We start from the raw sequence: 212,725 nt of genomic DNA, 5'->3' as shown, positions 1-212,725 counted from the left end.
CTGTTGCACTGACTGGAGTGGGAAAAGTAAATTTAATCTTTACGCAATCTACTACTTTCTATACTGTTGCTCAGAGTGGAGTTGGAATAATAATTTGTATCTGTCCTTTAGTCCAGCTTTCTTCCTACAATTGCACTAACTGGAATGAGAATAGTAATCTTTCTCCAATCTCGGGCCAACGCTTTCCATATCGTTGCATAGATTGGAAATAGTAAATTTTACACCTCCAGAGTCCAACGCTTTCCTTACTATTGCAGATATTGGAGTGGGAATAGTAATTTTTAACACTCCACAATCAAATGCTTCACCTACTGTTGTACTTCTTGGACTGGGAATAGTAATTTGTACTTCTGAGTCCAACGCTTTCCCTACAGTTGTATAGATTGGAGTGGGAATAGTATATGTATTATTCTTAGAATTGTATCATTTAGTTTATATTGTTTACATTTATTTTATGTTTTTGTGAATTTAAAGTTATATTTTTAATTAGTAATGTTTTAATAAGTAATATTTTTAGTAAATTGTAATTTTCTATATTGTTTACTTTTTTAATTGTAATTAAATTGGTATGTTTTGTGAAAATGTTATGTTATTGGATATATATATGTTAAATTGTATTAAAAAAATATTAAATAATATAAATTAAAATGATAATTGTTTTTTAAATTAGATATATGTAAATAATATATATTAATATATGGGTTTTCTTTTGTAAATGAATATATTAGTATATATTGTATTGTAATCACATTTATATAGCATTACTACTCCTGACAAGGCGTCAATGCGCTTTTTCAGTGAGTAGCATGCTAATCCGGAACCCAAGAAGGATTAGTGTTAAATTAGTATAGTGATATATGAAAGTAATTTGAGTGGTGGATAGGTTAGTCAGTTATTTGGATTCAGAAGGCTAGCGGAGGGATAGAAGAGGGGAAAAGGTTTGCATTTATACGGTGCTCGTTACCCCTAATGGGGTGTGGAAGCACATTCTTGGCGAGTAGCACGCTACTCCAGAACCCTATGTACCATTCAGCCTCCGGATCGCCCTGTAACTCCGCCACAGCTCTGGTGTGGCAGCCGTCACATCCTGAGCAGCCCTCCACCAAGGCAGGCAAATATCTCACTTGCAACCTGCAGTCTCCAAGGCTTCCCCCAGGTTCAACAAGAACAGGTCCATGCCCAGCTGGGACAGGTGGACCCCATCATTATCTAAATATCCTGTGGCATTGGCATGTAAAAGTCCCTGTCTACTGAAGCCAAACCCCCTCTGCTCCGTGAACTTGCGCATAGCGCCGTTTACCCTTCTACATGAAGGGTTCAATATATATATATATTTTAATTAATTAATTAGATTTACATTTTATCATATTACTGCGACTTTTTAATATTTAATGTTTAGTATCTATATATTAAAAAAACAATATTTTTGACAACGATATTTGCGGCCCACAATATTTCTGGTTGCGATATTTTGTCGGTGAACACAACCTTACCCTAACTGATTCTATCACAAAGTTGCTTTGTTCTCATCTGAGGGAGATGAAGCACCCAAGACAAAGGGGGTCATTAGGATGCCGGCCAGACAGGCTAATGCAGTCCTTTTGTAAACGGACGTACTTCCATGGTCTCATCTTGTTAATAAATCCATTTAATTGCCTTTAGTTTTTAACCCAATAAGTAAATCAGGACCTCTTCCCTAATGGAAGAAATCTTTAATTGTCCTGGTATTTAAAAAATGGGAAGGATCTAATGCAGCGAACTACCGTCCTATTTCTTTAATAGATAGTACGGCGAAACTAATGGGACGGTTATTATTAAATAGACTGGATGAATGGGTGTCTGAAAATAATATACTTGCAGAAGTCCAGTATGGATTTAGGAAGGGTAGGGGTACAGTGAATCAATGCTCTAGTTTAGCATTATTAGCTTCAAAATACTCTATAGCCAGACAAGGCCACCCTTATATGGCCTTCATGGATCATCTATCTGCGGCATTTGACTGCGTGGCCCATAACAAACTGTGGTCCATCATGGAGGCGATTGGTGTGGATGCCGCAATAATCTCCTTTATTAGGCAACTATATTCGGGAGCTACGGCTAGGGTCCGATATGGGAAGCAGGGGGAATGTATCACACCTTTCAAAATTGAAAAAGGAGTAAGACAAGGTTGCGTTCTTCTTCCTTTATTATTCTCACTATTTACCAATAGATTAAACTAGGCCCCGATTGAACAGAGCAAAGATATTCCCTACGCAGACTCTACTTCTTTTCCGATCCTGTTTTACGCAGACGATGCAGTCCTGCTGGCCAGAACCCCCCTTAATTTACAAAACTGTTTTACAAACTATGGGACCTTTGTCAAATTTGGATCTATATGTGAATAAATCTAAATCTTATGTAATGACCGTAGGAGGCTTGAACAAAAAAGAAACCAAGATATCATATAGAAGGTAGGCAAATGGAGAATGTGGATAATTTCTCCTATCTGTGTATCCTTTTTGAATCCAAACTAAGCTGGAAGGAGATGGTGACATCAAGAGCCAACCACTTGACTAAGAGCATAGCAGCAATTCTTAGATTTGCCAAAAATTTAGGTAACAAGAAGCCCATACAAGAGATGATGAAAAATTATTTGGCAAAAACAGTACCTGTGGCCACTTATGGTGCAGCAATCCGGGGTACAGCACAAGCTGAGATTTTACAAACGATAAAGGACAGATTTGTTAAAAGACTATTGTCTGTCCCAAGCGCTTGTCCTAATCTTATTTCTCACAAAGAAATAGGATTACCTAATATTGGTGAAACCATTAAAATGGCCCCATCATCATTATTGTTGTCAATATGTAGAAGAAAGACGGTGCAATTAAATCAGCTTATTTTAAAAGACATTATGAAGTTGGATCATGCCCTTAAAATGTCATGGTTGTTTTATTTATGTCAGGCATTCACTTGATGCTTTGGGAGTGGCGGATCTCTATGAAAATCCAACTCACTGTGAAACCTTTTCTAAAGCAAGATTAAAAGAACTTTTTATGCCCAAAAGTTCACTAGACAGATGGGATGGGGGGATGGACATTTAGTTTGTGTAATCATAAGGTAGTTCTTCTAGTTTTACAACTATCAACACCTTACTGCCTCCTTTTTTGCTAGCGGCCTTAAAAACTCGGGGGGGGGGGGCTGCCATTTCCTCAGTGGCTTAAGGTGATGTGAAGACAGCAGACGAAGAGTCTAACTGCAAAATTACAGTTGCGCACTGTAAGTATTGTGGAACTCCTTTTGGCCGACTATTATTAGTGCTGGAGAGTGTCCAGTGAGAGATTAAGTGGATAGGGTGGTTAATTTGGTTTACTGACTAGCAGAAGAGAAATACAATAGATAGTTTGGTTTTTTTATGACGTATTGTCTTTTATGAATTTTTAAAGTAAATTTGCAGTGGGTGGTGGGTAACACTTGCAAGGCCCTAAATAGGTGGGGATACAAGTCGATTGCACACTCTGGCTTCACCACAGGCTCAAGGGGTTCGGGAATATTGCTGAAGAACTCCTTTCAAATGGTAGTAGCTTCAACATGGGCTGAAACATGGGGTAGGTACATAGGAATCACGGGTGTCAGTGTATGTGCCTCCCCGGCCTACAGGGGCTTGCATTCAGAGACCTGGGCTCTATACTACTATCAATCCCAGACGGCCTCCTGATAGAGGGAGGAGATCTTAATTCTGAGGTCTTGGGCATGCTGGATCATCACCCACCCAGAGAGCTAGGTCCCACGAACCGGTGGTTGCTGGACTTCTTAGAAACCTAGGATTGATCGATGTCTGGTGGTCCTTTCACCCCGACAGTATCCAGCACACCTACCACTCAGGGGCGCATCATAGCCTGTCACGAATCGATTACCTACTGATACCAGCGTCCCAAGCTGCACACATTAAGTAAGGAAGACACATGGCGAGGGGCATCTTGGATTACTCCCCGATATGGGCCCAGTTTGTTATTGGTCAACAGAGGGTGGGTAAAGTCGCCCCCATTAACCCCTGGCACCTCCGTAACCGATAAGCGTTGCACGAAGCAATAAAGTTCTAGTTCCAGGAAAACTAGGGGTCGGTACACTCCCACCAGACAATATGGGAAGCGTTTAAAACTGTAATGAGGGGGCAGGCACTCTCCCAGATAACCAGAGGGCAGAAGGAGAAGATAAAAGAGGTTTGTTGCAGCAGAGGATGAAATCCTCCGGCTGGAGGAAGATCTTGACGGGGAGATAACGCCAGATAGATTTCATGTTCTGCAACTCAAGAGAGACATTTACAAGGCAATAGTGACTGATAGGGCCAAAGCAATGGGAAGGGAGACACAGGGTAGTGTATATGATCTTGGGGACAAGGCGGGGAAATTAATTGCATGGCTGGATAAGAAAAAAATTGCGGCGGGTAGACTGGTGCCTGAGTTGATTGACAAGGCAGGCCAGTCAATCACTGATCCACAGACAATAGCGAACACATTCGCTGCACACTAACAGCGAGATATAACGCTTGCAGACAACATACACGGCAAGCGATTCTCAACAACTGCTCAGACATTACCCTCTCGACCGATGACGTAGAATTCCTGGTAAGTGAACTCACTAAGGACGAGACAGCCCAAGCAATTAGAAGGCTCAGATCAGGGAAAGCCCTAGGCCCGAATGGCCTGCCAATCGAGCTCTACAAACTTCGACCAGATAGAATTGCCCCATACATAAGAGCGATGTATGAGGAGAGTATGGACCAAGGAGTACTTCCAAAGGACCAGAGGATCGCAACACTGGTCACAATACATAAGGAGGGAAAGCCGAAGACAGACTGTGCCTCATATAGGCCAATCTCTTTGCTGAATGCGGAACCCAAGATTTTAGCCAAACTCCTCGCCAACCGTCTGGTCAGAGTGAACAACAGACTGGTTCATCTAGACCAATCAGGCTTCATGCCTCAACGTAACACCGCACTGAACCTGAGTAGAGTGCATGGGGTGATGGGAGGGGCGGACACCATCCAGGAAGCGGCAATAATTGTATCCCTTGATGCCACAATAGCATTCAACACTATCGAATAGCCATACCTTTCCGCGGTCCTCGCGAAAATGGGTTTTGGACCGCGCTTCACCCAATGGATCAAGCTCCTCTACTCGGAGCCCCTAGCAAAATTGGTCTTCAAAAACAAAAAGTCAGAAGTATGCGAACTGAGAAGGGGGACTCGTCAGGGCTGCCCACTCTCCCCCCTCCTATTCGCGCTATAGCTGGAGCCATTGGCATCATGGATTCGTCAGGACCCAGTGATACGAGGACTGCGATGGGCGAAAAACTGGGAGGACCGCATTTCAATGTATGCGGATGACATCCTCCTCTTTTTGGCCTCCCCTAAGGCATCGCTCATAAGTGTACTAGATATATTCGCAGCCTTCGGTAGATACTCCAGCTATTCGATCAATTGAAGTAAATCTATAATATACGTCTTCAACGGACCCCCGCCTAGTCTCCCAAGGGGTTACCCGGTTCAGTTCACGACGGTAGGCTTCAAGTACTTGTGCATTTTTATCACAGCAGTTCCCTCGCGCCGCTTTGAACATAACCTCCTTCCACCCCTGCAAAGGTTGAAACGGGACACGGTAAGCTGGAGGGCACTCCCACTTTTGTTGCTAGGCAGGGCATCCATTCTTAAAAATGATGTCCCTGCCCCGCTTTTTAGACGTGTTGCAAAACTCCCTTGATCTATTTCCCGACAGCTATTTTAGGGAAATTGAAAGCTTGCAAAGAAACTTACTGTGAAATGGAAAACCCTGTGGAATTGGCCACACTGACCTTAAAAAATATTATTGGGCAGCACACCTGACCGTCATCAACCATGGTACCTACCACTGGATAGATGACCCAGGCTATGCCATGGATCGGTGGTTGCTACCGGGAGGGAATTATAACAGAGCGTTGTATTCAAAATGCTGACAACCTCATCTGACGGGACCAACCAAGCACTCGTGCAAGTCTGGCACGCTGCCAATAAAAGCGTGGGATGGAAGCACAAGTTAATGCTGGCAACCCCCCATGGGACTCAGAACTGTTTGGGAACCTGTGGAAATCGAAGGGTTTCGATAAATGGGACCTCATAGGTATCTCTAGGATAGGAGACCTTTGGGTGAACGGGGAAATGAAATAATTTGCCTCCCTACAAGAAGAATATGACTTGGCCACCACAGAACATTTCAGGTACATACAGGTTCACCACGCACTACGGACACTACTACAGAAAGGGGTCACTCCTCCGGAATCCTCGCCTCTCGAGGATAGGTTGTTGGACTGCTACCTGCCGTCAAAGGCCATTTCCTTGACATACAAACAACTGATTAATCACTCCAGCGACCCACTCCGAGGCATAAGAGAAAAATGGGAAAGAGATGGTATAGTCATAGACGATGAAGACTGGGTAGTGGCGACAGCGTCCCTACGGGAGGTGGCTACATCAGCTAGGCTGCCGCTTGTCCAATTAAAGATACTACATAGAGTATACATAACAGGGCCATGTCTAATGAAAATGGGGCAGCGGATGATGGGACCTGTAGGAGACAGTGCGGTAGTGTAGGAACCTTCATGCATATATTGTGGGTGTGCGAACACATCCAACGGTACTTGCGTAAAACACACGAGATCATCAGTGAAGTACTCTCACTCACTATCCGCCCAGAAGCCAAGAGGTGTCTCCTGAATGTGTGGGAGCCTACGAGTCTGAATAGCAAGCACACCATATGAGTAACACTGGGTCTTATGGTAGCAAAGAGAAATATTGCACAACTATGGGGGGCCGTACACACACCAACGATAGAGACCTGGAAAAGAGACATGGACTGGTGCATGTTTAGGGAAAAGACGGTATATGTAACACGGGGGTGCCCCCAAAAATGGTCACATATCTGGAACAATTGGAATACATACCGAGGCGATATCTGTACCCCCCCCCCGAATATACCCACACATGATGACCCACCGTCGCCGTAAATGTTGTGGCAACTACTAAGCAAGAACTCATGTACTAATCTGAATGTAATGGTAATGTACTAAGTATTTGTCTGCACTGTGATGTACCTTGTGATGTCAATTCTTATTTGTTTAATAAAAAGCATTATAAAAATGTTTTGCTGTGGGTTAATTGATCTCTAAAGGGTTTGGTAGCATTGTAATATATTTCTACCCCAGTACCAGCATTATTTGGTGTTTTATGTTTTTCATATTAAATTATTGTAAATGTTTTATGCATTTTTATGCAAAAAAAAGTATTTAATTGTTTGAGAACCCACTCGTTTGATGTCACCTACCTTCACTCTTGGAGGACGCTTCCTATTCTTCTCCCACTGATATTGTGTGTGGGTGAAAGTCCAACTTTAAAGAGTCACTTTGGTGTTGTTGCCGCCCCTCTTGATGACAGGTTTCTTCCTTTTGTCCAACCGCAAAAGGGCTGCCTTTGTGGTGTTTGAAATTGCCACTGATGTGATGCAGACTGCGGTTGGGCTTGTGCTTTGAAAGCTTTGGTACGTGTCTCTGTTGGAAACCCACCTTTTCCTGCATGTATTTTAGTTTGGGTGGTTCCCCTTCTTGGTTGGCCCCTGAACAGAAGGGCCCCATTGATTTTGCCGTATTGTTGTCCTTTTTTAGGTCGCGCATGCGCTGCATAGGAGGGCCTTTAGCCGTCGTTCTTCACTTTCTCAAGCACTGCACTCGTGCTTGTGGCGGCATCCACCTTGCGGGAGCACGCAGCGGCGCGCCACAAGCACGAGTGCAGTGCTTGAAAAATTGAAGCCTGCGCGCATGCGCGTGCACGCACGCACGGACCACTCCCGGGCTTGATAAGATAAGAGTTTAACGTGTTTTCTCAGGTGCGTTGTAATCCTTACCCGTGTGCTGTCTCTCTATCTTAATTGAATTACTTTAAAATGAAATCGATTAATATAAATCATCAATGACGAGCACAAGCACGAGTGCCTTAAAACAGCTGCTGCTTGAGCTCTTTTGAAAGATGGAAAATTACAGGTTTTCAGAACATGCGGATTCAAGTCTTCACTATAATTGTTTCTTTTATTTGTTCTGCATGTATTTATTTGCATATAATAATGTATCCGCAGAGCATTAGGAATAGCCACAAATCGTTAAACTCTGCAAACATGTACGGGTTTTATAGTCGAACCATTGTCACAATGAAAGTTGAGCTTTAGAGTACTCACCCTAACTGCAAATGCCTTGCATTAATGGCTGACTCACTCTTGCTGACTATCACACTCTCACTCACACTCTCACTGACTATCACACTCTCACTGACTAACACACTCTCACTGACTATCACACTCTCACTGACTATCACACTCTCACTGACTATCACACTCTCACTGACTATCACACTCTCACTGACTATCACACACTCACTGACTATCACACACTCACTGACTATCACACTCACTGACTACGACACTCTCACTGACTACGACACTCTCACTGACTACGACACTCTCACGGACTACGACACTCTCACGGACTACGACACTCTCACGGACTACGACACTCTCACTGACACGACACTCTCACTGACACGACACTCTCACTGACACGACACTCTCACTGACACGACACTCTCACTGACACAACACTCACCGACACTCATTCTCACTGACACACTGACTCACTCACACTGACAGTCTCACTGACAGACTAACTGACTCACTCTCACTGACTCACTCTCCCACTCTCACTGACTCTCCCACTGACGCACTCCCTCTCACTAACTTACTCACTCTCACTGACTCACTCTCTCACTAACTCACTCTCTCATTGACTCACCCACCCACTGACTCACCCACTCACTGACTCAGTCTCAATGACTGACTTACCGACTCACTCTCACTGACACTCTTACTGACTCTCCCACTGACTGACAGACTCACTCTCACTGACTGAGACTCTCTCTCACTGACTGACAGACTCTCTCTCACTGACTGACAGAATCTCCTACTCTCTCTGACTGACTCACTCTCACTGACAGACTCCCATTGACAGACTCTCCCACTCCCTCTCACTGACTGACAGACTCACTCTCACTGACTGAGACTCTCTCTCTCACTGAGACACTCTCTCACTGACTGACAGAATCTCTCTCACTGACAGACTCTCTAACTGACTCACTCTCACTGACAAACTCCCACTGACAGACTCTCCCACTCACACTGATTCTCAGTCTCACTGACTGACTCACTCTCACTGACACTCTCACTGACTGACTCTCCCACTGACTCACTCTCTCTCACTGACAGACTCACTCTCACTGACCCACCCACTCTCACTGACCCACCCACTCTCACTGACCCACCCACTCTCTCACTAACTGACTTTCACTGACTGACTCACTCTCACTGACCGATTCTCCCACTCACTCTCACTGACTGACTCACACTCACTGACTGACTCACACTCTCACTGACTGACTCTTCCACTCTCTCTCACTGACTCACTCACGCTCACTGACTGACTGTCAGTGAGAGTGAGTGAGGCAGTCAGTGAGAGCGAATTTTTTTCTTAGCCCTCCGAAATTTGACTCTAGTTGCGCCTCTGATCGTTACTATACTGTTTGTGTGAAGGACGCTTGCACTACCGCTGCACACGGATCCTGCTCGGTCTCCATCTTTACCCCTGGCTGCCTCAGTTATTTTGCTTTCCGGTTCTACACCACGTGCTTAAAACAAAAAGACCGCGGCTCCCCGTGTTGTCTGCTGCCCGACTACGAGTATGGCAGGTCACGTCACCTTTACGTGAACCGTCTGATGAGGTGTATTCTAAGAAAGAGGATTGGATAAGTGTTCCTCTCCTGCCGCTCTGATGTAGTTAGTAACAGGATTAGCGGTTATATACGTGGGTGGATAAGCCGGTCTCCTTTATGCACGTGGTGCGCAGTTCTTTCCAGACACTTTGCCATCTGGCGCCACACATAAGCCATCCACGTTTACAAGGCCAACCGCGGCAGAGGCCTCGGAGGCCCAAGAGAACACTTCTGCGTCACCAATACGCTGAATGCCCTGCGTCATGTGCCACTGACACCCTTCCCTCCACCATTCACATTTACTTTGCAGACTGCTACCTGTGGTGTGACTTTTAATAGAGGTCTTGTTTCGAGTACCAGAAGGCAAAGATAAAACCCCAAAAAGCACACGTGTTTTCCATAGATGACACGTAATAACGTGAGATCTATACGTCAGACATTTGCGGAGGCGCAATGACAGGACATTCCTCGGAAAAGTCAGCAGTGCCTTTTTAATCTTATAAAACGCGCCGCCTAGCCTTCTTCTAAGCACTTCTAGCTTATATAAGCAGACGGCCTGAGCGACAGCCTAGAGTTAGACAGTCCCCGCAGACAGTAGGACACCTTGCCACATCTCTGGTACAGGAATCGCACGCCACCAATTAGAGAATACATAAACACGTGATTGATAACCCAACATGGGCCCTGAGGAGACAGGAAGGCGACGCTGAAACGCTCTACGAAATAAAGAAGAAACAGTGGTTCTACTAACAATATTGCACACGCACCAAGCGTCACAACTCAACTGCCTGCTTATTCCTCAAACAACTTAATAAAGAATAGAGCAGATAAGAAAAGTACTGTATTCAATTGACACACAAACATACAATAGTACATAGTTCCAGGGCAAAGGGTGCAATAGGTGAACTTGGGCAACAAGAATTCTGGCCCCAATCACCGACAAGCAAGTGGCCAATGAAATTCAGATGCAAGAACTAAATTATACTAATTGCTCTGTGAAGCAATTAATGTATTGACAAAAGTAAGCCACTTGCGCACAGTCGAAGTTTCTACCTAAAATGAAAAACTAACAGGCCATCAGGATGGGGGCGTATTTATTATTCAGCTGCGCTGACAGCAATATATTTCAAAGAAAGTTCTAGTCTTGCAGGTCACGACAACCTAAGGTTATGAGGAACAGCATCTGTTACTGCAGGCTGAAAGGAAGGACAGAAGTCCACGGAGCGCACCGAGCACTGCGCCATCCACATCACACTGGCACCCTGCACTGCTGTATACTTTTGTATGGTCTGAATAAAACGGTGCACTGCTTTATGGTCTGAATAAAACTATTTTCTTAACAGCTTTGTGTACTTTATTCATTTCCTTTCGAGAATTTGCAAACTGTTGTTGCAAGAAGTTTAGTGAAGAAATGCAATGTATGTGCAAATGTAGCAACACGTGACAGGAACAAAAACTGATATAGATTATATATATATTCACTGAAAAAACCATAGGTTTCACACATGTTATAGTTAGCTGGACATTTTACTGATAAAAAAACCAATGAAATTCCCCCGTTATAGTTACTGTAGGCAACTATAACTCACGCGACCGCAATCCTCTGCTGATGCTAATACTGTATTTAGACACTTATTTGCCCATGTCTTCTTCCATTAAATTTTAGCTTTACATATATTACAAATATTTTTTTTTCATAAAGACACATATGTCATCAGCAGAAGATTGCGGTCGTGGCATGCGCGCCCAGTTATCGCAGTTCGTTCCGTGCGCGCACAGTGAGCACGCGGTGCGCTTCGCGCACCGCGCGCCCACTTTACGCAGTTAGTGCCGTGCACGCACAGTGGTCACGCGGTGCGCTGCGCGCACCGCGTGCCCACGTTAAGCGGGATGGGCCACGTTAAGCGGGATGGGCCATGTACGCACGATGCGCTTCGCGCACCGTGCGCACATGGGGGACATATTTTGCGCATCTTTGTGAAATGTATTCTTTGTTAACTTCCTACCTATGATAAGCCATGCGCAAATGGTGCCCTTCGGGCACCATTTGCACACGGGGTGGGGAGAATGTGGATAATTTTTTTTTTTTTTACTATTTTTTACCGTGCGCGTACGGTAAGCGTAATCGGCGATTTTCCGAAAAAAAAAATTATTTTTTTTTTGGGCTTGGGGGTGGTTTGGGGACCCCTGTATCAATGCTGGGTGGTTAGGATCTCATTAAACTACCTCTTTACACATTTTTGGGGTTGGTTTTTGCTGCCCTACTCAGGAAGCGAGAGAGAAAATGGCGGCCGCCGCTTCCTGGTTTCGACCGATTCGAATGTTTACTAAGAACTAAGAGCTAATCAGAATCGCGCTCGCGCACGCCACCGTACGCGTACGGTAAGCTTACGGTAAGCGCACGGTAAGCGCACCGTAAGCTGCCACAGATATATATATTGATTTAAAGGCTATTTTCTCAGAATCTACTGAACAGATTTACACCAAACCTACAAAAGGCACTTCCTTGACCTGGGGACTACCTCTCTGCCAAATTTCATTAAATTCTGTTCAGCCGTTCGGGCTGTAGCCCTGTCTAAAGGTCCTATGGAAAAATGCATGGGAAAAACGCGTTTTGGGACCCCCCTTTTATCGCTTGACGAATCCCCCCGAGACTTTCAGGGTAGGAGCGGAGCGTAGCGCCCCACCTATTTTGAAAAATTCGCGAGGATTCGTCGACCGGCGCCAAAGTTATTCAAAATAGAATGTTGCGGATTTCCTATGGAAACGTGGTCCTAACTATAACTACCTACTGGCGACCGCCAGTAGGTAATATACATATACACACACATACATACACACATTCCTATATAGCCATGCCCTTCTCTTTGGGTCTGCTACACATACCGCCGTTTTCTGTTTCTGCTTCAAAGAGATGAAGCAAACACTTGCCAATTCGCCCGCCAAAAACGGTGTGCGCCTCAATTCTGAGGCACAATACCCGAAATCAAACATGGCCCTGGGGCCTGCGATGTGCGGCAGAGGCGCAACTAGAGCCAAATTTCGGGGGGGGCTGAGCAAAAATTTCGGGGGGGGCTGAACTTTAAGCAATAGGCAGAGTGGAGCTGCAGGGGCTCTTAGAAGGGGTGAAACAACAGCGAGGCCTCATTAACATGCAAATGGTCTTTTAAAGACCTGTGAAGTGCTCGGGTGCGGCTGCTTTTTTGCCCGGGAAGGTGTCTCATCCCGGGCTGCCACACACGACGGGGGGGGCTGAAGCCCTGTGAGTCCAATGGGTGTTGCGCGCCTGATGTGCGGGGTCCTGTTTTCACGTGGGTGCGTGCATACCGCCATTCTACCTCACTGCACTCCTGGCACTCTGGGGTCTGGTTTTTAGAGCCGACTAATCAGAACAGTCCGAGGAATCCGCCTACAATGATCATGTTTCCGGGTCCTATACTGTCGCCCTGCATACATCAAACTCAGTCCCATTACCCGACGAAACGGCGAGCAATTACACAAGAGCTAAATGCAGATATTGTGCACTGCATACAATTTGCATATTTAAGGACCACGGAATTCTCCTGGATGTTAAAAATCTCCCCTGTGCTGCTCTTGAACCGAATTTTCACTCATGCGCCCAAACTGGGATCACGTCCGGACATGCCTTGGACAACTGAGTGATAACACGTCACGGGCACAGTGTAGGTGTGCCCCAGAGCACCTGCCAGAGCAGGTCTGCAAGGCACACGCTTTACTCGAATACAACAATAACCAACGCTGCCCAAGCCGGAATCATTTATCTCTGTGACATTTTATACAACGCCCCCGTGTGAAACCGCGAAGAGTGGCTCATTGTTGTAAAAAGTGTATACTTGGTTAAAATGCGTTCGCCGTGGAATGCCATTAACACAGCTCAGTGGGTTAGGCGCCTTTGTAACTTGCAGGACACCCATCAGCACAAACAACTCAACCTTTTACCCTTAAAGAAGGGATGAAATTAGTGCCCTTCTAATGGGACAGGCCTGGTGCCGGAGCGTGAGGGTCTCCAGTGTCACACTGTTACACATGTACAACAATGCGCCGCGCTTACCTCAGGGGACGGGGAGCTGCCCGCTGTGTGGAACAGGCCCAGAGAGCCCGACGCAGGTCCCGGACAGCAGCGGACCTCATGGGCAGTCTTAGTTTGCGATTCTGCAGTGAGTTCTCTTGTCTTGTTCCCCAGAGCCGAAGGATCTCGTCAGGATCTGCAGGGAGTCGGATCTCGTATCCAGTTCTGCATTGAAGCGGATTGCGTGCCTTCTTCTGCAGTGAGGGGTAGCGTTTTTTTTATTTTCGCCCAGTCATGGAAGTCCGGCACTACAGTGTAAAACCTCCTGCCCTTCCTTGTTGCGGGTGGATTTTGTACAGGGGTCTGTTTTTCAGGCGGACCTCGAGGGGTTCCGCAGCGTCAGCGGATATCTCTGGCCGGTTCTGCTGTTGGCGGATCTCCTATCCGGTTCTGCAGTGAACGACTCGGCAGTGCAGGCGGATCTCCCAGTCCTATGAGACCGGCTCTGCAGTGCAGGCGGGTCTCTTGTTGGTTGTGGCTGTGACTGGATCTGCAGTGAATCTCTCGCTCGAGGTTTCCTGGTGCAGGCAGACCTCTCTTGCAGGGCTCTGAGCGGGTCTCGCTTGGTTCCGCAGTGCAGGCTCATGTAGTGGGCTGTGATGCGACTGGTTCTGCAGGAGTTTCGATGGATGAACCTCTCACACAGGTAGATCTGTTGCTCTGTTCTGATCGGGAGGTAGATCTCGCTCGGCGGATTCGCCCTGTCCTTTAGAACAGGCTGCTGCTCTCCTGTCCGTTTCTGAAAAGCAAAGTTATCTATTTGGTTCTGCAGTGAACAGGTTTGCAGTGCGGGATCTCCCGCTGCCCTCCCTAACGCAGGGAGATCTGTTGCCGGGATCTGGTCTGCAGGCGGATCGGGCCAGGGGCTGCTGTGTTCCACAAATGACAAGCGCAGCCAGGCACCAGCCACTGTTGATGCAGATTAGCAGGACTCACAGCGTCTGCCACCAAATCCTCTCGACCCGCCCGCACAAGGCGGGGGCCAGGGTCTCTGCAGGTCACTTTCAGTTCGTGAAGGCGAGGAACACGGCGCTCTCTTCCCACAGATGACAGACACACCGCTACCCGGCGCAAGATGAACCCTTCGCAAGGCCCGAGCTGAGGGGGCAGCGAGTGCTCCCGGTCTCACGACCCTGAATGCAGCTCCAAAAGTTCTCACAAGGCCCGCGCCGAGGGCGCGCCAATTCTAAAATGCAAATACCACCGTTTAACTAGATGAAGCTCAATCCCTCATTTCATGGTACTGCGTCACTGCCTCTGGCCCCTCCACAGATGGCAGTGAAACAAGGCTTTCTGGTTTCATCAATGCTAGAGCAAGGATCCGCATCAGTACTTTGAGCATTTAACACAGGGCCACCTACCTCGTGCAGCTTGGACAGCTCTCCAATCGCTGTGAAAGACCACCCCTCAAGCCCTCTCCCTGGGGGCTGGTTGGGGGAAGAAGGGTGGATCTATCCTCCTTGTCCTGGGTGTTCTGCTCTCCTCTTCCGCAGTTTGCTCTCTTCTCTCCGGCTCCCCCCCCCCCCCCTTCAAGCTCCTGGGTCGCACTAGCACCCCCCTGCCTTCTCACCACCTTTCAGGCATTCTACAGTGAATTCTACCAAGGTGGTAATGGTTTATGTATATTCTCCTCCCCCCCCCCCCCATCATGACAGGGTCTCTGAAGTGAAGTGAAGGCTCACCCAGTGTGCCTGCCTGACTCAGACATGGCGACCCCAAGTGGATGGCCAGCCGGCAAGCTCACGGACGGAAGTAAACGAAGTATGTCTGGTGCACAATTGTCACCAGCCATCGGAAGTATAGGGTCACTCGATGAGCTTGATTGTATAAGACTGTGCTTCTACTCAGTACAGCATGAATGAGTTGGTTATGGTGGCAAGCCAATAATCGTGGCTATAGGCCTAATCCATTTATTATTAAATGTCATGATAAAGGCAGTAGGCCTGACATGTATTGTGAAAAGCAAGTTAAAGTCAATAGGCATTTAAGGGAGGTCTGTTAGTACGCTGTATCAAGGCCTGCAAATAGATCTTTTGTTACAAGGAATCAGAGAGACTACTGTAATAGGCAAGGGGTTTGGTGCTGGTCAACCCCTTTGACAAAGCGTGGGGATTTGCACTGTTGGAATCCTTGCTTGGCTCTCTTAGTAGAGGTAGTATTTGGTATTCCAACTGTAATTTTCTTTAGTATATAATGTTATGACTATCCATATGCCTTGTGGGTAAGCTTAAACGAAATACAGGAGGCATGAGTTGGTTATATGACAAAGCTAATGATAACACCTATAGGCCTGCTTGGTTTAGTAGGAAAATAGATTTCCGGTGCTATAGGTCTGATCTGGTTATTATGAAAAGTTGTGATAAAAGCAAGTAGGGATGACACATTGATTGGGAAACAACCAAAAGCATATGTTAAAGTCAATCAGCATTTAAGGGTGGATTGTATTTACTCAGTAGTAAAGCGTACAGATTGGCACATGAACTCACAGGTTACCTTTGTAGGGAAGGATTTCCGTGTTGGGTACCCTCCTCTGACATACCCGTCCCTAGGGGTACAAGATTTGCATGGTAATAGGTCTTCTTAGACTATTTGGAATATCTGACAGGCTTAGCTGTCTGCCAGGATACTGTAATTAAACAATTCATATATCTATAAACATATATCCATGCAGATATACATGGAGGATCTTTGGGTCAGCCCTCTTCTGCCCCAGGTCTGAGTGACATCTACACCCTGCTTCATCCACGACAGTTCAAGCACGATGCAGACAACACCAATCATGGGCTCTCTTGCCCTGTGAACGATGACATTTTCGGATCACATGTGCACATTCACTTGAAAATGAGTGCACCCCAGTGTCAGGGCTGTGCTTCCTGAGGAACCGATGTAATGAGGGTTCCCCTGAAGGCAATGCACGTTTGGTGCAGCGTCACTGTCATTCAGGCAGCTGCATATTATACATTAAAAAAAAAAACGAATGGGAGTCTTGTGCCAGGTTGAGGGTGTTTTTTTCTTCTTTTTTTCTGTCCATTACCGCCAGGATTCCTTCTAGTAGTAACAGACAGAAAAACACCCACCAGACTGTCCACTCTAAATAGGGAGGGTGCTTTGATGTCTTCCCTCTGATGGGCTCTTTGCCATCAGCTCGTCAGAGCAAGCTTTCCCACAGTAGAGCTAATGGGGCACTGATGCCTGAAAGAAGACAGTTCACCCAACTCAGAGCAGGCGGACTAAGTGTTTGGAGGGCAGGGTAGTCCATCAGGTTTGTGTTTTGCTGGGGGCAATCAGCAGTGTTTACTTCAGAGCATTCAGTTTCTTCAATGTACGTATATTTACAGCTTAACTGAATTCTATGTGTATTGTCAGCTTCTATTTCAAAAGGAAGTGGCAGTATAAGTGAGCGGGCACTCCGGCAGCGTGGAATTGGATTGGTGCATCGAGGAGTGAGTCACTGCATTGAGTAGTGGTACCGGAAGGACACGAGCTGGTAAGACACCGCTTTACTTGACTTCATGCCATGCGCAACTGCTGGAATATTGACAGCCCGAAACATCTCCAACGTGAGAACAGGAACTAAAGCTTGGTGCGTGCGAGAGACACGTGCATCAGAGTGGGGAGGTCACACTCTTACTTGGTAGTGATGGCTAACCTTCACGCGTTCTGTCCAGGACGTGATCCCGTAGCCCGTAGTTATGCGCGTGCTTTAGCGTTCACCCACGGACTCCGTGGATTATCACATGGAGCCCTGTTTTACCTAGAATCGGTGTCTCGCCGTTAACACGGAGAGCTGCGGGTCATCACGGAGGGAGATGGTATTTTTCAAGAACTTGTCTTCTTTCACGCTGAACTCCCGTTACGTTATGTTGGACTGGACTCCCATTGTAGTCTGCGGAATCCAGTGAAGGGTATGAGTATCCAGCTTTCGTGAGGAGCCTCGGGCGAGGGACCGATCACCGGGGGAGGGGGACTTGAAATGTTTTTACGTCTTTTAAATACTTATCATCCCAAGTCTGCAGATGATGCTCTATTACGTATATTTTGAATTCTCTTGTTATTCTAGGGCCATCTCATTTGATGCCATATCCAATTTTTTTCCAATGTTGATTTGTGCATGTCTGATTTTCTGTTCTACTTTGTGGATGTTAAATGCTGGTCTGAATTTACTATATATACACTGCATGCTGGTATTGCATGCTGAGTGCTTGTTTATTGATGTTATTGTTAATTTCCTGCCTACTTACATTATGCCACGGTAATATATCTCTGTCTAGATGAGTTATCATTAATATCGTGCATTTTTTGTTTTTTTACCCCTAGTTTCGTAGGGCGTGTGGCTGTTATGCAGAATTTTGTTGAGTTGAGGGTCGTGTACCCTGGTACTTAGTTATAGGGTTATGTACCCTAGTGCTGTTATAGGGTTGTTTACCCTAGTGCTGAGTTGTGGGGTTGTGTATCCTAAGGTGCGTTTCCCGAGACTTTTTGTCCCGTCGGGCGTACTGGATGAGTGTGCGTTGCAGGGCTGTGTACGCTTGTGTGTGTTGCCTGGGACTTTTTGTCCTGTCAGTACAGTTTGTGTGCACCTTGGAGGGTTGCGTACCCTAGTATGCGTTGTCCGAGATTTTTTGTCCCGTTAGGCGTACTGGATGAGTGTGTGTTGCCTGAGACTTTTTGTCCCGTCAGGCGTACAGTTTGGATGTGCGTTTTAGGGTCTTTTACCCTAGCGTGCGGTGCCGGAGACTCTTGCAGGTGCGCGCGTTGTGGGGTTGTGTACACTAGAGTTAAGGGTACAGTCGTGTGCCCTAGTTAGTGCGAATGTGGCACTTTAACTCGTGGTTGTGTGCAGAAAGGGGTGAGTGAGGGTGTTACACATCCGAGGTGTCCTTATTTCTCCAAGATCTGCATAGTAATACACTGGTGTAATTTTAATGTATTTTATGTCGCAGGACTGTTTTGTTTTCATTTCCTTCTTTGGTCCTTTCAATTTGCAATTCGTTTGTTTTTAACCTGTATGCACTTCACTTGTGCTTATGATATTGTATGATGTGTATTTCCACTGTACATTGTTTTATATTGTTAATTTTTTCCCCTAAGGGAAAGAGATGTGTTGTGACTTGAATTGTTACTATGCATCCGTTCTCTTAGTTACCTGTTCCCTTCTGCTCAGCCAGTATGGATGTGATGTTGTGGAATGCTGTAGTGCTTGGTGATGTAATGGAATGCAGATGTGCCTTGTTTGGTTGATTGAGAGAGTATCAGATGGAGTATGTGGGCTGAGCAGCAAGGATGCTGCTCCTGGTGGGGCTGTCTTCTACTTACTTACCATGTTAATAATCATGTAACTAAATCTTAATAAACCTTATTCTACAATCTACCCTATGGCTACCTGGACGTTCTTCCCTTACAAGTACACTGTACATCAAACTCTAAATTGGGCCCTTGATTTATTCTACAACAAGCAAGAGAAGAACAAGACGGCTGAGGATTATGCTTCAGCTTTAAAAAACAATTACAATTTCTGAGGCCAAAGATACCTATAGATAACAGAAAGCAAGAAAAAGGAAGACACATCAAGCCAAGAAGGCGCTGTGTTTTACCAATGTGGCAGCTTGAATCATTCAGCACAAATGCAAAATGCATAGACTGTGGAATTACTGGGCAACATGCAAGAGTATCAAGGAAGAAAGTGAGGAAGCATCGTATTGTTTACACAGCACACAGCAACTCAAGTACATCATCAGAAAGTGATGGAGGACCTCAGTTCTCAGAACTCTGTTCTCATGTTCTCAACATCAAACAAGGCATGTTCAACATCAGTGGAAATGAGGTGGGCACTAATAAGCCTGTATGTTGGACGGCTGTAGCCTGGTCGGGATCTCCACATACATCATCGTGGAAGAAAGCTTGTGGAGAGTCAAATCGGCACCAAAGATTGGGGATGAACTGGAACCAGCAGGCATTAAGCTGGACAACTATACAGGCAGCAGCATCGAAATGTTAGGTTACAGAGTACTGCTATTTAAGTTTGTTATATGTGGCTAAGGATGGATCATCAGCCCACGGGTGGAGGGGTCAAATGACCTTACATATTGACCTAGCTACTAACAGTACCGAACAAGTGTTCATGGTAAGAGAGCTTGCCTGAAGATGGCCGCCAGTTAGGCAAGCTCCTTTGGTCGTAAACACAATCCTTCATTAGCTTGCATCAATTTGAAACATAGAATACCCCATGACGCGGGCATGTGTCTCCGATAAGTTCCTCCCTCGCATGCACCGAAAAAGAGACCCACAGTGCTGCTCCGAGGCCGTGGAATTCCTGAGGCATGGTCAGAGCTGAGGACGAGGACTACGGGCACTGCTGACGCAAGGTGAGCTCGCCGTACGCCCAGTGAGAAGTACACGTCACTAGTGAGAAGAGCACCGAAATGATGGGCTAAGACCTGCGGCTGAAGGCAAAGCAAATCGAGGGCTTATGCCACAGCAGATGCTGCGTTGGAGTGGGCGTAGCGGCGAGCCGGCACTGGAGAGACGTGCAAGGGCGGCCCTCTGGAGCTACACAAAGCTGCCACACTGAACGGGTCGGTGCTCCCAACGATGCTGGCGGGCTTGGCTCGACGGGGGATGTCTCGCCATGGATGGGCAGGTGCTGCTTCTAGGCCCTGTGGGCTGGGGGACAACACCCTGGTTGTACGCCTGCTAATTTGCAGGTCATGGCTGGGCGATTCGGCTGGGCTCGGGACCAAAGTCCCTGCTGAGAACGGGTGTCAGCTGTGATCTGGTGTCTCATGTGGATGTGCCCGCCTGCGGAGAAACCCGAGCACCTGATGAGATAAGGTGAGGAGTCACGTCAAAGCTTCATATACAAAGACAGGCCTTTCTGACCCGGCTGAGGGCGATCCTCGCTCTACAAACCATAGCCTGATAAGTTGGGCAGGAGAAGACATCCAAAGCGACATATATGTTGTAGAGAGCCATAGCGGAGAGCGGTTGGAAAGATAGGCACCTGGCAGCCACCCTCACAAGATATAGCTAGAAGCCCGAAGACATTGAGGCTCGGAGGTGGAGAAGGAACCCCAGATCATGGACTGGCCACATCTACATCCTCCCGCATTGAACACTTCCTGATTTGGCAGAGATTCCTATAGGGTAAGCATTGACTGTTTCTAGACGAAACTGGGCTCAACAAGCTACGTGCTCAGTGAATATAAGTTGGTATACCTCAGTAGCAAGACCATAGAACACATTTCCTGCGTGAGTGAGATCAGGTGTTCCTTTCTATAGCTACTACGTCTGCCATATAGTTCTTGATTGATTGCTGCAACATGGGAAAAACAGATAAGTCACAATCAAAACTGCACTTCGAACAGCAGAAGGCCCCCAGACAGCGTGAGGATGGAACTGTGACTGGGGGGGGATCGCACAGAAGCTCCCGAGTCTGAACTTGAAGGCGATCTGTGACAAATACTGTCAGCCATGCATGTAAGTCTCACAAGAATTGACGAGAAGATCAACACTCTCACCTATCGTATGGATAGAATGTCAGAGGGTCGACAAAAATGCAGACCACCTGGACGCAGTGGAACGCCGGGTATCAGAATCAGAAGATGACAAGAATGCGGCCACAGAAACCCAGAAACAACTAGAAAAGAAGATCTCGCTGTTGCAGGCCAGTACCAAGGACCTTGAAGCGCGCTACAGGTGCAACAATTTGTGGATCCTTGGCGTTGCAGAGTCCCCAAGCGTGACCAACACAGAGACATTTGTAGAGAAGCTCCTCATAGAGCAAATGGGCCGAGACTAATTTTCCAACCTGTTCTCCGTAGAACGAGCCCACCGCTCATTGGCTCCAAAACGGGTAGAGGGGGACCGCCCTCGTTCGATAACAGCTCGTCTACTCAACTAGAAGGATAGTGATGCAGCACTACATCGCTCCCAAGATCTACAAAGACTGTTACGAAGGTGCGGCCAGACTTTATGATGCAAGTTCAGGAGGCGCAGAAACAATTCCTAACGGTCAAGAGGAAGCTGTAAAAATTGAACATTGACTATGCTTTGCTTTATCTTGCACGCTTGAAAGTGACTGTTGGCGGAAAGACAAACATTTTCAATGACCAAGAGTTTGAAGCAATTTATTAGACTGCAAGAACGAGCAGGTGGTAAGCCAAAATCCCCCAGGATTGGGGAGCTAGTAACCTCCTCAATATTAGATGAACCTGGTTTATTACACCTATCTCGTTTCTCTGCTCCCTGACAAGATGGTAATCTTGCAGCACTATTCAGGTTTTATTGCTGTCTAGATTTATTTATTTATTTAGAAAGTTTTATAGAGCGCGAACAAGATCCTTGCGGATATCAGAGCACTTTATATAACAGCTGGATGTAAGTAGAACAATACAAAATATGCAGGTAAACAATAATAACAAAACAAAAAAAAAAGCATAGTTGGTGCACATAAAGTAGGAGGATTACAGATTGGTGCTGTCTATTATAACGGGAAACACTAGAGCTCAGGTCTGAGGAGAGAGAGCTCATGTAAATTTATCCATGAGAAACGCTTTGACTTCTTTTTTGAAAGCGGCGTAGGAGGCGTTCCGTCTGGTTGCGGGGGGCAGAGCGTTCCAAATTCTGGGCGCCATCCCCGAGAAGGATCGATTATAAGTTTTCTTTTTGTTGAACCTTTGGGGTTTCAGTAAAAGATTTTCAGCACTCCTGGAGGACCTTAAACCCCCAGAGATTGTCAGTTTCTGCGCGAGGTAGCTGGGAGAGCTGTGGTGTAAAGCTTTATGGGTCATGCATGCCACTTTTAGGTGGATTCTAGCTTCAAAAGGAAGCCAGTTCAGGGATTTTAAGTCCGGGGTAATGTGTGCAGTTCTTTTCGAGCCAGTGATGAGTCTAGCTGCAGCGTTGATCGACGCTCTTAAGGGTGCTGTTGCAGCTTTTGGGAGGCCACACAGGGAGACACTTCCGTAATCAACACAAGGGATAACTAGTGCTTGTACTGCTAACTTGAGGTCCTCTACTGGCAGGAACGGTTTCAGTTTCCTTAGGATACTTATCTGGAAGTTAGCTCTCTTAGTGGCGTTACTGATGTGTTTTTGCATCATGAGGTTGTTGTCGAGAGTGATCCCCAAGGATTTTGCTGAGTCCACGATAGTTGGTTGTATGTTGAACGCGGTGAGCTGTTTGATCAAGTCATGCATTAAAGGGATCTTGGCCGGTGGTGCTATGAGGAGGAATTCTGTTTTTGATGCGTTCAGTTTGAGATGGTTTTCTGATAACCAAGACTGGGTGATCGCGAGTGTGGAGTTGAGCATATTAATGTCTTCGATGGAATTGATCTTGAGGTATAGTTGTGTGTCGTCCGCATACATATGAAATTGCACATTGGATGATTGCAGGATTTCAGTGAGAGGTTCCATGAACAAGTTGAATAGGGATGGTGAAAGTGCGGACCCTTGCGGCACCCCCAGAGATACAGGAGAGGAATTGGAGAGCGCGTTGTTAACCTTGAATTTTTGTGTACGGTTATGCAGGAAGGATGCAAACCATTCTAGCACTGTGCCAGACAAACCAATCCTATGCTCCAGTAGGTCTAATAGTTTCTGGTGTTTGACCGTATCAAAGGCTGATGAGAGGTCTAGTAGGATGAGTAAGCACGCACCATTCTTGTCAAGGATTTGTAGCGCATCATCAAGAATGTGTGTCATGACCGATTCAGTGCTGTGACCCGCTCTGAAGCCTGATTGGTGTTTATTTAGTAGGTTGAAGTGATCTATGTGAGTGGTCAGTTGTCGGAGAACACCTTTTTCCAACAATTTGGCCAAGGTGGGGATATTGGAAATGGGGCGGTAGTTGTTAAGGTCGGTAGGGTCAGCAGTGGGCTTCTTTAGAATAGGTGAGACTTGGCCTACTTTGAGGGAGTCCGGGATACAGCCTTGTTGGAGTGAGCTGTTAATGATTTTGGTCCAGAGTGGAAGAAGCCAAGGGGAGAGGGCTTTGACTGCATTGGCCGGGAGAGGGTCAGTGAAGTGATTGGCCGGTTTCAGGTTGTTGAGAATCTTGCCTAGGGTGTCTTCAGTGTACGTCTCAAAGGAAGACCAGGCTGCTTCGTTTTTAAGGCAGGCCTTGGGGGGGGAATGACATGTGATGGGTGTAGGTAAGGGGGTGGTTACCGTATGAGGGGCAGTGTGTAGTGCTCTGTCATTAAGGAGATCCTTTATGATGTTGTCAGTCTTCAGATTGAAGAAGGTGGAGAATTCTTGACAATTAGGATGTGGGCGAGCTAGGTCTCGAGCCCGTTGGGGAGCTTCCTTGGCTTGATTTTTGACCAGCTCGAAGAATTTTTTGGGCCGGTTCTTAGCTTGGTCTAATTGGTGGCTGAAGAAGTCAGCTTTAGTGTGCTTAATTTTTTTGTAGTAAGCATTTCTCTTTTTCCTAAGGAGATTGAGGTGGAGAGCCGATGGGACTGCTCTCCAATTGCGTTCAGCGGACCTGAGGGCTCGTCTGTCCTCATTAAGTAGAGCGTTGAACCAGGGCTTGGAATCTTTAATGGGAGCTCTCTTAAGTTGCAGGGGGGCTGCCTCATTAATTATCGAGGTCATGGCGTTGAGATAGTGATTTGTGAGAACATGGACGTCTGAGGTGTTTACAGGGGGCTGGAGCAGGTGATAACTGGAGGCGGGTAGTGAGTTGGGGTTGATTTTTTTCAAGTCTCTTTTCCAGATCTTAGGTTTCGTGGGTTGCGATGAGTTGAGTTTAAAGGTTTCTTTGACGTGAAAGGCAATAATGTGATGGTCCGACCAGTCGCATGGTTGGATCGAATCCACCTGGATGACGTCAGCTTTGGAGATAATGAGATCAAGGGTTGATCCTTTGTTGTGAGTCGGGCTACTACAAGATTGGGTGAGGGCTAGATCATCCAGGAAGTTTTTGAAGCTGTTGACCCCTGAGTCATTAATGTCATTCCAATGGAGGTTGAAGTCACCTAGGAATATTTGGGAGTTTTGACGCCCGTTGTTAGCGGAGATCAACTCCATGAGGTGTTCGATGAAGAGGAGGTTGTCACCTGGGGGATGGTAGATGATGTGGCGTGAACATACCGGTTTGCCCTTGCAGCAGATGTTTAGGCATAAGTATTCGCAGGATGGGAAAGAGGGTGAAATGGCTCTGTTTATGGTGATGCTGCTGCGATGTATACAAGCTATGCCACCCCCTATCTTGTCCGATCTATCGAGTCTAATGATGTCGTAGTTCGGTGGTACAAGGATGTCGAGGAGCGGAGTGGATGAGTCTGTTAACCAGGTTTCAGTAAGAAATAGGATTTTCAAGATCCTGTGAGATGATGAGGTCAGCTATGTCGGCAGCATGTCTAGAGGCTGATCGGCAGTTTAGAAGAGTGCATTTCAGATGGGGAGCAGTGAGGGAAGAAGAGGGGTCTTGAGGGACAAGGATTCTTCTAAGGTTATTAGCACAGACTCCTCTGTTGTTGTGTGTGGCGGGTCTGCCAGGGTTGAGGGGGATAGTCGGGATGGTTGTCTGAGAGGGCGGAAGTGAGATGGGGGGGGGAGGTTCGTAAGAGTGCAGAAGAGAGAGGAGATCGCTCTCCGAAAGCAAATTGGAGGTGCGAAGAGGGCGTGTACGAGCGTTGTGGGAAGGAACTGTTTTCCAACAGGGAGGGGGCATTTTGGAGGCAGGAGGAATGAGGTCCAGGTGCTCGTGTGATTTATAGAACTTAGATTGCGTGTAGCGCAACGAATGTCTCGACAGCATCATCTTGAACGAATGTAGCTCCGCTTTAATTTGGTGCAAGGTGATCCTAATTTCGTCTAATCTGGGATCGGATGCGGCTGAATGAGAGATAGGGGGGTATGTTGTGCCTGAGGGAGGCTGAGTGGGGGGATGCAAAGTAGTGGATGCGGCCTGTTGTGCAGGCATGGTGAGAGGATGGCGGGTGGTTTGTTCAGAGAGAGGAGTAGTATCCGAGAGGGGGTGGGGTGAGACAATATTATCATGCAGTCTCTGTGGAGGAGGGAGACCGTGTTGAAGGGAGTAAGTGTCCGGTGAGTCCGGGTCATGCGATAGGGAGGTGGCGGAAGAGAGCGTGTCAACGGGATAAAGATTGTGAGGGGGGAGAGGAGCGGAGGGCTTCAGAGGAATAGGTTCCTCAGCTAAGGGGGGCATATAGGTTGATGCATTCGTGCTGGGCAGTAGTAGGGTTAGTGGGTCAGGTACCGTGCCGGGGGGGTGTGGATGGGAGGGGTGCACGGGGGGGGGAGAGCTATAAGGCAAAGGTGTCAGTGGTGACTGGGGCGTGAGTGGGGCAGGGGAGTTGAACGAGATAGGCGTTGAAGGTGAGGTTAAGTGCTGAGTGTGGGAGAGGGGTGTAGGTTGAGTGTGGGGGAGGGGGGTAGGTAGAGTGGGGGAGGGACTGGAGCCAAGCGGAGAAGGGGAGATATTGTAAGTAAGGATGGGGGGGTTAATCCGGTCAGAGATGCCACGGGGGGCGGGTTGAGAAGGCAGCTGTGATATAGACACCCGGTTTTTAATGATGGGGAAGATGGTATCTAAGAGATTTAGATTACGATCCGAGGCCTGAATGAGGATGGTGCCGTTATTGTAAATGGTGATGGTCGCTGTCGCATTAAATAGTTGGGAGGGGGAAGTAACGAAGGCTGTTCCATGTGCGGTTTTCCTTGTAGAGGAGATCGTGAGAGAGGCTAGGAATGCTTTTCTCCATTGAGCTCTTCGTTTAGTGTGGAAAATGAAATCTGTGGTAGTGACTCCACTACGAGGTGAGAAATAGGGCAGCTGATGTTATGCTTTGAGAAGTCTGAGGGGCTCAACTATGGGCCAGACAGACTGTTTAATTAGATCTATGGCCTACATGTTACACAGAGTTGTGGAGCTAAATTTTATGTCTCTATATGTTCAATTCTATAATTGACGCATTTTTACTCATGTGTACAGCCCCAACGCAATATTTTTATTGCGGAGGTGTTCGGCGGGCAATCTGTTTCTATGTGTGCACCACACTACGTTTAGGAGGGTCTGTTGATTTGGGGGTTGGGAAGGTTCAGGGTTAATAGGAGGGTGATTTGGTAACAGATTGTCATTGGCATGACTGGGACGCTAATGAGGGTAGGGGAAGGTTTTTGGGAAGATATGCGCTGGTTTTTGTTCTTATGCATCAGTGTAATATCAGGCATACCATGAAAGATGCAACACATCTGACGACATTTCATACCCCGCTGGTCCTTTATCGTGCTAAAACATAACACAAACGACCTCTCTTTCTACTCACATGGAATATTAGGGGGTGAAATAATCCCTGGAAAATGTGAACATTTTTCGCATACCTTGACAGACACAGCATCCAAGTAGCGCTGCTCCAAGAGACACACCTCACTCGGCATATGGCATGTGCTATAGGCCATCGCTGGGCATCTACTCAAATAGCCTCCTCTTACTCATCCTATGCCAGAGGAGTGCTTCTGATGGTAAAACTGGGCACTCCCTTTCTAGGTATACACACATGGTTGCTATATTATTGTACAGGGTAGTTTCAGTGGCACATTACTGGCACTGGTTAATGTATACGGCCCTAACAGTGACTGTCAGGATTTTTATAGGCGATTGAGGGCACGTTTACATGCTATGCAGTCATCTGCAGTCATATGGGGGAAGATTTCAATATATGTCTAGATCCTACATTAGACCGGTCGACCCCTACCCACCAATATGTCAGGCAAGCGGCAGGGGTTCTACAGGATAGGATGGAGGAATATGGCCTGCTGGACTTCTGGAGATTGCGTAACTCCACTTTATAGAGAGGAACATTTTCCTCCTGTGCAACTAACTCCTAGTTGCGATTAGACTACTGGTTAGCTGCCCGGGAGGTCAGCAGCTGGACAGAATCGGTGGAACATTTACCGAAGAATTTATCAGACCATGCTCCTATTCAATTAGTGCTATCACTCCCCTACACACACAACAAATCATGTGGTGCTTCCCAGATACTGTACTGCTGGACCTAGTGTTGAAGACTGAGATCTGTCAGGCCATTATAGAATTTTCGATTATAATATGGGTACAGTGTGGAATGTGCATACACTACAGGAGGCCTTCAAAGTAACCTTACGCGGGAGCTTTACAGGTGAATTCTATAAGGAATTTATTTGGAGACCTGTTAGCTTCACATCTTCTTGAATTGTATGCAGAGGCCTACAAGGACGATGTACTCTCCCCACCTCCTTACGGGAAGCACTGTTGATAATGCTACTTAAACAAGGTAAACAGCCGGAACACTGAGTCCTATAGACCATTGCCACCGATTAATACAGATGTCAAAATTCTAGCAAAAACACTTGCCACTAGATTACAACTCCTATTAGAATCTCTGATCTTACCAGACCAATCGGGTTTTATTCCCACCCACTCTACAACACAAAATATACGTACCATCTTTGCACTCTTTCACCAGCTTGATCCCAATCTTCATGCGGCTGTGGCAATGCTAGACGCTGCTAAAGCCTTCGAATTAATAGAATGGACGTTCATGTTTGCTATTTTGCGGCGAATGGGAATACCCCACTCCTTTGTTAAATGGGTTCAGCTTCTTTATACTGAACCAGTCACAAGACTCCGTATTAAAGGTAACCTGACCTCTCCTTTGCTTATTCAGAGGGGGACACAATAGGGATGCCCTCTATAGCCGTTGTAACTCACTTTAGCCCTTGAGCCTTTGGCGTGTCGAATAAGACGACACCATGCTGACTCAGCACTGCGATTAGGCCTACGACCTATCAGCACATCTCTTTATGCCGATGATATGGTTCTTTATATAAGTGACCCTGCAGTTCATTTAACACCCTTGATCAGGCAATACATATGCTTTGAACGATATGCTGGCCTGAGTATAAACTGGTCTAAACCAGTAGTCATTCCCCTAACACAATGTACCCAACCACCTTCATTGGAATTCCCACTGATGTGGGACACTAGTCCAGTAAAATATTTGGGTCCAAAGTGATCTGGAAGTAGTTATAAGAGAATTACGGGAGAGCGATTTCTAAATTAGAAGACTAAATAGCCAGATGGACCCAACTGCCACCATCTCAGGCTGATCGAATAGCAATCCCAAAAATTGTGATATTGCCACATTTTTTGTATTTATCAATATCCCTATCACACTGTCCCTATTTTTTTTTTATACCTTGCACACCCACCTGATTACACTCACGTGGGCTGGCAAACAGGCAAGGATCAAATGGAAACACTTACATTGCCATATGCCCAAGGGGGCTTTGGAGTTCCTGATTTTCATTGATTAACAATTTTTGGGCTGAGATCACAAATGCTTTAGAGATCATGATATCAGAAGCTATTCCTAACAGCCCCCCCCCCCAACGTTGCTTTTTAGACTTTGTAAAACAGATACAACCGACCAATCGTAGGTTTGTAGCGGTAGCTTTGCTACTTGCCAAAAGGAGAGTAGCTATTAAATGGGGAAACAAGCGAGCTCTCAGATTACAACACTGGGTGAAAGACACAGTATTCTGTAAGGAGCAACTATATGCAGAGGAATTGCCTGTGTCCTTGAGCCCCAAAAGAGATATGAATATATATATATGAATATATATATATATATAATATATATATTATATATATATATGATAGCCTATTGACTTTCTATACATCTCTGCCTTCCAAAATGTAAGACACTGTGTAAAAAAGAAGTCACTTTGAAAAATGTCCTATAGTTCACATGTTAGTATGGGTACCCACAATGTGCAAATAACTACAGCTTCTAAACTCTATATTTTGTTCCTATTTCGGCGGTTTAATTAGGTGGGCGGGGCCGCGTCGGCCAACGGACATGCGCAGCACTACGGACGTAATGCTCGTGACGGCCGTTGACCGACAAAAGCAGCGAAGGGGTTAAAAAAAATCTGCCATAGTTAGAAGTTGTTACAGGTGAAAATGTTAGCACAAACGGCTGTTGTTTTCAACTCAATTTCAATATCTTTTTATTTCAAGTGTTAGTTTCTATAGGAAAACCTTCAAGGATCTACGCAAATGACCCCTTGCTAAATTCAAGAATTGTGTCTACCTTTCTAACATGTATTGCTTTCTGGGATCCATTATTGCTTTCACACCCATTTCTACCACTATCTGAAAGCAAGTTGAAAGCACAATAAATAGTAAAAATAGTCTCTGTCCCAGTAAAATGCCAAAACTGTGTAGAAAATGTTGGTTTCTGAAAAAAGTCTGCCTGCCCCTGAAAGCTGTGGAGATGGTGCTTTCAGCACCACAAACCCTTTGTTGATAATATTTGCAAATACCAGATGCTTTTTTCTGCAGCACTTCCATGGGAATCCAGAAACCCTGGGTACCTTTAAAATCCTAAGGATGTTGGAAGAAAAGGACGCACATTTGGCATGGATACCTTATGTTGACAAAAAGTTACAGGGGCCTAAGCGCGAACTACCCCAAAAAGACTAAAAAATGTTGTAACCCAGTTGTTATGGATTTTAATTGAATCGTGACAGTGTCTTCCTAGTTGACTGTAATTGTACCATATTTTTAACTATGTTTGCAATGACAGACACGGGATAACCCCATATTTTGGTCCCAGTTGCTGTGGAGTTGAACAGATGTCGGCTAAAACCCGAGGAAGGGTTGATCAGGTGATTGCAAAATCCCCATAGCAATCATGGCACCAGAAGCTCCAAAAGTGGTGCAAACTCCTGCCAATGCCGATTAAAAGGACTTACTTACATTTCTTTATAGGAAATCAAAGAAGCACAACAAATAAGTTATGTAATGGAGTCATCATAATCCCTTTGTGACTCCCTCTATAACAAACACTCCATTAGTCCACACTGAGCAGTTCGCCACAGAAGCACAAATGGAGAAAAGGAGGTAAAAAACAATAACAGCAGGAACTGATCTGCAGTTTTTTAGAGTACAAGAAGAACCTATTGTGCTATAACTAGTTCATTCTAGTGTCTTGATCTAATGCATCAAGTAGTCTATTCTAGGGTCTAGCTTCACATCTCGAGTTCTACATCTTCGGTTGCCAAAAATTCCAGATACTCAAGTGAGAGGACACCAGATCATATTTTTCAGGGATCTTCTGAATTTTGAGCACCAACCTCCAATATTTCAGGACTCTGCCTTTGCAGTTCGCAGATGCCAAACAGACTATCCTAAGCAATGTGGTTTAAGCCAATCAAAGCTATTCTTCACACCAGACTCATCTCATCAAAAAAATACATTTGACCACATTGCATTAATCTAGAGAGCTACAATGTACCTCGAGAGACCAGGATAAGATTTTATATCTGCTGTCTCACGCACAGCCATTCAAAATGAAAGGAGTAACCTGAATACCAAGCACTGACAAGCGATGCCAGCACTAAATGAGGGCAAGGCATGTTCCTTTCATAAGCCTCAGCACCAACTCTCATGCTTCTTTACTCATTCCTTTGAAAAGAGGTAATTAGTCCAGCTGTAGATTTAGATTTCTTTAAATCTGGTACCACTGTTCTGGTCACAGGTGAACACAGAAAAGGCAATATTACAAGATGCTAGCTAAAACATAGGCCCAAATAGGGAACGCACAAATATACACTGTGCAAGGTAAACAAACATAACACATGAGGTAAATGAATGACAATGTCTTGAATGGATAGTAATGGAAAAGCAAATACAAGGACTTTTTAGCAGATGTAACCTCAGTATGGGCATGGATGACATTAATAGAGGCTTGGCTTAAGCGCCAGATTCTTAGACCACAATGTAGTTCTCTTTCTCCAGCAACCAGAGTCCATGAGGAATCTGGATTGAACACTTAACAGACAGTCAGAGTCTCTCTCTCTCTCTCTGAGTGTGTGTGTGTGTGTGTGTATTGGCAGGGTGTGGGATAGGTCTGGGTGCCATAGGTTTTGATAGCGATAACTACCCAAGCTTTTAAAAATAAAAGTTATTCCTGAAACTTGTGGACATACACCCCATCATTCTTTTCCTTCTACAGCAGTATAGACAAGATGGATGAGAAACTAAAGGAGAAGATTCCATAGCAGGTCTAAAAGGGATGAGCACCAAGAAGCTGTACAATCAGGGAACAAGATGATAGAAAAAAGGGTTTATGAGAGTTTGGGGGTGATAGGAATTCCCCCACTTCAGTATACACAAGTTTGCCATATGCTCTATTGTCGCCACCAAAATCTCACACATGAAGCACTCACTGAACCAAAAAACTGCACAGTTCCCATCACATCACTTTTTCAGTGTACCGCTTTGAGTGCACCCAAAATCTAGTCCCTCTTTCCAATATTACAGGAGGCAAATGTGTATCTGCCATTCCTCCAATACTGTGCAGCTATTTTGTTCAGGGAGTGCTTTATGGGTGAGATTCTGGTGGCGAGAATGGAGCATACAGCAAACTTCACAGAAGCTTTGATTGTCATCTACAGATCAAGGAGCGGCATGGTTTGTCAATCCTGGCTTGCTTTAACTGTTTTTGTTACAATACGATGAAAAAGCCGCACACAGATATAATGGTCAACAGGGTTCAGAACTCAGTCTGAGAGATTCTTTACCTGTCAGTCATATCACTAAGTGACTACCGGTAGATGTGACAGCTCTTCCACCAATGTCTTAACCACAATAGGGGGTGTCAGTACTTGCAACACTCCTTAACCTATCTATCCTTGGCTTAAGGTTGTCCCGTAGACACTATGAAATTGCCTTTTGGATAGGCCTTCTAAACTAACATCTGTGAAGCTTTTTTTCCCCAGCCAACAACTTTTCTTTTGCATTTTAATTGGTTTATTTGATCTCACTGTACATTTATGTGACCACGTATAAAGACTATGGCCCTTCATCCAGGGTGATAGAAAATACACATCAATAGGATTACATTTAGTTCTTGTCAAAGAAAAACAACACTGACCAAAATCCAATATGAATAAATGCAGTATTTTCTTTCCCGTGGAAATATGATATCTGTGTACTCAATTTAATCTTTTATACTATAAATGATACTTTGGGGAGTGGAGGAGTCAACACTGCAGTGTTCATATCATTCAATATAAAAAACGGTGCAAATGATACACCACCTTTCTTGGGCAAAGAGAGTAAACTCCTCTGTTGCTGGCTGTATAGAGATGGTCTGTCAAGGCACCAGTCTTTAAACAGGTTGATCCCCAGCACAAAGGTGTAGAAAAGAGGTTGCTCTGTCCTGCAACGAGCACCACAACAAATGGCAATAAGACCACTGTTTAGGATCTGCAAAAGGATATCTGCTTCCAACAAGCACATCAGTCTGTCTGTCCAACAGCAGCTGCCCACGCGTCACTGGTCGGAAGGCTGGGTAGGACCCAGCCAGGAGGAATGCAGGTTCCACCAGGATGGTCTGCAGGTACACGGTACTGGTCCCATTCGTTCCTTCAAAGAGAAAACATTACGTCAGTATTACAACACAAGACATGTGATTATTACATCAAGAGGACTCACTGTTGCTAAGATCTAGGCAGTATACCAGCCCCACATTCAGCAACCTCAGAAACAATCACGTCAGTAAATGCCTGGCTTAAAATGCCATGGCTATTATACTAGCTTAACAAGTTCTACTAGAAAAGAAATACACTATATCCTGGCATATATTGTTTCAATTTAAAACACGTTATCACATATAAATATCTTTTACAGAAGTTTACAGAAGCATCCAATGAAGTGGAAGGGGACTAAGGTGACCCAACGACCCAGAAAAGGGAAGGGGAGAAGCAGTTCTATGGGGACCGAGGACTGGGTGGGAGGAAAGGATAAACCTCAATAAGAATAGAGCTGAAACTCCAAGGACAGAGATATGGAGAGCAACAGGAGCTTCTAGGGGAGGAAAAAGCAACGGATTGAAAGGTGTGGGGAAAAAAGGATCCAAGGGGAAAGAGCAGGGAAGATAGGAAGCAATTAATAGATAAGATGAAAAGAAAGCAAATAACTGAAGCTTTGGTTATCCTGAATCATTTGTTATTCCTGCACTTACAAGTGCTCACCATGTAATACATCCACAGAACCTTGTTACACCCTAGGCTACAATGCACTGCTTAGAAATGCCCATCCACCTGTTACCCGAAGAAGTATCTGAAAGGACTAAATCTGAAAGTAGATTTAATGGGAAAAGATACAGATACAGGAGAAGGCAACTTTCAGCAATTGCAATGCAGTCCAGAATTCCCAGAACATTCCACGTGATACAAAGCAGAATGATTGGAAAGTGCACAACACAATTCCTCTGTTTATAGGAAACAATGGCATTGGAAGCAATCATAATATCATCATCAATGATTGTTTATTCAGAAAGTCACTCCATCATAAGTCAATCTTAAGGCACATACCAAGATACCGTTACAGAATATATCTTGTCTATAATAAAATACAGTACTAAAATATCAACACAATTTCCTGCCTCTAGAATAAAGGAAAAATTATGAAAGATGTGCCACATTTGACTGACAATGCCAGAAAAACAGAGACATGATGCAAAACACAGTCCTACAACACCAAATGGAAACCCAAACAATGTGGGTCTGCAGTTCAGTCTAAGAGCCAGGTCTTGAGGTCCTTCCTGAATTGCAACAGTGATGGTGATTGCCTGAGATGCAGAGGATCTTCCTCCAGCCGTGGTCTTGCAGATCCGTGGGATGGCGGCCAGGGCCAGTTGGGCGGTGCGGAGAGGTCTGGTGGGAGTGTAGAAGGCGAGGCAGTGGTTGAGGTATGCAGGTCCGGCGTTGTGGAGGGCTTTGTAGGCTTGCATGAGGAGCTTGAATGTGATTCTTATATTGCCAGGTAGATGTTATTTTTGGGAGTTTCTGGATGGTGCTGGTGTAGAGCAGAGTGCCGTAGTCAAGTCTGCTGCCGACGAGCACATGGGTTCGGTTAGGATCCACTTGAAGATCTTACAAAGAAGGCAGAGCGTGTGGAAGCAGGACGATGAAACTGCGTTGATTTGGTTGTTCATAGAGAGCAAGGAATCCAGGAGGATGCGGTGGTTTCCTGCGTGGTCTGTGGGAAGCGCTGCTGGCCACCAAGAGTCATTCCAGGTGGAGGGGGAGGGGGAGGAGCCCAGGATGAGGAATTTGGTGTCGTCCGAGTTAAACTTGAGGCAGCTATCCTTCATCCAAGTGGTGACTGCCATAATCCCGTTGTGGAAGTTGCTCTTGGTGGCTGTGGGTTCGTCTGTGAGGGAGAGAATCAGTTGGGTGTCGTTGGCGTAGGAGGCGATGTGGAGTCCTTGGCATCTGACGATGGCTTTAAGCAGGCAGGTGGGAATTTGTACCACCTTCTCGAAGTGCCATACATTTGTACCACCTTCTCCAAGTGCCATACATTTTCTTCGGACACCTCCACATCCCTACCAACTGGTTTACATCTGCAAAAGCCTGGAGAAATTATTCTGTCCCTTCTTGATTTCTATAGCAACTTGGCCAATGCCCAGGATACCTGGCTTAATGCATTTCTTCTAACATCGCCACCCAATCATTTCATCACAATACAGCACTGCTTCTGCGTAGGATATACATTTTTTCCCCCTAAATCAACTTATACAAGGTTATTTCAGTAGCCACATGTGCTGTTGGACAATATACCCATATCAGTTTCTTTACAGCTGCTCTCCTGTCTCATACAACATGCAACGCTAATTATAATTCTTTCTGTAACACCCTGTTACACCTCTTCACCAATCCACTGCTCTGTGGGTAATACTTGCCTGGATGTAAGATACACATGTAAGATTAGTACATAACACACCAAGAGCAAGTGAGTCGAACGCCCGCACCACCGAAGCCCTGAAGTGCATCCTTCTCAACGTGCGCTCCCTGCACAGACACGCTGTAGAGGTCTGGGACCTCCTCGTCACACTCTCACCAGAGGTCGCCTTCTTCACAGAAACCTGAACAAACGCCGCCACCGCCATTACAGACGGCTACAAGATACAGTGGAAGGACTGCCCCCACCACCCAGGGGGAGGACTTGCCATCGCACACAAGAGCTCCCTCCACCTCTCCACCTCCAGCACAAGCGACACCCTCTTCAACACCGAACACCTCCACTTCCAGATCCAGACCAGCCCCAGAACCACACTTTGCGGCACCCTCTCCTACAGACCCCCAGGGACCCGTGCTGCTTTCGCCACCGCCATTGCTGACCTCATCGCACCCCACGCCATCGCCTCCACGGACTACATACTCATTAGAGATCTGAACTTCCACCTCGACTACCACAGTGACCCTGACTCCACCACTCTTCTGAACAAGCTCGGACTAAAGCAGCTCGTCACCACCCCCCACCCACAATGCCGGACACACCCTCGACCCCATCTTCGCAGGAGGGACCAACACCCACTTTAGCCACACCTCGCAGCCCCTCTGGACAGACCACCAATGCGTACACTTCTCCTTCAGCACCACCACCGCACACAAGCTCGCCCGGAGCGAAGAAATTGGAACTAGGTCACAGGGGAGGCCAACTCCAACCTCATTCACGAACCCCCATCCACCACGACCAACGCCAACACTGCAGCCACGGAACTACACTGCTGGATCACCAGCTGCGCAGACAAGCTCACACCCCTACGGTATTCCGAAAGACAATGCCCCTGAAAGGCCGCCTGGTTCACCACTGACTTCCAAGAAGCCAGACGATCATGCAGAGTCTCAAGAAACGATGGAGAAACAGCAAAACCACCGAAGACCAGACCACCTACAAGCACCCCATTACAGAATTCCACCATCTCATAAGGGCCACCAAGAGGACCTCCGTCCAAGAAAAAATCTTCGCCAACACCAGCAACTCAAAGGAGCTCTTCAGCATCACCCAGCAGTTCACCAAACCCCCCTGCGCAGCCACAGACATCACACCGTCCCAGGATCTCTGCAACAAACTCGGCTCCTACTTCCACCCGAAAATCAAATCCCTTTATGACAACTTCAGCTAACATAATCCAGAAATCACCCTCCCCTTCAGCAACGGCAGCCAGCCCACCATCACCACCTGGACACCGGTCACCACCGAAGACACCACCACGATCATGAAAAGCACCCACTATTGTGCCCTCACGAACCTCTGCTCACCTCACATCTTCCACAGAGCCGCAGCCACTGCGCCCGAACTATGCCACACCATCACCACCACCTTAGAATCCGGCGTCTTACCCAACAACTGGAAGCAGGCTGAGGTCAAGCCCCTCCTCAAGAAACCCTCAGCTGACCCGACGGACCTGGGAAACTACCGGCCCATCTCTCTCCTTCCCTTCGCAGCCAAAGTCCCAGAGAAATTCGTCAATGCCCAGCTGACCACCTTCATAGAAGAGAACACCATCCTGGACTCCTCAGAGTCCGGATTCCGCAGCAATTACAGCACCGAGACTGCCCTCCTCGCCGCAACCGATGAAATCTGCGTGCTACTCGACCAAGGCCACACCGCGGCCCTCATCCTGCTAGACCTCTCCGCAGCCTTCGACACCATCTCCCACCGCACTCTTGCAGCCAGACTCAACGACGCGGGCATACGGGGAAACGTCATCAACTTGATCCGCTCCTTTCCCGCCGGCAGAACCCAAAGGATCAGACTCCTCTCCGAACCCACAGAGATCAACTGCAGAGTACCCCAAGGATCATTGCTCAGCCCCACGCTCTTCAACATCTACATGGCCCCCCTCGCCTCCATCGTCCGAGAGCATGGGCTCAGCATAGTATCCTACACCGACGACACCGAGCTCATCCTCTCAGTCATGGAGAACCCCAAACACATCAGACTCTGCTTCCAGGAAGGGATGTAAGATGTTGCAGCCTGGATGAGCAACAGCTTCCTAAAGCTCAACTCCGAGAAGACAGAGGTCCTCGTCCTTGGACCCTCCCTCACCGCTTGGGACAACACCTGGAGGCCCTCTGCCCTCGGAAACCCACCCACCACGACGGACCATGTCCGGAACCTCAGCATCATCCTAGACTCCTCCCTCTCCATGACTCGGAAGATCAATGCTGTCACCTCCACCTGTTTTAACTCCCTCCGCAAGACCTTCAAGTGAATCCCCCCTGAAGCCAGAAAGACCATCACCCACGCGCTCATAACTAGCAGGCTGGACTACGGAAATGTCCTCTGCACTGGAATCAAAAAATCCCTGCTACACAAACTCCAGACCATCCAGAACACCGCAGCCAGACTCGTCCTCGGCACCCCACGACATGAGCACATGACCCGACATCTGCGAGACCTCCACTGGCGCCCCGTCAAGAAGAGAGTAACCTTCAAGCTACTCACCCATGCCTACAAATCCCTCCACATCAGACCCAAATGCCTCATCGAAAGAATCTCTTTCCAAGTACCCAAAAGAAACGTTCGCTCCGCCGACCTCGCCCTAGCAGAGACCCCACGCATTCGCAGAACCAGAGCAGGCGTAAGGGCCTTCTCCTACGTCGCATCCAGGGCCTGGGACGAGCTCACAGCCAACATCAGGAGCTCCCCCTACCCTGCAAACCTTCAGGAAAAGCCTCAAAACCTGGCTTTTCGACTGACCCAAAGCTGCACCTCCCCACCCCCACCCCCAGCGCCTTAAGACCCTCACGGGTGAATAGCGCGCTTTAAAAGCCCCTGATTATTCGAATGATTGTCACAGTGTGCGAAAGCCGAACACTAGCAGTTGGATCATTCACAGCCGAACACGGTGCCATATGGATAGATGTCTTTTCCCACGACATTGGTATAAAACCTTGTCCGTTTACTTACCAGTAACTGCCAGAATTTTGAGCCTATTGCGGCTACTAGAGCCCTTGTGGAATACTGGTGTATCACTTGTTACGACGTATCTGCTTTAAAGTCTGGCTAGACACAAGATTTTACCCTGAGGAAGCCTGTAACTGGGTGAAACGTGTTGGCTGTATCTATCTATACTTGGTGAAGAAACAATTAATTAAAGAATCTCAGAATCAACCAAAAAGATTTCTTTGACTCACTTCCTCTTGATGTGTTATGTACTAATATTACATGTGTATCTTGTTTAATTAATGGCCTCTGGCAGGTGGCCATCAGAGGGGTGGGGGGGGGGGGGTGGAGAGCAACTGCTGCTCGAATCAAACAATAAGGACACTTCTGGTAGTGCGGCAAACGGGTCCACTAGCTGCCAATACTTGTTTAACTTGCTTGGATGTGTTGATTAACCAGAAAAACTACATCTCTCTGGAGACCAGCTGCACATCATTGTCAGTTACCAGGTCATCTGGAACTCCTTCCCACACAAACAAAATCTGGATTAAAAAAATGGGATCGACATGACCCACAAAATTCCCTTTCAGTAAATGTGAATGATGATGCTCAACGACCACGTGCTGTGTGGTTCTGAAATATTGAGAGCAATTTATTCCCAATGTTTTTCCGCGTCCTTAATAGGATATAAAATCTTTTTTTTTGCGACTTCTAGCTTTGAGCGCATGCCATACACTGATGAAAATCTTTGATTTCTTAATGGAATTCAAGCCACCAAAAGTTAATCATATGCTTTTTCCTTTCTCTAATTCCACAATGACCATCATGTGTTACACTGCGAATACTTCCAAACAATCCTTCAGGCACAGCTAATGCTTACATGTGCGGCAACACACCAGCATGCCATGATAATGCCACATCACTGCATGGCTTCTCCTCATCATTCCATTTCACTTTGCTTGGCCATCCATATTTTAACTTTCTCTACAGCCATTCATAGCAACACATCCTCATTTCTTATCCCTGTTGCCACCTTCTCTTTTCATCCCTACATGTACCATAACATACATGTCCTCCTTCTTCTTGTGTTCTACTGACACAACAGGCAATCTAGAGAAGCTGTCACAGTTTTACCCCCAGGCACATGCTTTGCACTGAAGACCTAACAAGCCTCTGTGTTGGTAGCCTGCCTCTTTAGCAGTAAACATATCCAGGAACAATTTATGGTCCAAACACAACAAATTCAGTTCCCCACACATCTGCAGCAAGTGAACTACCCACTAGAAGTTAAACACTTACTTCTCCATCAGGAAGTAACTGGCATCTGCACCCCTTAATTCCATTCAAACGCAAGCTACAGTTACTCCCCACCTTCCTTTCTCTTGCATAATTACTTCTTCCAGCCCTAAGTTGCTGGCATCCTCCGCTTTGTTTTAAGCCTTCATGTCAGATTTTTAAAGCATTTTCTTCACATTTCCTATCTCAGAAAAATGTTTATCAAGTTATGAAAAACTGGTGTTTTCTTGGCAACATCTGCAATGAACTTTGGGTAATGTTCTGCCAGTCCAAGGAAAGAGTGCAACTTATCCTTATTTCATGAACTTGGAACATCTTTAATTGTTTTTACAAGGCACTCTTAGCGGTTAGCCCTTCAGAGCTAATATGTTGCCCCAAATTATCAACACAAGCCACCTGCAGACTGCACTTATTTTCCTTTGTGATCGAACCTCTCTACATCAAAATGTATAGGATGTTATCAGCAATGACCTTCCCCATTATTTCCATGCGCAAGAGCTTCAGCTTGAAAATATGTTATGATATTGATGTTTTTTAACAACTGATGCACTGATATTTGGAATACAGCAGATGCGGAGGCTAACCTATAAGGTATTGGCTTAAACCTATATATACCCACTCTGTAATCTTCACTCAGTGGCATCTGGTGGTATGGGGAGGAGAGGGCTTTAGTTCAGAAAGCAGTTTCTTTCCTCAGTTTGGCTAACATCTTGTTAATGTCTGGCAAAGGGTGTCAGTCTACTCAAATGTTAGCGTTTACAATTCCAAGAACCACAGGCATTAAACATTTTCCATTGGCCTTCATTGCCAAAACCACAGGCGTTATCCACTTAGAAGCCTCTTGTTCCTCTATTATCTCGTACCTGCGCAGCCCATCTGGTTCTAGGTTAAGTTCCTCTCCCAGTGGATTATGTCAGGCAATCAAGAGCAAAAATAGAGTCTGGCAGAAATACCATGTTCTAAGTATAATTTACAAAATATCATCCTGTGTGGTGTAGATTTTCTATTAACTACTCCAGAGGGGCAAAAATTTTGTAAACGAAATTTAGAATGCAATATTTCTGTGAGATTACATTTTGATTACGTTATTTTGGCACCATACCTTTCCAGTGTCATTCATAGCCATTGCCCTTTGGGCACTTTAGGAATCACCCATTCTTGAGAAGCATCTTATGTTTAAAATATTTTAGGATTCCCTACATGTCATTAAACACTTCACATAGCTTTTCCATTCAATTCTTGTACACTTTCTACTTCTCTGAACCACCCACACTTAAAACCTGGATAGGGATGATTGGGGTCTATTTTAAATCCATTTGCTCTTTGCCATTGCCTACCTAACAAATATCCTCCATCCTTAGTAACGTATACTTTGGCCCTGGTTCCCACACCTTTAAACTCTGTTGGTTTAAAACAATCCTACAACATTAATGTTCTTCTATACATAGGTGATTTACAATGTGTCCTGTTCTTTCAGTAATGTATGCTTCATGGCATCTCTAATAATGCTGTACTATGATCTTGAACCAGCCATTACCCTTTAAGCACAATCTTCACTTCACATAAGGGAGCATCATATTTCACCCCTATTCCACATCATTGAAGAACAAACTAAGTGTCCTCTTCATTATACACATTTTCTACGCCATTCAGCCCTTTGTTTATGTTTGTTATGATCCTTTTGCCTTGCATATGCTGGCAAAATGGCCCTTATGTTTGTTTGAAAGACAGCTAGAAATTGGTGCCTATCAGTGGCACGATGAAATACAAACCCACATTCCCAGCAAACAGGAGCGCTTGGCAAATGTCTATCCTTGTTTCTTTATAGCCTTCCCCTTACGTGCAGTTGTCCCACTAAACTTACTCTTGTTTGTGGGGCGTGGTCTCGCCGGTGGCAAGATGGCTGCACCTTGAGTGAACTCTGTCGACCGGACGAGAATTATCCGGCATTATCCTGGACTTAGGCCTGCCAAAACGGCCTGAAACACCTGCCTGCGGTGCGAGTCACTCCGCAGCCCAATCCGATCTACTACCAAAAGCAGAGCTGCCCGGGAAAGTGATCGAGTGACGTCCTCTGCAGGACTCACCGGATCCGGCCGGCCACGTGGATGCGGAGGCTGGCTGGGTGGAGTGCTGAGGGGCCGACTGTGGCTTCGTTCCCGCCGGTTGGTGCCGGCCGCGCCTATCCTGCCTGTGCCGACACCCGCGGGGAGTCGAGCATGCCCCGGGGGGTCGATTATGCTGGCAACAAAATCCTAGATGAGGCCTCCTGATACAGGATCCTGCCTGGGCGTGGCGGATCTTACCCGCGCTAGGTGAGCGCTGCTACGAGCTGAACAACAGCCCCCTGCTATTCCTGAGCTGCGGCCGGAACGCCTATGCTGGTACAGGGTCCCTTCCTGACAGAGAGGTGCCTGGCTGCCTACCTAATGTCAAGGCATAGGGTCCCTTCCAGACGGTGAGGAGCCTGGCTGCCTGCCTAATGTCATTTTCGGCCTGCCTATCTAGTGCGACTTTGCTGCCTAACATGTAGCGCTGATGCTGTGTGGCCTGGATAGGAGATCTCTGGCCCGAATTGAAACGGCGACGTGCTGGCCTCTGGGGAGATCCCTGTGTCTGCTGCTAGGGGGACAACAATGACCTGCCTGCAGCCGGCCATTCTGATGTCCCCCCCCCAACCACCCAGCTCGTACTGGCGCTGCATGGCCTTGAGGTGAGCTGCTCAGCCTGCCTGTAATTTGCTGCTGGCGGCGTGCTGTGGAGGTGCTCGGTTGCAGACGAGAGGAAATTTGCGGCCTTTATGCAGTATTTGACGCTGCTGCTCCCCCCCTGAATTGGCGTGACGCTACCTGCAGGGTGAGCGCTCTGGCCTGCCTAAAGTTTGCTCTGTACTGACTGCTGGGGTTTGCTGGTGAGTGCCTTGGGGGCCTTGGGAGCACCAACCTTCGATCCAGCTTGACGTTGGAGGAGTGCCGCAGCTGCCCTGGTACAGAGTGGAGATCTGATACATGCTTTGAACCCCGGAACAGCATCGCAGGCTAGTATTTGTGACTACACGTGGGGCTGCGCGCTGGGGGATGCCAAGATTTGACGAAAAGATGCGCCCGTGACAAAGATCGCCTTTCATTAAAGCAAAAACCGATTGTCCCTGCAACCTTCAGTTCCAGTGGTGTGCTCGGTGGCAGCCGCACCTGATAGCATCCCTGAGCATTACAACTGTTGGTTGCACGAAGCGTGTGAAATTCACCTTCCTTTGGGGCTCTTCCTGGGGCTCCTACGGTGTTGTTTTTTGTGCGGTGCACCACCTGAACCACCCCAGGTCAGTGCCTCCACGCCTTGGTCGAGATGGGGAAAACTGATCAGAAGCAGACTAAATTGAACTTTGAAGGTAGATGCGCAGGCCGTGGCGGCGATGCGCAGCGGTATGCTAACGATCCGCCACACAAACAGAGGCTCCCACTGTACAGGACGAGGACATTAAAACCTTACCCCTGGAAGTCAAAAAAAGTCTGAAGACAATCGACTCTAAAATTGATCATCTGGCACTGCGCCTGGATCAGGTCAAACAACGCTTGGACTCCCACAATAACCGAATCATGCTCTTGGAGGCGTGTGTGTCAGATGCTGATGACTCCATTGCTGAGACACAGCAGAAACTGCTAAAGATGGACAAAGTCTTGGACCTCATACGTGCCAAGAACGAGGACCTTCAAGCGCGTTCCCGTAACCACAACTTGCACATTATGGGTATTCCCGAGATCACAGCAATGGGCAAAGTGGAGGACTATCTAGAATCGCTGCTGTGCGAACTCTTTGTTTCGGCGTTATCTGAAGGCTTCATAGTGGGGCACGCCCACTGCTCTGTGGGTCCTCGGCCTCCCCCGGGGGCTGCGGAGAGGCCAATCCTCACCTGCATCCACAACTATCGCGACTGCGACGCCATCCTGAGGAAAACGAGAGAGCTGAAAATAGTACAACATCAGGGAAACACTCTCGCTTTCTACACAGACTTTACTCTAAATGTCCAAAACGCCAGAAGGGACTTCTTGCCGGCGAAGCAGTGGCTTCAGCAACTTAACATCACATATGCCCTTTTGTATCCAGCCAAGTTGCGAATCGACAAGGAGGGCAAACCCCGCTATTTCACGGACCCTAAGGCAGCTATGGACTTTGCGAAGCAACTGAACAAGGACCGCCTTGCCGCTGGAGGGTGAAAATGGCCACCTACATGACAATGATTAGGATTTTTTTCTTTTACTGTCCTTGCGGACCACCAGGGGGTATATATCCTGCTGTTTTTTTCTGACGTTTCTTGTTTCCCTCTATATCGTATTTCTCTGCATTTCACAGGCGATTAATGTTGAGACTATTGGGCCTTTTGCTATTATCGTACACTCTCGCTCGGTCACCCCGCCTTCTGATGGGGATGGTCCGGCTGAGCCCCCGTTCCCAATCGGGATAAATCCCACTTGTCTCTTGTTCCTTATAGTTGTTGTTGTTTTAGGGTGGTGGGGGGGAATGTATCTCAACCTGATTGGGGGGTTGGAGTGGGAGGGATAGGTTAGCTGCAGTCAGAGGCCGGGGATTCGCCCCTCTGCTATGGGTTTGTGTTCCTTCTCACAGTTTATGTTCAGCACGCTGCATACATTGTCACAATCGACACATAATACGGTGACCCCCACTAGAACGGCGGGCGATACAACACCAGCAATACACCTTCACTTGTCACAGGCCATTGGTATGGTCAAGGTAACGTTTATCACCTGGAATACTAGAGGCATCAATGACCACCGTAAATCCAGGCTCATCCACACCTACTTAGCTAGACATAACACCCACATATGTTTCCTACAGGAAACCCATCTTGCCTCCACTAACACTGCCAGGCTCAAGGCCCGCCACTGGGGCATAATCCAAGTGGGTCACTATTCCGATCAAACGAGGCCTACCATGGCGCAATGATCAAATATAAACTGATACTACGGGCAGATATGTCATACTAACGGGCACACTCTACTCCCAACCTCTTATACTAGCTGCCATTTACAGCCCAACTCTGGACGAGCCAGACTTTTTCTTGAACATCTGGAGACAGATCTCCTCCCTTGGCTCATATCGAGTCATATGGGGCGGTGACTTCAACATAGCACCGCTCAGCACTCTCGACAGATCTGGTGCTCAATCACAGCATCCACTTGCCACCACTACCCTACACACACTGATGCAGGAAAATGCCCTGGTGGACCTCTGGCGGCATATGCACCCTACCAAAACTGAGGGCACTTGTATTTCCACTACGCATGGCTCTTGGTCGTGTATTGATTTATGGTTCACTACCAGATATGTGGTCAGCTGGATAACCTCAATCAAACATATGCCCTGCACCTTATCTGACCACACCCCTGTGCGACTTGCGCTAAAACTGCCACAAACCCATCAGCGCATGTTCTTGTGGCGCTTACCTCCTCATGCCTTGCGAGACACGGTATTTAAAGAAGGATTGCGCAGCGCCATCACTGACTTCTTTGATCTCAATACCGGTTCGGCCAACCGAACAATTACTTACCTTCAGCAACGATATATCTGTAAGAAACATTAGTTAGTTAGATTCCTTACCTTAGAATATACCCAGGCATCAGGCTGGTTCCGGAAAGAATTTTCGTCAGAAGTACCCTTGCGCGTCGGTAGGCGTCCTTTGCGACTCCGCATCCGTCGTCGGCGTCGTGATCGCCGGTATGACGTCGGAGTACTTAGACGCCGCCCTCGCGGGCTGACGTCAGTCCTGTAGATAGCTTTTCCGCGCCAGGAACGCAAAGCCATGCAAGAAACCAACACTGGTGCCATAAAATTAGGGCACTGAAAGGGATGACCTTAACCCTAGATATCAGTTCGCAGAACGGGGAGGATGGGTGGGGCGGTAAGGAATCTAACTAACGAATGTTTCTTACAGATATATCGTTACCGAAGGTAAGTAACTTGTTCATCTGAAAGAAACACGTTAGTTAGATTCCTTACCTTAGAATAGATACCCCAGCAATACCAACCCCGGTGGTGGGTCTGCGAACCAAGATCACACCAGGAAGTCCTGGAGAACGGAACGGCCAAAGAAGCCGTCTCTCCGGACCTGGCTGTCCAGGCAGTAATGCTTGGCAAACGTGTGCAGCGATGCCCACGTTGCTGCCTGACAAATGTCCTGCAGCGGGACTCCCCATCCCAAGGCAGTAGTAGCCGCTGTGGCCCGAGTGGAATGGGCCCTCAGCCCCCCAGGAGGATCCTTCTAAGCCAAGGAATAACAGACCTTAATGCACAAAACGACCCCCCGACAGATGGTCCGCTTGTGCACTGCCCGCCCCTTCTTAGCACCCACGTAGCCAACGAAGAGTTGGTCGTCCACACGGGACTGTTTGGCGCTGTCCAGATCGAAGGAGAGCGCACTCTTCCTCTTTTGAGGGATGCTGAGGCGGAAAGAATGTGGGCAAGGTAACAGCCTGCCCGATATGAAAGGCAGTAACTACCCTAGGAAGAAAAGAAGGGCGAGTCCTCAGAACAACCTTGTCCGGATGGACAGAGAGGAAAGGAGGTTTAGAAGAAAGAGCCTGGAGCTCACTCACTCTTCTGGCAGAGGTGATGGCAACCAGGAAAGCAGTATTGAGAGTCAGAAGACGAAGAGGACAGTTATGAAGTGGCTCAAAAGGAGCGCACATCAGATAGGTTAACACCAGATTCAAGTCCCAATGAGGCATTACAAAAGGGAGAGGTGAAAACATGTGAGTAATGCCTTTTAAGAATCTAGTGACAACAGGGGACTTGAAAAGAGAAGGCTGATCAGGAAGTCGTAAGAAGGCAGAAACAGCTGAAAGATATCGCTTAATGGTGCCCAGAGCAGAGCCCTGCAGGGCCAGGGAAAGAAGAAAGAGGAGAACCTCAGAAAGAGGGGCGGAAAGGGGATCCACAGCCTTTGCTGTGCACCATGCCACAAATTTGTTCCACCTGCAGGCGTATACCGTTTTAGTGGAGGGACGCCTGGCTGCCAGATTGACATCACAGACTTCAGGAGGCAAGTCAAATGGCATCAACTGCCGCCGCTCAATCTCCACGGATGGAGGCGGAGGCTGGACAGGTTCGGGTGGAGGACCGTCCCCTGCTGCTGCGACAGAAGGTCCTCCTGAAGAGGCAGTCAAATCGGGGGATCGATTGACAAACTGAGTAGCTCGGGATACCAGTATCTTCGTGCCCAATCCGGAGCCACAAGGATGACTTGGGCCCAGTCGCGCCTGATGATCTTCAGCACTCTGGCAGAAGTGATATAGGCGGAAAGGCGTATAACAGAGCGCAACTCCACTCGTGACGAAAAGCGTCTCCGAGCGAGTGCCGCCTTGGAAATTCCAACGCGCAGAACTGATGACATTGCGCGTTCTCTTCGGTGGCGAATAGATTTAACCAAGGCTCTCCCCATTTTCGAAAGAGGTCTTGCGCCACGTCAGAGTTCAGACGCCATTCGTGATCCATCATGCACCGGCAGCTGAGTTCGTCCGCCCTGGCGTTCAGAGAGCCCGCCAGGTGTTGAACCACCAGGGTGATGCCCTAATGTTTCAGCCATGTCCAGAGGCGCAGAGCCTCCTGACAAAGGGTCCACGACCCAACCCAGCCCTGTTTGTTGCAATACCACATGGCGGTGGTGTTGTCCGTGAACACCTGCACTACACCCGGACAGAGGGAAGGAATGCCTTCAGTGCAAGCCGGATTGCCAGCAGCTCCAATAGGTTGATATGGAGCCGGGACTCCGCTGGAGACCAGAGGCCTCTGATCTCCGCCTCTCCCATGTGGCACCCCATCCCATGAGAGATGCATCCATCACCACTACGTGCTCCGGTTGGGGTAGGGAGAGGGATCTGCCGCAGACCCAATCGCGGCCAGTGAGCCACCACTGCAACTGTCTTGCAGTGCCCTGCGAGATCAGGACGTGGTCGGACAGGTTGCCCAGATGCTGAGCCCACTGGAACTTCAGGTCCCACTGCAGAGCCCGCATCCGCCACCTGGCGTGTTGTACCAGCAGGAGGCCATCAGACCCAGCAGCCGGAGGGCCATCCTGACCGAAACTCTGGCTAAAGGCTGAAAGATCGGAATCAGTGCCTGAATATCCCGAACCAGCTGTTCAGGAGGATAAACCCAAAACTGCGCCGAGTCCAGAACCGCTCCGATGAAGAGGAGCTTCTGGGAGGGACTCAGATGTGACTTCGGCACGTTGATGGAGAACCCCAGCGAATGCAGGAGGTCGGTCGTAGTCTGGAGGCCGGAGACGACTGTTTGGGGCGAGCCCGCCTTCAACAACCAGTCGTCGAGATAGGGGGAAGAGTGGAACCCCTAATCTGTGCAGATGAGCTGCGACCACTGTCATCACTTTCGTGAACACCCGAGGGGCACTGGTAAGGCCAAAGGGGAGCACGGTAAACTGAAATTGCTCGTGGCCTACCGTGAACCGCAGGTAACGCCGGTGGGCCGGTAGGATGGGGAAGTAAGCGTCCTGCAAGTCCAACGCTACCATCCAGTCTCCAGGGCAGCCAGAACATGAGCTAAAGTCAGGATCTTGAACTTCTCCTTCCGGAGGAAGGCGTTAACGCTCCTGAGGTCCAAGATAGGGTGTAGGCTCCCTTTGCCCTTCTTGGGAACCAGAAAGTAGTGGGAGTAACAACCCCGACCTCCTTCTGGGCCAGGAACGCGCTCGATGGCCCCCTTGGCCAAGAGGGCAGTAACTTCCTCCTGCAGAAGTCGCAAGTGATCCCCCGACATGCGGTGGTACTGCAGTGGCATGGCTGGAGGAGTCGCCTCGAAGGGGCGGGAGTAGCCCCTTCAGACGATTTGCAGCACCCACCTGTCCAAAGTGATGGTACGCCAGTGGAGCAGGTGATGGCGAACTCTGCCTCCCACTGGCGTGGAATGGGCCTGAATGCTCGGACTAGAAAGGCTTTGAGGCAGATGCTGCGGGAGCAGATGCGGACTGACCGTCTCTTTGTCCCCCCTGCTCCGCCACGGCGGAATCCACGTCCGCGATCGCGTTGAGGCTGGTTCTGCGGCCTGTGGCTGGACGAACGTGTGGGGGCGCCCCTTCCTTGACCACGAAAGGGGCGAACAGCGGAAGGTTGCTGGCGCTGGGCCGAAAGGCCCAAGGACTTGGCCGTATCCCTGGAGTCCTTAAAGCGCTCTAGCGCGCTATCCCCTTCGTCGCCAAAAAGGCGACGGCCATCAAAGGGCATGTCCATGAGGGTGCTCCCCTGAAAAGCTTGGGGACCTCAGCCAGGCGTGGCAACGAATCGCCACCGTCGTCACAATCGCTCTACCCAGCGAGTTCGTGGTGTCAAGTCCACATCGAATGGTATACCGTGCTGCGTCCTGCCCCTCAGCAAGAGCCTGGGCGAGCCATGTCCTGGCCTCCTCCAGACACTGGGGCAGCACGCCCACCACCGTATCCCACAGAGTGGGTAACAGTCCAAAAGGCACGCAGTATTAATGGACCGCAACCCCAGACTGAGGGAGGAAGACAGTTTCTTTCCAAACTGCTCCAATCTTTTGGATTCCCGATCCGGAGGTGCGGACGGGAAGACTGTTTGGGACGTAGAGGCCTGGACAACCAGACTCTCAGGGGTGGGGTGTACTGACAGAAAGCTGGGAGCAGGGCGGTGGTGCCGGACCACGTTCCGATCCACAGGAGAGACTGTGGAGGGCTTAGACCAAGTGCCCATCAGAACGTTGGTGAGGGCCTCATTTAACTGCAGTAGAGTCTCCGAAGAGCTTACCGGCAGTTGAAGCACCTCGGTGAGGAGGTTAATCCTCACGGCCGCTGCAGGTAGCTCCCGGTGTAGGGCCTGGGCCGCCCTGCGCAACACCACAGAATAAGTCGTACCCGCCTCCATAGCCTTGGAAGGAGGAGAGATGAAACCAGTGTCAGGCGAAGTGTCTAGACCACCGGCATCCCCCAGCTCGTATGCCCAGTCCTGACTTAACTGGCACTGCTGTGCCAGAGAGTCCTCAGACCCCTCCCAGTCCTCCCCTTCATCCGTCTCCTGGTAAACAGGCAGAAAGGACGGAGCCGGGTCATAGATGAAATTCTCTCCGATCGACGCAGGAGATGGCGCCGCTCCGACGCCGGATCCGGACCGGGGCTGAAACTAGGGACGGGAGTGGCACCATTGGGGTCGGCCCTGGCGGAGGGGTCGTAAGGTCAACCGGCGTCGACCGGGATCCAGGCCTGGATCCCACGGGGACCTGCGGCGTCGACCGAAGTTGACGACAGCGCCGAAGCCGCCGGCTCGCTAAGCCCCCCAGTCGGACCTGCGGGGCCCAAAGGCGCGCCGGCAGGCCTCGACGGTGGAGCAAGACTCCTCATGGCCACGAGGAAGTCCCGAATCTCGCCCGGAGTCGCATGAGGCCCAGGGACCGGAGGGTATGGGGCCGGACGCAACTCCTGCGGAGCTGCGTGGGTGGTGCCACCCGAACCCTCGGCTGAGTCGCGCAACCGGCAAGTTCGAAGAACGATGTCGCTTCTTCGACTTCTTTTTACTGTACCTCGACTTACCTGAATGCGAGGACTTCGATCCCGACGAGCGGTGATGACTTTGGCTCCACGACCGGTCCCTCGACCTCCTCCTCGACCGGGACCTCGAGTGGCGCGGAGCAGACTACCGGATCTCGAGGAGCTTGCGGGACCGCTCCCGCCTAGCCTTCGAGGTCAAGGCCCGGCAGTCGAGGTACGACTGGTCATCGTGGTCGGCCCCAAGGCAGTAGAGACACCGATGGTGGGGGTCGGTAACCAACATCAGTCGGTGACAGACGTCACACGGCTTGAACCCGGGCATCCCTACTGGCACCAGGAGTCCAAGTCGACTCGAAAAGAGACAAAAATGTCCAAAAAGTTAGTCAAAAAATGACTAAGGGTACGCTCTTCTCGGATCTTAGTGGCGTGGAAAAAAAGAAGAACTGACGTCAGCGCGTGAGAGCGGTGTCTAAGTACTCCGACGACGTCAACCCGGCGATCACGACGCCGACGGACGCGGAGTCGCAGACGACGCCTAATGACGCGCAAGGGTACTGCTGATGAAAAATCTTTCCAGATCCAGCCTGACGCCTGGGGATATTCTAAGGTAAGAAATCTAACTAACGTATTTCTTTCAGTTTCCCTCAACTCTCCGGGAATCATTTAAGGTGGTAATAAGAGGGGTATGCATCGCTAAACAGGCCAGAGTCCTCCGGGCCATAAGGGACACTCTGAGGCGCCTGGAGACAGACCTCTAAGCTTTACAGCAAGCTTACTGCTCCAACCCCAACCCAAACACACTGGCAAATATTAGGGTTAAAATCACTGAGTACCACTGAGAAGCCAAACGAGAGATTAGCTGCCTTGGCCACGAGACGACTACTCACAGATACGGTGAAGGCGAGCACCCGGGAAAACCTTGGCTAATCTGCTGTGGCAACCCCAGGCTTCCACATATCTGACAGAGCTATGCACCGACTCGGACAATAGAATTACTACGCCAGATGACATCATAAAAACAATCACTAATTCTCAACTCTTAACCGCAGGATCTGAGCAGGACTCAGACTCCCTACAACAATACTTCGACTTGATGGAGCTCCTATGGCTCAGTCCGGCTCACCACGAATATCTTGACACTCCATTCACAAATGAGAAATCACCCAAGTCTTTACGGGTCTCTCGGCGGACAAGGCACCCGGCACGGATGGCCTTACCCCGGCATTTTACAAAGAATATGCCCCAATTTTAATACCACACTTAGTGGAAATGTATAACGAATCACGCTACACGAGGCACTCATCACCCTAATGCTGAAACCAGATAAGCCACCAACATCTTGCAACTCCTATCGCCCTGTCTCGCTCATTAACACAGACAATAAAATACTGGCCAAAGTATTAGAAAATCGGTTACTTTCTCTCATGCTGCTAATAATACGTCCAGACCAATTTGGCTTTATCCCAGGCCGTGTCACCTCACATAACCTCAGAACTATTTTCTTAGTAATGCATCAAATTAATCCCACCCTTCCCGCAATAGCGGCGCTCCTTGACGCCACTAAGGCGTTTGACTCCCTTGAATGGCTCTTTCTGTTCTCTCTTCTGGCCTGCCTCGACCTCAGTTTAGGAGCTTTATCCACAACATTAGACTGCTATACAAACTCCCTACTGCGCGCAAAAAACTGAACTGTCACATTATCAAACCCATTATGATCACCAGAGGCACAAGACACGGATGCCCACTTTCGCCCCTGCTTTTTGCCACTGCCATGGAGCCCCTTGCTGCTCCGCAACGGCAACATCACACTCCCAGAGGTATTGGTTCCTCCACCCGTGCTTTGGCTACCTCTATGTATGCTGACGACGTAGCATACATTCGTGAGCCACATAAGAATTTAGATCCCATGACCAGGGAAGTCATACGTTTCGGCAGATACTCGGGTGTACACATCAACTGGAGCAATCCATATTATTTCCTCTTACGGATGCAACACAACCTTGCTCGACCAAGTTCCCGCTTAAACGGGCAACCGAGCAAATTGGATACTTGGGCATTTGGCTCAGTAAAAATACGGATGAACTCTGGTCTGGCCATGGAATGGCTAGAAGCAAAAATTCCAACCTGGAATAAGCTTCCACTTACCTTTGGCCGCATCGCCATTGCCAAAATGATTATTTTACCAAATTTTCTTTACTTGTTTTTAAACATACCGCTCCCTCTCACGATGCAATGCTTCAATAGGTTGCGGTCCAACTTAATCTCCCTGGCTTAGGCAGGACGCCAGCCGCAAATTGCTTGTGATATCCTGACACTCCTTTTCGAAAGTGGCGGACTTGGCGCCCCAATCTAAAACTATACTGCACTCAGGCATGCTTCCTACACTTCTGGCTTCACCAGACACCATTCCAGCCGCACACGGCGGTAGAGGCTGATCTGACCTCTCCCTGGCCGCTCAGCATGGCACTGTTTTTGCCCTATAAAAACCCCAGAAAGGAAATCAATACAGTTGAATTCCTGCGATGGGCATGGGAGGGTCTCCGTAAACACACGGGCACAGGCACCCTATACGCCTCATCCATGCAACTCACCGAGAATCCTGCCTTCCCTCCATTACAAAATAAAGGTATGGCGCGTCGCGCGAAGGCACTAGGAATTTGCATAAATGCGGACCTATATCCAGAAGGCTACTTCCTTCCCCCCAGAACACACTGACACACCAACATTCCTAGATAGCCTGCTGTACCACCAGATAAGCACAACGTACAAAAAAGTGATCACATTTCCGGCGCCAGCCCCCAACAACGCGGCTCTAGAATACATACACACAACTGGCTCACATCAAAAACGTGTTACTAGATTATATTCATTATCTATGGCAGCTGCATCTATTGATACTGAACGTGCGTGCACCGCGTGATGGGTGGACTTGCTTGACTGCCCTACACTTTAGGAATAGCAATACTGCTGCAACCAGACAGAAAGACTCTCCCCCAATTATAGGTTGAGGCAGATTCACTTCAAATTTCTTCACAGACGGGGCGCTAGAGGGCACACTACGGAATGGCTGCACGCTAGTCCCGTCCCACCGGTCGGGGACATTAATTGGCCAAGAACACTCACATTTGGTGTCTCATGATAAGAACTGAGCAGAGAATATCAAATCGGAACTACTGCCCGATGTATTTCAGGCGTTGGATGTGAGCAATTCACCGTTGCAACGTAGAAATATCAATCTGAAGGTGAGCCCCCTGGCACAGCAGGCCGAAAACAAAATGGTGGCGATGTATGCGGTGGAGAACGTTTAGTGGAAACCAAGCTGCGACTCCATATGCGGCGCACTGCTGAGGCCGCCACCGACCGACCAACCGACCGGGTCCCATCGCGCGCCAGCGTGGGACAGACGAGTGAGTACAAGTGAATTGGCGGCTTATCCGAAGAGCGCGTTGCAGGTGGAGACGTGGGCATACCGCGGTGCGGTCAGAGGCCAGGGAGGCGCGGGCCGAGAATCACTGCGCCGCGGTGTGCTATCACCCGTTATAGCAACCGAAGACCTGTGGCTCTCAGAGATGTAGACCCAAGAAAACGAAGATACCAGGCTTCACTTGTAGCAAAAGCGGCCTCACAATTTTATAAACCGGTACCCAGGAGACAGTGAGTGCGCCCTATGTAACACGTACTAGGAACCAGCACATATCGCCTCAAGCTGCCCTCGCAGAGAGCTGTTGTCCTGGGTAATGCAGTAGTTTCAACTGCTCCTAGGATAAATGAATAATATTTTCAATGTGATATAATACTGACAAAAATAAGTATATAATATACAAAAAAGTATATTGCAAGTACTGCACACCCCAAGTGTAACTCAAAGGTACCTAATATCAAAGGAACACCAGGGACATGGGCAAACCTGAAAGGCAGCAATCAAAACTCTCCTTCGACACCCACCTAACGTCAAAACCAGCAACAGCACACTCAGACACTGAATTAGACGCGGATAAAACACATCAATCGAATATGGACGCCGCCTTACAAACAATACAAGCAAGCCTACAAGCAATAAATGTCAAACTTGACACACTTCCACAGAGAGTGAATAATATATCGGCCTAACTAGATAAGCAAGGTGAGAGACTCAATGAAGCAGAAGTGCGTATATCAGCAGTCGAAGATTAATCTCACACAACGACACGAAAATGTACGGAGATAGAAAAGATACTAGAAGTGATCAAACAGAAAAATTAAGATTTGGAAGCGAGATCTCACCGCAATAATGTGCGCATCATGGGGATTCCAGAGAGCGCCAACACGGGACGACTAGAAACATATGTGGAGAATATGCTACGTGACATTTTCGGAGCGGAAAACTTCAGTGCTAATTGTTTAAAGAGCCCACAGAACATTGGCGACTGCGCCAGTACCGGGCGCTCCACCACGACCCATCATATCACGCATCATCAATTACAGAGATAGAGATGCGACACTACGCATGGCGAGGGAAAAACAACAAAAATCGTATCAAGGCCACACTGTCTCTTTATCCCGATTTTACAATGTCTGTGCAGGCGGCAAGGAAAGAATTTAATCCTGTCAAAAAGACATTGAGAGAGATGGGGGTTGAATATGCAATGCTATACCCAGCGCGGCTACGCATAGCATATGATGGACAAGCAAAAATTTTAACTACACAGAGAGCAGTACAGGACTTCATCAAAAAGACTTTGTCGAGACGTAAAATACAAAACGACAGAACCACTGATCCCGAATTAGACTAAAACTTACTGGAGGTGTTAATGTATACAATGTGCCTTATTATTTCAGGAACGGAAATGTACATAGGGAAGGGTAAATCCCTAGATCATAAATTTGATGCATCACTGCAGTAAACACACGTTAATTCAGACCTGGGGTGATATGTACCTCACAGGCCCGGCCTGCTTGGCTGCGTAATAACCTCCATTGAAATATATTAGAGTAGTGCACTCGCTATTAGGTATAAGCTTACATAACTTGGGCATGTACTTCTACGCTTGTTTAAAAAAATTGTAATGTTAATCCATTCATGGGACTACAATCTCGTACTACTCTGCTACAATGGGGTAATGTGCAAAAGAGTGTTTCATCAAGCTAATCAGGGCCGATATATGAACTCGGCTCTCAATGAGGAGTTAGATAGGTCGGGCACTACCAAAGAACCTCATAAGCGGGCGGTGCAAAATGCTGTCAAGGGTATGTTGGAATTAAAAATGCTAGATGTATGGCGCCTGAGAAACCCACAACATACGGCAGCAACACACCACTCCACCATACATATTAGTTGGTAACCTATCGACTGCTGGCTTGCGACAGACAAGGTGACCATGTAAACAAAAGAGGCACAACACTTGCCAAAAACATTATCAGACCACAAACCTGTTCTCTTGGTCATTGAGCCTCCCGATTATGTACCACCACCATATGTATGGAGATTCAATGCAAAGGCATTGCTAGATCCCTCATACAACATTTCCATAAGACAAGCAATTGAGGAATACTTCTTATTGAACAAACCCTGAGTGGATGATCCCAGCCTATTATGGGATGCCTTTAAGGCCACCATACGTGGAGTGTGTATAAACACTAACGCAGGCATTCTGAAAGATATTAGACAACAACTCACCTAACGTGAGGCCAAACAGAGCCCTAGAACAGGAATTGAACGGACTCGCAATACAACCATACTGGGGGACATTAGAAATATAATGACTGAGTACCAAAATTTTGCCGACGATGAACTTAAATACATTTCAAAAAGAAATGTTGCTAGAACATATGGAGAAGGGGTAGACCGGGACGTACTTTAGCAAACAAAATATGTAAAGACCATGTAACACATGCAGTAATTAAAATAAGAGATCGACTCGACAATGTACACTATAACAGATGGAATATTGAAGGCCTTCATGGACACATATGGTAACTTATATACTACACAAAGCACAATAGGTGGGGAACAACCTTTACAACGCAACTTTTACAACGCACTACACTTACAACACATTTTTTACAACGCACAATCCATTACAACGCATGACATTACAACGCATGACACTACAACGCATTTTTAGAAACTACCTTTACAACGCATTCCATTACAACGCATACTACCATTACAACGCATACCATTACAACGCATAATATAGTAATTTTTACCCCTATACTATCCAACACTTACCCTACTGTTGCACCCCCTGGAGTTAGAATAGTAATTTTTACCCCTATACTATCCAACACTTACCCTACTGCTGCACCCCCTGGAGTTAGAATAGTAATTTTTACCCCTATACTATCCAACACTTACCCTACTGTTGCACCCCCTGGAGTTAGAATAGTAATTTTTACCCCTATACTATCCAACACTTACCCTACTGTTGCACCCCCTGGAGTTAGAATAGTAATTTTTACCCCTATACTATCCAACACTTTCCCTACTGTTGCACCCCCTGGAGTTAGAATAGTAATTTTTACCCCTATACTATCCAATATTTACCCTACTGTTGCACCCCCTGGAGTTAGAATAGTAATTTTTAACCCTATACTATCCAACACTTACCCTACTGTTGCACCCCCTGGAGTTAGAATAGTAATTTTTACCCCTATACTATCTAATACTTACCTTAAATGCAATTTAATATTATGCGTTGTAATGGTATGCGTTGTAAAGGTAGTATGCGTTGTAATGGAAATGCGTTGTAAAGGTAGTTTTTAAAAATGCGTTGTAGTGTCCTGCGTTGTAATGTCATGCGTTGTAATGGATTGTGCGTTGTAAAAAATGCGTTGTAAGTGCATGCGTTGTAAAAGTGTGCGTTGTAACGACATCCATCCACAATAGATACATAAGAAATTTTTTATTATCTGGATGATATTGCAATAGCGTGGTTATCGGATAACCAGAGGGAATACTTATCGCAGGCGTTAACAGTAGAAGAAATAACGGAAGTAATTAAAACACTGCCCACTGGGAAAGCCTGTGGCCCGGACGGCTTGAAGGGTGAATTTTATAATGAATATGTTGACTTGCTGGCCCCTTATATGGTGGAAATGTATGGAGACGCCCATGAGAAACAGATACTACCACCCACATTCAGGGAAGCGATGATAATATCGCTCTTGAAACCAGAGAAAGACCGGGAACTCTGTGAATCCTACAGACCCCTCTCACTAATAAACACAGACACAAAAATACTTGCCAAACTAATAGCCAAACTATTGCAACCATTAATGTCTAATATTATATTAGCGGACCAATCAGGCTTTATACCTCATCGCTCTAAAGCCCATAATATACGTATCCTATTGGCGCCATCGCATCAATTAAACCCAGAAATGCAGGCGACCTCGGTTCTATTAGACGCAGCCAAAGCATTCGACTTTGTCAAATGGAAATATATGTTCAAAGTGCTACAGAAAATGGGGCGCCTCCCACCTTTCTTACATGGATCAAAATTTTATATACGGCACCAGATGCGAGAATAAAGGTGAACCAGTAGGTCTCGAGCACAATACCAATAACACATGGAACAAGACAGGGATGTTCCCTATCGCCCCTCCTATTCGCCATCGCATTAGAACAACTGGCGTGTAAAATAAGGCAATGTCAAACATACGGCCCTACAATTTCGACAGCGCCCTTCGAGTATCTCATTATACGCTGACAACATGGTACTATATGTTCAAGACCCCGGTACTAACTTTCCCCCTCTATTGCGAGAATATATTAAATTCGGTGGACATTCGAGCCTACAAATAAATTGGAGCAAGTCAACAATCATTCATTAACTGAAATAACTAACCCATGCTCGAAAGAATTTCCACTAGAATGGCAGAATGATCAGATTAAATACTTAGGGATCTTACATCATAGGGACCCCGAAGTAGTCATACGGACAAACTATGACACAGCTACGTGCAAACTGGAAGAAAAAGTGAACAGATGGATAAAAATGCCATTATCACTAGCAGACAGAACAGCAATAGTTAAAATGGTCATATTGCCTAAATTTATATACCTTTTTTAACAACATCCCCATAGTACCACCAACAGCGGTATTTAGTAAGCGGTCATCTGCAGTAACTAGACTTATCTGGGCCGGCAAGCAAGCCCGGATTGAGATGCGTGCACTCACAATGCCTCACTCAAGAGGTGGTTTTAAAGTCCCAGACGTTCTCCTATACTATTTATGTGCACAAGCGCAATATACTCGATATATGCCACATCTGGCAGTTAAGGATGGGGACGCCCATCCAATCCTACTACACAACATACTACCGCACCCGCGCGAGCATGTGACTAAACCGGAAATTAATACCATTCACACTACGAACTTAGCATGGCAGCGAATGGGGAAATTAGCACATGCATTTCCATTATATGTGCCAGCATTGCCACTACCACACCCTCCTGCTCTATCGGTGACCCAGGAAAAAGTTGGTATGGAGTTGCTACAAGGGGATTGTATGGAAGATCTTTATAAAGGCGGATACTGGGGAGCTTCAATACATCGGTAATCAAACCCTCCTATTTAAATTTACACACCACCGTTTATGAAGAGCGATAAAACACATGTACACCACCTTTCCTGCTGAACCACCTGTCGGTGTAGTTTTGCAACTTGAAGATCTTTCTGGATTTACTATGCTGTGCATTATTCCACGATCTGGTGGTTGGGTCCGGATTCGTAGTCTTTCTTTTGTTTTTTTTGTAGCCCAGGTGGGCGTCGACGCCACACCATTTGGTGTACCTCTCGTGACGTCGTCGTGCTTCCTGCGGAAGTCCCACCTTGGGGCGCCATCTTCGCGTTCTTTTTTCCCTCTCTCTGTATTTTTTTTTTTTTTTTTTTAACCCTAAGCGTTCTAGTAATTTCCATTTCAAAATTTTTCTCAGTATCTCCTTGTTCTTTTATTGTTTGTCCTAACCCCTACTTCTCCTGCCTCATCTTTTTGGCGGAGGTGGGTGGGTTCGCTAGTGAATCCAGAAAGATCTTCAAGCTGCAAAACTACACCGACAGGTAAGAAACTATTCGTTTTGCAGCGTGAATCTTTCTGGATTCACTATGCTGTGCATCGATTTTGTAGCGGTTTGTTATCTTTGTGGCGGCTGGGTGGAAGATGAGCGTTGGTCGTTGAATATATGTTGAAGCACCTTTTGTCCTACTTGTGCTTCCTTGTTCATCTGTATGTCCACGCAGTAGTGCTTAGTGAACGTGTGCACTGAAGCCTAAGTTGCCGCCAGGCATATGTCTTGAATGGGCGTGTTTGCCAGAAAGGCAATTGTTGCCCCTTTTTTCCTTGTGGAGTGTGCTTGTGCCCCCTCCGATAGTTCTGCCTGATTGTGGCAGAATTGTATCGTTAGTGCGATCCATCTTGCGATGGTGCCCTTAGTCACTGGTCTACCGAGGAAGCTGGTTGCGAATGACACAAAAAACTGCTTTGTTTTCCTGTGCTCCTTTGTTCTTTCGATGTAGTGCATCACCGCCCTTCTAGCGTCTAGAGTGTGTAGTGCCCCTTCAGCCCTGTTGTTGGGTTTTGAAAGAAACTTGGTATTTGAATTGTCTGGTTCATATGGAATGCGGACACCACCTTTGGCATGAAGTGTGGGTCCGTCCTCATGACGACTCTGTCCTTGTGTATTTGGATGTAGGGCTCCTGTAGTGTTAGCGCTTGCAGTTCGCTTACTCTGCGTAGCGAGGTTATTGCCACCAGAAAGGCTGTTTTCATTGTCAGCATTTGTGGAGAGGCCTTGTGTATGGGCTCAAAGGGCGCCTTCATAAGTTCTGTAAGGACTACGTTGAGGTTCCATGCCGGTGGCGGCATTCTTTTAGGTGGTGCTAATCTTTTTGCCCCTTCGAGGAATCTCTTTACTACCCGAGAGGTAAAGAAACTTCCCCCCGTCTCACCTCGTGTGTAAGCTACGATCGCCGCTAGGTGGACTCTTAGCGACGACGAGCATAGATTAGCCTTTAGTAGGTGTGTGAGGTATCTAAGCACCGTTGATTCCCTGGTCATTTTATTTTGCATCTTATTTCTGCTGCACCATATTGTAAACCTTTTCCATTTATCCCCATAGCATTTCCGTGTTGTTGGCCTCCTTGCCTCCCGTAGCACTCGCATAGTGCTTTGAGGTATCTTAAGGTGTGCAAACTCTAAGTCCTCAGGAGCCAAGCCGCTAGACTGAGGCTCTCTGGCTCTGGGTGTAGAACCTCTCCGTTCTGCATGGCGAGTAAGTCTTTTATTCTTGCGAATTTGTGTGGGGGCCCCTGCGCCATTTCCACTATTTGCGAGTACCATGTCTGTCTTGCCCACTGTGGTGCCACTAGGATCAGCGTCATGTTGCTGGTCCTGCATTTGTTGAGTACCTTGTGCATCAGTGGTATTGGTGGAAAAGCGTAGGCAAATGTTTTTGACCAGCTTATCCATAGGGCATTCCCCTGGGATTGTTTTTCTGGTTGTCTGGATGCGAAGTTTGGGCATTTTGCATTCTGGTGTGTTGCAAATAGATTTATTGTCTGTGTTCCCCACCTTCTGAATAGTTTTTGCGTTTCCTGCCCATTGAGCTCCCACTCGTGGGATGCTGAAGTCTGCCTGCTGAGCCAGTCTGCTTCCACATTGTCCTTCGTGGTAGGTGTATGGCCAGCAGGTCTATTTTGAGAGGGATGGCCCATTTCCAGATCTCCTGGGCCAGGTTGGATAGGGGAAACGATAGTGTTCCTCCCTGCTTGTTGAAGTAGAACATTGCTGTGGTGTTGTCCGTTTGTATCAACACTTTCTGATTGTACAGCTTCCTCTGGAAGGCCTTCAGGGCTAGCAGTACGGTTTTCAATTCCAGGTAGTTGATGTGTTTGACCGCATCCGCTGGAGTCCACAGACCCCTCACTCTGAGCTTGCTCATGTGTGCTCCCCATCCTATCTGGGATGCGTCTGTGGTGATGGTCACAGTTGGGCTTGGAGGTGTCAAGGGCTTCCCTATAGTTATGTTGTCCCTGTTCCACCATGTTATCTCTTCTTGAATGCATGACGCCATCATAACCATGTTCTTGCTCGGTGTTCTCACTGTCAGAGCTCGCCCCTTCTGGTTGAGACGCGTCTCCTTCAGCAGGGCTATTGTTCTTCTGTCGCTGGGCATGACCGTTTTGTCTATGGTGTTGATCTGCGCCCCCAGGAAGATCTTCACCTGTTCTGGTTCCATTGATGACTTCCCCCAGTGTATCGAGAACCCCAGGTTTGTTAGTGTTACTGTCACCCGCTCTGCGTGTTCCTCGCACTTGTCACGAGTACTTGCTTTGATTAGCCAGTCGTCTAGGTAAGGATACACATGAATCCCTTCCCTCCGTAGGCACGCTGCTACTGCTGCAAGGCATTTTGTGAAAACCCTTGGGGCGGACTTTAGACCGAATGCCAGGGTTGTGAATTGGTAGTGATCCTCGTTGATGTTGAACCTTAACAGGTTTTTGTGGCGCCTGTTCATCGGGATGTGCAGGTAGGCATCTTTGAGATCCACGGTGGACATGAAGTCTCCGCCTCGTATTTGAGGTAGCACTTCTTGTAGCGAAGTCATTTTGAATTTTTGCGTTTTTATGAATTCGTTTAGGAATCGTAGATCCAGGATGGGTCTTAGTGTTTCGTCCACCTTTGGGACCAGGAAGTAGTTTTAGTACACTCCCTTGTTCCTTTCTCTGCATGGCACTGGTTCTATGGCCTCCTTTTGGAGTAGTTTTAGCGTCTCTTCTCTGAGTTGAGCAAGCTCTTGACCAGAGCGTTGTCTTCTCTTTGGTTTCTTGTTTGGAGGTCTTTTTTCCAACTCTATGCAGTATCCGTACTGTATGACGTTGAGTATCCATTTGTCTGAGGTTATTTTTTGCCATTGTTGAAGGTAAAGTCCCAGTCTTCCGCCTACTGGTGTTGCATGCTCGTAGGCGTTTGGTTTGTGTACCCCCCTTACTGTGCTTACTTTTTGCTTCACCCCTCGGGGTATACTGAGGGTGAGCATTTTCTTCCGTGCGAAGTCACTTTGATGAGGGTTGGTCTCCCCCCTCTTCTTCTCTGGCCACGTCCGTTTCCCTCCCGCGAAAGGACTGGCCTCGAGGCTGGTACTGCCAGTTTTGCTTCTGCTGTCCCTGCTGGCCGTGACTTTCACCCTGCTGTCCTTGCTGAAATGTCTGGTGTGACGTTCCCGGCTTGTTTCCTCCCCTTCCGTAGGGTCTCCGAGCTGGGGTGCCTCTTCTCATCCCTCTGAATTGCAGGGCCCCCATGGACCTTGCCGTCTCATTTTCTTTCTTCAGTTGGGTGAGTTTTTCGTCCACCGGAGCACCGAACAGCGTCTCACCGTTGAATGGTGTGTTCAGTATGTTGTTCTGGACCTCTTGCTTGAATCCTGAAATTCTGAGCCAGGCCTGTCTCCTTTCAGTGATTCCTATAGCCATCAGCCTGCTCGATGTATCTGCCCCGTCCAATGCTGTCTTAATGCATGAGTTTGCAATATTCTTCCCTTCCTCCACCAGATGGGAAGCTCTCTGCTGGTATTGCTTGGGGAGATGTTTGATTAGGTCTCCCATCTCGTCCCAGTGCTGGTACTGGTGCCTGTTCAGTAAGGCATTGGAGTTCGCCATGCGCCAGTGCATTGCCGCATTTCTCTCAACCTTTCTCCCGGTGAGGTCCATCCTTCTGCTCTCCTTGTCGGGAGGCGGCCCTGAGGTTGTCGGTACATTGGCCCTTTTCCTGGCCGTGGACGCAATGATGGAGTCAGCTGTGACTGATCCTTGGATATATGGCGGGTCCTGTGAGGAGTGCTTGTATTTCTTCTCTGTTCTGGGAGTGATGGATCTGCAAGTTCCTGGGTCCTTTAACGCCTCCTTCCCTTGGTTCATTACGCTTTGGAGCATGGGGAGGAACTGGCTCCTAGTCTGGATGGGGAGCAGTGTTTCGAGTAGAAAATCTGCTTTCGGCTTCTCCTCGTCCAATTTCACGCCAAAAGCTGCTGCAGCGCTCTTGACGACCATGTTGTATGCCCCAATGTCGTCTGGCGGCGAAGGCCTCGAAGGATAGGTCTCCACGAGCTCTTCGGGATTTTCGGCGCCGATGTCCTGCCATTCCAGCTGTAGATCGACTGCTGCTCCTCTTCCTCATCTTCTCCCTCATAGTAGGGGTCTTCTTCCTCTTCTTCAGGATCTCTCGACTGCTCTTCGGCGTCGAACTCTTCCTGTTCTTCGATCTCGACGACATCCGTCGACGGTTTCGTTGGGATTTTAAATTTTTTCATTTTCTCATTGAACTCCTTCTTCCTCTGAAGGATGCTCTCCATCTCCGCCTCAAGCCTTCTCTTTTTCTTCTCCATTTCGGAGACATGTTCGGCGTCGAGCGCTGGTCTTTTCGACGGAGCTTGCGTCGACGCGGCCTTGTCCTTTGTCGCCGAACGCCCCACCTCGTGGGCCTACTTCGACGAACTCCGTTTCTCGGCGGCCTTCGGCACCTGGGAGTCCTTCTCGAAGGATCCGCTGGGCCTTTCGTCCTTGGATCCACTCGCGGTCGTCGAAATATTCGGCGCCGGTGTTCCTTTCGAGGACTTTGACTGTTTTTCGAGAGTCACTCTCAGATTTTCGGGGCCATTTCGGGGGTTTCGTACTAGACGTGTCTCCTACCTTGTCAGGTGTTTTCTTATCAGTCTCTGCGACCGTGAAGACATCAGGTCCCTCGGCGATGTGGTCTTCATCGTCGGTGGAGAGGCCCAGTTCGTACAGCGACGGGGCCTTACCCTTGCCTTCCATGTTGAAGATGGCTCTCCTCTGCCTTTCTCTCACCCGGAGTGTCTTCGGCGTGAAGGCGGAACAGGCATTGCAGTCCTTGCTCTCGTGGTCGATCGGCAGGCAAAGATTGCAGACCGGATGTTGGTCCTTCTGCGCGTATTTGTGGTGGCAGTTATGGCAGAATTTAAAGGGAGTCTTGTCCATTGCGTTCAGAGTCTCTGAGTGCGCATTTTCCGATGGGCGTCGAAGATTTCGAGGATCTTCTCCCTCTTCGTCGGCCCGGCTGTATGCTCTTCCTCTCTGTAGTTTTCTATAAATTCTCCTTCGATGAAACTCATGTATTTTTCTTCTTCCTTCGTTAAAACTCTGGAGCTTCTCGATGACGATCCAGACCCAGCGGCGGAAAAAAGAATCTGAAGATGGCACCTTAAGGTGGGACGACGTCAAGAGAGGTACACCAAATGTAATACAGAAAATGCCGACTTCATACATTTGGCGTGGACGTGCCCTAACATTGTCATATTGGGACGATATAACAAAGATGTTAAGTGATATGCTGGGAACGAGAATAGAATGCATACCTAGAATATGCTTGCTAGGTCTAGTAACAAGGCCGCGATCCACTAAATGTAAATTTTGTGCAATAGCATTGTTAATAGCAAAGAGAAGGGTGTCCATATGTTGGAGTGGTAGGCACTATCCAAGTAGTAGACAATGGCTTCAGGATATGGCATATTGCAGAGATACTCTCAAGACGTATGAGGAGGAACTCCCAACCCAATCAAGGCCTAGAGACTATTGGATAACTCTAACGGATTATTCACAAAAGACTTCCAATGTAGAAACAGCAACTACTGTGGGTAATGGATGTAAATATTGCAGAATCTGTACTGTGTACTATCGTTTATCACTGTCAGTGCTATAGACTGTAACACTCCATGCATCTTGATTTACCATCTGTGAAATTATTTTTGTAAGCCTGTACTGTTATTGCAAGTTGGTTTTGTTGTGTGATTTTAATGAAACTCAAATAAAAAAAATAAAAAATCTTCACAGACTATCGTACCCCTTTGGCACTGCACAAAATGGGCCTTAGTGCGGACACGCGCTGCACCCGCTGCTCGGCGCTCGACGTACTTACACACACTTGGCCTGGTCTTGTCCTAAAGTGACTTCCTACCGGCTGGAGGTTTGCGAGACTATCAGCGCTATTACCTCAACTACAATCACACCTGAGCCCCTTCTCTGCCTACTTGGGTATGTTAAAGAAATCCCTGATGACTGCCAGTGCCTGGTGGCGATGCTACTGGTTTGGGCCACGCGTAGAGTGGCAATACACTGGGGGAGGAAACCGGGGCCAATGCCCAAATCCTAGCTCGCAGATGCGGCATATTAACAGACACAACTGACAGAATTCTAGAATCTTATGCCGACAGCGAGTAGGCCCCATGACATTTGGGTACCGCTAGTTACTTACCTCCATGGCTTGACAGATGCCACCTCAGACCATTACACTCACGCTAATAGTCCTATACATACACCGGTATGCTTGAAGATACACGTGCAGAGGAGCCCGTACTTCTATAGATCATGACAGATGCTGTGAGCTAACATGCCTCTGTATGTTTCTTTCTTTTTTTAGAATTATTGTCTGGTGTGGGGTTTGATGATGCAGACTATTGCTGGTTACCCTGCACACTTGTAGATTAATCAATATCTCATTGTGTCTCAATGATGTTACTGCTGAACTGTTTGTACTAACATGTTCCTATTAAAAATGTTCAATAAAAATTAAAATTAAAAACGACTTGTGATGTCCCAAAACAAGACTGATGATGAGCCTGGAATTTGTTGATGTTGTAACTTCTGCATACAAGAGTGCTGTATGATTTTGTTTATTTTATTTACTAATACAACGTTGGTTAATACGTGAAATAATTTTTTTGTACCTCCTCTTGAAACTCGTAAGACAGACCTTGGTAACACAATGTGCTTTTTTAACTGATGCAATAAAGTTATGGCCATTAAAGAAAAAAAAGAAAACAAACGTCCTCTTGTTTGACCCTGTAAACTCTCTTACATTCTTTACAGCCTACAGAGAACTCTTGATATTGTGAAGGAATATGCTCCTTACCAGTATGCATCTGTTCTTGGCATGTAGAGCTGCAGATCTACACACTTTTGCATAGATCGCCATCTGGTGTTGGGCCCGGATGTTTGCAGTTTGTTTTTCCTCTTGGAAAGTCTTTGGAAGTCACGAGGTCGGTGACTCCTCCCTTGGTTCGTATTGCGCATGGGCTTCGGCTCCATCCTCAGATTGTTTTTCGCCAACAGGGAAAGATGGAGCGTAGTAATAACAGTGAAGAAACCCATGTGTGTTGTATCTAAATAAGATAGACTGGAACAGATACAGGTAGCCGGGGAGGCGGGTGGGCGTGTGTAGATCTGCAGCTCTACATGCCAAGAACAGATGCATACTGGTAAGTAGCATATTCCGTTCGAGGCATATGAGCTGCAGATTACACACTTTTGCAGAGACTATATAGCAGTTCCCAACCTTAGCGGCGACCACCGGTATCTGTTGCAGTGGTTTGAAATAGTGTTTTTAGTACAGCCTGGTCCACACTAGCTTGTTACTTGGTTTGCACATCTACAGAGTAATGTTTTGTGAAAGTGTGCGGTGTTGACTATGTAGCTGCTTTGCAGATATCATCTAATGGGATGTTCCCTAGAAAAGCCATAGAAGCCCCTATCTTTCTTGTGAAGTGGGCTTTAGGGGGAACAGATAGCGTGCGTTTTGCTTTGTGGTAGCAAATCTGTATGCATTTCACAATCCACCTAGCTATCCCTGATTTAGAGATGGGGTTGCCTTTATGAGGTGGAGAGAAAGAGACAAACAATTGCTTTGTCTTCCTGAAAGGTTGTGTTCTCTGGATATAGTAAAGCAAGGCTCTTAACATCCAGTGTGTGTAGAGCCCTTTCTGCAACAGTTTGAGGTTGCGAGAAAAAAAACGGTAATTCTAACGATTGGTTTAGATGAAAGGGTGAGATGACTTTGGGTAGGAATTTTGGGTTGGTACGTAGGAGAACCTTGTTCGGGTGCATTTGGAGAAAAGGTTCTTGTATAGTAAGTGCTTGTATTTCACTGACCCTTCTAAGGGAGGTGATGGCTACAAGGAAAGCTGTTTTCCATGTGAGGAATTGCAGTTCGCATTTATGCAAGGGTTCAAAAGGTGGTCCCATTAGCCTTGTGAGCACTATATTTAAGTTCCACACAGGTGAGGGTGGCACTCTGGGGGGAATTATTCGTTTTAGGCCTTCCATAAAGGCTTTAATGGCAGGCACTCTGAAAAGTGATAGGTGCTGTCTGTTTTGTAAGTAAGCAGCAATTGCTGCAAGGTGTAGCCGAATAGATGTATATGCTAGGTTACATCTTTGTAGGTGTAGTAAGTAGCATATGATGTGCTGTATGGATGCGTCTAGAGGGTTGATTGTGTTGTTGTGGCAGTAAACAACAAATCTTTTCCACTTGGCAGCGTAGCAGGCTCTAGTGGTAGGACGTCTAGCTTCTCTGATAACATTCATACAGTCGGGGGGAAGGTTAAGGTATCCGAACTCTAGGATTTCAGGAGCCAGATCGCAAGGTCGAGCTGAGCTGGGTCCGGGTGTCTGATATCTCCATGGTTCTGGGTTAGGAGGCATGGTGAGAGGTGTAATTTTTGGTGTGGCACTACTGAGAGTTCCAGCAACGTGGTGTACCATGGTTGTCTGGCCCATGTTGGAGCCACTAGAATGAATGTGAGGGAGTGCTGTTGTAGCTTTCGCACCACTAATGGAATTAGTGGGAGAGGTGGAAAGGCGTATGCAAATTTGCCTGACCAGTTCATCCATATCGCATTGCCTTTGGACAATGGGTGTGGGTATCTGGCGGCGAAGCTTTGTTTTCGTGGGTGGCGAATAGGTCTATTTGTGGATACCCCCACATATGAAAGAACGGGTGAAGAACTTGCGGGTGAATTTCCCACTCGTGGATGTGCTGCGTCTGTCTGCTGAGCAGATCTGCCATGGTGTTCTGGACTCCTGGGACATGTTGGGCTAGGAGAAAGATTTTGTGTGGAATTGCCCATCTCCATATGCTCTGTGCTAGTTGAGAGAACTGTGGAGAGTGTGTGCCGCCTTGTTTTTGGATGTAGTACATGGCGGTCATGTTGTCTGTGCGGATAAGGACTGCCTTGCTTAAAATCTGTGTGTGAAAGGATTTTAGGGCTAGAAAGATTGCCAGTAGCACCAGATGATTGATGCGGAGTAACTTTTGTTACGGCGTCCATGTGCCCTGCACTGGGAGGTGTAGTAGATGAGCTCCCCAGCAGGGGAGCGATGCGTCTGTTGTCAGGATTATTTGTGGAACCGGGTCCAGGAACGGTCGACCTCTGGAAAGATTTGTGGTGTTCCACCACTGCAGAGAGCGATGGGTGCGACCGTCTACCAACACCAGATCTGTCAGTTGCCCCTGGGCCTGGTTCCATTGGCGCGGTAAGCACTCTTGGAGTGGACGCATCTGGAGTCTTGCATGAGGTACTATAAAAATGCAAGAGGCCATCATCCCTACAGTTGCATAAACACTCTTGCTGGGAGGGAGTGTTGAAGTATGAATTTTTGACGCAAAGCTTGAATGCTTGCGATCCTTGCCGGATTGGGGTAGGCAATGGCTTTTGAGGTGTCTATGGTGGCACCGAGGTATTGCTTTATGTGGGATGGTGTTAGCTGGAACTTTTGGTGGTTCACCGTGAAGCCTAGTTGGTGAAGTAGCTGGATTGTAGTGGCGGTGTGGTGTACACATTGGTTGTAGGACGCGGCTTTTATCAGCCAGTCGTCCAGATACGGGAAGACGTGAATGAGCTGTCTTCTGAGGTGTGCCGCCACTACCGCTAGGCACTTGGTAAATACCCATGGTGCTGTTGTGACCCCGAATAGGAGCACCTTGAACTGGTAGTGTTGCCCGTCCACTACGAATCTGAGGTACTTTCTGTGGGCATGGTGTACCGGAATGTGAAAGTACGCGTCTTTCAAGTCCAGTGTGGTGAGAAAGTCGTCCTGGGAGAGGAGCGGAAGTACCTGCTGAAGTGTTACCATGTGAAAATGGTCCGAATGTATGTATGTGTTTAGAGGTCGGAGATCTAAGATAGGTCATAGAGTCTCGTCTCTTTTTGGTATCAGAAAATATAGGGAGTAGACCCCTACATTTTGCTAATTGTGGGGGACCTGTTCTATTGCGTGTTTTTGTAGGAGGGAAATTACCGCCTGCTTTAGTAACTTGGAATGTTCTTGTGACATTGGGCGTTGCCTGGGTGGAATGTTGGAGGGGGGTAGATGTGAGTTCTAGGCAGTACCCTGAACGAATAATTTGGGTCACCCACTTGTCTGATGTGATGGACTCCCAGATGTGAAGGAAATTTTGTAGTCTGCCCCCGACCGGAGTGGGATGGTCTGGGGGGAGCAGGGGAAAGTCATTGGGTAGGCGGTGTGGCAGAGCGGGCAGTATTTGTTTTGCCTCTGCCTTTATTGTTATTTCCTCTATATCCGCCTCTTTGATAACCTTTTGTGAAGGTGGACTGAGGAGGGGATTTGTAGGACGTGGACGCGCTATCTGAGGAGTAGCCTCTGCCTGTGCCACGAAAGGAAGAGCGGCGAAAGGAGGGTGTGACTGTAGGGATCCTATAGATTTCGCCGTATCTGTATCTTTTTTCATCTTCTCGAGGGCCTCATCTATCTCTGGGCCAAATAAATGTTCCTGATCGAACGGGTGGTTTAATATGGAGGCTTGTACCTCGGGTTTAAAGCCGGACACTCTCAGCCAAGCGTGTCGACGGAGTAGGACACTGGTGTTAATGGCCCTGGAAGCTGTGTCTGCTGCGTCTAAGGCACAGCGTATAGAGGTATTGGTTATGGTCTTACCCTCTTGGATTAGTTCATTGGCCCTATTTTTATATATTTTTCTGGGAGATGGTGCATGATGGTTTCTAGTTCATCATAATGCGCCCTGTCGTATCTGGCCAATAGCGCTTGAGTGTTGGCGATAAGCCATATATTAGCTGCCTGTGACGCAGTGCGTTTTCCTGATGCGTCCAGGAGCTTTGATTCCTTGTCAGGTGGTTGTGCTTCGTCTGACGCCTGGGAATTTGATCTCTTTCTTGCGGTGGATACCACTAGGGAATCTAGTGGCGCTGGCCCTTTGATGTAGGCAGGATCTGTAGGGGCAGCTTTATACTTTTTTTCTATGCGTGGGTTTAGGACCCTAGCCCTGACTGGGTCTTTAAAAACCTCTGGCGCATGTTTTATTACCCCTTTGAGCATAGGTAGTATAGCAGTAGACCTATGTGCTGTATCAAAGGTGTCTAGGAGGAAATCTTCCTCTACTGGGTCAGTGTGTAGCTCTACCCCGTGATAATGTGCCGCCCTCTGAAGTAGGTGGTGAAAACCTAGTGAGTCTTCTGGTGGCGATGGCCTGGATGGATATAGGTCATCTTGTGGGACATCTGGAATGTCTGGATTATTATAATTATCCCAGGGGTCTGGGGATCCTGTAGGGGTGGGGTCTTGTGGCACATCTGCTGGGTCGTAGTATGGGTCCCCCTGATCATCATGGTCTGGAGACGGGGTCGGAGAGCGATGAGGCAGGGGTGGAGGAGGTGGAGAAGGCGGGGAAGGCACTCTGAAAGGGGAGGTAGCACAGTCCTTCCTCTTTGGAGGTGGAGCTGGTCTGTCCAAATGTCTCTTTTTAGAAGACAGTGCCAAATGTCCAGTTTTTGGATCCTTGGTAAGAGTCTTTTGCAAAGGATCCAGTGTAAAAAGTTCTTGCGACACTGGTTGTTCGGTCGGCGCCGACGTTTTCGGGGCCGACGGCTTCTCAGGCTTGTCTGCCGTGCTTTTTGGGAACCTCCGATTTTTTGTTCGGTGCCGATACAGGCCTCGGCGCGGGAGTGTCGGTGCCGAGGGCCTTATGATGTTTGGTCGGCACCGAGAGGCTGGGTTTCGACACCGAGGGCTTTGGTGTGGAGCTCGGTGTCAAGGTAGAGGCCGATCTTTTCTTCGGTGCAGATGGGTGTTTTTCGGCACCGCTGGCAGGCTGGCTCGAGCCCGAGCCGCCGGAAGGCTTACTTGGCTTTGTCACCGGGCCCGAGGGTGGGGTTTTCGAAGCAGTGTCTTTGGTCTTGCCTAGGCCCGAAGGCGTGACCGAAGCCTTTTTGGGTGTTGGCGCGGGTGTGGGAGGGGGTATTTTACTCACGACCCTCTGCGCCGGGGTGATGTCCTCCACATCCGAGTCGTCAGCTTCGGAAGCACTGACTAGGTCCTCTTCGGTGTGCTGGTGTCCCGGAGCTTCGACGTCGTCCCCGAAGATGTCGACTGGAACGGAGGTCGAGGAGTGCGCCATTTTTCTTCTGGCCCTTCGATCTCAAATAGTCTTTTTAGATCTAAAAGACTTGCAGGCGGGACAGTCTCGAGCCTCATGTTCAGGGGAGAGGCAGAGGTTGCACACCTCATGAAGATCGGTGTGGGGGAATTTGGACCCACATCGAGGGCACTTCTTGAATGGAGTTCTTTCCATCAGCCGGGACCGGAGCCTGGAGAGGCCCGAAGGCCGCCGTCGATGACTGGAATCGAAAGTGCGTTGAAGAAGAAGGTGATTGAGGAGATTAGTATCTAAACAATACCGCGGAGAGCGAGGATTTCGCTTCGATCGTCGAACTGGAATGTTCGGAGCCGGAGCGCGAAGTATTACATCCGAGCCCGATGGTAGAAAAAAACAATATGAGGATGGAGCCAAAGCCCATGCGCAATACGAACCAAGGGAGGAGTCACCGACCTCGTGACTTCCAAAGACTTTCCAAGAGGAAAAATAAACTGCAAACATCCGGGCCCAACACCAGATGGCGATCTATGCAAAAGTGTGTAATCTGCAGCTCATATGCCTCGAACACATATCTTCTAGTTGGCTTGCAATTTCTACAGCCCTTTCCAATGTCAAGTTTCTAATTAATAACTTCTCTTACGGATTTGTATTAGTCTCAGCACCAACTATTCAACCAGTGTATCATCATGGAATGTGCAGCATAAACATATGGCTACCAACACACATAAGGATGCTACATAATGATCCACAAGTTTATCTGGCATCTACCCTCTTCCTAGGTTCTAGATACCTCCTGTGTCGGACTAAATGGCCATGGTACAATGTGCATACCCCAGCTCACTCAATTTGTAAGAAATTGCTTTGGGACATGCAATATTCCTGCTTAAGGACACTGCAGGGAACAGGAAACATATGTGGCTCTCATTAACATAAGCTCAAGGAGCTTAAGCTGCACTCTGTACAGATGTATCATGATTGCAAATGCATAATGCGCTCAACTTTGAATGCAACAGGACACAGAAGTGCAGTTGTATCATAGTTGTGAACACTTTCTCCATTTGTCCAGGCTATCTTACGACTTGTGGTCTCCTAGCATCACCCTACACTGTGGCAAATATTTAGATGAGCTGAGCAGTCCTTTATTGCTAATGATACACTCTCTGTGGCTGTGCACCAATTACTGCTACGCCCCATTTTTCACTGAGCAAAAGCATTGAGATCCTCGCAGCAGCATCACCGCTCCAACTTGTGAGGGCCTGATGCATTCCCTGGAGCTCACGCACCAAACTCTTGCACATTCTTGGAGGATTTCTCATGCATGCTGCACCTTCCAATTCTTCTAATGTGGTACCCACTACTAGGGAGATTCTGCTAGTAACTGTTGTCTTCTTCAGCCTGTGCCCAACTACCTGCAATGCAGTCAAGTGCTGGCAGCCTTCCTATTTATTATTTGGCGATGCATAATGTTGCAGTTTTTGGACCAAGGTGGCAAATGGTTTATGATATAGCACGGGGGACTCCCAGAACTAAAGGTTAAACAACGCCTTTTAGATTAATTGCCCAAGAGAAAAAAAATAAGATGCAAAGGTAATTTGCCTCATTGGGCAAGAGTATTGGCAAATAGGTGAATAGCTAAAGAGACTCTGCCTGCGACCACAAACAAATGCCAGTAGGTGGGTCAAAGACATGTTTGAATGGTCAGCAGAGGAAGACTGACAAATGAACAGCAAGGAAAGATAAGAAACTTACTGAGATTGAGTGGGAGGCAGGGATGTGGAATTCCTACAGCCCGACGCCCAGGACATATTTTTTGGGGTCAAGGTCAACACGTTTCATGTGTATTTTGTCCTTGGGACAAGTAGGCCCAACCCCCTACAGCACAATTCCTTTAGTTGGCAGTTTACAGTACCACATTATGGATCAGGGAAGGGCACTGTCTCCAGTTAAAATAATGCGTGTCCATGTGTTAATGCTGTTCAAACTTGTATTTATGGTTCATTAACTCAAAGCCTTTATTATTAGGGTTAGCACTCTTAGTAAATGTTGTAAGCTCAGACTGCACTTCTGACAGTGGTTCCAGTATAAAAAGGTGTAAACTTTTTCAAAGTTTAGCAATATGCGGCTGTGTATAATGGTCCCAGAATGCTCTCTGATTTGATGCAAATATTTGCAGAAGCTTGAAAGCAAGATTGATGATTCTTTGCATTCAAAATAAAATGTTCATAAAAAAATGCAAGCATTAAAAAACATTTTGCTAAACTACTGTAACAATTCAGGTACCATTTCTTTGCAGCATCATTTAGTAACATAGTAGATGCATGTTAGTATTTCCAAAACTATTCATAATGAAAAATCAGTGTAACTAGTTTCAATAAGATTATGGGAAACAAAAATAAACAAGCACTGGCAAATTGGTGGTTAGCTTTTAGTTTTGTCAATGTGTGACATGTTTTGACATGGTTCTTGTAAAACCTTATTGTGTGGGAGCTGCAGGCCCTCACCATTATTACCAACATTGGCAAAAGCAAAAATTGTTTTTGGTCTCAAAAAGCACACACTGCCACAGTAGTTACTAGCACTGAATAGAACTACTTTGTGTGCCGATATGCTCCTTGTGAAAGAGCAGAATGCTGTCACTCACAGTGATGCCAGCCGATACAGAGACACAATTTTAATAAATGCAAAAGGTCATGGTCAACGCCAGACCAAATTAAGGGCCCAATTATTAAAGAAAGTCTCAAAAAGTGCACCCATGGTATATGTCCTTGCATTAAGTGCAGCTATACAGCTTGCGTGAAATCCTAAGAATTTACAGAAGTAGGACAAAAAATAGTACTCCTGGAAAATATTTGTGAACTGCATTGTAGCATGAACAAAAATGCGTGTGTAGATCTGTTCATGCAAAAATTGGAGTGTTTGCCAGGTCACTTTCCCTCCAACCACTTTCCCCCCCCAACTCTGGAAGTAGGTTGTCATCTGCCATTGTCAGAAGTAAATTTTCAACATTTCTGAGTATGGGAAAAGATTAGAGAAGAGTTGCTGAAAACCCGTAAAGCCTTCAAGTTAGAAGGTTTGCACAGACTCAAAAGGGCATTGTAACCCTGGAATTATTGCATTGCACTACCTTCAGCCCCAGTAGGTAGATCTGTGGAAACTTGGCAACATAAGGGGATGAAGGCAAACACAAGGAGATGGACGGAGTGCTTAAACTTTTCAGACACTCACCCCCAGTGACAGATCTGGGTTGAATCTATCATCGTTCTTTAGCTCACTTTGCCAAGCCATGTCTTCCCTGAACTGGAAACAAGCATCCTGGGACCGGTTTCGGGCTAACAGCCCTCATCAGCCAGGCTAGCTTGAATCAAGTGTCAAAGTGAGCAAGAGACCCACGTCTGGGCATTCCCTGCCAACTTAAGGCGAACAAAGCAAATACAAGGAGATATTTGCATATAGCTGGGTCTGAACTAAGTTGGCAGGGTATGCCCAGACGTGGGTCCCTTGCTCACTTTGCCACTGGATTCAAGCTAGCCTGGCTGATAAAGGGCGTTACCCAGAAACCGGCCCCAGGATGCTTATTTCCGGTTCAGGGAAGACCTGACTTGGCAATTCGGGCTGGACTGTTCCCATGAGGCACAGGGTCAAGACTGATTTGCATATAGCGGGGTCTGAACTGAGGTGGCGAAGTGAGCTAAAGAATTATGATGGATTCAACCCAGATCTGTGACTGGGGGTGAGTGTCTGAAAAGTTTCAGTGCTCCGTCCATCATCTCCTTGTGTTAACATAAGGGGATTGCAAATATTTAAACACTACTATGGTATGAGCTCTGGCAAAATCAGAGAGGCTATATCAGAGCTCTTTTATAACGAGATTGCTGCCATAATCTGTCTCTGCACTACATGTCACCAAAGCGACAAGTGGATTTTGTTACAGGACAAGTAGATTTATGAAGCAACCTGCCCCATGGAAAAGTAGATATTTTATTAAATTCCACACCCCTGGGGAGGCAATGCTCCAAACACTTCATGACGCATCGCATATCATGCTGCCATGAACCGAGGAGACATACATTGATAAAGCAACACAGATAAGAGCGCAGTTATTCTCTACTTTCAAAAGAGGAGTACTGTAATTGTGTCCATGTGAGGATGTTAAAAATGTATTTCGGACTTCCCACCATAAAACACAATGAGGCGTAGCTATCAGAGAGCAAACTTGGTAAAATAGATCTCTGTATGTAATACACAGGAAACAAATGTGAGATGGCAAAAAATCTATGCATGGTTTTGAGCAAAACTGTAAAGCTTACATAAATACTAGTCAAAACATGGCACTAATAACCTGGAGAAAATATAATCAACAAATAGCTAGAGTCGATGATGTGAAGATAACCTTTCTCATTATTTTTTTATATTTCAATGCAAGTTCTTCGGGTCATAATTTATTATTATGTGCTATGTTTACTTCACATGCTTTTTTTTAATTTTTATTTTATTTTATTGCACATAAAAACTCAATACAAACATGGGCCTACAACCACCAGGGCCGGCCGCTAATATATACATGTTCGACATCATCAAGGAAGAAATAGGCCCCCTGGGGCTCAGCCGAATTAACAAATTACCGAGTGCACCTCAGAGGTTGTCAGGATACATAACTTTTAGAAATACAAACAAAGAAAGAAAAATAAAAGAACACCAAAATGCAAGGCGGAAACCATCGAAAAAAGGGCGTCTAACCACGGCCGGGGATCACACAGTACCTACTCCACCCTCGGGTGGTCAATGAGGATGATCAAGGGGGGAGGTGGGGGCGACGGGAGAGCCACAACCATCTACAGGTGAAATGCAATAGTCCGGGAACCTCAGGAGCAGGGGGACAAGGCAGCATCAGATGTGTCCACGAGGGGGGGGTGTGCAGGTTCCCTCGGTACGCGTTCCACTGGCCCCAAATTCTACCCCACGCCCCCGGCTTACCCCGAGCCACATACACAGTCTTCTCTCTGCACATGCACCAATCCATGTTCTCCTTCCATACTGACACGGTGGGAGGCCGCCGGGAACCCCAAAGCTGTGCAATGTCCCTCTTAGCAACCATGTTCCCAAGGGCCGCCCACCGAGTCTGAGCCGCATTATAGTCATTAGGCTCCCACACGTTCAGCAAACATCGGCGAACCTCAGGCAACAGAGCGACCCCAGTGACACATTCCATGACAGCATGCACCCGGCGCCAATACTCCGCCACCTCACAGCACTCCCAGAGAACATGGAGAAAAGTGGCGCTGAGCCCACAGCCGCGCCTACAGAGCCCGTCTTCAGAAAAACCCATCAGAACTAAACGAGGGCCCGTCACGTAAACACGGTGGAGAATTTTAAGCTGGACAAGACGAAGACGCGCGGGTATGGCCACCTCCTTAGGGGAGGACAGCGCAGACTGCCAATCCTCATCGTCCAGTTCCACCCCATCCCGGATCCACGCCTCCCGAAGACGCACGAGGAGATCCGCCCGAACGTTTATTAGTTTTTTATAGATAAGGGAAATAGTACTGTCGGGCAAGTGACCGTCGAGTATGCGGTCCTCGAGTGGCGAAGACACAGGGACTGCAGTCTCAGCCCCGATGGCCGAGAGCAAAGCGTGCCGAACCTGAACGTACCGAAAGAACTCCCTCACACTCAATTCGTACTCACTCTGCAGCGCAGCGAAGGATTTGACCGCACCCTTCACCCAAAGGTCACCTACTCTGCTGATGCCAATCGTGTCCCAACGCTCGAATCCCTTCGTCGTCCAAAGGCTTCCCAATCTTTCAGACGCAAACAAGGGGGTCGCACCCGTCAAACGATCATTCCAGCCCATGGCCACATTCGCAGCCTCCCACAAGCGTACTGCAATCTTAGTGGGACCGGTTAAGTTCCTCCCAGCCGATCGAGAGTAAAGCGCTCTGTTAAAGTTGCCGCCAGGCAACAAAAATCTATCCATTTCGAAAGCCGGATTAGGACCAGGTGCGTACGTTGCATGGTTAATAGCAGATAGCTGGGAAGCCCAATAGTACCTCCTGATGTCCGGGAGCGCGATGCCCCCGTCGTACCAGGGGAGAGTCAGTTTTGCAAGTTTCTCATTATTTTTAATGTTGAACTAAGCAAAGCAGTATGTAAAAAACTAAATGACTGGTATCTTCAAGCCTCATCTACGCAGGGCGTAATCCTCCAACCAAACCATGCAATGCAATATAGAATGATTAGAACATGTACAATACATTTTTCCAAACCAAAAACCACTGCATAGAAAGTAGTAAAATATCGATAACACTAAAGTGGCTTCCCTTGTAAATATATGTGCAAGCTTTTCTAACACTAGAATGCAAACATGATCTGATATACACAGATCACAACCCACTAGTTAAGTCTCCATAGAATCAAAGCAAACTCCAATGACCCACAGCAACTTACCTGATCTGAATGAGAGACGGAAGAGAGTGCTCTGCCTGCTGGTAATACTGCCTAAATGGCTGTAGAGGGTGGTCAGGTGGCAACTCCTCTGTTAGGGTACAAAAAATAAAAAGTCACACAAAGCCAGGAAAAACCTAAAGTGCTAACTACTTTTGAACAAGAACACTCTCAATTAATTCCAGTACACAACACAATGACCAGAAAGCCAACAAAATATACAGTTGTGTGTGTTTTTTGATTATTGACCTATGAACCTTAAGCCGGGGCGCTTGAAATATGGGGTTAGAGGGGTGTAATGTGAATGATTATGTGATAGCTGAGATGCTTGATCAATTAATATCTCGCACTGTTTACATATTATGCAATTGACCTCACTAGTGTTTTAAATCTTCGTTTTGCAGTACAGTTGAAAGTATAATAAATAATGTCTGAAAGCCAGCTATTGTACTTGTTCATGTGCATTGATGGTCAAAAATGTTTTATGCATCAGTCTGATATGCACCCAATACTTCAACTCTGGATAATAATTTGTGAAAGGCTGCACTGGATGAAGCAAAGGAGAGGTAGAGACATTATATGGATAGGTTCTTAGAATCTAACAAGAGAGTTAGTAAGAAGTTATAGATCACAACGCTAAAAGTGTACTTTATATTCATACTTTGAATGATTCTGTGTTCTAATAGTACACATTTTCAAGAAACAAGATTAGTTTTCAATAAAAAGTTTTAACACAACAGAGTAGCAACAGTTTAAAAAATAAAGTCACAAGCAAATTCCTAGACTTAGGCTTACTCCTAGCCAAAAGGGACATTACCATGCACTGGAAAGCAAAACAAGGTCCAAGCATAGTTAGATGGAAGAAAGAACTGATTACTCCCCCACTTAATCATGATGCAAATAGCGAAACGAACAGGGAGCGAGAGGGCGTTAGACGCAAGGGCCTGGGAAACTTTAATGATGTTACTTAAGGAGGACCCAATAGAGTACCCCCCCCGGTAGGAGTAGGCTCGGATGCAGATATTTGAGCAGGAAGTTAGAGCCTCATGGCAGTGCATAACGGACGCACCACGACGACGCCCTTACTGTCCGAGGGATCTGGTAGAGCTAACTCAGTCCCAATGTGCAACCTAAAATGGAGTAGAAGGGAGGAGCACACTAGAGATCCGTAAGCATGTGACACTCCTGGGGGGAGGGGAGTGTGAGGGGATGTTGGGGGAAGGGTGTTTTAAATCAATAATGAGGACACATACAGCAGCTCCAAGATCGAGCACTGATTGCCTTGTAGGTATTGGGGTGCTAAGTGAGGGGCGGAAAATTACGAGAAATGTAGTGACCATTATTCAGGTTCCCTACAATTGCATCATCTGTGTAACGACTTGGTCAATTATGATCCTGATCCATGATGGTTACATTGTACTAATAATGCCTGGAATTTGTCAAACCCAATAAAGTTTGTTTAAAAAATAAATTTAAAAAAAACAGTAGCAACAGTTTATGACTTCCCAGAACAAGATGGGAGAACTTATGAAATATAAACTACCCTACAAAAAGTGTCTGTCAGAATTCAAGTTATCTCTATACTAAGCTACCAGTGTGAACTAAGCTCAAGTTCATAAGAGGGGCAGTGGCAATCGTTTCTGTTTATCCCGCTCTGCAGATATTAGAATAGATATATAAGTCTGAAGGGTCAGAAACAATTCTAATGGGGACACAAGGTGCTTGATTTACTCCAACTTGCTTGTTGTTTGTGTTGGAAGCCTTTGAACTGTACAGTTTGTGTAGCAAAGGAGGTTACTGTCTAGATGTTGTAGTACTGTGTTTAAAGGCCCATCAACTTAGAGTGGCTACTTCACTGCAGGAACACAGGATTATTAAGAGTCACTTCAATGTGAAACTGGTCACTTTTTTCTCTGGGGTACTTCTCTCTTCTGCCTACCTGTTGAGAGTGCAATGCCATGATGTGTGTTGGGAGAGATGCATGAAAACTGGTGAGTATTGACTGAAAGTAAGGTGGATGCTACTCCTGAAGCGGCTGTTCCTTCTGTGTAACTTGTAATTGTGATCTTAATAAACAAGCCTAATGGGCTTGCCCTGCCGCCCTACCTCCTGTGCTTGAGCCCAATTACAGTACACATTGACTGAGGAGTCCACAGCCCAGCAGAACCAGAAGGGCTTGCAAGCCTGGGCAGATGATTCCAAAGATATCCAGATTACAACCAACACATGGATAGTCACTAAAGAAATACAGCGGCTCAGGAAAATGTGAGTTTACAGCTTGTTCAGAGCATGAAGGTGCATTTTAGATGATCTAATATCACAGTACAGGCTGTCAAGCACATAAGTAAAGCACTCCTGGCGTTAGGAAGACATACATAGCTCAGTGCAAACTGTTTATAGGCAAGCAGAGGTTAATGAAGGTAATTAACAGAGTCTGTGTTTCATGAATATAAATTGGCGTGAAAATGAAGCAGTCTGAAAGCTCAAGCTTGTCACCTTTTTGCTGCCACTTTCTTTCAGAAAAAGTGAAATTGGCCGCACTATATGGGTAACATCTGCTGTCTGATCTGAGGACGGTGCCTAAACTACATGGTTTATTCACATATTATATGCAAAGATAAATATATCAATTACAATAAATCAGTGAATAAAAACATGTTAATATTGAATATGTGGATCTAAAGATACTTCCCATGCATCTAATTTACTACTTCTACTGGTCGGCATACGCATTTTCCTTTATCCAACCTACATATGATTGTGATCGCAAGAAACTACTCTATGAGGCAACAAAATCATCAGCACATATTTGATTCACCTACTGTACAGTATAGGTTTCCTCAACCACTACAGTAAAGGCTATACAGAAATATTGTTGCCAAATGTAAGTAACTTCTGATGGAAATCCCTTTCAGCTGGTTCCTTATCATAAACGTTAACTGCAGGGGGCAAGGCTAAGATGGCGTCTCGATAGGATGCAACCACTCTGTTCTCCATTCCTGCATCGCACTTCCAGCGGTCATAGTAGCACCAGAGCCCAACCGAGCTGTGGCGGGAGAGCGGCGAAGTACCCTGGGAGGCTGTGGTAAGCTAGTAGCGCCGAGAATGCCAGAAATGAGCCGGTAGCAGACCCCACTACACAGCAGCAGTCTTGCTAAGGGCCCTAGGGAGAGGCAAGAAGGGGGGCTATCATTGTACAACGCCTGCCATCGGACTACGCACCTTAATAGCAATGGCACAGACGGGCACTGGCGGCAGAGCAGGTGAGCTTCAACGGTGCGCGTTGATCGAAACCCAAGACCTAGTTGACCCAGTCGGATATACACTGCCGCACCGCCCGCGAAGGGGAACGGAGAGCAGTGTACGACAAAAGGGGGGCCCCCTGCAGCAGCACACGTCCTAAATAGACCCTCCACATAAGGCGCAGCAGGCCCCCTCGCGACCCACAGGAGTCACGAAGGGGGGTTCCACTGCCACTTCCAGCTCGTGCCAGAGAGCGCTTTTAGCAGCACCTGTAGTGGCCCACGCAGAAGGATGAGAGGAAAGGCCCGAGGCGTGCGAGCCACGTGGAGCCCAGCCCAGTAGGCCTGGAGGCCCCCCCCACTCCGAAGCAACCAGCAAATACGGGAACAGAAGCCTGCGCTCAGCTCACATGAGACCGGCTATACTGCCTGATCTGTGCAGATTCCCTGTTTGAGTCACAGGCTGGTGGGGCCCGGAGGCAGCATTCAAGGTCAGCCGCAAAGGCCCTGGGAAACTGGTGCAGCTCACAGGCCTTGGCGGCGCGGCTTTGGCGCAGAGGTCCCTGAAGTATCCGGATATGGGCCGACACTTGCTAAAAAGGCCCAACAGTGACCTTGAAATGGCGGCCTCCAAGGGCAAGAAAGGCAGGTCATTCAAAGATTTGCTCCTCAAGCCAGCGGCTAGGCAAGCGGAGGGGCCGCCATTGGCGAAGCACGCTGACGATGGCGATAACAGCGAGGAAACGGAGTGCCTAGTGAGCCATTCCTTCATGGAGTCACTGTTCTCTTTGCTCTGCAAGGATTTATCCAACATGAAGCGTCATCTCTCCGCGGACATGAGGGAGCTATGCCGAGATGTGGACTGTCTGGGAGAAAAAATTAACTCGATGGAAAAGCACGAAGCGGGCCGGGACGAAGAAATGGAGCACCTCCAGTAAGAAGTCCTCAAACTACAGGAACAGAACCTGGACTTTCAGGCTCACACAGAGGACCTAGAGAACCGGTCGCGCCGGAACAATATCCGTATACGTGGTATGGCACAGGGTGAGAAGGATGGCGATATCAAGGCGCTGGTGGCCGGTCTCTTCCACTTCATCCTAGGGGAGCCTCCAGGAGTTCCCCATTAAGCTGGACCGCACGCACTGGGTGGGCCCCAGGAGAGCACCCACGGCCCGGCCAGCGGATATTCTGACATGCGTACATGATTACCAGCTAAAGGAGCGGATTCTTAGAGAGGCCAGGCGTCGCGCAGATCTCGCCTACGACGGATCGAAGCCTACAGTATACCAAGACATGGCGGCCTTCACCCTACTGAAGCACATATCTTTACGCCGGATCACGTCCTACCTCAGAGATGCCGGTATCAAGTACTCGTGGGGTCCCCCTTTTAGACTGATTTTCCACTTCAAAGGTGAACTGAGGTAAATACGGTCCCTCTCAGCAGCGTGTAAATTACTGGGAATCGAGGGCACCACAGCAGACTCGCAGCTCCTGCATAAACCCGCACGCAGCCGCCAGAGAGGGCATGGGTGGACCACTATCAAATACTCTAGCCCGCCAACACGCCCTGACTCAGACACCATGGCCAGAGAACGGCAGGCAGTACTAGAGACCCTCGCTGGAGCGCCGGAGTGATGAGCACACAAAGGCAAAGGCTCTGACTTTTTGCAGTTATATTATTGTTGGCCTCAGGGTCTAGTCTATTTGCTGACATGGACCATGCCCGGGAGAGCGGGGAGACGGAGGCCACAGGTACCCCAAGATGCTTTTCCAGGAGCAACAGGCTCTGGACATTGTTTGCTAACATACCACCTTTTTTAATGTTTATGTTACGTTGGGGTGTTTTTTTTGTATGTTATGGGTCCCCTCCCCATTCGTATCTTCTGGCTCGCCCGCTACACTGGCCAAGTTTCGACCCTATGGAAGCTATCACACATAGGCCCATTCCGGGAATGCGCGCTCTGCATCACTGCACTCACTTCGTGCCGCGCCTCCCCCACCTGTTAGGATGAGTATTAAATTCCTGACCCTCAATGTGAAAGGGCTCAAAAACCCTATTAAACGCAGAGCCATCCTGTCTTATTTGGAGAATACCAATGCCCACATCTGCCTATTACAGGAAACCCACCTATTGCGCATCGACACACAGACTACGATCTAAGGCCTTTCCTCAGCAATATTTCTCATCCCTCCCCACTAAAAAGGCCGGAGTTGCTATTCTCATTTCCCGCTCCTTCCCCGAGATGGTGTGGGCTCAGGTGCTAGAAATTAAGGGAAGACTTCTGGCACTCTCTCTGACTGTGGGGCTACGTATGTTCACGCTGGCTACGATTTAAGTCCCCAACGAGGGTCAAGAGGCGTTCTTGCGTGAAGCGGTGGCTGACTTGACCGCCTCCTCCGTCAGGCAGGTACTCCTGGGGGGAGATTTGAATATTGTGCTCGATGGTCAGTGGGACCGTTCGGCCCAGAGGCAGGGCCAATCTGGTGCCCTCTCTGACAGTTACTGGGGCTGGTCGACGTGTGGTGCCACCTTCACCCCCAGTCAAAGGACTATACCTTTTACTCACACTCCCAGGGGACCTATGCCCGAATCGACTACTTTATGGGGTCCCTCTCTCCTCCCATCTATACAGAACTCAGCTATCGAGCCGCCGGTGCTGTCTGACCACGCTGCCTTGACCATGACCCAGCTGTCCTCTCCTACCCCTCGCTCATCCTTCTCGTGGAGACTCAGGGACACACTCCTCCACCGACCTGTAGTGATCGGCCGCCACACTAAGACGCTACAGGGCTAATTAGCCGAGAATGACACCCCTGAAACATCTATACTCAAATTGGTAGCTAGGGGCGACTTAATAGCCACATCTGCCGCAGACAACAGGATTCGCAAAGAGAAACGGGAGGAACTCTCACAACAGGTCTCTGAATTAGAGGGGATCCACAAGAGGACTGGTGCCCCGAGGGTATGGTGGCAATTAAGAAACGCACGGGCTCAACTTACCAGCTTTGATCTGCCACATGCCGAATACGCGGCCCTCAGTCTTAAACACATGTTCTATACGGGGAGACAGGTGCGTCCGCTTGCTAGCACATAAGCTCTGCGCGCAGCGACAGGCAGAAGCTGTCCCACTGATCATAGAGGAGGGGGGCTCAGAGCTTTCCCAAGAGAAGGATATTTCTCGTGCCTTCAGGGATTTTTACGCCAACCTTTACTCTGCACAGCAGATTCCCGAGCAAAATTCCTCAGCATATTTTAAGGACATAACACACTCACGCCTATCACCGGATCAGGCAACCCTGTTAGATAGCCCGATCCGGGTCGAGGAGGTAATCTCAGCCATTGCCAGGCTCAAGCTCCTCAAATCACCCGGCCCGGACGGGTTCACAGCCATTTTTTATAAAACTTTCTGCTCAGTCCTACCACCAATACTAACGCGGCTATTCAACGCAATCGGGGATACCGCCGAGATGCCCCCTACTATGCCGATGGCATCAGTGGTAGTTTTGCCCAAGCCCGGGAAGCATGAAAAGCTTTGTGCCTCGTATAGGCCTACTTCCTTCTTGAATATCGACCTTAAGATCTTTACCGGCATATTGGCGACCAGGCTCGGCCCACTGGTGCCTGGGCTAATTGAACCTGACCAGGCAGGATTTGTAGCCATGAGGCAATGCAACGATAACACCAGGAAGCTGCTCCACCTTCTAGATAAGGCACACCGCCAAACTGTGGAGCGAGTGGTATTATCGGTCAACGCCGAATAATCATTTGACAGGGTACACTGGCCCTTCCTAGAGACCACCTTGAAGCGATTCGGGGTTGGCAGTCGTTTCCGCAGGTGGGTGCTTTTTGGTAAAGTTACCCCTCGGCGACTGTACGAGTGAATGGCTACATGTCCAAACCCTTTCCGATAGCCAGGGGGACGCGACAGGGCTGCCCGCTCTCCCTGCCTCTGTTTGCCCTCTATATGGAGCCGCTGGCCTTGAAGGTCCGGAAGAACCAGCGGATTAGCAGGAGGGGTTTTCGGAGGGGAAAGGCATACCATCAGCCTTTATGCAGACAACATTATCGCTTCACTCGAGTCCCCTGAGGTATCTGTTCCGGCTTTCCTGGAGAAACTAGAGAAGTTTTCCTCCGCATCTGGCTTTCGCGTAAATGTCTCCAAATCACATGCCCTAGGTTTTTCTCTGCGGCCATCAACTAAAGACACTCTAACTTTGGCATGCCCCATCAGGTAAGCACAAAAACTCTTCCCTATCTAGGGATAACGCTGGTGATCTCAACGGCAGAAACTGTCTCTATAAACTACACGTGCATACAAGCTCAGACACGGCGTGATCTACAACGCTGGTGGCCGTTCGGTCTCTTGTGGCTGGGTTGCAGCCCTTAAAATGAACGCACTCCTAAAAATCCTTTACATCTTCTAAACACTGCCTGTGGAGCCACCCCCGGGACTGCTCAAACAGCTCCAAACCGAGTTCTCCTCCTTTGTGTAGGCAGGCAAGAAACCCAGGATGAACAGGGATAAGAGCTATAGATCCCCAGATGAGGGAGGCTTTGGAATGCCCAACCTAGACTATTATAACAAGGCTACTCGGATTCGTTGCAAGTTGGAGTGGGCACAGCCGGAATCCGAAAAGCACTGGCTTTTCATGGAGTGGGCGCTGGCTGGTCAGCCCCTGTGGAAGATCCCCTTTCTATGTAAGGCTTCGAGGCCCCTGGTCTCTACGGCTCTCCGATATTGCGAGCCACTCTCAACGCGTAATACGCCACAGCCACCCGCAACGACCGCACCACATTCCCATCGCCTCTCACCCCTATCACCAGCAACCCCGACTTTACCCCAGGCCTAGACCAGACGGCTTTCTGCCACTGGGAACAGCAAGGCAGCAGGTCAATAGGGCATTTTTTTAACGAGAAGAGACCCATGTCTTTTGAAGACTTTAGAACGGATTTTGCCATGGCCGAGACCGAGCGCTATCACTACCATCAAATACGGCACTGGGTAATGCAGCCCCAGGTGTGCCAAGGAGCCGAATGAAGGCTTACCTCCTACGAACGATGGTTACTATCTAAGCAATCCACCAAGAAACTCATCACTGAACTCGATCTCATTTTACGCCCCCCGGAACAAGAGATTAAGTCAGCAGCGCAGAAACGATGGGAGGCAGAGCTAGGGCACACGTTGACTCAGAAAGAATGGAACGACATCCATTATATGGCTAGGCACTCTGCGCGCAATATTTATAGCATAGAGTCCGCTACTAAGATAGTGACATATTGGTATCTCACCCCTCACAGATTGCATAAAAGCGACCCCAAACGCTCGCCGGGCTGCTGGAGGGGATGAAGAGCGGCTGGCACCCTTCTGCACATTTTGTGGGAATGCCCCAAGCTTCAGTCGTACTGGACTAAAGTCCTAGATTAAATAGATCTTCACTTCGATACCACTATCTTACGATTCCAGGAATATATTATCTTAGGCGTCTCCAACAGACTTACATTCCCCCTCAAATCGCGCGAAGGAAGGCAGATGGGTATAGCTCTGGGGGCAGCCCTACAGAATATACTGGTAGTGTGGGGCTCAGACAGAATACACTCGATACAGGGATGGTTGCACAGATTATGGTACGTGCTGGGTATGGAGCGCATCTCCTTTTCTCTTCAAGGGGATGGAGCTTCCTTTTCGGATATGTGGCGCCATTTCATCGCCCTTATATGCTCTGAGTTTCATGAGCTCACTTGTCCCATGTACATGCGCCTCCTGCGACTCCCTGCACTATCACAAGATACCGCTTATACATAGGACCTCTAACCTTCCTACTGCAAGCCTCTGATATTTCTAGGGTTGAATGGGGCGAGGGGGGGCAGGAGAGTGAAGGGTGGGTATGGGGGGAGGAGGGAGGTTGGGTTGTGTGTCCCCCCCCCCCCACCTTGCTTGAACTGTTTTACATGTACTATGTGGCGTTTCATAGGGCACGGCCCTTAAGCTATGCATCTTTGCTCATTTTATTCCATTTTGACTAGTCCACTAAACCAATATAAACATTTAAACCTAAAAGTTAACTGCAAAGAAATACCCAACTGGACAACAGGAGATGGGACTGAGTATTGCAGACCATCATTTAACAAAGTAGCCATCCCCTCATGTATGAGCTGCCAGGCATTAACGCTTGGCAAAAGCATGTAGCTAAGAACATGTGGCTGTCGCACAAGTTACTACTTGTGTAACGATATATCTGTAAGAGACATTAGTTAGTGATAGATTCCTTACCTTAGAATATCCCCAGGCGTCAGACTGGATCCAGAAAGCTTTCGTCAGCAGGACCCCTGCACGTCGATAGTCGTCATCATATGGCTCAACGTGCGTCGCTGTCGTCTTATTCGCTGAGTGTATGTCACTGGAGCTACTTAGACGCGCCCACGTCAGTTCTGTACACAGCTTTCCGCGACAGGAACGCAGAGCCATGTAAGATACTGACCACTGGTGCATAGAAACTAGGGCCTGAAAGGATGACCTTAACCCTCGAAATCAGTTCGCAGAACGGGGAGGATGGGTGGGGCGGTAAGGAATCTATCACTAACTAATGTCTCTTACAGATATATCGTTACACAAGTAGTAACTTGTGCATCTGAAAGAGACACGTTAGTGATAGATTCCTTACCTTAGAATAGATACCCCAGCAATACCAACCCCGGTGGTGGATCTGTGAACAAGATCACATCAGAAAGTCACGGAGAACAGAACGGCCAAAGAAGCCGTCTCTCAGGACCTGACTGTCAAGGCAATAATGCTTTGTAAAAGTGTGCAGCGAAGCCCACGTGGCAGCCTGACAGATATCCTGCAGGGGGACACCGCGTCCCAATGCAGTAGTAGCTGCTGTCACCCTGGTAGAATGGGCATGCAGCCCCACCGGAGGTTCCTTTTTAGCCATAGAATAACAGGCCTTTATACACAAGACGACCCAGCGGGAGATAGTCCTCTTGTGAACAGCCCGGCCTTTCTTGGCGCCTGCGTAGCCAACAAAGAGCTGGTCATTCACCCAGAATGCTTGTGTGCGATTCAGGTAAAAGGAGAGCGCAAGTTTTGGGTCCAGACGGTGGAGCCTCTCTTCTTCTCTGGAAGGGTGCGGAGGCGGAAAGATATTAGGCAAGGTGATAGTCTGCCCGATGTGGAAGGCAGTGACAACCTTTGTCAAGAAGGAAGTGTGTGCGCGAAGCACAACCTTGTCCAGATGAACAGACAGAAAAGGAGGCTTACAAGAAAGAGCCTGAAGCTCACTCACTCTCCTGGTAGAGGTGAAAGCCACCAGGAAGGCAGTTTTCAAAGTCAAAAGACGTAAAGGACAATTGTGAAGCGGCTCAAAGGGAGCGCACATGAGAAGTCAAAACAAGATTCATGTCTCACTGAGGCATTATGAAAGGAACAGGAGGGAACATATGCGCAATGTCTTTTAAGAATCTCTGTACAACAGGGGACTTGAAAAGAGAAGGCTGATCTGGAAGCCTCAGAAAGGCTGAAATGGCCGATAGGTAGCCCATGATAGTGCCCAGAGCAGAGCCCTGCCGGGCCAGAGAAAGAAGGAACAAAAGGACCTCAGAAAGAGGGACAGAAAGGGGGTCCACAGTCTTGGCTGTGCACCATGCTACAAATTTGTTCCACCTGCAGGCGTATACCGATTTAGTGGAGGGACGCCTGGCTGCCAGAATGACATCACAGATTGCGGGAGGCAAGTCAAATGGAATCAGCTGTCGCCGCTCAATCTCCACACGAGTAGGTGGAGGCTGGACAGGTTCGGTGGAGAACCGTTTCCTGCTGCTGCGACAGAAGATCCGACTGCCTCTGCGGGAGGATCGGGGGATCCAGGCTCATACTGAGTAGCTCGGGATACCAAACTGTTCGAGCCCAGTCCGGAGCCACAAGGATGACTTGGGCCCGGTCGTGCCTGATTTTCTTCAGCATTCTGGGTAGAAGAGGTATAGGCAGAAAGGCGTACAACAGACCGCAGCTCCACTCGTGACGAAAAGCGGCACCGAGCGAGTGCCGCATTGTAAATTCCAATGCGCAGAACTGCGGACATTGCGTGTTCTCTTCTGTGGCGAATAGATCTAACCAAGGCTCTCCCCACTGTTAAAAGAGACCTTGCACCACCTCCGAGTGAAGAAAACATTTGTGATCCATCAGACACCGGCGGCTGAGTTCGTCCACCCTGGCGTTCAGAGAACCCGCCAGGTGTTGAACCGTCAGGGAAATGCTGTGACGTTCCAGCCATGTCCAGAGGCGTAGCACCCCCTGACATAGGGTCCACGACCCCAACCCGCCCTGTTTGTTGCAATACTACATGGCGGTGGTGTTGTCCGTGAACACCTGCACTACCCTCCCCCTGACAGAGGGAAAGAATGCCTTCAGTGCAAGAAGGATCGCCCGAAGCTCTAGAAAGTGGATATGGAGCCGGGACTCCGCCGGTGTTGTGATTCCCCCGTGGCGAGCGCTAGCGGCGAACTCCGGCTTTGCGCGCTCGAAGACGCCCGAACTACAATACCCAGAGGGCATAGCGCGTCTCGCGAGATGACGCGTCAGACGCTTAAAACAGGAAGTGGCCGGCCTCCCGATGTCGGAAATTCTTGTGCAGAGACTTCGTCCTTGTCCGATCCTGGTTCTTCAGTCCGTGGCTCAGCGTACGGTAAGGGTGCTTGCACCAACGTAACCTTTGATCCTCCGTAGTTGAGCGGGTGCTCCTACGAAGGTTCTCGTCCGGTGTCTTGTGGATGTGTTCGGCCTGCGGTTCTCGGCAGGCGGTGAGAGAGAGAGAGAGAGAGCGCCTCTCCCCTGGGATTTGTTCGGCCTGCTTTGTCGGCCGGCGGGGCTGGGGCTTCTAGACTGATCATCGTGTCACGAGTGCAGGCACAGTGCAAATCGAGAGCAGTTCCAAGGAAGCTCTATAGTACTGGGCCCTCTTTTCAATACTTCTCCGGCTTTCCTACATAACGCTTACAAAGTGGAGTGAACACGAAGGGCGAGTGTGGTGACTGCGTGCAGTGGCTTACAGTGATGGATGCAGTACAGTGTCGTATTGTCTAACTGTTGGTTTCTCTGGCTCTATCTTAACAGGGGTTATTACGAGTGGTAGAGGGCTGCACTCTACCCCTGTGAAGTGCGGTGGAGTCAAGTGGAGGGTAGGTGCTAGTTCATCCTATAGAGCCTCATTGTTCAGCATAGGTTGCTAGTGTAGGGGTTGCTCATTGTTTATTTGTCATTGCTACAGCCACAACCTCCCCCATCAAGCGCTGTCTGCCCACCTCTCAACCAACCTTACGTTACCTTCTTCATGTTATGAATGGATGTTATTTTCCTTTACAGGTATAATGGCTAGGAGCTATACCAGGTCCGATAAACCGTATGACTTACTGTATATGTTGGGGTGAGTCTTACTGTGTGTGCTCTGTTCTTTTCTCGTTACAGATCTCCCTCCCTGGCGTTCCCTTCCTTTCCTTCCCTCACTTGATCCTTCCGCTGACCTGCGCTGTAATAGCATTCAGGCTTGGTTAGATCAAGAGGTGGACCCCTCATTCATCAACCCGCTCCTGAGGACCGGTCGGCGTAACAGCCGGAGACCAGAGGCCTCTGATCTTCGCCTCTCCCGTGTGGCTGCCCCATGCCAGGAGGGACGCATCCGCCACCACTGTGCTCCGGTTGGGGAAGGGAGAGGGATCTGCCACTGACCCAATGCTGATTCATGAGCCACCAATGCAATTGTTGTGCAGTGCCCTTCGAGATCTGGACGTAGTCGGACAGGTTCCCCTGATGCTGCGCCCACTGGAACTTAAGGTCCCACTGCAGAGCCCGCATGTGCCACCTGGCATGGTTGGTCAGCAGGATGCAGGAGGCCATGAGTCCCAGCAGCCTCAAGGTCGTCTTGACCGAAACCCAGGACAAGAGCTGAAAGATCTGAATCATAGCCCGAATGTCCTGGGCTCGCTGTTCAGGAGGATAAACCCGAAACTGCGCAGTGTCAAGAACCGCTCCGATGAAGAGAAGCTTCTGGGAGGGAATCAGGTGCGACTTTAGCACGTTGATGGAAAACGTCAGCAAATGCAGGAGGTCGGCCGTAGGCTGGAGGTGGGAGACGACTGGGTGGGGCGAGCCCGCCTTGAACAACCAGTCGACGAGATAGGGGAAGACTGAAAACCCTGATCTGCGCAGATGAGCTGCGACCATCGCCATCACTTTTGTGAACACCCGAGGGGCACTGGTAAGGCCAAAGGGGAGCACGGTGAAATGAAAATGCCCCTGGCCCACCGTGAATCGCAGGTAACGCCGATGGGCCGGCAGGACGGAAATATGAAAATAAGCGTCCTGCAGGTTCAGTGCCACCATCCAGTCTTGTGGGTCGAGAGCAGACAAGACCTGAGCCAGAGTGAGCATTTTGAACTTCTCCTTCCGGAGGAAGCGATTTACGCACCGAAGGTCTAAGATGGGACATAGACCCTTGTCCTTCTGTGGAACCAAGAAGTAGTAGGAGTAACAACCACAACCTACTTCTGGCATCGGAACACGCTCGATGGCCCCCTTGGCCAGGAGGGCCGTAACTTCCTGCTGGTGCCAAATGATCCCCCGACATGCGGTGGAACTGCAGTGGCATGGCTGGGGGGGTAGACTCGAAGGGGAGGGGGTAGCCCAGTCGAACAATTTCCAAAACCCACCTGTCTGATGTAAAGGTGCGCCAGTGGGGGAGGGGATAACGAACCCTGCCCCCAACTGGCGTCTGGTGGGCCTAAAACATCAGACTAGGAAGGTGTGGAGACACTGGCAGCGGGGGTCTTGGTGTACTGACCCGTACGCTGGCCCCGTGACCCGCCTCTGCGAGCCCCACGTGCGTGGCTGCGCTGGGACTGTTGCTGCGCAGGCATGTTCTGAAATGAACGTGTTTGTACGCCCCTTCCGGAGCTTCGAAACGAACGAAAGTTAGAAGTGGAAGGAGTACATGTAGCCGAAAGGCCTAAGGACTTGGCTGTGGCCCTAGAGTCCTTGAAACGCTCCAATGTGGAATCCGCCTTATCACCAAAGAGGCGAGTGCCATTGAAGGGCATGTCCATCAAAGTATTCTGGACATCTGCAGAAAAAACTGTCGTCCTCAACCAGGCATGATGACGGAGCGCCACCATTGTGGAAATCGTCCTACCCAGCGAATCTGCGGTATCAAGACCACAACGTATAGTGAATTTGGCAGCGTCTCTCCCCTCCATAAGAGCTTGGGAGAGAACTGCCTGGGGCCCCTCCGGACACTGAGGCAGCACTTGTTCAACCGCATCCCATACAGAATGGGAATAGCGGCCCAAGAGACAGGCAGTGTTCACAGACCGCAGTCCAGAACTTGCGGAAGAATAAATCTTCTTGCCAAAGTGCTCCAACTTCTTGGATTCCTTGTCCGGTGGAGCAGAAGGAAACGCACTCGGGGACGTCGAAGCCTGAACCACCAAACTCTCAGGAGCAGGGTGTTGGGTGAGGAAGGCAGGGTCGCCCGGGGCCGGGCGATGGCGTCGGCCTACACCCTTGTCCTCAGGGGCCCCTGTGTTGGGCCGGGACCTGGTGCCCAGAAGCACATCAGTAAGTGCATCATTAAACAGCAACAGCAGTTCTGTAGAAGAAGAGGCTGGCCGAAGCACTTCAGTCAGTAGGTTGGTCCTGACAGCCACAGTAGGGAGCTCAAGGCCAAGAGCCTCGGCCGCACTACGTAGCACCGTGGAAAAGGTACCACTCTCCTCCATAGAAGCTGAAGGGGATGGTGAACCCGGCGCCGGAGTGTAATCTGGGCCACCGGCTTCTGCCTCCTCATCCCAGTCGGGGACAGACTCGCTCTGTGCTGCGAGAGGGTCTCCAAACCCCTCCCAGTCCTCCCCTTCCTCCACTAGGGGACAAGGACGGGGGCAAATAAAAGGGTAAAAGTTCCCCATCGGCGTCGGGAGACATCCCCCCGGCACCGTGTCGACGTTGGAAAATAAGTCGATGTCGGCGTCGGTCGCTGGCGCTGCCGGCAACGTCGGGGGCCGTACGGGGTCCACCGGCAAGAACGGGGAGCCCCGGCCGTAGCCATGGAGGCCTCTGGGCGTCGATGACGCCGGAGCCGGTGACATCGAGGAATGTGGAACAGTGGGGCCCGCGGGGCCCAAAGGCGTGCGGACGGGGCCGCACAGGCCGAAGATACGTACCATTGCAGACACGAACTCTTGCAATTCGGCCAGAGTCGCTGATGGACCCGGGAAAGGTGGGTAAGCCAACTATAACTGCTCAGGCTCTGTTGGAGCCGCAGGGGCGGTGCCACCTGCCCCCTCAGCCGCGTCCCGCGACCGGCGAGGGGAGGATGAAGAGCGGCGACGCTTCTTTGACTTTGCCTTGCCTGACTCCAAGTGCGAAGACTTTGAATGATAGTGCTTGCTTTGCGACCGGGCCCTTAACCTCCCACAGGACCTGGAACGATGTGGGGCCGACTACCGGGCCTCCAGCCTCTTTTGGGACGTGCTCCCGCAAAGTTTTCGGGGCCACGGCCCGGCAGTAGGGGGCACGACTCGGTGTCGTGGTCACGCCCCAGGCAGAAGAGACACTCACAGTGCGGGTCCGTCAGCGACATGCGCGGACAGGCCCTGCAAACGTTGAAACCGGGCATCCCTATGCACCGGGGGTAAGTTTACTTACAGATTATAACAAACAAATACTTAGACAACAAGTGGCAGGGTACCGCTCTCTCCGGATCTGTGCTTGCTGGCGCGGAAAAAGAAAGAACTGACATCAGGGCCCGTGGGCGCGTCTAAGTAGCTCCAGTGACGTAATCTCGGCGAATATGACGGCAGCGACGCACGCGGAGCCGTATGACGACGCCTATCGACACGCAGGGGTACTGCTGACGAAAGCTTTCTGGATCCAGTCTGATGCCTGGGGATATTCTAAGGTAAGGAATCTATCACTAACGTGTCTCTTTCAGATTGCCAAATACAATCAACTGGGAAGCCCCCAACCACTGTGGAAGACGCCTGGTAGAATGCCCTGCTATAATACGCTTAGGCAAAGCTTAGTAGAGCTTAATGCAAAGAGTGACCCCACATGAAGTAGTGTTTGTGTCGCCACTTTACCTTTCAGCACCCCAAGCAAAAAGAAGAAAAACAAAAAAAAGCTGGTCAAACTCCTGATTTGACCTTGTTCGGTCAATGTAACTGGAGACAGGTCGGTTGGGGTCCAGCCTGTGCAACCTCCTCCTCCTTGCAAGAAAGAGGAGAGGGAAAAAAAGACGAAATAGTGATGGACAAGCCCATGTGGAACATGAGCAAAACGTCTGCCAAAAATGAAGGGGCAAGTAAAGATAACCAACATGTCCAGGTAAAATACTGCAAACTGAGACCAGAATGATAGGGGTGAAGTATGCAGCACCACCAAAATGGCAGTTCCAGGAGTCGGAGATGAACAGAACAAACGAGGGCTGTGTGGCAGGGCTGCGAGGGTTCTAACAATGGGATATTATTGAGATTTCTAAACTGGGAGATATCATGGCAGGAACGTCATTAAAGTGGTTTTTAGCCCTACTGGAGGAGTCAAACTTACACCATAGTCAATTTTAAAAATACCTGCAGCTCCCGCATGAACGTGGGCCCTATATTACAGGACTGAGGCGTTCCCAGACTTCAGCCCCCTTAGTGGCCAAGACCCTATCAAAGGAGGTGAAGGAGCACAGAATTTTGCAATCGACGGATCGCTAGCGAATAACTCTTGTGACTCCTTTTTCCATCTGCGTGATGTGCGAGAAAGGGACCTAGAAGCTTTGACAGGAGATCGCTGGAGGGAGGCACAAGATTCTCCTTGAGAATTTGTTATTCTGTCACAGCTAAGCCTGATTCAACTAAAATACTTACATCGCACATACCTTACAAGACAGATTGCGGAGAATGGGGTTGGTGAATTTGAGGCACACAAGGAAGATGTTCTCCACACAGCGAGGGGCTACGAGTTGGTTTCTAAGCTATGGGAGGGAGCTATCTTTATGGTGGGGGATGTAATGGGTTGGCAACTCCTTCAGGACTATAAGATGTCTCTGTTGCTTATCACCATTGACCTTGGAAGCAATCAATATAAATGAGCATTTTGATAGATCTGCCTTTTGGTCATCAAATGAGACATTGCTAAACACTGGAAAGATCCAGATACTCCCTTACTGGAGGACTGGAAAGCAGAACTAGATCACCGTATTGGCTTGGAGAGGCCTATCTTCACGGCATGTGGATGCCCATTGAATCACCAAGAAAATGTGGAGAGACTGGGTGCAATGTACAGGTATTGTAATAGAGCCCAATGGCTGTAACACTTGGTCCTTAGATGCAGATGTTCATAATTACATAGCCTAGAATTGTATGGTGTTGTATAATGTTATAGAAAGGGGATGGAATGGAGACAATGTTGTACTATGGGGAACATGCTACCATATATTTTGAGATTTGTTAATGTGCGACTCACGTTTCTGTGTTTCTAAAAATCGAATATAAATATTATGTATAAAAAAGAAACATAAACAGAACAGCTGTTTATCAGCTCAGTTGGGAAGCCACAAGCAATGCGAGAACCAATTTTAAATCCCACTGCATAACAACAAGAGGCATAGGTGGAAACATACACAGTAATCCTTTCAAGAAATAGACAACAGAGGCTATGTGAATATGAAAAAGGCAAGTCTGAATGACACAAGTAAGCATATATTGCAGTGAAGTACTCCTATACCCAGTATAGAAGACCAAGCACTGCTGACAGAGAAGGTGTAAAGTAAAGAACATCCAACAGGTGAGTCTCAAAAAGGTTAAAGTCTTCAGCATGGCAAAGAGACACACTTGTGTGAATGCCCAGCATTAATAGACTTGGAGGATACATTAGGCCACTGAGCCCAAAAGGCAGTCAATTTCCACAACTGGAATTGTCACTGGTGCCTGAAACATTTTCATCATATCCCAAATGTCCAGAAACAATCTGAGATGGAGGATGCAGGTTGTACCAAGGATACCTCCAATAAAGACCAGCCGTTGAGAAGGAATGAGTTGAGACATCTGCTGATTGATGGACCACCCCGGATCATGCAACAAGGTATACGTGCACATAAAGTGGTCGAAACCTATGTTGGGGAACTTGCCTTCACTAGCCAGTTGTATGTCGACTCCTGACCTTCGGAAGGAAGCCACCACCATCTTGGTGAAGACCCAAGGCATATTCATATGGCTGAAAGATTGCACCAGAAATTGCTAATGCTTGGACCTCACTGTGAAGCAGAGTGAATTTCGGCCACCGAGTTAGTTCACGAAGGTACCAGACCTGGCAAATCCAAGTGCAGCAACGAAGACGATGTTGAAAGCCGCTTCAATATCAGGTGAGACACTGCTTTGGTGGCAGTGGCTTCCACTGGAGTCATTTGAGGCATGGAGTTGGATGGCATAAGGGCAGGACTTCCACTTGATTAGTCTGAATGTGTGGCAAGAATACTCTCAGAGAAATAGAATGGCCCTTAGGTAAAATGGATGTGTAGAGCAGATATTTGTCTTGTGACCAACAAGCACTAAAATCAGGTAGCCTAAATGCAATTACCATATGTGTTGTAAGGCCCCCGTTACTAGGGTGATTTGAGGAGAGAAGGCCTGAAACACCTCCACTTTGAACAGTTTCTTTGAAATTGACCACCAAATCAAGAACTGCTATGCAGATGTGTTCAGAAAATTGAGGTCCTTCAAATTCGTAAAACTGGTTTCACTGGGGCTGTAGAAATCCACTTTCCTGGAATTTGTTAAAAAATGCAACGGTGAATCACCTTTATTGTAAACTAGATGGTTGTAATTAAATGACACATCTAAACGTTGGGTATGTTTATTTTCACCACAAGAACGGATGGAGAAAGAACCCCTATCGATTATGCCTTGTCTTGACAGCACAGTATATTTTGAAGCATACATGCCTAAATGCCCAAGTCAGCAATGGATTTGTACAAATGTTAAGGTGGGTTTGGACCCACAGAGGTTGCTAGTTCCAAGAGAGCATGCCGATATTGGATTTAGAACCATAAGGCATTAGTGGACAGAATTGCACCTCCTCTTACTGCTGCAGAACAGACTTGCACCACCAAGCTTTACGGAGATGGGTGTGCAAAAAGATAAGCAGGCCCATGTTAATGTGTGGTGCTTCCGGCTACCACCGGAGCAGACTGCTACCGGTTCAAAACCTGAGCAACATGGTTCACTAGATCTTCACTAAAAGGCAATAGATCTTCTACTATCTGTTTCCCCGCCAAGATCTTAAAAATAGAAGTCCTAATATTTTCAGTCTGAATGATGATAAAAAGTCTCTACCATTAGCGTAATGAGTATGGAAAAATACACCTGATTCGCAGTTGGTGGGTCTTCATACATGGGGAGATCAATTCTTGGAGATGTACACAATCTACGGAGGTCTTGTAAATCCAACAGTAGTTGTGACTTGGAGTCCAGAGGAGAAAAGGTGTTCTGCTTCACTCTGATCGTCTTTGGTGTGCCAATGTTTTTATGGCACTTGCATAAAGTCAAAATCAAAACCATAAAGGTTCTCCATTCTCTTAAAGGATAACCTTCTGGTAACATGAAGGATCTAAGGTAATTCAGATTCCCATAGGTAGACATGAGTTTTGGATTTAGCAGTCTTTAAAATAATCCTAGGCCAAGACCTTGTTCACTGAAGGGGCTCCAAAGGGCTATCAGAACCGGACCATAGCTACTCACAAGATAATGAGTCACCTTACTAGGCACAGTGATTAGTAAAGGGGGTGCAACAGAGACTGCCTTGGCGAAAACAGTCAACATTGTCTTAAATCATCCTAGAAGAACTTGCTGTGGGAAATTTTATAGAGTCCAACACACTAGTAGTTTCAGATGAAGAGGTGGATCTTCTATGGACATCTTCCTTTCCGTACCATGAAAGAACATTGACAATGTGTGCTTATGTTTCTTATGACACCGTGGAGGAAGGGCTCCGCAAACAAGTTCAGAAATGAGTCCTTCTTCTGGAAGCTAATTGAGACCCACCTCTCTTCAAGGCAACCTCCATTTTGGCTCCCATTTCCTGAATTGTTTTCGGGTTAATCTGATACAGAGGTTGTATAACTTTGAATCACGTAACACCAAGATATTCTCTGTGTGTTGTGGAAATTAGATGTCCAACATTGTGTATCAGCAAGCAGCAAAGAGTTTTTTATACCTAATATTTTATTGTTTCAATTACTCAGAACATACAAATACAGTGTTGGGAAAAGTGAAATATGAATTATGGTGGATTGGTGTCCACTACAAGTAATAAAGTCACAATCCTGTCATGTCCAGTCAAAGGTTTCAATAATTTAAACTGGAGCACAGCCCCTTTAGCTATGTCAAGTAGCATACAGGCTTAAGCGAAAAGGTGTAAAGCATTTAGAAGTACCAAAACAGTTAAAAAGTCAAAAACACAAAAATAAAAATTCCACTACAATTTATAAAAAGAGAGTAATCGTGAATAACCAAAATGGTGCGCAACTTAGAAAAATCTAATAAGAGTACCGGCGATATGATTTTCTTTTAATGATTTAAGACAAAAGAGAACCAAAAAGCACAAAGCGCCAATGGTAGTCAATTGTAAACATAGACTGAGACCTTGGTGTAATTTGTATCCGACTGTGATGGTGCATGGATCGGATACACCAAGTACATTGGCCCTGCTAGGGCCTGGAATTAGGAAAGTTCCAAAAAGTTTCCAAGCCTCAATCTGAAAAACTACTTTTCTGAGAAAAAAACAAAAACTCTTCATTCCGGACAAACCTGAAACTCATTCCGATACCCAGCTGAACTGCTGATCGATCTCATTGAAGCTCTGGAGCAAACGCTTTGAAAAAAGCTCCCAAACTTCTTCTGGTGCTCAAATATCCATAGGAGTACACTTCCATTGCCCCAGGACTAGGACAGGAGTACTTAAAGACTTTCAGGGTGTCAAGCAGAGGGCAACTGCAAAATACAGTCCAGATACAGCTGCCTCTGGTCAGCTGAGATTCTTTACAGAAAGGTCTTCAGCTTTTTTATATTCCTGGAGCCACCCAGGGGAGCAGCTGTATAATCCTTGGAGGTATTTTTGTCCTTGAATTTCAATCGTCCTTCTCAAAGGTGAGAGATACCAAGTGCACCAGGTTCAATCCACCTGTTAGCCTTTCACAAGTCCAGCTGTGTTCTGAGGAAGATTGAGTGAGTGTCTAGTTTTGTAGGGTTTACTGGTGTGTGGGTGGACGACACCCTAAGACACTCCTGGTCCCTCTTTAACCAATGGAGTAATTGTCCCCAGGCCCTGGCAAGAAACATTTTTCAGCAGCTCCTGTTTGCTTTACTACAAACAGGTCTAAAATGCAATTTGCGAAACCGAATCCAAGGCGGCGAAGGTCTTTGGGCGCACTAAACTTACACGTTTGTTTCTTGCTTTGATCTGCACCCTCAGGGCAGCAGTGTGCGTGGCAGACACTCCAAGATCAAATTTACAAGGGCAACCTTCCTGTAAATATTCCAGGAGGCTTATTTACCATTTTAACTCCAGTCCTGGAATAGTTTTCCAAAGTATTTTTGGATGGTCTTTTTTTTTTTTTTTTTTTTTAGTCCTCATCTCACCAAAAACTTCCACAGATTTGACAAGCCAGATTTTGTTCTCGATTCCTGAGGGCCTCTTTGGCTCACTGTTTCTGTCTAGGCCCCATGGCCTTCCTCCCGTGTTGGAGGACTGGTGTAATCATAGGACCATGAGGAAATGAAACATTTTTTAGGGATCTTGCCTTGATCCATCAGATCAAATACCTTTGTTGTGCCCAACGTATCAATGGTTGCCAAGTACTGGGTTGGTTGTCTGCTCCGGTATCTTGGTCTAATCGTGCCGCTTTAAAGGCGGCTCTGAGCCAATCTTCATTACCAGGGGGGGTTTTGTCCTTCCATTTGATACATATTTCTCTCCTTGCCAAGATGATTAAATATAATATTAAGGCCATATGTTTCTGTGAAGGTACACCATCCGTAGACTCATTTTTACCAAAGAACACCAAAGAGAGATCTACAGCTATATCCACCTCCAGAATAGATGTCAACACTTCCCCCACTCCTTTCCAAAATGTGGTTAACACCGGACACTGAAAAAAAAATGTGTATGTCGTTTGCGTTTGTGAGACTACATCTTGGACACCTTGGGGGCGGGATAGGAGCAAATTTGGCTATTTTAGCCGGAGTATAGTATAGCCTGTTTATTACATAAAAATGTTTTTTCTTCAAGGAAGCAGGCTTTATGTATTTATACAGCGTCTTTAATGATGGATATAGTAGTTTCTCGATTTGGGCGGCCAGAGGAGAGTCATTCCAAACTGAAATCGGGGAGGGGATCCTGGCTTCCTCAGCGTCTTGGATTTGGGCATACCATAAGGCTATTTCTTTCTTCTTTGGGGATGGATCTTGAAAAAGCTGTTCTAATTCCCCTTTTCCTCCTATATCGCCTTTTTCAGACTCATACCAGCTGTTCAATTGAAGATATTTAAACCTTGAAAAGGTGGGGCCTATTTTAGCTGATAGAGCTGCCCACGGTAGAATGCCCTCTGAGTCCACTAGGTCTAGCCATCGCTCCATACCTGAATTTTTGATCGGAATCGCCAGACTATCACACATTAGGGGCGGTGTCCCAGGCGAGTCCCATATTGGAGCAAAGTCCGAGAAATATCCAATTCCCCATATCTTCCTTAAATTAAACCAAGTTTGTAATGCTGATTTCAATACCTTTAGCCGAACCTTTTTAAAAAACCTTGGAGTACCAAATTTGTACAAAAACCCTTCTTGACTGTTGGCACCTTCAGCCGTAACCATTTCTCCCAGTACTCTCCCCCAAGATGTTTGTTCGGGGTGAGATAATAGCATTCTTATCCCTTTAAACTGAAAAGCCATCAGATACCAGTTTATGTCAGGTAAGGCTAGTCCTCCCTTAAGGAGCTTCCTCCTAAGCTTTTTCCATGACATTCTGGCATTCTTATGCCCCCATATAAAGCTACCAATTTTACCCTGTATTTTAGTTATAGTTTTTCCAGGGAATGTTAAAGGGGTTGCATTGAATAGGTAGGTCAATTTAGGGAGTACAGACATTTTAACAAGGTTAACCCTGCCATATATTGTCAAGGGGAGGTTCTTCCATTTAGCAAAGAGATAGTCTATTTCTTTTTCGATTTTCCCAAGATTTAAAGAAGGAATCTTATTTAGGTCTTTAACTATTTTAATACCCAAATACCTAAACTCCTTGCTTATGGGGCCTCTCGTGTATATGGTGTTCCAACACATTATTTCAGTTTTATCTGAATTGACGCTGTAGCCTGAAACCTTGCCAAATTCCCTCAACATGGAGACCAGGTATGGAATTGTATGCTCTGGATCGCTGGTGTAGACTATCACGTCATCGGCATAGAGTGCCAGTTTGCATTCATATCCTAATGATCTAAATGGGATGATATCTCTGTCCAGTCTAATTGTTTGAGCTAAGGGCTCTATATAGAGATTAAACAACAGGGGAGACAGGGGGCATCCCTGCCTGGTCCCTCTCTGGATTTGAAAGCTAGGGGAAAGTGAGCCATTCAAGAGAATTCTGGATGAAGCTCCTAGATAACAATGCTTGATAGTCCCCACAAAAACTGGGCCAATTCCCATTGCCTCTAAGACACCCCAGAGATATCTCCAACACACATGGTCAAATGCCTTGGCTGCATCAACTGCCACCACGGCCAATGGATCAGTTCTAGCCTCCGCTAGGTCGATATTGCCAATCAGCAGATGGGTTTGATCCTGAATTACCCTCCCCTGTATAAAGCCCTTCTGATCGGGATTAATTAGGCTGGGTGCCAGTTTCGCCAATCTTCCTGCTAATATCCCCATAAATATTTTATAGTCTGCATTTAGCAGGGAGATTGGACGATAGGAGTCTGCCAGAAAAGGGTCTTTCCCTGGTTTTAAGATTAACATTATCGTGGCCTCACTCCATGATCTAGGCATTACCCCATTAGAACAGTATATTGAATTAAATAGCCTGTGTAGGACTGGAAGAAGATCGTCTTGTAATAGTTTGTATACTTCGTTAGGAAGGGCATCAAGCCCTGCAGCTTTTTTGTTCTTTGCCCGCTTTATTTGGGCCAATATCTCTTCTGTGGTAATAGGGGCATCCAGAGCTTCCCTAGAGGCCTCCGATAAAATTGGTAAAGATTTATCCACTAACCATTGAGATATCTGGTCTTGTGTGGGTTTAAGATCTTCTGTATACAAATCTGAAAATAATGTTATTAAAGCCTGTTGTATTTCCTCCGGATCGCTAGATTTAGTTCCACTGCTATCTATTACAAGTTCGTTGATATCATTCTTTGCCCTGTCTAATCTGGCCTTCCAGGCCAGGATTGCCCCTGCTTTCTCTCCATACTCAAACATCTCCATGTTTCTGGCCTGCCATTGTGCTTTGCATTTTTGATCTAAAAAAGTTCTAAGATTTTTCCTGGCCTCCTCTAAATTACCGTTTATCTTAACTAATTGCCCTGTATCACCGATTATGGCATTCCTCCTTTCAATCTCCAGAGTGCCGATCTTCTCCTCAAGAGCATACAGTTCTTGGGTCTTTAGGCGGTTCTTATAACCTATTTGAACTTGTAATACACCTCTCAAGTTAGCTTTATAGGCGTCCCATACTTGGTCAATAGAGGTTGAACCCAAGTTAAAGGAAAAAAACTCTATAGAGGACTTACTTATAGATTGGATTATCTCAGCATCTGCTAGCATTGCTCTGTTTAATGTCCATCTTGCCCGAGGACGATTGACACATGCTACGTAGACTGCTGATAGGGGTGCGTGGTCTGATAGGTGAGTTGGAAGTATCGTTATACTAGTGGCGTTGTTTAATGCTTCTTTATTCACCAATAGGTAGTCGATCCGTGAGGAGTGACCGTATTTTTTACTGTAATAGGTGTATCCCTGGGTGTTTCCTTCCTTAGATCTCCACAGGTCAGCTAAATTCAAGTTTAACATTAAATTTTTCATGACTCTACGTGATTTGGGAGTTGTTGTAATATGACTTGACCTAGAGCTATCCTTTACTGGATCAAGCTTTATGTTAAAGTCACCTCCTACTATCAACGGAGGGGTTGCTGAAATTAGGCTTCCCTGTAGTTTAACCAGATATGATGGATCATCCAGGTTCGGGCCATAGTAAGATGAACATGTTATTTCAACTCCCCCTAGATCCAGGAGGGCAGTTACCCATCTACCTGAATGGTCCGTTTGGACAGACTTAATCTTACAGGGAACCCCCTTTTTAACAACAATAGCTACCCCCCGAGAGTTTATTGCTTGTTGTGAAGCACAGAAACACTGTACCCATGAGATTTTGGAGAAAAGTACTTGAAATTCCACTGAATTTAAATGTGTCTCCTGTAATAAACATATCTGTGCTGGGGCAAGCTCTAGATACTTTAAAATCAGCCTTCGTCTACGTTCACATCTCAGACCATTTAAATTCCAAGAAATTTAATAAATTTTACGGCAATCATTCACCCTACCTGTTGTGGCCATATATTACCAGATGATGAATTCTCTTTCTTAGAACTTTATCTATTAGTAAAATGATTAATTTGGTGAGGTGAGGCATTTTTTGTGTGATTTTTTCCCCTAACTGCTCCCCACCCTGTGAAACCTCCCCCCCTACCCCTACATCCTCCCCTGAGTGCCCCTTCCCTTCGCTCTCTCTTCCCAACCCTTGAGGAACCCACCCTTCCATTAAGCTAAGCTAAGCTAAGCTAAGCCTCTTTGGGTATAGCTCCCTCTTGATCTCCCCTATCAAAAAAAAAAAAAATTTTGATATCCTAGCTTCTTCGTGTTGCTTATATCGCAAGACCAACCCTAACTTAAGGCCTGAATATCGCACTTGTTAACCACCCTTTTTTTCTTGTCGAATTTTAGCGATGAATATGTCGACCTCTTCCACAGATCTCAGCAAATGCATCTGGTTATTCCACATTACCCGGAGGGTTGCTGGAAACCTAAGCTGTGCTTTTGCCCCCAGGCTATTTATTTCTTCCAGTCTCTTCCCCATCTCCCACTGTCTTGTGGCGGTTATGTGAGAGATGTCAGATCTTATAGTGAAGGAAAAGGCCGGAAAATCTGTAGAAGGCGAGGAGATGGACCCTTCTTTTAATGCTGCAGTAAGAATAAGCTCCTTGATTGAGTATGATAGAAAGTTTACCAAAATCTTGCGCGGTTTTTTTTTCTCTATCTTTCTTTTGAAAGGGTCTCTATGGATCCTTTGAATCTCATAATTCAGGTCGATGTTCTGCTGGCTCTTGAGGACTGTATCCTTTAACAGTTTAATTATAAAGCCCTTTAGATCGTCTCTTTCAATCGCCTCAGGGACATTTAATAATTTTAAATTATTCCGCCTTGAGTGGTTCTCAAGCCGTTCCAGGTCCTCCTTCAACTCTCTGTTCTGGATGGACAGAGAATCTACCTTCGCAGTAACGGCCTGTAAGGAATCTTTCAGCTTTGGCATTTCCTCCTCGAGTGTCTCAGTTCTTGCTGTGATCTCTTCCATTTTCTTGGCTAACACCTCACAAGAGACCCGAATAGCTGCCTGATTTGTCTCAGAGACTGTAAATCTCGTAGCCATCTCAGCTTGATTTAATTCTGAGGTTGAAAACCTCGATGACATTTCGTCTCTCATGGCCAATAACAGGTCAGCTAGATTCCGCGTATTTGATACTGGGATGGCTATGGCGGGAGGGTCTCCCTGGATGGTTCCTTGCTCTGTACCATCTCCCGATTGATCGTGGCCCTCGTTTTGACCCGTATTAGGACCCGCCCCCTCTTGGTCCTCTAACACAGAGAACCTATTAGAGAGATCAATCTCTGGGTGGATATCCTGCTCTACCATGACATCCGATGCTGGCTTCGGGGTGGCTTGTTCGGGAGATTGACATTTTAGAACACTTGTTTTAGGCGATTTAGCTGCCTTACTCTTAGCTGATCTTCCCAGCTTCTCCTTAGGCCTTGATTTTGGAGACAGCCGAGGAGAAACAGGGGATGGATCGGGCCTGTCATTTAAAGGAGGAACCGTCCTACCCCCCTGTGATGGACTAGGCATGATGTCTGGCAGTTGAGGCGATTTAGCCGAGGATATTAATGAGATGACCTGGTAGAAAGTTTTCAGCGAAGGGGTAATTTTAGTTTTAATTGCCGGTTTTTTCCTCCTTCTTTCCTGAACTCTTGGCTTCCCTTGCGACTGCCTAGCAAAAAAAGACTCCCTGGATAATACTTGATCAGTTGTTGCCTGGTTATGCTGCCCCGAAGCTGTCTGGTGATCTCCTTTTGGACCTGATGCGGCTACCTGAGGGGGTGGAGCCCTTTGGGAAAAGTGAATAATATCTTTATTTGCAGCTAAGTGTGCCGCTCTTGCTCGGAGTGTGTATCGACTTATTTTGGGGGGAGAAGAAACACCCTCATGTAAGAGGTCTCTTTCCTCCATACAGTCTCAGGAGCATACACCTCCTTCTACCAAGCAGCAGCAATGCCCTCCGGGCAGCCCCTTCTCTCGGGTGCTCACTTCGCCAGACTCTGTATGAATCTCTGGCTTTTCACTGAGAAGAAGGGGGAGCCCCCGCACTAAAGAAAGAAACCCCTCGGAGACCTCGGTCCGGGCAATAAGCGCTGACCGGGCCCCCCCTACCTTCAACGACGCAAAATAGCAGACTCCCAGGCACTGGACTGATCCTCCCCACAGCGATCTCCGGAGCAGCGAGTGCAGGACGCCGCTTCCACGAACTGCTGCCGCCGCCTTCCACTTCCAGCGCGGGCCCTCGATGATTGCTCCGCCCTCGCTCCGTGAGTCCAGCGCGAATGCCTTAGCCGCGGAGGAGAAGGGAGAGCAGGAGCACCAGAAGTCCCGTCTCATCGCCAACACAAACGAATACGCAAAAACCAAGTCAGTCAGTTGTTAGGATATTGTTAGGATATTGTTACATAGTCATAGTAGGCAGTTACTCGGATCCCTCCCGATTAACTGCACATCACGGGGGAGATCAAGGAGCACTCCCGCGACCGCTCACATTGCGGCCGCCATGTTCCTCCGTGCCCTTCATTTTTTGGATGGTCTTAATGTAGTAATTTTGAATTGCAAAAAGTGCTGCCCTGAGGGCGCAGCTCAGGTACAAATAAAACCCCCCCAAAAATGGCAATAAACTTGGGCTCTGAAGATTGGGGGTGCGAGTGGAGAGTGTACTAGAGTAATTTTAATGTCTTCGTACACCGAACACTAAAATCTAGTTTGAAGTAGACCCTATTAACCACAACCAACCCAAGAGACAGAACTATTGCAAAGCAAAAGCAGGGTCTTTCAGCAACTATACAGGGGATACGCAAGAATTGTTCTGGCATCCTGTTTGCCACCTCTGAAAGGAACAACACTATTACATGTGTTTTAGACATATCGGTCATGCAGGATTTGACATTGTACTGTCAACAGAATGCCCACAGCCATCAATCTACATATTCGAGGTCATCTCTGCGCCTACAGATCAGGCTATTGTGTGTTCCTGGGAGGAATTTCACAACTCTTTTACAGATTTTCTCAGGCTGAGCACAGACAGCAAATTAGCTTCCAGGAACTTCAGGCATGGAAAAGGTGCCTTTCTAAAAGTTACATTTTCTTTGATATTTATTAAAATCAGACTTTAGGGGTGTGGCCAAGATGGCAGCGAGGTAGGACGCTCGGCTGTGCAGCTCCAGCATGCCACCGGACCGATAGCGCTACCTATGCCACATAGCCGCGACAAAGCGAGTCAGAAGGCGTCCAGAACCTCACCCAGGACTCCGGTGTCACTCCAGCTGAGCTGCCTCGTTGCGGATGGCTGATCTGGGGCCGAAAGGAGGAGACGGCGCGACCCTGGGAAGATGGTGGTCGAGCCGCGAGGCGTTAGAGGGTGGTCCTGAGACTGAGGGCGCAGACCAAGTGACTTGCGGAAGGAGCAAAGGCCACCCAACAATAGCGATACATGGCCAGCACAACAGGAACTGCCCAGATTGAGCTGGATTGCGGCGGAAGCAGAGCCGACGGCCGGGTTGCGGCCGAGGTGCGCAGGGGCCCATGATGTCAGGATCCTCAGGCTCTTCTGGCTGCTCGACCAAGCACAGGCTACGGAGGTGCGGCTGGAAACACAGAGTGGCAGGAGCCCGGCCCCCAAGAGGTCAGAGTCGTGGCTGCCGCGACAGACAGGAACGCGGGGAGGCTCTGGAGAGGACGCGTGGAAGACCTGCGACACAGCTTCCGGCCCAGGACTCGCATGACCTCCCTGGTTGGGAATCCGGCAGCCGGAACCAGCCTAACAAGATACCCCCCCCCCCCCCACAGAGATTGTGCACGCAAAAGGCAATACCTCAGAACTCGAGTCTAATAGGTTATAGGCCGGAGGATAGACGGTGAGCACACTGCCCTTGGGCCATTCGGAGCAGCTTCTGCCAAGCCGGGGGCAAGACACCCCCACGACCCATCGGAGAAGGTGGACCTTCACGCTGGGTCCTCCCCTCGATTAGCAGCCGAATGGAGCCCCCCCCCCGATAGATCAGATTTGGGCAGAGGCGGCAGAAAGGCCATACCCGGGGTAGCTACTACCTGTTACTGACAGTGGGCCAAGGCCTGGGGAGGCAACTGCTCAGCTGGATCGGGGTACCAAAGCACAAAAGGGGAACAACCAAAGCCGATGCCAGCCAGTGACAGTACATAGCCCACATCCAGCTGACAGTGAAGACGCAAGCCCCTACATACAACACATCAGAGCACTCAGGAGGGTAGGGTGGTAGACGCTGCCACTGCAGATGCAACACGGCGCGGCCTAGCGGATAGAGCCTCGGGGCCCGATGTTCAGGCCCGGGGCAGGCAAGAATCTGAGACCCTTCAGAAGGCAAGACACAGTAATCAGAAAGACCCCACGCATACGAGCGCAACTGGGCACAACGCAGGTGGGATAGACTGCCCCATTAAATACTCCCGAGGCCCCCAGTTGGAAGACAAAAGCATCCATAACACTTAGGGTCTGACTATGTCCTCCGCTCGCATTAAGAGAGATCGATCACTTAAGGATATGCTCACACGCTCCTCCGGCAGCGTTGCACCGGATGGCACGACGATGGAGGAGCCCACCCGCACGCAAACTGAGGGAAACAGTGGAGGAACCGGTAATACAGGCGTTTCTAGAATCGCTCTTCACTATGCTTCGTGAGGACTTACAGACAGTTAAGAGAGACCTAACCCTGGAAATGAAAGACAGCAGGAAAGATGTGGATGTCTTGGGGGAACGGGTCGCGGTGCTAGAGGACAAAGGGGACATTCAGGACTAAGAGCTGGAGGCTCTGCAACAGGAAGTCATTCGCCTCCAAGACCAACATATTGACTTGCAGTCACTTGAAAATCGCTCCTGTAGACACAACGTCCGGATCTGGGGTGCGAAGACAGAGGCAGAGGGAGGAGACATTTTCGGCTTCGCTGGAGATCTTTTCAATCACGTACTCAGCAACCCCCCGGTACGTAGCTCAAGCTGGACAGAGCACACAGAGTGGGCCCGCCCCGTCCTGAAAAGACCCCCCCCCCCAGCAGACATCCTGGTCTGTGTGCAGGACTTTCAGATCAAGGAAGAGATACTAAGTAAGGCCCGGTCCATACACCCCATCGCGTTTAAGGACTAAACTCCAACATTGTACCACAATCTCGCCTTGCTCACGCTACAGAAACAGAGAGACTTTCGCCCAGTTACTACTCACTTCCGCAAACAAGCCATACCATATTCGTGGGGCCACCCATTTAGACTTATTTTCCACTGGGAAGGCAAGCTCTGGTAGCTGCGATCCCTATCGGAGGCCTGTCAGCTACTGGGACTAGATTTGCCCGAGGAGAACGGAGACGAAAGGACCTCACCACCTGCTCGTGGGGGGCATCAATCGAGATTGCAGCACCAGGGTTGTAGACTAATATCAAAAAGACCGGACCAAGCGTAGATAATGAAGGGACAACAAGAAGCACTAAACTTTATCCCCTCTGCTTTAGCCAAGTCAGAGGTTCCATGAGCACACTGAGCTGAGATATGCCTTTTATTGAAACTGAGGGTGGGTGGGGGTTGAGAGCTTTGGCACACTGTGGACTCCAATCTAATTTCCTGCCAGCCACGAATGGCTGACGGACTATCTTTGAATTTCCTACTAGTTAACTTAGTTCATTTTTTGTTAAAATTTATACGGGTTGTTTTGGGGGCCCTCCATTCACTATTCCACTACATTACCAGGCTCCTTATAGGCGCTTCTAGACCCTACATGGGGGGAGGCGGGGAGAAGCCATGGCTGCATGCACCCAAGGCTACAACACTAGGCATATTACCCACCTTTAGATATGCACCCCACTGAACTTAAGATCCTCACACTTATTGTGAGGGGGCTAAACAACCCGGTAAAACGGAGAGCGATACTATCATATCTGGGAAACACAAAGGCCGACATATGCCTCCTGCAGGAAACTCACTTTCTCGCTAGAGACTGCCATAGGCTCAGGACCCGTATATTCCCCATTCAACTGTTTTCCTCATGCACTACTAAGACCGCGGGGGTGGCGATATTAGTGTCCCGAACTTTTAAGGACAGAGTGGGCCGAAAAGAGGTAGAGATTAAAGGGAAGCTTCTCTCACCCTATTTACGTTGGGTGCCAAACACTGGTTGTAGGCTCGATCTACTCTCCTGATGAGGAACAAGAGAAATGTATTCATACAGCATTGACAGAGGCTACAGCCACGGAAGAACGTAAAACACTATTGGGGGAGATCTTAACCTAGTATTTGATAACACATTAGACAGGTCAACCCAACACTATGGACAGGCAGGCGCCATGTCCTCCGAAGAACAAGCCCGATTGAGAGACCTGGGCCTGATGGACCTTTGGAGGGCTTCTCACCTCCACGCCAGAGAATACTCCTTCTACTCTAATGCTCACAAGACTTACCCTAGACTTGACTATCCTATCGGCTCTAGAGACGTTCACACACTTGTAACAGACACAGAGATACTCACAGCCTCACTGTCAGACAATGCAGCAGTAGCGGTCACACTGTCGCTCCCCCCTTTTCAACACCCCCTTAGACAGTGGCGCCTACGGGACACACTTCTGCAACGCCCAGACGTAGAGACACAAATCCAGCAAGCTATAGGGGAGTATTTCCTATACAACGAGATTTCCAAGACACACATGGCAATACTATGGGAGGCTCTCAAGGCAGTCATCCAGGGGGAGTTTACTGCAATCTCAGAGGGGGATATCACAAACCAGAAGAAAACAAAGGGTGCCCTCTCCCAGCAAATACGGGAGCTAGAGAAAATACATCAGAGGACAGGGACCCCTAGAATCTGGCGTCAACTCTCGGCCTTGCGATCCCAACTGGCGGCGATTGATCAGGATCGAGCAGAATATGCTGCCCTCCGACTGCGTCATTCCTTTAATGTAGGGGGTGATAGATGAAGGCGCCTCCTAGCACGCAAATTGCGCGAGAGCCGAGAAGCAAGGGGTCCAAATGATACACGACTCAGCAGGGAACCCTGTATCGGACAATACTGCAATAGTTAGCGCCTTTCAGGAGTTCTATGCGCAGGCCAGACATTCGATGAATCAAAGACCAGTAGCTATTTGTCCGGCGCGCAATCCACCACACTGAGCTAGACCAGGCCAAACAGCTAGAAGGCGACATTTGCATAGAGGAGGTAGTCGCCGTAATCTCCCGGTTAAAATTAGCAAAATCCCCTGGACCGTACGGCTTTACAGCAGCCTTCTATTAGACATTCTGTCCAGTGGTGGCACCCCTCCTAACTCGGCTGTTCAACACATTCTCGGAGCCCGGGGCGATCCCAACAAAAATGCCAGAAGCCACAATCATAGTCATCCCTAAACCGGGGAAAGACACAACCTGCTGCAGTTCGTTTCGACCCATATCACTTCTAAATATTGACCTGAAATTATTTACGGGAATACTAGCCCACAGGCTGAGCACATACATGCTTATTCTGGTCGAGCCCGATCAAGCAAGTTTCATACACAAAGACCTGCAACAACGCCAAGCGATCATAGAGAAAGCCTCTCGGTACCCAGGTAAATACATGCTGTTGACCATAGATGCTGTGAAGGCCATTGACCCTACCTCTAACATGTATTGACAGACTTTGGCCTTGGTGAAAAGACGAGGACGCAGATTATAAATTGCGATCGCCTTCCCATGGCAACAATTAGGATCAACGGACACACATTGGCCCCTTTCCAAATTGGTAGAGGCACAAGACAAGAGTGCCCTCTATCGCCCTTGCTCTTCGCGCTATACATGGGGCCATTAGCGCAAAAAGTGCAGACTAACTCGCACATCACCGGAGTGCCATTTGCGGGGGACAAACACACCATTAGTCTCTTCGCAGACGATGTATTGGTAACGCTAGACAATCACGACACCTCTCTGGGAGCTTTCCTCCAGGAACTAGACTAGTTTGCCAGAGCTTCGGGATTCAAGGTGAATGTGGAAAAATCAGTTGCACTCAACCTTTCCCTTCCACCACAAGCGGTAGACCTACTCCAGACCCAATACAATGGTCAAACAACACTGTTCCCTATCTGGGAATTCAATTAGCGTCCACGAAACAGGCCACTCCCACCATTAACTACCGCCAATTGCACAAACAAATCCGCTCCAACACCCAACGGTGGAAACATCACCCAATCTCGTGGCTGGGTAGAATAGCCGCAATTAACATGATGATTCTCCCCAACATCCTATATTTGTTCAAGCCACTCCCTTTGCACGCTCCCCCGGGTCTGATCCATAAAATGCAGGCCGAGATTCTACAATTCATATGGCTGGGACGTAAACCGCGGATGAAAAAATCCCTCCGCTACTTGCCACCCAACGAGGGAGGGCTGGGGATTCCTGACCTTCAATTCTACTATTATGCAGCTCAACTGCGATATCTAGTGGAATGGAGCCAAGCCGAATCAGAGAAACACTGGTTATTTCAAGATCGGGCAGGGGCCAGTACATCGCTATAGAAAGTCCCCTTTCTTAAGAAGCTACACAGACCTCAGAACCTCTACCTGTCCCCCATCACAAACACAACGATGGCAGCATGGGAACAAACTATTGTTAAACACAGCCTGGCTACATTTCCCTCCCCTTTGACCCCTCTATTTAATAACCCAGAGTTTGGGCCTAGCATTGGGGAAGCTAGCTTTACGCTGTGGCGCCATTCAGAGTGCCGCGCCCTGGGCCATCTTTTTGACGTGGAGGGGGTGCTCCCCTTTCAACAGGTCAGAACTGATTATGGATTGCCAGAGATGGAGAGCCGAAGATACCTGCAACTCCGGCACTGGGCATTGCAGCCACTAAACAGACCTCAGGCGCAGAGACACCTCACCCAATACGGATGGTGGCTTTTATCTAAATCATCCGACAAGAAATTAGTCTCCGAAATACATTCACTTCTGAACACACGCAATAAGCATGTGCGCAACGCAGGCCGCGCCCGCTAGGAGAAAGACTTGGGGAGGGCACTGAGTGATAAAGAATGGGAAGGAATATGTTACAGATCGAGACATACAGCGAGTAATGCAGAGCTGACAGAAACATTAACAAAAGGTAACTTCCTATTGGTACTATACCCCCGTGCGGATCCACAAGATAAATCCCACACAGAGTGGGAAGTGTTGGCGGGGATAGCGGCACACTGGTACACATTCTATGGGAATGTACACGCTTACAACAGTACTGGGTTCAAATACTGGACGAAATTGATACAAACTTAGATACCCAACTGCCAAGATTTCCAGCATATGTTCTCCTGGTGGTACCGAATCCACTTACACATCCCTTGAAGTCCAGAAGAGGACGTCAGATTGGGTTGGCCCTGGGTGCAGCCATGCAAAATATACTTGCTTATTGGGGGGCTCTTCAGATTCCCACTCACACGGGCTGGCTACAACAGTTGTGGCACATCTTGGGAATGGAGAAGATTTAGCTCACGTTATCGGGGCATGGCACAGCTTTTAAAGAAGTGTGGCAGCCCTTTTTTGTCATTACCCAACACTACTGCCACTCACGCCCAGGAGCAGAACTCATAGACAACACCTTTAAAGTAGGCCCCTAACTGTTACAGCAAGTGAATGGAGGGGGAAATGTGGGGGGGGGGGGGACCGTTTGCCTATTTGACTTCCATATATGTGTTACATGAGCAGGGCTGTGCATAGCCCAATGAATCGCAAACTCTATATATGGCATTGTTGTTTCATAAAATTGGAATAAAAAGATATGAACCATAAAATCAGACTTTACCATCGAATTGGAATTTTTAGAACTATTAAAATATAGTGGTTTAAAGATTCTTCTAGGTGGACCCATTCGAGATACAGTATTAGTATTTTAATCTGTGCTCTGATTTTCTACTTGAGACAGCTAGGCCAGCCACTGTGAAAATAGCTTTTACGGAGTTTTCATTGTAAGGACATTGTAACAATTTTCTACATGGCCCTTTTTTAAATACCATTCACAATACAATGTGGGCTACAAAGCTTCCATCAGTAAGGGACTTACTTATATGTAAAAGAGAAGTTTTTGCCAGTCAAAAAAGGCCTTTTAACAGATTGCACTGCAGGTTTTACACTGTAGCAGGCAGGCTACACTGGTAGACCTGAAGCCGTGTTTTCCTTTGTCACACTATTGGATGGCACAATAAGTGCTGCAGTCCAAAGGTGGCATTTGGCTTTTCAATTCCATTTCTGCACCATATATTATGGCCTTATAAAAAAAGCTAACTATGCCAATCAGGGGTTAGCCAATTTCTGCATGTTTTAGGGTCAGAGCACATACACTGGACTAATGTGCCCCAGAATGAGGAGTCTTAAACCAGCAATAAAACTCAACAAAACATGGGGATGATCACACAAATAGGGGCATTTTCTCACACAGTGCATTTATAATGTTATGAATGTATCCAAAAGAACACACATCACATACATCACCCTGCAATCAAATTACAATAGGTTCACCATTTCCCCCAAATCTTGTGATGCTTATACGGGCATCCTCTGACTTTGTAGTTGGGTTCTTCCAGTTTTACCCACCAGTCCATTGCTGCCTGATGGGCGCTATGGAGAAGCCATCTACCCTGCCAAGGGGGCTTTTCTTCTGTGGGTCTCCAGTCCCATTTGATCAAGTGCAAAGCTAATCGCCAGCATACAAGTGCCACCTTCACAACCTCTTGTAGTGAGTCCGCAAGAGGATCCCTCATACAGTAAACTTAGTATATTACTTCAACTAACCAGAGAGATGACAGCACAAAATTCAGGGTCTTCATGACCACCATACAACCAGCCGTTCAATACCGGAATCTGTGATACCCAATAAAAAAAGATGGAGGTCGGCAATACCCCCATTTTAGGTAAATTGGGTACATTGTTGAAAGAGATAAAGGGAGTTTGATTCTCCCAGCAAAAAGAATGCATCCTGTCCCAAACTAAGTCTGAGGGATCACCAAGAGAACATTTTGTAGAACATACACAAATCTCGGTATGACCATGATTTTGAAGAGAGCCACTCTGCCAAGAATGGTAAGGGAGAGGTTGGGCCACTCACTCAGCTCCTTCCATGCCTAAGCCAGCAGTGGGGTGAGACTACGACTCAAAGTAAGCCCTTGCTTCAGTGTAATGTGCATTCCCATGTACTGGAAAGCAGAGCCTGCACGAAGGAAGGAGAGATTACCAGTCAATGTCTCCTTTGAGCGGTATTAGCAGCTACTTTGACCACTTGACATTTAGACAGGACATCTCGCTATAAATTTCAAACATTTGGATCACTTGAGGGCCTTTATCATGGGGTCGACACAAAGAGGAGTATGTCATTAGCATAGAGGACAATCCGGTGTTTTGAGACATCCTTCCAGGGGTGCACTCTAGCCACTAAGGCAAAGGGGAGCCCAAAAGGGGGCAAGCCCTGCCTGATCCCTCTGCAAATCGGGAACAGGGTTCAGAGGATGCCATTCACTTTCCCATGCACCTGGTGTGAGTGGACAGTACTTTCACAAAGGTCATGAAGCAGGGACCAAATTCCATATGAAGGAACTGTCTGAACAAGACGGGCCAGTTAAAGGAGTTGAGCGCTTTTTCAAAGTCTATGAGCAGGAGTGTGGCACTGCACCAGCATGATGTAACCCTGCGAAAGCAGCGTTGGGTGCTGCGGAGTGGGATAAAAGTGCACTGGTCCGGGTGAACTAGCAAAGTGCCAGTATAACAGCCTATTAGCTATCACCTTGATCTCAGCGTTTAGCGATCGGTGGACATGAAGATCATAGTTTCGAAGGGGTACCTGCTCTGACTAGGACCACAATTGTGGCCAAATCAAGTTCAGGAGGAAACCGATCCTTCTCCATGGCTTCCTGATACATACTCAATAAAAGGATAGAGAGGATCAAATTGAACTTGTTAAGATATTCAACCGGGAACCCATCCAGACCTGGTGCCTTCCCATATTTCATATAGTCAATAGCTGCCTCAGTCTTCTCTAGTGTGATGGGTTAGTCTAGACTATCTGTTTAATGCACTGAAAGTGTTCAGCGGGAGATAATCAATGGGGGGGGGGTTGGATCTTTCACAGGCTGATCGCTCCTGCTGGGCATAAAGCTTTTTATAGTAGGAAGCTAAAGCAGAAGAAATCTCTACTGCTGTATTGTTCTGCTTCCCTGCTGGGTCTTGTAGCTCCGGATACATTTCTGGTTGCCAAGAGTAGAGCAGTTTTCCAGATGTGTCTCCCAACTCGTAGGTTCCTCTATTTGAGGCCCACCAGTACTGCTGGACTTCACCTAGGCATAGTTGGCATAGGAAGGCCCTGTTGGCGAATAGTTGGTGCCGAATTCTCTCATCCTTCTGAGCAAGGTATTCAAGCTTGAGTGTGATTATACTCTCCTCCAGGGCAGACACCTACAGTTTTTTTAATCTCTCCTTCTCAAGACAGTTTCGCCATTGCGACATCATTGTGGCTTTTCTAGCAGCCCAACGCGTTACCCAGGCATTCCATCGAACGCACACTTAGATCATAAAAGGTTTTTCTGTTCTTGCAATAGGTACTGCGAACACTATGTATTAGATTGGAGAGTACCCCGGGGAAGGTCCCGATTCTAATCTTAATTGGGTGAGTGATTTGAAATTCCCCAGGGTAGGATGTTTGCCGCAGTTCTACATATCATGTCTGTGGCTGAAAAGAAGAGGTAATAAACTCCAGTCATGCTTACATGTGCTGCAGCAATAAGGTACATTTGGTCGCACATGGGTGCCATATTCCATTGACATTGCATAGGGCCAGCGCCTTCGTCCAGTCTGCCAACACAGGGGTCCTTGCAACTCTGCTGTCCTAGCCCCAGTGGAGTTCAATGCAGGGTCAAACACCACACTGAAATCCCCACCTATGACATTTAGGTAGTCCCAGGACCAGATCTCCAACGTCGTCAGGTGAGGGGGACAATACACATTAATTGGGATATATTGCTTCTCTTCCAGATAGCCCTCCACTGTCACATAAATCACAAAGGCGCCAGCAGTGACCCGAGTGATGGGCAGTGGAAATGTTTTGTCTAAGAGGATTGCAGTCCCCCTGGAACCTTTAGTGGTTCCTGCATGAAAAACCCTACTGAAACCATATCTGGCCAGAAAGGAGCAAAGTGACCCAAGAAGATGCATTTCCTAGAGGAACAATGCAGCCGGGGAGTGGCGCATGGCGAGTCTAAGTACCATACTTGTTTTTTATACAATCATTGAGGCGACTGATATTCCATGATATCAGTACAAAAGTGGTCACATGGACCAAAATGATTGGCCAGATATTTATGTCTTGCTGGTATGTCTTGCTTGGTGCCTATGCCTATGGAGCCCCCAAGTAGGGGTAATGTAACATCATGCAGCTTGTGAAGTAGGCACACCAGAACAAAACAAGTTAACCTTGCAACCAAGTAGCCTGTGTAATCCAATTCCCCCCTCTCCCACTTCGCACTTCCACCCACAAGTATCTGTCGCAATAGTATTTAACAAACTAAACTATAGAGTTTAGTGAGGGCAGAACCCTTCCCTAGATCTTGCATTGTATGATGATACTGTGCTGCCAGAAAATAGTTAGCTGAATAGAAAGAGCAAGCAAAGAAAAAAGTTTGATGGTATGCCCCGTCTGGTGCTCAATGCACAGAGGTGTACAGCAGGATTAGTTCATCCTGCCTCGCTAGGGGCCCAAGTCTTCCTCCAAGAAAATAGTTTGTAGCATAATGGGTCCACGATTCAAGGGTCCTCACATTTGGACATCAGTCATCGGTCATCTCCTATTCGTCTCTGAGAAGTCCTCTGGGGAGGGCCTCTTCATCAGCCCGAGTGCATCTGCCTTCACTGTTTGTTACACCAGCGTGGTCACTGCTGCTGCAAATATGAGCCTCTCACTCCACAAGAGGTCTGGGACACTGGAGAGGGGTGGGCAGAGGGCGTTGGCATTTCAGGTCTTTTTTCTCTTCAACCCAGTCCGTCTCAGGAGAGTCTCAGAAGAAGAAGTACTTTAAGCCTGGCTATGAAAATAAGCATATACGTGACATCGCTCGTAGCTTCTGTTTGATTGTTTCTAAGGATATTCTTTACTTCTGAACCACACAGGTGTCATTGGGAAAAATGAGGACACAGGTGGATTGAAAAGAGTGGTTTCTTAACGCTCTTGCAGCTTTGAGGATGGCATCCCTATCTTTATAGTTCAAGACTTTAGAGATCAGAGGGCAAGGTGGGGGGGGCGTCCAGCAATGGGCGTTGTGTCAGAGCTCTAAGGGCCCTTTACAGGACAAAGTAGGGTGACAGCTTGCCTCTTGACAGCAAGGATGTGGCCCGGGTTTCAAGGAACCTCTCCTGACCACTCCCTCTGGGAATCCAATAATTCTCAAGTTGTTCCTTTGAGCCCTGTTCTCATTGTCTTTAGCTCATGTTTCTAACATATTAGATGTCACGGTGGGTTGGGATACAATGGATTTTAATTCTATGACGGAGTCTTCAAATTCAGCTATGCAGCCTTCTATTTCGAAGACCTTACCTCCATGTTGCACAGATCTTGCCATAGTAGGGTGTCACCCGTGCCCACTTCTCCAATCCTGGTCTTGAGAGCTACCCGGGATGCACGTATTGCCGGAAGTAGGGGGTCAGTATATGATGAGTCAGGTGTGTGGTAACTTCGGGAAGGTGGGGGTGGGTGGGGGACTCGAATGGACTATGGCGTCTATGATGGCAGAAATGGAAATGTTATCAATTTTAGTTTGCACTTGTGAAGAGGCAAGGCCATTCTATGACTGCAGCACTGATAAAAAAAAGTGCAGTGTCTGAGTGATGGGTGCCGTAGCTCCCCAAGTCCCCCACGTTTAAATTCAGACACTGGCAATGACCGCGGCTGGTCTCGTCGTGGGGGAGGGGGGAGGGGTTGGACAAGCCTCAAGGAGAAAGAACGGAAGTGGACACATGGGGGACACTGTAGTGTTGCATTGATCTAGCTGTTCACCTGCAAGGGGGAATCAGGATAATGGAGAGGTAGGGAGGGGGGGCGTGGCTTAAATGCCGATGGAGACGGTTACGTGAGCTGAGAGCTCCGCGCCGCCCTTACCAATTATCCTGAATTGAGCGCCGGATTGCTATACCGGTGACCCCAGGGGGCCCCCCTTGGTATCAGGGACCCACTTTGCGAGAGATCGGGGATCCCGCTGCCCCCAGGCGCCGACAGCACACTCCCGGAAGACGGAGACCTGGGCTGCGTAGCTGCAAATGGTGCCCACCTCCCGGACCTGAATGATGATACGCGGCCTGATCGCGAGGGTAAAACGGCGATCTCGGGAAATATGCGCTTCCCCCCCCCCCCCCCCCCCTCCCTATGAATGATATGAACTGAGCCTGCGGGGTAAGCCTTGCCCCCTCCCTCGCATGCCAAAGAGCGATTGTGGTGGATGCGGCTCGCAGACGATACTGATGCACCTAGTTATGAGAGTGGCGACTGCTATGGTGCGGGTGCTTTGGAGACCGCCGTGCAAACTGAGGAGGAAGCGGTTCCGATGTGTGTAACGTTCCGACGCTGATCCGTCATCAGACGCCGGCCTGGGAGAGGTGTGCTTCCCCACCTCGGGGTGCAGGAAAGGCAGAGCGCGTACCGTGGGGCACCTTAGCGGAAGGCGAGAGCGGTGACTCTGAGTTAAACAACTGGTGGATGGCCCGGAAAAAAAGGCGCAGAGAGCTGCGAGGCGGGATGCGGGAGTGCTGAGATATGGCTCTGTGACCCCGCTGCGCGGGCGTTCGGAGACATGCATCGAAGCCGAGCTGCAGCCCACACGGACTTTGCTTATTTCAGCGGCAGGCTTAGAGACTGGGGTTTTGCAGCGTTCCTTGGGAGGCACAACGTGGACTGCGCCTGGCGTTGCAGGCCACCGATTTCAGAGAGCGGCAGTTTTAAATATTGGCCTATCAACCCGCAATGGAAGTCATGGGCGTTGGGCAAAGGCACTAACCACTCAGGTGTCCAGAACCATCCACGATTGTGCGGTTGCGACGCGCCATAATAATTGTGGCACAACAACGAGGTACTCAGGGCTTTCATGGGGACATCCCTTGGCAACAAAGAGAAGTGATCCTAAACAGACTTTGAAAGGCCCCTGGACCCGGTGGTAGGTAGCTGGTGGTGTCGCCCCCTGATGATTGGGGGTTGGATTTGCCTGCAAGGCAGCCCTGCACTGCGTCACATAGAGGTGAAGACAGGAGAAGTATTGCGCAGCACTGAGGAACTCTGGCTCCGGGACATCGCCCAGGTCTGATGAGGTGTGGCCGGCGAAATCGATTAGAGGCCGGAGATTGACCGCTATCGCTGATGCTGAGAGCTGGGAGTGGCGCAGTTCATAAGCGGACGGACCAGATGTTGGTTGAGGCGCTTCGGAGGTCCTGAGTTGAAGGACGCGAGCGGCCGCACACCCTGAACGATTGTGAGCTGGGGCTCCTGATGCATGAACTGGATTTTGAAAGTGACGCGTGGTGAACTCCACTGGACTATCTGAAACTTAGGGACCAGGACCCGGGTCAATGTGAACATAGTGGAACTGGGACAATTTCGCTCAAGGACCGGATAATTTAATGGGCAGTGGCTGCTCAGAGGGGTCCCCCGTCAAGAACTGAGAGCTTGGGAGGTTCTCCTGGAGGTGAGTTGGATAGAGGAGATTAGAGACCTGTTGTACCTGCGTCCCTGGCGGCTGGGAGGATCTACGTTACCGGGACACGGAAGGAACAGGGTGCTGTGACTAGAGCTGGGACCTCTGAGGACTCGCAGCCATGGGGAAACTGCGTGGCCGGCAGGGGGGAGCACACCCGGAACCAGACAACCGATCGCTGGAGCAGAGACCGCAGGTTGTGGTTGATTCGCACCATGAGGGACTGATGCAACAGCAGGTGGACCAGATCCTCCGCGCTATCACGGATACGAAAGAAGCACTCCAGCAGGACATTGCTCAGGTGTCATTGGGACTGGGACTCCTGCGGGCCAATCATGCAAAGCCTGTGGACCATGTGAAGCAGGCTGAGACTACATTGGAGGTCTTAGAGCCATCTCAGAAAGCGCTGGATGTTCAAATTATTGCTGTCACTCGTAGGGTTCAAGCGCTGGAGAAGAGGGCTGAGAATGCCGAGGGGCGTAATCGACTGCACAACATAAGAGTAGTGGGCCTTCCAGAAGGAATTGAAGGTGACAGTATGGTAGACTATCTGGAACAGTGGCTGCGCAATTGAGGTGGCCCCGGAGGGCCTATCGCCATTCTACACTCTAGAGAGAGCGCACAGGGTCCCTGCCCGCCCGCAAGCTCCTGGGAGGCCGCCCAGGCCCGTAGTGGCCCGACTGCTCCATTATAAAGACAGGGACCTTCTGCTCCATAAAGCACATACGGCTGGTCCATATAAAGTAGATAATAGCAGCGTGTCGCTATTCCCGGATTACACCTTTGAAGTCCAGCGTCATCGAGCATCGTTCCTGGCGGTCAAGAAGGCCCTCCGGGAAGAAGATATTCAATATTCCCTGATGCACGACTGCGAATATCGTTAGACGGCAAAACGTTTTTCATACTGATCCCGATGAGGCATGGAGCTGGTTGGAATCCTACCGAGCAGGAACGAACGAAGCAGGAGGCACCGGTGGACAGAAAGCGGAGGCTCCGCAGCCGCGCCGTGTAAGGCGCTCTAGGAGACGACACTCGGGGACACGGAGGCCCTCCACTACTCAGACGGAGAGAGAAAGGTCGGCAGCACTACAGGCCGTGACAGAGATCTTGCAGGCATGCGGCACAACGCCGTTGCGGCGGACGGATTCCGAAAAGGGGTCTGTGGGGACAGATTCCGATGGAACTGATGCAGGGAGTGTGGCTCTGCCACACATTACTCCGGGGACAGCCGATGAGATCGTTGACACCTGAACTTAAGCAGTACCTAGTAAGAGGGGCTGGCTGAACCTGGTGTTGTTGCTTGCGGGGGTGGGGTGAGAGGACGTTGGCTGATTTACCGGACTGGATGGGGGATGGCTTTGGATATGTGGGTTTCCGGGGGGAGGTTTTTTTTTTTGGGTCCCTTCTGGGGGGGAATTGAAAATTCCTTTATAGTGGGGTGTGGCACCTGAGTGCAATGAGGCTACAGGCCGGTTTTTCCTGCCGTCAAGTTCCCCCCCTTAGTTTCGCCCCTAGGGCGACTCTCTGGTAGCTGCCAGAGGGACTACAAGTAGATCGTTTGGATGGGTGCTAGCAGTTTAGAGGAGGGGAGGGGAGTTGGGGGACTTTGGGTTGTTGTTGATTTAGGGGCAGTTCACACCGCCGGTGCGCCACACCAGAGAGTGCAGTTGAGTAACAAGGGTAATTTGCATAATGGGACCGATACCTGAATTATAATGTATTACGTGGAATGTACAAGGGATGCATACGATGATGAGAAGACATAAGGTTCATGCTTATCTGGTTCGTAGAGGGGTGCAAATAGCTTTCTCCAAGAAACCCACATAGATAGAGCCGAAGGCCACACATTACAATGCCGCTGGAGGGGGCAGCTTTTCTGTACCACGTGTTCTGCTTCTGCCAGGGGTGTATTGATTTGGGCGAGGGCGGAGGTTCCTTTTCAGCTGACCAGGCAGCTAGTGGATCCCAAAGGGAGATATGTGGCCGTTATGGGACGTCTGGACGGGAGAGATGTAACGTTGTGCAGTGTGTATGCCCCTAATGTAGAACAGAAATCCTATTTTGCGACCTTATCTGGGAAACTAGCGTCCTTCCTTACCGGCTCAGTGCTATTGGGAGGTGACTTTAATTCTGTTGTTGATACTGAGCTAGATAGGTACACCCACCACTACCCCAGGCGCCTCTACACAAACTTGCAAAAATCCGGAGAGAGTGGCAGGCAGAGTGGGGACTGATAGACACATGGCGTGCTACAATGGCTCACACAGGCAGTGGCGCGGGAATTCTGGCGCCCGGATGGCCCAAAGGGTCGCTGGGTCCCACGCTATATCTTGTCCTTGATAGTCCTCCAGCAGAAGATGCGGCTTGAACCGCTCACGGCCGAGGAACGGACATTGAGGATGTGCTGGAACCGGAGCCAGCGCCGAGACGGATTTGCCCGCCCATATGCATCGGACATACCATTGGGTATGTGCACGGCCCTCCCGCATGGTGGAGATTGGATGGCACTGCCTACTTGGGAGGACCTGGCGATATAAGTGCTAGGAGACCTTTACGAAAACGAAACCCTGTTGTCGTTCCATGCACTACAGCATAGATATGACCTCCCCGGTGGGGATTACTTGCTGCATTCGGCACTTATCTCCGCCATCCAACGCTATTGGCGGATAGGGTTGTCAGAACCACGAACCTCAATGGCTTGCCAGTACGTAGTAATGGCTGCGGGGACCTTCAAGGCTATTACGTACCTCTACAGGCGAATGGCAACGGAAAATGTAGAACCGTTGAGAGGGAAATGGGAAGTGGATCATCGCAGGGACATACCTGAAAAGACATGGGCTCAGCTGGTTAAGCGGGCCTGGAAGAGCACGAGAAATGCCAGGTTCCAATTGATACATTTCTATGTTCTGCATAGAGCATATTTAACGCCGGCAAAGCTTAACCAATATTTCGAGGCAGCAACTGCTCAATGCCCGCGGTGCGCTTTAGAGGGGGCTGTGAGAAGTTGGCCTGGTATATGATGCTCACTAGTTAAAGTGATCACCTTGTACCATGCCAAGCAACCCTTATGGTGTGGTTGTAAGTCAACCTTTTCGGACTAGCTGCCCTAGTGGTAGCGTAGGCTAAGCAGTCTTTGAGGCTAAACTCGTGATGCGTGTTAAGCCAGCTGTTTTACCAAATGCAACCCCCTTTTATACCAATGAAAGGACACCACACAGATATATATTCAAAATATAAATGTATTTATTTCTCAAAGTAACCCCTAGTCTCTTTATGAGCACAGGAGCACAAATCGTCAAACAAGATTACAGTAGAATACACAGAAGTTGCACATTATATGGATAGGCCCTGGTGGCCGCTCGAACCATATACTAAAATAGTGGTATAGGTACCACGAACAGAAAAGGGAAAAGGCCTAGGGCCTCTAGAATCGCTGGGCCTACAAGGAGCTAACTTCAGTTAGTGACCAGGAGGTCCACGGGTGGCGTGTGCAGAGCAAATAGTCACACGCGTGCTCCCATAGGTTTCAATGGGTGCGTAAAAAGTACAAAGTTACTGCAAAAAGGATCTTCCGGATGGACTAGGAACTCAAGATTTGGAACACAGGCACTAGAGATGTAATACTACACTTGGGCACAGGTGTGCCAGCTTTACCTCACCCACAGGAAGCGGGTGCATAGGCCTCGAAGTGCGTCGGGTTTCTTCTATCTGTTCCGTGTAGCCTGTGGACAAAGATGCTGCAGGCGGTCGGTCCGGGAGAGATGCGGTGGATCCAAGAGTGGATCGGAGATGTTGAAGACCTGTAAGCAGAGGGGACAGTGTTCACAGTCACTAGCCAGTGACCAGCGTGGCACCAGGTGGGTACCAGGCGATGTCGGGTGCAAACAGGAAGAAAGGTGTAGCTTGTCTCTGCAGCCACGTGGTCCCTGGAGGTCGACGACGTCCAGGAGTCGGTTCACGAGCTGTCCCACGCAGGCTCTCGCTGTCGGCGACTTGATCGAAGCAAACAAGCCTTGGCAAAAGCAATTGTTGTAGGAGATGAAATAAGCTGATGGTTCTGACCAGCAAGGTCAGAAGGACTGCTCCTTTGGAGGGGAGCAAGGGCCAGTCTGGAGCAACCAGACCAGCAGTGTATTTCGTAAAGTTCGTCGCCAAGATGGCTACTAGCCAGCGGGCCAGCAACCGGTTAGGCGCGTTGAGTGGCAAAATGCAGAAGGGCCCCACGCAGATCGTGGAGATGCTGGAGGGCTCACCTTTGGTGCAGATGCTGCTCGAGGGTTGGGCTTCTCAGATCCCAAAGCACAACTTGGAGGGAGCCTCGGTTGTTGCACTTGTCAGCTTGTCGTAGTCGTTCCAAGATGGCTGGCTCCACGTGTCTCGGTGCCTCCACGGGTCTCCTCTTTTCAGGGACTGTGGATCGGGCGGTGAGAGGTCTGGAGGTCCAGGTCTTGTCAGTCTCTGGGCTCGGGCTCCGGCGGGAGGCGGCGGCAAAGCAGACGTTGATTCGCTGGATGGTGCTTGCGTTAGCAAGGTGGTCACTCCCTTACCACAGGGGAGATTGGCTTCAGTCCTCTGTGCAGCAGAGCGTCGAAGTTCCCGTCTTCTTCTTAGTTTTAAGTTGATTCCAGGATGTCTGAAGTCTTAGGACACAGCTCCTACCTTTAAGCGGATTCTAGGGGCCGGACTACCTGCTAGGTCCCTCCCTAAGGGTGGGACCAGGAAGGGGGGTGGTTACACCCCCAATCCTTTGTCCAGCTCGCCCCAGGCCCGGGACTGGTGTGCCCCAGGACCGGTTTGAACTGGCATATGCACCGAGGCTCCTTGTGAGCCACAGGCATGTCTGGTTTCTTTCAAGCCCTACCTGACCAATACACAAAATCCTGTCTGGGGTGGTGCACGCACCTCCCCTGGCAGGAAACCCTTTGTCCACACCTCCCAAGCTGGAAGGACTCCCAGCAGCAGGAGGGCAGACTTGTGTCTGTGGTGGCAGCATCCATTTTGTGGAGCTGAGGCTATGTCTGATTTTACCCGGGTTTCAGGTACTGTACATGTCGTGTCCCTCTAGAAGGGTGGAATGCTAACCCCGTCGCCAGAATTGGCGAGGGGTTAGTATTCCAATTCGTAGGACACCTTACTCGACATGTTTTGATAAAGCCAAACCAAAGATAGCATTTAACCGCGAGGTTCATAATGCACTTAAGAGTATATGGTATGACGATATCTGGAAACAGTAGAAGGAAGTTGTTCCGACCACTGCAGACAGGCTCAGCTCATGCCAGAGCACCATCTCACATGGAACCAAGCACTCTGCCTTCAGGATTGTTAAGGCCTGCCATAGGAGTGACTTATAGGTTACCATGTGTCCCATTTAAGGTTAGGTATAGGTATACTACACCTAAGTAAGAGGTGATTACACCAACTTACCCCAGCTGAGTGATCAGCCAGTTGTGTCAAATTGTTAGGCCAAGCCTGGGGTGGCATAATACATGCTTCAGCCCCTGGCAGGCCTTGGGTACACCAATGCCCTGGGTACCTAGTGTACACTGGTACAGGGGCTGACAGGGTGATCCACTTCCAATTGGTTATGCACCTAGGGTGCATAGTTTTAATTTAGTAGAGAGAACAGCAGGCTGGGGGTCTGATTGGCAGGCCCACAGCCTCAATATGTCAAAAACCAGTGAAGCAAAAAGCAAAAATTTGGGGTGACCATAGGATAGCAGACCCTACTCTCCTACACACTCTCCTACAGGGGCTGTTTTCCTGCATATGATGTGGGCATGTGCGAAACTGGGAACATATTGGGAGGAAGCGCTGGATATCTTATATAGCATAACTGACCGGAAGCTAGAGCCAGAGCCGGGCACTTGCTTACTGCATTGGTTCCCACATACTGCTAAAACAAAGGTGACCAACAAATTTCTAGTTCTGGGCCTTTTTTTGGCCAAACGGGAGCTTACTATGCATTGGAAGGCACGTAGGGGACCTAACATAGAGAGATGGCGGGGGGAATTTCTCAAGTGGGCACGGAGTGAAGGTATATTTAGGTTACAACAAGCCTTCTGTACTAATAATGAAAAAGTACAGGAAGCGGCATGGGCGTGGGAGGCCCTAGTTACAATACTCCAAACACCAGACACAGACTCGGAGGAGGGATCGCTCTTAGAAGGTCGAGGGGATTCAACTACAGCACTGGAGCAAGAAGAAGAATGAACCACTACAGGGGAAAAAAAAGGCGGGGATACTCTTTAAGGGTTTGCTACCCCCAGTACTGTTTTAATGTTGTTTAATATAGTTACCGTATTAACTGCAGAAACAGATTATTGGTAACAATGTGGGATCTCAAGGCGCACCAGCGAGGGAAGGGGAGGGACTGGGAGGAGGGTATATGAAGAAGTGGCCTACGTTAACTGTAAAGAACCGAGATGCTATTTGATTAACGCTGCTTCATCACTGTTGGGTAAAATCAATAAAAAATAAATAAAAAAATATATAAAAATGGAGAGGTAGGGAGGAAGCTGTGAATCTAGGTAGTCGCTGGTCTCCTGGCATATTCCAAAGTCTCTACAGGCTATGATCTGTACCAAACAGTCAGGGGCAAGAGCTGTTTGTTAGTCTGAAGCAGTCAGTAGATTATACCACGTTAGTTTTATTTTGTCTGGCCTGGGAGGCCAGGTCAACTCCGAGGTATCCCCTCATTGTGCAGGGCCAAACTTCCCCCTAGGGATACAGTTAGTGCTGCAATGGAAGGGGTAGAAGGTACCCACGGAGGCAGAAAGTGCAGCCAGGCAGTTCCTCAATGCAAGTTGGCAGGAACAAGTTCTAGGGGCCAATATTGTGAGGAGGAGGAGGTTTTACGCAGTTTTTGGAGAGTGTTCTATCCCTCATGTTTGACCCAGAAGCCCCCCGGGCCGATTAGACTTGTAGGTGAGGGGTCCAATTGTTTCACAGGGGTCTTGTTTGTATAGTGGGTGTACGGGCAATGTCACTATGTCCACCTACCAGTCAGCTGAAGTATCAGGCTTTACAGGATAAGTCTCTTGCGGGATCTCCACCTAACAGTTAAGACCCATTGCCAGCACCTCCCTCAGAAGATCCAGTTAGTGTCACAGTGGCAGGGGAAGGAATCTTTTCACTGGCCCGCCTGCACCGCCAGCGCCTAGGTTCACCGCGAACAGCATGTGTAGCCAGACAGACATCCCTTGTGTGCTGGGCTGTATCGCGTTCCAGGGCTCAATACTGTGAGGATGCAGGTATCTGCACGGAGCGAGATGATTACTGTTTTCTCTTAACATTGGCCAGAGGGGTCTCCAGGTTTTTTAGGCTTGCTGTAAGAGACTTTCGGGGGTCTGTCTCACTTCATAGTGGTCACATGACTATAGGATATTGGTTCAGGATGTGAGTGTTATCAGTATGCTGAGCCACTAGTCCCCTGGAGTGCTGGGGGTAGACGTGGTAGAATCTTGCAGGGCTTTTGAGGACTCACTGCATTAAAATGTGATTAGAACTGCAACCTCCTAGGAAAAAGTTGTTGGGCTCATTTGCCACCTCCCACAAAATAGTAGATGGGCTCATTGATTTATGGGCCCATCAGGGCACCCTCGACTCCTCGGCCCCTAAACGGCCTACCTCCATCTCTGGCGATGCTGGTGCCTTCACTACACTACCTGCTTTCTCCCAGCGTGTGGCACCTGGCTCAATGTAGTGTGTGCCAATCCCTTGGTCACTGGGTATTCGCTCTGCAGTCTGCCCACTGGCCACATACCATGGCAACTCTCAGGCAAGGAGGGGCCACACCGAGCCTTTGTGGAGAGCGGTCCGTGAGCCAGAGTGGTTCTCCAAGGAGGGGGTGGGGGGAATGGGATAGCCTGGACCACGTAGGGCCAGCTGCAACAGGTCAACAGGTGGGGGGTACTGCTCACCACTTTTGTCCTTGTGGAGCAGGCATGCATATAAAGCTCTTTCAGTAGCTTTAAGAAAAAAGAAGACAGGCAAATTTGGACATTCAGACAAAGAAAATCACTGTCATCTTCTGTAGGGAGATGGAGATTCATGAAAAAAGTCTATTGGATCTCTTGTATTTGCATATATCAAATTAAGACAGGGTAAATTACAGACTATGAAGAAAATAGGTAACAGATAGCAGTAAAGAGTGCTACAAAACACTGGAAACAAATCTACAGGCCATCGCCATGGGCAATGGGCACAGGGCAGATGACCACTTGTCCCCAGAGCGTCTTCACATTGCCCAACACCATACCCAGTGGGTCCATCAAGCAGGGCATGTCCTTCAGCCAAGTCCTGGGCCCACTGTCTGTACACCATAGAACAAACAGCATGGGCAAAATCAATGCCCACTGGCATTAGGCAATTGTGCCTGACTCCCCTGGGGTTCAGGGGACTGACGGGGCACAATGGAGGCACTGGCGGTAGGATCCGCTTCCCTCCATCAGTGCATCTCCATGGGAAGGGAGAGGCAGTGCAAACGTTGCTGCAAGGGGACTCCTTGCTAAGCAATTGAAAGAGTACAATTTTCAGCTTGCACTGCAACCAGTTATGCGTTGTGCCAAGTGACATGTCAACAGTCATTTGACCTCTAAACCCCAAAAAGCAACACTGAGGCGAACTTAAGAATGATTTCCTTATGCACTAAAAAACTATCCAATAACTGAAGAGGTGCCATTACCACTAGTGTAGAATGTGAGTGTGTATTTCTATGGGGAAAGTTTCTTTGTGCTAAAACAAAAGTGCTCCACAAATCAGTGACATTCAGTGCTCATCATCAATAAGGAGGAATTAATGAATGAGAACCATGGACAATTTGAGCAAGGATAGCAACTGCACTTACCTGGTTCCCCAAAAAGAATGCAGTTGATTTCATGCTGCTGCTGTAGTAGTTTCTCCCTTTCTTTTTTCTGTTTTTTCTCCCGTTCTATCTTGCGCTCTTTTTCCTGCTCCCCTTCAAGCATAACCCGCAAAGCTCTTTCCTCTGCATCATAAAGCTTTGTGCGTTCTTTGATTAAGAGCCTTAGCCTCTTGATATGATTCTCAAAGGTCTCATCTGCCGATGCTGGAGGTGAAACACCTGGGAGAAAAAGGCGAAATGCATTTATAGTAATTCAAAGAGGACTGAAATGACTGTAACAGAAAGGGAATCTGCTGCAAAACAGAGGAAGAGTGAAGAGGAGTGACTTTTCATGCTTACTTGCTAAATTTGCGATTCAACATTTACCCTGAAAAACGTATTCCAGCAGAGCAGCCTCCAAATTCACATGTGTGCACATCCAGGCATGCCTTATAAGCCCTTGTCACAGTAACAATAGTAAATGTAGAACCCAGAATCTGAACCCAGCACGATTAACATTACACCTTACTATTCTCACCGTCTGCTAACCACTGCAGGCTGTGATGCAGAAAAAAATGGATCTCGTGGAGACAGCAACCTTGAAGTACTGGTAAGATATTATAATTTTAATTAGGCAGTGATATTAGCCTCACGCCACTTGTTTTCTCTGAGGAGAAACGTAATACGTTTGGAATAGGAGCTTTGCATTTTACTCGCTGCCAAGATCCAAGCCTACAAAGACTAAATCAACACGGAACATGTAGAAAAGCAAATTTCGGAACATACATGCACCTACTCATGAATATATGCCCCAATGAAGTTGAAAAGACTGTTGGCTAATGCAATAGACTTAACAAGGATTATATAGCCCAATGCTATTGTACACGTTACTCTAAAATCTCATCTAACCGAGGTTTCTTTTTTCTTGTTCTCCTATAACTCCACTATGATGATCCCCTTCCCTATTTCCTCTCTTTCCACAACCTTTGAGGCACACACTGTAAAGGTAACAATCTTTGGAAAACTCAAAATGTCTTTCAAATTAGTACATTTTAGATGTGATGCAGAAACTTAAGGGCCAGTAACTGTCTAATGAATAAGGTCAACATCAGACTCGGAGCATACAAACAAGTAAATGGAAATTTTCGAGCAAGAAATTTGCTAAAACTTCCAAGGCATGCCAACTTTAACACCCTCAACTGGATATGAAACTGCAAAATCTAAATCAAATCCATACTTTTCCACAGGCTGACAACAAATTCAAAGAATTGCTGTAGGTGCATACCACCATTCCAATGATCCGTTCTAGACACAAAAGTGCTGATTCGTCATTCAATCACAAGTCTCCCAAACAGCTACAACAAAATGTATACATAATACACAATTATAGCAAACTTGTCCTTAAAAAATCACGAGCACACCAAGAATTGGGTCAAACCAACCCTAAAAAGCAACAAACAGTTAACTAGGAAGAAATAAAGCTTAACAAAAAATACTGAACTCAGAAATTATTTCCTAATGAGGAAACAATGACTTGCAACAACGAAAATTAAAAAGACAGGCCTCAAACCCAACCAAAGAATGTTGCACAATTGCTACAAAACTTTCAATAAGCCTTCCCTCACCATAGAATACACATCTCCTCTCAAACCTCCTCGAGGAATTTCACAGATTTCAAATTCACTAGTTTATTCAAGTTTCAATATTTTATTTAAAATGTATAGAGCGCATAAATGCCCTTGGGTGACTTGGTGCTAGCATTTACCAATTTCCTGACCTGAACGGAGGGAGAAGAAGACTACAGAGAAAGAGAGAACAGACAGGATTTCAGTTGTTTCCGAAAACTTGTCATATTGGACTGACATTTAAGGTGAATAGGAGTGGATTCCAAAGTTGACAGAGGAAGTGAACAAAGTTTCTGCCACCCCAAGAAGCTTTCTTAATTTATGGAACTGTAACGGATTTGAAAACAGCTGATCACAACAGTCTGCTAGGAGTATATCACATGAATTTCTTTTTCAGATACTCTGATGAGAAGCCATGAAGTGCTTTATGAGCCAAGCAGAGAACCATAAAGGCTACACTTTTTTTTTTTAACTGGAAGCCAGTGAAACTCCGATAAGGCACCAGAGACAGTTTTGAACCTTGGTATTTTCTTAAGACAACGACCGGCTGCATTCTGCAGGGTCTGAAGCTTATTTCGTGAGCCTTATTTATGCCCAAATAAAGGGTATTACTGTAAACCAATATGGATAATACTAATGCAATGACAACCGATTTCTGCAAATCGAAAAGAATAAAGGGCAGAACCTTCTTCAAAGTTCACAGCAAGAAGAAACAAAACCAGGTCAATTTGTTAATCTGAACCGTGAAAGACGGATCAGAATCAAACGTTACTCCTAAATTCATAACTTTGGACACTGGCAAATGGGAAAGGCCCCAAGTGTGAGGCCATCACGATTGATTCCACAAAGAGGTGTCCTTTCCAAAAACAAGAACCTCAGTTTTTTCTGAATTCTACTTGAGACAATTGCCTCTCATCAAGCTGACAAATGCATACATCTGCTGAAACGGTCCGCCACCTCGACAACATTGCTAGAGATCGACAACAATTTGTGTGTCTTCAGCATAAGACACTGTGGCAAATCCAAAGTAACGCATTAACTTAACAAAAGGGCCACATAAATATTTTAAAAAGTGTTGGGCTCAGTGATGTCCCTTGGGGGATACCACAAGGCAGAAAAATGTATTTTGAGTTATATTCTCCAATGAAGAGAAAAGATCATGGGCCGATACAACAATCACGATTTCTGCTAGATGCTATAGCAGAACCACATGGCTCACTGTGTCGAAGGCTGCGAAAAGGTCCAAAAGGAGCACCGCAGTGCTCCCTCCATTTGTCCATGATATGTCAAATCTCATCGGAAACTACGAACAGAGCTGACTGTTCTACAATTTGACCTAAAGCCAAACTGTGCCTCATCCAAAAACTCATTACTATCTAGGTACTCTAAGAGAGTACTGTTAAGATGCTTCTCAAGCACCTTTGCCAGAAATGGCAGAAGTGAAATGGGTCGATCAGTTTTCTTTTCCTTAGAGTTAAGTGAGGGTTTTTTCAGCAAAGGAAGAATTGAGGCTTTTTTCCCCCCAATCTGTGGGGAAGAAACCTACACTAATAATGATGTTTAAGAAAGTGGAAAGACCCGTGGCTATCTTATCAGCTATGTCATGTAATATTTTGGGCGCACAGGGGTCTGAGGTGGCTCCTGATTTAGTGTGACCGATTAACTCGAGCACCTGGTCAATAGTCAAAGGTGGAAAATTGTGGAGCTCACTATCATTAAGGCTCGAGTAAGCAAACTCTGTGCTTGGATCCATTAAAGATCGGGCAGAATCAAATTCACCATATACTGCTTCCACTTTATTTTCGAAAAATTACGCCAGCTTAACACAAAACGTCCGGCTGGGAAGGATGGCATTGGGAAGATTAGGGCTAGAGAGGGCCTAAACGGTTTTTAAAAGCTCTCTCAAGGATATATTGGCCAAATTGATTTTTTCAGTATAATGATTTATTTTCTCAACAATAATACAATTTTTATACCCCTGAATATATCTACATCTTTCCACTTCACAATAATTTGCTCTCCAGACTTTCTCTTGCCTATGGCATTTTTTTTCTTCAAGGCCCTAAGTTAGGGTGAAATCCGGAGTGCGGTGCATCTATTCCTATGAGTTTTTACATATTTTGGAGGTGCCAACTTAGTAATTGCCTCATTTATCCATTCTGTAAAGTTTGCTGCAGCGGCACTGGGGTGCTCTGTAAGCAGCAGCTGTATATCTTCTAGACTGGTTGACAAGTCCATCTTATTAATTCTGTTCCAGGCCTGAGTCTTTTTGCCCTGCCCTACAATGTTAGCTATAGATTTATGAGATGGAATGGTAAGGCTGAAGCAGATTCCCTTGTGATCTGACCAGGTTATCTGTAATACAGCTTCCAGCCAGAGATCAGAGTTCCAACAAAAAAACACCATCTAAAGTGTGTCCTGCTATGTGTGTACCAGTGTTCACCAACTGATTTAAGTTAAAACAACTCAAATTATCAATTAAAAGTGCTGAATCTTTATTGTTGGGGTCTTCCAGGTGTAAATTAAAATCGCCTAATATGTGTAGTTAGGGTATTGTACGCTTAACTCTATGAAATTGCTTAAGGCATCTAAAAGCATACGTTTTTGGGCACAGGGTCTTATATATCAAAAGACCATAAACCATGGAGTTGTTGGTCAATTTACATTTGAAAGAAAGAGCCTCACTGTCGGCTAAGCTGGAAGGTTAACAGGTTATCTCCAAAGAGTCGCGATATACTACCATTTGGCCTTCGACGCATTTACCAGCCCTGTTTAATCTAAAGATAGCATATTCAGCAGGCAAAGCTGCGGCAAGATCCAGGTCTGAAGTCTCATCAGCCCAAGTTTCCATTACAAGTAATAGGGAAGGAGTATGTTATTCTAAAAAATTTCTAAAACTCATTATTCTTATTAAGTGAACAAGATTTGATCAGAATGCATTGCAATATAATTGACTAGGAATCAGAAAGCGACCGTAGCTTGTCGGCAAGCAATATTTGCTCCAACCAACAGCCAAAATTTCACTTACTACAATGAAAAATCTTAGCACCCTCACAAAAAATGTAATTATTACATAATGCATGCCTACCTGAGGAGCTGACTGGCAGTAGCACTTCCCTTGTATACTTCTGAGGGAAAATGACCAGGGTTCCTGGTGCATGGCACGCATGGATGGAAGCAGACGGGGGTTACCTGACATCAGGGCTAAATAGCGTCCTCCAGGAGAAAGACTCCATATACTAGATCAATCAAGTGAACTGGAGCAACTTGCCCGCATAGCTACAGGGACTGGTACCACAGTAATCAAACCCCATTCTTCATTTATTAAATCCAGGACTATAAACAACAAAAGAGATCTATTTTTCAACAGCAAGATCTTAGTTTCTAATGGATATCGTTCCAAAAATAATCTCAAAGTGCAACCACACACCAATCACATCAGTTAGGAAGGAAGAACAAGCATGGAATACCCTAAAAGGTTTCGCATATGGTTTATTGGTTTCGCCAATATTTAGCCAAACTGTACAGCAGCGTCAATTTGTAGGTTATGCACCTACATCTTTTTATTTACCAATCTGAGGTGAACTGGTAAATAAAAACTTTAAAAAGAGTTATGGGAGGAGCCTAGCGCGCATCCAAGATGGTCGCGTGAGCACAGGGCTCCCCGGACCCTTTCTGCTCCTCGGAATTTATCCTGAGAATATCCTGATGTGGTTTATGGAATCTGGGAGATGAAGACCAGCTGAGCACATATCTCTTTTCAAAAATCAACTCGGACCTGGGAATCCTGAGTTGTCGTCGTCGGAACTTTTGGGACCCACCCGACGGAGGTGACCGGGGTGAAGGTGACCCGTGGGGCCGGGCTGCAATTGAACAACAGCGGCTTCAGCGCGGTGCCAGATGCCGATCCACCACTTTCGGTTTCGGTTTTGGACTTCAGGAGACCAGCTGGCGGGTGCGCTCGGGGTGGCGAGGTGCTTCCTGAGCCTCTGCACGAGGTTTTCCTCCACCTGCCACTAGAGTGCCTATCACCTCGGACCCCCTATACCGACATTTTGAGGTCTTCTTGCTGGTGCCCTTACACCTCTGGATTGGAGGTCCCCTTGAGTGACCGTGTTCACATGGGGGGCAAAGGGGGTCCCGAGGGGCGCAAGACCAAGGCCTCCCTCCGCGGGGGAGCGGTCCAGAGCAACAACATGGACCGCTACACCCAGGGCAGAGGGTCCCCTGGCGCTGCTGGCCTCCCCCCGGATGCTGCAGGGGGAGGCACGAACGTCTCTACGGAACTTTCCCTGCAGGACATTATGGGCGCCATCGCTGGCATCAGGGAAACCATCGCCACGCAATACGAGGCCCTGGCCCGTAAGATCGACACCGTCGCGATTGATGTCACCCTGATCCGGGCCGACCTCTCCAAAACTAACGAGAGGGTCCAGGCCCTCGATACACGGACCTCCACCCTCGGTGCGGAGGTGTCGGATCTGCGGGCCGCGCTTGGAGACATCAGGGTGGTCAACGATCATATGGCCCGGCGGCTTGAGGACTTCGAGGGACGGGCCCGACGCAACAACATCCGCGTCATAGGTGTACCGGAGTCCTCCGACGGCCGCCCGGTTGACCTCGTGGTCGAGGAACTTATCCTGCAACAGTTGTCCCCGGCTGGCCAAAGTAAGTTCTTTGCCGTGGAGCGGGCCCATCGAGTTCCGGGCGGTCGGCCACGGCCGGGGGCCCCCCCGAGGCCTATCGTGGCCAAACTATTCCACTACAGGGACCGCGACGCTATTCTGCAGGCCTCACGGACCCACGGCCCGGTTCGTCACGAGAACTCGACCATCAATTTTTACCCGGACTTCACACAACTGGTCCAGAAACAGCGGATGGGATTCCAAGGGGTGAAGCGTCGTCTCCGCGAGCTGGGCCTAAAGTATTCGATGCTCTACCCTGCAAAACTCCGAGTGGAACATGGGGATCGGACAGCCTTTTTTGACTCTCCTGTGGCCGCAAGTGACTGGCTGGACTCGCTGCCGGACGGAGGTGGCCGTCCCGGACCCTCTGCGGGCACCGCAGGTGACGGGTCCCCTTTAGAATGACTTTTGGTCCTTGATTTTGACGTTTTGCACTGTTCAGTTTGGTCTTACTTCTTTTGTATATTGTGTTTCACCAGGACCTGTGAGGGGGGCGGGCGGGGACGGGTCCCTTTCCTCCTCCGGGGTCTTTTCGTAGAATGGGGTTAGTGGGGCGACAGGCACACTGCAAGTTGGGGGGGTTTTTTGGCCCGCAGGGGTGCAGGGTGGGGGGAATTGGACTTGGGGTGGGGTTGGGGGGGAGGAGGGGTTGTTTTGTTGTGTGTTTTTTGTTCACAGGGCGAGGTATTGATTTTTGTTCACATCTGGGAACTGTGCTGCAGGCTGGGGGACCCTTGATCTATTGGAGGGGATGGGGGGGGACGGGTTGAGGCTTATGTCATGGAACGTCAATGGGTTGGGGGACCGTATCAAGCGGGGTGTAGTGCTGCAATATTTGCGTCGTTTGACTCCTGATGTGGTGTTTCTCCAGGAGACGCATCTGGTTGGTAATGTTTGTCATGCAATGAACAGGGGGGGATATCGCCTCGTAGCCCATTCTGGTTTCACAACTGGTTCCAGGGGGGTGGGCATTCTCCTGCGAACCTCCCTTCCGGTGGAGATCACTAAGATAGTCTCTGATGACAGAGGGCGCTATGTGTGTTTGATTGGGAGGTGGGAGGGGCAGCCCCTTACCCTGGTTTCAGTCTACGTCCCCCCGGGCCTCCAGAACTCCACCTTCACTGACTTGGGTCGAATGCTGCTTGACCTTCCGGACAGCCTCCTGCTCATGGGCGGGGACTTTAATTCTGTGGTTTCGGGTGAACTGGATCGTCACCCACCAAGGACCCTCCCCGCTGCCCAGGCATGGCTGGGTGGGATGTTGGAGACCTTCGGCCTGGTGGATAGTTGGAGATTAATGCATCCGACCCGATGTCAGTTCACCTTTCACTCGGGGGCGCATGGGAGTCTCTCTAGGTTAGACTACTTCCTTATGCCCGCGGCGCAGACTGGTCGGATTAGAGAGGTCAGGCACCTGGCGCGGGGTATCTCCGACCATTCTCCGCTGTGGCTTCTTTTTGACACCGGGTCGCGGTCTGCAGGGCGGATCGCTCCCATTAACCCATGGTACCTGCGAGACCCTACGACTCGCGACAGCCTGGTTAAGGCTATGGACCAATACTTCCTTGATAACGAGGGGTCGGTGTCGTCTGCAATGTCCCTGTGGGAAGCCTTTAAAACCGTGATCCGCGGACACGCCCTCTCCCAGATAGTGGTGGCTAAGAAGGTCAAGAGTGAGGCAGTGGTGAGGCTGGAGACTGACATCTCGGGGCTGGAGTCGGCCTTGGAGGCGAATGTCACTCCGGACGGGCTCCATGCCCTTAGCCTGAAACAGTTTGAATATAGGTCCCTGGTCACTGACGCGGCCAAAACTATGTATAGGGAGCAGCAGGGTAGACTGTACGACGCCGGGGACAAGGCGGGAAAGTTGATTGCGTGGCTGGACAAAAAGGAGAGAGTGAATCGTGTGGTCCCGGAGTTGCGTGCTGCGGAAGGTGTGTGTGTGACTGAGCCGGATGAGATTGTGGAATGTTTCGCCGACCACCTCCGGGCTGTGTACTCCCCAGTGACTGACAGAGATGAGGACGACTCTCGCCTTCTACTGAGGGATATTGCCTTGCCCGGCCTGTCCGTTGAGGACCGTGAGCGGCTGGACGCCCCCTTGTCGGCGGATGAAATAGCGACCGCGATCCGCTCCCTTCGCTCGGGCAAGGCTATGGGTCCCAACGGGCTGCCCATTGAGCTATATAAATTGCGCCCTGATAAGCTTGCGCCCTTCCTCAGTCGCATGTTCCGTGAGTCTCTCGCGGCGGGTTCCCTTCCGGCTGACCAGCGTTTGGCCACGATAGTCGTGATCCCCAAGAAGGGCAAGCCGCGAGACCGCTGTACTTCTTACCGGCCTATTTCACTGCTAAATGCAGAGCCTAAAATCCTGGCGAAAGTCCTTGCCAATCGTTTGTTGAGCGTCGTGTGCGATCTTATTCATCCGGACCAATGCGGCTTCATCCCGCACCGCAACACCGCTCTTAACTTGCGGCGTCTTCACGGCGCCCTGGCCAGGGCGGAGCTCCTCTCCGAACAGGCCGTGCTGGTGTCTTTGGATGCCACGATGGCTTTTGACACCATCGAGTGGCCATTCCTCTGGGCTGTCTTGGCTAAATTTGGCTTTGGGGAAGGATTTATTGGCTGGGTGAAGCTTCTTTACACGGGACCCATGGCTCAGGTGGTGGTGAATGGGCGCGTCTCTCGGCCCTTCGCCCTCGGCAGGGGCACGAGGCAGGGGTGCCCGTTGTCCCCTTTGCTCTTTGCTCTCGCCCTGGAGCCACTCGCTGCTTGGCTCCGCTGGGAGCCCTCGCTTAGGGGGATCCGGTGGGCCCCGGGCTTCGAAGATCGGGTCTCGCTGTATGCGGACGATATTCTCCTGTATCTCACCTCACCGCGGCAGTCGCTCAACGTCCTCTTTGACGTTCTGACTTCCTTTGGGAACAATTCGGGTCTCACGATCAATTGGTCTAAATCCTGCGTTTATCCCATCTCTGGTGGTCCTCCTCTCCTGCCGCCTCGGCTTCCGATCCAAATATCTCTGAGCGGCTTTAAGTACCTGGGGATATACGTTTCGCTGGACCCGGTGGCTCGCTATGAGCAGAATCTCCTGCGTCCACTCCGGCGATTGCGGGAGGACACGGCCCGGTGGTGCAGGCTGCCCCTGTCCCCGCTGGGTCGGGCCGCGCTGTTCAAAATGATGTCCCTTCCCAGGTTCCTCTATGCACTCCAGAACTCCTTCGACGTTATCCCGGTGGCCTACTTTCGGGAGGTGGAGAGCCTGCAGAGGAGACTGGTGTGGGACGGGCGGGCGCGTATTGCTCTTGCTAAGCTTACTCTCCCCTGGTACGACGGGGGCATCGCGCTTCCTGACATTCGCAGGTACTATTGGGCCTCGCAGCTATCGGCCATTAACCATGCCACGTATGCGCCTGGCTTGAATCCGGCGTATGAGATGGACAAGTTCCTGCTTCCCGGCGGGAACTATAACAGGGCACTTTACTCCCGCTCGGCTGGCCGGACCCTTACGGGTCCTACTAAGATTGCGGTGCGGACCTGGAGGGCTGCCACTGCGGCCACGGGCTGGAGTGAGCGACTGACATGTGCTACTCCTTTGTTTGCCTCCGACCGTCTGGGCAGCCTCTGGACTACGAAGGGGTTTGACCAGTGGGATACGATTGGTATCAGCAAAGTGGGAGACCTGTGGCATAAGGGCACGGTTAAGACTTTCGCGGCGCTCCAGGCCGAATACGAGCTTACGGACAGGGAGTTCTTCCGCTATGCCCAGGTTCGACACGCCCTGCTCTCGGTCTTTGGGGAGGGGACCAAGATCCCGGTTTCCTCGCCCCTCGAGGACCGCATACTTGACGGACATGTCCCTGACAGTACCATTTCTTTAACTTATAAAAAACTGATTAATCATCGGGCTGACCTCTTTGTGCGCCTCCGGGAGGCTTGGATGGGGGATGGGGTGGAATTGGACGACGAGGACTGGCAGTCTGCACTGTCGTCCCCCAAGGAGGTCGCCATTCCAGCCCGTCTCCGGTTGGTACAGCTTAAGATTCTTCACCGGGTGTATGTGACGGGTCCTCGCTTGGTCTCGATGGGATTTTCCGACGACGGGCTCTGTAAGCGGGGTTGTGGGCTCAGCGCCACCTTTCTCCATATCCTGTGGGAGTGCCGCGAGGTGGCGGACTACTGGCGCCGGGTCCATACGATTATGGGACAGGTCACTGGGGTTGTGCTGCTGCCGGAGGTGCGTCGCTGTGTCCTGAATGTGTGGGAGCCCAATGATTACAGCGCGGCTCAGACTCGGTGGGCGGCCCTGGGGAACATGATTGCCAAGAGAGATATAGCGCAGCTTTGGGGCGCCCAACGGCCGCCCACCGTGTCAGTATGGAAGGAGAATATGGACTGGTGTATGTTCAGGGAGAAGACTGTGTATGTGGCCCGTGGTAAGCCGGGGGCATGGGGTAGAATCTGGGGGCAATGGAATGCGTATCGCGGGGGTATCTGTACGCCCCCCCTGGTGGACACCGATATCGCCATGTCCCCCTGACCCTTGATGGTTCCTGGCACCTTTTGTAATAACTACATATGGACGTTCATCTCCCTTGACCCCCCCCCCCCCCGTCCCCAGCCTCCCGGTACTCCTTCCTTTTGCCGACTGCTTAATGGTCTGCACTGGAGTTCCCCGGAGGAAGCCTGACCCGCACTGTTTGCCCTTATGCCTCGCCTTTTGTTTCTCTTTTAGTTTTTGTGTCTGTTGGACTTAAGTCTCCTGTTCCTTTAGAACTATCCGGAGCCACTACGGGGCTGCGCCCCGGGACTTGACTGCAGCCTTGATAAATGTATATTTCATTCTGTACCTAGCGGCCGGCCCTGGTGGTTGTAGGCCCGTGCTTGTAACCGAATTATTGTTCAATAAAAATTTTAAAAAAAATAAATAAAAAAAAAAAAGAGTTATGATGCAGCTGTTGCATCATTTAGTTGAAACATGCACCTACCAAAATGACGCATTTTCTCTAAATTTATCAATCCGGAATGTTTTGGTACATAAAAAGTAGTGCCAAAAGCACTTCTTTAATAATAATAAAAAAATGCCCAAAAGTGCTTTTAAAAAAACAACAAAAAAACGAGTGGGATGGGGACAGGGGACAAAGCAACACGGAGGACAGGTGGAGGAAGAAAAGCACTGGTGAAAGAGGTCAACTTGAGGCACTGGATGGTGGGGGAAAAGTAGGAAGCGAGAGGACAATGTGGACCACTGTGCAGGGGAGAAATTACCATGGAGCACACGGTGGGGGGGTAGGGGTGGGAAGCACATGGGCCTCAGACGAACGTGGAGCACTAAGGGTGGGCAGAGAAGCACACCAGGAAGACAGCTGAAAGCATGCACTCTCATGGAGTGCTTTACAAAAGAGTATTTGAAAAGTGAGCACTCAGAACAACAGAAGGAGCCAATCAAAGAGGTGGAAACCAGGCTATGCTCTATGGGAGGGTCAAAGACATGCTGGGCAGGCTAAAAAAATATATATATGGCCAGCGCATAAAACGCAGGCAAATGTAAAAAAGAAAAACCACAAAGCCAATAGTAAGCAAAGGGAGGAATCCATTCCTAGGCAAGCTTTCAGCATGTCCCAATACGTCTTTCCAACGAGACTACTTAGAACATCTATGTGTTACAATCCAGAATTGAAGACCGCAAGATGAGACCAGTATGAATATATTTTTACCTTTACATTCTTATATCAACATTGGTATTTTCGACAATTTGAAAATATTAAAAGATTATTATTATAAGCATTCCACAGGAACAAACCAATTAAAAATAACAGAGAGCAGAGAAAGATAACATTACAAGTAATCTGGAAAAGTTGAGATATACCACTACCCCAGAGTGCATCAAAGACCTTAGCAAGATGCACCATAAGGTTCCGAATTCCGGCCCCCTTCAAGTAACCATTAAGTTAAATGCCCCAATAGGTTCCTGAAGCTTGCAATCATCTGTGATGCAGACATCCAGCTTTTCCAAAACCTCACAGCAGACCCACAAAAAGACACTGAAAGTTGCACGAACCTTAAAAACCCACTGAAAACCCCAGTCACTTGATCACCGTGATGGTTGCAAAAACAATGTGTATGCCTGACTTAAAGAGAGCAACTGCTTTGTGGCTCCACTTACAAAACCAACAAATAGGAGGAAGGTTCGAAAAGACGTATGAACAGTGGATGCTACTTGGAGAAGTTATCAATTAAAGGAACAATCCTGTTAGCAGTTAGTCTGCCGTAAATCTGGAGACTTTCACTAATCAGGTACCTGAAGCATTCACAACGCACCTAGCTGAGTGCCCCTTTACCTTTTCGGGCTGCAGCTTCTTTTCTTAGCTTTCGGAGCTTTTCCAAGGCACGCAGCACAGAGATCATCCTTTTAGTGTCTCCTTGTTTTTTCAGTACTTCAGATAAGACACTGTCTGCAGCAGCTTTTACTTCCCGTTCCTGTATCAAGAAATAATTACATCTCCAGCATTAGGCACAGTCAACACTGAATGCAGCATATGTTTGCACCGTTTCACATACGATGGCACACTCCAAGCAGACACCTAACGATATTTTGTTAGCAGATGTCACATTCACGGTATATACCAGCAGACTTTTGGAATATCATACCACTTCTGAGGAATACGACAGAACTTCTTGGGCATACAATGAGCTTTTTTTTAATCAAAGTAATCTTGGTGAGAATATCTGTTGGATGCTGAAGGGACTGCGGCCTTTTTCTGTCTCCATGTAATGATCGTGAGGTCCTGTGGAAATACAAGTGCTCACCTCTCATGTCATGAGATCGCAGTGCCTATTTCGAGTGTCTTTGGCAATGCCACATCTCATGTACGTATTGAGAGTGATTATATCTTATTCGCAGGTCCACTGGAATTATGAATTTCTGCGGCCGCTGTGCTTTTTGCATAGTTATTGATTTGCTGCATTTGACACACAATCCATCATTTGCTGCATGATCTGCATATTTTAACCCAAAAAAAAGTATCTAGCTCAAACAGATCAAAGGATACAAAAAATATAGCGACTCCGGTTCCTGCGCACTTGAAGGCTTTGCACAAAAGTTGACTGGCCATCTTTCAGTACCTTATTGCTGTATTTGGTTGTTAAATTAGTACTACTTAGGTGATCTCTTTCCAGACAGTGTTACCAGGAGTAAAAATGACAAAATAATGAAGTAATACTAAGACAAGATGTGCCGCATGACAAAATAATGAAGTAATACGATCATAAAGTGTGCCGCATTATGCCACATAATTTGGCTTTTCCTGATGCATAATTTAGTCAAAGCCGGCAGCATAATTTAGTCCTCTGCCGCATAATTCCAGTGGCCTTGCATCAATTTAATGGAGGCATTGGTTCTCTGTACAGAGTGTCATGCCTTCTTTCGGCTGTCTGTACTCTTTAGCCCTTTATATTCATCTAATCTCATCGAGGATAGCCATTTGCACACTGTGCAAACAAAGCTCTTTGTTTCTTTTAAATCTATGTGGGCGCATTTGTCGACCGTCAGAGGAAATGCAGCTTTTGTTTCACTTCTATGTAATGCCCACAGGAGAATAGGTTAGGTTCTCACTGTGCCAACACATGCAGCCATTATTCCCTTTTTATTTTGGGATATGAACCATACATATATTATACATCACTAAGAGAAGAAATTCCTTCTAAGGCTCTGAATCAGAGTTTGCTGGAATCCTGGTGATTTTTATCGCAGCAGATAAATAACGGTACCTTGGGGTAACTGTTGAAAGTGATAAGTAGCACCTATCACGAGTTTCAAGGGAACTACATGCGGACTTTGGTTCTTAGTGCACCAAACTCCACCTGGTATGGTAAATACTGTTCACTTTTCATCTGTGAAATTGCAGCAGGTTTGGCCTTCTGAAATTTAACAAGCGAGTGACATAACTAACCTGGTAATTATCAGATGCGGTAAACACCACCCAATTTATACTTCCGACCATCAGAAAACGCCAACCAAGTCGTAATCAGTGCAATAGAATACAAAAAGGGAAACATTTTCAGGTAAATTGGGTCAGTTAGCCAACAGTGTGTAGCTTTGAGACACTCTTCCTTAAACCCTCCTCGACCGGGGAGAAACGACCACCCTGATCCTCCCAGACCTTTCAGCAGCCTTTGACACCATGTCCCACCGCACCCTGGTTAAGCAGCTTTATCACATCGAAATCCAATAAGACGTCCTCAACTGGATCGCATCCTTCCCCACCAGAAGAACCCAAAGAAACCATCTACCACCTCCGAACCCAAAAACCTCATCTGCGACGTTCCCCAAGGGTAACCCCTCAGCCCCAACCTGATCAACGCCTGCATGACCAACCATCCTCCCCCCGCCCCCCCACAGACAACATCGTCAGAACCCATTGACTGAACATCATCTCTTATGCAGACGACAACCAGCTCAACCTCCCTGAAGACCCATCCACCAGGAGGACCTAGCTCCGCACATGCAACAGGGTCGCTGACAAGATGCAAAGCAACTGCCTCAAACTCAACAGACAAAACAGAAGTACTGATCTTTGGGAACAACACCTCCCCCAGAAAGGACTCCTAGTGACCCACAGAAGTGGGACTCTCAAACACTCGACCAGAACCTTTGCATTATCCTGGACAACAAACTCACCATGAAAAACTACATCAACACAGTCTCCTCTGCCTGCTTCCTCACATTTCACATGCTCCGTAAGATCTTCAGATGGCTCCCAATCACACCAGATGCACAGTCACTCAAGCCCTCGTCACCACCCGCTTGGAATAAGGCGCACACAGCAGCCAGACTCATCCTCGACCTCCCCAAACAGACTCACATCAACCCTCACCTAAGGAAACTCCACTGGTTTCTCGTGCACAAGAGATACCAATTCAAGATACTTCCCCACAACTACAAAGCCCTGCACAATCAAGGGCCAGCGTACATCAACCACCGTCTGAGCTTCCATCAACCCTCCAGATACATGCGCTTTGCCTCCCTCTCACACCCCCCGCATTTACCTAAGCAACAGTGGAGGGCACTCCTTCTCCTACCTCGCCGCGAAGTGCTGGAACAGCCTCCCCCCTCCACCTCCGGACTTTGTCTTCTCTTCAGGCATTCAGAAGGAAAAACAAGACCAGGTTGTTTAACTGATTGCACCTTAGCAGCTTGGCTCTCAGCACTTGGATACCCTCCCGAGTGAATAGCAGTGCTTTATAAATCCTTTTTGATTGACTATTTTGCTCTCCTTGTGCCGTCTCAATCTCCTGTTAAATGTTTCCATACCAATCTTATTGAGCAAACTTGTGCATGTGATGGTATAGTCTGAGAAAATATATTAATTCTGGCATAAAGCACAAATTATAAGAGTAGAAGTATTGGATTGGGAGATGGTTAGAGCTAAGTGGCAAATGGATTTGCCTTTCAATAAGCCTCATTTATCTTCAAAGATCCAATACCCTACAATACCCCAACACAAATTCCCAATCAGCTTTCAATTTAGTATGATTTTGTGATTTCTGTTCTGAAATTTCTCAACGTCTGATACTTGGAGAAACTGCCTGGTCATGAGAGATCACTTTTTTGTCAGATTTCTTGGAATTACATGATCTCACCTTTACTCCACCGTGGATTAAGTTCCCGCAGGCCCTTTCTGCTTCCTCTGACATTGTATTCAACACATTTTCTGGGAGCCCAGGGTTGTACCAAAGTGGCGGACATTCATTTCGGCTAACTGTCTGTCCTTCCTATCCACAACTATCACTAGCATTTTGTAGGGCTGGAGAAAATATACGCAAAGCCATGCATTCCATATTTCCCCATCATTCAATTTAAGGAACAAGTGCTGATTCAGTGTTCATCTCCAGAAGAATAATCAACTGAAATACATGGGACAGAGGTGGAAGCTAATATAGCTCTAATTCGCGACATGTCCATCTTCCCCTCTCCAATGGAAAGCAGTGGGTTTTTTCCTAGCTATTATAGGCCGCTTATAGCCCCATGTATATTATGTGATTATCCCATTGATGTTTTTTTTTCATAGCATTAGAGATTCTGAAAACAGAAATGGGAATTGGAGTGATGTCAACACTTTGATTTTATTAATCTGCCTAACTACTGACACAATTAAATAGCATCAAGTGTCAAAATCTTTCTACAATTTGGATAAAAACCTACAGCAATTCAAGCGATATAGGTCATTCCTCGATAAAGAGACATGTAGTCCCAGCTACTCAATCACACATGTCCATCTCTGTTGATAATCCAAGGTATCAAATAACTCGTTACATTAAGCCCGGCTTTGATTCTAAAGTCAAAATTAACAGAACATGTTGCAATGTGCAACTTCTGCAAAATTGCCACTTTTTTGCCTTTAATCTCCTGTTCCCTTAACGGTTGCATAACAAGCCTGTCCCAGAGAACCTTTAGTGCCCTTCTGGAGAGACGTGCTAATGGCTACCGGGAAAGGAGAAAATAGGAGCCTGCACTGGCAAGAGAGGTTACCTCTCTCCAGCAGGAAGCCACAAGGGTGTTGGCCCAAAAGGTGAGCTTTAAATGACAAGCTGCCTTTGAAGAGCAAATGGGTAACATTTCGGAAAGGGTCTGCTCCATTGTTTAAGTAGATAGGCTGGCACTGTAGTCGGCCATGGGGAAACAAGCTGGCAAACTGTTTTTTCAGGGGCATGTAGTACCTTGGTAGCCACTTCTGGGGGTTGGGCTAGGGAACTTTGGACGCAGAGGGGGGGGGTTTCTGCATTGTTGGAAGTGTGCAGAATGGGGCAACCTGGGATAGCCAGATGCCATACTTCACAGGAAGTGGTAATCAGAAGGGAGGGAACCTGGTAGCCCATTGGCTACCAACCGCATCCTACCATAAGGGCATTTTTAGAGTATGAAAGGGCACCCCTGGCACTCAGATCTCAACTGGTCTGGAAGGAGCAAAAAAGGACTGACCAGCTAAATCAAGGACTCAAAGAGGGGCTGCACTGGGGTGGATTTCACCTGCTGAACCTGGTGGCTAGCAAAGGAGAAGGGACTGGGCTTGTTGTGGAATCGTTTCTGGAGCCCAGCCCAAGCAAGAGACTCAGAGGGTCAGTTGGCTGATGACCTGCTCGCAACACCAGGCCAAAACAGCTGAACAAAACTGCGAAGGCAAGCTGGTAGCTCAGAATCCTCCTACCGCCGCCATACACCACTGTGCTGCACCAAAGACCTGGAGTTGCATCTGAGTCTTCTGGGCCCGGGAGAGTCGTCAGAGTGCCGCTTGGTCACCCAGAAGACTAGTTTCGCCCAGGGATGGATCTGGCTGTGACCATGATACTAGGCGACTGGTAGCCCGACTGGACTTCTCCCAGAACCAAGAGGACTTTGAGGGACCCGGTGGCCAGGACCATCTCAAACCCCTCCGTGGACTGAGGAGTAGCATCCGCAGCATCCTTAAGCATCTTCAGCATCCTGTATCCCTTGCATCAGGACCACTCCATACAAACCTTCAGCAAAGAATAAAACTGCCTGGAACAGACTGAAGACTGCTTCACCTGCTGATGTAACTGTTTCAGCGGACCCTTGCTGGTCCCCCAAAATGCCTCTTGCTGAAAAGGTTTGCCAAATTTGTTGATGGTTGAGTAAAATGTGCATATTTACTGTACCTTGTAAATAAAATCCATATCTCCAGAACCCACCAGTGGATCTTTTTCATCATGGAATCTAAAAATACAATAAAATTACAGTCTAGTTTTTCATAAATTGGTGTTGGGTTACTTGGGCGTCTCAGTCATTTCTTCAATTCTTTGGTGCTGTTTAAATGCTTTACACTGGTTTCTTTGTGTAAGTCTTGCTGTTCTGAGCCACAGCTATCCAGGGTTGAGTTAGATGGTTTAACAAACAAAACGTACTGGTCCTAAAGGGGTTGGTAAGTGCATTACATGGTGAGGTCGCACAACCACACCATATAATACATCCCATTTCCTCACACCTGCGCTCTGCCCTCCTTTTTTTGCTCCCTCGGGTATGCCCAAGACTTAGCACTTCAAACGGGGCCTTTCCTACCCTGCCAAGTAAGTAAACAGCAGGCGGAAAGGATGGCCCCCATCTGTAGGAAATATACTGCTTGCAAAGGAATTCCATTTTACAGTGAAAGACCCGACGCTTTTTCAGGGAATCCAGAATGCTCATCTATTATAGACAATTACATGCTGAAGAATGGATTGTTAATTTTCAAATTAAAAAATAAAAACAAAAGATAACAGTAATTTGGGGGGGAAATACCTATTTAACAGTAGGCTTGCGCTGTGTTTTCGAAATCTCTGGTATCATAAAAACAAAACTCTTAAAAGGGGCTTAGAGCACACCCATTACTTATCTTTGTTTTTCAGTAGCTGGCTTCCACGTGGCATTAATAGCCATAGGCTGGCTTTAAAGTAGCTCCCACGTCTCTCTGGTTTCATTGATCAGCACCTCCTGCTCACCTCAGTCTTCTCATGGTGCTTGGAGTCGAGTCTTCCGTTGCCGCAGAGCCTGGCCAAAATACTGCTTCCCGTGGGCAGTGTCCTTACACTGCAGTCTCTCTTTATTTACTTTCCAATATGCACTCTGCGTGCATGTCTCTGCAGTTCCTCATGTTCAGCCCAGCTTATAATGCGATGTATGTTAACTCGTAGGCTTTCTACTGAAACCGAGCGAACAGGGAGCGCACTTCATTGTTAAATACTTTGGAGAGTACCTTCCGCCATTATATTTAACACACGCCTATGGTGATGAATCTCTGCTACTTACTACCGTTGACACCATTGGCAGCCAAATATAGATATTGCCGCTCTTTGTTTTGTGTAATACTTCAGACTGAGGTGTGCAGTTCATCTGAAAAGTGAGCCATGGCTGCCACCTTGTGGATCACTTGTAAATTTAACACAAATGTTAAAAAACATAGATGTCTTGTTTTTAGGTCTCGCCTGACTATCGCGTAAGCGATCGCGCAGCGAGACTTATGTAGGGGCTTCCGAAAATGCTCCCAAAGGCTTCCCAGGCGGATCGGGTGGCGGTTACGCGCACAACCACGCGCATTCCATTTGCCACCAGCTACTTCCTGCGCGTGCGCCGCCTCACGCATTCAGAGAGATTTAGTAAGGGGCACAAGACCTTAGGAATGCGGTTTATGGCAAGTGCATGTGAGGCATTCAAGCGCGAAGCTGGCATCTGGCATCGGACTTGAAAGCAGCAGACTGCTTTAGCCAGAACTTTCGTTATAACTCACACCCCATATGCTCATTCCCTCCCACCCTTCCTTTGATGTCCGCTTTTCTTGTTGTTTACAAACCACGCCACATACTGCTGCACGCCGCACACTGCCGCACGCCGCACACTGCTGCATTGTACACTGCTGCACGCCGCACACTCCTGCACGCCGCATTACTCACTGCTGCATGCTGCACGATACTGTTGCACGCCGCACACAGCTGCACGCCGCTGCATGCCATACAGTGCTGCATGCCTCACACTGCTACACGAAACACTGCTACACGAAACACTGCTACACGAAACACTGCTGCACGCCACACACTGCTGCACGCCACACACTGCTGCATGCTGCACACTGCTGCACGAAACAGTGCTGCACGCCCCACACTGCTGCACACCACACACTGCTGCACACCACACACTGCTGCATGCCGCTGCACGCCGCACACTGCCGCACGCCGCACACTGCCGCACGCCGCACACTGCCGCACGCCGCACACTGCCGCACGCCGCACACTGCCGCACGCCGCACACTGCCGCACGCCGCACACTGCCGCACGCCGCACACTGCCGCACGCGCGACCCGGTACACTGCTGCACGCCGCTGCACGCCACACACAGCTGCACGCCACACACAGCTGCATGCCGCTGCACGCCACACAGCTGCACGCCACACACAGCTGCACGCCACACAGCTACACGAAACACAGCTGCACGCCACACACTGCTGCACGCCACACACTGCTGCACGCCACACACTGCTGCACGCCACACACTGCTGCATTACTCACTGCTGCATGCTGCACGACACTGCTGGCTGCAGCAAACTGCTGCACACTACTGCACGCCGCACACTACCGCACGCAGCACACTGCTGCGCACACTGCTGCACGCCGCACACTGCTGCACGCCGCACACTGCTGCACGCCGCACACTGCTACATGAAACACTGCTGCACGCCGCACACTGCCGCACGCCGCACACTGCCGCACGCGCGACCCGGTACACTGCTGCACGCCACACACAGCTGCACGCCACACACAGCTGCATGCCACACAGCTGCATGCCGCTGCACGCCACACAGCTGCACGCCACACACAGCTGCACGCCACACACTGCTGCATGAAACACTGCTGCACGCCGCACACTGCTGCACGCCGCACACTGCTGCACGCCGCACACTGCTGCATTACTCACTGCTGCATGCTGCACGACACTGCTGCACGACGCACACTGCTGCATGCCGCACACTGCTGCACGCCGCACACTGTTACACGAAACACTGCTGCATGCCACACACTGCGGCACGCCACACACTGCTGCATGCCACACTGCTGCACACTACCGCACGCCACACACTACCGCACGCCACACACTGCTGCATTACACACTGCTGCATGCCGCACACTGCTACACAAAACACTACTGCACGCCCCACACTGCTGCACGCCACACACTGCTGCACGCCGCTGCACGCCGCACGCCGCTGCACGCCGCACACCGCTGCACGCCACACACCGCTGCACGCCACACACCGCTGCACGCCACACGCCGCTGCACGCCACACGCCGCTGCACGCCACACGCCGCTGCACGCCACACGCCGCTGCACGCCACACGCCGCTGCACGCCACACGCCGCTGCACGCCACACGCCGCTGCATGCCGCTGCACGCCACACACAGCTGCACCACACACACAGCTGCACCACACACACTGCTGCACCACACACACTGCTGCACCACACACACTGCTGCACCACACACACTGCTGCACCACACACACTGCTGCACCACACACACTGCTGCACCACACACTGCTGCACCACACACTGCTGCACCACACACTGCTGCACCACACACTGCTGCACCACACACTGCTGCACCACACACTGCTGCATTCTGCACGACACTGCTGCACGCCGCACACTGCTGCACGCCGCACACTGCCGCACGCCGCACACTGCCGCACGCCGCACACTGCCGCACGCCGCACACTGCCGCACGCCACACACTGCCGCACGCCACACACTGCTGCATTCCACACTGCTGCACGCCACCCACTGCTGCACGCCACACACAGCTGCACGCCACACACAGCTGCACGCCACACACAGCTGCACGCCACACACAGCTGCACGCCACACACAGTTGCACGCCCAACACAGTTGCACGCCACACAGCTGCACGCCACACACAGCTGCACGCCACACACAGCTGCACGCCACACACAGCTGCACGCCACACACAGCTGCACGCCACACACTGCTGCACGCCACACACTGCTGCACGCCACACACTGCTGCCCGCCACACACTGCTGCACGCCACACACTGCTGCACGCCACACACTGCTGCACGCCACACACTGCTGCACGCCACACACTGATGCACGCCACACACTGATGCACGCCACACACTGATGCACGCCACACACTGATGCACACTGCTGCATTACTCACTGCTGCATGCTGCACGACACTGCTGCCTGCAGCAAACTGCTGCACGCCGCACACTGCTGCACGCCGCACACTACCGCACGCCGCACACTGCTGCGCACACTGCTGCATTCCACACTGCTGCACGCCGCACACTGCTGCATGCCTCACACTGCTACACGAAACACTGCTGCACGCCGCACACTGCTGCACGCCGCACACTGCTGCATTACTCACTGCTGCATGCTGCACGACACTGCTGCACGCCGCACACTGCTGCACGCCACACACTGTTACACGAAACACTGCTGCACACCACACACTGCTGCATGCCACACTGCTGCACGCCGCACACTACCGCACGCCACACACTGCTGCATTACACACTGCTGCATTACACACTGCTGCATTACACACTGCTGCATTACACACTGCTGCATTACACACTGCTGCATTACACACTGCTGAATTACACACTGCTGCACGCCACACACTGCTACACAAAACACTACTGCACGCCCCACACTGCTGCACGCCCCACACTGCTGCACGCCGCTGCACGCCGCTGCACGCCACACACTGCTGCACGCCACACACTGCTGCACGCCACACACTGCTGCACGCCACACACTGCTGCATGCCGCTGCACGCCACACACTGCTGCACGCCACACACTGCTGCACGCCACACACTGCTGCACGCCACACACTGCTGCACGCCACACACTGCTGCACGCCACACACTGCTGCACGCCGCACACTGCTGCACGCCGCACACTGCTGCACGCCGCACACTGCTGCACGCCGTACACTATCGCACGCCACACACTGCTGCGCACACTGCTGCATTCCACACTGCTGCACGCCGTACACTGCTGCATGCCTCACACTGCTGCATGCCTCACACTGCTACATGAAACACTGCTGCACGCCGCACACTGCTGCGCGCCGCACACTGCTGCGCGCCGCACACTGCTACATTAAACACTGCTGCACGCCGCACACTGCTTCACCCCGCACACTGCTGCACGCCACACTGCTGCACGCCACACACTGCTGCACGCCACACACTGCTGCACGCACACGTGCAGTGTGTGGCGTGTGTGAGACCGGCCTCGTGGCATCGGCCCTCCCGACCAGCAAGCTACCCTGCAACCGCACCGATCCTCGATGTCACAGACTTCCGACCCCCATGGCCCAACATCCCGAGGGCCGGCCAGATCCCCAACACGCATGCCCGGCCGAGGGAGAGCGAAACCCCCCAAACCAGACCGAGAGGCGCCGACCCTGTCACACCTCTGGTCTCTTCCCCGAGGGAGGTTTCGATCGACCACCAGGCCCCCGGTGAGCGGCCGCCTCGCCTGCTGGGTGTCTGGAGTCCCTCCCAGACCCACCTGAACAGATCAAAGGGCCGAGCGACAGGAAGTCCCGACACACCGCCCCCAGGCACCAGACCCCTCTCCGCGAGGACTCCGGACTTCAAAGAGGAGGGGAAGTATAACAAGGGGTGCTGAAGGGACGGGAGCTAGAGAAGACCTGGACTGACGAGAGCCTGCTGACCTGGTCGCGGCTCGATCGCTCCCCGAACGGAAGAACTCTGAACCATCTGAGCCCTGCTGACGCTGTCGTGGCTCCCCGAACTCTGAACCATCTGAGCCCTGCTGACGCTGTCGCGGCTCCCCGAACTCTGAACCATCTGAGCCCTGCTGACGCCGTCGCGGCTCCCCGAACTACGAACCTCCGGTGCCTGCTGAGTGACTCGCGGCCCGCTCCTCCAAGAGAATCGGCAGAGATTGCCGAAAGAAGCAACATCCCCTCAGCTCGAGGATTGAGAGCTGTGCGCCGGATACTCCGCAGAGACACTGATTCAAAGACTGTCCCGCTACCCCTTACCCCTCATCACGAGATCGCTGCCGCTTGTGGCACTAATTCTGCACCTGCCTTCCGGATCATAAAGATCCCTGACAACTAACGATAAAGTCTATTGTCTTGTAAAGAACTCCTGTGTGGTGTCCCTCTATCCGAAGAGAGTGAGTGCAGCGTGTGCGATCCTAGGTACGAGACCCTTCCAGGAAGGGCCTCCCCGCTCTTGCTCGGCCTAACTCTGGGAAAGGTGGGCCTCCGGGTGGTCAGGAACGTATTCCGCAACCTCCCGGGGAACGCCTTCCAACATTTGGTGGCAGGCGACGGGATCCGAGCCAACACCTAGAGATCGTGCAGTAGACGGCTAACGCACTACCAAGAAGAAATGGAAGGAGAAACCTCCCTAGGTGCCGCAGGCACCAACCCGAGCACGACATTCCGAGAGGACCAGTTGGAATCTTATACGCACCGAGAACTGAAACAATTTTGCAAAGACCTTGGAATCGCTACCACTGGACTAAGCACGAAAGAGGACTTCCAGGGAGCATTAAAAACCTGGGTCGAGGCGGGAACTCCCCGGACACAAACAGAAGGAGAGCCTCCTAACGAACCACGAAGCACCCCGGGGAGGAACGGCGCCCCCGAGGGGGGCCTATCCCCAGAGGAACTAGCGGACCGAGAGAGAGGTCGCAACCACGAACTAGAACTAGCAAAATTAAAAATCGAAGGAGAACTAAAACTGGCCGAAAAGAAGCTGGCGGTAGAACAGTTACGCCTACAAGGAGAACTTGAGGAAAAGAAACGACAAAGAGAACACGAAGAAAGAAAACTCCAACTGGAGCACGAACGTAGCCTGAAAGAGATCGAGCTCAAGGCTAAGAATGCGGAGGCCAGACCCTCAGAAACCCAACCCCTCTCCTCCACCGTGGAACCAAAGGTCCACATCCCCAAGGATGTGGTGAAGGAATACTATAAGAACGACGACATCCAGCAATGGTTCAAAGCCTACGAAGTCGCCATGACCTCCCACCGAGTCCCGCAGAAAGACTGGGGGGCTGGGCTGTGGGGCCGGTTCCTGAGCGAGGGGAGAGATACCCTGCTGGACCTGCCCTCCACGGTGATGAGCTCCTACAGTCACATGAAAGAGGCCCTAGTAGCCAGATATGGGCTCACCCCTGAAATGTACCGGCAACGGTTTAGAGACTGCAAGAAGATACCCGGTACCACCTGGGTGGAGTACGTGAACTTTTACAGCCAGGCCTTGGACGGGTGGATCAAGGGCAGCAAGGTCTCCACCTTTGAGGAGCTGTTCGACCTAATCGCATGGGAACACATGTACGCTAATTGCTTTGTAGAACTGCACCAGCACCTCCTGGACAGCAAACTCACAGACCCTCGAAAACTGGCCGTCGAGGCTGACCGGTGGGTCAACACCAGGGCCTCCCGGGGTCCCGTGGGAGACTACGGTCGCCACAGACGGGGACCCCCCCGCCAGAGGGGCGGAGGGAATCAAGGCCGGCCAAGGGAACTCCCGGGGGGATCCCCGCTCAGCCCCCCCCCCCCAGAGGACAACCTCCGCCCTTTCCAGCTCCACCTCCGGCCAGCACCGGGCCACCGGGGAGGCCGGGGCCCCGAGTGAGGATCCCCCGTTTCCGCTGCCAACAGACCGGACACTACGCCAGGGACCCTCAATGTCCCATGTACCAGCGAACCGCCACAACCACCCCGCCGGCTCGACAAATGGCCTCCGTAGCCCTGGGGGAAGAGATGGAAGACTCAGAAGAATGGGAACCAGCCGCCATGGCCTTGGTCTCCCTAGGGGACCGGAAGATGGTCCCCGGAACGTTCCTACCCGCCAACACGAAGAAGTACCGACAGCAGGTGACGGTCAACGGTCACCGCGTCGAGGGCCTCCGGGACACGGGGGCGAGTGTCACGGCGGTTCATTGTCACCTGGTCTCCGAAGATCAGATTCTGCCCGGCGCCTTTTGTCCCGTCATATCATCAGACAATTCCGAAAGCCTCTACCAGATGGCCCTAGTTCCCTTCGAATTGGGGGGAGTCACTGGCAAGTTAAAAGTGGCGGTCCGAACCTCCCAGCCCGTGGACTGCCTCCTGGGCAACGACCTGGAGAATTCCCTGTGGGGACAAGTTGTAACGCCCTGATCGCCTCAGGATCGTTTAACAGACACGATAATGAGGACGCAACCACTTGTGAAGGGTTAGTTATTTTAATGAAGGCAAAAATAATACAAAGATAAACAAAAGTTATAGTCACTGGAATCCTCCAGGCTAAGTACGTTACCAGCCCACCGCACGGATGGTCCTAACCGTCCTCTGCATATACGCCGATCCCGGCGTATGCCAACAGAGGGCAGAATGAAATGGCCGACAATGCCAATCGGTAGGCTGTGAGGGGCACGAAGAGTGTTGGGGAGAATCGAGGAGTCAGGGAAACACCCAGCCGGGGTCTCTACCTGAAGGGAGCAGCCGCTCAACCTCTTCCTCAGACTGCACCGGGACGCGGAGTCACCTCCTGGTGATGCGTCACCGATACACCAATCAAATAGCAAGAAGACTGAACCGAGAGCAGCCGCTCGATCGATCCTGTGGACTTCCGAGTCTGTAACGCGGCAAACACCTCCTGGTGTGCGTTACAGCTGGCAGCCCCTGTATCTCTGGTCTGGCTGGGAGTTACGACTCCAACCAGCAAAAGCGCCACTGCGCTTTGACTCAGCCGAGTCAAGAAGCGAAGCTCAATGGTTGACCGGTAGAGCTTCCGGGTCCTTCACAGGTGACGATGGGGCAAGACACGGCCCAGGGAGTAACGACTCGACCTACCTCCGTTCTTGCCTTACTGGAGCACCACTCCGGAACACTGCTCTTCACGAAGCAGGTACGTCGGTGTAAACACAATATCCGACAGCGTTGTACCTCCCGGTTCCTCCCTTTATAGGGCGTGTTTTCCTTGAGTTATGTAACAGCTCTCCTGTTTACATAAGGGCGTGCTTTCCTTGAGTTATGTAACAGCTCTCCTGTTTACATAAGGGCGTGTTTTCCTTGAGTTATGTAACAGCTCTCCTGTTTACATAAGGGCGTGTTTTCCTGGAGTTATGTAACAGCTCTCCTGTTTACATAAGGGCGTGTTTTCCTGGAGTTATGTAACAGCTCTCTTGTTTACATAACCTCTCAACCGCTAAGCATCCTGGGAGATGTAGTCTGTTTTCGCTGGTTACCGTTTTCTTCCCCTCGCATGACAGGAATTCTTGACACAAGTGGAACGAAGATCCCATCTCGAGATGATGGGCCTACCCGAATGGGTATGCGCCACCACGCGCTCGATGACTCTCAGAGTGCCTTCCTCCGAGGGGGGGGGGGGGGATGCCATGCTGCGGAGCACCATCCCCATCGTCCCAGATGCGCCACCCGAGCCCAACGATCCCTTCCGGACGAAGCGACCGTTCACGACGAGGGGTCCGTGCCTCCCGACCCCGAACCCCTGACCGAGCTCGGGGACCTGCCGGAAATGGCCCAGTGGCACTGCGAAGGAGGCCCCTCCCGAGAAGAATTCTGCCAAGAACAATCCACCTGCCCTTCCCTCATTGGACCCCGACAACAGGCCGAGGCCCGAGCAGCAGGCGACCGGACCGGCACCCACTGGGTATACTGGAAAAACGGCCTCCTGTACAGCGAACAGAAGTCGGCCGAGTTGGGATCGGCCCGAGTACTGGTGGTACCCCGGCGCTTCCGAAGTCTCCTCCTGGGCCTGGCCCATGATGTACCCCTGGCCGGACACTTAGGCCAAGATAAGACCTACCAGCGACTCGTCACCCACTGATGCGAGCGAATGTGGAGGCCCACTGCAAGTCCTGCCTCACGTGCCAGGCCAGCGGAAAGAGTGGGGGGAAGCGCAAGGCTCCGCTACAACCCTTCCCCGTCGTCAGTACTCCTTTTGAGCGGGTAGGAAATCGACATCGTGGGACCGCTGGACCCCAAGACCGCCCAGGGCCACCGGTTCATCCTACCCCGAAGCCATCCCCCTCCGCACCGTGACAGCCCCCGTGGTGGGCCGGGCCTTGATGGGGATCTTCTCCCGCGTGGGGTTCCCCCGCGAAGTCGTGAGTGACCGGGGTACAAACTTTATCTCCAGATACATGAGGTCCCTCTGGCAGCAGTGCAGAGTATCGTACAAGTTCACCACCCCGTACCACTCCCAAGGGAATGGCCTAGTCGAGCGCTTTAACAGGACACTGAAAGGAATGATCATGGGCCTCGAAGAACCTCTACGCCGGCGATGGGACGTCCTCCTCCCATGCCCCCTGTTCGCCTACCGGGAGGTTCCACAAAAATCCCTGGGGTTCAGCCCATTTGAACTGCTATATGGACACCCCGTCCGGGGACCCCTGAGCCTGGTCAAGGAGGGTTGGGGAACGACTCTCCGGGGGACCCCTCCGGATGTGTTCCGATACATCTTGGCGCTCCGCAACCAGACCCGGAAATTCCGAGAACTCGCAGAGGCGAACCTCGAGGCTAGCCAGGAAGAGATGAAGCGCTGGTATGACCAGAATGCTACGCTGGTCGAGTTTCAGCCGGGCCAACAAGTCTGGGTCATGGCCCCGGTGAAACCCTGCGCCCTCCAAGATAAATGGACTGGACCCTTCAAGGTGGTCGAGCGGAAGAGCCAAGTCACCTATGTCGTCGATGTGCAGTCCCCGCGGAACCCCCTCCGGGTTCTCCACGTGAACTGCCTCAAACCCCACTTTTTAAGGACGGAGTTGAGTTTACTCCTGGCCACCGACGATGGGGCCGAAGAAGACACCGAGCCCTTTCCAGACCCCCTGGGGGCGAAAGAGACCGATGGTTCCGTGGAGGGGGTGAGACTATCAACCGCCCTCACAGCCCAACAGTCCGACAACTGCCGCCAGCTACTAAGGCAGTTCGCGGACCTCTTCTCCCTAAGCCCTGGGGTCACCAACTGGAGTGTCCACGACGTGAACACCGGCGACAGCCCGCCAGTGAGACACCGGGCCTACCGGGTCCCTGATCGGGTCCGAACCTGCATCCAGACCGAGGTAGCGAAGATGCTGGCCCTCGGGGTGATTGAACCCTCCGACAGCCCCTGGGCCAGCCCGGTAGTCCTGGTTCCGAAAGCGGCTACCCCGGGTATCGCCCCCGAGCTGAGGTTTTGCATGGACTACCGAGGACTCAATGCGGTCACCCGAGCAGACGCTCACCCCATCCCCCGCGCAGACGAGCTCATTGACCGCCTCGGGGCCGCTCGCTACCTCAGCACCTTCGACCTAACTTGCAGGTACTGGCAGATTGCCCTCACCGAGGGAGCCAAGGAGCGCTCCGCCTTCTCCACCCCGGATGGGCACTACCGCTTTAGGGTGATGCCGTTTGGAATGAAGAATGCCCCGGCCACCTTCCAGCGGCTGGTGAACAGGGTCCTGTCCGGACTAGAGGGGTTCAGCGCAGCATACCTCGACGATATAGCGGTATTCAGCTCCCAATGGACCGAGCACCTCCAGCACCTCCGACAAGTCCTGCTGGCTCTGCGCCGGGCCGGCCTCACCATCAAAGCCAGCAAATGTCAAATTGGGCACGGCTCCGTAACCTATCTGGGGCACCAGGTGGGAAGCGGAAAGATCGACGCCATCTTGTCCTGGGAACCCCCCACGACCCAAACGGAAGTCCAGGCCTTCCTGGGCCTCACCGGTTACTACCGGAGGTTTATTAAGAACTATGGCAGCATCGCAGGCCCCCTCACAGAGCTAACCTCCAAAAGACACCCCAAGAAAGTACAATGGACTCCCCCCTGCCAGAAAGCGTTCAACGCCCTAAAAGCCGCTATGTGTACGGCTCCAGCGCTTAAAGCCCCCGACTACGCCCAGGAGTTTGTGGTCCAGACGGACGCCTCGGAACACGGCATCGGGGCAGTCCTCTCACAGTTCGACGACAAAGGCATAGATCAGCCCATAGCCTTCATCAGCCGAAGGTTGCTGCCCCGAGAACAGCGGTGAAGCACTATTGAAAGAGAGACCTTCACAGTAGTCTGGGCCCTCAAAAAGCTACGGCCCTACCTGTTCGGAACACACTTCCGAGTACAAACAGATCACCGACCCTTGCGGTGGTTGATGCAGATGCGAGGGGAAAACCCCAAGCTGCTACGCTGGTCCATCTCCCTCCAGGGGATGGATTTCACTGTGGAACATCGCCCCGGGACGGACCACGCCAACGCGGACGGCCTGTCCCGATTCTTCCGCTTCAGCGAGGAGAACCCCCAAGTGGATGGGTATTTCTCCCCGCCTTTCAGCTGGGGGGGGCACGTGTGAGACCGGCCTCGTGGCGTGGGCCCTCCCGACCAGCAAGCTACCCTGCAACCGCACCGATCCTCGATGTCACAGACTTCCGGCCCCCATGGCCCAACATCCCGAGGGCCGGCCAGATCCCCAACACGCATGCCTGGCCGAGGGAGAGCGAAACCCCCCAAACCAGACCGAGAGGCGCCGACCCTGTCACACCTCTGGTCTCTTCCCCGAGGGAGGTTTCTATCGACCACCAGGCCCCCGGTGAGCGGCCGCCTCGCCTGCTGGGTGTCTGGAGTCCCTCCCAGACCCACCTGAACAGATCAAAGGGCCGAGCGACAGGAAGTCCCGACACACCGCCCCCAGGCACCAGACCCCTCTCCGCGAGGACTCCGGAATTCAAAGAGGAGGGGAAGTATAACAAGGGGTGCTGAAGGGACGGGAGCTAGAGAAGACCTGGACTGACGAGAGCCTGCTGACCTGGTCGCGGCTCGATCGCTCCCCGAACGGAAGAACTCTGAACCATCTGAGCCCTGCTGACGCTGTCGCGGCTCCCCGAACTCTGAACCATCTGAGCCCTGCTGACGCTGTTGCGGCTCCCCGAACTCTGAACCATCTGAGCCCTGCTGACGCTGTCGCGGCTCCCCGAACTTGAACCATCTGAGCCCTGCTGACGCCGTCGCGGCTCCCCGAACTACGAACCTCCGGTGCCTGCTGAGTGACTCGCGGCCCGCTCCTCCAAGAGAATCGGCAGAGATTGCCGAAAGAAGCAACATCCCCTCAGCTCGAGGATTGAGAGCTGTGCGCCGGATACTCCGCAGAGACACTGATTCAAAGACTGTCCCGCTACCCCTTACCCCTCATCACGAGATCGCTGCCGCTTGTGGCACTAATTCTGCACCTACCTTCCGGATCATAACGATCCCTGACAACTAACGATAAAGTCTATTGTCTTGTAAAGAACTCCTGTGTGGTGTCCCTCTATCCGAAGAGAGTGAGTGCAGCGTGTGCGATCCTAGGTATGAGACCCTTCCAGGAAGGGCCTCCCCGCTCTTGCTCGGCCTAACTCTGAGAAAAGTGGGCCTCCGGGTGGTCAGGAACGTATTCCGCAACCTCCCCGGGGAACGCCTTCCAACAGCGTGCAGCAGTGTGTGGCGTGCAGCAGTGTGCGGCGTGCAGCAGTGTCGTGCAGCATGCAGCAGTGTCGTGCAGCATGCAGCAGTGTGCGGCGTGCAGCAGTGTGCGGCGTGCAGCAGTGTGCGGCGTGCAGCAGTGCTACACTCCGCACACATCTGCACGCCGCACACTGCTGCATTACTCACTGCTGCATGCAGCACGACACTGCTGCACGCCGCACATAGCTGCACGCCGCACACTGCTGCACGCGGCACACTGCCGCACGCCACACACTGCCGCACGCCACACACTGCCGCACGCCACACACTGCTGCACGCCACACACTGCTGCACGACGCTGCACGCCACACACTGCTGCACGCCGCTGCACGCCACACACTGCTGCACGCCACACTGCTGCACGCCACACACTGCTGCACACTGCTGCATTACTCACTGCTGCATGCTGCATGACACTGCTGCACGCAGCACACTGCTGCACGCCGCTGCATGCCACAGTGCTGCATGCCTCACACTGCTACACGAAACACTGCTGCACGCCACACACTGCTGCACGCAACACACTGCTGCACGCCACACACTGCTGCACGCCACACACTGCTGCACGCCGCACACTACCGCACGCCACACACTGCTGCATTACACACTGCTGCACGCCGCACACTGCTGCACGCCACACACTGCTGCACGCCACACACTGCTGCACGCCACACACTGCTGCACGCCACACACTGCTGCACGCCACACACTGCTGATCGCCACACACTGCTGATCGCCACACACTGCTGATCGCCACACACTGCTGATCGCCACACACTGCTGATCGCCACACACTGCTGCACGCCGCACGCTGCACACTGCTGCACGCCGCACACTGCTGCATGCCGCTCACTGTTGCATTACTCACTGCTGCATGCTGCACAACACTGCTGCACGCAGCACACTGCTGCACCCCGCACACTGGTGCACGCCGCACACTGGTGCACGCCGCACACTGCTGCACGCCGCACACTGCTGCACGCCGCACACTGCTGCACGCCGCACACTGCTGCACGCCGCACACTGCTGCACGCCGCACACTGCTGCACGCCGCACACTGCTGCACGCCGCACACTGCTGCACGCCGCACACTGCTGCACGCCGCACACTGCTTTTATGCGAGTTTATGCTACTGACATTGTAAATGACAATGCCTTTTATTTGTTTTAAAACCAAAACATAAATAAAAGGCATTGTAATTTTACAATGCCAATAGCTCAAACTCTTATAAATGCGAGACCTAGCGCATTGCAAATGCTTGTTCACTCTGGTTAGTTGTATCATAATGTAATTATATAGCGCGTATTGCCCCTGACAAGGTGTTGAAGCACTTTACAACACACACTGCTCCAGTAACCAAGGTAAGTTGATTATTGTTGCTTATTGGGATCAGTCATGTGCTCAAGGAAAACTATTACATATATTTACTCATGTTTCTTTTTGCAAGATAACAAAAATATATACCCTTCACTCGGGAAGGGCTTAACCTCTTCTGTGCCCATGACGAGATAGTCTCGTCATGGAGCACGGTCGCGCTGTGCCCATGACGAAACTATCTCGTCATGAACCCCACCCACTAATGAAACGCCCGGCACAGGAGGGGGAAAGGGCGTGGCACAGAAGGGGTTAATCTGAAGCACTCCTTAGCAAACGTGTCGCTTAATTCAAAACTTATACAGTTTGCAATTTCCCAAAAATAGGTTTATTAAACTGGTAATCGATTCATATTGTATCCATGTTGATATGCTTTCTCAATATCTTCATTCAAGCGAAAAAGCAATTTGATGCATCTTTAAAGCGTATGCATGTATATAATTGCATCACAAAAGATTTAAACATATCCCCGATGCATTTCAGGTTTTAGCCCTTCGTCAGGGGGAATTCTCTAAAAAGAAAGAAAATCAATATGTACACGGAGCCAAGAATTAGAGGAATGCGCATAGAGTGAAGGTAAATGAAAGAACAGACCCTGTAAAATTAGCGAGGAACTCAAACCAGTGCAAACTCGATGTGTATGGTTACTAAGTACTCCAAATTCTGTGAACACCAAAAAAAGAACGAAGTATAGTGCAGTGTAATTAAGGAACATTAATCTGTGCTAGTGGTAAGTAAGTTCGAAAATCATTAGTCGAAGTTCCGGAAATGTGCAAAATAGTGCATGATGGGATTAAGAAGTGATTTCAGATCGTGATAAGAAAACGTGCTGTGAAAGACGTAGTTATGGAAGAAATCCTGCTGCTATGTTAGTTGTGCGCTAATAAAAGTGCCGGTCTACGGAAAATAACTGTGAGGAGACTGCATGAGCAGCTCATACTAAACGGTACTATTATCATACCTGTAATCTGGGGAAACCCTGATGTGCCGTCGGTGAGTTCGCTGCGGTGAATGCCGTGGTGGAAATGAAGCCTGAATGTGACCCGGATGTTTAATACGCTGTACCCGGTACTGCATCGCATTAGTAGTGAAAGCCGTAGAAACACTACATGTGTAACCACGGTAACCGAACGATTACGAGCACGAGTAAACTACGGTGAAACCTCTAAATAAAGAGGTGCGAGAAAAGAAATTAATTCTCAACAAGTGAAAAAGTTAATGTGCTAATGGTGTAATCTGGAAAAGAACAAATTAGATAATGGTAACAGTCAAGAGAGATAAACCAAAAGTAATAGAAACACAATTGTAAACACTATAACAATTCGGAAAAGGTCAAAAATATATACTACTGGCTGATCTTATAAAAAGCAACTAAATTCCAGTCTTTCATTTAACCCTTTCGGGTGAAGCAAATTTAATCTGTGTATTCAATGAAGTTCACATTGGAGCAAGAACTTATTGTCTCTTCCTTCACTTTCTGTCATCTTTTGAAGTGTCATATAATGTAGTTGACTGACATTATGGTTCATTTCAGCAAAATGGGTAGCCACAACTGATTTGAGATTTTTAGTCCGTATGTTGCTTCTGGGTTCCGTCAAACAGATTTTAATTTTGCGTTCTATTTTGCCCGCGCAGACTGAGCCGCATGGGCATTTTAGCAAATATACTACATTAGTAGTGTCGCATGTGGCGTTTACTTTTATTTTGATGGGGGTGCCTTGAGTGGGATGTGTCAATATGATTTCTTTAACTATACTATCGCAATTTCCGCAATTATGGCATGGGACTGTCCCCTTATAGGTTTGTTCAATTGACCTAGTATTCTCATTTAATAGTGGTTTGAGATTTTTAGTTCGTTGATGAGAAAAAATTGGAGAGGATTTAAATATATCCTTGAAATCTCTTTCTGTCTTTAGTATTGGCCAATACTTACAGATCGAGTGTTTGATTTTAGTACTTCCGGTTGAATATTTGGACACAAATACAGGTCGTTCCTCTGAAGTATTAGTGGTGGGTTTTGGTATCAATAGTTGTTTTCTTTCTGTGAGGCTCACTCCATTTTCTGCTGCTTGTACAATAGACAACGGGTATTCTCTTATATGAATGTAGCTTTGATTTTCTCGCTGTTCTCCTGGTATAATATGTCGGATGATGAAATACGTTTTGCTCTAAGTAGTTGAGAATATGGAAGATGTTTTTTTAAACTCATTTGGTGAAAACTATGGAAATGTAGATAATTGTTGCGGTCTGTAGGCTTAGTGTATACTGAAGTGACTAGTTCGTTGTTGGTTAGCTGAATATCATAGTCCAAAAAAGTGATTCGTTGCTTGCTCATGGTATGGGTAAATTTAATTCTTCCATCTTTTGTGTTGAGATTACCCAGTGCCTGAAGTAAAATGCCTTCTTCGCCTTTCCAACTGAGAAATATGTCATCAATGTATCTATGATATGTCAGTACGTTTTCTTGCCAAATGGTGTCAGTTAAGATGTGTTCCAACTCAAACCTATGCATAAAGAGATTAGCGTATGCTGGGGCTGCACAGTTTCCCATGGCAACTCCAGACAACTGGATGTAGAATTTTCCTTTATATGTAAAGTAACTGTGATGAAGGGTGAATTGCATAAGCTCCATTAATACTTGTAGATCTGCATTTTTTTCACTGTTTGCTAGGAAGGATTCCATTGCTTGTAGTCACCGACGGCACATCGGGGTTTCCCCAGATTACAGGTATGATAATAGTACCGTTTAGTATGAGCTGCTCATGCAGTCTCCTCACAGTCATTTTCCATAGACTGGCACTTTTATTAGCGCACAACCAACTTATAGCAGCAGGATTTTTTCGACTAACTACGTCTTTCACAGCACGTTTTCTTATCATGATCTAAAATCACTTCTTAATCCCATCATGCACTATTTTGCACATTTCCGGAACTTCGACTAATGATTTTCGAACTTACTTACCCTTAGCACAGATTGATGTTCCTTAATTACACTGGACAATACTTCGTTCTTCTTGTGGTGTTCACAGAATTTGGAGTACTTAGTAACCATACACATCGAGTTTGCACTGGTTTGAGTTCCTCGCTAATTTTGCAGGGTCTGTTCCATTTCATTTACCTTCACTTTATGCGCATTCCTATAATTCTTGGCTCCGTGTACATACTGTTTTTCTTTATTTTCAGAGAATTCCCCCTGACGAAGAGCTAAAACCCCAAATGCATCGGGATATGTTTAAATCTTTTGTGATGCAATTATATACATGCATACGCTTTAAAGATGCATCAAATTGCTTTTTCGCTTGAATGAAGATATTGAGAAAGCATATCAACTTGGATACAATATGAATCGATTACCAGTTGAATAAACCTATTTTTTGGAAACTGCAAACTGTATAAGTTTTTAATTAAGCGACACGTTCACTAAGGAGTGCATCAGATTAAGCCCGTCCCGAGTGAAGGGTATATATTTTTGTTACATTAGCTTCATCACTTCAACGAACAGGAGGGGATCATCTTTAGCACCCTAAATTGGTTTACTCCCTTCAGAAAAGAAATTATACATTCAGTATACACATCGGAGTGCGACGGTGTTCCATTTTTTTTGAGTCATTATCCATCTTTTTGCAAGATAACATTAATAGGAGTAGGTTGTCGTCATCTTTCTGCGTGCTCACTACTTATATGAGGAATGAAAAAATAGGAGAAGCAGTAAAGATTTTGAGATAAGAGTAAGACAAAAAATAGAACAGACAATGTAACATTTTGTTGCGCAGAGCTATTTGGCTTTGTTAATAATATGATTGATTGATTGATAGGGAATTTGTAATGCGCTACTTTGCCCGAAGGCGTCAAGGCGCAAATGATGGAAAACAATAAGCCGAATCCAGGAAAAAGAAGGACTTTAGGGGTAAGCTTCAGAGAAAAGGAAGGTTTTGAGGGCTCGGCGAAACAGGAAAAGATATTCCTGATATCAGGGGGAAGCTCATTCCAGAGTCTGGGGGCAAGGGCAAAGAAGGCCCTGCCTCCCCACCTTGCTTTCGCAAAGCGGGGGACAGTTAGCAACTTCAGACTGGCGGATCGCAGGACCCTACCTGGGGTGTAATACGACACCAGAGACCTAATGCCCTCGGCCCCTGCGTCATGAAGAGCCCGATGGGTGATAATCAAGGTTATGAATTTTATACTGGCATGGACCGGGAGCCAGTGAAGATGTTTCCTGAAAGCAGTTCCAGAGGAGCGTCTAGGGGCGTTAACGACAAACCTTGCTGCCGCGTTCTGAACAACTTGCAGCCGATGGACCAGATTGTTGCTCATCCCAAGATAGAGGGCATTACAATAGTCCAAGTGCGAAGATAGAAGGGCAACCAAGACTTGTTTCCGGGCATCAGGGGTAAGGTAGTGGGTGAGCTTTCTCAGCACCCTTAGAACCCCACAGCAGGTGGAGACGGTCCTATTCACTTGCTTGTCAAAGGCAAGTGAGGTGTCGAATAGGACTCCCAAATTACGGGCAACGGAGGAAGGCTGTGGGCATACTCCCAGAGCCGATGGCCACCAGTCGGCTGACCAAACCTCTTTGTTTCCTCCAAACACAAGGATCTCAGTCTTCTCCCCGTTCAACTTTAAGAAGTTTGACGTCATCCAACCTGCCACGGCCCCCATGCAATTCCTAAAGTTAAGGGCCGCAGACCCAACAGATTGTGACAGGGAAACCATGATTTGGGTGTCGTCGGCATACGAGAGTACCTCCAATCCAAAAGATCTGACAAGCCTAGCAAGTGGAGCCACATAAACGTTGAAAAGAGTGGGGCTCAAAGAAGAGCCCTGAGGGACCCCACACTGCAAAGGCTTGGCGGTGGAGAGGAAGTCACCCAGTTTAACCCTTTGCTCCCTATTATTGAGGAAGGAGGTGAGGAGACTGAGGGCCAGACCCTCCACCCCCATCTCGCTAAGTCGGCAGGCCAAGATGGTAGGGGACAGGGTGTCAAATACGGCTGTAAGGTCGAGCAGGATCAGAAGCGTAGTCTGCCCCCTGTCGACCTTAGCGCGGATGTTATTGACCACCACTGTAAGGGCTGACTCGGTGCTATGCTCCTTTCTAAAACCGTGCTGAGATGGATCAAGCAGGCAGGTTTTATCAAGAAAGGAGCTAAGATGGAAATTCAAATGAGCCTCCAACATCTTGGCAGGGGCAGGAAGAAGGGAGATGGGACGGAAGTTCTTTAGAGTCCCAGGGTCCAAAGTGGCCTTTTGTAGGAGGGGCTTCACAATAGCAGTTTTCCAGGAGGCTGGAAAAGTCCCACTGGATATAGCCCTGTTCATAACCGCCAACATGGGGGGAATTAGAGTAGCCCTACAGTTTTTTAAGACTTTAAGCGGACAGGGGTCAAGAGGAGAACCTGACCTAAGGGAGTTCAAAAGTCTCTCAAGGTCAAAGGCCGTAAGAAGAGGAAAACTGGGGAAAGTTTCGATAGAGGGAGTCATGTTCACCGAGTCAGAAGAGAAAGGGCGAGTGAGATTATCCACCTGGAGGGCTGTGTAAATATTTAAGATTTTAGTGTGGAAAAAGGAAGAGATCTGATCACAAAGATCTTGTGAGGGGACTATGGGGTCAGGGTGATGGATAAGGGATAGGGTATCCACAATTTTAAACAAGTCTCCAGAGGAAGTAAGGGAAGAAGTGAGATTGGAGAAATAAGTTTGTTTTTCAGCCAGCACCGCCGCTTTGTAGTTCTTAAGGAGGGTTTTGTGCTTGGTCCGGCCTTCAACATCGGGCTGAGTTCTCCAGAGCCTTTCTTGCCTCCTACATACCTGCCTCTGAGTTCTCAGGGAGTCAGAGTACCAAGGTGCTGAGGGACGTTTCCTGGCACTGTATACAGATTTAAGAGGGGCCAGGGTGTCCACTGCCTTTGCAATAGTGCTCGCAAGCTCCCGTGCTGAGAAGTCAATATCCTGTCAGGGGAGAGGCTTGAAATTAGCGATAAAGGGGCCCAAAGATTGGTCAGTCAGGCCCCGGAAATTCCTCTTCTGAACCCAACAGTTTATATCTTCTCTGGGGACTGGAGAGGCACAGGGAGTAAATTCCATGGAAACCGCATGGTGATCAGACCAGGAAAGGGGAAAAAGTGGACCTAGCTCCAACCGGAGATCATTCGTAAAGACTCCATCTAGCGTGTGACCAGCAATATGGGTGGAAGATGAGACCTTTTGAAATAGAGTGAAGGAGGCCAGTGAATCTACGAGGGATAGCGTATCGCTGGAGTTGCTATTTTCCAAGTGGAAATTAATAGTGAGGGAGGGCCTATTTAAGAAAGGCTCTATGACGTCCAAAAGGTCAGGGCCAAACGAAGATCTGGGGCCTGGGGGTCTGTAAACAAGAACACCGGAAACATTTTCTGAGGGAGAGGAACTAAGGGAGAAAAACATGGCCTGAAAAGAGTTATTGGGAGAGGGAAGAGACTCCATACGGCAGGTAAAGGCGATCTTATGTATTATGCCAATCCCGCCCCCTTTACGGCCCTCTCTATCCTGTCTTACCATAGTATAACCATCAGGGAGAGCGTTGAGCAGGTCAGGACCTGCTGAGTCAGAGCCCCACGTTTCTGTTACAAAGACCCAGGAGGGTTTCCTTTGAGACACAAAGTCTCTGAAGGCTAAATTGTTTTTAACCAGGGAGCGGGCGTTGATGAGGAAGCCTAATTCTTTCAAGGGGGGTGGGGGCTCTTGAGTCCCTTTTTTCATACAGAAATTAGTGACAGGTCCCGGGAAGGCTGTCCTCGACCCCTTCAGACATCTACAGTCCAGACTACGGCGCAGCTGCCCGGGAGAGAATGTGTGATGACAATCTAACTGGGGGGGTCTGAGAGATTTAAGGGTACTCAGAGGATACAGCCGGGTGCAGGATGATGAACATGAGCACCGGGCAGCATCCCTGGTCCCTTGCACCTCCTTAGCGCTGACGGGCGCAGACGGGCAGGACTCTGGCATGAGTCCGGCCTGAGTCCGGCCTGAGTCCGGCCCGTGCGCAAAGCGCATCCGCTGCGCGGAGGAGACGTCATCCCCTTATATAGAAAACTAGAGCGCGTCCTCGCGCTACAATAACCCCAATATGGCCGCCAAAGCCAGATTCGCCTCTCCGGGAGCAAGCTCTCAGCGTCGATGCTCAGCTGAGGGCTGCCCGAGAGCGACTGGTCGAGGAAGCACCTAAGAAAGTAAGGCACACAAGTTGCAGTCTCTGGGGAAGATTTTACACACCAGGCACCAAAGCTACCACAAAAGTGCAAATCAAAGTGAAATAAAAAGCTTGTTAGATCAGGCAAGTCGAGAAGTACGAGTTAAAATACATGAGGCAAGGGTGCAAGGAAGAACCTCCCGGCTTATCGCCTCAGGAGGGGAAAGTGCGGCTGGCTATTTTATTGATGTAGTACAGCAGCCTAGGCTGCTTTAAAACATGGCTTAAAGTAAACAAAAACAAGCATTTGCAATGCAATAGGTCTTACATTTACGAGAATTGAGCTATTGGCATTGTAAATGGTTTGGTTATTAAAATAGCAAAATAAAAGGCATTGTAATTTACAATGCCAATAGCTTAAACCCTCGCAAATGCGAGACCTATTGCATTGCAAATGCGTTCGGGCCCGTGCTATAATTTTTTTTTTTTAAGTGTTAGGAGAGAGCATGTCCAGCCTGCAACAGCTGTCAGGACAAAGCTATTTGAGAAAATAGTGCCCAGACGCCGTAATTAAAGCCTACCGAGTAACAACACACATAACAGGTGGTGTTGCCATGGGAGGTTACAAAATGAGAAAAGGCGGTACAAAGAAGGAACCACTAAGCCTATTGACCAATGAACAGCCACAGTTTACAGTGGACAAAGAAAAATACGGGCGGAGCATCAAGTCCCTACCTGAATACAGCATGCCTTTGCAGAGCAGCGCATGCGCTGCCCAGGCTTGACCTAAAAAGTGCTATCAAGTGGTAAACGCTGGCTCCGCCATAGAGCTTTTTTGTTGTTTACATTGAGCCATGTCGCAAAGCAGCCTGCGATGCTGTGCAACATCTTTAGGAAAACATTGACAAAGCCAACAGAACTAACATAGGTAAAACCGATGAGCTTTGCCATTGCTGGTTTATTGGAGGCCTCATTTGATAAAAAAGTGTTTGATGTATGCTAAGTCTATGACCGTCAACTGGTGCGGATTTATGACTTAAGAATTCACACAAGGTTACCAAAGAAGGCCTGGACACTATATTTCTGATAAACTCATGACAATTCCATTTTTACTGTGAAAATGTGCAGAGCAAATGCAAATCACTTGTTAAAACGTTTTTCTCCATGGGAAAATATTTTTCAGCATGCAGAAACTCCTTTCCCTACACTCTGCATTTTTTTTAAGGGGGGAGGGGTTCCCCCACTCTGGAAAATGTTTTCAGCCTATCCTTGCCAAGAGTACACTATGAACATTTTCAAGGGCTGGAAAGGGGTTGGTGAGATAGGTACTTTGTGGGTGTACAAAAACTCATGGGGCCTTTCAGTCCTGGGAATCCGACTTCCAGTCCACCTGTGCTTTCACCAACATCTGCATGCCAGTAAATCCACTTAACAGCTCAAGACCAACTTCTGCACAGGTAAACCAAACTTAAATGAGTAAACAGGTTTACGAATCAGGATGATAACATTTTGACTTTGGCAAGACCTTGCATAGTTCATCTAGTTGTAAAACATAAACCAGTCATTTATCTAGCGCTTGGTATATGCTCACAATTATGGCAAAGAAGGGAAGTAAGGTACAATGAGATGAAATGATTTGCTCAATAATTACACAATGTGGTCAAGGGAAGGAGGCGGGACTATGAGCGTTCTCACTGATCCTTAGTTAGCATCCATAGGCACTGGGTACAAATAAAATCCGACTTCATTTACATAAACTATTTGGGAAATCCTCAACTAATGTGATAAAAAACAAGCATTGAAAATGAAATGAAATGAAAATGATTAAGTTAAACCCATTTGCTTTGCTAATGGTATTGTATAGCAAAGCAAATGGCTTTAACTTAATGAAAGGCGAGACCTATTGCATTTTTAAATGTCCCCTTTTCCTCTTCCACAATGTTGGCATGTATGATGATGCGAGCCCCCTGTAGAATATGAAGAAGGGTCTGGGTATCCCATATCTTGTGAGGGGCCCTAGTACCCCATATATTACATTTATGAATTGGTCTTCGTTAGAAGGTTGTGGGCCTGTGTAGCGCCCCCTCAAGGCCACACATAGTGCTACATTAAATTAATAAATAAATAACAGCCGGTGCCTCAAGGACTGGGGAAGTTCTACACATTAAAGGACATGACACTGACTCTCTCCCAGCCCTTCTGGTCTTTCCTGAGTCTGGTTCATTTATCTTACACTCCCTCGATGCCGCTCTAGGTTCCCTCTTCTTCACCTAGTTTGAGTGCGGGTCAAGAGCATCTCATGCTCACAGAACAGAGACGCACATATAGTGGCGGAGCATTAAGCATGTCGTGGATAACAATGTATAAACTACGTTCTGCTCAAGCGCACCGTGTGACTTTGGGCGTGTGCCTCAGCATGCGTCTGCATCAATAGGGACAGACCTGTGAGTAATGAAAAGGAGCAAAAGTAGGTGGGTGATAGGGGGCAAGGAACAGCGTGGAGGGAATGGGCGCGGTAGTAGATGGGGGGGGGGGGTCATAGAAGGGAGCAGAGCTCGAAAGAGTGCAGTTGATTTCCAGTAAATATATGCTAAAGGGCCTTTCACTTTTTGTAGGACTCACTTCCGGTATTGGGGGTGGTGGGGGGGGGGGGGAGGCAGGGGGGAGAGAGTGCACTCATGCCATGTAACTGCAGTGACTGAATCATGGCTGGACTCTTCTACAGCCCGTCGGGGTCTTACTCAGTCAACTGGGGTCTCCTACAGTCTCCTGCTACAGTCAGCGGAAATATCCCACAATGTCATAAAACCGCACGCTGGGCCCCGTTGCCTTTGTAACCTGCGATATGACATGTAACAAACAGAACGTGAAACTGAATTGAACATACAGACAAAATACACGAATATGTAACGGGGAGGGCGAGAGGGAGGGTAGAAGGGAAACAAAGATATGGGGAAGGTTTAAGATCCCAGCGTTGCCCGCGCAGACACACCCACTGTCGACCAAAACAAAACACAGTGGGTTGTAAGACTTCCACTGACGTCCTGGGGAGGTTCTAAATCCCTGATGGACATCGACTCGCCAGTCGCCACAGATGCCATGTAATGAGATGGAAACCTGCTCCCCGCAGTGGGTTCTAGCTTACTGTGATATCGCCTCTTCACAATTGAACAGTGTGAAGTGTCGATATCGTGGTAAACACTGTGGAGCCATCTTAGGTGGCAGGCCCGAAAAGAGCATTTTAATGAGAAGCACAGATAAAAAAAAAACAAGCACGCGAGAGCCTAGGGTGGCGCTATGTGAGGTGGCAACAAGCAGAACCCACATCCTACATAGTTAAGCCAAGACACGCAAACAGACTTCAGAGACAAACTAAACCCAGATTCCCATATTAGGAAAGTTTTCCGTTTTTCTCTACTTTCAGTTCCAGCAATAGAAACCATTACAGAAACAGTGCATGTAAACATTGTATCTGTGGTCCCAGGACCATTAAACTGCATTATTACACATATCCAAAATACAGCTGTACAACTACTGCCACATATAAAGTGAACCTGTCTTACGAGATTTGCGAGGGATAAAAAGGTTACACATGATTGTCAAGATGGTGCACTGTTATTCTTTGGAATAATTTTGAATAAACGCAATGACTCTAGCTGCGACGGGCGTGATTAGCCTTAGAAATCTGACAACGGGGATACTCGCATATTTTTTTTTTTAATATCTCTCCAAGCATCGCCTCCCAATTGCGCAGTTGCATATCCTCTACTACAGGGGTGCGATTTTCCTTCTCACGGTTGATATTGGAAGCGTTGGAGTACAACACCTCTTCCCCCTGCAGCGATAAAACATGAGATCACTTCAATCGATCAACTGTTCCCGTGAATAATCGAATCCAGCTTTAGCTGGCTATGCAAACCCGGCTACGCACAAATTGGTTTACAAATTCGCAGGGTCTAACCAGCGATTCGTCAGCGACCAAACAAAGAGGATCATTTTCATGTTTAATTAGGAGCAATTACCTTTTTTCTGTAAGCCTTTTTTCGATTAGGGAAATACTGTGCGGGGTGCAGCACGACCACCACAATCTGCGGGGACTGCAAACGTGACGTAGACGGCGCTCTGCTATACGCCTAAACCACATACGTAAACACAGACAGAGCGCTGGTCAGGTGCAACACATGATGAAACACTTTACTAAAGGAACAGTGGCACCCCTAGGTGTAAGAAATTAGGAGAGCTTGAGTGCTGTCTCCCACACGCACTATAAAAGTCTCAAAGCAGTGGCGTAACTCCCCCCTCTCACCACCATCTCATTACTATGGTCAAGTAGAAGAAAGAATGGGAACACCCTGGGAGCAGAGCTCTACCTAGGCCCTGTCTCAAAGTCAGGAATCATCAATAAATCGAAAATATAAAATTTGAGATTCACGTAGCCGAAACCGCGAGCCGGGAACGCTGAAGGTAATTCCCGCTGTAACCACATACGAATAGGCTAAAACTGACCAGAGGCAAAGGGGGTAAACATTACAACTTATTGGAGCGGGTAGGAAATAAGCATAAGCTGTTAGGCGCCTGTTCAGCGCACGCAAAGGGAGGCGCGGGGAACAAGACGCGCCTACCGGGGTCCCCGTCCCTCCTCCGCAGGATTTTCGTACCCACCACTAAGACTTACCCCGAGGCGGATGCACCGACTCCCTAGCGCTCTGCGCCTCTTTGTCCTCGCAGGTGAACTGGCTAAAAACGCAGCAGCCGGCGTTAGTGGCACCAGAGGAAGTTTTGAAACAGTAGAGTCGGTCGCGGAAACGAGTCCTTCTCGCCTTCTCCTCCCCTGTGAATACTATTGGCAGGGAGGGTGGCACCAGCCAAGCACCGCCTCCGAGGTGCGGTCACCCGCCACAGGCGCACGCTTCTAGGAGAAGGGAAACCGACTTGCTTTGAAATTAGATTCTAAAAATTAAACGTAAGGTGGCCTTTGTGGACACCAGAGAGATTGGACAAAATAAATAGAAAGAGCGTCCGCAAGGGAGAAACAATTATACCCTTGGAGGGTGCAGAGTGTGAATTGCTTACCCTTTGAAACACCGGATAAAATCCCCAATATGAAAATAACTCCTTCATTAAGCACACAGAACATCGTAGGCAGCAAGCACGGTCCCGAAAGTGAAAGAGGACAGCGCTGCAGCCGATGTCTTGTCTTTATGGGGCCATGTGTTTAAACACATGGCCCCATAAAGATAAGAAAACGTTTGCGACAAAAGGAAAGCAGGCGAGCCCCTCCAAGTGGGCCGTCCGAAAAAGCCAAAGGGAGGCAACATACAAAGCTCTTTTCCAATGGCTGGCCACCGTTTAGCATAAACGGTGACGCCAGCCAATGGAAAAGAGGGGCGGGGCTTAAAGCCCTTTTCTAAAAGTACTCAATTTCATTAAATCTCGCCGAGCGAGCTGCGCATGTGCTAGCCGAGACCTAAAAACTGGCCTAAATGGAGTCCGTTTATAAGCAGAGCCTGACAAAATTCAAAAGATATGACATAACTAGAGCTCTGGTATGTTCTGAATCTGGTAGAAATGTGGCATAACCCGTAAACCTGCTAAAATTTAAACTGTGACATATAAACCCCGAGGTAATCAAAGAGGGATATTCTCACAGTTAGGGTATAAGGAGAATGTGGCCATAGTAAGTCACCTCACTGCATGGCACTAAATGGGACCAGTGGATTTCTATACAGGACACATGGATTTCTGAAGCATCCTGTCCCTTTGGAAAATAGCTATTTTATATAATGTCACATCCTTGTCATTACAAGCAAAACAGAGAAGAGTGGCCAAGGCTTATTGAGGCACACTCCGAATTGAGGCACACTCCGAATTGTTACAACAGAAAACCTTGGAAACAACTTCAATAAATACACATATTTGCGGTTTCATCATGTCAGTGTGAAAACAATAGATAACTTATCTCAATGGTAGAGGCTCTCAAGAATTCCAGTGGAACAACAGATCACAATTCAAAAACTACCAACCCCTAAACAATGACAGAATGCCCAGACCAACTCAAATGTATAAATCAATTATTAAACCCACCTATGCAACACAATGTACCTTTCCAGGATGCTTGTCTGAAATGCAAGTCAATCAACTCTATAACTGCTCATACCCACACCTGAGAGATTGCATATTTGATACTACCTAACAATTTAGATCTACTAGTTGTTAATGAAACCCGATTCTTCCCCATCGTCCCGCCTTCATTTGAAATCATAGTAACACATGAAATTTAGTAAAGGACTCTCCATTCTTTGAACTTATATAGGAAAATCCAAAACCAAAACACAGTTTTGAAGAACATTTCCCACACCAGAACATTATACTGCACTGCTAGGCCACATCAAGGAACACCTCACCTCTTCATAGGAGAGTTCAATATCTCATTAGGCATCTGCAAAACCCCACTTTCACCAAAACTAAAATTAATCTTTTCGCTGCATGATCTTGCTCAACTTACCTCTCAACTGGCACACAAGAAAGGGAAGAAACAAAATATAAATCTACCTCCAAAACGTTATTAGCCTAAGAGAAAAAAACTGCCAAACGTGGTAAAACAAAAGAACACAATACTATTCTACACATTTTATGCTGCGCTTCATATACAAGCTAATCAAAAATGACAATAATTAGAAGACAAGTAAAAGACATCTCAGTTCCTCGACTATTTGAAAATCTTGGTGCAATCACAAGAGAAATGTAAATGCCTCAATCCATTGAAAGTATATCCAACATCTATATTGTGACCACCCTAAACACTGTCAACAAGCCTGTTCTACTAGCATAGAAATCAAAGCGAACCCACCAAACTAAGCACCAGCAAAAAAAATGGAACAAACTTCAATTTCCACTTAAAGTGCAGAGACACATCAATAGAGATCTAATTTACCTTGCAAAAGACAACTGCCTTAAAAATATCAATGAAGCCTTGAACCTTCCAACGCACTCTTCAAAACAATAAATATTGAAATTAAATTTAGAAACTGAGCATCCCAAGCTTGACTCTTATTGCAACAAATAGCGCCATTGGCTTATCTGATAACATACAAGAAATACACAGGAGCTTAAACAAACACAGCCAACCAGCACTTCACCCAAATATACCACAAAACAACACTTACATGTTCTTCTATTCAACTACATGAATGTAGTAATTATTGGCCCCACCAACCCTCCATCTTCAGACAACCCTATCTCAGCAAACCTGATAAAACCTTGAGCCCAGGACACAGCATCCTTAATCCTCCTAAGTCATGAGGTCCTTCTCCATCTTCACAAAAATGTGGCCATATCACACCTTTAAATGGAAAAAAACCTAACTCTAGATAATAGAGAATTCCAGAACCCAAGACCAGGTCTCCAAACTTTCCTTTACTAGGAAATTCACAGAAAAGGCAGCCTCAATGTAACTTCTAGCACATAAATCCAAGAATGATCCCCTAAAGTCTTTCCAATCTAGATTTCCCCCCAAATGCAGCACAGAAACAGTAACCCTCTAAGAACTGAAGTTCTACATACAAGAAACGAGGGTGACACTTGCCTTAATATTGCTCTTAGGTAGAACTCAACATAATAATTGACCATGGGACAAATTATAATTCATTCTACTGGGGTGTGGACAGCCGAGTGTGTCCTGAAATGGTGATCAACGTGATTTTCAAAATCACAATTTAAGAACAGATCCATTCAGATCAGGCATACCGCTTCTAAAATGTTGAGTACCACAAGGATAAATCCCAGTTCCCTCTCTTTGCAACATCTGCATCTAACAGTATAGTCTGATGCTCCGCAAAAAGAAATGTACGGTAGCCAATCAATGTGCATAGGGTAGTAAATTTGATCAAATATTGCAATACAGCAAACTTAACATTATCGAAAACACAAATTGGATGAGCGCACACTCCCTGAAACTGAATCCAGCAAAATATAATTCCTTCTTCTCTATTTTAAAGAATCCCGACCTCCAGTCCCAAAAAATGGCTTGGAAAAGTCTCACATCTAGACATTTCACTCATCATGACCTGCCTTATTTACTAACTCAAAATAGCTATGGTGCTTCACGTTTTCAAACGTATTAAAAAAAAATGCCTCCTTCCAACAACTTCTACTCATAAAATTCAAATCGACTATTCCACCCTCAGACTTCAGAGTGGCTTTACAAGCCCTGGTATTCATACTTAAATTGTGTCAATTCAATTGTAGCCAGCCTCCACAAACCTGCCCTCCTTCGTCTACCGGCCATTCTCTGTGCAGAAATAAGCCTTTACGATGCTAAGAAATTGGGACGTCATTCCTTACCTTCCAACAGACCAATAGGGGCTTCGCTGTCAAGCTAAATACAGTCTCAAACTGGCTAGTGCCACACAAGATTTTGCATCACAGCCACCCCAGTTACCTGAAAAGCAAACTCTGCACCACTGAATAAAGACAGCAGAAGTAAATTACGCCTCCTACTTGATATCCAGAAAGATAAAAATTTCTAAACTCGAAACAGGCCTTCTCCTGCCAAGCATCATGATTCTGAAACACTTTACAAAGCAAACCCGGACTCAGTGCAAACTTGCTGTGTTTCCAGAAGGATATAAAAAAAACTCTCCTATTCAGACAAAACCAAAACAGTTATTCCTGCTAAACCTATAACCTAATAGTGCACTCCAGTTTGTTGCACTGCCTTATAAATTGGTAAAGGTCTATTGCCCACGTCACCACTAACAAATATCACTAATAAATAATTTTCTAACAAAGAGATCACTTCAATTCATATATTTTGAAGTTCTATTGATATCATGTTGTGACACTGAAAATATCCTGCGTCTAGTCTGTTTTCAAGTTCACTAGAGTGGTTTACTGTAAGCCCACAAAGTTGTAACCAGGATCTAAAACTGACTGCATATTAATGGTAGCATGGTGTGTTTTCGTTAAAGGGAATGACGATTCTCAGATTCACATGAAAAGAGAATCAGGATTTCATTAAAGACAAGGAGGCTAACATTATGCATTCATTCTTTTAATGCCACTCCTGAGCAGCTCCTTTAAAGAACATAAAGTACAAAACAATCCAGAATTAGAACCACACACAGTCCAATAAATGCCTCCTGCACAGAATGTTCATCCTCTTTTAAATGCAATCCTTTGGAAAGAAATCCTCTTCTTAACTTCATTAACATCAAATCTTGAATTCAGCCTACCCAATTGAACATTAATCTGAAAATAAACAAATACTCATATATTAGAAAATATTTTAGTTAACATATTATGCCTTTTTTTTCTTTTTCAAATCTTAAAACTTAATAATACATTAAACATTCCAATCTAATTTTAACTTATTATTTTCTTTTCTTTCTTTTTTTTAAAACATAAAACCATCCCCTCCTCTTTTTATGGGTGAGGAGGGTGGGATAATGTTAGTCTCCTTGTCTTTAATGAAATCCTGATTCTCTTTTCATGTTAATCTGAAAATCATCATCTCATTACAAGACAGGAGGCTAACATTATGCATGTTGAAAGCCTCTTAAAACAACATTTGACATATGCTCTATAGGCCTAAAATAATGTCTTGCAAATGTATCCGCATTTGACCAATCTGCCGCTTTCATGATACTCTCCAAACTTGCACCAAACAAACAAGACTTTCTCGCCATAGCACCTCTAATTGAATGTGCTTTGAATCTTCCAATATCAACACCTGCCAAACTCATAACACATCTCACCCATCTTGAAATTGTAGCAGTACTAACTGCCCTAAAAGGACAAACAAAAGAAAGCAACAATTGATATTCTCCATCTCTTCTCCTTTCTGTGACTCTACACTCATACTCTCTTAAACAATCCACCACACAATTTTTTACATTCCTCATACTTTGGATAGAACACAGACGTCGACATCGTCTTGGTTCTTTTAAAAATTTCAAAATGCACATCATCTGGAACAAAATGTCTATTATTTAACTCTAAACATTTCACATCAGAAACTCTCCTGCATGAGATCAAACACAACAAAGTTGCTAATTTAATAGAAATATTCTTGTTACTCAAATATTTATTTGATGGCCAATCACAGAATAACCTTAAAACCAAATTAACATCCCACAACACATCATAACGTGCCCGGGGAGGTCTCCTCAATCTAATACTCTGTAACACTCTACAAACCAAAATATTACTTCCAATAGACCTACCTCCTACCATAGCATGGCCTGCCGAAATTGCCGACCTATAACAATTTATGCTCCTATAACTTAAACCCCTATTAAAATGCTCCACAATAAAATTTACAAGCTCTACAACAGGGGCCTCCACGGGATCCAAACATCTCTCCAAGCACCAACCCATCCAAATTCTCCAAACTCCTTTATATCTTCTCCTAGTCCCTGGGGCCCATGAATCCTCGAGCCACTCTGTAGCCTCATTCGAAAGTCCCTCAACACAACCGGATCGCCTGACACCTTCCAAACAAGAAGGTCCAATCCTCCATTCGAAATTAGAGGATGAACCTCTCCCTCTTCGTTTATCAGCAAATTCTCCTCTGTCTTTATTAAAAAAGGAACGTCGCACACCAACTCCAGTACCGCTGGAAACCAAGCCTGAGTAATCCAAAAGAGTGTTATCAACACTATTTGACATCCTTCTCTTCTCACCTTCAATAATACCCTCTGAATCATTGCAAAAGGAGGAAACGCATAACCCTTCAGATTCATCCATGTTTGCTGAAAAGCAACCGTAGCCAGGGCTTCTGGATCTGGCATCCAACTGAAAAACTTCACCAACTGACGAGTCAATCTTGTCGCAAACAGATCCACCTCCAATGGACCCAAAAGCTTCTGAATCTTCTTGAAATATTCCTTCCCTAACATCCAAATCGCTGAAGTCTCTCACATTTCTCGAATTCCAATCCGCCACCACGTTTTTTATACCTGGAAAATATTCTGCTCTCAACGCTATCTTTTTCTCCAGACAAAACAACCACAGCACTTTCGCCACATTCGAAAGTTACTTTGACCTGCATCCTCCCAAACGATTTATATATGCTACAGCCGAAATGTTGTCCATCTTCAGTAACACAGTCCGACCATTCAAATTCACCAAGAAACTTTTGAATGCATACAAAGCCACAGTCAATTCTAAACAATTTATGTGCATTTTTTTTTCTTCCTGTGACCAAGCACCACCTGTTTCCTGATGGCCAAAACGAGCCCCCCATCCTATCATACTCGCATCCGTCTCTAACTTTAAATTCGGAAGGCATCCAATAATCGCCCTTCCATTCCATACTTTCACGTTTTGCATCCACCACTCCAGTTCTTCCTTTTCCTCTATGTCTAACTGTAAGACCGGCCTCGTGGCGTGGGCCATCCCGACCAGAAAGCCACCCAGCAACCGCACCTGATCCCCGATGTCACAGACTTCCGGCCACCATGGCCCAACATCCAGATGGCCGGCCGGGCCCCAGCAACACTCAAGACCCCACCACGCATGCCCGGCCGAGGGAGAGAGAAACTCCCAAGCCAGACCAGGAGGCGCCGTCCCTGTCACACCTCTGATTTCCACCCCAAGGAGGGTTTCGATCGGCCACCAGGCCCCCGGTGAGCGGGCGCCTCGCCTGCTGGGCGTCTGGAGTCCCTCCCAGACCCACCTGACAGATCAAAGGGCTGAGCAACAGGAAATCCCGACACCCCGCCCCCAGGCACCAAGACCCCTCTCAGCGAGGACTCCGGACTTCAAAGAGAGGAGGGGGGAGTATAACAAGGGGTGCTGAAGGGACGGGAGGCAGAGAAGACCTGGACCACGAGAGCCTGCTGACCTGGTCGTGGCTCGATCGCTCCCCGAACCGAAGAACGCCACCCTGAAATCTGAACCATCTGAGCCCTGCTGACGCTGTCGCGGCTCCCCGAACTCTGAACCATCTGAGCCCTGCTGACGCTGTCGCGGCTCCCCGAACTCTGAACCATCTGAGCCCTGCTGACGCTGTCGCGGCTCCCTGAACTCTGAACCATCTGAGCCCTGCTGACGCTGTCGCGGCTCCCTGACTCCGAAACCACCTGTGCCTGCTGAGTGACTCGCGGCACTCTCCTCCAGGAGAATCGGCAGAGATTGCCGAGAGAAACCACATCCCCCAGCTCGAGGATTGAGAGCTGTGCAAAGGATACTCCGCAGAGACACTGAACTCAAAGACTGTCCCGCTACCCCCATACCCCCAGCACGCAACCGCCGCCGCTTGTGGCACTGATTCAATATCTGCATTTCCGATCATAAAGATCCCTTAAAGCGAACGATAAAGTGTACTGTTTCACGAAGAACTACTGTGTGGTGTCCCTCTGTCCGAGAGTGCAAGCTCAGCGTGTGCGATCCTAGGTACGAGACCCTCCCCGGAAGGGTCTCCCCGCCCTTGCTCGGCCTAACTCTGGGAGAGGTGGGTCAACGGGTGGTCAGGAACGTATTCCGAAGCCCCCGGAGAACGCCTTTCCAACACTAACACTATTTTGTCCCCATACCACAATCCTTTTCTCAATGCATTTGCTTTCACCCTCTGTAGGGGACCTGGAAAAATCGCCTGAATCGACGAAGATAAACCTAGAATCCTCGCCAAATCCCTCAAGGTCATACACTCTTTCCTCTGGGCCCTCTGCACCTCCTTCTTTATCATCTGTACCTTCTTCTTCGGCAACCTTAATACCTCCTCCTGTGCATCTAACGTAAAAATGAGAAAATCTAAACTGTGCTGGTTGAAACACTGACTTCTTCTTGTTTATTAAGAACCCTAAATTCTCCAAAGTATTCACAACAAATTTCAACTGACTTTTTAACTCCTCTGCATCCTGCGACATCAACAATATGTCGTCCAGATAAACAATTAACCTGAAACCTCTTTCCCTGAAAAAAGCCACAACTACTCTCATCAGCTTGGTAAAACACCACGGGGCGGAAGACAGCCCAAAAGGAAGACAAAGAAATTGGTAAAACTGACCTCTCCATCTGAACTGAAGATATTTCTGGCTGCTCTCCTCCATTGGAACAGTGAAATATGCATCTTTTAAACACAATTTCACCAACCAATCCCCTGATTGTAACATGTCTCTTAGAAGATGAATCCCTTCCATCTTGAAATGTCTGTAAACTAAAGAATGGTTCAGACCTCTTAAATTTATCACAGGTCTCCATCCCTTCTCTTTCTTTTCCACTAAGAAAATATTGCTCACGTAAACCCTTAAACTTTCTTCTACCATACAAATTGCCTCTTTCTCCAACATCTCTTTTACTTCTAAATCTACAATATCCATCTTTTCTGTGCAAAAAATTAACTCTTTTGGTTCTGTACTCTGAACAGGTTCTTCCTCGAAATCTATTTTGAATCCCTGAACCACATCCAAAATCCATTAATCTCTTGTAATCCTTCTCCATGCCTCTACAAAATACCTTAATCGTCCTCCTACTTTTCCGAGGGAAGAACCAGAAATTATCTGCATACTCACCTTTTGTTCCTTGATTAGACTGACTTCTTCCTCTTCCCCCTCTATATCTTTGGTATCTTCCTCTTTGTGGAAAGAACCTCGAGGATCCTTGGAAACCCCTTCCTGATCCTCTACTCGAATAATTATATTGTGAGCTGAACTGGGACCTTTGAATTCCTCGGCCGGCATACTGTCCCCGTCTGCCGGCCCCTCCAAAAACACCAAATACTTTTCTCATATTTGTCTGTGCTCTATCAAGCGCAGTAAAAGTTGCCACATGTTTTCCTAAACTTCTTACAAATCCTTCCCCGAACAACAAACCTTTTGCGTCTTCACAATGCTCTTTGTTTGCCAAATCTCCTAACTTTGGACTTATCTTAAAGAGAACTGTTTTTCTTCTCTCTGCCAACAAACTAGAGTTTGCATTCCCTAGCAACACCATCGCTCTCTGACTCCAACCACGTAACAAGTTAACATCCACATCTTCTCCGTTTAAATATGCTTCCTCTGTCATATCTAATATCTTCCCTAATGGACCTAGTACGTCGAGTAGACGATCCTGACATAACTTCAATGATCGCTCTAAACCCTTTCTAGGATCCTTACCCAACTTAAACAGATAGGATATTAAATCTGGATCCAGATTCAAGGTCTGGCATACCTTGAGCACTCTGCCCTTAATACACTCCTCACCTCTCTATCTAGAGGTTTTCTTAACCAGTGTTTTATGAACTTGGCAACATGCTCATGCGGCCACCAGTCCGCACTTCTTGGATGTCTTATTTCGAATGGATTGAACATTTCCCCTCCTAAAGGGTCTTTTATAACGACTTTTGAAGGTCAAGGAAGATTATCCTTAATATCGTTTAGATAATCCTCATGATCTACATCAAGCACATATTCATCATTATACTTATTGTCTCCTGTTTCAACTCTGTCATCCACATCCATATTAAATTCTTCATCTGAGATGTCTTTTGTGCCGCTATGGACACCTCTATCTTGCGTACCGCCAAGGGTACCATCTTTTCCTTCCTTATTCATGTGCTTAGTCATTTTAACCTTTTTATAACCTCTTTTCTCTCTTACAACTTCCTCTTCATCCAAGCATGACCAAAAATCTTCATCTGATTTATTTTCTTTCCTTTTTCTATCCATTACAATTTGAATAACCTCCCTCATTGAACTTTTCACCTCAGTTTGAATCAATCTTCTGAGGTTCTCTTCATTAACTCTCCCTTCGACCACACTTACATTCTTTGCAACACTAACCTCCTCTGAATCCATCTTCTAAATACCTAAAATCCTCCTACTTAAATCAACAGATCAAATAAGTATCAGCTGTTTTCAAATCTCCTCCGATAATCTCTTCTTCGTTTGTTTTTTTTGTTTTTTATTCAACTCCTCGCGTACAAAAAAACTACACATTTTCTATTCTTTTCATTTGTCTTTGCCCAATCCAATATGGCCACCCATTTCTCGAGAGATCTCGGCAACCAATCGCCTTTCGAAATTCTTTCTAGGCTCTAAAACGCTCCGTCCTCTTACAACAGAAAAACAAAGCCGCGCGCGCTTCCTCGTGCCAGCCTGCAATCGTCTGCCCCTCGTGAACAAACGCCTCAACTGCAAAAGTTCTATTGCACGTGCAAGCTAATTATCTTCACGCGCCAACCCATTAATCATTCCTATCGAGTCTGAGAAGCTCCGATTACCTCGCGCTCGCAATCTCCTAAACGCGATGATCTTTCCTCACTGGGACACACCATTTCTATTGAAAAACTCCTTACAAAACCTCCTAAACAGCAAACTTAAGCTTTTTCTTTCCTCTCTTTTTAAACTTATTTCATACCTTTACAAAATACACTCAAATATACACCACTTGTTACTCAAGCATCCAGCTTCTGAAAATTAGAAGCTAAACATTATTTTCACCTCTCATACACACACACAAACAAAATTATCCTATTAAGCTCTTCATAAAATGTCAACTTATCTGTTCAGGAGCAGCATTTAAAAGAGGATGAACATTCTGTGTAGGAGGCATTTATTGGACTATGTGTGGTTCTAATTCTGGATTGTTTTGTACTTTATGTTCTTTAAAGGAGCTGCTCAGGAGTGGCATTAAAAGAATGAATGCATAATGTTAGCCTCCTGTCTTGTAATGAAATTATGCATCATTAAACAACAACAAGGTTATGAGGAAAATTACGCATAAGTGATCTGTTCACTGTGGGTTCTTTAAATATCGCAGAGGAACGCGAACCACAATTCTGACAACTACTGCTGAAAGCTTTGTCCTGCTTTGTCCTGTGTGCACATCTTCAAAGCACAGATCGGAGTGAACAAATAAACGTCACTCCTAATTATATTTTAAATGCAGCCAAGACAGAAGTACATACCCTTTTCTTCTCGTGCACCTCCTGAATACACTTCATTCTCCACTTATCGATCTTAGCCTCCCTTTCAGCTGCCCTCGCGGCTTCCTCTTTTTTAACCGGCGTCTCTTGTTTCTCTCGTTGTATACGAAGTCTTTTCTTCCGAATTTTCTCCAATTTCTTTTTCACCCCGTCAATATATCCGGGGCGATTAAGAACTTTCATTTTGTCCTGCAGTTCCTTGTGGATGGTAGCTGCTTGTAGGTAAACCTCAGACCAAACTTGTTCGTTTTCTGCATTTTCTTGTAATAACTGGCAGACTGTCCTGAGTTCCCACACCAACTTTTGGGAGCCAAGTACAAGGTCACGGGCCTCAGCTATGGAGGGCGACCCTGCAGATTTTGTCTGGTGTAGGTGACTCTGCCTTCTGTTTGCCAAAAACCTTGAGATCCATATCTCATCTTGTTTCCGCTGAATACGTTCATCGTCCTGTTGACTTGCAAACCCACTATTAACCACTTTGGTACAAACAAGAGGAGAACTAAGGTTACGAAAATGCTCAGCATTTGGATGCCACTGCCTTGGGGCCATGCATGGTGGAAATGGATGTTCAGCTTGCACTTCTGGCCTGCCTGGTTCAGGCAAACGATTGATAAATTGCAAGGGTGCCATCCCCGGATGGGAAAAACGCTGGTCATCTTGTGCTGGGGATTTGTTAGCATATGGAGGTTGATAATTTCCTTGAACAGACTGCAACTCGGGAGTGAGAGATGGCGGGCCAAATTTTATGGGAATGCTGCCTGATGAGGGAAACTGCTGACTGTTTTGAAGAGGAGGTCTGTCTAAATGAGCGAACTGTTGGTTCGTCTGCACCACTGACTTCTCCTGGTGAGGCATCGAGCTGTAGCTCTGAATTGATGCCTTCTCTGCATTAGCAGTGGGAGGACCACTTTGTGCCAATGAAACTTCGTTTTGCACAGGTAACCTCTGAGGCCCAGACAATGTGATAGACTGCCGTTGTGCAGTCTCCTGTGCCATTAACTGGGGAAGGTTCTGCATTTGTGGCTTATCTGACTGAAGCAACTGAATGTTACAGTCAATTTGTGCACTATTTGGCTTAGGAAATGGAGTAATTGCCTGCATTTGTGACTCGTTTGAATATTTGAAAGAATTACTAGTTTGTACTGGTAAGCTACTGCCTTCTTTAAACAGCTGGTCTGGCTGATTAAGGTGTGCAGGGTGGCCTTGGAATGGCACCCTACCCAGATGCGTAAATGAAGATGGATCCTTTCTTGGCACACTGTTTGAATGGGTGTATGAAGTGTGACCTGGCACATTAGCCCAATCGGGATTGGGTACTGGACAGTTACCCTGAGTCTGAATGACAGGCGGCAGCCAGGACGGAGAACTGTCATGCATTTGCATCCTAACTGACTGCAATGATGGTGGATAACTAATCCGTGGTGTGCTTACTTGTTGGGAGACAAGAGGTTCACCCCCCAATGGCACAGCTGTGCCAGTACCACCGGTTCTTACAGAACCTTGTTGATGGACTGGATCTGAGCTAACAAGACACTGAGCAGCTGGGGAGGTAGATGGGAGCGCAGCACTATACGGAGGTCTCTCTGAAAAGTTTGAACCCTGAAACATTGTATGGGAAACTGCTCCTTGTGGGTCTGAATCCATCCTTGTGTTCTGTAACGCTGATCCACTACGATGTAGGACTTCAGCTGGGTTTCCCAAAGACCTGCTAGTAGGGAATGTGGGCACCCTGTTGTCCAGGGACACGTTGGTATTGAACGTTTGGTAAACATAGGGAGCCAAACCAGACGAGTCTTTGGTGTGCAATGGTGGGTGTAACTCGGGGCCTTTTGTCTGCTCGTATGGACCTCCATGGCGCTGGATCTGCTGAAAAGTTGGTTGCTCGGGCTGCCTGAGATCTGTGGATCTCAGGAACTCCTGGTTTGGACACGGCTGACCTGACCGGCCCTCAAATGTAGTGTCACTCGGATGTTCTTTTATAAAAGCCCCACTCTGAAAATGGTTGGTGGGCTCAGGGGACTGCGACTGAAAAGAGGACGACGAAGACAGCTGCCTGGGAAAGGACGGCTCTTTATATCGATTCTGAAAGCTCGGGTCTTGCAGCTGCTGCTCAGAAGAGGACCCCGGAGCCTGCTGATAATGGGGCCTCAGAAACTGGCCATGATAAGTATGCAACTGAGGCTGCGCAAGGGATGGGCGCGGGGGTTGCGCTTGCTGAAAGGTAGATCCCCATGGCTGTCGGTGCTGATGGGGTCCTGGTTGATCGTGGGACTGCTGTAAGGGCGAACCATGCGTTTGTTGTTGCTGTAAAGAGTACCTCTGATCCTTGGATACCGCTTGAAACTGCTGATGGGAAGTGCCATGGGGCAGACTTTTCTGAAAGGAAGACACCTGGGGCTGAAATTGCTGAAAAGCACCAGCTTCAGCCTGCTGTAATTGTGGCCCTTTGGTTTGCGACTGCTGAAAGCAAGGCATCGGAGATTGAGGCTTAGGACCGCGGTGGTCTAGATCCTGCTGAGCGGGTGCACTGTGTAGGTGCGGTGGTTGATAAGGTCCACGAGGCTGGGTTGGTTGAGGGTGATGACCAAGGACCTGGGAGTGGTAGTTGGGGTCCTGGGCTTGGTATATTGGCCACTGCATTCTCCCCGCTGGAGGCGGCGGCCTTTCCATAGCGTATGAAATCCTGTATGCTCTATGCTCTTCTATCTGCCATCACGAGCAGGTCCGTCTCCCTGGGACCCCATAGAATAAGAAACAGGACTGGAACAACTTCCGTCATGACCTCGAAATATGGCGGCCATCTTGGAACGGGTTTCTTCGACTATATAGTTCAAGAAATCTACCCGAGTCAAACACTTTCGTTATGAATTTAGAAATTATTCCGCTGAATCAGACCATTTTAGTGCTAGATTATTTTACCTGAAATTGTTGGCCTGCGTGTGTAAAGAACAAAGTGGAAGCAGAATGTATTGAAGTAAAGTTCTTTATTAATTTCGCCAACACAGCTCCGAACATGGAGCGCAAGTCGCTGCAGCTCTCCGGCTCGCCAGCTGTCAACTGTCATCAGTAACTGACAGCTGGTGAGGTCAGCAGCAGTACGGTGTCCTCGCAGGGACATGAACATGCGATAATTACTACGGTGTAGGGGGGGGGGGGACACATGACAGAACATAACACATCTTCCCACGAATGAACAAAATGAGTAAATAGCAGTACATTGCCTAACAAATTACTTAGTCACAAATGTAATAGCTTAGTTTCGCTGGAGGTAACATTCTTCTACCATATCTGCTAGCACTGACAGGTCGTAACACATTGTACCCAGGTGTTGGTGGCAATACTCTGACTACTCTCCCTGAGTCTGCGCCAGTGGTGGCAGTGCGTGCTACAACATTAGGGGTATGTGCCACTGGGTTGGATGCCTCACTATGAGATGTGAGCGGGTCATGTACAGACTCGCAATCGGACGAGTCTGACAGGGACATGTGGTGCTTGTTGACACTGGATTGTTCTCCTCCATATAACTTACTGGGCCTGTTAGTGGGATCTTCTGAGGTGGGTTTGCATACAGAGAGGGCAGAGACGTGCCACACCTTACCATCGCTCAAAAGAGCAGAGTTACAGTACACCTTGTTTACGCTTAGAGGTGGGGAGAACTTGTTCTGACCCTTCCCGATGTGTCCACTTCTCTTAACTTTTACAGTGTCTCCAACAGAGAGTTGCACTGTCTTACAACCATGTTTGAGGTCATAACATTTTTTTGTCTTGTTCTGCCCAAGCTCAACTTTCCTTCTCACTTGGTCGGTAGACCAGTTTACTCTTTTAGCTGCTAATGTCCAACCCACATTGTCTCTGGATAGGGGTGTTCTACCTCGCATGAGTACAAATGGGCTGTGGCCAGTGGACTCACATGGCGTGATCCTGTAGGCCCATAATGTTTTAAGGATCTCTTTTTTCCAGCACAGTCGGTTGCTGTTGGACAGCTGGATAATGCCCTTCAGTACCCTGTTGAATCGTTCCACAGCGCCGTTTCCGGCTGGGTGGTACACCGATGTGGTTTTGTGCACGATTTGGTTCCTAGATGTGTAGGTTCTAAATATATCTGACATGAACTGCAGTCCATTGTCGCTAGTTATCTGTTATGGGAGCCCTTCTCGTGTGAACACTGAATCCAAAAACTCAACCACAGTCTTTGAATCCGTTTTAGCTGTAAACTTAAGTTCAGGCCATTTGGTAAAATGGTCTATAATTACAATTATATACCACTGTTCATCTTTTTCCATTATGGGGCCCATGATATCTATCCCCACTCTTTCCCATGGCATGGCTGGGCAAACAATGGGGTGCAAAGGTGGTCTAAGTGTTACTTGGGTCTTGTCAGAGTACTGACACATGTTGCAGTTCCTAACCATTCTTTCTACTTCCATGCTGACACCAGGTCACCAGTAATTTTCTTTGACACTTTTTTTACTTTTCACTATCCCGAAGTGTCCTTCGTGACATATTTGGAGAATACGTTTCCTTAATGTGACTGGGGGAACCACTCTACTGCCCCTCAACAATAAATCATTTTCATGTGATAGTTCTTCCTTTACTTCGTAATAATGTCTCAATGTGTCAGAGAGTTTGTTTTTGTGTGTCCACTGTCCCTTTAACATCCTTATCACTTGATAGATGTCTTTGTCCTTTTCTTGTTCTGCAAGCCACTCTTCCTTCGAAATTCCCTGGAGATTATCATCCAGGCTGGCTATACAGTACTCCCCCACTTCTGTTGTGTTGTCTTGGTTCTCTTCACCAACAGGAAACCTGCTCAAGTAGTCGGCAACGATGTTTTTCACTCCTGGTACATATTCAATGTTGTAATTAAAGTCGAAAAGGCGTACAGATAAACGTGCTAGTCTAGGCGACGCCGAATACAAACCTTTTGTTGTGAAGACCTTAGTGAGTGGTTTATGGTCCGTGCACAGTGTGACTTTGTTTCCCCACACATAATTCAGATAGTGCTCCAAGGCCCACACACATGCCAAAGCCTCACGTTCGATAACAGAGAATTTTTCCTCTGTAGGTGTCAATGACCGTGATGCGAATGCAATGGTATATTGTTTACCTTTGTCGTCTTTTTGTGTCAGTACGGCTCCAAGTCCCTTCGAACTTGCATCAGTTGTGATGGTGTTACTGAGCGAAGGGTCGAAACCTTGTAAAGGTAATTACAGAAGAAAAGACTTAAATGGCACTCCCATACGGTATACCCAGGGGGTGATGCATGGTCGCAACCGCGGCAAGGCACGGGTACAGGAACCTGGACTGGGGTGGCTTGGAGCCGGTGCACGGCCATGCTGTGGAGCTGCCCTGGGTTGAGCACCTATTGGAGAGAGGTCAATGGGCTGCTGCAGGGGAGTATGGGTCGCAACATCCCATTTGACTGGCCCGAACACATTTTACACCACTTTAAAAGATCGCCCAAAGACAAGGTAACGTCCCGATTCATGGACCTGGGGCTAGTAGTAGCAAAGCGCCTCATCACCAGGAGATGGAAGGCACATGACTCACCACACACTCGGGCATGGAGCACCTCATTCCAGGCATGGGCTAGGGCGGAGGGGACGGCCATCCGCAGGGAGGAAACCCTGGGGCTGCGGAAGGAACCTATGGCGGATCGCTGGGAGCAGTTGCTTGCTGAGCTCCGGCGCTTGGAGGGGGAGGGTCACACGGGCCACGTGGGGATGGTTGGAAATGCCTGCGCGAGCGACGGCGTGCTATCGGCTGCCCCATAGATGGGATAACATAGCTCCTGCTGCCTCTGACCCGCAGATAGGGGCGTCTGCGAACACATGGTGACAGCTGCAATCATGGGGGTTAGGGGGGGCGATCCCGGGGATGAAAAGGGGGGGGGAGGACCGTGGGTAGGACGGGGGGGAGCACTCTGTGTACAACTGTTCACGCTGCCATTGTTCTGAGTTTCCTTTTGACTTGTTCGCGATTCATCTGTTCAACGCCTAAGTTGTATGGGCGACATAAGTTTGCATGTACGGCTAAGTGGCTGGTATATGGTGGCTGCTGCCCCTCTTTAAGAGACAACACCAGAACTGATGAGGTAGACGCAGCCGGCTCCTGGGCGGGTGGCGGTTGGCACACTCCTAGACTGCAGGTGATATTTAGCTGGCTAGACCGGGCACGTATCAGCAACCTGCATATGTTCATGTACTTCTGTGTGTAATGTATCCTGCCGAACCATGTACTTTTTCTTTCCTACACCTAAAAAGCAATAAAACCAGATTTGCAAAAAAAAAAAAAAGAAGAGGATACGACCGCAATCCGCACCGTCTCGCTGACAAGTGAACGGCGCGAAAATCCCGTGTTCGGGATATCATTCCAAACGCATGTATCACGTGATATCGGGCGGAATCACCTGATCTTGAAACGATGTATAGAAAGTGTAAAAGGCATGGAAATTTGGCCGCCATGTTAGAATGGTAAAGTCCCCTACAAATGGTATATATATAACACCAAAAAATATTGCGTGTGTGGCATTACAAATAAAGAAAATGGTAGAAAAACCTCCAAAGTATTAAAACAAAGTACACACAAAATTTATCTCCAAAGTATTAAAACAAAGTACACACAAAATTTATCTCGAAGGAAATCCTGTTGGCTTGAGGGTCGATAATATATTATATGTAAGGTAATCCATCCCCCCCTATCCGCATACCACTATTTCAGTTAAATTAAATCAGTCCTAAGAGCTAGCAAAGTCCTGTCCCATATAAATCCTTCACCCATCGGGATTGTATAGTAAAAAAGTTTCATAATTGCCATATTTAAATGGTCTCCTGTCCTCTATATAAAATAGGCGTAACATCAAAAGAAACTAGACGTTACAGAAAATAAAACGAAACAGTACCAGCGCTTGACCAAATTGTAAATGCGACATAAATATTGCTGTTTGAAGACGCACGTATGCCCAATAAAACATACTCATTATGTATGCGCAATAGTCCACTGCCTAGTGTCAAGAAATAATACTGAAGATGTGAACAAGTCGGCTAAAACGTGAACAGAGTGTCCATCCTCAACATGCAAATGAGCCAATGTCGGAATTATTATAAGGGGTTTAGTATCTCCCCATACGGAAAACGTGTTATTACATTACCTATTGTCAATTAATTCAAGAAGCCAAACACCAAAAGAGAAAAGTCATTCCACAACAATTGCATGAAAAGTAAAAAATATGTTGCCTGTGTAGCTCAATTAGTCATTAGTTAAAAATATCACAGATGGCAAAAGAAGAGAGAGAGAAAAACAACAGACGTACAAGTATCAAGAAAAAACATAAGCGACCTTAGTCGCTAGGGTGTTAATATCACAGTTAGTTGTCATGCCAGGTGAAGTCAGTGCTCCTCACATGTATAATGAACAATACACTTGTACATCAATTTGTAAATGTTGTGTGCTGTCAAAGGCCTCCTATTCATTATACTCCACATCAATTCATCCATATAAACAATCATGAGTCCGCCTGTCACAAAATAAATTCAAATGCAGTAATTGTAAATAGAAACATGATTAACATCAGTGAACCAACAGGGTAGGCATCATTAGCAATTAGAAGAGGTTAGCACGACTCATGCATGGGAATATAAAGCAACCATTACAAGATTCATTACAGATGAAATCACTTTTTTTGAAAAAATTAGTCTTTCAAAAATACATGAAGCTCCCTATCTACGTTAAGACCCAAATCGACAGTTCGCAATTTTATCAACCATTTAGCCTCCAGTTTCCTCAAGGCCAATGTTTTATCACCTCCTCTGGGATCCTCATTCAATGCCGCAATCCCATGGAATCTAATTCCTAGAACTTCTGAATCCTTATGTATGGGGTTATAATGTGCTGCTAGCGGGTAATCCCTGTTGTTGTTGCGGATAGCCCTGATGTGTTCCTGTATCCGCTCCTTGAGCGGCCTAATGGTGCTTCCCACGTAGATCAAATTACATTGGCAGATAATGCAATACACTATATATTTAGTATTGCAATTCATAAAATGATGTAATGTGTGCGTCTGCCCAGTATTATAGCTAAAACTTTTTAGTTTGTTCTCTGCAAATTGGCAAACGCTACACATGGTACATTTATAGAAACCTTTCAGTTTCTCCGGTAGCCAAGTGTGTTTGGATTCTACATTACTGTTCTTTACAATAGAAGGACTAAGCCAATTGCGTAGGGTTCTGCCCCTTTTGTAAGTGATTCGTGGTTTGGCAGAAATGTAGGGCACTAAGTCGGAGTCCAACTGAAGTATATGCCAATGCTTGAAAATCAAATTAAAAATCAAATTGCTGTGCGAGTTATATTTTGTTATGAGTGTCATTTGTTGGGATCGTGTCTCAATCTTCTTGCTCTTAACTTTCGACTGAGACTTCAAAAGTTTGTTCCGTTCAGTATGATTAATTCTGGTGTGTGCTTTATCCAGTATGTTAAGATCATATCCCCTATTCAAGAATCAATGTTTTATATTCTTGACCTCTCTCTGGAGTGTATCTTCTCTGCTACAATTGCGTTTGAGCCGAGTCATCTCGCCAAATGGTACGGCACAGATTTGGGATTTGGGGTGAGCACTACTAGCATGGTGCACGGCATTACATGCAGTGCTTTTGCGACACAGTTTGCTCTCTAGTTTACCATCCTCGATATAGAGCGTAACATCCAAAAAGTTTATCTGCTTAGTGTCAATTTCAGGTGTGAAGCTAAGGTTGTAGTCATTGTTGTTAAGGTAATGAATGAAGTGTTCCAATGTCTCTCTATCTCCACCCCATATCATCATGACATCATCGATGAATCTGCCCCAATAGACAATAGAATTGGTAAGTTCAGGGGAACACAGTTTCCAAATGTGTTGTTCCTTATAGAAGCCCATGTAAATATTGGCAAATGATGGCGAACATTTAGCGCCCATTGCCACCCCAGAGTGTTGTTTGTACCACTGGTTGTTATGCATGAAAAAATTATTAGCTAGTGTGAGACGTGTGAGTTCAAGGAGCATAACAGTGTGCTCATACAGAGTAGCATCGCGTTTGGATAAAAAGTAGGTAAGAGCGTCCATGCCTTTTGTAAAAGGGATACTAGTGTACAAAGCGCTGACATCTAGCGTAACAAAAGTCAAATCACTTGACCATACTACATCCTCCAGTTTGTTGAGAAGATCCTTGGTATCTTCAATGAAGGCGGGGAGATTCCTTACTATTGGCTGCAGGTAAATGTCAATGAACTCACAAATGCGTTCAGTGGGCCCCCCTATCCCTGATAGGATGGGCCTACCAGGAGGGGTTCTGGAATTCTTATGAATTTTAGGCAGCGTATAAATGTATGCTGCCTTAGGTGTTGGGTTGAACAAATATTTGACCTCAATATCCGATAGGATGCCCACACTCTGCCAATACCCAAGCGTTTTCTCAATAAGTTTGTTAATGTCCTTCATTGGGCATGTGGAAATTTGTGCATAGGAATTAGTATCAGCTAGTTGTTTGTCAATTTCCCAAATGTAGTATTCCTGTGTCATTAGGACAATGTTACCCCCCTTGTCAGCTTCTTTTATGACAAGATTGGGGCAATCAGACAGATCCCGTAGTGCTTTCCTTTCATCCCTACTTAAATTATCCTTGAACTTGTTAGGCACACTGGATACCCTATCTTCCAGTTTGTATAAATCTCTGGTAACAGCTTTGTAAAAACAATCAATCATATTATTGGGTGTCAATACCGGAGTAAAAGTGGATTTCAACCTCAATCCACTATCAATAGCTGTGTTTGTTACTATGTTCAAATCCTGCAATACTTCATTCATGCTAGGTACACACTCAATACTGTTGTCCATTGACAATAACATTCTTATATTTTCAATGTCACTGATTGTTTGTCCGCTAGGACCAGCTGTGTATATGGGAATTAGACACAATTTTTCATTGTTGTCAAAGAATTTTTTTAATTTCAATTTACTGACAAACTGAAAAAGATCCACATGAATTTGTGTGAAATCGGGTCTTGATATGGGACAAAAACCTAAGCCCCTTTTGAGAACATCATTTTCAGCAGCACTCAGTACTTTGTTTGATAAATTAATGACACTTAGATCGTTATCTTGATTAACATCCATTACAGACAAATCATTGTCTGAGGGGATTGTGCATATCGGAACCCTTAGTTCTTCTGTATACGTGTCACCGACCTTGTGACTCTTTTGTTTGGCTCTGTATCTGTTTTTTCTACCCCCCCCCCTCCTTGTTCTCTTTCTCCTGGGTTCTTTTTGTTGTACCCGTCTCGTGCCTTTTCTGTACCTCTCCAGTTCCGATAAAAAAGATGAACCTGTGGGGTTATTCTCTGTTAACCCTCTGTCAGAAACATTTTCACTTCTCGCCTCACTTGTTTCACTCGTGAGACTGGATAGGTCAGACTCACTGATAGATACCTCTCTTTCTGTTCTTTTATTCAAAGCACTCGCACCACCCCTGGGTTTGACTTCATCGAACTTTTTGGCAAAGGTAAATATTCTACCACTCATATAATCATTAGCATCTCGCTTTAATTTGCGTATTTTCTTTTCTCTATTATACGCCTGATGCGAATTAAGCACTTCCTTCAGTATTTAAAAAAAAAATTCTGTTGCTTCTGTAAGATTCAATTTTTTGATTTCATCTTCCACTTGTTCTATTTCTTCTAATAGTTTCATTCTTTTCCTTTCGGCATGTCTGATAAGCAGATCCATCATGCCAAATGAGGATGAGGAGATCAAATTCTCCCATTCAGAGAGAAGATCCGGATCTAGATCCTCAAACGTGGGAAAAATAATAACCCTTAATCCCCTAGGGACTTGTTTAATCTCAATGTACTTCTTAAGCATGGTGAAGTCCCACCAACAGGAGAGTTCAGATTTCCGTAGTCTCTCTAATTTGATAAACAACTGTTTTAATCCAAGAGGTTTATTCTCACTCTTTTTCACTTTATTTGACTGGATCCCCTGTCCAAGAAAAATGTCATTAAACAGCTTGTCTCGATCATCTTCGAAACTCGCCATTACAAGTATACTTAATGATAAATAGTCTTCCTGATTATATTGTGATATCAGGACACGCCTACAGAAGAACTTTGGGTGCACGTAACCACTTCAATAGATACAAGGATAAATTAGGTAGTAGTGTCCCTCAAATAGGAAAAAACGGCACACCAAACTGAATACAAGTGATAAATAGATGCATAAAGTAAAGGCGTCAAACTGTAAGAGGATCAACAATTGCAAAAGGGTGCTCAAAGCTAATTTTGATGTCTACTACCTGGAGGCATCATCAGTATGTGCAAGACATACATACATTGATAATTACAGAAGAAAAGACTTAAATGGCACTCCAACACGGTATACAGGTTAAATTCCCCACTAATGTAGATTGCCAGCTATATACAAGTCACATATGCTTGTCAACAAAGATGATGAAAGGATCAGTTCCATTAGTTGGTCGTCTTGTCTGATAACAAATCCAAGACCCCTTAGATATTAGTTGCGTCATCTTTATTTTTTTAGGATTGCAAGTTCCAATACACGGACCAGCCGACACGTGTTTCGTCTTACAAAGGTATTGCATTACAAAGATCATTTTTAACTGAGTTGAATGCTTCCTGACACGTGGCATTCCAATTGAATTCACTTTTTATCTTCAGTTGTTGTCGTAACTCATATGTTTACTCAGAGAAGTTCTTTATGAACTTTGCATAAAATTCAACAAGGCCCAGAAAAGACCTTAACTCCTCCTTGTTTTTGGGTATTGGAGAGTTCTTAATTGCATCCATTAAGTCTTTTTTCGGGTAGATACCATTCCCATTTATCTCGTGCCCCAGATAATTCACAGACTCACACGCAAACTTGCATTTACTGTACTCTGCCGTGAGTCCTTTATTTTCCAAGATTCCTAGTACTTGTTCAACTTTGTCATTGTGCTCCTTCTTTGATTTACCCATGACTAGGATGTCATATTGAAACATCAGTATACCTGTAACTCCATTAAAAATGTTATTCATGAGTCTCTGGAACATCGCTGCTGCGGATGCTAACCCAAATGGTACTCTTGTGAATTGGTAACACCCAAAGGGTGTAATGAAAGCCGTAAGTCTTTTGCTTTCGCGATGCAGTGGAACCTGGTGGTAGGCCGATTTTAAATCGATAGTTGAAAACCCTTTGACTCCCTTAGTGTTAGCTAACATTTCATTTATTTTGGGTAATGGAAATTGTTCAACTATTATATTCCTGTTCAGGTCACGTAAGTCCACACATAGTCTCAATTTTCCGTTTGGACGTTTGGCTACGACTAATGGCGCCACCCATTCGCTGGCCTCCACTTGTTCAATTATGCCTTCCTTCAGGAGTTTCTCTATTTGCATCTTCACTTCGTCCTTTATTGCAAATGGTAGGTTGCGAGTCATGTGTACTACTGGTGTTGCATTAGGTTTAACTATAATTTTATGTTGGTACCCCTTGAGTGCTACAATTTTGTCATTAAAAACATTTGGGTACTTGTTTAAGATGGTTTTGCTGTAGTCATTTGTGTCTTGGACCACTAGGACGGGGTCAGATTTGCTCGGGTCAAGGATGATGCTCAAATTTCCTTGGTCCATCCATCCCAGCACTGATGGACCAACAGCAGATACATAGAGTTTTCCTTCTGACTCCCTTCCCTTATATGCAAAGTTAAGTTTTCTGTACCCACATACGTTAATTGGTTCTCCAGTAAATGACTTTATCAGTATGTCTGCCTTTTCAAGGTGGCTACCAATTCGTGGCGTGAATTTTTCTTCTCATACCTTCTTGTTCACAATCGTATAGGGTGAGCCAGAATCGGCAACAATGCTGATATCGACGCCTCTGATGGCCATATTGCATATGGGTTTCTTCTTTTTAGTCACGCCACCAGTGCTGACCTCATTTATTTGCTCTTCTTCGATGCTGAGGACACACATGTTGATGTCATCTTCTTCTGATGCATCATGCTCGTAAGCTTCTGCTTCATTGATGTTTTTCACAGTGTGTGCTTTGCGTCTACGACATGCCTTTTGGAAATGCCCAATGACGCCACAGTATGTGCACTTTACTCCTCGTGCAGGACACTTCCTGTCGTCTGCCCAATGTGAATTGTCTCCACATCTATAGCAATGTCTTGTTCCGTTATCCATTGGTCTATTGTTCTTGTTTTTTGCAGTTTTGTTCCATGTGTAATTTGAATTCTGCTTTACTTGTGTCACCTTGCTAACAGTACCACTCTCTTTTTTCTCGTTGCTCTCAGCTATGACGGCCTTTGCGCAACGACCAGTCAACTCTGATTTTCTGGCAACGTCAATTATGTTTTAGAGTGGATACTCCTCTTTAGCCCAGAGACTGTCCTGGATGTCTGCATTTGACCCCTGCATCACAATTTGATCTCTTATGAGCTCGTCGTGCAAATTTCCAAAGCAACAGTTTAGTGCCAATTCCTTAAGCGCGGACACATAGTCGTCGACTGACTCTTCTTTTCCCTGCTTTCTGTGGAAGAATTTGTACCTATTCACACCAACGCACACATTAGGTTTATAGTACGCATTTAAGTCATCTATTGCGTTAGCGAAAACATCATCTTCTCCCTCCCCTCTTGTTTTCTTGTTAATGCTGTTGTACACTTTTATCCCTCCAGCTCCAAGACAATGTAATAGGAGTTTGTACTTCTTTTTAGGAGTAAATTCATCGTCATCATCAAACTGTGAGATGTAGTTGTTAAAATACTCCCTCCATTCTTCCCATTTTAGTATTGGTTCACCCTTACCTGGTAGGAATGATTGTGGAGGAGAGAGATTCCATAAGTAGCCTGATGCCATGCTTGTATTTGCCCTTTCATTTTCACTGTATGTTGGATTTTCTTGTGCTGTAATCTTCCTTTATATTTTTGCTTTAATCATCAGATGTTTTTTTTTTATCTTTAAAGTGACCGGCGCTGTGTTTGTGGTCCCTCGTGTGCTGCCGGTAACTAGTTTTTCTGATCGACTTTGCACTGCAGGGTTTTTTTTCATATGCGCGCGAGTGCGCGTTGATCAGGCGACTGGAATACACTCCTTTGTTTACCAACTTACAAATTCAAAATGGCCGCACGTAGTGAAGCTTCGTACGTCACCTCGTAGGCTGGGCTGCCTCTTTCGATTCCTTTGGGATTCTCTTACGCTTCTGAGCGTAGTACGTCACACCCAATTTGCATAGTTCGTGACTCGACTCCAGCTGACAGTTGGAAACACCGTTAAACTGTCACTCTGCTTTGATTAATTTCTTTCGCGGCGTTTCTCCTCACACACGCTGAATTCCACTTGACATTTGCTCCTTATGCCTTACTTTTTTTTCTTCGTCAATTTGAATTGTTCCTTTGTATTCACAACACAGCAAATTTCCCAGTTGTCTTTTTCATGCAAATTCCTTACATTTTTCTTCAAGTATTAAATTGACACGAACCTTGGTTTTTTGCCGTCTTCTTATCCTTCAGCTGCTAAATTCTTACAGAATTCTCCACAACATTTGTACGCTATTTTTCCTTTTTTTTTTCTCCTGTAAGTTGCTTTTTCTTCACGTCGTTTCCTTTTTTCATTAAATGTAGTACTCCGACTGTGGGTTCCGGTGTTGGCGCTCGTCGCCACTTTGTAAAGAACAAAGTGGAAGCAGAATGTATTGAAGTAAAGTTTTTTATTAATTTCACCAACACAGCTCCGAACATGGAGCGCAAGTCGCTGCAGCTCGCCGGCTCGCCAGCTGTCAACTGTCATCAGTAACTGACAGCTGGTGAGGTCAGCAGCAGTACGGTGTCCTCGCAGGGACATGAACATGCGATAATTACTACGGTGTTCACGGGGGGACACATGACAGAACATAACAGCGTGATGCCTATTTTTTATAGCGACAATTAACGCATGTTGCGCGTAATTGTGTTTTTTGTATGGTTCAAATCTTTTTATTGCATTTTGTTGTTGTTTTCCTTTAAACAAGTACTCTCACCAACCTACACCCAGGGCACAAAAAGTCCTAAAAAATCATTTGCAATGCAGTTCTGGTCTCGCATTTGTGAGAGTTAGAGCTATTGGCGTTAATCGTGTATTGATGGAAAAATAACGTTGTAGGAAATCCAAGGTAAGCACCACCTATACCTAGTTTTTAGGTCTCGCCTTGCTATCTCGTAAGCGATCGCAAAGCGAGACTATTGTAAGGGGCTCCCAAAACTGCTCCGAAAAGCGGATTGCATGGCGAGCACGCGCACAATCACGCGCATCATGCCGCCATGCAATCCGTTTGGCATCGCACTTCAAAGGGTCCGCTCCCCTGCCTGGAATGTGCTCCCCCGCCCCCGCCAAGCGCGCGCGCCACGCTCCGCCGGGCTTGTCTTGTTTTTCCTTCTTTTTTTAATACTGCTTATTACAAGCCCGCTTCGCCTTCTAACTCTGCACCATAAATTGTTGTTTATGTACAAATGCTTTTCTCAACACCCATGCTCATTGCACTCCCAACTCCCCTCTCTGCATGCCTTGTTTTTAATTTTCTTTTTGCGTGCGTGCGCACACAATTCCCGGTGGCGGCCGCACATCTTGCTCGCGATCACTTTCGCGTGCACCATTTGCTTGTTGTGAAAGTTCCTAGATTTCTGTAACAAATGACCCTGTTTGTAATACACATATTCAGAGAGTCACATTAATTTTTAACTCGAGAGGCTCTTTGAGCAGCAGAAGTTCTATCTGTTTATGCGGCCAGCATCGGCACATTCATCTCACAAAGCATTGAACTTTATTAATGGCGCCATGATAATGCCCGCATTATAACACCCACGCACAAAGTCTTCATGATCCTGTGGGAATGCACGATCCCTCAGTAATACTTATTTCAATTTTTGTTTAGTGCCAACTCGCCCTAAATACATTGGAGCGCTTTACATGAGCACCAGTTACGTTTCACACGGATACATTCATTTTGGGTGGGCAGTGGGAGATTAAGTGATTTGCCCAGGATCACAGGATGTTCTTTTGCCGGTTTATGACCCGAAGCTATTGGAGCTCTTTACATGAGCATCAGGTATGTTACACAAGGACAGATGTTGCGCAGGCGTTATTTCTACCCTTCCCCCAGTGCTCCCGCATTGCAATCATTGTGCTTGTGCTTATTATGTTACAAATGACCGAGGTAAGTCTCTCTCCTTGCATGCAAAAGATCTCGTCTGACAGCCTTTTTTTCACTAATGAAGGAGCTTTGTGAAATCTCCACTAATGAAGATCCTCCGGCACAATTAAAATCACATCCAGTAGCTGTGAAGGGAAACACAAAACAAAAGGCATTACTAAACACTTTAACGTACAAGATATATGTGCACGCAAAATATGTTTTATAATATTCGCTTGTAAGCAGAGAACAGTTCGATTTATACCATGGACACTTCTCAGCCAACACCAGACACAGAAGATTACCTTTTGTTACCACGGCTGCCATCTGGACGGCGAAATGTCCAGATTTTTTAAATCGAGAGAAATTCGAAGTTTATGCAGCTGGTCAAAATATGGAAACAACCGTTTGTTCCATAAGAGAAAGCATTATTTCCAGTTTGGAGTTTTGGTAGGGCCCATGCTACACAGAAGGCATTCTTTGTTGTAGTTGTTCTTTAACCGCGGCTTAGCTTGAATGTTATCCAATTAAAGAAACCACGTGTAGAGTTTAAAGGGTTGGGACGGGAGGTGCCTCATGTCTCCTGTTACGCTGCAAAAGAAAATGAATTGGGCTGCTGCTGGCACCAGCAGCAAAGGCTAGTCTGTTCTGTTGCCATAATGCATACTAAGCACGGTTTAGCTGTTGTGCTTCAGATTAGCCATGCCAGGCAAGTAGAACATTATACCGGCACCAGGAAGGAGATGAGGGTTAAGTAATGGAACAATTCACACTTTGCCTGTTGAAGAACCTGTTTTTATTATTATCGCGTTTCCACTGACGTGGTTTCATTTTTCACGTCCAATCTTTTCTAGACTGCTGTAGTTACTTACCAAATTTAAACAAGCATTGACATAGCCAATAGGTGTCGCTTTTGGGACCTTATAAGTGTTTAGCCATGCAACACTTGATGTTGTTGCACAAAGGATATTTTGCTGGATAACTAAACACTTATAAGGTCCCAAAAGCTAGACCTATTGGCTATGCCAATGCTTGTTAAGTGGTAGGGACCACCTATGAATTATTGTTATTATGTAGTACAAATGGGCCAGTCATTGCCAAGACAATTTGAAGCAGCATTTCATTTTCTATACTTCTCAATGTTAATCGGAAGTGTTACAATGACTGAGGACATAGCTTACGGGTAAATTTGTTTCATTTATTTATTTTTGATTTTGTGCCAAACAGGCAAAGAAAACGATGCGGGTGCAGTACTCACCCAAAAGGACTCAAAGGGTGTGGAGTACACAGTATCTTTTGCATCATGCTCGCTCACTCCCACAGAGGAAAACTTTTCCGTTATAGAGCGTGAAGCACTTGCCTGTGTTTGGGCCTTGGAGCACTTCAGGCACTTTGTATGGGGAAGGAAAGTAACCTTATGCACAGACCACAAACCATTGACAAAAGTATTTACAAATAAAGGTCTGTACACAGCATCCCCTAGCTTGGCCAGACTATCCGTACGTCTATTTGATTATATGTACAGTATCGAATATCTACCAGGAGTAAAAAATGTTGTAGCTGATTTCCTAAGCAGGATGCCAGTAGGCAAAGCGAACGACGAAGAGAGTTCTGAAATGGAGGAGAGTGCAGTTGCAAGTTTTGTAGAACAAACCTGCGGCATAACCAAGTAGTTCAAAGAACAGGAAATTGACGGCAATATAAATTTTGTCATTCAAATGTTAAAGGAAGGTTGGGTCAACAAAAACAAACTAACTGATAAATTGAAAGCCTATTGGGAAGTAAGGAATTAATTATCATATGAGGATGGTTTCCTTTTAAGAAGCGGTAAATATGTCCCACCTAGCAAAATAAGAGACAAAATACTAAGCCTTTGTCATGAAGGGCACTTAGGCATAGCAAAGACTAAAGAAAGAGTAAAAAACATGTACTGGTGGCCTGGGATCAACTTAGAAATCGAGAGAACTGTAAGGGAATGTACTTTGTGCATGAACTCTGACAAGGCACAGGTGACGTTTAGACTGCTCTACAGCCCATTTCCAGCCCTGGTATGCCATGGGAAAGAGTTGGGATAGACATTATGGGTCCAATATCAGATGGTACAGAGAAGTGGTATGTGATAGTAATGATTGATCACCTAACTAAGTGGCCTGAGGTGAAGTTCACCAACGACCCATCGGCAGTTAACATCGTTAAATTCATGGATGAAATCTTCACTCGCGAGGGACTGCCTAAACAGATCGTGAGTGATACCGGCACACAATTCACGTCCAAAATATTCAAAAATTATATAAGGAAAAATAGTATACTACACAAATCTACGTCAGTTTATCATCCTGCTGGTAATGGAGCAGTTGAAAGGTTCAACAGGGTCATAAAGGGGATTATTCAGATTGCAAACAGCAACAATCTAAATTGGAAACAAGAGACTCTAAAGACTGTTTGGGCGTACAGAATAACCCTATGCGAGTCTACTGGACACAGCCCTTTTGTAATGATGCGAGGGAGAACTCCATTATCAAAGGACAATGTAGGTTGGATCAGAGCTGCAAAAAGAATTGACTGGTCAACTCAGCAGGTTATGAAGAAACGTCCGGCAGTCCCAGTCAACGGCTAAAGGGAACTATGACAGAAAACATGGAAGTAAACCTGTAGTCCTCATGGAAGGTGACATCGTCAAAGTAAAGAGAAGTGGCCACATTGCTACGGGTCAGGAGAAGTTTACACCTCCTATGACTGTACGTGAGGTTTATTGCAATTCTGCACTCCTTATTGATGGAAGGGTATGGCATTTCTCCAATCTTTCACCATTCAGACACTCTAGTTTTGAAACCTCAGCTGACACATCCCAGAAGGTAACCAGTGGCAACAAACTAACACGTCCTTTTGTTTCCGATTATGATTCCGAATGTGAGTTACCCACAGAAAACAATCTTGGGACCAACCAAGAGTCAGACGTTTTCTCCGAGCATATTGAGAAACCATCTATGCCCACTACCAAGGAAAGGGTCAGACGGATGTTGCCCACACCTGCCGTACCAGACAATGTTGAACCTGTAGCAATTAGTAGGTCTGGTAGACTTTTAGGCCCACCTGCTAGGCTTAGAGACTACATTTGTGAGTAAACGTTTTTTTTCCTTTCCTTGTTTTCCCTTTCCTCTTTCCCCCCTTTTCCTTCCTTCCTTTAGCTCATAGGGGGAAGATGTGTTGTGATTTGCATTGTTGTGTGTCCCTGTGTGGACACCGTAATATGTTCACTACCTGTTGTCCCTCCCGGGTTTCTGTACCAGCTGTGACGTCATCAACTGACAACTGTCCGATGACAGTTGACAGCTGATCACGAACAGCCGAGACGCATTGTTTGCTCCAGACCTTCCTGGAGTCCGTGTTGGCATTAATGGAATAAAGTACACTTATTCTTCAACCTGCGTTCCTGAGTACTTTACAAAAACATCAAACATATTTAAATTTTAATACATTAAAAACGAATTAAACCATCTACTACTTGAGTATACATTGTGGAGGACTAACATCAATTGTTGCTTGTTAGTTTCCCCCCTTTCGTTCAAAAACGGAACCATAGATCGAAGCTCTGCCTCTATGCATCCAAAAGTATAAAAAATGCAGTTCTAGACTACAAATTCCCTGTCATCTGTGTGTTAGATAATGTGCTTTGCAGGAGACATATTAACCCTCTATGCTAGTTTAATTCAAAACTGGCACTAGACAAAACACAGGCTTCTCCAGCAAATAGGTTAACATCCAGAGTTTCCTTAGCATTATTATCAGTGCTTTAAATGGGCCGGTACTCACTGGTACGGAGTACCGGCACTTCTAAATTTCCGGCGCTTGAGTACCGGAACTTCTCTTTGTCCAAAGCGAGTACCGGTACTCATGGGGATGTAAGCCAAGCTCAGAGAAATTGGCATTTACAAAAAGAAGCGCTACACAGCTGACAACGAGTGGATCCGTTTTGGTGAAACACTGATTGCAAATCTCCCCTTACAATGTGCTAATTTAGCGGCCTTTAGAAGGCATTCATTCGGAGCTGGCAGGAAGTTTGGGAGGGGCCCCACTCACAATGTGATTACTGACACAGTGTCCACTTAGGCTCTGTGGAGTCCATAAAACTGTACGCGTGTGAGCAGGGCCTGCTAACAGACATATCTCGTGACTCTCTGGAAATCAAAGAGAAGGCTTCCTGCTGGCATAGCAGAGTACAGCAGCACTTGTTTGCAACCAGACCGAGGAGGAAGGTGGCAATAGTGATGCTGTAGCACAGCACGTGAGAAACAAGGTTTAGTAATGTGGGCAGCAGTGAATGTAAGCGTTTCTAAAATACATGTACTGAATGCCCTGTATGCGTGCATGAATGCTTAAATGGGTGCCCCTGGCTGCATCCCTTTGCGCTGCCCATAGCTCCCCCCCAACCCCACCACAAGCCCCGCCCTCTAGTCCACATCTCAATTTGGTAAGTACCTGCACTTATTGTTTTCCATTTAAAGCACTGAGTATTATTATTCACTGAGATTTAGTTGGCACACAAAGATCTCTGCAGCAGTTGCCTTAATACCCATAAGATATTTTAAAATGCAGACTTTGCAACCAACTAAGCAGAAAAGAATTACTGCCAGGTTTCTCCTTGTTGCCAATTTCTTTGTGGTAGGTTTAAAAAATAAATGTATAAGCTGAGGCCCAGATTTTACTTTGGGGTTTATTTCACTTTTTTGGCAAAACCCTGATGCAACAAAAATACTATTTGGTAAATATTGTAATGCGCTCAAAGGTACGCATGATAGACCTGCTAAACATATGTGTGAGGTCTTAAGATCTGATGTCACTTCTTGTGGTGTCACTTCCTGTAAGGTCATTGGTTGAGATGTCATTGGTTGTGATGTCACCCACTGAGACAGTGGGAGGCAGTTCGGGCTGGACTGTTCCCATGAGGCACAGGGTCAAGACTGATTTGCATATGGCTGGGTTCAAACTGGAATGGCGAGCAAAAAAACGATGGATTTAGGCCCAGATCTCTGTACTGGGGTGAATGTATGACATTGTTCTGCATTCTGTCCATCAACTGTTGTGTTTGCATTTGTCACCCAGAGTGAGACGGGTATGCTCAGACGTAAGTCCCGTGCTCTCCATGCCACTGGAATCAAGCTATCCTAGCTGAAGAGGGGTGAAACCCCGAAACCGGTCCTAGGATGCTTGGTTCCAGTCCAGGGAGGACCTGGCTTGGCAGTTCGGGCTGGACTGTTCCCATGAGGCACAGGGTCAAGACTGATTTTCATATGGCTGGGTTCAAACTGGAATGGCATGGTGAGCAAAAAAACGATGGATTTAGGACCAGATCTCTGTACTGGGGTGAATGTATGACATTGTTCTGCATTCTGTCCATCAACTGTTGTGTTTGCATTTGCCACCCCGAGTGGGACGGGTATGCTCAGACGTGAGTCCCGTGCTCTCCATGCCACTGGAATCAAGCTATCCTGGCTGAAGAGGGGTGAAACCCCGAAACCGGTCCTAGGATTCTTGGTTCCAGTCCAGGGAGGAACTGGCTTGGCAGTTCGGGCTGGACTGTTCCCATGAGGCACAGGGTCAAGACTGATTTGCATATGGCTGTGTTCAAACTGGAATGGCATGGTGAGCAAAAAAACAATGGATTTAGGCCCAGATCTCTGTACTGGGGTGAATGTATGACATTGTTCTGCATTCTGTCCATCGACTGTTGTGCTTGCATTTGTCACCCACTGAGACTTCATGCTCCATGATGTCACTTGCATACTGCCTAACTTGGTTAGTCCTGCCATTTCTTTTTTTAGGACTTGTGCCCTGGGTATATCCATGAATGAAAACGGTTCCGCTGCTACTCAGCGCCCAGTACCAACTGCACCCACAGAACTCCCTGATAAACCTGCATTCCACATAGCATACTCACTACCCAGATACCAGCTAGTAGATGAAGCAGGAGCTGCACACCGCATGAGGAGCGGCCGATGGCAGAGCAAACCAGAGTCCTGGCAGAGATCACGAAGTGGAGATTCACAGGAGCGATGACAGCTGAAGAATGAATGGCCCCTGAATCAAGAACTATTACAGATGGAGAATAGGGAGCCCCAGATGACGATCTTCAGGGGAACCATAATTCTGACAAAGAAGGCAAGGAATGTGTAGTAAGTATTTAGGTCTGAGATATATGTTGTGTAAGAGTAGATTGCAAGTGTACGCGCAACAGTGTTCTGACTGGGAGATGGAATATGTGCTGCAGAGTCCTTTGAGTGTGCGAGTACTCCACTAGGAGTTAGTGAGGCAGCTTATGAAGAGAAGGGCTGAGCTGCATTAACATAGCTCCTGATGAGGTTTTTGTATATATGTAACTTACTCCTGAACGTTTATGTGCTTGTGTCAGGCAGATCATTCCCTCCACTACAGAACACTAAGACAGCTAAAGCAGCAGAAACCCTTTGGTACAAGGTTATGTGAGTGCAGGCGGACTAACTCCTGGTGGGCTCTCCATCTGCCCAGCGCTGAGTATTTGCATTACTCCCACAGCTATGATATCCATTCACAGTTAGTCCTGGTTTTACACTCAAACCCCATTAAGGGTGCAGTAACACATGCTGACTATTTGGTGAGGACGCTGTCTGATCACTGCCTCCTGCTGAGGTACTGTAGCTGACGCTGTGCTCTCGGCCACCATCAGAGATAATATTAAACCTTATTTTGACACTAAAGAGGAATCAGTGGGTGACCCACAGGTGGAAAACAAAGCATTTAAAATCTACATTGGGGGAAGTTGAATAACCATGACACTTGGGTTATGTTAGAGAGACGTTAAATAAGGAAATTAACACACTAGAGAAAGACTGCTGCACTCAAGAGAAACAAGCAGTAGTACAAGGAACAATGGAAATACTATTAGAAACCAGACAATATAAGCAATGCATGCAGCACTTGAGGCTATCGAACTAAAAGGACTACAACAGCCAGACAGTATGATAAGGTGGACACATCAGGTGACCTTGCGGCATGGTTCGTGTGAAATGAGAGAGCCAACACACTCATTATAGCCCTAAGAACCAGAGAAAGGCCTAATGTCAACACTCACACTGAAATCAAGGAGGCAATGTCAGAATACTACAGCAAATTATATGTGAACCCCCACAAGCCATGAGCGCCACAACAGGAGATTATGCACAAGGGATGAGATAGAAGATGTTAACTCCTCTGGCGGCAGAGGAATTGGATGCCTCTGTTGCCCCAGCAGAGTTTAAGCATGTGCTCAAACACTTGTCATTCGGCAAAACTCCTGGGAGCAATGTTCTCCCTACAGAGTTGTTTGTCATGTACAGTGCATGGTTGGCCCCCAAATTACATCAAATGTATCTGGGGGCATACAACCTTTGAAAACTGCCGTCGACCCGGGAAGCAAAACTGGTGGTAATGCCAATGTCATATTGCGACCCACTAGAAATTACCTCTTATTGCCTACTTTCCATGTGAAACGTAAATTGAAAATACTGGGTCAATTGATGTCAAATATGATTGTCCCATTGTTGCAAACCTGGTTCATCAAGACCAAGACAGTTTTACCCCAATCAGAAGTACAGCAAGAAACATCATTGTCTATAGTTATCCAGAATGTGACTTTGTAACTGCTGTTCAAGCCCTCTCACTCTTGTATCTGGATGGTGGTGGTGCCCCATTCCATAGCTCCCAGAATCCACCCTTACGGATTTCCTACATGCTGCAGCATGTCTCAATCAGGGCTTGAAGAAATATGATCACAACACCTCATCCTGATGGAACTTCATTGGCTCCCCTTGTTGGCTTGTACCATCTGCAAAACCAGCAGCAGCATTTACAAAGCTATTTCAATGAGCACCTCCCTTATGTTGCAGACAATCTCACCATCTCCTTGGATGTCAGCACACCTGCAGCTAAAACACAATCAGACTGCAGTTTAAAAAGTGTAAAAGATAAAAAAAAAACTAGATGGAAGGCATTTTCATCTATCCACGCAGGATCTGGAACAACATCCCTGTATCTATCAGGACAGCCCCAATGCTGCTCCAATTTAAAAAAAGAGTTAAAGATTTGCATCTTTAAAGAACACTACATCACAATGCATTCACCATTCACAATCTGGCTTAATCTCCGCTGACTTGTTGTCTTTATGCTGGTCTTTGACCATGTACAACACTCTCTGACTTTTGGCAAGGTTTGTGCTATAGAAATACCATATATAGGCCTATTTATACAAAGTCTCTGGACAAGCATTGCTTTTACAAAGATTTTTGTCTTTGAGAACCTTCAGCTCAGTTCTGGGAATGCATTGACACTAGCGTCAGGCCAATGGTCTCTGTCCAGGAGTTGTCAAACCTGCAACAGTATACTTATTGAATTAATGAATGCCATCAAGAGTTACTGCCGAAACATCACTTCACCCATCGAATATCTTTCAGTCTTTACAGTATGGGGTGTCCTTGTATGCAACTTTGCTGAAGGAGGCTCCTCCTACTTGGTCTCTCACCCTCCATCGGATATCTGAGTATAATTCACCAGGACAAAGGCAATAGCATTATCCGGTATGTATCCATTAAGAGAAACTGATTCATGTTGTATAGGTTTAAAATAGGCCTGATGCCCCAGTTTGGGGACAGTGATGTTCCTGGTGTAACACCCAAGACAATTTTGTTGATTCAGAAGCGACTTCATTAACTCGCAGAAGCTTTTGAATTTCCTGTAGAAGTTCAATAGATTTTTTATTCAACTTTGGAGGGGAGGCAGGAGTGACTTCTGGGAGGTTACAGGTAGACTGTGCTAAATTATTTTCAGCACCCATTGTCTATAGTTATGAAATGCTGCAAAGTCTGAAGAAAGAAAGACAACCACCTACTGTGGTGACCTGCTCCTTGATCCATGGTGTAGATATTTACATAACTTCTCACAGAAGGATAGCATCATTAGAACGGGTAGTTCTGGCTGCAGGCTTTTTACTCAGTTGACATCAGTGATTTTGTGTCATATTTGAAGCTCAAGACAGCTTCCCTTTAGAGGTCTGCCTGGCTCTGAAAGCATCAAATGCCGGTGAGGGCTGGTGAATGCCCTTTTTTTGACCTGAGATAATGGAACATTAGAAGTTTGCTGTCACCACACTAGTGTTACATTTCTCCAGAACCTCATCTTTTGAGAGGGCAAACATGATTATGCCATCAAAAGGCACATCCTTGACTTAAAGTCAGAACCAAGCATGCCTATTCATATAGTGTCTACAATGCCCTTGCACTTTATACATTGTATTATGGCAGCTTCCTTGGCCTCAAATGTCCTGAAGAAACTTTTCTGCAGACTACATAGGAATACATTCATCAAATGTTTTGATATTGCCCTTTATTTGGACGTTATGACAGGACAAAACTGTATAAGAATGGATCTGTCTTCAGGAAAGATATCTATTTTTATAGCTAAAAAGCGTTTTTTCTTGCTACTACAACTGAGAATGGATTAATGGGATCATTGCATTGCCTGGGTCCTTCTTGTCTGTGTTCCTGGATCCATGGAAACCACTGCTTCTAAGTGTGGCAGTGCCCAGGTAGAAATGGATTGTTCAGGTATAGATTCTTCAATTGACAGAATTGTCGCTAAAGAATCAAAAGGTGAAAGTGTTACAAACAGACCAAAAGTATAAAGTTGAGATGGGATTAGGAGGACACTAAATCTAGAGAATGCACTGGTTTGAGCACCAAAAGGAAACTGTTTTGAAGAATGTGGTTGATGCTGATTTTATAGCAAGGCTTGCGGGATAGTATTAACTTCTTTCACTGCCCAACTCACAGCAGTAACAGAAGAAAGAAGGTTGGATTCCTTAACATTCTAAAAGTTAATACAAATACGTAACTAGCAGCTATCTTCCTACTTCTTTTGGTGCTTCAGCTCACAAAGATAATTACTCTGTGAGGGTGGCTTTGGCTTTGAGAGGATGGAAGCTGATGTCTACTCACAGTGTCATGTGAATAATGTATGCATTGACTGATGCAGACACATTGTAGTTGGGGAAGTGTGGATTTCAAGTAGACCTGATGCCGTGGAGTTTAAACTTCATAATTTTGGATGACTCTTAATAGTTTTTTAGCGAAAAGTGTTTTCACTCTGGAGGTTTTGACAGTAATATTACTGTTGTAGATGTTTTAGGGGTGTTGGTGCACTCGGAGTGATATCGTATGTTGGTACAGGTTTTATGTTGGCAGATCTCGAGACAAGAGTAGGGGAGGCAGCTGGAGCACATAGGGATGGGGGAGGCTTTCAGTGCACTTTCCGTTAGCACATTTCCATTGATGAGAGATGCAACACTTGTGCAGTTTTCTGTTCATAAAGATACACATCTTATTTGGCTTCTGCTTGGAGTTATCGCCTTTACATTCACTGCTTTTCATTTCTATGATTGTCAGCAGCATATATCTCTTGGATGGTATAAAAGCATATACAACACTTTACTACAACAATTCTGGAAGTTTCCCCTTGAGTATGGATGTTGGACAAAAGACAGTCCTGCATTCATTAATAAATATGCATGCACCAATCCACTAGGAGACTCACTTCTTTGTGAATTTGTCATTATTAACAGCGCTTGTAATCCTTTGAAGCCAGTCTTGCTTCCAAACTCTTCATAGCACCTGCTTCTTTCATTCCCCCTTATCACACGCTTATAGGAAATGGTTCCTACATAATTCTAACAAATGAATCCTGTTATGGGTTGACCCCAGGGCTTTGTATAGTTGTTAACTGTTCCAAAAATAGTAAAATGTTGTGGTATTGCAGTTTACCCACCAACAACAAAGAAGGAAACCTTTTGGAATAGAACAAATTTGTTCTGCAAAACTGGGCTGTTGTGCCTGTATCTGAGATTCAGCAACTTTTGCAGACTTAATTCCCAACGCTTTTTGCTGATCCATTGCACAATACATTTCATGCTTCAAATACAGCTGGCATTTTCTATATTTTTAAAACCATTAAATCAGGTTTGTTGGCTGATTTGAAGACTAATTTTAGATTTTATCCTTTCCTTCTTCAGTTCGTTGTTCTCAAATATGTTTGGTGGGATATCAAGTACATTTTTGTAGCTGGATGTGCAGTTTATATGTTTTCCTTGTGAAGCTA

General features: G+C 47.7%; 1 protein-coding gene across 2 annotated transcripts; it reads right to left on the bottom strand.

Annotated features, from left to right (window-relative positions):
- Positions 1-33,219: 33,219 nt before the first annotated feature.
- PDCD7 (programmed cell death 7) lies at positions 33,220-188,129 on the bottom strand. 2 transcript variants are annotated; one of them, XM_085644565.1, is made up of 5 exons: positions 185,356-188,127; positions 142,220-142,358; positions 129,572-129,808; positions 78,130-78,217; positions 33,220-33,356 (listed from the first exon to the last, which is right to left on the bottom strand). In XM_085644565.1, the coding sequence occupies exons 1-5, from the start codon at positions 188,041-188,043 to the stop codon at positions 33,230-33,232; spliced, it is 3,279 nt and encodes a 1,092-aa protein (XP_085500691.1). In that variant the 5' UTR covers positions 188,044-188,127; the 3' UTR covers positions 33,220-33,229. The 2 variants fall into 2 exon arrangements, with proteins under 2 accessions (XP_085500691.1, XP_085500692.1); XM_085644566.1 differs by lacking the exons at positions 33,220-33,356; positions 78,130-78,217; positions 129,572-129,808; positions 142,220-142,358 and adding an exon at positions 178,502-178,712 and having other exon boundaries at positions 185,356-188,129.
- Positions 188,130-212,725: the final 24,596 nt, after the last annotated feature.

The sequence above is a fragment of the Triturus cristatus genome, chromosome 3_1 (assembly GCF_964204655.1).
Source record: "Triturus cristatus chromosome 3_1, aTriCri1.1, whole genome shotgun sequence".
NCBI lineage: Eukaryota > Metazoa > Chordata > Amphibia > Caudata > Salamandridae > Triturus > Triturus cristatus.
Note: the sequence above shows the minus strand (reverse complement) of the source record. Positions and strands in the feature narration are given on the sequence as shown.

Coding starts and splice junctions, on each gene's coding strand:
- PDCD7 (XM_085644565.1), bottom strand. CDS start 188,043: ATGGAAAGGCCGCCGCCTCCAGCGGGGAGAATGCAGTGGCCAATATAC. Junction 142,359..185,355: donor AGGTGCACGAGAAGAAAAGG/GTATGTACTTCT, acceptor TTCTTGATACAG/GAACGGGAAGTAAAAGCTGC. Junction 78,218..129,571: donor CATTCTTTTTGGGGAACCAG/GTAAGTGCAGTT, acceptor GTACCCTAACAG/AGGAGTTGCCACCTGACCAC.